General features: G+C 44.4%; 2 protein-coding genes across 2 annotated transcripts; both read left to right on the forward strand.

Moving 5' to 3' along the window:
• Positions 1–50975: 50975 nt before the first annotated feature.
• On the forward strand, positions 50976–191476 carry ptprfb (protein tyrosine phosphatase receptor type Fb). Its single transcript, XM_080474595.1, has 34 exons — positions 50976–51328; positions 69288–69463; positions 82368–82513; positions 83527–83668; positions 107463–107651; positions 111461–111571; positions 119077–119346; positions 120438–121019; positions 121268–121401; positions 121876–122020; positions 127545–127850; positions 128696–128889; positions 134678–134704; positions 137784–137901; positions 138696–139268; positions 140048–140148; positions 141558–141805; positions 143916–143994; positions 145041–145265; positions 152995–153149; positions 157671–157783; positions 160780–160812; positions 162304–162401; positions 166269–166392; positions 166748–166923; positions 174107–174226; positions 175107–175261; positions 176637–176922; positions 179367–179545; positions 183520–183646; positions 187036–187161; positions 188424–188578; positions 189116–189251; positions 190520–191476. Exons 2-34 carry the CDS (start codon positions 69364–69366, stop codon positions 190586–190588), a joined length of 5742 nt encoding a protein of 1913 aa, XP_080330721.1. The 5' UTR covers positions 50976–51328; positions 69288–69363; the 3' UTR covers positions 190589–191476.
• An 11576-nt stretch (positions 191477–203052) lies between these two features.
• LOC308108580 (uncharacterized protein) lies at positions 203053–211603 on the forward strand. The gene is made up of 4 exons (XM_080461664.1): positions 203053–203172; positions 203324–203757; positions 209509–209815; positions 210609–211603. The coding sequence occupies exons 3-4, from the start codon at positions 209536–209538 to the stop codon at positions 211043–211045; spliced, it is 717 nt and encodes a 238-aa protein (XP_080317790.1). The 5' UTR covers positions 203053–203172; positions 203324–203757; positions 209509–209535; the 3' UTR covers positions 211046–211603.
• Positions 211604–224229: the final 12626 nt, after the last annotated feature.

Here is a 224229-nt window from a genome sequence, read left to right on the forward strand (position 1 = left end):
CGAATAGATCCCGGCAGAAAGCCACGATCGGCCGGCCGGGACAGGACCTCGTGTTTCCCCCCCCCCCCCCCCCTTCGGCTGTGGACTTGTATCTTTTCTTTTTTTATTTTTTTCCCACCCCTTCTCTCGCTCTCTTGTTCTTTCTCCGGCTCTACTTTCCCTCCTCTTGTTCCGTGGCTGATGGTTTGCGTGAAGTGGGATTGTTGTGCTGCAAACTGAAGACGGGACTAAAAAAAAAAAAAAAAAAAAAATCGGTTCAGAGGAGAGAAATGCCAACGGCGGCGACAAAGAGGAGATTCAGTAAGTGCAATGGTTATATATTCAACTTGGGCTCTCTTTAGTTCAGTTGTTTTTTTTTTTTCGCGTTGCAACTTGCGGGAACTTGCGGTGAAAAAAAGAAAATGTGGTTCCGTTGCGTTCAGGGACGTGTTTGTTTTTATTTTTTCTGCGCACTTTGGGAAGGTGTCTCTTGTCTGTCTCCCGTAACAGCCACGCATGCACTTTTGTTTCTCAACGTGAACATCCCCCCCCCTGCAACTTTTACGTATGTTGAATTGTGTGGCCTGAATACAACGAGACATTATCTCTTTATATGTGTCGTTGAGCAAAAAAAAAAAAAAAAAACACCACTGGTGGTGCCAAAATAACTGGATGCGGGCACTTTTCACCAAGCGATGGTCTTTGCGGGGATGTGATTCTCAATAAAGCTGAAAAATAAAAGATAAAAAAAAATAAAAAATCTCTGGAGAATCTCTTATGAAACAAGAAAGGGAAGCATGATGATGGTCAGTGCTGCCAGCTCGCCTCCTCATCCTCCCTCTCTTAAAACATCTTAATTGCAATGTAATGATTTGCTCCCATTTTGTGACCCGTTATATTAAAAGATTTGCCAGAAGCTGCTGGCTCTCTGCAGACCTGGCTTTTCTTTTCTTTTCTTTCTTTTTTTTTTCCACAATTCTTCTTCTTATTTTTTTTTTCATCCTCTTTTCATTCCGCCTGCGCGCGTGCTCGAGTGCGTGAAGCGCCCTCTGGCACATGAAATCCTCGCTCTTTCTTTCTTTCTGCTTCCCACAGACTGGCTTTTTGGACTTCTTGTTTGACCCGTCGGTTGCGAAAGCTGCTGTCATGTATGTGTGTTTATTCATCAGCTCCTGCAAAAAAAAAAAAAAAAAAAGTCGCCATGCTGCCGCAGCCGGCTGCAGAGGCAGCAGCCTGGATGTCATGGATTTGCACCCCTTTTTTTTTTTTGCAGCTGAAAAGAGAATAAATCTCAGCAATAATTCATGGGGAAATTCACTTGTAGGACCCTTTTTTTTTTTTTCGGGAGGGGGGGGGCATTAACAGGTGTGCGGTAATTACCCACAGGCCTGATGTGATTTGGAGAGGGAGCTGGGTTGTACAGAAAGATGCTCAGCGGTGCAATGGAGCCCGCCGCCCCAGTTGTGGTTATTTAAAGAGGATTCCGAGCAATTTTGCAGGCTGAGTGACATGCTCGAGTGGCCTCGTGGCCATCCTTTATCAATATGTGAATCCGATTAAAGCTGTCACAGGCACAATGAAGAGACTGAACCATGAGCCAAACTGTAACAGGATGATACAGGGTGGGTTAGTTTCTTGGAATTGCATCAGAGGCTCGCCGCATCCGAATCCCGGGCCCTGCTGCATGTTTGAGTTTCTAACCCTCCGCTTCTGACAGCCGAGAAAGAAAGTGACGTGATGCGTTTGTGGCCAACAGTTAAGAGGAATCGCTTGCCTCCAATGTTCACGTCGCCAACATGCATGTGAACGAATGGAGAGTTTATATTCTCCCTCTCAGAAGGCTGGTGGTTATCTCCAGCTCTGCTTGGCTTTAGGATTCAGAATTATATGCTGTTATCTAGTAGGTAGATATGTTATCATATAGAAACCTGTGTTGACAGGTCTGATAGTTGGCGTGCTACTGAGGCATCATGGTTTTTTTTTTTTTTTTCAATCACGTTGGGAAGATAGAGACGGGAGGCATGCCGCAGGGTTCTTATTTACCATGTTTATTCTGGCTCATTGTTCTGTTTGCTCTCGCTTATTTGTGGGCTATGAAGCTATTGTGCACCGCACCTTCAACCATTTGTGGCCTCCTCTTAAGTATTTCTTTCTTTCTTTCTTTTAGATATTGTTTACTCTGTGTTTATTTACTGAATGCTGACACATTTCCGCAAACTATTAGGGCTTAGTTGCTCCTCAGACCAACGCTGATTCAAGAAAGCACTTATTTGACGGCGACTCCCGACTGATTACAGACTCCCACAGTGAGTCACTGCTTTGTTTTCTTTCTGTGCTTCTTGCCAAAATGATGTTTCAGTCAGATTTGGCTGAAAGAGTTGCCGGTGCACAACAATAGGCTCAGTCTGTGCTGAGCGGGTGACGTCATGCACTCGGTGTACATCCAGGCAAACGGCCAGACTACAACACGAGCAATTAGCAAATGTCAAGTAGCTGATAGTGAAACTACATTTACTGTAATGTTGTGCATTGTGTTTCGGTTAAGAATGACGTTTCGACACGAGAATGTCATAATCTCAGAATGTGATGATCTTCCGTCCACGAGGAGATTTAAAAATCAAAGATCCAGACAACTTGTGACTGAAATCTTTCTTTTATGATTTCTGTTAAATCCAAGAGTGTGTTTCCCCGGTCATCTCTTCATCGCTGTGTCAAATTCAACTGGTTTAAGGTCCTGAGGTTGATACAGTCACCGAGTGCAAAAGGCCGCCACACATCCGCAAGATGGAAAAAAAGAGCAATTGTCGCGGAATCTTTGGTCTTTGGCTGTAAAGCGGTGGTACCGCGTCGCACTGTGAGACCGGTTCAAGGACGGCCGTTGTCATGGCGACCAAAGACACCCTGTGATAAAATTCTGAGTTTTTGTTGGAAAATGGAAGACCACGGCCATTTCTCAATTCGTACTTGGCGAGTACGGACTTGCAACCACACAATAACGCATTTCCACCATTTCCTCTGCGATTTTCATAGTTCGGTCTGCGCGGAGCAAACTTCATGCCGTGACCCAAAGTTTCTCAAGTTCATGTCGTACAGCGTGGCTCGCTGGGGTTTTATAAGATTGTTAAAATCCTCCAGACACAAACTGAGGCCCATTTCCTTTTTCTTTGTGAAATAACAACTTAAAACACCTTTTGTCTTAAAATTAAAATAGAGCAGAAGAAAACCTCTTCGATAAACAATAAAAGGCTGATAAGCTTTATTCCCAGCCCTCTGCTTTGCGCATCGTGTTTTTAAACCGTCTTGCGATGCGTCATTTCAGCCCAGCTACCTTTAATCTCGATAACGAACTGCATCAGAAAACTGTAAGGTCTCCCTCCTGTCAGGACTTTGGTAATGTTATTTCTCTTTGATTTCCTTCTCTTTTTTCTTTTTTTTTCATTCCACAGTTGCTATTGATGAGTGCTCAGAGTTGGCTCCGGAAAATTAAGTTTTAAAATCGATGTGCTGAAACTAGTTTGATGTCCAGTTACTTGAAACCTGCATTGAACCCTGAAAATCGACCTTTTGGGATGCTGTGCTTATTTTCTCAGCAAAATTTATCCCCCCCCCCCCTCTCCTCAAAAACACATTTGCATGTTTATAGTTTCTGGATATTTCAATAAATGATGTCAAGCGGTTGTAAATTTATGAGTGACCCAAAAACAAACAGCGATTCATATTCAAAGCTTATTATTTTTATACATCTTCAATCATGCCTGGAAGGGATCTTTAACATGTTAATTTCATTGTTTTTTTTTATTCTTCTCTCCTTTTCATATAAAGGCCTGTCAATTATCCTGGGACGGACACCAAGTAACCGGCGTTGTGTTTTTATTTTTGCACTCTTCACATTTGAATAACAAATTCTCCTTTCCAAAGGCTCCAGTCACGATCTTTTTAAAGTGCTGTTTTTGTTGTGTTTGTCGGCTTGGGCTGGTGCCTGGTGTGTGCGAACGTTAGTACGTTCCTGTGTATGGTATTTCCTCTCGGGCCTGGTCTGGGGCTAGTATCCAGAGCATCTGCCTGAGCTTCCTCGCATGTCGGCGCTCCCTGGCAGGGGCAGGGCCCGAGCGGCGCTGTGTTCGGCGCTCCAGCTCCTCCGCGGCCGCCACAAAAAAAAAAAAAAAAAAAAAAAGTGCCCGACACAACCCACTCCCAGCTGCCTTTCTCATGCTTTCCATATGGGTTAAATCCCGGTAATTTCAGGGCCTCGGTACTCCTAATGAGAGGTTCTGCCCATAGTGTGTTGGTCTGTGGTGGGCGGGAACAGCGTTTTTTTTTTTTTTTTTTTTGAATTTATAGGGGATTATAACTGCTCTGAGATGCCTCGCCGGGCCGCTGTCAGGGCGTTGGCACAGACAAACCAAGGACTCTTTTTTTAACCGAGCCAACCGGTTCAAGCTGGTTGTGAAGGGGGTCTGGGATTGGGGTTACACCAGATAGTTTTGTAAGGTGAAGTTTACAATCACAGGGTCGGAGCTTTAGCTCCAGATCTTTTACGGAATCTTCTGCTTAGAGGATCAGCAGTTTTTTTTTTTTGCTCTCGCGGCTACAGGGATGCTACAAGCAGCGGCTATTGTCCTGTTTAGCATCCCCATCCCATCCCCGCATAGAGACCCGGTGCTCTTAGCAGCACGCATGGTGGATTTTTAACAATGCCTGTTCCTGAACGTCAGCAGCATTGAGGCAGCGAGTGATTTACTGCTCTTGTCTGCGAGGGTAATGTAGGAGCAATTTGACTGCTGATTGAAACCAGGTCTCCCATTTCAGAGTCCACTGGTGACATTATAAACCATTTACACCAGTGTTTTACAGGGCACCCCTGCGTTTGAGAAAGTGGAAACAGACGCGCGGCCTAAAAATGGCCCACGCCAGCACCAGGGCTCTTTTTAAAAAAAAAAAAAAATTTTTTATCCGTTCCTCATGTGATTTGTTTTTACCTTGAAATATGGGCGTGCTGCTGAGTGAAGTGGGGAATATGGGTGACATTGTAAGGTCAAATGTTAGGTTAATCACTTCTGTCTGTTTTTCATTTAGGCAGAAGGACCCCCGAGGTCCGCCTATGTCTGCTTTTGATTATGCAAGCTTTTTTTTTTCTCTAAGTGGTAAAGCTTTTTCCAGAAGCTATTAGGTGGGAATAGCAGCTGCCGTCCATTGTCTCTGTCCGGATCTCGAGACATTGATGCACTTGTTCTGTTTTAACTGATGCAAGATGATAGGTTTTACCTAAACGGATCCAGCAGCCTTTTGATGAGGCCTTTACCTCACTCTTACACACTTATTACAGAGTGAAAAGTTCTGCTCCGGAGCAGGGGGAATAAATCATTTTAGGAAAAAGACGCAAAGACTGACACATGAAGGAGGTTGTAATGTGACGGGGCGAACCTTTTATGACGCAAACATGATTGACTGCTTTAATTTTCAGCTTCTTCTTTACATAACTTAACAAAGTGAGGACACTGTTGTGACCTCTGTCGGCGTTACGACTGAGCACCAGTTGAATTTGGCTGAATATCAGTTTTTTAGGGACTCAGGCTTCATTTTCAAGTGAACAATGCGTAACCTGGTGCTCACGACTGCAAAAAAGCTACTTTTTGAAAACGTCCTGACTCTGCCTCCCATGTAAACGTGGAAAAACGCGACTTTCTGAAAACGGGAACGCTGCTATTGTGCACACACGCCACGACCGTAGTGAATAGTTATTTTGTACATGTGCGAGTAGATGGACAACAACCTAAATGTTTGGGTCCGTCGAGTCATGACTCACGGTCCATTTTCTCCTGGGACTCGGTACTTTTATAGTCGACAGTCACCGTAACAACAATCCAATGTGGCTTGTCTGGTCTGTCCATATGAATGTCCATATACACCGATTATTCATGTTTAACAGCAGCAGCCACTTGTGGCCCAACATAAAAACGTCGTTTCCAAAAAAAACGTTGCCGTGTCAATGCAAAACTTTTCCGAAATGAAAACACACAAAAAAAACAAAAAAACGATGCTTTTCCACTTCAAACAATGTCATGGAAATGGGGTCTGAATCTTCAGGATTTCAATGTCCTTTGTTCTTAATACGACCAACATGCAAATGTCCTACTGCCACTTTTGCTTTTTTCAAAGGTTTTCCAGCTGAATATACCTCCGAGATCATCATACTCGCATTATGCAGTTCGCTTCCCGCCGGTATGCACAGCCAAGTCCACAGTGAGGCGGAGGAACTCGTGCTATTCATCTGCCTCCCTTGTGATGTGCGACGGTCCCGCTCGGTTCTCACCACACAGGCCATCTAATTACAACCTTTCACCACCAAACACAACGTCGACTGGGTTTTTGATATTCATTCCCATTTCCCTCCCCTGTTAAATACTTGCCTGTTTGCTTACTTCACTCACTCCTCAGAGTGATCGTGTTCAGCGGCTCTCGAACGGCGAAAGGATGGAGGAGGATCAGCTTGTTTATGTCTCACGGCAGCGCTTTGGAACTTACAACAATATCGTCTGGTATTACTAATGCCCAAATATCAGTGATGGTATGTTTAGTAAACTGGCGATAATGCTGCTGTTAGCTCAACCCCGTGAAACTCAACGATTGCTCTTGTCCCTACATGATAATTACAGTTTTGTGTGTGCTTGATGAGGTAGGTGCTTACTCATGACAGTGACTCAAGCTACTGTGGGAAACAAGTTTTCAGTGCACACTGTGCGCTCACTACCCGCAGTGCATCCCTGTAAACACGGCTTTTTTTTTTTTTCTTTTAACTAATTAGTCAATTACTTGATTAAGTGCTGATCAACACAGAAGTTTGATAATTGATTATGTGGAGATAAAAAGAAACAAAAAAAACCCTCCCTGCTGCTCCAGGTGTCTGAAATGTGAGGAATTGTCAGCTTTTCTCATTTCTTTCTAGGCTTGTTTGCACAAAACAAGCCCCTTTTTTTTTTTTGCAGAACTCACCCTGGGCTTCCAGAATCTGTCAGAGCTAACTAAAGGGCTTGTGTCGGCCTCATATAGTGGGAATAATACAAAATCAGCGTGGCCATAAGGCGCGCGGCGACGGCAATAAATGGAACTGATGGACTGTGTGCAGATTGATGAAACCACGTGCTCACGAGGTGTAACAATACACCGTACAGTCGGGAGTTGCGTGTTCGCGGCGATGAATCAAAAGAGTCGACCGTGCAATTTACTCAATATCTGTGAAACAATAGAGCCGAATGGCCGCTCATCTGGGGTGACGTGTCCCGGTTTGACACCGCACGTGCTTGTTTTTTTGTTGCATCCGACAGATATGCTTTTGTTTCGCGTCATCCTGCTGAGAAACCACTTGAAACGGGACAGAGCTCCGCTGTCTCGCTCTCAAATATAATACTTTCATTCTTTCATAAAGTCGAGTGTCATGGGGAATTGAAAATGGAAATATGGGATTGGCTCGCAGACGGTCCTTATTTTTGGTGTTGGGGAAATACATAAAATCATAATGCTACTCTAATGCATCAAATCCAACTGTGAATTTTATGAATCATTAGAGTCCAAATTGCTTTTTGTCCTTTATGGTTGCCACTTGAGTGCCATTACCTCTTTGGTTTGCGACGCTGACATAGACTCTGTGGCTGCTCCGTTGAAGTTATGGCTCTGCAGACAGTTTTATCACGTTGTGTCTGTTGGTAAATGTGGCGGGTGACGTGACAGGAACATGTGACAGGCGTGCGAGGACCTCAGCGCCTTGACGGCTCATCTGCCCAGTCAGCAGAAGTGCACAGATGATGCACTCCTTCATTTCAGACAAACGCTGGATGGGGACAAATGGAGCAACGGTTCACCGGCTGGTGTCATCCGTTCTGCTTGTCATTGTTCTACCTTTTCTCTTCAGGTTCTCATCTAATTAGAGCCAAAGAGAAACTCTCTCACGAACACACACACACACACACACACACACACACACACACACACACACACACACACACACACACACACACACACACACACACCCCCGCAGAAATACACAGGTTGGAGCCTGAATTGATGCATAGCATTACACGAAGGTCAGACATTCAGCCGTCTTATCAAGCTGGATTAAATGTCATATACAGAGATTAAACGTTGACTGGTGTTGCCAATGAGTCAGTTTCTCACACCGAGCTGGGCCTTGAATTTCAATTTCCCCAAATGAGAGGTTATATTAGCTGCATTGGGAGGAGAGAAGAAAAAAAAAAGCGTCCCTTTAGCATTTAATTCATGTCGAACTGATGGCGTTGAAACATTTGAAAGTCAATCATGGAAAGCATGACTTAGCAAGTTTCATCTCGCATTCCTTCTTTCACTGCGAACATGTCAGCACGCTATAGCTTTTTCCTGTGTTTTTTCTTTTTTTCTCTCTCTAAAAGCTCCTTTGCTCAAGGGAATGTCTGTCCAATCCATTACCACTTTTGGTTATACAAGCACACACAGATTTCGTGTGCACTTTAAGGTGCAAAAAACATGCCGGGGAAGAAAAAAAAAAAAAAAAAAGGATTACAAATCAGCATTAAGTCATTTTGTCAGGACACTCACAACGTTGCTTTTATCTTACAAAAGCAGAAAAAAAAGAGAAAAAAAACACTTCATGGCTGACAGCTTGATGCATGACAATTTCGAGAAGACCGATGATTCGGCGCTTGTGTTAAGTAACTGTAATTTTGCTCTCAGAGACTAGAAAGAAATCTATAACCGACCATGTGTTGATTTGTGGAAAATTAAAGGATCTGACTTTGCTGTTAGTGGTGGGAAAGTGCATGCCTTGCACTCCCGTCTGCCCCGTCGATTCGGCAGATGGATGGGATTTTAGGGTGTGGGGGTGGGCGTCTCTGGCAGCGAGGCACAGGGATGGCAGCTCACCAGGGGCTTTGGCTTTGAGCACCTACGGCGTCCTCCTGACAGATCCTTGATGCCATCGGAGGCCATTACTGATGACAGCGTGTCACAGCGGACCTCAATGTCGAGTCCATGAATAAGTAAGAAGAGTAAATAAATATGGCCCCTTTTGAAATAAACTCACTCATGCCAGTCTGAAGATTGAGAACCCGTTTACTAACATGTTAAGTGAAATCGCGTCGTATCAGAAAAGTTTGGGGTTTACACGGCGACATTCTGAAAACGATGTCTGTTTCCACGGAAATGACAGAAATGCTTGAAATCATGTAGTCATCATGTCAAGAACTGCCGCTATTGGCTGTTTTTTGTCATGAAACTACACACACGTACGCAGAGAGCAGTACGCTCTAAAAAAATAACAATGGGAGTACACAGACATTCTAGTGGACGACCAAGTTGGATCGTTATTATTATAGTGACTGTCAACTATAAAAGTACAAAGTCACAGGAGAATATGGACTGGGGGCCATGACACTCTGGAGGCTGCCATTGTTGTCGTTGTCCACTGAGCATGTGCAGAAGAACAAGTTAATACAGTCGTGGTGCGCATAAGGATGCACCGATCCACATTTTTTTCCACTTCGGATCCGATCCCGAAACCTGAATTTTGATATCTGCCAATACCGATACCATTCTGATACCAGAGCTCTGATTGCTTTAATATTGTTATTATCATTATTGTTGATTTTATACGACGCAGCACAAACCGCATTTTTTTCCAGCACTAACGCAGCACAAACAATTGGGACTATTTTCACAGAGTTTTGCGTGGAGTAGAGCGCAGCCTCACGGATGTCTGAATCGCCTGCTGACAGCGTGGAGGAGCTGCTTTTCATTGTCATGAAAAGTTGGATAGCGACAGTGCTGCTATGTTGGCCTGCTCGCTGGCTGCAAACTGTGGAATGGATTTCCCGGAACCCGATACCGATACTGGATCGGAGCAGCATTTCAGAAAAGTTGCACTTTCCCCCATTTTCATGGTGACTGAGGCGGACAGTTTTCATAAAGTTGCGTTTTCTTCCATTTTCACTGAGATAGAATTAGAGGTTTTTCAAAAAATGTAGTTTTCCTCCCTCAAGACAAAGAGAGAGTTGGAGCGTTTTCAAAAAAAAAAATAATTCCCTGTTTCTACAGAGATAGAACTTGAGCACTTTCAAAAGCCCATTTCCATGACAAAGGAGCGGGAGCGTTTTCAAAAAGTTGCATTTTCATTGGCTTCGAGCAATGTTGTTGCATAAACGGACCCACAGAATGCAACAACAGTTTTCCATTTTCACATGAAAACCTAGTGTGTACACGGAGCCTTTATTAAACTCTTCCGTAAACTACCTAAGAACTCACCAGAAGTTCATAAAAGTTACAGATGATTCAGGCATGCAACAGATGGGCTGATGCAATAACACACAGAACAGGCGAGGTAAAAAAAAACACAAGTGCTGTAAATACCTAAATTACATGCTGTACAAATCCCGTCTCCTGTGTTGGACTGTGCTCAGAGGCCGTGTGGAAAACCTCCTCAGCTACTGTTGTGACACAAGTGAAGACTAGTGACTCTAATAAAACCATGTAATGCAATAATTCACTGACTGAATTAAGAACTGAGCGATGCTTAAAAGAGTGCCGTTCCCACAGCGCTGTCGAAACTGCACAGAAATAGGAATGTAAATACTGAGGTGTGAGGCCACTTCACTGTAAATAATGTCCTCTCAGGGTTCTGGCTTGTGCTTTTAAGATGGCGCTTTTTGAACCAATGAAACTTCAAAAAAATCATTCCAGTTTGACCATATATATGAGAGATATGCAACTATGTGCTTCCTTTGTTTCGTGCAGAGCTATCTGTTTGGAAGAAAAAAACAAAAAAAAAAAACTTGTGAGCTGTACTCCAGTGCTTGTTATATAAGTCCACCCACTGTGGTATTATTTGAATTAATCACTTACAATTTAAATTTAGAAAATTGCCCAGAGAAAAAGCCGCAGTGCATCACAGCTTCCATCGGGGACGTGTTTTATTGCTCCACTTCCATTTCCCCGCGCCGTGCTTTAATAAGGAACGAAGAAGCTCTGGAACTTCTTGAACCGGCTTTTAATAGAATGTCTTTGCAGTGGCCAACATGATAAGTCGTTTCCTGCGTCCTGTTTAGGTATGAATGCGGGCCACCATAATACAAATGACCCGGCGCGTAGTCGCACATTACCAGCATTCATCAGCCTCAACAATAAGTACATTTCAAGGTTATGCACTGCAGCGCAGAGCTGAAGTCACGTCGAATTTTCCTAACGGTAGTCAGGAAGTGATGGAATAGCACAGCGTGAGGTTACAGAGTGGTTTCGCTGGTCGAGGCAGGGGAAACTCATTTGGCTGTGTCTGCACTAAATGGAATTTATTGTAAATTTAATGTCTCTGGACATGGGATAAAAGGCTGTTTTCCATTTCGACAAGGTTATTTTCCCGCATGGCACTTTCATTGGGTGTGGCTGACCCTCCTGATAAATAAATATTTATTTCTGAGTTTATATACACCCAAAGGACATGTACCAGAAGGGCCAAAACCACAGAACATAGCATTTAAAGCTTCACTGTGCTTAATGGAGGACTGAAGAAGACATGTCTGAAGTGTCACACAAAATACATATATTATACAGGACAAAAACATGAATATAAAATGCACATTAAAATAAATGTGCAATAAAAGGACACAAAACCCCTGAGGGATGACACCTGATCGCCTGTGCCTCCGTGCCTGATTCACATTCACAAACTTGGATTTAAAGCGATCCTGGTTTTGATCCATTGCAAGTTTCACATATTGAAGCCCTGAAGGTTGCAAGCTGCCCGCCCAAAGGAGGTTTTATGAAAGCACATTTTAAGTCTCTAGAGATCAGCTCAGAATAAATGAGACATAAGTCCCGGTTATGTCGACATTTGTACATTTAATGATGGTATTAAAACTGTCTTTTTTGCAAAATTGTCAAGTTGTGTGCGCTATTTGCTTCTATTTTTAACAGAAAATACATAGAGTGTGAAGTCAGGATGCACCGGTACCACTTTTTTAAAGGATAAATAACAAATACCAATAGTAGCTTTTACCTCCTTCTTGATACAGAGTACCAATACTGGTACTTCTTAAATGCTATAAAGCCTAATTTATGCTCTATACGGTTGTATCAGCGATCTTTTATGATTATATGCACAAGTACTCCCTTCAGTATCGGACCCGGTATCGGTACCGCATCGGTACGTCCCTAGTAAGAAACATGGATGCTGTCTTTGGAACATTTCGTATACAATCACACATCCATCCGTCTATTCTTTCACGCATTTCTTGTTCAATTTAGGTTCCCGGTGAGGTCGAGATTATTACAGCAAAAGACAGAATACACCCTGAAGCTGGCAGCAGTTCAGTTAACACAGAGAGACAGACCACCATTCTCACACCGAACGACACTTTAACCAAACATGCGTGTCTCTGTGTTCTGGGAAAATCCATGAATGAGGAGAGTAATTACCACGTAGAAATGCCCAAACCTGAACTCAAACCGGGGTCTTGTTATTGTGAGTAAATAGTACTAACAACTATCCTCACATGTTCATGTTCACATGAAAATATATATATAGAAAAATGGAATTTTAGCAAGATTTCAGATAGTTTTTTTCCCACGGACAGATTGTAAAGATTGTCAGCGTTAACAATTTCTTCTCTTACCGTTTTAAAAGCTTGTTTCCTTCCCCTATGAGATGACTCCATTAACACTCGAAGGGCGATTTCTCATAGTTGTCACGCACTCGAGGTGTCTCACTAACTGCCACAATCGCACAGACTGAGGCAAATTAGATGTTGATGAGAATACTTTCCTTGCGATCACAGCCACTTAGAAGAGCTGATTTCCTTTTTTTTTTTTTTTTTTTCGCGACTTCCAAACGTATATCCTGTAATTGTGAGACTGCCGCATCAACATCTTGATCTCACTGTAGAACTGCCTCATTCACCGGCACTAAAGCAGAAATCTCTGTAAGACCACTTCCAGGTTGATGAATGACACTTTCTTACCTTTCCTGTTGTATACCTACAGCTGTAGTGTATTTCTGTCCAGTGGACTGGCAGTGGTGCGCTGCAGGGCTTATACTGTCACCTTCATCTTCATCTTCTAAACCTGGTTATCGTCAGCTCTGAGCGTTCGACTCCGTAACTTGATTTTCAGATCTCTTGGTCATAGTTCAAACTTTTGCCACCCTTTTGTTTCCGCCTTTCCCCGGCAGAGTCAAGAGGACCCCATGGACTTCGGCAAGGTGAGATCCATGCCGCAGCTCCTCTAAAAAGCCGGTGATTCATGAGGCTGGCTTTCCAGTCCCTGGGGCAACCGAGGAATAGCTGGCATTATCTTCTGCAAATGGGTTTGAAAACGCTTTTGGCCAGGTTGACCGAGGCTGATTTATAGCTTGAGATACGCTCAACGGTTAGGCTTTCCTTTCTAGCATAGGTATGAGCCCCTTACCACGGCTGCATGCCGAGACACGTCCTCAGACCCGCGTCTCCGCTCACAGTCTGTGGCAGTTTTTAGTTTACTCCGGCCATTACTCAGCACGCTAAAAGAAATACAGGCCTTAATGTATGACAACAAAGTTGTTGGGTAGAAGTAGTCTATTGTTCTAAAAATGTCAGCGCAAGGAGACGCAGTTTTTCCACCATTATCTTTCTTTGTCAACGCTCATATATAGATATGAACCTTATCCTTGACTTGAAGTAGGAGCTACTGTCAGAGAAAAAGAAATTGCCTCCTGAAAAGTGTTCCTTTTACTCTTGAATCTGAAAAGAAAACTGCCGTCTCTGAAACAGTGTGAAATAGTACACTTAAGCACTCCTGCACGGTTAAGTCTTGAAGAAAGAGTGTGCTGATTGCCTCGCATGTTTTCCGCTCTTAACAAGCTTTATTTCCGTGTATGAACTTCCGAGCCTCCCACCACTTCAGAATTTCTTCCAGCCAGGTAATATGGCCTGCACTTTTTCCCGAGATAATTAATTGACAGAGCAAACGAAAAAAAAATAAATAAAAAAAAATTATATTTGTGAAAGCTTGAGCCCCCCGGAAATGGCGCAGATTTATTTAAAGCCTCCAATTGTCACAAGACAATTAACGGAGCAAACAACTTGCCTGATCCCTCGGAAGTGGCTAAGAATTTTCTAGTCCTTTTTAAGTCGGGCAGACTCCCGTCTGATTCCCACACCGTTTGCTCTGCCGTTACACAGAGGCGGTTTTATGTTTCACACGCAAAACGGGTATCAGTCTCATCGTTAAGTCAACAAGGATTATGCACAAACGGAGGGGAATGGCGAGGTAATAGTCATGACGGAATGTAACCCGCGCATTTTCACGCCGAGCATGTCCTTTTTCTGTGATTGTGCCTTTTCTCATCACAGCCGCAGTGCCTCGCAGGACGAGGGGGCGGGAAAAGTCAGATTGCAAACGGGGGCTTGCACAAACTGGATTTGACTGACTTCGTGAACCGTCCAAAATGCAACCTGACAGAGAATGTTTCAGCCAGCATCACCTGCTTCTAGTTTTGCGCCCCCCTCCCTCCCGCCGCCTCCTTATTAGAAAATTCCTAGTCCTGGCACAGCATTGTTATGCAAGGTCTGCATGGAGGCCGGAAGGGAGCTCACAGTTTGTCTCCTGAAGGAGCGCCTGGAACTCTTCGGAGGATCAGCAGCAGTAGCCTTGGGTATTAATGAGCGACGGCTAAAGCCACTGTGTTTTAAGAGGTCTCCACACGATGTCTGTCCAAGCTATCAACCATCTTTTAAATCTCCTGAACCCCACCCCCTTCCTCCATCAGAAAACCACCTTCTCCAAGCTGCTTGTTAATGTTTCTAAATGGTGTACTTACAAGTGGATTATTCGAAAAGGCCCTGTGTCAGACAGATCTTTATCTGGCGGCCTGGCAGCTCGACTCTGACTCGCCGGGCTTCCCGTCCCTGCATGTTGATCAGCTTGTTTTTCTCCTCCTTTTCTCCCTTTGCGGCGGAGCCGCCTGTGCTAACTCGCCGTAAGTTATTTAGACCCTGTTTCAAGTGAAAACGCATTGTTTGGCATTTTAACGGCATCGTTTTGAAAACGAAGTCTGTTTCCATGGAAACGGCAAGAACGGTGGAAATGATGTAGTTAGCATGTTGGGCCTCAAGTGGATGCTTTTTTTTTTTTTATAAGGAAACCACACACACATCGACACAGAGAACAATACGCGATAAACATTAACAATGGGAGTACACGGACATCCGTATGGACAGACGACCAAGTTGGATTTCTATTTCAGGTGACTCTCAACTATAAAACTACCAAGTCCCAGGAGAATATGGACTGGGTCAGGACACACTGGAGGAAACATTGTTGTTAATGTCCATCTACTTGCACATTTGCAGAACTATTTACTACGGCCATGATGCGCATGCGCAGTAGCAGCGATTCCGCCGTCTACATGAAGAGGGGGCCCCGAGAGTTTTCAGAAAGTGGCATTTTCCCCTGTTTACATGGAGACGGAGCATTTTCGAAAACTTGCGTTGCTGTAAATGTACCCCAAAATGGAGCGTTTTTCATTTTCACTTTAAAATCGTGCAAACTGGGCCTTAGTCAAAGTTAGGAAACTCCCAGTGAATGATTCCTCTCCTTTCTTTTGTCGTTAAGAAAAAGTGGGACAGCTGTGTGTGTTTCTCCCTTATAAATAGAAGAGATGATAATCTTGTCCATCCTGGAACAGTGTTATGGACCATATTGTGTCTGTGTTATAATTATTTTTCTACAAAGGCGTCCTTGAACCTCCCGTACCTGGAAATGTGTCTGTTGGGCATGTTAATGTAAGTGTTTTTTTTTTTGTTTTTTTTTCCTGTCCGAACGGAACACTGATGAGGGTTGTGAAATTAGCGTTGGGGCTTGAATGCACTCCCGAGATAAAAGTGAAATGCATTTTTATTGTGCTTCTGAGATATTATTTGATATTGTTACATTCTCAGCGCAAGTATGCAGGGTATTTTCCATTTCATTCAAATCAGATTGTCTCGCTGGTTTCTTGGGGAAAGTCAGTTTGACTGTGTTACTTTGGAGATAAGACCCAGCGTAGGAAATCTTTTGCAGGGAAGAAGGAGTACATTTATTGATTAGTATTACCGTTTGGCTGGAAAATCACATCAGAAAAAAAAAAAAAAGAAAAAGTTTCCAAATGAGCCCCCCGTGATGCATTTTGCTGTTTTCAGTGAAGATTTTTCAAAGTGGATTGGAAGACAGATTGATGGCGGTGTTCAGGATGGCGTTTCATGCGTGAAACCCTGAAGTGACAGAGGAAACAGTCGGGACTTGCCCACCCATACAAAGCCTCCGAGACGACGGTTTGAAGTGAAAAGCAGGAGACCCGCTGAGAATCTGACCCAAGTAAAGCAGAAAAAAAGCTGTTTAAGATTGTGTTATCTTTTCTTATCGGACGGCGAAAAAGAGAGTCCAACTTTGATTTAAGAAAGCCCGATGCGACACATCAGCAGCCTTTACAACTGCTTTCCAGCGTTTCTTGTCTTCTCGCAGTTTGTAGTGACCGTGGTGACACCGCGCCTAGTCTTATTTCGTTTTTTGAGACGTTATAGAAATTTAACCAAGATAGCAGAGCGACATATGCTAATATGAAGCTTCGTGGCCAAAACGTAATCTGCTCATTTGCTTGCTTGGTAACTCTTATCTTTGCTTTTGTACCTGCGGAACGCCGCGGCTCTTTGATCTGATCCGCGAGTAACGATCAGGCAGACTTTATCTGTCCAAGTACCACAACAAACAAACAAACAAGCTTCAAAGCGCCGTTGAGCAAACGGGGGAAGTCAGTAAGATTATAGTAATTGGAAAATTAATTGGCCTTCTAATGGACTATTTCTGAAGTAAAGCCTTAAAAATGGCATCTTACAGAAAATAGTAAATACAGTAGGACATAGAGTAGTTACACTGACGGTTAGAAGTGGGGAGTTTTTCGCAGACTTGCTCGGATTAACACGATTTTTCTTTTTCACACCTAAAATTGGCGAGTCTCAATCTCTCCAGTCTATCCTGCTTGGTTGGTTTGCATTATGTAAAACCGAATGAATCTAAATGTCGACGCTGCCATTGCCATCAAAGAAATTCTGAAGCGTTCTCTGTATGTCAGCAGATAAGTGATCCCTGAGTGGGTTTGGCGGAAGTCTTGATGGAAGATGATTATTAGGCCATGCTCAGACCTCGCACCTCTTATTTTGATCCACGCACTGGCCTTTTGATGCTGGCTTCAATCCAATCTGATATATAGAATCTCTTATATGGTGCAGCTCCATTGTGCACAGATAATGTAAAGTCAAGGTCTAGCTTAAAGATCATTAAAGGCTTTCAGATTCTTTTTGACAGCTGCATTGTGGCCATTGTTAACCTTTAATCTTGATGGTTCCACATCATTTTTATTTTCCTCAACATCAGGTTTTTTTTTTTTAATACTTCATTATTACTCAGGAGTGTTAGTTTGGCTATTGTTCAGGGTCGGACCTCTTTTCAAAGCTCCAGTTCCCACAGAACAAATGAAGAATTGAACACCAGTAATCGTCTGTTGACTGTAACCACGGGCCTCCTGCCGCTGTCACTGAGCTCCGTGCAGGAGCTGCAGGCTTTTAATGGAGAACTATTGAACATTCTTGACTTAAACTTGAACTTGAAAGTGTTTGTTTACTGCTGATATCGATCCATCACAAACAAACCAAGGAAGAAAAAAAAAGAGGACAGCTTAGATTGGCCCTCAACGTGACTCGGGACGCTCATCTGACCGCACGGCATTATTCCTGCATCGCAGCTTGTCTGGAGCGGCGTGAACATATTGGTATTTACAGATCTGCTCATCGTCGACTCTCCCACTGAAATATTTAAGCAACAAGGTCGAGGACATAGGGACTCTCTCCCCATACTGAGCTGTAAGTGTAGTAATGTGTCTGCTTTTTGGTTCGGAATCAACAATCTGGAGTCCTCTAAAGTGCCAACAAACAGAATATGATTTATAAGATAAGCAGAAATAATTTGTGGTCGTCTGCATATTCATTGCTGACTTGTCCCATTATTCAGAGCCTCATTTACATTTTAAGCAGCATATCATGGTCAAGGACTGTGTGTTCTTCCTCCCATGCACCGCCGGAGCATTACAATGAGTTTACCCTTTGAGGGAAGTGATGGGCTTATTGATTAGAGACGGGCTGACCTGCGTTGGCAGCAGATGAGCAGCCGCTCTCAGCCATCTCTTCAAAGAACGCCGGCACCGATTGACCTTGTTCAAACAAAATTGAGACTGCTCAATCATTAGCATTTATTTATTAATCATTTCCTAATATGCAATAATAACTTAATTGGGTTTGTCAGATCAATGGATTTATATTACTGTGAAGCTTTAAGGAAAGAGAAGCTTTCAACTTCCGATTTGTGTCTTGCCAGTTATCTCCCTCCCTCAGGCTTTCATCTGCAGGAATTCTCTTTTTCTTTTTTTTTTTTCTTTTTTTTTTTGTCACAGATGTTAAGTGCAAGGGAATGTTTGTTGGTAATATGTCGGTCCATCTGGGCTGTAAAATATACAACATGCCTTGCTTTGGATGTGTGACGACCTAAATATTAGCAACAAGTGTTGCCGCTGTGAGTGATTGTGGAGCGTCTTAATGACTCGGTGATGAGCTCACATCACCCTCGGCTTTCTGACACATTTAAAAAATGCTCTTTATGTACGAGCTAAACTCCTCAGTCCTTGCATGTCAAGCAACAAGTTGAGAAAAAAATATATAACTAGGAGCCCATCGGTATTATTTGACCCAAAAATGGACTTTCAGAGTTTCTCTCTGTGCAACGTAATTGATTTATTTTACATATTCTAACGACATCCTGGTTTTTTCTTTCTTTCTTTTTTTTCTTTCTTTCTTTCTTTCTTTCTCCAAGTGAACATACTTGACATATTTGTGTGAATACATTCCTCTCGGGAGCTGTTAAGCACCTCGGGCCTCAGAATGATGAATTCATTGTTGCCTCTTCTCCACTCTTGCATCATTTAAAACTATGTTTAAAGAACACTCTGGCATTCATGCAAGTTTTAGCCCACCCTGATACGTGCTCACGCTGTGTGATATAGCGGGTCTGCAGCAGCAGCAGCAGCGCTTAGTTCCAGTCAGCAGTCTGTTTTTGGAGCTGGCGCCTGCTCTGGCACCTGGTGCGTTCAAACACCCCTGGGAATCCCCCAAATCGAGACTCCAAGGAAAAGTGATGAGCGCAAAGTGGGCGGTCATGCTTCGCTTGGTGGTGATACTTCTGTTTACAATCTTTGGCTGGATGATCCGTCTTTGCTGCGTTTAAAAGAACTGTTGCTCAAGTCGCGTGGACTCAACTGTGCGCAGGAGCAGCGCTTCAGAAAAGTTACGTTTTCCCCCCGTTTCCATGGAGATGGGGTCAAAACCTGTTCGAAAAGTTCCACCTTCGAAGCTGTGTTCAAAAAGTTGCGGTTTTCCTTGTTTCTATGGCGACTGAGTCGGACCATGTTCGAAAAGTTCCACCTTCAAAAGTCTAAAACTTAAGTTTGAAGAACTATTTACCGTGTTTTGCACGGTACATGTTGTGCGATTTGAAAAAGGGTTGTTTTCGCCTGTTTCCCCGGAGACGCACTTGGGGCATTTTTGAAAATGTACACCTTGGAAGCCATTTTCAAAAAAGTTGAGTTCTCACTGGCTCTGAACACCGTTGTCATGTAAACGGACCCCCAAAATGCAGCGAAAGTTTTCTGTTTTCGCTTGAAAACCTGGTCCGAATCACCTCGGATGTGACTTTCGAAGACTTGCACATGAAATGACCACATCTTTGTTGGTTCTGACATTAAACTTCTGCCGCCATAAAGTACCATCGTGACAAGCTGTTGACTAAATGAGAACAAATGGCGCAATTGGATTGTAAGTGCAATTTAAAAATCATAACACTTTGGGAGCATTTTATCTAGTGCTGCAGTTAAGCTGAACATACCCATATGTGAATTGAATAAAAATCCTGTCAAGCCTGCTGAGCACCATATAAAATGCCCATAACTAAATTAGAGGCGGAAAAAAAAGCAAAAAAAAGCTTTGAAACGAACAGTCCCCTCATCTGCGTGTGATGCATTTCAAGGTTATCTCTGCCATTAAGCGTCGGGGTGGGAGTGACACGTCGGGGTTCCTGCTGGCTCCTAAAGAGCGCCGCGGCAGCCACGGGACCGCGGCTCAGTAGGTGTCTGTCCGGAGGCTCGTCTCCCCTCTGGTGCGCCTCTTTCATGCGAGCATGTGTTTCTTTGCATGAGGAAGCTCGACAGCGCAGCTGCCATTTGACGGGGCCGTTTAACAGGCCGACGCAGTGTTTGTGCGCGCGATGCTGACGCAGGAGGAGGTGTGTGTGTGTGTGTGTGTGTGTGTGTGTGTGTGTGTGTGTGTGTGTGTGTGTGTGTGTGTGTGTGTGTGTGTGTGTGTGTGTGTGTGTGTGTGTGTGTGTGTGTGTACTGGATCCTTCAGCACACGTCAATAAAAAAAACAGGAAAGATGAGGATTATGTTGCTCATGTCAATCTTACAGAGTGAGGAAAAGTAAATGGCAGCTCCGCCTGAGGACAGCGTCAAATAATACAGTATCTTGGCTGCGGTGTTTGTTATGAATCTTCATAATAAGGATTAGATTCACCAGCAGGTTTTGACTAGAAACAATTGTCCTGTCACTTGGGGCCACTTGCTCTAAAAAAAAAAAAAAAAAGCCCCAACATCTGCCTGACCATCTAAATACGGACCCATCTGCAGGGTATTGTTTACATTTTTCTTTTTCCCTCCCCAGTGATGCTCATTCATTATTTACAGCATTTTTAATCATCATTCAGTTGTGGTATTAGCAATCAATGCTTTCCCACAATGACCTACTTTTAAAATTAAAAATGTTTTGGTGAGAGTTTATTAAATATTTTTTTTCTTCCGCTGATTTGTTGCATGTCGGCTCACGGGCCCGTTCCATCAATGAAATGAAACCAAACCCAACATCTTGTGTGTGAACAGCTTTTTGCGTGTGTGTGAGCTGTTTTAATTAGCGATTCACACACGATGACTGTTGAACATGTTGGAAGCGCGGCTGATTTTGTTCACTTGGCCCTTTCGGTGTTCATTTCCTTTGAAAGGGTTGAGTTGATATTTGGCTAATTCCTGTCTCTCATCACTGGCTGTAAGAGAGTCGGGAGCAAACAAGGACGAAAAAAAAAAAAAAAAAAGAAAAAAAAAAAGCCAGAGTTTTAATGTATTATGAGAGATGGTTTAATTTGGATTGTGTTTTCACATTAGGCTCAGATTTGAATATTGAAATTTGTTCTGACAGCTTCGCCTGGTGCCAGCTCCGAGTTAGTCGGAGTGGCACTTGGAGCAGATGTGACATCATGCCCACGGAGAAGTGCTGCAGTGGATGGTACCGCCTCACAGCGACTAAATATCCGGTTCAAGTCCGGGATATGGGGCCTTTTTGTGTGGACGATCTGGCCGTGGTCTGGTGTCTCTTCATTCCAATAACACTGTTGGTTTTGGAATAGAGGAGGAGCAGATGAAGGCTTTGTTTACACAGTGTTCGCAAGTGAAAACACAAAACCTGTGTTGTGTCTTAGTGGTCCGTTTACATGACAACGGTGCTCAGAGCCACTGAAAATGCAACTTTTTGAAAAACGGGTCCCACGGTGGAACTTTTTGAAAATGTCCCGACTCCTTATCCATGTAAACAGGGGAAACACTGCTACTGCGCATGCACTCCATGTCCACGTGTCGAAGTGTCCTTGAGCAAGACACTGAACCCCAAACTGCTCCCAATGGAGCATGTTGGCTGCCTCCATTGGTGTGTGAATGTGTGTGTGTGTGTGTGAATGTGACGCAAAGCAGTTTGGGACTTTACCATTTTACCAAAACAACCAATATCATCCACAACATGGAAACTACATCTTTTACGTTTGTCGTGTAAACGGACATCTTTTTGAAAAACGCTGCCATGTAAATGCAAAACTCTTAATGAAAACAGAAACGCAAACACTTGAAGCGTCGTCGTGTGAACGAGGCCCAATCAGGATCGCTCGCTGATGACGCGTCTGTGGTGTCAGCACTGATGGATGGATGATGAAGTGTTGCATGGTGTATGTTTGTTTTTCACCCGTCACCCATGTGCAGATTATTGCTGTGTGTAGCAGACGTGTGTGGTTGCCTCCTCAGGAAAATGACTGCAAACATGAAGCTAAATGGACACACTGTGAGCAGAGCCAGCAGCACCTTGCCTGCATGTTGGCATTGCAGCGTTCTCACACCCCCACATCAGGTCCCGGCAAAACGGATGTGTATGAATAGCCATTCTCTGTGATTTTTCCATGTTACTGCTTATTGCATTGACTGAGCAGCCTCTGTTAGGTAACAGGGCTTACTCATGAATACGGAACTCGCTGCAAAGACCAATTAACATTGTGGAGTTGTTAAAAATAATACATTTTAAATTATTCACTGCCAGTTAAAGTAACACTAAGAGATTCTCCCAAGGACTTTCCCTAAAGGCCCTCTCTTGCCCTGTAAAGCAGCCACGGTAACACAACAAAATTAATTAATGCATGGATTAATCTGGCAAGTCAAAAAGATGAATGGATTAATTCAGTTTATGGCTCATTCGAGTGACAACAGAATTTCCAGCTTCACTTTCAACAAAGCTATTAAACTTAATATGTTTCACACATTTTTTATTCTTTTTTTTTTTGGCTTAGTCTCTTGCGTTGTTGTGCTTTTTCTTCTAAAGCTGGTAACTTTCCAAAAAGCAACGATCCGGCATTCACACCCACTTGAAGCCGTGACTGACTGACTGTACAGAGGTGAGAGAGGCCGAGCTGATGAGGCTTTTTTTAGCTTCGTGTGAAAACTTTCCATGTGTGCATCACCGTCATTGTAACCCTGAAAAGACTCGAAGTGTGTGCTGTTATACTACTATTTCTTTCTCCATTTTTTATTGTACCGTCTTCTCAGTGGCAGCCAACTTTTCATTCCACCTCCTATCGGGGCCGCTTGGAACAACTATAAACAATTGATCACTGATGCGATCTTAAAACAAGTTGTGAGACTCTGCAAAGCAGGCCGGTGTCTTTTATCTGCATGGATGCTCCAAACTGACTTAAACCGTCTGAAAGTAAAAAGTGGAATGAAGATATCGCTACTGAGTCGAGAATTAGTTGTACATAATCGAATATACCGTAGCCCAACAGCATGAATAATTTGTCCCTTTTTCTAAAATTAATGTATGTTTGTGTATGAGTGACACCTTCAAAAATTTTTTGATTAACTTAGTAGTAGCTTAGACAGAGGTTTTTTGACCCATATCCGTGGTAATGTGAAATAGGACAGAAGTACTTAATTAATCCCAGAGGGAAATTCTTTGAACCAAAATACAGTAGATGAGGCTGCCATGCGAGGTGCTCAGTCTACCCACTGGTTCAGAGTCTTTCTGAAAGACACTTTGACATGTGGACGAGGGCTGCTTGTTAGCGGTCAGCATTAGTGCTTCGCTTGCCCTTAGCAGCCCCCCTGGAGGCTCCGTTGGGTTTGGTGCTGATTTTGGAGGCATGGAGCTCCTGTTGGGGATGGACCTCCTCCACGAGCTCCTGGTCTTGGTCAGGGTGTTGCAGCGAAACCGACCCGGGTCACCTTGTGGACCGGCGAGGCGTTAGCGGCCGGCCAAAGTGGTGTTAACGGGCTGTCGCCGGCTGCAGACCCTCCTGTTGCTGCCGGTGGCTTTCTTCTCCTAAGAGAAGAAGATATCTGAAGATATCTGAAGATATCTGACATCATATACAGCAAGTGTGATTCCTCTAACGTTTTGAACTTCTTGTTGCTCATTTGAATTCAGCGTACCTGAGAATATAACCACAACAACCCTCTTTGTAAAACCTTATGTGGACCTGTTACTGCCGAGCCGTACAAGGATATCTTATGTGTTTGCAGCATTTAACAAAAGAAGATGTGTGCCGACCGCTGGGTACAGCACATCGATAACGCCCCCTAATGGGCTTGATGTGCTTGAATTGCAAAACACATATTTTGGCAGCAAAAACGACACAGAAGAAAGGTCAAAGGCCCGTTGTCAAGTGTTGTATGCAACCAGTTTTTATTGCTGTTTTGGTCTGGATGTGAAATGCCTCATGAACCACCCCAAGATTTGCCCCATCAATCTATTACAAGACAGGGAGAGGGAGGGAGAGAGAGAGAGAGAGAGAGAGAGAGAGAGAGAGAGAGAGAGAGAGAGAGAGAGAGAGAGAGAGAGAGAGAGAGAGAGAGAGAGAGAGAGAGAGAGAGAGAGAGAGAGAGAGAGAGAGAGAGAGAGAGAGAGAGAGAGAGAGAGAGAGAGAGAGAGAGAGAGAGAGAGAGAGAGAGAGAGAGAGTGGGCTTCTTCACAGGCTGCCTGCCATTCTTTCATTGTGGCCCTGTTGGGAATGGTGATTGGATCCCAGTCAACCAGGAATGGATGGATTGGCCATCTACCAGAATGATTGAGCGGCGCCGCTGTCTATGCACGTGTCTATAGCTTTGTGTGTAGTGGTGTGTGGTTGTGCGTGCTTATCCTGTATGCATGCGGCTTTCTGTGAACAACAGCACATCTGTTTCACTTCACCCCCCCCCCCCCCCCTCTCTCTGCCTCTCTCTCTCTCTCATTTGAATGTGGAATCCTCTCAATCATTGCCAGGACTGCTCTGTTCTGCCTGTGGCTTTTGAGGAGCGTACAGAATAGCCTGGTCTTCCTGTGAACAAGTATTCTTGACATAGCCATCAAATTATTATCAAGATACAAGTGAATGCCGTCCCAGTGGAAATTAGCATTCAGGCCGACACGATCAGAGCATCTGTGGCGCTCGATGAGTGGGAATTACAAGACATGGAATTGCAGGCAAACGTAGGCTCCGAGGCAACGACAACTTTTCAAGTGAAAATGCGTCGTTGTGGAATAGTTTCACGTTTCCATGGCAACGGCAGAAATGCTGCAATCAATGCAGTGAGCATGTTGGGCCACGAGTTGGCGTTGTTCTTTGTTTTTGTAATGAAACCACACACACACACACACACACACACACACACACACACACACACACACACACACGGGCACACACACACACGGGCACACAATAAGCTCTAAACATTAACAGTGAGAGTACACAGACATCCGTGTGGACAGAACGCAAAGTTAGATTGGTTTTACCGTGACTGTCAACTATAAAACTATCAAGTCCCGGGAGAATATGGACCGGGAGTCATGATACTCTGGAGGCAAACTGTTTCTTATTGTCCTTTTACTCGCACATGTGCAGAAGAACTGCTTACCACGGCCATGGTGCGTACACGCAGTCGCAGCATTACAGAAACATTGTATTTTCTTTTACTATGGCTATGGTGCGCATGTGCACGCCTCCAGGAAGTGTCGCTTTCCCCCGTTTACACGCTGATGGAGCCCGAGCGTTTTCCAAAAGTTCAGGTTCCGAGCACCGTTGTCGTGGAAACAGATCCCCAAAACGCAGAGAACGTTCTGCGTTTTCACTTAGAATTGTTGACGTGTAAACGGGTCTTTAATGTCTTTGTATGAAAAGATAATTCGAAAATACATTCAAAGTAAATCTCAAATATCACTCTCTGAGTAAAGATTTTGAGGCCTGTCACTCAAACACGCGTGCACCACCTTGTATTAGTGTGTTCCTTCTTTAATGACCTGATAATTGCTTTGTCCCTGGTTATTGAGATGACTGCCATGCACTATTGCACCAGCTTAATGGTGTGTAACTATTCCTCTTAACAAAGCCATCACTCACAGGTGTTACTATGGTAACGGCTTTATGCAGATGTTGTGACCAAATGATTGTCGTGCGTCGTGAGGTGGTGCCACATGCACTACGTGAGAAATGAAGGCTTTATGAGTTTTATGAGAAGAAAGAGGGCGGCTATAGAAATGTTCTCCTTTGTATGAATGCTATTTATAGTTTTATTGAAATGAGTTCTCTAAACTATGGGCTGTCTTACTTTACTTTTTATTTTTTTTCTTCTCCTCTCTCCCCTGTCCCTCCATGCTTGAGATTCGTTTAATGAAAATTTGCTTGGTCTGTGGAGCAATCAGGAGAAATTCAATCATCTGTTTTTGTGTAGAAGGGCTGAGTTATTACAATCAGCGCTGCTTAAACCTTGGACTCCCTCTTCCAGCTCCCCTTGAGTTGGATGGAAGTTTTTGTACTTCAGTGTTTTCCGTTTAAATCCGGGCCGCTTTCGCTGGCCTTGAAAGGGAAATATGGCAGTACATGGACGTTGTGTATTTATCCTCCAAGCAGGCTAATGGGTCCTGCACTTTTGTGGAATTTTTCACTGCGAATGTCTGCGGTTTAAGTGCCGTATGGTGTTGACCTTCTGGTGAAAGGACATGACAAAGGCCACTTACAGAAGAGGTTGTTAAACATGCTTTCATTTGGATTTGTCTCCCTACAGCTTGCGCAGGTGAGACTGGAGGTTTGTACATGTCATATACAACCTTGGGAACATTATATGCGAGATGCGTCTGCAATGCTTGCTGTGATCTCTTCAGAGTACTTCTATAACCTGTTCAGACGCTCTGATAGTTGGATTGTAAATTACATTGATAGTATGTTTCACCCGATTTGTTTCAATCTGTCAAAAGCAGCGGATTTTTCTTCTTTGTCTTATCAAGAAAAACCAAAACCTGCCAGCAGGTAAAACACAACAAATCTGCGGCTTAAGAAGTAACACATCCATACGGTGTAAAAGCACTTGTTTCAGTCGGACATTGGTCTTGGTATTTGTGTACATAGTTTCCTAATGCTTGATGGTTCTTGATGAGGCAGAACCTTTGATAATCCCAAACGAACTGAATGGCCACTAAAATCAATAACGCAGTGGAAAACTGTAATTGGAGTGAATGAAACGTGTATTAAGAGTAAAGCGCTTACAACCACTGCTTCACAGGGTAACACAGAATGTCAGATAATTGTGGAGTACAAAACATTTAACAATACAAAACAATATTGCAATGCTTTGGACAAGGGTGTAATTTTGGTTTCGGTATGTTTTAATCAGTCATTTCAGTATTTTGTGTATATATATATATATATATATATATCTATGCAGTGTGTGTATGTGGTTCGATTGCTGCAATTCCATACAGCGCTTTAGTCGTGTTTTGCACTGCTTACTTTTGCCACATTTATCAATTCTCCTGCCGCCTGTGCGACTCTGCGCCGCTTCAGTTACCTGACACCTCCACGGACGCGCACATGCGTGTACACACACACACACACACACACACACACACATGCGCGCAAGCAGGCTTACTTACCTGTATCCTGTTCCCTCATTAGTCCCTGCAGTATCTGCCCGGTCCCACTCTCTCCCTGCCAGGCTGCATTAAGAGCCGTACTTACTGTTGCTTTCTGCTCTTTGTTCCTGATTTGGTTTTGCCTCTTTTTTTTTTTTTTTTTGATTTCCTGTCTGTTTTTGGACTGCCTTGTTTGCCTGTGATTTCTTTTTCGCCTTTCTGTCGCCAAGCCAAGCCTGTCTGCTCAATTTGCCCTTTTCCATTTCGCTTTGGCTGTTTCTGCCTGCGTTACCCTTAATAAAGGTGAACTGCTGGAACTGCACTTCTTTATCAAACTATTTCTCTTGCTGTCACTTCCTGAGCTGTGGTAATTAATAATATTGTTCATAAATAAATAATGCATTCCTCTTTTTTTTTTTTTTTGTTAATTTATAAGTCTACTTCTAATATGTATGATATGCTATAAGATTCCCAAAACAAAGAAAATGTGATTTAAAATGTTCTTTCATGTTTGAAAGAAATTCATGTTCTCCAATTAATTTATAAGTTTCCTCAAATTTAAATAAAAAATGAGTGAGTGAGTGAGCGCTTCATCTCACTTTTTTCTTCAAAGTGTGTGTTGGTTGAGTCTCTGGTGCTTTTTAGTGATGTATATCCATATTTAGCAGCGTGCCCTCTCACGCTCCTGAATGGGAAGCTTTCTTATGCATGGTGACAGTATTTATTTTTCCAAACAACATAGCTGCAGGAGTGAAATAGACCCAGACACCATTTGTTTCCGTCGCCACGCTCAGAATGCAAAAGCAAAATAAATAGGAATTACGTCAGATTTTATTTTTCCTTGTGACATCTCTGTATTGTGAATTGCCCGCCATCCGCGCCATGTTAGCGTCTCTCCGTCAAGCACAAATTCAAATTGACAGAAGTTGGCAACTGGCCGGAGCGAAATGCCACCCAAAGGACTCGCTCTATCGCAGGGCCGCCTCAGATAACGGCGACGTCTGAAGGAAAGGGGTCTTAATGGGTGGTATGCATGAACTGCATGTCCCGGTGCAACGGGAATCCTGCGACACAGGACATCCTCTCCATCATGACGCATAATGTTCAGGCTTTTATAAAAGCGCCAGCAGGTAAACCTGCACTCCCAGTTAATGATAGTCTTCAGTCTTTATCGTAACTGAATTTTTATGCGATATCGCCGTCATTTTTGGCTCGTCTCCGCTTCGTGATCGAGACGCCTTGGGCCGACGGAGCAGGCCCGTATTATTTTATGAAAAATGTCAAACATTTTTGTTCCTCCTTTAGTTCTTCCTATTTGCGCAGGTCTGTTTTCATCCTGTTGTGTTTTAAACACATTGGAAAGCATTAGCTCTGTTTAGATTCCGTGGCGTGAAAGCGGCGAGTGTGTGCGTGTGTGAATGATAACAAGGCAAAGCCACTTTACTGTGTAAAACATGAAAATGAACATAAACTGAATGTGGACACTTTAAATCGCGCCGCTGGGTCTGATTTAACTATAAATACAAACTGCTTGTCTGAGATGCAATTTGGCCAATTTTACAGTCAGTGAGCCGCCCTTTCAATGTAATGTATAGATTTATCCAAATAAATCCTAAAAAAAAACTGCATATAGCCCCATAATTCTTTATTTTCGCTGCACAAAGCCGCGCAACGGTGAAGTGGTTAGTACTCACTCTGTGCATGGCTTCACTCTGGGTACACATTAATCTCATGTTAATTAATGACTCTTCCATCAGTGTGAGGCCACGGTTACACAACAATTTTAAGTGAAAAATGCCCGTTTTTTAAAATGGCTCCCAATTTAGAACTTTTTGAAAACGTTCCGACTCCTTGGAAACAGGGAAAATGCAACTTTTTGACCGTCTCCGTGGAGACGGGGGAAAGCTCAACTTCATGAAAACGCTCAGACTCTGTCTTCGTCGGAATGGGGGAAAAAAAAATGAAAGTTTTTGAAAATGCTACGAGTCCGTCTCCATGGAAACTGAGAAAAATGCCACCCTTTGAAAATTAACCGACTCCGCGCAGATGGGGAAAATGGAACTTCTTGAAAATGTTCTGACTCCGTCTGTGTAAACGGGAACATACAACTTTTCTCAAAAGTTGCTACTGTGCATGCACGCCACGGCTGTAGTAAATAGTTCCTCTGCACATGTGCGAGTAGATGGACAATATGGCGTCGTCCAGAGTGTCATGACTCTCACTCCACAATCTCCTGGGACTTGGTAGTTTTATAGTTGACCGTCACCGAGATAACAATCCAACTTGTCGTCTGTCCACACGATTGTCCATGTACTAACATCGTTAATGTTTATCTTGTATTATTGTTCTCTGTGCACGTGTTTGTGGTTTCATTGTAAAAACAAACAACAGCGCCAACCCGTGGCCTGGCATGCCCACTACATTGTTTTCAGCATTTCTGCAGTTTCTATGCAGACATTGTCTTTGTGTAAACACAACGATGCGTTTTCACTTGAAACATTGTCGTTTCTTTTGTGTTTTGCACCACTACACCAAGAGAAATTCCTCATACTGTGGCGATTCGCCATAGTACCTGGCAATGAAAGTCTTTCTAAATCTGAATCTGAAACAGGGCCCTAATGCGAGTGCATGTGATCGTATCTCCAGGTTTACCCCGTGATGGACTGGTGACTCTCCCCAGGGTCTAACCCGGGATCAGATCCAGAGCCGTGCCATCCCGAGTTGGCCACAGTGGTTTTGAAGATAGGCGGATGGATGACTTTTACATACACGCCGTGAATGCAGTGCAGTCTTAACCCCCAATCCCCCACCCCCGCCCGCCCGCCCACCCACTGAAGCTTTGCGGCGCTCAATGCAGTTTCCACGTCGGTAAGCAAGTTACACTCGAGCCTTCTCCAGTAAACGGATTTCTATCTTGTGATGTAAATGAGAAACCTGGCTTCCCTAATTTCGTGTTGGGGATTAGAGGGACCTGATTTCCCCAGGTAGGTTTCTCCTGGTGAACGCTGATTACCTCACCACGTCTGCCTGTCACATAGATACACAGCACAGGATAAAAAGAAGAAGAAGAAGAAATAAAAAAAAATAGGGAATAAGCACCATCAGAAATCTGAAGACGGAAAAAAAATCGAGTTAGCAGAGCGTCCACTGCAGTGCATGGTAATGCTTCTCCCGATTAACCTATTTACTTAAAGCCGATGTAAACACATTAAAACTTCAAACGAGAAAGAGAAACCGCAAATCATCCTCACTAATAAAAAAGTCTTTGCTTGATTTGTTTTTGCAGTTTAATAAATATTAATCGGCTTTTAGTTTCCGTGGCGAGCTAAAGGTCAGACCCTCTTCATTTAGGTGAAAATACAAATTCGAATTCTTTAATCAAGTAAAAAATGGAAAAGTAAGTAAAAAAAAAAAAAAAAAAAGATTGACCTTTCTCAATCTGTCAGTTGTGAAGATTCCTCCTGAATAAAGCCACACATTGGGGATGTACTGCGGCTCTGAATCGGCTCCATCAGTGTTCACTTTCAGCCACGTTGGCGCCGCTTTCCTTTGACTCCGACGTCACATTCAAGAGAGGCGCCTTCTCTTCGGGATCAAGCCTCCCATTCTTGATTGTTTCACCCAGTCTCACATCGTTTTTGTCTCTTTATATTTGTCATGCATAGAATGTCTTGATGAAAACACGAACGGATTCAGCTTTATGTGTGTTGTTGTTGTTGTTGTTTCTCCATCTTTTCAGATTGAAATCTGCCAGGTTTTTGTTTTGTAACCGACACAACCTGTTCAGAATGGAAGATCAGTTCGAGGCCTTTACATGGAAACGCCAGAAACCGACGTAGTTTTCATTTTGGCTTTGCGGTTTTTTTGCTTGAAAACGAGGCCTTACCGTCTTTCCTTGCCATCATATAGCGTCACATCCTCCTCGCCATGCTGTTGGTTGTCTCGCGACGCAGAAATTAGGCAGAATGACTTTGTTGGCCGTGACATTGTGATTCTCCCCCACCACCACCGCGACCACCTCCACCCCCTTGACCCCTTTCATTAGTGAAATAGGCCAGCCTTTTCTTTCCCCCTCCCTCCAGATTGACAGCATCTGGTTGTTTCCGATACCGGCCGTGAGAAATGCGGTGACAAAAGCCTGCGTCTCCTCCCCTTTCTCACAGTTTGCTCACTTTTTTTTTTTTTTCTGTCTCTCGGAAACCAAGCATGTATGATATCATGTGTCTGCTGATGTAACGGAGTGAGACACAACAGATGCTGATTTTCACTCAAGTCAGAGTGCTGTGTTCCTGGAGGAGCGTAAATCGATTGGTCACCCTTCGCACAAGGATGGTGGTAATATGTCCTTGTATGACAACGGTGCCTTACTCGATGCCATTTTCTCAGACATGTCTTCATGCATTCCTGTGTGGATTCAGGCACATTATGAGAATCATTTGGTGGGTGTAGCCTGGTTTTTTTTTTTTTGCGCTGCCACCACTTTTTCTCAGCTGAGCTCAGTTCACACCCCTTCGTTTGCTTTGGGTTTATATAAAACATTGTAGGACGCAGCGCTTCTTATTAAGGGCATGACTAATAAATAAAGATAGGAAGAGAGCTCATGAGTGCTTGACGCACTATTCGTCACGCCGTCAGGCCAAGTTCTTTTTTGCTTAGTTTTTTCGCAAGTGTGTGCACTTAAAGGTGTGAAGGGAAACGCCGCAAACTTCCAGAAATATGTCCTCCCACTTCAGTGAAAGTCATTTTGTGTTTGTGTCTTCGGCCGAGGAGAGTTTCCTCATGCTCGTGTAATGTTTTTTCTGAAGGTTGTGCCAGATGATTTTGCTGGCCATTTCGATTGACTATCATATATTTCCTTTTTGGTATTATACCGACTCATAATGTTGCTCCTAATCAGAGGTGTCAACATAAGGTCCGTGGACCAACACCGACCCGCAAAAGCTCCAATCAAGCTATCAAGTTAATTGTACAAAAATCCAAAGAAAAGATAGATTTTTTTTTTTTTTTTAAAGCAAATATCTCATACGTAGTGGACACAACGCAACTTCGAGACCCGACCTGAGATATCGATGATGCTGCAATTGCAAAACTAGCATTAGCCTCAAAGCCATGCGGTTTTTTTTTAAGACGAGTTATCGAGTCTTAAAAAAGGGGAAACGCTCAAATTGCATGAACTCTTTGAAATCTTTAGCATAAGCTAAGCTAAGTGGAAGCATGTCTGTTGTGATAAACTGCATTCCTGTTCTCACAGCGTCTCTGGGTAAATGATGTCAGATTGTGTGTGGTTAACACCGCTAACAGCAGCAGCCATTATTCCAAACAGGTTAATATGAAGTTCTGCCTGACACAGAAGCTTTGTTTTCATTTTATATATGAAAGTACTGACAAACGACATGTTTCAGTCTGTCGGCTCTGCAGCCCCGACTAGTGGCGGGCGGCTGCATGACACTTAGGCGGCTTTGCATATGAATAAAGCACTTAGTTGGTTGGAGTAACTCATATTTTAGACAAAGGGAAATTACAGGCTTCTGGACAATGATGTGGAGTTTTTCTTGAAATTGGCTTTTCGAGAGTGTGATTTTTATAGAGACAATGTGAAAATAGTGTTTTACTTGAAAACTCTATAACGTGGAGCCATAAAAATGTGTGTTACTGCTTGTAGGGGGAGACTTTATTCCATAGCACTTCAACTGTCAAGACGAAAGATTCATTCTGCTTCTGAGCAGACAGCAGAAGAAAGAAAAAGAAAATCCAAGCCAGGACAAATTAATTAGAAAAGTTTGAACTCGTATTTGGACGAAAGAGGTTGAAAAAGAAAAAAAAAGAAAGAAACTCAACTGTGTTGATGATATGTCATGGAAACTGCCAGGCCAGGCCCGTGTGTTATGATGTGCTTGAAAGCTAAGCATTTTATCAGCACTTCTGTCTCCTCCCTGTATGTGCACAAGCCGAGGCAGACAGGCAATCTATCAGCAGGCAAATATAGTGTGTGTCACTGGGAAAAGTACTCCAGAGTGAGTGCCACACACACTTCCATAGCTCTAATGTCCGCGCGCGACGTCTGCCTGGGCTTTCGGCTCCATAACCTTGGGCCTCCCTGTTCTTCAGCCGTCGCCCTCCGCGCAACATGCGGCTAAACGCATACACTTGAAATGTTTTTCGAAGACTTGTTTTCACTCTGATCCTCGGGAGCATACCATCCATAATTGCCTCTATTATTATTCTTTTCCTTGAAATGTCTTTCACAGTACAATGAGATGGCACCTAAATAAAACTGAATTGATTATTTTTTTTTTTTTTTTCTTCCCGTAGCTTCACTCAGACAGGGTGCATTACCAAATGAGGCCTATGCTCATTGTTAGATTAGAAGTCTGGGAGAATGTTTGCGCCCTCCTCTTCGCAGCTCATTTGGTGCAGGCCAGGCTGACAGTTTTGAAAGAACAGGCCGCGGGGAATGCAGCGCACACGTCTGATGTCATATCTCCTTGGTCCAGCACTTGTTCTTTTGGAGCTCGGCTGAACCAATCCTGCTCCCCATACTTTACCAGACCCTCGGGCCCCACTTTGATCTCCCTTAACAACCAGGACAGCAGTTCAAGCATCTTGTTATATTCCACTGTTTAATCCATCAAATGTGTTTGTCTCAGCAATAGGCTAATGAACATCTCTATCCAGGGCTTGCCATTGTTGAAATGACTCCTGTGATAGCGAGTCTATGTGGGAGAGACTAGCATGAAAAAATGGATCTCAAAAAAAAAACCAAAGGATAATTGCTTGTTTCTGCAAATTGCTTGTGTCCTTGCGTTGATAACTTTGATGCACATTTCGCTCAAATAGTGTAACTTTGCATGAAAGGCAGCAAATTCCAGGCCTCACATTGAGCATTTGATGTTATGGCTGTGTTTTGTGCTCTCCGATGTTCACTGAAGGTTTCACGCAGTTTCCAGGAGAGAAAAAGGATCTAGACTCCCGAATCAGCATTTTAGGTCGTGTCCTTCTGCTCACATGTCCAATACAATCTACTGTATCAGCCCCCCTGTGGCTAAAATGCCACGCCACTAAGCAAAATGTCTCAACTAATTAGGAGCTTTTAAAGTGAGGCTATAGAAATACATCATATGACTGACTTCCTTTTTTTTCCCCGCCTTTGCGTTGGTTTTAGTTTGACTTTATATCAGTAAATAGCAGCGACTTGAGCATCCCAGCAGCTGGGCGGCGATCTCGGTTCAGCCTTTTAGAGCCCCGTTTACACGTTTTTGTTACAGAAAGGTTTTGGATTAACACGGCAATGTTTTGAAAATGATGTCCGTTGACTCAGAAATGGCAGAAACGCTGAAAACGATGTAATGAAACCACAGACACACCCACGTGTACAAAGAAAAATACACTCTAAACATCAACGTTGGCGAGTACACTAGTTCGTAAATACAGTGAAATGTCAAAAAAGAAACTGCTGCATCGTGTATGTTATTACATAATGCAGCAGGTTTTTGTTAAATTAAAAAAAAAAAAAAAAAATATCTATGTTTCCTATGAATTTTTTACAATTTGCTTGGTGGTTGGGCCGCCTTTGAGCTTCTTGCGTGGCGGGTTTCGGTCCACGGGCCTTATGTTTTACACCTCCGCTTTAGAGGTCGATTTCTTTCATGAGCTTTCGTCCGAGAGTCTTCTATTTTACTTCCACTCAACTTGGTAGATTTGTTTAATTCCTGTCCCACACTCATCAACCATAATTTACCGAGACTGTTGCAGTTATTAGAGTTGTGTTTAATGATTGATTTTGTCCGGGTAGAAATGCTTCCAGTATCAGCATGAGAAGACGAGTTTTGAATTGATGTGTTTTAACTGCATTTATTCGTTCACATTTGTCATTTTCAACCCTGCTTGGTTTTATACCTCATGAGCTTCTTGGATGTAATTACCTTCACAGAAAGTTTCTGTACCGGTGCTTTTGTTAATACGCCGGGTCTTTGTTTAAAGTTCTCTGAGAAGACTTTCGTACAAATTTGATTACTGTTACAGTTAAATCCATTTTTAGCACATCCTTGTTCTTTCACACGCACACATCTGTTCTAAAATCCCCGTGGGAGCCATACATTGTTGCAACTAATACAATTTCTACGCTCTTCAAGGTCTATTTCAACTCCTGACAGACATTTTACTAGCTCACGTTCTCAGTGCTGCTGCTCCCAGATGCTCGCTGCATCAGATCTGTATTTCATAGCTGTTTAGCTCTTGCTGTCATTTAATGTTCTCTTGTCAGGTTTTTTTTTTTTCTTTTTTTTTTTTTGCAAAGAACCCCTCAATTAACACCAAACTACTTTTACATCTTTGGGAATGTTGCTCCTTCACTCCCCCCCCCCCCCCCCCGCAAGTACCTTTTGTGGTGGAACATAATGCCACCTGGATTGTGTGTGAAATCCACTGGGGGTTTCAGGGAGTAGACGAGGATGTGTCCCGTTCATGAGGATATATGGGCTATCACAAGGATTGTCAGTTCTCATTTGTTTATTTCATGGCGAGCACTCCGGTGACGCAGACTGACTGGCTCTCCTTGAGAGTATCTTGTGCATGTCAGTCTGTATTATTGATGCAGAGAACCATGTAGAAAGGAAAAGCCTTAAGCGTGTCTGTCTCTGGAAGTAGGGAAAGCTCTGCTGGCCATATTTTTTAACCTTTCTGACCTTAACTGAGAATCACAAGTTATGCCCACATTTTTTTTTTTCTCCCTCCCCTTCCATATGTTGGAAGTCACAGGGAGTTACACAGCCTGGAGGTGGATTAATGCAGTTCTCTTGAAAGAACCTGGTTCCCCTCTTACCATTAGATAGGATATACGCTCAGGTTTGCAAATGGCTGGCATTAACATTTTTATAGTGAATACTGTAATTGTTGATTATGTATGGCAAAGAGCTGGGGTGTCGAACCTCTGGAAAGATTGTGCCATAATAACCTTTAAATTTATACTTTAAAATGTTTCCTTGTGGTGCAGAGTATATGTCATGAAATTAAGATTTCTTTGCAAAAACCAATCAATTACTATTAAAAATGACTACAAATTCAACATAAAGTCAGTTTCAATAATGCAATTTACAGTGAAATATCCAAATCTTCTCCTACAGCATTAAGGGTCATTTTACCAACTCACCCTGATGGCATGGCTTTGAGGCCAGTTTGATAGGAATGAGATAGCTTTCATGGCTTTCCTTATGTTTGACACCCCTGGCCTAGAGGTTAGCAAAGCGAGCTTATAACCAGAAGCTCAGTTGTTCGTATTCGAATCTCAAATGTTCACCGCCTGTGTGGGTCCCTGAGCAAGGCCCTTCAGCCCCAACTGCTCATCTGGCATAAAAAGCCTCAAATACATGCAATCGACATGATCAGCTGCAGCGGTCGTGGAAGAAACCAAGCAAAACACTTACTCTCTTTAATTGTAGTTATATATTAAAATGGATTGAATGACCACAACTATGAATAATACCCATGAAATTTCCTGTAGTTCTTTTTTCTTTTTTTTGTGTGTGTGTGTGTGTTTTGGGGTCGAATGAAACAACAGAAGGATGAAGTCCTTTGTGCTTCTCACTGACTTTCCCAGCTGGCATCCAGTCCAGGCTTGGCTATTGCTGTCTTGTGATATACAGCATAAATTACCTCTGTTAGCAGCTTTCACTGTGCGTCAAGTGCCTATTAAATTTAGGGACTGACACTAAGCTCGCTAAGGCTGGTTTGTATGCATATAATGCCGCTTCTTATATTTGAATATGGCGGCTTCTGTGTCCTCGACTTCACACGGTCCTTAAGTGATGCTGCGATATTCAATATTGGAGGTTAACATAGGGAACGTGAGACGAGCGCGAGCTAAGCCGGAGTATTTGGATACACTGGAGTTCTTAAGTGAAGACATTTTCTGTCCTTTGTAGGCGTTTTGCTTGCCTGTGATCCTGCGACCCCTCCCTCGCTCGCTCTCTCTCTACCTCTGCCGTTTGCATAGGAGTTTGATAAACATGACACCGGGAGATGGATTTCCCAGCCAGCCCAGCTCTGAAGTAATGGGAATCTAGAGCGTAACAAATGGTGGTGCCAATACCGAGCTGGCTCTGCTGGGTGTGCAGGTGGTCCTCCGGTCCCCTTGTCAAACCCCCCACTGCTCCCCCAAAGTGGCCATGGAGACTTGAGCAAGATTATTTTGGAGTTCAGGTTACAGACCAGCTCTTTCACTACCCATTAGTCACACTCCAATTTCTGTGATGGGAATTTTTGACTGTCCCCTCACATTTTGTAATGTATACACAGCCTTTCCCCTTCAGACTTGAAAGGTCAAAGCATGTTTTTGTAATTTCGTTGTCCGCTCTGATTATTTTCATCTTAACTAGGGTGCCGGGCTCGTGGAAAGCTGGTGTCATTCCGCTTTTGCGTTCGGAAAGTCGTGGCCTCCATTTGACACAAATTGCGAGTAAAAGCTGTAGAGTTTAAAAAGGAAATGTTAGTTTGAGAGTTTGAGGAGTTCAAAGGATTTCCCCTCAGACGGGATCTTTGTTTTCTTTGAAATCCCGGCCCTCGCTGAGCCAATAATCTGTATTGATTGAATTCCATTGGCGTGCTTGCACTTACTAATACAAGCCCGTGTTTTACTGTATCTACAAAAAGGGCTACAAAAAGTCCACATTCCTGATCTGGTTGAGATAAATTATGCACTCTAAAAACCTTGACTCTGCTCCCTGAATGGGATGATAAATACCAGCTGCCTTGTGTTTGGGTAACTTTGAACCCTTGTCACTTCGAATTGGTAACACTTGGTCCGACTGACCAACCTGCTACTTGAAATTTGAGTCATATCCCCCCCCCGCCCCCGAGGCGATTCTCATTGCCCGCTTGTATTATATAGTTACTGTTTAGTTACTTGATTTAAATTGCCAATTTAGTTTAGGCTATTTGACATGTAAACTAATTTGCATAGTCACTTAAGGGACACGGGGTTAGTTTAATTCAGCGGCGAACATATTTTGCTGCCATGGTGGCTTGTCCGCCCACAAGCGTTGGCCATCTGGTGACACAATTTCAAAGCCTCTCCTCCCAGGAAAATTAGACGTGGGGTTTTCCAGGAGACTTATTTTCCCCAGGAATGCATTTTTACCGCCGCTGTGCTGCGATGGGTTGGACGCGACAACAAATACCTGTGGAGTGTAATTGAATCTGACACACGACACCCGGTTTACACACTGTCTCTGTGAAGGTTATTGTGTTTTAGGTGCGGTTTTCAAGGTGTTTTTAACGTTATACTCGAGGATATTCCTGCTTTTTATTTCGACTGCGTGTGTACGGTGGAAGTTGCACAGTTACCGTGTATTATTATCATATGGCTTTTTATAAACTCCACTATACCTTTAATGTGGTATAACTGCAGTATGCCGCCCGAACCCTCAGGCATGAAGCGAGTCCTGATGTACATATAATTTAATTATTCAGTTGCATAAATCACAGTGAGACCTAAATAGAAATATTTATAACGCGTGTATTTATAGTCCACTGTTGTGATCTCGCCTGATAATTCTGCTTTTGTTTGAAACCGTTAAGAAGCATGTTTGAGAATTATCTTTCATGAAGATGCAGCAGCAGCACCGATGCTGTTTTATTTATGTTTAAGAGAGGTTATGTGGCCAGGTATTATGGCACACACCTTTTTTGTCGAGCAGACGAAGAGGCGGCGTTACATAACCATCACTTGAAATGCGAGATCCGGAGAGGTTGACATTGTCCTGTGGCAGGACTTGAGAGCCAGGTGGACACAACTTCAGTGCTTCAAGGATCCTGACATCATATTATAGATCTGGCTCACATTTAAAAGTCAAATGCAGAAGGCATCAGCATGTTTCGACGTGTTTTTCGGCGTTCGCCACGTTCACAGACAAAGGTCACATTGAAAAGACAAGCGTAAGCCGGGATGTTGTCACGCGGTGACAGAGAGGTGGCATTTGTCTGCGACCGCGCTGTTGTTAATATTGTCTGAAATACAACCGGACTGGCAAAACTCATTAAAGAGATCAGAAGTGATTTGAACAGTTTCCTAGCGGGGCGCCGCTTCACAGGCGAACACCAGGCAGAATGCATCAGGAGATGCTGTGGGGAAATTGCATCACGGTTCACCTAGCATTTCGGTTTGGGGCTGTCCGATGGGATCAGCCGCATGGCTCAGAGCAGAGCGATCAGATTGTGGAGCAAGTACAACCCCCCCCCCCCCCCCCCTCTCTCTCTCTCTCCAGCGGTCCAACTTTAAATCATGCTGCACCTCTTAAAGTCTGATCTGTGATCACGATGGCGTGCTATGTTTACTGGGCCGAGGTACGCCTTTCACCCCAAACCTGAAATATCTGATTTCAGCTTGGAAAGGTGTGCTTGTTCAAGGGTGCCGCGGCATTACCAACATGGCGGCCCACCTCGGGCCTCACGCTGGGCCGGTGCGGCAGACAGTTAATAGAATTCTCTAAGTCCACGAATGCCGATCCCTTCGCAATGCCGAGCAAGAACAAATCAAGTCTGATTTAATTGTTGATGTAACACATTAGCTTGCGCTGAAAATCCTTGGAAAGCCAATAAAATGATGTCATTTGACGGCGTTTCAATCCCCGCGGGCCGTTATTAACTCAGATCTCGGTTGTGAGTGGATGCAGTTCATTTGAATTGCTGCGACTACTATTTGTTTCTCTCTCTTAATTAGTCAGTCTCAATGTCCTCAGCTAAGGGTAAAGACGTTCTGAAAGGGAGACCTAATGCCAAACCCAAGGCAATAAACAAATGGGTGTAATAGAAGAGGGTTTTGAAATACTAACTTTTGATGGTTCAACGCAGGAAAAGTCTCTTTTTGTTTTCTCTTTCTTGTTTCCAATCACATTTTGCCTGACATGATCTTTTCACATCTGCGAGCGTCTGACAGTTTCCCTGACTCAAATGTCAAAAGTCCCAGAGGTTCGTAAGCTTAGACTTTGTGCTGAAGGCAAAGAATAAGAAAGACAGTCCCAGGAAACTTGTTTCAGCTTTTTGACTGATTGATAAAGGATGTAAAAGTTGTTCAATATTAGCCCGTAAAGTGTGAGTTGGGAGCATTGATAGGGTGGAAGTTTTTTTTTTGGGTTTGTTTTGAGGCCTCGACAATGTTATAGAATATGCAATATGTTATATATAAACATTATTGATGGGAGTACACGGACATTTGTATGGACAGACCATCATGTCGGATTGTTATTACGGTGACTGTCAAAATAAAACTTAAAGTCCCTGAAGAATGTGGATTGGGAGTCATGACACTCTGGAGGAAAACATTGTTGTTATTGTTACTCTACTGAGCATGTGCAGAAGAACTATTTACTAAGGCCGTGGTGTGCATGACCATTAGCAGCATCTCTGCCATCTACGTGGATGTGGAGCCCAAGCGTTTCCGAAAAGTTCCGTTTTCCCCCGTTTACACAATGACGGAGTGGCAGTGTTTTCAAAAAGTTCCACCTCGAGAGTTGTTTTCTGTAACGCCGAGCCTTGTCGCCGTGTAAACGGACACCCACAATGCAACAAAAGTCAGCACTGCTTTTATTGTTTCGGCTTCAGCCCCTGCACCTTAGCACTTCTCCGTTTTATGAAACTTCCCAATTAAGAGTGGAAAAAAACAGCGCCGAGAGCTCTGGACACTTTTGGGAAAAACAAAACAAAAAACATTTTCCCTGTGGAGCACTTAAGCTCGGATCTTTGTCATTATTAGCTCGCTCCTTAAGGCCCGGAGCCTCGCTTCATAACGATGGACACCGAACGCTCGCAGCCCCGTTTTTCTCGAAGTCCCACAGATAAGTAATAGAAGGTGTAAGTCTTAAAGGGCTAAATGAAGCTGAATTGGAAGAAAGGGAAATGACTGGCTTTCTTCTCCATTAGCACTCAAATTAATCCACTCATTTATTCTCTATAAATTTATGAGGTACTGCTGCTATAATAAGAAGTTTTATGTTGAATATTTCATTACCTTAATTATTTTGGGATAGCGTTCTAGTCAGTTAAAGTCCATTTGTTACTCGCTGCTATGAATGGCTAATGAAGAGAGAGGCACCGAGATTTCTTGTAAACTGTGGTGGGTTTAGACTACTGTTCAGCTTTGCTCAATTATTTAGTTATTTATTGATCGGATTCAAAAAGACCAGACGTTCCTTCTCAAGGAGGAATCAGCCGCTGCGTGTCTTTTAATATTTCTGCGCGCAAAAGATTAAGTTTCACCTTCGGGTACCAAGAAGACTGAACAAAATGTACTTCAATTGAAAGTGCATTGAAAAGAAAGCACTTTGAAAAACACTCCTCTTTGTTTTAATCTGTCATTTCTCCAGCACTGGCTGTTATAATCATGGCACTAAATACTAATTTTGGTACAAGACATCAAATCATGTTTGGTTCCTTAAGCCGTAGAGTTATGATGTGGCCATTGTTCCCTTCGGTTTACTTGTTTTGGTCAACAAGAGGGCCCTTATTTTCCCCCGTCACTCAGGCCATTGTTGAAGAGAGCGACCCCGCGAATGCAAAATGGCACAAGTGATGGATTACTCTTTCATTTGACAGGCTTCTCATCTGTTGAAATGGTGCGTCTGTGTGTGGCGCTGCTCACACGTGCTCAGTGTCTGGACCAGGAGTTCTAAGACTCTGTTTACGCAAAATTTCAAGTGAAAATACATAGTTGTTGTTTTTGTTTTTTTTGTATGGACAGACAACAAAGTTGGATTGTTATTATGGTGACTGTCAACTGTAAAACTACCAAGTCCCAGGAGACTCTGGACTGGGAGTCGTGACACTCTGGAGGCAAACATTGTTTCCGATCGTCCATCTACTGAGCATGTGCAGAAGAACTAAGCCACGACAGTCGCGGTGTGCATGAGCAGGAGCAGCGTTTCCGCCTTCTACGTGGAGACGAAGCCCCGGCGTTTTCAGAATGTTTTGTTTTCCCAAGTCGTTTCCATGGAGACAGGGGGTTGTAGAATTCTCAAAATCTTCCCCCTTGGGAGTCGTTTTCAAAAAGTTGTGGTTTCAGTGACTCGGTGTTGTCGTGGACACAGTTTTGTGAAAACGTTGTGTAGTAGGAGTGTTAGGTCTCATGTAGCAGATTAGCTGTTTTATTGCCTTCGCTTCATAACAACTCCGCTGATGTTAGTGTTGCAAACTGCCTGACGCCTCAGTCGCTTTTTAAAATCAAACTGTAGGAAGGAAGAAAAAAAAAAAACTATTTAATGCACATTAGGGTCATGGTGCTCTTTATTATCCAGCTCAGAAGCTTTTCAGTGATATTTTTGATATCCATCGTGACAGTTAAATAAGCCATTAAACCATTTATTTACATCGCAGACGCTTTAAGCACTCGGCCCATTATCTGTTGTTCATGCAAGACGCTCACTCATAATTTGTGGTTTGTTTCCTTTTCAGTAGCAGAAGCAGCCTTTTCCAACGGGGGGGATAATTTCACGTCCCCTTCCTTTTTTACTCGAGCGGAGTGATGCACTGTGGTGCAATGCAAGCTTGGGGAGGCCCTCTAATGAGAGCCATTAACAATGTTGGAGATGATTTGTGTTTTTCAACACATCCCTTTGAGTCCGACGTGTTTTATTTATTTTTTTTGTTCTTTTTTTTCTCTCCTCCCTCTGCATGCCGATGGCAAACCATTAGGATAATAAAATGCTTTATTAGCACACCACAGGTTTGTTTAGTGGAAATACACTCAGAAGTGTAATAAGCACAACAAAGAATGTTTTTTTTTTTTTTTTTTTGTGGTTGAAGGCTGAGATGCGTGAGCATTAACATACAAAAGGCTCGGAGTTTGTTTGAAAAGCAGATGACGTCTTTGACTCTTCTCATCGCTCGCACCTTGTGCTCTGCTTTGGGCTGATATTCTTGGAGGGAAGGCAGGCGAAGTTTGTCCTGTCAGACCGAGAGCACAGCCTTCTCCGTTTGAGAAGAGCAGAGAGACGACTCTGCGGGGCGTTTATTAGGAGTCTCTCCCCTGAAAGCTTTTCAGATTTATCTGTCTCCCCACACAAGGCACTCTCTCATCATCTCAGGCACTGTGGAAACTCTCCTTTCTGCCCATTGCATGTTTGTATGTAGGTTTTTAAATTTCATCACGAAGCCGAATTTTAAGCCAAATCTCCTTTTTCTTTTTCATCTCATTTGGAATGTCTGATTCCCAAAACAACACGGCATCCCGGAGAAAAACTGGCATTTCGGAGTTGATCTCGCTGCAGTCTTCCTAGTTTTGGCTTTTAATCTCTTTAAGATTGCCTAAATGACAGGCTTCGCTTTGCAAACTGTTTTTTGCCAAAATGGGATCGCAGTTTGTCGCTGGCAATCCCGAACACGAGGTAGAAAATAAGATTTACAAACACGCAGGAGGAGACGCACGCAAAAACAGGCTGAAATATCGGCTCCTCCTCTGACAATACCCGCACTAAAACAGGATGCATTGTAGAAACAGCTTGCATCTTTGTGGATCTGTTGACTATGCCCTGTGAAATGTAACACTGCTGAACAGCTGGTCGCAGCACACTACAGCATTGCTCTTTTTTTTTCTTTCTTTTTTTTCTCCTCCAGGCCGACTCTTTCTTCACCGGAGAGTAAACTCCACTGCTTTTGCTATCACTCTCTCCACCTACGCACAAGGTGAGACATCTTATGATATCCTGGTCCTGTAACCTTTTAGTATACTTGAAGGAGTCTGATGAATGGGATTTGTGTGTGCGTGCGTGTGTGTGTGTGTGTGTGCACCACTGCTGAGATGGCTATCTCTCCCCCCCCCCCCCCCCCCCAAAAAAAATGCATCCGACTGTAATCTCAGTGGAGTGATCATTGATCAAAAAGACAAATAGTGGTGTGTAAATTAAACCCGAGGGAGTCATTTTTAGGGGAGAGAAGATGTGAATTAAGTCATGTAGACTGGAGACTTTGGAAGCGGATGACACTGAAGGTCGCCCGCTAAGACAAGTTTGGATAAATGGAGCCAACATCCATTTCATTGATTGCCAACTTACCCTTTGAAGTTGCAGAGATCCTCCGTGTCCCTCGCCGTGACCCCGTTCTGCACCCCGTCAGCCGTTGGAGAGATTTCTTGATGCCCTGTTCACGCGATGTTTCAAGTGAATACGCCGCGTTTTTGTGTGTTCGATCTCTGCTGCCACGGAAATGTCTGAAATGACGAAAACGATGTACTTTTCATGTTGGGCCACTAGTGGGTGCTGTTGTTTGTTTTTGTAATGAAACCACACACACGCGCGCACAGAGAACAATACGCTATGAATGTTGACGATGGTGTTAGTATGGACACACGACAAAGTTGGGTTGCTATTCCAGGTGATTTAACTATAACAATACCAAGTCTCAGGAGAATATGGACTGGGAGTCAGTAGAACTAATGTTCCATGGCGCACACACGCAGTAGCAGCGTTTCCGTATTCTGAGTGTTTTCAGAAAGCTGCGTTTTCCCTTGTTTCTATGGCAACGGAGTCGGAGCATTTTCGAAAACTTTTACCCGAGGAGCTGTTTTGAGAAAGTTTTGTTTTCAGCGTCTCCGAGCCTCGTTGTCACGTAAACTGACCCCAAAGGCAATGGAAGTTTAGCATTTTCATGTGACAAGACCTTGTCCGTTAAAAAAAAGTGTCGCGTTTACACCGCAGACACACTGACAACGATGTAGTTAGTGTGCCGGCCACGAGGGGGCACTGTTACTTGTCTTTGTAATGAAACCACACATACAATACTCTATAAACGTTAATAAAATGGAGAGAACCTGACCATTCATATGGACGGATGAAGAATTGGATGCTATTAGAGGTGAATCTCAACTAATATGTACCGTAACTAGAATACGGACTGGGAGTCGAGCAACTGTGGAGGCTGCTATGTTTGTTACTTGCACACGAGCAAAAGAACTATTTCCTGTGGCGGTGGCGCGCATGGAAGAATAAAAAAGAAGTGAAGAAAGTGAACGGGGCCTTATTCATGTAGACTCCAGGGTCTGAAGTGAGGTGGCCTACTAAGACCAGTTTAGATAAATCCATTTCATTGATCGCCATACGTCCATTTCATTGATTGCACACTTGCCCTTTGAAGTTCCAGCGATCCAACGAGTTCCGTGCCGTGACCCCGTTCTACGCCTTGTCACCCGTTGGAGAGATCTCCTTAGTGCTGGGGCAGCTACTGTTGCTCCGCCACGAGCGCTCTGCACAGATTAGACATGCAAGATGAAACATTATAAACAATGTGGTGTCACTGGGGCTCAATATCGCCTCTGACAAACTGCGCTGCCTCCCATATTGCATATTTCACCTCAAAGCGTCTTCAGTGCGCCACCCGTTTCTATCCCCCACCCCCCCACCCCCCTCGCCGAGTGCAGCGTGTTTCTGGAGAGGTTCGGTGAGCGCGGGGGGCCAGAGGGTAGAGAAGGGGGCACAGTGCTGCAAAGTGCCTCAATGTTGCTTCATTTCCCCGTTTTAATTGGGCTATCTAAATGCATCCCTGGTTTGTCAATACCCGCCGGGGTCCCAGATAAAAATGATTTGTCTCATGCATTCAGCGGCATGCTCGGCTGTTCCCCTCAGAGAGCTGCGGCCCCGCCGGTTGTCAGCAACACGGTGTAATGGAGGGCGCTCGTTGTTTTTGATTTTTCAAGAAGCGGCAAGGAAAGAGGTGCCGTCCTCTCTCTTATCAGCTCCACCTTCCCTCTCCTCCGTCTCACCCCCCTACCCGTTTCTATCCGTAACTAACAATTCCATATTGGCATGCGGGCACGCCCACTTCCATAGACACGACGCGTGGGGGACACATGCACAAATTCACATGCTCCCCACACACGGACGCATATCTGCACAGGCACGTACACATGCCAACACGCTCTGAAGGTCAGCACCATGAGGCCAATCTTATCAGTGTTTTTATGTGCTCTGTTTTCCACTGTCCTTGTCTTTTTTCACACCTCCCGTCGCCGTGTACCATCACCTTCCTGCTCGGAGCCGGAGCCAGTGTTATCTGCAGACAGTCCAGAGAGAGACGGAAAAGAAAATCAAGGCCAAAAGTGTGTCCTTGGTGTTTGAAGTGCTGAGCGGAACTATGATGTTCAAAAGTCCATTTTTATTCATTCCTGTGCCGCAGAGGATATATTTTCTATCATTTTAAAAGATAATCGGGTGTTCTGTGCGACGATGTGCTTTGTGCAAGTGCTGCGCTTCTTAAAATCTTAACCACAGGTTCCCCCCCAGTGTATTGCAGTTTAATTCGAGTCCACTGGGCCTGAGCATTGGGGATATTTCTTTTTATGGATTTTTTTTTTTTTTAAATGAGAAGCAGAATGGAATTAACATGAACGTATTCCAACCATAACGGTTAAATGTGTGTGCCGTTAAAACGCTCTCTCATTTTTTTATTTTATTTTTTTTTTTTTAAGCCAAGGTAGCACCGCCTGCTGTCACCAAGGGGAGCCAACTATCCGCCTCTCTCTCCCAAAACTCCCTGATAACCAAGTCACAACCGTTTTTTTTTTTTTTGGAACTGCTGCTTTAGCAAGCATCCATAGCTGTTTCCATTTGCATTCCTCACATGTAAGTGGGACAATTCAGTGGAGTGCACGCGCGTTCACTGTAGTTAAATAGTTCTTCTGCACATGCTCAGTAGATGGTCAATAACAACAATGGCAGTCTCCAGAGTGTCATCACTCCCAGTCCATAGTCTCCTGGGACTCGGTAGATTTATAGTTGACAGTCACCGTAATAACAATCCAACTTGGTCGTCTGTCCATACGGATGTCTGTTTACTCCCATTGTTAATATTTATAGTGTATTGCTCTCTTTGCGTGTGTGTGTGTGTGTGTGATTTCATGACAAAAAGAACCAAGGGCACCAACTTGTGGTCTGGCACGATAACTACACGGTTTTTCCGTCATCTCAAATGTAAACAGACATCGTTTTCAAATCTTTGTTGTGTAAATGCAAAACTCAATTGAAACAAAATGCAAAAAAAGATGCATTTAAACTTAAAACTTCACCAAGTAAACAGGGCTTGAGACCCGAGCTGAGATGTCGCTGATGCTGCCATGAAAGATATCGACCTGGAAAAGCCACGCTATCAGTGTGAAATAGAGGTTTTCTATGTCGTGATTATAGTAATTTCGGTAGGTGTTGTTTAGTTTTATGAACATATAGGCATTTTCATTACGTGTACTCTGCGCCAAAGAAAAGCTTTAAAGGTTAAATTTAAAGGTTATTATGGCACTATTTTACAAGTCCCGCTTGCTCAAGACGAATTTGGGCCTGCATGCACAGTATGTGTTCAAGGGTTCATTTGTGACGCCCCTTGGATTCGATGTTCTCCTACATGACCCACCTCTCCTATCTTTATCGCTCATCTCGTCCCAGACCCGCCAGAGTTTAAATGTCAGGCTGATAATTTGCGATTAAATCCGTGTTTGTATGATTTATGCATGCTATGCAAACCCCATTGATTGCAGCGTGGCGATAACAAACCGACGTCAGCGCTGGAGCCGGGTGGATTGTGAGACGGGCTGGGAATTTCTCTGCTAACAGGTGTTGGCCAGCTGTGCTGTTGGGCATGATGACATAGGGGCCAGTCTTAAGAGCCCATCAGCAGCAGCAGCAGCAGCACACACCGACTTTCACAGCTCAGTGTTTACGACGGCGGTCAGCATTTTTTCACTGGCGCGCGGCCAGAGTTGTGTTTATCAGTGACCCTTCTGAATAGGAGAGGAAAGCACATCTACTCGGAGCCCCTTTTTAAAGGATTTTGAAAAGATTTAGCCATATAGATTGTGCATAATATGGTTCGCGGTGGTTTCAGGCTGTTAAAGACTGCAGCGGCGTTTTTTCGTTCATTAAGTCGTTCCTCCACCTCGGAATATATTTTCTTACCTCAAGCTGAGCCTTGTTAAAATGTTTTTGGCAGCCTTGTCAGATGGTGCAGACAGTTATATTGATAAAGCCCTGGGCCAGTGTGATTCATGCCATTCTACAGCAGCCAGCTCAGTATCCAATCAGGCGATATCTGCAGCTACCACCGAGGAGTTTGTCTGCTTTGATTCACGTGCTCTTGTCCTGCAAAAAAAAAAAAAAAAAACCCCAAGAAACCCTGGAGCAAGTGTGGTAGACTTTCTAAAGTGTATAAAAAAAAGAGGCAGAAATACAGAAGCCTGACATAATCAACACGGCACTAAAATCTATTAAGTGGGTATCACTGGCAGGGCGTCTTAAATCAAGGAGCGGCCGGCTCCCTCAGATTGAAGAGGTTGTCAACCTTTTCTCAGTCTAATGAAATGAGCAGGGGGGGGGATGGGCGCTTGTCACAATGTTATAAATTCCCAGTCTGGGTAGGGGGTGTCTCTCACCCCATTCAAGCTTTTGGAGAGAGGGGGTGGGTGGGGTGGGGCCAAAAGATAATTCCTAAAACTGCCTGAGCCACAAACCCTCACCCGAGGCAACAGTTTTAATCTGGCGCGGAGGGGGTTACCGCTCAACTTCCATCTGTGTTTCGAGTTTTACGTGGCACTAAAACGAGACGACGCTCGGGATGAGGGCGGTTTTCACGTCGTGCGGCTCGACGCACCGCGATATATCACCGCGGCGTGCAATTAACTCTTCTCTCTCCCACTCGCCTTGCGAGGACCACCAGTAAAATGATTTTATTTTATTTATTTATTTTAATTTTACTTCTGCTCTTTTACTACGCCACGATTTGTTCAGCAATTTCTATGTGAGATTCATGTGACATTTGATTTTGGCACAAACTGTTTACACCCACAATTATACTTTTTTTTTTTTTTCTTTCCCTCGCTCTGCAGGAGTGTGTGGGTGTAATAATTATTCTCCAGAAGGTTCCCTCAACTCTCATAAGTTTGTAAGGCAGTGGAAGGTTTCCAAAATGTCCAGATTGAGTGTTTTTTTTTTTCTTTTCTTTTTTCTTTCTCCCTTGTTTTTACAGAAAGTGGTGATTTTAGGAAGTTTGGCTTGCATGCTTGATATCCTATTTCCTTTCAGAAAGGTTATTGCAATGCATACAAGAAGGAATATATTCCCATTTTTTAAGCCATGGAAATTGAATTACATTTTAATCAGATGACCCACATCTCATTTGTTCTAAACTAGAAAGAAAGTAAAAGATAAAACAATTCTCTCTCTCTCTCTTTCTCTCTCTCTCTCTCTCAGTGAGAAGTCGTGGCGCTCGCAGAGCTGCAGCCTCAAGTAAAAATCAGACTGTCTCCCATTGTTAGCAACAAAGAGAAATGTAGAACACATTGCAGCTCGCCATTTCCTTCAGCAAAGTTTAAGCTTGGAACAGATGCAACACCGCCGATCTGAGGGGAAACATTCATAAGTGCTTTTTTTTTTTTTTTTTAGATTACTATTTTTTTTTCCATACAGACTCGTTTTAGATACCTTCAGTAATGTTGGTTTCTTCAAGATACTGACCCGTTTATAATGGGGGGTGTCGCTATATTTAATTTGTTAATTCATCTGAAGACATTGGTCTTGGTCTGGGTTGTGTCGTGCAACGTCAGCAGTGTCGTTGATCTCTGTAATATATATATATATATATATATATATGTATATATAAATGTATGACGTAGAAGGCGTAACATCACAGGATGAGTCAAGTTTCAGTCCACACAGTATTATTGGGATAAATGAACAAACCTCTCCCCAAGGTCCCGGGGCTCTGTGATCTATTAAGGGACAGTCGTCTCGGATGGTGAATCACAGAGAGCGAGGGAATTTATTTTTTATTTTTTGTGGGTGGGGGGTGGGGGGGTAGGGGGGGTACTGGTGAGGAAGAGAATGGTTGTGCTGACATCCTCTCTCGGTGCAATCCCTTGTCCTTGTAGGACGAAAGAGAAAAACAGCACCAGAGGCTGACTTGGCTGTTCCTCTGAGCTCCGTCATAAATCCGACTGAACATTTCGGAACATCTGTTGTGGATGATTAGCTCCGTGGCTAGCAGAGTTTGACCAGAGGGAATGAGAACCAGCGTGTTTGCACGGAGTCGTGCATGTGTGTGTGCTCAACGCCTTGCAGATTGAAGAACGAGGATTTTTCCATATTTATTCTTTCTCTTCTTCTTCTTTTTTTTTTTTCCCACACAAAGACAGAATGTTTCATTTATTTATTTATTAATTTTACTCCAGTCTCCTCAAAACATGCTACTAAACATATATTAGCACAAACCCCTGGGAGCGCTTGTATGTTTCAAGGTCACTCTAAAGTTTTGGTAATAATAGTTTTTTTTTTTTTTCTTTTTTTTTTTAAAGCTGGCAGGAGTGGGGACAATTCCAGTCAGGTTTATGATTAGCCTGCGCAGGCTTACACTGGGTCACATTCCCTCCCTGAAGGTGGTCAACTGATAAGACATAATGGAGTCTGAAAAGCTGCACAAATACATAACATCACGTGGACTCATACCTCAGACTTGTTTTTTTTTTTTTTCTTCTTCTTCCTTTCCCTGCATGAAGGTATACCACAAAAGTGCCTTCCATTGGTCAGGGTTGAGAAAGGTAAGACCCAGAAGCCTCCTCCCTCTCCTCCCAGAAATCCGACACCAGTGACATCACGCGGTGGGTTTGGCTTCTGCCGGGCAGTCCCCCCCGAGCGCCAGCTCAGTGTGTGAACGAGCTCTGACTCCGAAGGATCTCTCCCCGAAGCCACGCTGCTCCAGAGCCACAGCTGGAGCCCCGATCGCCGCAGAGCCACAAGACCGTCCCTCTGCTTTAATCAAACTGTGCCAATGGAATAACCGGAGTTCTTTACAAGTTCATCGTTCAGGGATAATCTTTTTTTTTTTTTTTTTTTTTTTGGTGTGTGTGTGTGTGTGTGTGTGTGTGTGTGGGTACTGCCGGATTCTCTCTTGTAGGATTTGGATACCTTTTGCTTTCTGGAATAAGTGCCTCACAATAAAAGGGAATTTAAAGAAAAAGGGATTTCTTTACAAGTGGACCTACTTGCCATGCATGGGTAAGTGGGAATTCCGGGCCACCAAAGTCTTGTAACTTGTGAAGCGATCTGAAGGTGAAAGGGAAACAAGTCAGCCACAGGTGCATTTTTTTTTAAAAACTTTTCTGACTGAACTCGCTCACACGTTCTGAACGTTGTTGTTTTTTTGTTTGTTTTGTTGATACACCCCCATTCCAGTACATGTTCTTTTGTCCCGTCTCGGGATATCTGTTTGACAACTTGCCTCTTGTCATAAAAAAGTAGCAAAATAAGTTGATGTGTTACACTTCAGTAGTCAGGTATTTTCTTACTACTCTTTTGTCCGCCGTAGTTTTGTCCTTGCTCACTCTTGCTTGTTAAGCCAAAACAATAGTTTAACCTCGTCTTGGCTTAGCTCTATTGGCCAGCTCTCTGGCAAATTGCCCCGTCTGGTGCAAGCCCTCCCCTACGTATTCAGAGGACTTTGAATAGAAGGGCCATAGAATGTCCCCTAGCTACCGCTGCTAAGGTGAGGCACCCTGTCGCTCCGCGGCATTGGGCCTACACTGAGGCCAAACAACCTGTTTTTCCAGTTGTCTTTATCTCCCCTGGCAATCTCGGGGGGTAAAGTTTCAGCGACAAGAATTCCAGTTAGAAGGAGACACTGGGAGGCTTTGAAATCCCATATAATTGTAGGGGAGACCTTTTAGGAGAGTTGTGAAGTTTTTTAAAGTGCTTGGGCCCTGGCTTCAGTGTTGTGTATCCTATGATACACGTTCTGTGTTTTTAAGGTGTGTTTTGGATTTGCGAGTGTTTGTTGAGGGGGTTGGGGGGGGGGGGGGGGGGGTCTAAAGCTTGTGCCTTGTTTTGAACAAAGAAAACCAGCTCTCCATTTGGCCTTTCAGCTTTAATTATGAAATAAATCTGTCATTTTTTGTTTTACAGAAACATAAAAGTTTGATTTACTGGCATGAGAAGCTTTTGGCCTGAGTTTCTCTCCTTGGTCACATTAAATGTGCCAATTGTTGCATAGTTTGTTGCTCAATAGAAAGAGTTGATGTCAGTGGGAAAATATTCTTTTTGTATCTTGCCCTTTTCCACCAAATCTCTCCCAAAGCTTATTGTGAAAAACAAGTGTTCTTTGGGACCTTTAAATGGCTTAACCTCTTTAAAGGTTGGTCTCAAAGTCCGGCAAACTAAATTGTTATCTTATTTATCAATGTTGTTCCTGTTATAAATAGATCAGGACTACAACGCACACCGTCCAGCTCCCGTCGTCCCTGGTTTAGAGTGCTAACCTCAACTTAATTAAAAAAAGTGACCTTAAGGCAAATCTGTTCAGCTGCTCCATCGCACAAACAAACAAGACCAGAAAATCGTCTGCTATGGTCATTTGTTCAAACAAATCCAACCTCCGTCCGCACCGGGTGACCTGAAGGTTGTCGGAGGTGAAGGAGGACAACCTTCAGGTCACCCGGTGCAGACCGTGCAGGCCTCTGACCCCTCATTCCACTTTTACGACTGCCCTCAGTCACTTCATCACCAGTAATGTTCCAGGCACACATTAGCGGATGTCTAGGATCTCTGACTATTTGTATATGGCTGCTCTTTATTGGATTCCCTGACCAAACATTCCTAATATCCTTCGAAATGGCCGTCTTGGCTAAAGTCTTTCCTCCTGAATAAATTACCGGTCAAGGAGCAGTCAGTCACTCAATCGCTCTCTTCCCATCGGATTCCTCAAAAGTAATTATGGGCTGAGCGTATGGATTTTTCCATAGAACTTGATTTCTCATCATCGGTGAATTGGGTGATGTGTAATGGCCTGTTAACGCATGATGGATTTGCTTAATCACTCTCGTCCCAGTTGGGACATGAAAGAGGTTGCTTACAATCACAGATCAATGTCTGCCAAGGCGATTGTGGCGATGGAGCCAGAAACGTGTCTGTGACACCTACTGTACGTGGACCAGCAGCCCTTTGTTGGGTTCATAGAGTTCAAAACATTGAAGCCGAAGTTCAGACATGTTCACAATATGGTCTCAGACTCCAAACGGAGAGTGCAAGGTTGTGTGTCACTCATGTCAACGTTTCAAGTGAAAACGTGTCGCCTGTGCGTTTTCGTATCAGAAAAGTTTCACCTTTATGCGGCGACGTTTTGAAAATGTCCATTTCCATGGAAACGGCAGAAAGATAAGATGTAGTTTGCATGTTGGACCACCGGTGAGTCCTGTTGGTTGTTTTTGTAGTGAAACCAAACACACATGCGTGCCGAGAACAATACGCAATAAACATTAACAATGGGAGTACATCCATATGAACAGAAGACCAAGTTGGACTGTAAAACAGCCAAGTCCCAGGAGAATATGGAATGAGACTTATGACGCTCTGGAGCCCGCCATCGTTGTTATTGTCCATCTACTTGTACACTTGCAGAAGAATTATTTACGACAATCATAGTGAACATGTGCAGTAGCAGTGTTTCCCCTGTATTCATGAAGATGGAGCTCGAGTGTTTAAGGAAGGTTGCGTTGTCCTCCGTTGCCATGGAGATGCAGCCGAAGTGATCTTCGAAGGGTTCCATCTTGGGAGCCGCTTTCAAAAAGTTGTGTTTTCAGTGGCTCCGAACACCGTCGTCGTGTATAAACGGACCCACAAAACGCGACACCCCAACTGACTATGGCCTAAGATGGATGGCTGGAGAAGGTGATTGTTTTGTGGATTATATGTGGCCAGATGGTGACAAGGTCACAGGTAGCTGATTTGTGATGACAGGGCCTAATTGCCAGGCGTCTCTTCTGCAGTGAAACCGTGTTTACACAGCTTCATGTTTACAGCTGCACCAGATATGTCCTGCATAATGTACAATGTCAATCAGCAACGGCTGCCTGTGCGACGGGTTTGCTGTGCTGATAGTCACTTCTGGGTTTCAGCAGTGACACGTCTTTCTTACAGACAGTCGCTCATTCATTGTGACAGGTGCTGAAGAGCAGGTTTGAGGGAAGGAAAAAAAAAAGAAAAAAGAGGCTTCTTTACCACTAAAATCACCAGTGTTTTGACAAGAAGGCTTTTTTCTCTGCTGCCCTCTGCAGAGAGCTCACTCGATTGAACTGCGAATATCCTTTGACTCCTTCACCAGTCTGCTCAGCACACATAAAGGTTTTGACATGAGATGATATCTAAATAAGAAGACGGGTTTATTTTAGGGAAGGTGATGTTATTTTTGTTGCTTGCGAGCAATGAATGGAATCCGTCCTGTGAAAAGTTGCTGCATCTGTGGCAAGTTACCTTGAGCTCATTGTCTCTTTAAAGTGATTTGATGTGGATCAGAGGACTCGGATGATACTCAGCAGTTCTTTCATCAAACCCGCTCCGACCTTTCGTTTTTTTTTTTTTTTTTTTAAACATCGTATTCTATTCCCCATTTTAGACGTATGTTTTATGGCCAGTTATCGCCGGTGTCATCAGAGGTCTGTTTTGTGCTCGTAGACTTGCACCTTTCATTTAAGCCGTAGCTGTGTGCATTACAGCCATGGGTTTCTCAATGGGAACACAAATCCGCTTTGTCAGAGAGGACATTTCCCTCCTCGCACAAAACTCATTTCAATTCCACATCATCCCATTACGCCTCCACATTGATTGAAACAGCCTCCATTTCCAGGGGCGGCTGCATTTTCTTTTGTACTCTGCATGTATGACAGGGCCCGAGCTTATGCTTATATATGTGAACTGCGCAGCTCCAAGACACACACTGACCATGGCAAATAAGAATTCTTCCATGCATTTGAGATGTTTTCTAGAAATAGCAAGAGGCCAGGGATCACAGTTTTCTCTCTGTTGATTCTGTTCCTGTGCTTGACGTTACATCACAGCATCCTTTTCTGATGTGCGGCTTCTGTTTTAGATCTCTTCTAACTTCCTTGATAGAAGGACGGCGAGGTCAGTATTGGTTGCTTGTGGACGGCCTATAAAGAGAATTAAAGTTTGCGGCTTTACCTCTCTCTCGAGTGTGAGGGGATAACTGTGACGTTAAACTGCACTAAAGCAAATAAAAGTGAATGTAGGCTTGATTTATTTGGCGCTTGCTTGTGGAGGTATAATCACGCGGCTGATTTATCCCTTTTGCCTCCACCAGCATCCTTGTTTGCTCAGCCTCTCAATTTCTTCAAATGCCCTGCGTAAACCCAAAACAACTTCATTACTTTATCAGCCCCCCCTATCGCTGCCTTATCAGCCCACTCCTGTCACTTCCCATAGAATAATGAGTCTTCACAGTCTCGAATGCACAGCTTGTGCGTCTTACGGCATGACGTACGCGGCGAAATAACATTTAGCCTGTACTCGTCTCACAGTGCGCCCTCAAACACAGGCGATGGCTCTTCCTCCCGCAGAACGCCGAGGTCCCTCGCTTGTTTTGGGAAGATGGATGGAGCTTCATTTGGTTTCATTATAACGCCTGACTTATTTATAGCCTGTCTGTGCCATGCCTCTCGGCCCAGTGCGGCCCGGTGAGGATGCTGGGGGCCGAGGCGTTGATGAAACATTCCTGTGTCCAGGGGGTATTCTCCGAGGAGAGCATTGCTTGTTTAAGGGAGGGCGGCGGGGTGACAATGCAAGAACCACGGGCAAGGCCACAGCAAATCTAATTCCACCGGCTCTGCCTAGCTACAGCATTCCTCTTTAAAAGCTTTCTGCTGCCACATGTCCCGCACTGCAGGGTGTTGTGGCTCTATGCAGCGACGCTGCACAAACCAGCAACATAAAAATATGTTGCACAATATGGTCTTGTCTTTTAAAAGTAGATACCATTTAAAAAAAAAAAAAAAAAAAGTAAGCTCGCTTGAAGAAAACAGTCCCCCTGAAATGTACTTTTTTTTTCTTTCTTTCTTCAAATTGAAGTTGTGCACAGTTTGGAGCTGCACAGCACCAATCCCAAACCTTTATCTGGATCTCCCCCTTCAGCCTCAGAGATTACTGCTTCACAACCCTGGAGCAGGGATGCTGTCTGCCTGGTAATTTGATGGCTAATCCCCTGCCTCTTTCCTACAAATCTCTTCCCTGATAAAGGGGTTGCTTCTACATTAGTAAACACGGGAGACTTGGCTGCCTTGGCTGACAGATGAGAGAACTGGTTGAGGAAGTAGAAAGATAACCAGTTCCCTCTTTATGCCTCATTCGAAAGCCCCCTTTTGCATCGCCAGTCTGGAAATTCAATTTAAGTGCAGAGTCAAACATTTAAACCAGGGGAATGCCTTTTAAACTTGCTCATAAAGGCAATCTAATTTTATGTATGAGTTAAATATTGCATAGCAGGTTTTTAAAAAAAAAAATAAAAAAATTTGTGCACTTTTTGGTCAAAGCATAAGGAACTCCCCGTGGCTCTGTTCCCCGTGTGGTTAGTGGCTTCAATGGTTTGATGGGGAGCTGTGAATGTCTCAAAGTGTTGTGCTTTACAGAAAGATCCCATACAGTCCAGTGTTAATGCACATTCATTAGCTTTTTGACCCGAATATGTTATTCTAATGATTACCCAGCTGCTGCCACGACTAGACACGACTGCTGACTTAAAAGGAGCTCACTTCCTCAGATCTTCACTTCACAGGCCAACACTGGCCTGGCTACGTGACCAAGAATTACTCGATTGCAGACTGCAGCCCTTGTAAGAGTTTTATTAGGCGTTATCTTATGCCTCCCGCTGCACGATTCCTCCCTTTCTGGCTCGCTGCTCATTTCCAGAAGATAGCCTCCCAGCAAAACCCGAAGGCCGGGAATCAAAAGCGACGCCTTCAGCCCAAATATGCTCAAGTAGGTTTAACAGGACCTGGCACGATAGCATTTAACCAGTCTACGGGATGACTGCAGCTTGATGACTGCAACATTGACTCTGATGGCTTTTCATTTGTTGACCTGACAGAGGCACTTTAGGCGTCAGGGTGGATCTGGTGGGCCGAGTGACAGACCCCCCCCCCTCCCGGCGTCTTCCTGTATGTGCCAGGGCCTGGTGTTCACTTTAATCGCCGTCACACAGCGAGATGACATGTCAGGAAGAATTTGGTGAGACCTCTGTTTTCAGCACATTGCAAACCAGTCAAACATCATGACTGTGCAAATGGACTGCAAGTGAAGGCTCCAAGTTGTGCGTTTGTGCTTTTTTTTTGTGTGTGTGTTTGTTTTCTCTTCTTTCCAACTCTCCAGATGCTACATTTACACCTCTGTTCACGCTTCTGTGTATAGACAACATGCCTGTTAGGGAAGCCAGAAGTGCCGCCGAAGCCTGGTTGGCAGTTATTTCAAGGTTTTAATTCACTTTTCAAGCGGGTATGCCTCTAACGTCTGAAGTGACCTATTTTCTATGATTGACTAGTTTTTCCATGAATGGCAATAATTAATTTTCCCAAAGATTATATCTCAGGCATTATCGCTAATAATTAATGTTCCTCTCTGATAAAAGACTTCTCAGATTTAAACACCAGTTTGTTTTGATCGGACTAATTCTCTGCCGAGGGCTTTTGTCTAAAATCTTTTTTGCGTACATCTATTTGATTAGGCTTCAAAATCCTCTGACTCACAGTCAACGCAGGATATCTTATAACCAAGAATTCACTCTTGTGTACGTGTTGCGTGCGTGCGTCTTGTTAGCGAAGCGACTCTACTCTGGTGGTAATTGATAGTCTGGAGGCTGTCTCAGCTGCAGGTAAATCCTGTCTGTGTGGAAGAGGGTGGGGTAAAGGAGAGAGAGCATAAATAAGTCTTCCAAGCACTGGGGATTTCACTTTAACTAGAGGGAAAGGGTGATGGTGGAAGAGGTTTTTAATATGGCAGAGGCTTTTCCTTGCAGACAGTTTAAAAAAATAAAAAAAAAATAAAAAATTCTCCACGATAGCACCGGCTTAAATGAACATTTAATCCGCATTTTCTGGAGAACATTGCTCTGGAGAGCGGTGCATTACCCCATGTTGTCTTGCTTCCGCGTCCATCGCAGCAGAAATGAATGCAGTGAGCTTAAGTGTGAGTTTCACCTCTTTTTGAAATACTTCCATCAGACTGACGGAGAGAAACTCACTTCTGGAACTGCAGCGAGAAAAGCAAGATGAGCCGAGATCGGGGCAGAAGGGGCCAAAGAGATTGGTCCAGAGAGAGATCCATAGGTAGTAATGAGGAGTTGTTAAAGCGCGGGTCATCGTGTTGTGACTCTGGCCTGTCAGCATAATGGACCTCGCTAGTCAGCTGGCAATCGAATTGTACAGCTCTCGCCCTCGTCCACCTGTTGTTCCTCACTCTTCCTGTCCGTCAACCTGCCACCAGGAGATAGAGGACCAGGCAGAAGCTTTTCCCAGACGACAGATTGAGTATCCAGATACTTTCTCATTACCTCAGAGGTGGCCTGAGGTGAGGGGAGCCGAGGACTGAGGCAGGTCTGACTCCACGTTTCTGACTACGGCGTCCTCGAGAGAACGCCGCTTAAACTCCCAATTAATTCCTGTTCATTCTTGCCTGTGGGCAGCGTGAACCAATCGACATTAAGTGTGTTTAAGTGATTTGTTTGAAGTGATTAATCCTGTTTATTATTGACGTTTACTTAGGTCCCGTGTATTGTCAGGTAACCGACAAAGTATGCTGCAAAATACGGTACAGTTATTACTCTCTGGTCACACTCCTGAACAATAGGGGGCGGTAATGGTCCATTTAACGGTTGCCAACCGCCGTTAAAATACAACAAAGAAGAAGAAGAAGAACGTGTGCTGCAAAGTTGCTTTTGTGTCAAAGCGTATGTGTGTATGTGTGTGTATATATTATATATATATATATATATATATATATATATATATATATATATCTATCAATGTAAGCAATTCGATCGTTCTTTTTTATTATAAATTACTTGCACTTTGAGTCACTCGTCGAAATAATTGATAGTTCAGTTCTTTGTGTAATCAATGAATTAATTCCACTTGTTTGAAATAACAAGTATAGACTCGTCATCTGTCTTTCATAAGGACCATTCAGAAAACTAACTGATGAAATTTGTCTCAATTAGTTTTTCATCATGAGAGAATTTGGGGGAATCTGTCTGCGTTACCAACTAATAGCACAAGCTTGAGTCACGTTGGACAGAACTGTTGTATTCGATCCTAATAAAAAGACATGCCATGTTAGTTTATGGTCTTGTTTCCATGTGGTTTATTGCTCTACAGCACATTGTGTTTTTACTTAGTTTTTTTTTTTAAAGTCGTGTCTCTCTTGTTTGATGAACACGACCTAAGCTGAGAGTCCCGGCTTCTCTTGCCCTTTATCGACTGGCTCCTGCCTTTTCCACACTCATCTCTTTTACATTTTAAATCCTCTGGCCTCCGGAGAGCGATGGGGATATATGGTTCCATCTGCTCCAACAGGCTGGCTCATGGCTCAGACAGAGAGGAAGAGACTGAGAAGGAGACATGGCCGAAGAGAGAGAGAGAGAGAGAGAGAGAGAGAGAGAGAGAGAGAGAGAGAGAGAGAGAGAGAGAGAGAGAGAGAGAGAGAGAGAGAGAGAGAGAGAGAGAGAGAGAGAGAGAGAGAGAGAGGAGAGAGAGAGAGAGAGAGAGAGAGAGAGAGAGAGGAAACACAGACTGACAGAAAGACAGAATGGCTTATTAGAATCTGCCTCTTTTCACTAGTTAGACAGGGTCTGGGAGGATAGCCGTCTGGAATAGAAGCAGAACAGGAGTTGGATTAGGACCTCAGGGATCTTTTTTTTTTTTTTTTTCCCCACACATTCGCAATTGCAAATAACCCCAGTTTTAACCGTTTCAGGTATAGAAGGTTTTTTTTTTTCTTCTCGGTGCTACAGAAAGCCTGTCTCAGAGCAGCAGATGTTTGTGTGCCTTTTGGACTGCTACAAACACATTATTCATCAAGGGGGTCGCGCTTTATAAACAGAACCTTATGGTGGAACTCAGACACCATAAGGTACAATGTTTCTGTTTCCCCACCACAAATGCCTGACTATATAGGAGGTGCTTTGCACAGTCTTTCTCTGACTTAGTCCAACCCTTCCCCGTGTCAACAGCGGGTTTGTTCGTCTCTCCCTCGGACCACAGAGGATTGTTGTTTTTCTGCTTTTTACATGCTGTCTTGTAAGGTGAAATAATAAATTGTGTCAATATGCACTTCCAGTCATGCTTTTCAGCTTTGACAGAAGACAAATATGCCCATGCAGCTTTGCACGGGAGATTTCTGGACACATAAATGTAGTCCACGGCTGCATGCTCTCATTGGTGTGTTTAGTGGTTTTATTCTCTGAGGGCTTTGTTTTTTTTTCCCCTGACACAGCAGTTCCTCAAAAGTAGATTTGCATTAACGAAATGAGGTGACAAGAGGAGCTGCATTTACGACTGCAATTGGACGTGCACAGACCTTCTACCCCCGTGCACAAGAGTGAATATCCAGTGGTAGCAGTTTGTCAAATCCGTCCAACAGCCCCAGTTTTAAGATTTTGCTAGAATAAGCTGACAATTTCTTACGTGTGTAAGAGAGAAACTCGGCAGTTAAGTATCCACCTAGGAATTCCCGTTTTGGCAAGCAAAAACCTGAAAAATCTAAGTATTTTATTCCGCTGATGGAAAAAAATCCGGCAAATCCAATATTGCCTTCAAGCAGTCCTGCATTACTCTCAGCAATGAGACCTATTAAAGGGAGTAAATGAGGGGATAAAGAATTCCCAGTCAATCTTACAGCAAGCATACTTGTGTAACCCTGACGCCATTAAGTATTGTGGCAAACAATTACCAGAGCTGCTGCTACGCCGTCAAGCACCAAGGCCACGGCTTCTTTCTCTTGTCAGCCTCTGGAGGGTTCACGCCGGCCAAAGAACTTCACTCCCAGTCCTTTACAGTCACTAATCTGGCCTGACACCAAGCTGATTTACAATACCCCCTACCCTAAGCGCTGACTGACTAGAGGTAATTGATTTAGAACAGTGGAGACACCTGCTGAACAGTATGAAGCCCTCAAAAGACCCCTCCCACGCTCATAAGCAAAGTTAGGTGGAGTTTTCTTCGCCTCGGTGCCACTTGCTGAAAGTAAATACACTTAATTCTGCAGACAAAAGGGGCGCCTGAGAATGATCCTGCACTTCGCCGGTGCTTAGTTTCCCTAATATTTCTGCTCTTCCTGCCGTCGCTAAAATCCATCCGGCATGGATCGAGTGGCGTGTGAACAACCGCCTGTGTTTGGCCAGCCATTGATCTCCAGAACTCGGTATTTGCCAGTCTTTCGGCTCACATGCCTTCACTCTGTTTGTCTTTTACTGGCGGAGACGAGGCTTTTTCTGTCCCTGGGGGCGGAGAGGGTGGGAAGAGGAGGGGTAGTGTGAAGGAGGAGGGGAGAGACGAGGTGGCGGTGGTGGAGAGAGAGCTGGGTGGGGGGGGGTCCATGCCTTCTGCGCTGCCTGCCTAGTCATTTTATGGCACCATCTGTCCACAAGCAAACCGTCAAGTGGTGACGTCTCAGCTCATCTTTCTTGCTCGACAGTGTGGATTTGGTTTTGATATATGTGCACATCTGCTGTTGAGAATGTGTCTCTGTTTATACTGCTAATTTAATGTTTGGCCATAGCGCAATTTCACTGTTAATTATTCAGTAATTCATTTCCTGGAACTCTGAAACTGTAAAATGTAAACAAAAGAGTCAAACTTCTCCACAGTCGTTCAACCAGAGCAACGCTGTCGGTGTCATAGTGAAAACTAATATGCCATATATCTGCACTTGTGTCCATGCAGGTCTTTTCTAAATTCAGATATCACACACTTCATCTGGTGAGCATATTTTATGCGGGTCAGTTTAATTCAGAGATGATTGGCAGGCTGATAATGAGGGAATAACAAGTGAGAACAAGAAAACAGTAAATACGAGACCAGCATGAAAAAAGCAAATCAACATTTGAATGAATTGAAGACAAAATTCAAATAAACCTCCAAAAAAACAATGAATGATAATACACCTCGTTTTGTAAAATAGAAAAGAATCTAACATAATAAAAATGTTTTTTGCGACGCTCGTACGTGACTCAACCATGCTTCTCTGTAATTTTATAGTTTTATGGATATTTACCTGTCATTTTCCTGCACTGGTTTATATTCTGCAACCATGGCCTCTGAGTTTGCCACTGCATTACAAAAAGCTGTTTCACATACCCAAGTGGCACTGGTTTCTTTCATTTGATGAATGTCTGTTTTACATTGAGCCTGCTTGCTTGATTTATTGCGGGCCTTTCGCACAGCGGTTTGTAGCGCGAGCCATTTTCTTCTTGCTCTGCCGCTCGACAACGCCAATAATCACTCTTCAATAAATTCAAATGGAAGTGGCACTCTGGTATGTCTCTCCTACTCTGCGTAATACATATCAGTGTACTACACATCACCTCTCATTCCCAGATTGATTTGCAGCTGAAAAGATTGGTCGCCCCCCAGAGGTGATTGTAAATCCCCACTTCAGCGCAAATTTATGGACGTGCTTGAGTTTTGTTAAACGTTCACTCGACCACACTAAATGTCGACGTTGTATCGTATGGGCGCAGCCTGCATGAGACGGTCTTTGTATTCTGCTGAGCGGCAAGCTCGGACCTGCATCAGACTTTATTGGGAGCATGGTGCATTAAATCCAACTGTCGAGCGTCACAAATGACACCACGATGCGTCACAAGGAAGAGTTGGGAGAGTGACTGTGTCACACGCCGGAAACGTCTGCAATACACTTACATGCCGTGATACTACTTAATTATCCAACTGTGTGAAATGAGCCTAACTGATGAGCTCATTTTGAGTCATGCACGCACTCAATACTCGTGCTTTATTACACGGCTGCCTCCATAGTGGGCCAGTTTAATCAGTGGCCCTGGCGTCCTATTGCTCAACTCCAGGACGTGCGCTCATTGGTTATTGGTGTCTTTCAGTCTCTCGGTCTTATTCCTGGCAGTAAAACGTTAACAATTAACTTTGTGGGATCAGCTTGTAAACAAAAGTGCTGCGAAACCCGACAGGTCACAGGGCATTAGCCTTTGTTAGGCAGATTTTAATGTAGAACCTTGTAAAAAGAGTCAGGCACCACCAAGCCTGTGGATCCGGCGAGGCTTTTGGAGTTGTTTGGAAAACCGAAATTGGTTACTTTACACTTACATTTTACAATACGGGGCTCACCAGTTTGGCGTAAGTCTCCTGGGGTCTTGCGGTGTGTGTTTGCGGTCGAGTTTAAAAAAGAAAACAGACTTGCACGAGCGTGCCTTCTAGGGCATGGAAAACTAATCAGGAGCCAAAACAGGGCTGTTGAAATTCAGCTTGTAACTGTGTTTATGGAGCCGTTAGTGGGCTGGGCCAATACAAACCTCTCCGGCCTGCCTTTATCACCCCAAGAGACGGCCATGATTAGCTCCCCACGCTGGTAGCCATATATCTCAGCTGTCCCACCTCCCCGTGCTTGGGATGACCCATTAAATAGAGACTGGGAAAGGGAGCGAACATGAGTAGGAGGCATGGAAACGACGGAGGGCAGAAATGCTACCTGTAGTTAGTGTAATGGCAGTGTTTACACTGTGCTCTCTCTCCCTCTCTCCCTCTCTTTCTCTCTCCCTCTCTTTCTCTCTCCCCCTCTCTCTCTATCTCTGTGCGGCTGTCTTACATTGTCTGTCTGGGTCTGTACGGGTGGCCACTCCCTTGCCACACACATGCACAGAGAGTAATAAACAAGGCAAATAGGATAGGTGTGTGTCAGGTGTGTGTATAGTCCCCTCCCCACAGAGCTCACCCAAAAGCACTTTTGTCCTCCGCTGTTTAGATGTTCCCATCCCATTGTTCTTTTGGTAATTACTTCCCTAAACCTCTCACTCCGCTGCTTAGTTTACAGCGTATATACAGAATACTGAAGATGTCCACCGCTTCTTTTTAAAGCCTGATTGAGTGAAGAATAATGGGGTTTAAGGTTGTCTGGACTTTTTTTTTTTTTTTTCAGTTCAATAACCTTGTCTTCTTCTTCACGGTGTCTGCGTGTTTAGGCAACATGTTGCCACCACAGAATCATCCCTCTGTGCAGGATGCATGATCTTGACACATTGACAAATTGGGGACCCAGTGCGGCACCATAAATTGCCGTTCTGCCTGGCTGCAGACCTCTGAATCACCCCCGACGTCAAATTCTGTGCAGTAATTCAGAGAGGTCTGAGGTTGGGTCTGTGAGTGTCTGCTCGCCAATCGAGCAAGTTCCAGACTCGAGTTTAATGAAGCCCTGGTTTAGCCCGTGTTTATTCATAACATGTCGGCGTTTCAGGTGATAATGATGTGAAGATGTGAAAGAAGGCGAACAACTTTGACGCGTCTGTTCGTTTCCCAAAGGCCATTTGCCTGTTTTGTTTCCCTTAACGCTTTACGCTTACAATGAAAAAGATCGGCTTTCTGTTAAGTCACTTATCTTGGCTCTGCGCTGCCGCATCATGATTAGCGGGGACAAAATTAACTTGCCAGAGAAAAGCTAATGAAAAGGCTATATCAGTCCAGATTGTGTTTGTGGTGTGTTCACAGATTTCAAAATATGCAGAGTGAAGTGAAAAACATTGTTTATCTTATTACAATAGCGCCTGTTAAAAGATGGGAGATATTCGGCAGCAAGTGAACGGTCAGTGTGATGTGTTGGAAGGTGGAAGAATAGCCAAGCATGACCAGCTTGAGATGGGCGGATGCCCGGGGCTGAATGCCAGGTCTTGTTCCTGGTGTGGTTAGTTAATGCCAAACGCTGTCAAAAACCCCGTTTACATGACAACAATTGGAGTGCACGGAGATTTGTATGGACAGACAAAGTTGGATCCTTTTTTTAATTGGTGACTGTCAACTTTAAAACTCCCAAGTCCCTGGAGAATATGGACTGGGAGTCATGACACCCTGGAGGCCGCCATGGTTGTTATTTTCCATCGACTCGCACACATGCAGAAGAACGAGTTACTGTGGCCGTGGTGCAGGAGATTCAGAAAGTTACGTGTTCTTCGACTGAGACCGAGTCTGAGCTTTTTCAAAAAGTTGCGTGGCTCCACCTATAGTTGCTCCAAGCACCGTTTTCATGTAAATGGACACAAAAAAACGCAACGCAAGTTTTGCGTTTCCACTTGAAAACACCGGTGCTGAAGGCCCGTTCACACGACGCCATTTCATGTAACCTTGTCCTTTTTGGCCCATCATCCACCCAGTGCAGCATTTTAAGAGCCTTAAAAAAATGGTGGGGAAAATTTTAAACCGCCGCCTCGACCGGGTCTTACAAAGGACTCATTGATTGTGATGAGTGAAGGCTGGAACATCAGTCTGAATCCCCACCAGAAGATTTTTTGGCACAGATAAAAGCCCACACAGTCACCATCACAACTGAACTGGTGAAGCTGGCCTGCTTTGATGACACTTTGATTTATATCATGTTGACGTCTAAGCGTGTGCTTTGCCTGAACGCGGTGGGATGCGTGAGACAACAGAGACGCTCTGGACAGAGTCGAGCCATGTAATCTCGGGGTCAGACACTCGTGTGGACGTTACCTTGACACGTACACCTCTCTGTAGGCACCGCTGCACAGCACACACGCCCTCTTTCAGGAGGGTAATGCACCCTGCCACACGACAGAAATCGTTCAGGGACATGACAAAGAGTTCAAGGTGTCGACTCGGCCTCTAAATCCCCCCCGAACTCAATTTGATGGCGCCCCCGTGGGATGTGCAGGGAAAACAAGTCTTGTTGCGTGATGCCCCGGGACGACCTCAGAGGTCCTGTGGAGTCCAGGCCTCGGTGAGCGAGGGGCTGATTTTATCACAGGATACGGGTCAAAAAAATGTTAGACGGGTGGCGTCAATGTTGATCCGTCTGTCTTGTGATATACTGGTTTATAAAACATTAGTAAAGCTCGTACGCGTCAGCTCAAAACCACGTTCATTAGCTGCAGTTTAGCTCCCGTCACCAATTATTGTAAACATTAATTAAGATCCTAGCTTCTGTGAAAGTCAGTGGACACAAACACACACACACACACACACACACACACACACACACACACACACACACACACACACACACACACACACACACACACACACACACACACACACACACACACACACACATGCTCTCTTTTACTCACAAACAAGTGTTCGAGTTCAGTTGTTACCACAACCAAAAGTCCCTCTCAGAAAGGCTGACAGCCACCTCAACATGTCCCTTCTGTTTGTGTTGCTCTCAAACACAACCGCCAAGCAAAAGGACGTCTCCCCGCGGGCCGCTACCACTTGCTCAGGTTTTGGATCCCCACTTCCTCTCCCTTCCCCACTGTCGCGTCGCCGCAGCTCTTGACAGAAGCGCTCGCCGTGGCAGCGCCGTCCCAAAGTATCTGCACGCAGCTGGGAGGGACCGAGCCGCACTAGGATAAATAAGTAGCTAAATAAATAAAGAATAAGCCGCCGCTCTAGGAATTTGTCTCATTGAAGATGAAAAGCATCTGCCTCTCTCTGGCATCTGCTGTGAAAGATATCCCTCCACCGCCAAGGGTTTGGAGCACGGCGAGTAGCCAACTCTATCAGCTCGGCTCACTCTCTCTCTCTCTCTCTCTCTCTCTCTCTCTCTCTCTCTCTCTCTCTCTCTCTCGCTCTCTCTACCCGGCGATGTGAACCAGTGCAACGCTGGCGTTCGTAAAAATGAGCGTCTAAACAAAGTTGGCAGCCAAGAAAACTTGATGTGAGTTTTGCAGTCATTTAGCAAAGCTGACTTGGGGTATTAGCTCCGGATAAGAAAAAATAAAAAAATTTAAAAAATGGCGTCACTTCTGCTCGGAGTCGGGGGTGTCATTGTGCTCATTGTGCACCGTGTTTGTCTGCTGCAGTTTAACATGCTTACAACGAACCTCTTTCTCATCAGCGGCGAAGGTGAAAACGCAGAGGATAAGCTTTTTTTGTTTTTTTATTGTTTGTTTTTACTTTGAAATATTTTTGCTGCACTTATGGATTTGTCAGGAAGGAACGCCGCGCGGTTTGATACGATCACAGCACGAACCTGACGATAGATGGTGTTGACTGTACGTGATGTTTGGAAATTCCTTGGACGCAAGGTGTGCGCGGTTGTGTGTGTGTGTGTGTGTGTGTGTGTTCAGAATCTAAAATAATTTTAGCAGACACGAGAGCCTGGAGGCACAATTCTGTTAGTGACAAATGGTTATGACGAGTTATCTGTCAATGATACTTGTCTCCATCTGTGCCCAGGTGGAGCTCCGGTCCCAACACAACACTCTTTCACACGCGCAGCCGTGAATGTTTCTTTTCTCCTCTTTGCCAAGCGACTTGTCGAAAGAAGTTAAAAAGCAGAGAGTCGCTAGAAAATTTTGCTTTGGTTAGAGGTCTGCCCAACCGAGTGTTTTTCTTGGTCTCGTTGAACAAAGGCGGTGGTCGGAAAAGGTGCCCACAGTGTGTGCGTTCCTCTCTTTTTCCACCCTTGCATTGAAATAGCTTCATGAGTAATGGGCTGCTCAACACCTCCACAGACTTAAGAATGTTTTTTTTTCTTCTTTTTTTCTCTCCTCCACAAGATACTGGAGGCATTGTGTCCCCATGACACTCTAACTTATTTAGCTCAGCTGAATAGACTAAAAGCTGACCGGCCACCCAGCGTGCCTCCCCCTTCCCCTCCTCACAAATATCAGCAATCGCTATTGTTCAGTCGCAACTGTACACCGGGCAGGGAGAGATCTCGCCGGTAAAGTCTTCAGTTCAATTCCAATCTTCTAAATCTCTTGTAAAAAAAAAAACAACCCCCCCCCCCCCCCCCCCAAAAAAAAAAAAAAAAAAGCTTTGTACAGGAATCAGTGGCGGGGAGCTCTCCAAGACAAAAGTAGGCTCACTACTTTCAAACTTCTTAAAACTTTTCTCATTTCAGTTTTTCTATTCTGAAGTCGTCTGGAGATCCCGCTTTAATTTCATCAAATGAGAGATATCTATCCTCACCGTATTACGACAGCATTATGATTACTCATCACAGATGACCACAGTCAAGAGAGTCAGGATACGAAATCCAGTGAGCTCAATGTATGGAGGGGGGGGGGGGGGTACACAGTAACAGCGTTAGACAGTCAAACTGGAGGCTGCAACAAAACCTAAGGTCATACTTCTAAACCCTAATCAGTTGGCCTAGTAGTTTCCTAAATCTAATTCTGGAAATGACAAAGCACAAGCTCTTTTGCACTTTCCTTTCATTCCTCCTCCTCCTCCTCCTCCTCCTCCTCCTCCTGTTTAAGACGACAGAGCAGGGCGCTCTGTTTTACTGCGCCGGTTAATTATGGTTAATTTGTGGCACACCTGCTGCCGCTGTGTTGACCGGCCACGTCTCCCTCGGGGCGTGTCGCATGTTAAATGTTTACGTTCACATGCGCATTGTCATCCGCCAAGATGACTTCACTCTGCGTGATTTGAGACCATCTGGAAGACACACTTTCAATTTCCTAATGGGGGACATTAAGTGGGTGGTAGTCCTTTGGGACGGCTGTTTAGTAGGTCCACTGGGTCTTTTTTTTTTTTTTTTTTTACTCCCTTTGTTAGAGGGTGACTGAGACGCATAAGCCCGACCTCCCATTTGTTGCTGTTGTATTTTCCTCCAATAATTTTGCTCTCAGGAGCTGCCCTGCTTTTACCTCCCCTCTCTTCTGCAGTGTTAGTTCTTGTCTCACATTCACCTCGCCTGTGTTTATTCCACCTGGAGCACGATTTGTTGTGGGTATTAGGTGCTTGTTGATCGCGACCAAAAGATCCCCGAGTGTTGTACGCTGGGTTGTTTTCTCACAAGTATACAAAGTTTCCGTCTCTTCCGTCTCTGCTCCCGCGACTTGTGTCTTTTCTTTTTTTTTTGATATTCCTGCCTTACCGCATTTATTATGCTCATTCAAACACATGCAAATGTATAGTGAAGTGTGAATACTAATGCCGGTGCTCCCCTGTTCTGCTTGTGTTTGCTCTCCCAGGTGTTAGTCTTTGATCCTGTCAGAGTGGGACGTGTCTAGCAGGGGACCGAGGAGGAAGCAAGTGCCAGCCTCCAACATGGTGCCTAATATTCACCCGGCGGTGCCCCTCCGGCCCAGAGGGGCGTTGCTGTTCCTGCTTCTTCTCAGCTGCACGGTGTTCTCCTCTCTGGCAGACAGTGAGTAAACTCAGGCACCTGTGAACATCCACGGCGTCCTCGCCACGTCTTTTGAGCAAGTCATTCACTGCTGCCACAGTGGAAATTGCACACGGCGGGAGGTTAAACGGCAAATTCTCGAATCTTGATTTTAAGTGTATCGCTGTTTCCCGTGAATCAGTCGAAGGATTTCAGCCGTTCTCTTCGCGTATAAAGCAGGGGCGTCAAACATAAGGCCAGAACCTAATATGCAAACATTTCTCCTTGCAGAATCACTCATTTAATAGGACGGCCCCTTTGGGCTCATTAAAATTGGCTTTATATTGGTATTGTAGTCATTTTCAGTACTAATTGTTTGTGAAAAAATAGACATTTTGATCATATACTCTGCGCCACAACAACGACAGACCTTACATTTTAAATTTGATGCTTATTATGGCACTACTTTACCAGCTCGGCCCCCTCAAGATGAAATTGTACCGTGCGTGGAACCTGAACTAAAATGTGTTTAGTTGAAGGATTCACGCTGTGCCGCGCAGAGCTTTATTTAAAATAGAGTATGGATTCCATTTACATTTAATGTCTTCATTGTATTGCGGGAAGCAGAAATAGCTGCTTGTCTAATGCACACACCCAGACCTTAACAGGCTTTAGCATCCAAACTAAAAATAGGATGAACAATGCAGGCGGCGGAGATCCATCGGCCTCTGAGCCCGGTTGTCAATCTGAATGACACTTTTGGCTTGAAGAAGGCGCTATCCTTCCTGCACCTTTGGGTCTCCGGGGGGAGGCGGCCAGGAGGAATTGCCCTGCCGGGGACAGGGTCAGGGACAGAATTAATTCAACACATGACCTCACCTATAGTGGCTGTCACAGGGTCACTGTAATTCAATTATAGTCCAACCCCTCCTAGCTCGCCCACCCGACGACACCAACTGCTCTGTCCTTTCAAACATGCATTGAAGAGCACTTGTTTCCTCGTAGCCTTTGCCTTCTCTGGCCCGGCCCCCGTGTTATCGTCTTTGTCTCTCACAGTTGCCCACTTTTTGCACGGTATCACGGTGGCGTTGACCTTGCGGAAAAGTTTTGCAGCCCTGTCTTTTTTTTTTTCTTGCGGTCTGGCAAGACTTTCTTTGCTCTGCTTGTAATTTGATCGGACCAATCGAACCTCGACTCCAGCAGGAGTGCTTCAGTAAGATATGCAACACGTGCCGCACTGCACTGAGTGCATCCTGTCAACTTAACCAAGAACTGCAGATTTAAAAAAAAAAAAGAAGCTGTTCTTCATAACTGCAGGATATGGTATGAGTAGTTGACGATTAATTATCTGAAGGAATTAATTTCTGTTTGATCTCTAAGTAATTGGCACGCTCCCCTGCTTGACAAAGGAAATGAGATCTGTAATATGTGTTATGTTTACTGGCTGTTTCCTGTCATGTTGTGTTGGGTACCTCTACTCTTCAATGTCTGCATTTTAATTGCCACCGAGGGAATAAACAGAAATAATTCACTTCTTAAAGATCTTAAGAAAAAGGTAATGTCAAGAACGTCGAGGATGCTCCGGTATTACTTATATATGCAGATTTCTTTTGCAGATGGTTGCAGCTCAAAGTTTCTCAGGGCCTTAATTAATAAGCTGTGTTGGGATTGTAGCGTCTTTAGTTTCTGCAAAGGTGAAGAACAAGGGAAAAAATGGCAGACTTCAAAGATCTTTGTTTGTAATCCTTGTCTTTAGTTTATGCCTGCATCAAAGATTAACCGCAGATTTTCCATTCTTTTTCCACACACATGAGTTGGACTGCAGTCGAACTGTGAACAATGAGTTCACAGCTTGTGTAAATTCAATGCCTGCGCCTCTTTGAATTACTGTCTCCTCTGGGGTATAATTGCAGAAGTCTTTAATTTCAGAGATCATATCCTATAAAAGACACCGAGCCAACCATTTTAATTGCCAGCCACCAGAGTTTTAACACACCCAAATGGCGATGCACTGCACATCCACGAGAGGCAAGAGAGAAGAAAGTTCATCTTAAACGGCGAAAACGTAGCAGGACTCAAGAGAGACGCCTGGCTATGGTGTGGGGTTAATGTATGCTTGTATCTTAATGTAAGCACACATGGGAACAGGCCGAGAACTGCTATTATCCCGACTGTAAAGCCAACAGACGTAGAATTAAAATAAGTCAGTTAAGGGGGCAAAAATAACACCTACCACTAATGGCAGGGTTGCGCATGTTTGGTGCCTGTAATTTGTATGAACCTTAGTTATGTGAACTTGATAGTTCTGGTTTGGATTTCCTGTATTACAGGGCAGACTGCAGACAGATATTATGGGCGGGGGTGCCTGGCGAGTTTCTGATTACACGGGTTGAGTCTGGTGTCCTTGTCTCCCCCTTCAAAAAGCTGCACAGGCAAGCAACCACAGGTAGCCGACATGTGCGAGCAGCATCGGGTTATGCCTTTTATTTATATATGAAAAAAGAAAAGAAAAAAAATACGCAGCCGGCTGGCGACGGTTACATTGAAAATTGGTGTTGTGATGGAGGTTGCTACGATTGTACGGTTCATCCCGTCTTAGTGAGCACGATCGACTACAAGAACTCTCCACCGACACTCATCGGCGCGATCGCCCCGTGACATCATTCATCTTATATCATCATTGAGTGGGCACACAATACAGCGTGATTACTCTGAGTGCTGATCACAGACGTCTCATTGATCCCCTCGGGAGTCCAACCTAATCAACTAGCTCCCCATACAGCCTCTTAGTACACAATAGGCCACCGGCCCCACAAGGTCAGCCTCAAAGTCGCACATACCCAGCACTTAAATGTAATGGTTATCTTTTTGTAGTGCTGTCATTGTGAGTTATTTCATTGGCTTTAATAAGCTTTTGATGTATGCCTCCCCTTTTCTCTCCCTCCCATGTTACAATCTCGGGCAGCTTTTCATGTTGAGGTGCAGGGAGACCACTGACGCCCCCCTTTTGTAGCCGAGTTCACTTTCACTCCCAGCAGCAGGAAGATTACTGACACCATAATTAAGTTAATACATGTACAGAGAATTTTTTTTTCTTTTTTTACAAACATAAAAATAATGCTTCATGCTGCAGCTTCATGCTGTCTTTGTTTGTGAGCCTGCATGTAACACCGATAGATGACCTGCTGTTCATCGGTTCTTTGAGGAATGTCTTTTCACAGTTTAATTCTTTTGTCTGATGTCTTCCTGTGCAGGACATAATTATCCCCACAAAGCCTGTAATCGATCACATTTTACCAGAGTTTATGTGGCTATTAGATCTCTTTTACATGACATTGTTTTCAAGTGAATACGCATCATTTTTTTTGTTTCATTTCACTTAAATGGATTTTGAAAACAATATCCATTTTCACGGAAATGGCAGGAATGCTGAAAACAATGTAGTTTTCATATTTAGCCTCTAGTGGGTGCTGTTTGTAACGAAACCACACACACATATGTTCCAAGAACAATACGCTATTAACATTAACACTGATGAGTACACGGTCATTTGTATGGACGAGGCAAATTTATTTATGGACATGAAGCAATTCACACTGCTTTAGGAATAAATAAAATAAATACTAAGTAAGCAAGCAATTAAGAGTTAAACTTACACGATTAGGAGTATGGAATACTTTAAAACCTCCCACATTCTCTGTCATCCTTTTCAATGGATGAGTTTTACTTTGCGCCTTTCCCACATTAGTATTTCGCGTCTCAAATCACCCACAATTACAATGTTGTCTCATTAGAGAACCCCACGCTGTTCCGGGCACCGTCACAGACGACCAAGTTGGTTTGTTATTCTGGATGACTGTCAACTATAAAACCACCAGGTCTCAGGAGATTATGGACTGGGAGTCATGACATGGCAAACATTGTTGTTGTTGTCCATCTACTGAGCACGTGCAACTGTTTGTTACATCTGTGGTGAAAGCAGCGCTTTCGCCGTCTACACAGATGGAGCCGGGGCGTTTTAAGAAAGTTGCTTTTTTCCTCTGTTCACTCGGAGACTGAGTCGCAGCGTTTTCGAAAAGTTCTGCCTTGGGACATGTTTTCAAAAAGTCACATTTCCAGTGGCCCTGAGCACCGTTGTCGTGTGAACGGATCCCAAAAACACCTGAGGAAAGTTTTGCATTTTCACTTGTAAACAGGGCCTTAGATAATCAAAACGGTCATTGACAGACCTGATCTGTTGATTTGAAACCTCCCGAAGCTGAACGATGGACTGGACGTGCCAAAGTGGTCTGGAGATGGGCGGCCAGATGGGGGGGCGGAGGGGGGAGCAAGGAGGGGGGCTGGAAATTGGATTGTATTTTTAAGTGTCCATATGGTCACCCAGTTCAAAATCTGACAAGGGCAGAAATTGATTCTTTTTTAATTAAAAGTAACCATATCCACCTTGGAGAGCCACTCGGAGAGTAATGCAGTTAGCACACAGCTGTGGTCCACAGGCATCACGCAGGCGGGGAGAGAGAGAAGTGGGGGGGGGGGGGGGGGGCAGAGAGCTAAACAATAGAAAATGCGCTCTGAGGATGCCTTAGCAGAAAGCTGCTTTGTGTGAGAACAATGTCTTCGAGATAAAGGTGCTCGAGAAGCGTGTTTCTCGAGGTTGAGGAGATTTGACAGGAAGTTGTTTTCATAAGCCAGTGCCACAGTGTCAGGATGGAGGGAGGTAAGGGTCATCGGAGGTTAATGACGTGAGATTAATAGTTTAATTAGGAAGCTCAGTGGCAGGGCCGGAGGCAGTCACCCGGACGCTGTGTCCTGGATTCGGCAGTGCCGCCGAGCGACAGGCAGGGACGACCGGTGTCCTTCCAGGGAAGGACAGGTGGAGGAAAAAGATATATTTCCATTTCTTTATTGACAAAAGATACTCTGCCGTCTCACCGTTCGTAATTACTTTTACCCGTTACACTCTCAGCTGTTCTCTGCTCGTCCACCGAATTAAAATAATCTGCTATTACTGGAAGAGTTCATGGCAGTTTAATTTGGGTTGAGAGATATTGTGGGAGGAATAGTGGAGGAATTAAAGGATGCCTGTACAGCTATTTTGGCACATCCTGGGTATTCATTAGGAGGTAAGGTGTTAGAAATTCAAGACGGCCAAGAAAGAATTTGGACACAATCAACCAATTTGCTGACATACTGCCATACGCCTGTGTGCTGTTTACTTTTGGAACAGCCTCGAAGGTGCATTCAAAAGACATTTAACTCAACCCATGCAGCCAGCGGGCACACAAGAATCCAACGCGACTGGATCTCAAGTGGGATCTATTTCTCTGGCAAATGGCCATCCTGGACGTTTGCGCCTTTATAGTCAGAATTTCTTGGTTGTTTAATGTCCCTACTGTAACGTAATTTAATCCCCCCCTGTTTTGGCTCGTGGAGACCTGAATTACTTAAGACCTGCAGGCCGAGTGGGCGAGGAGATGAGAACAATGGTCGGGGCTCTTTTTGGGTCTCGGAGGGGAGGCTAATCTGAGGGAGGCAAATTAATGAGGTTAGTGGGGTCGCAAGGGGGTTTGTTGTGATGGATGATGAGCTAACCCCAAAAGGGATCTCTGGAGAAGCTCGGAGCCATCGCAGCAGCTGAGCCCACACCCCACCATCCCATAACCCAGCAAGCACCTCCAGGGATCACTTAACACACTTAACATTTTCCCTGCATCGGTCTATTAATGCCAGGGTGGGAGCCAAGGTTGGACTTTACCTTGCAGCATCGGCAGAACCCCGAATTTCCTTTCGTTGCTCCCAGAGCAACTTTAGAGCCCGCCTTGGATTTCCATTACAAAGACGCCAGGCATTATACTTATTATATATTCAAGCTGCATTCAGAATGTACTCTTCCCTCCTCATATTTTGTTTTGCAATGCCGGCGTCGGCGGGTTGGAACTCACACAGACATTTTTAAATGCAACGGCTGCCCTTCGGTTTCAAAATTGCATTGGAGGGGAGGGGGAAAAAAAAGAAAAAAGAAAGTTAAAGTTCACGGCGGCGCAAAATGACGACATTTCGACGAGTAAACCGAGTGAACATTTGAGGTGATGTTGCCCCGGGCTGGAGCAGACGAGCCGTGCAGTTCAGTCCAGGCATTAGAAAGCTTGTCATGTAGGTTAGGGCCACTGACGTAAAGAGCGCGCTCACCGGAGACCGGGAATCGTCTTGAATGCGGCGTTTCGTCGTCCGCGCCGTGCGTCGGGTCTGCACATCAGGCTTTTTAAGGAAATAACATGGCGAGACATTCACGGATACCAGCACCGAGGAAAGGGAACCGTAAAATACACATTACGGCTTTCCCGTGTCTTATAACAGCCAAGTTAAAGCAGAGACAACCACAACAATGGTTTTTATCTTAAGGAAGCGTAATAAGAAAATTATAGTGGAGTGCATGTCTTTATCTGAAATCTGCAAAGACTTTCCCTGAAGGAATTTTACGGGTTGGCAGAAGTCAGGGAGCGTGAGTCATCGTTGACTTGATCTCGCATTGGCGCCAGTTTGAATACCTCAGGTAATTCAACACCTCAGACTTGTCGTATGATAGCAGGAGCACCATCAGAGCGTACACATGAAGCATGTAGTTTCTTAAACAGCGGCTTTAAATGTCCACTCTCACAGTCACCATTGTGGGGTTTTATTTTTTTAAATTTTTTTTTTCTTCCAAATGTCATACATTGACTGACAGCCAGGAGGAGAGAGAGCAGACGAGAGAGATGCCTCCCTCGTTCATAATCGGCTTGAGAAGATGAAAGCCATTACATTAATGTTGCTCACACTGGGAAGAGAGGAGTGAAGGGTAATTGCACTTAGAGTTCTTTTTCTTCTCCACTGTCTTGAATAATTCAGAGAAGGCTGGAAGGCCTGATAGAAAGGCAGTCTTTGTGGTCCGTGGGGTTTTCAAAGTTTGATGTTTTTTCCTCCTTTCTTCCCTCTTCTATAGGTTGAGACATTTTGTCTTTAAGTACAGTATCTCAGCAACGGCGAATCGCATCAGTCACTTAAGTCCCGATAATGCTCACGAACTGCCATCAATCTTCGGCTGCTACACTATCGTTCGTCGGAAGGAGGGGAGGAAAAAAAAAAAAAAAAGTTTCTCTTCTCTGCTTTATCATAAGCGAACGCCGCGTGAACTGACTATAAATGAGACGGAGGAACTGAAGCAGTGGGCTAGAAACTATGGAAACACATAGAGAGGATTTCTGAGGGTTGGACTTAATGTCTTCTCTGTGTGAGGTGATAGTATGAGATATTTTGATTGACCTATAGATCTCAGTGAGGACAGGAATGTGGTGTTACTGACGTCAATTTGTATTTAATGATTTGGAGTAATTGAATGAAAAACCTGTTTACAGACTTCAGCTATTTTTTTATAGTATAACTATTAATACATAATATATCCAATTATGTTTTATCTGGAGGTTATTGCAGTGTTAATTGATGCTTCAAAACTGACAGCAGCACTTCAGCTTTTTTTTTTCTTTTTTTTTAATGAGACTTTTTACCAGTTTTTAAGAGAAAAAGAAATCATCTCCACGTGAAAAACCTCGACAAAGCGAAGCGTTAACGTCAAACTCGTGAGACAATGCTCCTCGGCGTTTAGCTGTGAAACAGAAGTGCAGATAGCAAACGTGATGTTTATTGGTTTAAACAAACAGCCTGAAGTGCAGTTGACTTTATCGGGGTAAATAACTTGCAGGGGAGGCAGCTTTATATGGAATTAATTGCAAACAAGTTGCCTGCTAATGGCCTGAAAAGGCCTTAATGGAAGTATTCCATTAAAACAACCCGTGCTGATGCCATCAGACAAATTTCCACTAAGTGTTGCCTCATGAAAATGATAACTTGCTAATCCATTATTAATAAGAATTAATGGTTTTCTCTCTGCCGTGTGCATATCGATCCCTGATACTCTACACTACAGAGTAGCTCTCATTGGGCACTCTGGCAGGCTTGGGAATACACTAATTGTTAGCCACACAAGTGCCATTTGCGCGACTCTCCCTGCTGTCTCTGCATTTATTACAAGCCTTGCTCTGAGGCGCTCCGCTGAGAACGAGGAGAAAAAAAAAACCCGGTGTAAATGCTCCGGAAAAACCGACAGAATCAGACAACGCAGCGCACACTTAGCCAGTCGTCTGCACACTCGTTCGAGATTACGGTAACGCCGCTTCGCGTTACGCTATGACAGGGCAGTAATATATGTATTAATAATTTAAGAATCCATTTCCTACTCAGAGAGCACTTCTGTTGTCTGAACTTCACGTCCATTTACTTTGCGATGTCTCTGACGATGTTTGTTTACCGTTCAGGTATTGATAGGCGTACCTGATCGCCCAATCCAACAAATGTGTCTGTACTGTGAGAACCGAAGCGCCGCCGTTCATCCCTCCTGCGACCCCGGACCTCACAGACACTCCTGCGGGCGGCAGGTTAAGTGAGCGGAGCTGCGTAATCCCCCCCCCTCACATGCAGCAATCAGCAGCCTTCAGGCACCGTCAGGATCGCAACACAGTTTGTCAATAAAACCCGCATGTGGGGTCATATTCAAATTCCACATTAGCAGGGAGCACAAAAATGCAGGTTAACGATTCTCACTGAATCTCCACACAACTGCAGAAGTCCTAAATACTTTGAATTACCCCTGGTAAGTGCTCCCAGATTACGGCGGGCCTCTTGTATTAAGTTTTTGAGGCTTTAAAAAGGGGTTTGCATTCATTTCCCTAATGACCTTACCATTTGTTTGATAATGTGGTTAATATCTATCAGGATGTGTGGCGGCGTACAAGAACCAGCCATTAGTCTCACCAAGTAAGACGAGACAAAATTGAGGCTTTTTCCACTTGTGCGTGTTGTGCTTTTTGCTTTGATTAATTCATTTATTCCATTCATTAGTTATAACATGAAAGGCTTTTTGCTCGAGTCGGGGAAAAACAAAAAAATTAGTTTGTTTCTTGTTACCACCACCAGCTCCGGCGCTGTTTGTGTACAGCTGTTTTGCATGTAGATCACTTTTAGATCTTTCTGGAGGTAATTAAGCGGCAATTTCAATGATTGAGTAGTGATCTCGATATGTTTATCTCGCTTTGATTTTGAGTAAGTTTACCAACTTTAGCGTTCAGTAATTAGACGCTTGCTCCAAAATGTGGTAAATATGGGGTAATTATGAACCCCTCCCCCCAAAAAAAAACCCCAGAAAAAAACCTCAACCTTCATTTGCACAGGAAACTAGGCCTGACACTTACGACAGCACTTTCTGCGAGTTGCTAAGGGAGCTCACGCTAAGGCCTTGTCAGGATAGAAGTTGTGGATGTGACGTATCAAAGTGCAGCTCAAAGTGTGCACGCGGAGGCTGAGAGGAGGATTTGCATAGGTAGGCTTACGTGTTTTCCACCTCGTCCCCTGCCATTGTTTTCATGTGACAACTGCCTGACAGCCCGGAAAATGGGACACAGGCGAGGAGAAGAAAAAAGGTTGAGTCTGGATTTTTGTCTCTCGAAGAAAAGAACTTGACAAACCCACCGGTTTGATATCCTCACCCGCCGGTGGAGGCTCAGTGATGGAGGAGCACAAATCGAGCGAGTGCCGCCGCCGCCGCTGCCGCCGCCGCCCTTTAGTTGCTATTAACCCCGTCTGAAAGCTTGGGCTTTAGGGTCACCGCGGACCTTTTTCTGAGATTTCGTGATTGAATGCTTGGCGAGATCTGGATTAGTGACGGACAGCTCCGAACTCGCTGTAGTCTAGCCGTTAAAGTCACAGGTCAGCTATCAAACTTTTAGCTTCTTTAAGAAGATTATTGGGGGTTTTTTCCGTCCCAGTTTTATCCCCGAAATCCTTGTGATTTCTAAGATCTCCCGACTTAAATGTTTGTGGCAACACGTCCTATAATTTGAAGGCATGTGCAGGGAAGTGTTTTAATGCCGCCTGATCCCCCACGTGAGCCACACAGTGCAAAGCCCTCACATCGATTTAAAGTCGACCGCGGCGGACAGATGTTTGCGGGCAACTCTTGGACGTCACATCGCTGACGATATTTAGGTCTGGAGGATTCCGGCGCGCCGCCCGTGCACCCACTGATGCATGTCCAAGCATGCGCTCCGGATGGGTATCGGGTTAAATTGGTTAGCGCGGCTCTCTCGTCGCCAGCTGCGCGCGAGTCGGGAGTCACATCCCGACGCCGCTGACGGAGGATAAATCTCTTGAAGAATCAGGACAGAAACACCCGCCTAATGTCAGGTGGGTTCAGGGACCGCGGCTCTCGGGTCACAGCGGAGAACGACTGGAACTGTTAGATTACTGTAAAATTTCGAAGCACGCATAACCGCCACAGAACATTTCCTTTGCCTGTCATTGCGAGCTTATTGTGATTGTTTTTAAATGACCAAATTAGCGCTAATCTGTTACGCTCATTAGACAGTTATGCGGCAGGTACGTGCTCCGAGAACTCAGCTGATAATTCGAGGGTGAAATAATATCAGATTGCCACTTGAATTTTGTTGCTATTTAAAGTTGTGAACGATGGTATCGCTCAGTGTGTCTTTAACAGTCTGAAGGTATTAGCTTCTGTGTGTTTGCAAGCACGGCTGCACGGCCGTTATCTTAATTCGGCGGTGGCAGCCATGCTTGTCTGATACTCCTGTTAAGACAACTTGGGGAAAGCATATTCCCACATTGAAGATCTCGTTTATCTGCTCTTGCACATGTTGTGCAAACCAACAGTTTTCTTTTTTTTTTTTAAGATTCTTCATAAGACATCATTCTTTTTTTCTTTTTTTTTTAATCTTACCTGATGTTAGTGTGATCAAATGCTGCCTGTTTTTGTTTGTCCTTCTTTATATTCACTTGATTGAATTCATTTGTTGCGGTTTGTCCAGTGTCTGTGATTGGAAACCAGTGGAAGAGGATTCTTCCTTGCTTGGAAAAGGGCTTTGTGCTGGTGGCCCCCCTGATGTACGAGGCCCAACATCGAGGAGAATCACAAGCAAATGGAGCGATGCCAACGTGGGCCACGGAGTGCACATTACAGGAATTTAAACAACATCTCAGTCTGATGTTTATCAGAATTAGACGAGTCAATTCATCGTTTCACGTTAAACGACTTCACGCCGGCGCAATTTATGTTCAGCCGCCCTGAAATGATGTGTAAAAAATGAAGACTATTTTTGGTCGAATTAGCCTGTGATGAATTCAGAAATTGAATTAATTTCACATGAAACAGATTAGTTGACTCAAAACCGAAATTCCCACATGATGCTCTCCAGCGTTGGCAGCTTCAGCTTCTCCTTCCAAACATGTACAACCAGCTCACATCAAAATGTGCCGTATACATCTGCTGCACTTCACCGCCTGCGGGCTTTGCAGTATTCATGTTATTGTATATTTGCTGTATTGCTTGAAGAAAGCTCCTCTGCGGATATGTCCTCGAGCAAGGACAGCCAGCAACCACCTCTCTTTTCTCCAGCCCGGCGAGGGCAGAGCAGGGTGATATAACAGGTGGACTCCAATAATGTGCGATAAAGCCTCTATCAATATCTGAAAGAGGTGCAGTGTTATGCTAACTAGAGAATGACACCCCCCCCCCCCCCCCCCCCCCCCGCCCCCGCCCCTGCATCTTCTTACACCAGTGTTATATTGGAACATATAAAGGGAAAAAGAGAGAGAGAGCGAGAGAAGAATGGTGGCAGCCATTGCTGGATTTTCCCTAGCGTGTGCTCAACGAGGGAAGGCTGGCGTCTCCTCTGTGTACACAGCGTAATGATTTACCCCTTTGTGCCTGTCTCCATGGGGCAGTCTGCTCGTCTGCGGTTTAGGTGTTCCCCACCTCCCTCTTTAATGACTCTGGAGATGAAACACGAGCTGATGGAGCCGGTAATAAGAACACGGTGTCACGTCGCCGAGACCCGGATTATGCACATCTGAGGCTGTAACCACAGCGCCAAGCACGGCGCTAAGATGCGCTCACTGCGGCGTCACGTCAGCTGTGGCATGCCGTCAGTGAACAAACGCTTGTTAATGTTCAGAGCGTAGTGTTGTTTTAGCGTGAGTGTGTGTGTGTGTGTGTGTGTGTGTGTGTGTGTGTGTGTGTGTGTGTGTGTGTGTGTGTTGTTTCAATACCAAAACAAACAACAGCACCCACTAGTGGCCCGCCATGCTAGCTACATCGTTTTTTTTTTTGCATTTCTGCTGTTTTCGTCAAAACGTTGCTGTGTAAACGCAAACTTTTCTGAATAATAAAAAACAAAAACGATGCGTTTTAACTGGAGACGTCGTCGTGTAAACGGGGCCACAATCTACAAGCAGATTTTCAACAAACAGCAACAAACTGAAATCCCCTCGGTTCTGCTGCGGGTGGTCTATTTGATATGCGGGAATTAATCCGTGTCCTTAAAGAATTATACAACACAGACAAAAAAAAATGTCAGACTAGGACTTTATTTTTCCTTTTCGTGCTTTCTGAAGAGCCTTGAATGAAAATGTTTTTACATCAGTATTGAAAGAAATCTGTCATTGCAACAACCCTTGCACGAAATCAAGCAGAGTAGTTACCTTGTTAAGAGTTTGTTTTTGTGCCACATCCAGCAGAGGTGGGATATTGAATGCAAAATAACCTGATTAAAGTGTCTTTGGTGGGCGAAGAGGCAGAAAAGACTGCCTGTGTCAAAAAAAACTAAAAAGGGCGAGAAATGATACAGTGACACACACGCACTCGCGCACACACACACACACACACACTGAATATGCCTTTTGTGAGAAGAAAGCGACACCACCAGATAACCAAGTTGTGCATTCTGATGTGGCGGAGCCTCGAACGTCACGCTCACCTCGCCGCATCCCTTTATACTTCTTTGCCTCTTTGTTTCCTCACCCATCAATAACCTGTGTTCTCTTTGTCCTTACCTCTCCTCAGGCTTGCCAAGTTTTGTCAAATCCCCCGAGGACCAGACGGGCATCTCGGGCGGGGTTGCGTCGTTTGTGTGCCAAGCCACCGGGGAGCCCAAACCCAGAATCACCTGGATGAAGAAAGGCAAGAAAGTCAGCTCCCAGCGCTTTGAGGTGGGCAATATGAGACACACACACACACACACACACACACACACACACACACACACACACACACACACACACACACACACACACACACACACACACACACACACACACACACACACACACACACACACACACACAATGGCAGTCATAATCCCGGCTGGCACAAACATGACACACGTGACAAACACAACAGAGGTGGGCGTTGCACGGCTTGTGTGAGACGGAACGCATCCACACACGTGCTCGCTCGCACGCTCCACTCCGTTCACACAAATCACACACACACACACACTCGCCGAGCACACCAAATGAATGGCCCTGTTATTGAGCATCACACCAACTCTTCTCTTCTCCGAGTGAAACCAGACAGGCCTCCCTTCTCTTTAATCTCCCTCTATCTTGATTTATATAGTCCGCTTCATCTCTTTCCATCTCTTCACACCCTCATCCTTCCCCTTCTGTTGCTTCGCTACACCATCTCTGTCCACACACACCCTTGATGTATCACTTCATGTACTTCCCCTTCCTCTTTTGAACCCGCATGAACAGAAGAAGATGCCCCGAGGTGGGAACCCGCGCTGTCTCTGTACCGTCTTACCTCTGTAACATAATCGCTTATTTGCTCTCGTGGTCGGTACGTCTCACGATCATTGTTGTGTTTTCAGACATGACTTTATTATCATTCACTGCAAACGTCAGCGGCGCAGCTCGTACTTTACTGGACATTCTCATTTCTTTACTCCTTTGTAGCCATAATGAAGTGATAGAATTTTAAAGAAGGACACCGAAAGGTGTTTCTGAGAAAGCACCAAAGCAGCAAAAAAAAAACGGAAAAATAATCAGCATTTTTCCTCCCTCAAGTCCAGAACACAAAAATCAACAGTGCCGTAATCTGCAAGCAGAAATGGATTTATTTTTAAATTTGTGTAATATCTTTGGGAAAAGAAAACGAGGCCCCTAAAAATAACACTCTTGGCCTTTTTCTTTTTTTTTTCTTTTCGCTGTGGCTCTCCCAGGTGATTGAATTCGATGATGGTTCGGGCTCCGTGCTGCGGATCCAGCCACTGCGCACACACAGAGACGAAGCCATTTACGAGTGCACAGCCACTAACAGCGCAGGCGAGATCAACACCAGTGCCAAGCTCACAGTGCTTGAAGGTAAGATAAGTTTTTTTTTTTTCCACTCCGGTTCCTTCTTCATCTTGATTTCACTTTCTTTTTTTTGAAACTCTTCTTCTTTTCCTGTTTTTTTTTTTGTTTTTCCTCTTCTTTTTTTACTCCAATACATCCCAAAACAAACACTAACGTTTGCCTTTTAAGTCACACAAACCTGGGTTCAACTTGGCTGGATTTCTGTTATTTCCTATTATTGGCAGTGCCACACAGGTAGAAAATACAAGAAATAAAAAAATAATTCAGCAAAAAAAAACAGAAATCTGTTTACATTTTGAGAAAATTCTTGGCTTTAATGCGTTTTACTTTCCTTCAGTGAGTCACTCGGACTCATCTGAATCTCCCGTGAAGATAACCTCGACTCAAAACTGCACATATGCAGGCAACAGCTCAGCTCTTCGGGTCACCCGTATGATTGAATGTGAACCAGTACAAGAGCTCAGCCCAAAATGTTACATCCCGATGAAAATGTGTTTCTAATGTCGCTTTTCGACCGAGCTCGGCCGATAATGTGAAATTTGTCAAATGCCAAAGTGTGACAGACTGCGACCTGTTTCAAAAACGGGCATAACGTGCCAGTTTCAGGGTGAAACTGGATTATTATTCAGCCCATCTCATGTCTGTCAGCCTCAGTTGTCAGTGTAATGCAGTCCACATTAACGCCACTTCGAGCTCCGGCCTGAACCCGCTACGACCTTTCTAATTATCTGAACTGAGCGGGAGTCTACCTCCGAGTGTCCGCGGGTGTTTATGAGTAAATTCCCATTAATCCTGTGAACTGTAAGAAAAGGATGTTCGATGAACATGTGAACAGTCGTGGTATGTTGGAGGGGAAACCCTCCACGCCTGTGAGCCGGCTTAACCTCCGAGGACGCCGTCCTCCTCGCCCGCAGGGCCCCAACGTATGTGATTCATATAGACAGAGGCTTTGCACCTCCTCCTGCGCAGCCTTCCACATGGCTGAGCCGTGAACGTCAATGTCCTCTTTAATTGATTGTAATTTTGTCGCGTGGATGCCAGTCACCGCTGGAGTTGATTTCATTGAAAAAAGGGAGAAAAAGAAGAAGAAGAAAATCTCCACAGCCAGCCAGAGTGAAGATTAAAGCGCTCCATCGCCATCATAGTGGCATTAAAGCAGATCGCTTCTCATTCAAATGGTGGAATCCCATCTTTCTTACACCCACCCTTCCCTTTTCTCCCTTTTTTCTGATACCGTCGACTTTGCTTCCCAAAGGGACTTTCATGAGTGCAGGGAGAGACCTGAGTTTGTTCACACATTCAGCTCGAGGGGGCCAATCAGGACATTGACTTTGCATTCTATCATTTCGGTAAATAAAGACGAGCAGTAGTTGTATTGTGACTGTGTCGCAGTAGCTGCTGAGTCCATCATCACACAAAGTTCATATATGATAAACAACACCTTTAATAAGTAAAACGCCGTGCTTGAGCTTTCCGTGTTTCCCCTGGTAAACAGTCATCTCAGTGACATGAAAGTTGCTGGTACCGACACCAACAGAAGTCCCCACCTCCGTGTTGAGTTGATCCACTTCCAGCTCGTGTTTTTTGGCCTCACAAAAACCGAGGAGAGCCGCTCTCAGCCTACAAGCTCTGGCAGGCCTCTTCACGTTACCTGCTCACAGTCAAATGGCAGAGGGCCAAAGTAAACAAGTCGCTGGTGAAATTGGAGTCGGCGTCAAACCTTTTGGCAAGGAGCACAGTGGTAGATCTATATTTCTGAATACGGGCTCCTGCAGAATGGTCCCGGGTTGTTTTTGTGAGTGTAGAATTATCTATGACCAAAAGAGCCTGAAACTTCAATTGCAGGTAAAAAGACTCATTTAACTCAGTGATTGAACATAAGAAAGTAGCAGATTTTCAAGGCATCCAAGTTAAAAAATAAGAAATTGTTTTACTTGGACCATAGATTTGACAAGGTCTTGCACCAGATGCAACCAGGACTCAATCCTGGATCTCTCATACTCAACATTTTAACATAACTACCTATAATGTAATAACTGCTAATAATGTAATAATCTTTTGCTTTTTTTCAATGTAATAAAGCCAATAATGTAATAACTTGTATAATTCTAAAAGATCATAATATATTGGATCCATTATTATAATAACATTTTGCCAATAAACTAATTACATGAAAGAAGTAGCTTTAACAAAATCCTATCAAATTGTAATAATAACTTCAGCCAATATTGTAATAATACATGATAAAAATTGCATTTGTCTTATTCATTTATTGATTATCCATACTCAGCAACACTCTCTCTTCATTAATTTATCAGTAATTTATTGGCTTTTTTCCATTCATCAAAATTATTACAATATTTGCCAATATTACTTTGTGGGCCAGTATTACTTTTTTGGTTACTACACTATTGTTCGTAAACCATTTGTGTCAGCAGTGTAATCCAGTTTAGAGTAGTAACAGAAGGGTAAAACTAACCATAATACAAAGAATGTATTGAGGAAAGGATGAGCAAGACTACAACGTGAAACTGTAAGTACAATCATTTTAAACCACAAATGGTGAATTACTAACACTGTCGAAGTAAAAATAAGTTTTCAATTTAACTCATTTTAACGGTTTGTGCTCAAACTTAGGTAGTAAAATTATATATAATATACTGAAAACTCTTGTAAATGTATTTCCTGTCTCTGCTGCTGCGGTCGGTTTACCCTCAATAACTGAAGTGTATCTTCAGACAGATTAAAATGTACATAATAATAATGATCCTCATGATTCAGACGTGAATTTGCTGGATGCAGCTTACTGAGCCATGAGAGTGTATTACTCAGCATTTATTAGCATGCATCGAATCTCAACAAAAAAAAAGTTACATAAAAAAACAAAACAAATTGGTTAACTCTGTGGGAACTTTTTATTTAGTCTGTCAACATTGTTCTGTTTTTGCTTTAACGCACTGATGAAAGGCCGGAGAAGAGCAGAACCGCGCTTCATGTTTAATCAGAATAAGTCGACCAGAACCCCGAGGACGAAACGGGACTTAGCGCGCCTTCCAACATGCAACACGCAAACTAACAAGCACGCACACGATGGCGCATATTAACGGACACAAACACGCCGGGGCACAAACACGTGTGCCCTCACAGGGCGGTGACGTCAACCCCCGCTCTATTTTTAGACTATTGTTTGTAGCCGAGCGATACATCAAGTTCATATCAACAGCTCGGCGTAAGAAAACACTGGGGCAGCACCAAGCAGATGGAGACTAATGATCCTACTCCTTAATGGGCCACGGGTAGCCCGAAGGTGCGAGAATTCGGTGTCACAGTGGAGCGCAACATGTTTACGTCTCGGACCAAATGAGAAAATCTGGAGAAAGTGACCAGGAGACCCCGCCGAGCCTGCGCGGGACTGTTGAAGCTGCGAGAAGATGTGAGAGACGTCGACAGGGAAGGGAAATAAAACAAGAATGCAGAAAAACACGTGACGACTCGGTCAACCTTCAGCAAGTAAAAATATAGACTTAATGTGGTGTTAAAAAAAAAAAAAAAAGGGTTTCGTTTTGCATTGCGAAGCACATGTGATTTTGCATCCACATGAAGTTGTCATAATGGATTGAGCGCCACCCGTCCAGAGAGGCAGCGGGAATGGTGAAGTCATTATAGCACTAAGTCGATCTGGATTATAGGTTTTAGCAGAGCAAAGGAAGGTCGGGCATTAATTATGATTATTTCATATACTGGCTCTTTATTTTGTTATGCCAATCCGGCAAAATATGGATTATGACAGTCACACCAGTTCAGCATTACACGTGCTCGCGGGGGGCTCTTGAAGCAAAGTCTGAACGGTGTGAAGGAAAGCGCCCCGGTTCAGGCGTGCATTACGTCACTATCTGCCTCACCGCCAGGGATTTTTTTTTTTAATATATTTTGTGTATCTTGTATAACAATGGGAAACTTTTATCCCGTTTACGTGAGAGCGTTTACATGTGGAAATGGAAACCTTCCATTGTGTTTTAGGTGTCCGTTTATACGACAACGGTGGTCAAAGCCACCGATAAACGCTGTTTTTTTTAACACGCCCGGGCTCTGTCTCCATGTAAAACGGCAGAAACACTGCTGACAGCTGTAGTGAATACTTCTGCACATGCTCAGTGGATCGTCTGTCCATACGAATATTAGTGTACTCCCATTGTTAATGTCTATAGTGTATTTTTCTCTGTGCGCGCGTGTGTGCCGTTTCATTACGAAAACAAACACCAACAGCTACCAGTGACCCGACATGAAAACTGCGTCGTTTTCTGATGATTTGGTGCAGAAATACATCGTTTTCAAAACGCAAAACTGAAATAAGAACGCAAAAACAATGCGTTCCCACTTGAAACATTGTTGTGCAAACAGAGCTGTTGATTTTTCATTTATTTATTTTTTTCCATTTACTTTTGGCCAACTCCTCTGGCAGTCACTTTCTGAGTGAATGAGAGCTGCCAAGTGCTAATAAAGAAGAATGTCCATCCATCCGTCTTCCATACAGCTTTATCCAATTAAGGGTTGCAGGGGGCTGGAGCCGATCCCAGCTGATTATGGGTGAAGGCAGTGCACTACACTCTCGACAACACACTCACATTCTCACTTGTGGTCAACGTGCACTCAATTAGAGGGAAGAAGAAGCCTTCAACCGACACCATTACGCCGCCATGCAAGCACAAAGATAAGTCTTACACAGGTAAAAAAAACATTCTGTCACTGTTCCTGGAGGTTTGTCCATAGATGTGCGTGTGTGTGTGTGTGTGTGTGTCTGGGGGGGGTTCACCTGTGAGGAGTTTCAAAAACATGTTTTCACACAAGCCAAGCGAGGGCTTTAGCACTTTCGCAGTCATGAGTCTGGAGTCACTCTGTAATTCTGTCACGCTGTAACAGCCTCGTTCTTTGTTCGTCGCAGTTCTCACGCCCCTGCCCGAGAGGTCACACCACTGAGACTTACATACTGGCCCAAAGTCAGCTCAGCCATTCCTCATTGTGTGTGTGTGTGTGTGTGTGTGTGTGTGTGTGTGTGTGTGTGTGTGTGTGTGTGTGTGTGTGTGTGTGTGTGTGTGTGTGTGTGTGTGTGTGTGTGTGTGTGTGTGTGTGTGTGTCTGCACACAGAATAAAGGCTTGTGTTGCTTTATTGTCGCCCCACTGTCACAATGTCAAATTACAAGAAAACCATAGCTACAAGTCTTCTTTGTGTCACTTTGATGCTTTGAACAATTGCCTCTCATGCAAAATGGATTTTCACGTGTATCCTGTGTGTGTGTGTGCGTGCGTGCGTGCGTGCGTGCGTGCGTGCGTGCGTGCGTGTCGCAGAGAGTATGTCAACAGTGTGTCGGTCTGACCTGTATGGATAAATAATGATGCAGAGTCTCTGAGACCAGAGGGAGGCGTGATGGAGAAATATTGTGCCCGTCTTCCATCCCCCCCCCCCACCACCCCCCGCCTTTCTCCCACTCTCTCTCTCTTATTTCTGTCTCTGTAACGTCCATCCCTCTCTCCACCTTCTGTCTTGGTGTGGTGGACTGTGCGCTGGCTCTGACGTTATAGTGAGGTAGTATAGAATGATGACGAGGGTGAACAATGAGTCATTACATGGGTAACGATGCCAATGTTCTGACCTTGGCCGCCCCTCCCTCCTCTCTCCCCTCCCTTCCCTTCCCTTCCCTTCCTTGAATAGAAGCGCCTCAGTAAATGTCCAGGTAAATGGTGCTTGTCTCTGTGATGTATGAAATAAACTACTGCTGGCCAGAAAAGACATCTCAGCTCACAACATCAGTCTTAACTGCAGTGCGCCGCCACTTCTCTGCAGCCGGGCAATATTTCATATTTTCAACGCCGTTAACATTTGATGAGAATGTAAAATGTAAAATGCAATGACTCAGATCGAGAAATGACGAAGGTGGTGTCAAAGCCATGTCGGGACGCTTAATGGTGATGAGAAAAGTGACGCGGCTCCATGACGCGGTGGGCTTTTAGCAACTGGTCTTGCTCCAGCTTTCTCCCAAAAACCAGCACAAGCTGCATTCGGCTGAAGCCTTAAGCCCCGTTCACACGACGCTCTCCGAAAACGCATCGCTTTCGCATTTTCAGAACGAAAATGAAAATGGCAGAAACGGTGAAAATGTTGAGGTTTTCATGTCGGGCCACTTGTGAGTGTTTGGTTGTTTTTGTAAGAAAACCTTACACGCGCAGCAGAGAACAATATGCAGTAAACATTAACGATGGGAGTTCACTAATATCCGTATGGACAGACGAACGAGTCGAATTGTTATTATAATGACTGTCAACTATGAAACTACCAAGTCCCAGGAGAATAGGGAGTCATGACACTCTGACGGCAAACGTTGTTGTTCTCGTCGATATACTGAGCATGTGCAGAAGAACTATTTACGACAGTGGAGGTGCACATGAGCAGCATCAGCATTTCTTCCGTTTTATGCGGAGACGAAGCCAGAGTGTGTCAAGAAAATTGCGTTTTCTTCTGTTTACCCCGCATTGTCAAAAAGTTCCACCTTGGGAGCAGTTTTCAAATAGTTGTGTTTCCAGTGGCTCCGACCACTGTTGTCGTGTGAACGGACACCCAAAACACAACAAAGGTTTTTATGCTTTCCTTTGTAAGTGTTGTGTAATTCACTAAATTCCATAACTCATTCTTACTATATCTTTAACTACTTTTTCAATTCCTGTCTTGTATTTAGTTTTTCCTTGCTCTCACTTGTTATTGTGTCGTTTTCAGCCTGTCAATCGAAATGCCTTGAACATTTCTTTTGCGTTTCGGCACGTCGCGTGAGCAGCGGCGACTCACGTGGAAGTACCGTGTCTTCTTTTTCACGTGAACACGAATCGGGTTTAAGGAACCACGCCAACAATTAATTGAAGGTCTCACGTCGGTGAGAAAACATTTTGTGCAAACACAAAAGCTTCCCTTTTTTAAGGAGTGGAAATTAAAGCTCTCACGTTACCATCCTGTTTCCACACCGAGAATAAAAGCGCGCGTTGAAAGCTCGGAATTTCAACTACAAAAGCCAAGAGTTCCCAGTCATTTGTAATAATCAAATATCAAGCTTCAGGGGAAACAGTCCAGCTTATCTGAGCCATCTCAAGTTTCACTGCAAACCTCCTCCTACATGAAAAGCTAAAACAAACTCAAAATGTCAGACGGGTATCTGCAGAGCTCTCCCTGTGACTCAAGTAGATTCCTTAAATACGAGCAGAAGCTCAGGTATACTTTTTTCTTACTCGCCTCCCTTTGCTGGAGAACATTCCCCGTGTCCGTCGGGAGACAGCGGACCTGTCTCCAGAAAGGAGGAATGTTATCTAATGGTACCACATCAAAAGCCCCATCATTACCAAGAGTCCTCCTCTGTCAGAGTCTGAATTAGAAAGGGACTCCTTCAGCCCAGAAGTTTTTTTTGAAGTCCCCTAGCAACTCATTTCTCAACATGTAATATCAGAGAAGGAGGGGGAGGGAATGAAAAAAGAAAAAAGTAATTTTTTTGCAAAGGTCATGCGAGAAATATGCAAGGATTCAAAGTCTCTGCAGTTGTTTTAAAAAAAAAAAAAAAGGTCGGTGAAAACATGTCAAACATCAAACTTTGGAGTGATATTGCTCCTTGTAATATTAATAGAGTTCTGCCCTATGAGTCAATTTTATGCCTCTCTAATTTTAAGATGGGAAAGGAGGCCGTAATTATACAGTGGTGTTGAAAAACTCATCACTTTTTGAGCGCAGTTAGAACATTTTCTGAGTGGAAATGGGCACAGTGTCCTAGCTTCACCACAGCCAGTGTATTTAGCCGCGCCGTGTTCGGGAGACTGCAAACAAATTGCAGCCGTGCCTGTAAGAAAAGGCCTTTATTTGCCTGCCATGCATTATAGTCCCCGGTGCAGAGGCAGAAAATGACTGCGACACAATGCCAGTAATAAATATCTCAGGAGCCAGGCAAGTGCGGACAACAAACCTGACTGGATAAACAGCATAGAAATCTCATTGCGCCTCTTCCCAGGCAAGATAAATACGTACAGAAGCTATATCGGAATGATTTAATACCAAACCCTGCTCCCGCGACAACTTAATCCTCTCCCCTCCTTCGCTCTATTCAGATCATCCACAATGACCAAAATAAGGTCTGTTGTGTAACTCCTATTTCTCACATTACTTTTTTTTTTTTTCTCCTTCTTCTGTGATTCTCTTGAATGCTGCTGGCTTTTTCCAGCGGCTTCCTCATGCATAATGTTGGAGAAAACGACTGGGCAGCGCATATTTAACGCGGCATGCTATAGGTTGTTGATGAGAGGCTTTATGCTTTGGTATGCACGGGCTGGGCCTCGTATTTGTCAAAACGAGCGGAGGGTATACAGTACACCAAACCACCGGCCCCCCCACCCGCCCACACACACACACACACACACACACACACACACACACACCGCTCCACAGGTGTACTGTATTTTTTTTAGCTGCTTTGTGACAGTCTGCGTCACAGATTACATTTTTCTCACCATCTGCTGGCCGGACGCCCGGCGTCGTAGATCATATCCAGCCCGACGGATACAAACTGCATCTGTCTATGCATGCTTCTCTCAAGGACTCACACAGTATGGCGGGGATGTGGAATCACTCTGCCGGCCACCCGATCCGCATCCTTGTGCACCCTCACTTCCAAGAGCTCCGACGTCATAAGTTAGACTAACTTTTAATTAGCTTTTAAACATGATATTAAGGAGGGAAAAAAAAACACCATTAAAAGACAGTTTTTTTCTCGCTCTCTTCAAGGAATCTGCCTGAAAACACTTCATCAGAGAGAAAATACTAGAAAGTTGTGTTTCTACCAGCCCGTTACTATTTTCTCTTCACACACAAAAAGAGTTCAGGAAGTCTGCGAGTCACAAGCAAACTGTGGTGACCCAGAAACTCTGCGTCGGCATCCTAACTCTGAGATTGTTTCACACTGCAGGGCTCCGAGTTTAGCTTTAATCAACTGCTGGAAAGTCCGGTCTGCTGTGATCAATACATATTCATAAAGAAAACCTCAAGTCAGCCAGTAGACACATTCCCGATTCTCGTTATATTTCGACGTCGTCGGATTTGGAATAAATGTGGGATGACTGATAAACGCTGTCCGCTGACTGATGAAACTGACCGCAGCTAATTGATCTGCTCTGCGAGATTTATCTGACGAAATTCCTCATGGTACATGTGAGGCGTCTGCACAGAGTTGTTTTCGCTCGGAGGCTGAATTTTATCATCCGCACTCGTCCATCAATGACTCCCATGGTTTTGGCAACCTGTGTCGGCAATGTCTGGTATGTCTGCACCGTCAGTACTGATCATGTCTGTGGCCTCAGGAGATGGAGAGAAGCAGTGAGAGAGAGAGAGAGAGAGAGAGAGAGAGAGAGAGAGAGAGAAAGAGAGGGAGGGAAGGTGAGAGAAAAAGGGTCAGGAGGTAGCAGAAGAAGGGTGCTTGAGTTGGTATTTGCAGAAGCGGGCAAACCACACGTTTAATCAGCTCTATTACATTTTTTGCGAGGCAGGTGGTGTGAGTGAACAGAGTTTGCTCTGACTGCTCCCAACACTTCTTTTCAGAAGGTCGCGAGCGTGGTATTAAAACCTCAAAACACATCTGCAAACCGTCCTAATGACTAAAGCGGGGCTTTACGTTCCTCTAATCTATCGTCATAACTTCAGCCACTTTGCTAAAAGAGAGTTCGTACTGAAGCATATTCAGAAAAGGGCTAAATTTGGGCTGCATTTATCCTTTCAAAGTGGGCCGCTGATTGTCAAAGTGTGTTTTTAAACTCGTATAAGCTTTATGCTTTTTCCCTGAGAACACATTTACTCAACTTATGAGAAGCAAAGCGAAAAACTTCTTCCCTGTTTGTGTCATCTGGCTCATTCAAGATGTTGAAGTGAATCCATTCGGGGGTTGTATGTGATGTAAATGCCTCCTCATACATCAGTAATCATACTATAGTGCGTACTTGTAGAAAGGATCCAAAGCTCCACAGCTGATACCGACACAGTCAAGCAGGTAAACAGTGAAGCGATGTGAAGTAAAGCCTTCTGCAAATTATGCTCTAGGCTTGTGCCAAATCCTAATTTGTATATTAGCATTAAGAGGGATGGCCAACTATGATTTAGGCCGTTTGCAAGTCAATGTTCCAAGTGAAAACGTACTATGGCAGCTTATAGTGACGGTCAGTGCAACAATGCAACAGCAATTTACAGGTTGCAACGGTGACATGTTATGTCGACGACATGACGTTGTATCATCGTTAAATCCTTCGTAAGATTATACTTTTGGACATTTATACCGCTACAATGAACAAAGACATCTCCTAAAATATGGCACAGATGCATGGAGCATCTTTCTATTTAACGTATTTCAAAGTATTCTTCGTATCTTCTCCGTTCAGCAGCAGTTTGCTGCTGTTTGGGTACAAAATGGCCGGCCGCCATTTCATACTTGGGTGTTTCAGCCTCCTCTGATAGTAAGCACATATTGCCCTGCTTATCTGGACTTTGTCTCTGGATTTCAGGAGATATTGGAGATGTGACAAGACATGCACATCCGTTAATATCTGTGCATTGTCAGGAACAGACAGGGGTATCCGCAAATCGACATCTTCTATTAAATATCTGCCACCAACAGCTGCAACAGGCTCGTATCATTCAATTATGGATTCCACTGAAGGCTCGTCTCTGAGACTGCGGCCGATTTTCAGCCATCAATGGTTTTTCCCTCATGCATGCCCGTCAATTTCTTTCCGAGCTAAGCCAGTTTTCAGGTCATCTTTGTTGACTTTTGTTTGGAGGAAAGGTTTTTTTTTTTTTTTTTTTTTTTTCGCTTCTACTCCTGATGATCTGGGCTTAGAAAGCTTTTAGTTTTTATTGGAGTGTCGCGTCTCACTCTACAGCAGACAGGAGGCCAGCGGGGAGAGCGAGTTGTGGCATTGAAATGATGCCACAATCCAATAAGATATGTTTTTTTGTTCCTTCCCACAAATATAGATGATCTCACCAAATAAAAACACACAGGGTGACGGAAACTGTCACTCAGCGATGTGACTCTCGCGCCGACTGATATTTGAAGGGTCAAATACAAGTCAGCGTGTAGTTAAACCTGAGAGCGCTGAGCTCTGCAGACGGCTACAGTATAATTTAGCATCAAATCGATTTGCTCATTGCTTCATGCTGCTACTCAAGTGAAAAAACGAGTCACGCACAGGAAAGTCTCAACACTTCTGCCTGCTTGTTGGCCTTCGGTCTTCTTTTAATTGAGGAATTGTTCATTAAGAAGTGTCACTTTTAATTATTTCTTCAGGGTGCAGAAATAAGATAATTGTCGGAATTGAATCAGACTCCATCAGGTAACATGTTTTCAAGTGACAATACTAAACTTTCATTGCGTTTTGAGTGTCCGTTTACATGAAACCAGTGGACGGAGTCACTGAAAATGGCTTCCAGGGTGGAACTTGTCGACGGGTGAAATATACACGTCCTATAATCAGCACTTTCTGAAAACGCTCAGGCCTTGTGTCTGCTTATACTTTGGAAACGTAGTAAGTCGATTATCTGCACAGGCGCGGCGCCAGAGTGTCATTACTCCCTGTCCATACCCTCCTGGAACTTATTGTTTACAGTGTGTTGTTCTCTGCACGCATGTGTGTGTGTGTGTGGTTTCATTACAAAAACCCACTAGTGACCCAACATGAAATCTACATTGTTTTCTGCCTTTTCCATCTCAACGGACATCGTTTTCATTTCATCGCCATGTAAATGTGAAACTTTTCTAAAACAAAAAGGCAAAAACTGTTTTTACATGAAATGTTGTATAAATGGGATGTGCTACATAGAATTTTTTCTTAACGGTACAGAAGTAGCATAATTGTCAGAATTTTAAATCAGTATGAGGTTTATCGACGTGGCATATTCCTTAAAGTAGAATCAATGTTTATATTGATGCATATGTGCACCTTACTGTGTATTTTATTGATTGTTTAAGCATGGATGATCCCATCGAGAAGCTTTCATGTTGATATCAGTAAAAGCCGCCTGTGTCTGTCTTTGTCTGTGAGTCACTCAAAAAACCAATGAGACACACCAACAAAAAGAACAACCTAATCCCTCTGCAATGGAAGACAATTAAAAACCCTTCAAACGGATTTACTTCTATGGCTTGTGTTTTGAAAATGCGCGTAATGTTTTTGTATTCGGGATAACAAAGTTTAAGAACAAAATCTCCCCTTGACGTGTTTCTTCGCTGCAATGTCATCACAACAACAGGCATTGAGGATCCGGCTCGCAGCTCCGCGGGCCAGTGAGTCAACAGTTCCCCCGGCCCTCGACTGGCTATGGATGGATGGGCCCGCTACACGTCTCATACCTACATTCAATGAGCTGGCTAATGGGAGGCCTTTTACCCTGACCCCTTTTCCTCACACATTTACACACCGAGCCCTTTTGGCTTATCCACTGGGCCACGCGAGGCCGGCGAGAGCGGCTTGACTCACTATCATCAGCCTTGTAGCTCAGCTTTAAGCTGCACATTTTCCCTCTGTTTAAGAGGCGTCGTCCCATTTTCCACCAAGGTGCTCAGGTATGTTTTACAATGTTGTAGCTGATCGGTCTGCCTGCGCCTGACAAAGGCCGTATTGATTTTGCGTGTCTTGCGTCTCTATCTGTATTATTTTGCCTGTTTTAGGGACTGATGACTGAAGGAAAATGTTCAGATGTACATCTACGCTCCCTTATACCCACGAGGCTTGAATAGGCAATAAGTAGGAATGCACAACATCCATCTGTACCGATAATTATCGGCCCGATATTAGAAAAAAGTTTCGTCACACAGATAAGTCTGATAATGAAATGTTTTTTAGTTGATCGTTTCATTGCTCACGATCAGACATTTTTCTTTCTGTCTGGAGGACGAGGTTAGTTCAGGATAGATACGACTCTTCTCCGCCTCATTAGTTTATTGAAATAGTAACTGCTACTACTAATGCCCAAGCGGTACACCGAGTTCACTTATATAGAACTTTTCTCGTGATTCCCAGCTCCCGACGTTAGTCACGTTGTGGAGTAAAGTATGGGCGAACATGCAAACTCCACACAGAAAGACACGTTCACCACTACACTGTTGACTATCCCATGATCCCAGTTTCCCCCCCCCCCCCAAACTGGGTATAGATTTGTTGTCACTTCAGGGATTATGTGCTGTATCAACACAATAGCTGCCAGCCGTCAAACTATTTGCGGCCGAAGGTCATGTTTGTCTCGCCTCTCTGCCTCTGTTGACCATCGGTGACATGATTGTTTCGCCTCCTCCGAGGTGAGCGGTTAGCGGGTCGCGCCGCAATATTTCCGAACACCCATCACTTCGGCAAACGTCGCCATAATCAAAACTGAGGCTGCCGACATTGACTCACAGACTCTGTGTATTATTCATTTATCTCTGACTGAGAGAATAAGTAAAGGCTGTCACAGGAGCCCAGTCAGAGAGGATTTAATTAACAGAACCTGCCACATTCCACTACATCCACTGCCTTTCTCAGAACTCATAAAAGCCATCCCTATCTGCCGTAATTACACTAAACATGTCACAATAAAGCTCTGCCGATGATTAATTTGAGTTGTGGAGAGGATCAATTAATTCATTTATTTGCAAACCGCTGCTCCGCTTCTTTTTGTAGGCCGATTTCATTAACCGTCACGCTTTCTGATTTATTTTTTTTGGTCCTGTCCTTGTTCTTTTTTTTCCCTGGATACCTGGAGGAATAGCCTGTCTTATTAGCCACATCGCATTACCACAGAAATGTACCATGAGCCCCAAGGTTTTCCTCTTTTTTAAAATTTTTTATTCCATCTTCGAAGCAGCTACATTAAAATGAGTAGTAAACCACAAACCGTGTACTCTGTAATACCATAATCTCAAGGGTCTTCAATCAAACTCCTGTTAGTAGGACCACGAGGCAAGAAGTAGAGCTGTAATCTTAAAATGAAAGCCTACAGCTGTGCTACTCGTGGAGCGTAGTTAATGGAGGATGTGATTCTGTGCAGCAGCGCTTGTCCCACAAGGTGACTCGGTCAGCACAGCCATGTGAATTCACAGGACCACCCTTGGGTTGCAGTAATGGGTCAGAGGCCAGGGTGATGTACTAACTGGTGCGGCGCAGCATAAATAACAGGCGCGAGGCAACTGGCAGGGCTGTAGATCATACGGACGACAGTGGAAGTATGATATCAGATAGGAGAAAGAGGGAGAAGTGCAGATAAATAGGAAAGAGGAGGGAGACTGCGAGAGAAGAAAGGAAGGGGAGGAAGGAGTTGAGGAGGAGAGGGGGGGGGGGGGGGGGGGGGGGGGGGGATTAGATGACTGTTATTGATTATCTGCCTGTAGGCGAGGAAATAAGGCCAAATGTTCTGCTCAGCCAGACAAAAAAGTGTATTATTTCAAAGGTCATGGCATGCATTACAGTCTTTTTACTCCACGCACACTTGGATAAACAGCAGAATAACTGCACACGGATCCCACCACCAGAATATGGTGGATTAGCGTGTATTAACAAGGGCATTATCTGTGTTTTTGCTTGGCGGTGTTTTCGTGATGGTCCGTTGCGTGCAGGTGTGTCAGTGTGTGTGTGTGTGTGTGTGTGTGCGCACCGCTCACGAGTCCTGAGAACTGTTTGCTTGATGCATTGCTATCGCCATGGCAACTGGCACAACACCTGGCCTAAGAGATAGCGTGCCAGAGACAACCGGCCCGACAAGATGTTCAGATGCACATTTCGTTGCACGCTGTACGCTCGCATTCACTCCCCTTCCTTCCGCCGTCTCCGGACCGTAGTAAACAGGCTTATCTGTCCATTAAAGCTGTTGTGTAATCACCCACCGCATCGCCGTTCACGCCGGCCCCGGGTCCATCTTCAAAAATGATTTGTTTGGTTTAGATTTGCATTGTCTTTGTTTTTCACCCGCCTCCCCCCACCTTCTTCATCTCCTTCTTCTCCATGGAGATTTTCACCATTTTCACGTCATTACAACAGTATTACATCAATGGCCTCCTCGTCGGGTCTTTGAAGTCGGGGTGTGCCGTGTCATCCCTGCCGAGGAGACCTCTGCAGCGGGGAGCTCTGCCAGCGAGGATTTCTCTGAAGAGCGGGAGAGTTCCCGCTCACATGCCCTTGGAGGCAAAACATGTGAGAAAAGTCTTTTGCCCCGCGATGCTTTGCAAGTCAAAAAAGCACAAAGGCAGTTGCACAAATACCAGTCGGGTCGGCGTGCCTTTTTCCGAGGGGCCTATTAGTCACCACCCGCCTCTCAGGAAATTTCCAAAGGAGAGACACACCTGCGAACGTGCCACAATGCCTGTCGAAAGGCAGGCGCGGTGGAAGTTCGTTAAAGCACAATGGAAACGATGCAATTCCTACTTGTGTTGACCTCAGAATTGATCCATTGGTGCAGTCCAGCAGAGTGTGAAAGCACTTTCACCTTGGCATTCAGATGTTCCCCGAGTAAACCCGCTGACTGTTTTACACTCTATCAGCTCTCCAACTATTCATGGAGCTCTTCCACTTGAACTCATGTTAGCTTTGGCTTTGTGTTTGCACCTCCTGCTGCTGCTGACACCTCTGTGTCTCAGGCAGATGCAAATGTCTGTCTCTGCAATGTTCTTGGTGAGAAACAGCTGCAGGCCATGTGCTTTTTTTTCTTCTTTTTTTTTTTTTCTTTTTTTGCAGACTCTCCGGTGCCAAACTGACACAAAGACTACATGAGCCCGAGCTAATAAGTATAACACTATCTTAATTTCCTGCACAGGTTAAAGGGCTAAAACGCTCAACAGAAGTGAAGAAAAAAATTAGTCAAACAAATTGGAAACAGACTCTTATTATTTGTAGTTTTCAAGGCCAACACATTTAATGGAATACATTTGTACAGTCAGGAGCCAAGTGCGGCACGTTTTCACAGACAAATGGAAAGCCAGGCAGCCTTCATATTCCCTAGAAGCTCATACAACACTTTGAGGACAGTGCAGTGATGTATGTTTAAAAAGGTTAGATTTTAGAGCAGTAATATTTCATGAGGCAAGTGGCTGTGTTGCTGCCTGCCGTGGTCCTTTGGTTCACACTATCGGAGGAGACATCACCTTTAATTGTTGTCATCCATCACTTTGGCAACAGGCACATGCGGAGATCAGCAGGGCTCAGGTGTAACAACTAAAGTAAAACTTTACGCCCTGTTTACAGGACAACAGTGAAAAAAACAGTGGTTTTGTGTTTCCATTTCATGTTTACACGGTTTTTGAAAACAATGTCCGTTTACACAGCAACGGCAGAAACCCTGAAAATTAGGTAGTTTTCATGTTGGGCCTCTAGTGGGTGCTGTTGCTTGCCTTTGTAATGAAATCCCACATGTACAAGCGCAGAGAACAACAAGCTATAAACGGAAACAATGGGAGTACACGGACGTTTGTATGAACAGACGATGAAATTGGATTGTTAATACAGTGACTGTCAACTATAAAACCATCAAGTCCCAGGAGAATATGGACTGGGAGTCATCTACTGAGCATGCGCAGAAGAAATATTTACTACAGCCGTGGTGTGCATGTGCAGTAGCAGCATTTCCGCCGTCGGCACGGAGCATTTTGTAAAAGTTCCTCCTTGGGAACCTTTTTTATTTTAGCTTGAAAATGTTTAGAAGAACCTTTAGAAGAACTCGCTCCTTTATCCTAATTTTTCAAATGCAAATATTGATGCTGAGGTAGTTTAACTATTGATACGTATTGACGCGGCTCCTGTTCACACAGCAGCAGTATCTCCTGATAAATATTCCCACGCACATGCCGCCCGTCTATGTTCATGATGGCGTGATCCTGGAGGAACGTCGGTTGAAACATTCATGGCGGCACATGACATTCACCCCCTCTTGCACTTAAGACCATAAGGAGGAATTAGATAGCGACGAGTGCAATTCGAGTATTTTTCTTTTTTTTTTTCCCCTTCCTTTTTAAAAGCACAAGTTTCACATGCAGCACTACTGTGGCAGGGCTCTCCCCTGTTAAGACGGAAAAAAAGTGGGGTGTCTGGAGTGTTTTCCACCATTGAGACGAGTGTGTTTGGGTTGTGGGAAAGAACGCTGCCTGACGGTAGTGTGGGATTGAGCTCCAGCAGCCTCCCAGTGGGACAGGGGGACAGGGATGGGTCTCTTTCAGCAGGGCTCTGATTAGACCCATCGCCCTAGCTGCCACGCTCCACTCACACTGGTAATTGGAGCTGGCAGGAGGTTGGCATGCAACCCTCCCCTGCCCCCTCCTACTCTCCTCCCTTCCTCGCTCCCTTTTTCTTTTTCTTTTCATTTTTTCTTTTTCTTTTGCCCCCCACCCCCCCCCCCCCCCCCCCCCCCTTCTCTCTCGTCTCTCATCTAAATCTCTCCTCACCTGCCTGCAGTTATCATAGAGGCATACCTCCTTGACACTGCACTTTGTGATTACTGTATCACGTTTTTCTAATTTCACTCATTACCATACTATTCTTAATCATTATAAATGACATTGTCGGTGTTTTTCCCGTGCCATTGATGTAAAATTGAGGTCCCCCACTGCTATCCTAATTGAGTAGTACAACCACAAAACTGCATTAAGTCTCCCCCTCCTGCCCTTTCCCTTCTCCTGTACTCAGACCAGAAGTTCATCTGCTGAGCCGCTCACATTGCAGAGTCTGTTCGTGATAAACGGCTGTTGCCAGAACAATGGCCCTATTTATTTTCCCTCAACATGGAAGAACCCGTTTGTGCGTACCTAGCGTCACGTCTGATGCCTTTCTGCCCCCCGGCCTTGCTCATTTGCAAAGTCAGGGCGTTTCCACCTCTTTTTTGTTTCCGTAACTTCTGTATAAATGAAACATGATCACGTTAAATGCCATTGTTTAAACGCGCAGTGTGTCATAGTGACGGCATGTATTAGTTCGGTGGCAGGAGGGCAGTATGCATGCGACACGCATGGCTGCGGATGGTTTATTCTGTATACAAGTTGAATAAATTACCAACGATAGAGCGTTGGATTGAAAAGCAAAGCGCATTATTCTCCCTACAAGTGTGGCTCATGACATTAGTATTTTAGTTTTCTCTTTTTTCCACCGACTGCGGTGCTGTTCATCTTAGTAATGGAGCACCTCTGTGACATTATCATAAAATTTCTGCCTCACTTGTTTTGTCCTGCTTGGACAAGACAGGTGTTTCTGAGGAATTACACTCCGGCACAAAAGAGGCTTTTTAATAAAAATTTCCTCTATCTTGACAAACATCAGCCTGCATGGCCCGCACCATTTTTATTGGATTCTCTCCAAATTTCTCCTCCTTTGCCTTTCCCCCCCCCTCAAATTAAAGCGACTGAACAAAGGCCTGTCTTTGTCTCGCTGGGATGACAACTTGGCAGACACGGCGAGCCGCAGGAGTTGCAGTAGTAAATACAAAGACGGGGCTCAAGTCTTATCCAGTAGCCTGACATGATCTGTGATAAGTGTATAGAAAGAAGTACCAATTATAATCTTTTTGCCAAAACTTCAAGGACAAAGACGGCCGGGCGGTGTTCCAGCTTCACCTTTCTACTGTGAGCAGCTTAACTATGTGATTGTCGTTCATACAGTTCCACTATTTTGGGGGATAAAAGACATGCTAGTTTAATTTGTGCTTGCACGGCACGAGACAAATGTGCAATATCGCAAATTTTCACATTGCGGAGAGATTACATTTGAGATTACGATACGTTTTGCATCTGCATGAATTCCCTACCCAATACCCCAACAGGGTTTGAGTTCCTCCTCACAGTCTGTCTGCAGAAAGTCCCTTCCTCTGGGTCTGGTTCTGCAGTTTCTTCCTCTTCAAAGAGAGTTTTTCCTTTCCATCATCTCCTCTGTTTGCTCGTGTGGAATTGTTGGGGTTTTCTAACCATAACCCAGGTTTGGAATAAGAGGCTGTCAATTGATTGCATTAACAAAAAGTACAATTTTCATCCATTGAAAGCAATTAAATCACTTCACTTTCATGCACTGTGCATGGAAACACAATTATTTGCAATTCAGTCAATATTTTCCCATATTTACTGTATATTGCACAGCTTTTCACCCGCTCTAATTGTAATTTCTCCTGGTCTTGACACGTTTTGTCGTTCTGTGGGCCTGTAACTGTTTAATGTTTGAAACATTCAGATCACACGGGGCTACAGTTTTGTTTTCCCGCGTGCACAACACCAGGGTTGCTGAGCGTGAGCATTTGCTGCTTCGGTGACGGTGCACACTGTGGAAGGAAGGAGCGCTTAAGATGAGCAAAGCTCTGCCTCCTTAACACGTAAAACTGTGCAACACGTGCAGCCCGACTAGCCTTCCTTCAGTTTCTATGTCCAAATTCATACACAGTGAACTTTCTGCTGATCGGACTCATATTTACGGGGGCAAAAAAAAAAAAAAAAAGACTGTAGAAGTAATACCACTTCACCTGCAATGAAAGCATCAAGCAGAAGTCACTGGGATAAATTAATGTATAGGCTTTGCTGTAGCTTCTAAATGATCCCTGTTTGTGCTTCGCAATATGACGGAGCCGCTGACTCGTGTAATAACTCCTTTGGGGTCTGTGACCCCGTTTTACCAGCAGTTTGCAGTTTTCACAGCCCAGGAACATATGCCAATAATGTTAAATCAAAAATATTCTATATACAGCAATACATGATGGCTGGCTGGGAAATATGTTGTGCAAATATTATGGTTTCCTTATTGAAATAATGTGGGAACAGCCAGTAAAGGACACCCATTTCCTTCTGTGTATGACTGCCTGTTACAAGTTTAATGCTGCTGTGGGTATATTTCTCAGAACTGAATCAAACCACAGTTCAGAACAAGGTACGACAGGCTTCTCCATCCTGTACCACCCTGGGGTAACCGGCGAGATGTAATTGACAGTACAGTGTCATGTCCCATTATCCCATTAAATCGATCGGTATCTTCGGTGAGGAGAGAAGCCACACAGTTTTGTGGCTGGAGACGGAGTGAATTTTGGGAGTTCCGTCATGTGTTACATGTACAAACAACAATGCACAGCATGTTGCATGAACACTGAGACTCAGCAGTGGACGGGGTGGGGGGGTGGGGGTAAATCGACTTTTATTTACAGTTTTTGTTGTACGCGCCGCTTGATTGAACAGAAAATCGTCTCTTGGCAATAAAACTGGGGGAAGAAAACAAATTGATTAGCAATTGAATATCTGATTGGGTCCTCTAACACAGGCCACTGTTCTGACTGCACACAGCAGATCCATGTGTACTCTCATTTTCCCTGTTTCAGTAGTTTTGCGCTTACACGGCAGCATTTTGAAGAAAAAAAACGTGTTAGCATGCCAGGTCAATAGTGGCCGCTGTTGGAGTGAAGCCACACAGACATATGCAATGAATAATACACTGTAAACATTAACAATGGTACACGGACAATCGTATGGAAAGAGGACCGAGATGGATTGTTGCTATTACTACCAAGTCCCAGGAGAATGTGGACTGGGAGCCATGACACTGTGGAGGAAACATTTTGCTTATTCCCCATCTACTGAGCATGTGCAGAAGAACTACTCACTCCAGCCGTGGTGCGCATGTGCAGTGGCAAGCGTTCCCAACGTCTACACAGAGACAAACCCCAGGCGTTTTCCTAAAGTTGCGTTTTCCGTGGCTCCGAGCACCGGCATTGAACCACCACCCTCACGATTGGACGGCAAACAACTGAGCCAATGAAAATGGTTGCCTATATGTAAAAAAAAAAATCAAGATGATCCAATACAAACCTATTCACAGTACTTTCTAAGCCTGTGAGTCTGGAGTTCAGCTCCCTGAAGGTGCAGCAGTAATAGTTTTCCCTGCTTTCGTCCTAAATCGAAATCTTTTATCCCGTTTTAACTGCAAGCTGCTTCTTTTTAACGTCGTCCTCTAAATAAACCCTTCTTCAGAAAATGAATGTGGCCAACCATTATGTAAGCTGGTGTGTTTTTTTTCCCCTTGTTCGGTTTGTGCCTTTGTCCTCGTCTCGCTCTGTCTTTGCCCTTCTTCTCCTCTTTGAAGGTCAGAAGCAGCGAACCACAGAAGTACACAAGGCCAATAACAAACGCTGTTACCATTATTCAGACCATGACAAACTGTAGCGTATTATTCCACCGTCTGCTTTATCAAGGTATCCTCTTTTGTAGAGGTATCGGTTGGGATGTCTGAAAACTAATTTCGTATCGCCAGACAGGAAGTGCGCCTCGCCGCAAAGATAAGAGGCCAAGCCAAGATTTGTCAACTGCATCTGAATATGAGACGATGCGGGCCACGGGCCAAACACCGGGGCGCAAAGTAGAACAACTGCTCTGCTGAGGATCTGAGCGGAAAACAACAGCCAATGCTCCTTTTCATGCTCGGGCCATATAAGTTTACATATGGATTCTCGAGTCAGACAAGCCGACTGGGCTGGGGGGTAAAATATGGAGAAAATCCTTTAACCCTCCACAGCCTGGAGCCAGCTGTATTTAACATGTGTTGAAGCTGGTTTTTGTTGTTCAAGCGCCACTCAGCATGTTCACACGTGGCTCAGTCGCTCCCAGGTTGGAGCGCTTTTAATCCAACTTGAATTTTTTTTTATGTGAAATTAATTTAGGCCACATTTCAAGTGAAAGTTCATGACATTTTGAAAATGATGTCCATTTACATGGCAATGGCAGAAGCACTGAAATCAATGTGTTCTTGTTGGGCCACTAGTGGGTGCTGTTGTTTGTTTCTGTAATGAAAGCACACGTGCGCAGAGAACAATCCGCTCTAAACATTAGCAATGGCTCATTGCCGTTGGCCAGTTTCATCCAGTTTTGACCAGTTAGAAGTCCTCAGGTTTCTCATATTCGAGCTTCTTGTTTGACTTTCGGTGCTCAAAACATCTCGTCTGATTCCAGTCCGACGGCTCTGTATACATGTCGAAGTAGGTCGGCTTTCAGTCACATTATCTGGGTGTTTTGGATTTCAGTTGACGAACATGTTTACATGTAGTTTTAAAGTCCAGTCGTAGTTGGACCAATGTAAAAATGTCAGTTTTTAGGTGTCATGTGAGTCCAGTGACTGTGAAGAGTTTTATTTTCTATCAAATATGAAAGAATATACAGGAAATAGACAAAAATGCTCGTAATAAATACATAGGAAAAACAAACAACATTGAATTTACAGCATAATGCCTGTTATTCCTGTCAAAGAATGGATAAATGAATACTATAATTCCCTTTTGGATGTTTTTTTTTTTTTTTTAAATCAAAACCCTTACATCACATTCTCTTTCCCCTGTGGAGCTGCTACGCTGCACTTATTTTTTCAAATAATCACTTCTATATTTGGCGAACCAAAGGCAGGAGTTAGAATCATTAGCACTTATTTCATCTTAACATTTTGCCCCCCCCCCCCCCCCCCCCCCCCCCCCCAACCCTGATGATACATCTGCATATGAGAAGGAAGATAAAAGAGATCACCGGTTCAAGAGCGAGCTGATAATAAGACCTCTCAAGGGCTATTATGTTTCCTCTTTATTATCACTGTCCAGAGGTTAAATTAGAATTTATTATGAGCATGAGGTTGGGGGTTGTAGCACCATTAGGTGATGCTTCTGTCACTTGTTGTGACAAATGCGTCTTGGAAATGTCATTTTAACACGGCACCATTGCATGGTCTCAAACTGTGTTTACACCACATTGTTTAATAAAAACACCAGAAGGAGATGTGTTCCCTGGTGTTGCTTATTTTAAAAACCTTGAGTGTCACACAACTGCGGAGTCGGACGGCAGAAATGGATGCTGACTGTCAATTTTTAAACCGGAAAGATAACAGCTCTGTCGACTCTCCTGCCTCGACGCCACCATTTGCACGTTAAAAACAATGCACGCTGTTTACTATCAGCGGCAGATGCTGCATGCTACGATGCGACTCGCCGGGTCTGAGGCCACTGGCCACGTTTAGGTAATCTCATTATGGGATGTCGGTGGAAATTTGAGACAACCTTTTACTTTGGGATTTTTCTTTCTTTTCTTTTTTTTTTTGCTTTGAGGATTATACTTTTATGTGTTGTCATGGATATGCCGTTTCATTCATTATGATGAGTTGGATTATTCAAATAGGTTTGTTTAGTTTGCTAAGCCTAAGGCGGCTCATCTATGCATGGGTACCCAGAGGCAGATTGCAACTATCTTTCTTCTGTCTAAACCTGAGGCGCCCTGTGCCGAGTAATAAGCCCGCTATGATAATCAATCACAAACAAGGTTCTTTTTTTTTTTTCTTTTTTTCCGCCCCTGCTTATCCAAATCAGGGCCACATCTACACACATCTACTACACCCGGTAGTATCTCCTGCTCTTGCACTAATTTGAGTGTGTGTGTGTGTGTGTGTGTGTGTGTGTGTGTGTGTGTGTGTGTGTGTGTGTGTGTGTGTGTGTGTGTGTGTGTGTGTGTGTGTGTGTGTGTGTGTGTGTGTGTGTGCTTGCGTGCTTGCGTGCGTGCGCGCTGATTACTGTTTGGCCCGTAGCACCTGAAACGTATTTACTCCCTTTCATCCTCTTCTCTGTCCTTCCCAGCTCAAGAGCTTTGATGCACTCAGCTCCTCTCGGAGCAATTGAAAGCCTGTTCTGTCAGAATCTTTCTGTAAATATGTTTCTTGTTTATTCTTGCTTTGTGTGTTTTTGCAGCCCACACCTAAATATCCACTGCGTTTGCTTCTTCTTCAGAGAACCAGATTCCTCCCGGCTTCCCCACCATCGACATGGGCCCGCAGCTCAAGGTGGTGGAGAAGACCAGGACGGCCACCATGCTGTGCGCCGCCAGCGGAAACCCGGACCCGGAGATCTTCTGGTTCAAGGACATGCTTCCCGTGGACATCAGCAGCAGCAACGGTCGCATCAAGCAGCTCCGCTCAGGTACAGCCTCAATCCCGTCTAATTGAATCTGTTGTAAGATTTCGCTGCACGCAGCATACCGACGGTTCAAAAAGTCACCGCATACCTGCAGACGTGCGTCATGTTCGACACGAGGATACTGCGAAAACAAGGCGCCTTTGTTGTCGTGTTTGATTTCAAGTTGTCAGTCATCACAGAGGACATGAAAAGTTTTCAGTCGGCCTGTCACTGTCGGCTCCACTGCGTGCCTCGCTCCTCGCCAAGTATCAGTTTTCATCGCGGCATAGCAACCACTCGCCGAACGTGGAAATTTAAAGTTATCCCCCGCAGTTTCTGCTCGCAGCCTTTAAGAATACAGAGACATTGAAATGAAGCTTCGTCGCTTCTCGAGCACAAAGCCGGGTCACGGTGAGGCCGCCCGATGACGTAGCAGCCACCAATTCAGCCCCACGTGAAATCTAAAAAAGACCGAACCAATGAGGTTATTTCTTCTTTACAGCGGCAGGCCGGCTGATAGATAAACTGTTTTCCAGAGAAAAGTTCAAGGTGCAAAGATTGGTGACACTTCGGATGATCTTACAGCCGTCCTCGTTCACCAGAGGAGTCTCTTGTAGTGGGGGAGCAACGTGTGGCGAGTCGGGGCCAGGCTGCAGGTCTGAGGACACGAAGGGTTAAAGATGAGAACTACTCCAGGAAAACCAAATGAGTTCAAGTTACTTAAACACGCAGCCCAGTCAGTGTTTTACCACCACAAGTGCGAGCCGAACGGGATAGATTTCTACAAATTATATACTAATGTATTCCTGTAATTGGTAATGTTTTCAGTGCCGGGATAGAAATTGTGCATTAACTATGGCGCTAACAAACTTTTAATTGGTTTTCTTGCTCGAAATGCCTGAAATTTTCATGAACAATTCTGAGATTACTCCGTGAGACTTGAAACCGGGCCCAACGCCGCAGATATGAAATGCACGTGAGCTTCCCGCCACAGTTTAACAGACCCGGCTTCCACTCGTTGCGTCACACTTACCGGATCCATTATCGAGCACGCGGGCACATTTATTCTATCTGTTCAGCCCGATCCGATATCATTGGCTCTGCAGAGATACCGACTCCGTCTCCGGTGAATACTTGTCGCTGTCCGTCACTCTCTGTTAGCTGTGTGTGGCTTACTTTAATTTCTCTCTGCCCGTTTCACAAACTGCTGTCTGCACAAGGAGTGGGAGCCATCTTAAATGGGAAAAAAATGAAAAATAAAAAAAAATTAAAAGCTTAATTAAAACATCTCCCTAAAATGGATGCTATTGTGAGGCCGCTGTCAAAAGCGATCCTCTTTTTTTTTTCTTTAGAGACGACGTGTAGTATCCAAGACGTCCTGCCTCCCAGCGTCGGTTAAAGTGCTCTAAACTTTGTCATTTTGCATTTCAGTGGCTTCTTCTCTCTTATCAGTATTTTCGATGTTATTTTTTTTTTCGGGGCTTGTCAGAAGCCGTGTTGGTTTTGCTTTTTGCTCCCGCTGTTTCTAAGTGGATTACTAACTACTCTTTCAACCTTGTTTGCATCGAAATTACTCCCACCTAGGTGGTACACCAATTAGAGGTAAGACATGATGAATAAAGTGTATGGGGAAAATATCACGTCCACACCAGCACATCCCCACCCCCCACCCCCACCTCCCAACGCCACGTCACCAGGTTCATCCAAACCCACCGTCTTCCACGTTCCCCCCACCCCACCACCACCTTTCATCGCCTCCCAACATGGTCTGTGTGCTGTCTGCTCGTCACCCAGCAAACGTTCACCAACCCTGACCTCACAAAGAAACGCCGAGGCGCACAGATCAAGATTGTTTGCTTGCAAATGAGCTTTTCTTTTTCAAGGCTTCCTATATACTCTTTAAAAAAAAAAAGTGAACACACACACGTACATTAATCTGGAAAAAAAAAAAAAAAAAAAAAAAAAACAGACAACCTTTGGCTTCAGCCTCTGTCTGCACTTGCATTTCAGCAGAAAAGGAGCGAGGAGCTGCATTTTAAACTAAAGGCCACCGTCACCACCAGAGGATATACAGTACCTGCCTTGTCCATGTAAATTGAAAATGGACGCATTTGCATACAGCCTATGCGGCGCTGCTTGGAAACAGGCGATCCTGGTTGAGCCAAGCGAGGGTGGAAGCTTCAACCTGTCTTTATGGAAATGATCTGCCTCCCCTCGGACTCGAAGCGTGATTTTCGCAGCACCAGCATGGGAAAACAGTGGCCATTCCAAACTGTTCACCCAATGTTTCCTCACAGTCTGAATCTTTAATTCTCCAGCGGTGTGGATAAGGGGACCTCTCTGCCATAGAGCAGAGGAAGAGCTTCATAGGAGATCCACCGGTGTTGGAGTAGTTGAAGGTAATTGGGAGGATATAGTGTTGCAGTCTGACAAGTGCTGTAGCGCCAACCTTGTACATTTCCGTAGTACTCGCCGTGTTTTCTCCCATGGGAGGGCTGCAGATTGACAGATTGGTGACACTGCCATTAGTATGCAGGTACATGTCAGTGCTGAATCAGACAGCGATGAGCTCAGCAAGCCGAGCAAACACCTCCGAGGGACGTGTTGTCATGAGATCTGAGGCGGTGTTATCACATGTAACTGCCCCGCCCCGTTTCGCTCCTGTTTCTCGCTCCCGTCCTGATTCGCGCCCCCCCCCCCCCCCCCCCCCCCCCCACAATGGTTGGTGGTGAACCTGTTTGTTGCATTCATCTCATGCTGCATGATGTGGAAAATGTATCCCGACATCATCTTCCGCTGAGTATTTTTGTCGTCTCCAAGCTGCATGGCGGCTGGCTGCCGTTTGTGCCCAGGTACCGTGCAGCTTTGGAGTTGTGATAACTGTTATCACTCACTTGTGTCACACGTGCGCACTGCTGAGAGAAGTAGATTTGTCTTGTGTTGTACGTCACAGGGTGCGGGTAAGTTTGCTGCTGCACTTTTAAATTCCCTCAAATGTTTGCAATTTGCAATTCAGTCGCGGTGATAACGTGACGACTGTGGACACAGGAGTGTCACAATCACCACAACAGAACTGGTCTCCCTGGGCTTTTATGCTCCGTTTAAAAAAACAAAACAAAACAGCAACAACATGTTAGCCGTCTCTCTGATGACTACAGCTACTTGGAAATGTGAATACTAAGCTGAGCCATCTGGCAGAGGAGCCTCGCCCTTTGGTGAAACCTGGGCGATGATGACCTCCCAGCTAAACGTGCACTCAGCACTGATTGAAGCAAACACACACACGTGCACTGCCAGTTGTTTACCTGACGACGGCCCATGTCACACAAAAGCACCTTTTGTGTCGCCTTCCAGTTGTACTATAACCGGATATCCAGAGGCATGCAAAGTCACATGTTATAATTAATGTTATTAAGTCACACTGTGTGAAGCATAACAACACAGCAAACCGTCACTTCCCTCTACGATTGTTCTGCAGCTCAGGTTAACTTCATGCTCACATCTGGCTCAGAGAGATAATCCTCCATGACACAAACACTCCAAGTGTGTTTCCATAAGCAGCAGGCAGAGGTAGAAATATGACGGCTTTGGCATGTTGTTGAAGTAAATAATTCACCCTCGGTCACGCTCTTTTGACTCTCCTCAGCCCAAATGTTCAATTAACAGTTTGCTTAAATGTGCTGCATCTGCTAAATGTTTGTTGCGTTTCTCGACAAAACATGTCTGAGCACAAGCTGCGTTCCACCATTCGACTTTACAGACATCTGCTGTAGTTTCATCCTCCCATTCCACAACTGTCCAGGCGGCTAAACTTGCTAATCCCCCCTGCGCAGGAGCCCTGCAGATTGAGAACAGCGAGGAGTCGGACCAGGGGAAGTACGAGTGCATCGCCATGAACAGCGCCGGGACCCGCTACTCCGCACCTGCCAATCTCTACGTGCGAGGTAAAGTCGAACGTCTCTCTCAATTGTCAAGTTAATCAATCATCAATATCACCCCTTTTGTCTCTTGCTTTTGCAAATCCCGTGTTTTGAAAGCGTGTTTCCCCGAACGTCCCACCCTCCCGTGGAACGATCCGAGCTCCTTTTTTTAAAAGAGTGTGGTGTTTGATTGACACCTTCTTCAATTTCCTCCCAGCTTTTGTTTCACCTGACAAAGCAAATTATACCTTTTATTATTGATCGTTAAATCTCATTGGGTAAATGCAGTGATTGCCAACACGGCTCTGCTGAGCTTCACCACCAGAAGAGCTCCGATCTGCCATGATAGTGGAAACAATGACGCTCGGGGCGCTTCTAGTTCTTAACGTGCTTTCCCCCCCTTAACCACATTTATGCAACTATTCCTGTCTCTGTGTGTCTCCGTCAACCAAATCTCTCCCCATTATCCTCACCCGTCCATTCCTCCCATACTAATGAACTGAACTAATCTCAACGTCCTGTTTGGCTGTGAATCCGACCAGGTGCGGCCTCTGTGAAAACAGCTGCATTGAATTCGTTTCCTCTGCTGGCGTTAATGCCAGGCCTCTTTTCTTTCACATTTTGACTGTATCGAAAGGCTCCATTATTCCGACACCGCCGCCTCCTCTCTCCTCCTCCCGCACAGAGCCGCTGAAGGCACGGACGGGTCTGGAGTGTCAGGGTTTGTTTTTGTTGTGGCGTCTCCGTGAGCAGACTAATGCAGGGCGAGGGCAGAATTGTACCCATCCTGCAAAAAGCCGGTATAGGGGAGAGAGTCGTCTGGGTCAGCCCCTGCGGTAAACAACACCATGTCTGATGTACATGAAACGGAATCGCTGCTCCAGTTGTTAGTGCGGGTGGGGGTGGGGGGTGGGGGGGGTTGGGGGGATTCAAAGTGTTAAGAAATAGACATGCTCGGCTATCATATCACAATTTTGGTAAAAGCATTGTGAAATGTATCTTATATGCGCTATTTTTTTGTGGATGAATGATCACAGTTTCTTACTTATTCGGTGATTAGGATGAAGAAATTAGCGTCTGCTGTTTCCCTAAAGTAAAAAAAAATATATAGAAAATACCCTGTTCAGGAGGTTTGAAACGGAATTGACTTTATTCTCTAAAGTCTTTTTCGCTCAGATACATGCTGGTAATATTTCGTATAAATCCTGTCCTCATAGGCTGAAATCCAAGATAAATGTTTTCACAGCAGACAGAACCTCCTCCCGGATCAGAGGAATCGTCGGTAAAATCATCCTCAAGGACCGCGGAGAAATCAAATTTACAGATTAAACAGTGTCGGCTCCAGAAGGTTTACATCTTAAACCTTGAAAAAGTGGGGAGGGTAGTAAACGCAGAGGATGTGAGTCTTGTCTATTAATCACGTAGTGTCTGTCACAGGTGCAGACGCTGAAACCCCCCCACCACCACCACCTTCAGAGGTAATTACAGTAGTTGTGTGGCGTGGCGCCAGCAGGGCCCCCAGGCTCAGCGAGGCTGTAACACCACCCAGGTAGCTGTCAACCCGTTGGCCTCAACACCAAGTTTTCCGCCACACCGGCGGAGAGATAGAAATCTAACCAACCGTAACCTTTTAAAAGCGTACTTGTCTGGGAAGAAGAACAAAGGGGCTGAGCCATGTTTTCACTCCATCTTTGTTACCGCCGCACGGAGGAGGAGATGAGACCTGGGGCCGTGCTATCACCGGGCGCACAGATTGGCTTTAAAACATGAGGGACTGGAGACGAGCGACCTTTGACATGCCTCCTTTCCTTTCTTGTTTTCTGAGGGTTTTTTATTTATTTATTTATTTTTTCATTCTGAGACACAAAAGAGGCAGGTTGCCGTGTTTTCAGCAGCCCTGCTGTCAAACTTAAACATCAGGAGCAGGTTGTTTCAGCGACTGCTGCGTTTTACACTGATAACTCCACACTTAATGTGCAACATGAAGTAATGGCAATCATTTTTTTAAATTAACACTTTAAATCTAGCTCTTATTTTTTCACCCCGTGTGTGTGTGTGTGTGTGTGTATGTGTGTGAGAGAGATAAAAATCTGTCACTTGATCATTCAACACTTTGTAGAAAAACAATTCCATCCTCTATGTGTAAAGTTATTGCTCTTTGAAGGCGACATATGAAAGGATAGCCATGAAAGAAAGAGCTGTTATTATTCCCTATCAACACCCTGCTAACATCCGCCCACGCACGCACACACACACACACACACACACACACACACACACACACACACACACACACACACACACACACACACACACACACTGCTGTCAGACTTGTATTAAAAGTGCTTGTTATGGGTTGGTGATTTGTGTCCATGAATGTGTTTCTGTTTTTTGTTTTTTTTCTTCTTCTTCTTCTTCTTCTTCTTCTTCTTCTTTCCTTCCTCACTTTCGTCGCCACCTGATCCTATTCCTGTCTGCGGGCGCACAAACATGCTTCCAGCATCACCGTCACCACCCTCGTCTTGACATTTTAGAGCCACGAGAGAGACGGATGTCCTCATATTTCTGTGTGGGCGGGGAGGGTGAGACTGATGGTGGAAGAGGAGGAGGAGGAGGAGTTGTGGATGAAGGGGTCTACTAGTGGAGTGTTTTTCCCTTCCTGTCTATATATACAGGATATATATATATATATATGTATCCTTCCACCTCTCATTCATTAAGAGCGAATGCATCTTTGTCGGCGTGTGGATGGCGTGCGCGCCCATCTCCTGCGGGTCACTCTCCACGTGACCTCCCCCCCCCCCTCTAAAGGAGGACTCCATCAATGTGGGCAGAGTCACCGGCGTGCTGTGATTGTGCATGAGCGCTCATTTGTCAAGCGCTTATCCCACAACGGAGGAGGGGTGTCAGCTTGTGTCTGCTGGCACTCTTTCATATATCCATGTGACATGTCAATATTTCACCGAGGATAAAGTGCTACAGCTGGGCTTTTATTTCACCAAAGTGTCTCCATGCCGTTATGTGTGTATATTTGTGTGTGAAGGAGGGGAACTTGCTCGGCAATCGACTTAGGTCAGATTTACGAATACATTTATGGAGATGTAGTTACATATCGTGCACACACACACAAAAAAAAAAAGTCTCAATTTCTTGCATAAATGAATGATGAATATGAACACTTACTTTAATGGTAAATCCATTTAAAGATACAACTAAATGCATTGCCAGAAGTAAGTTTCCCCTCCTCTGTTCTTTGCATTTCCTCACTAACCGCCACTGTGTGTATGGAAGCACTGGTCTGTTTCACGGTCTTGTCTTCCTCTTCACTCTGTGTCTTTCCATTCCATCGCTCACCTCCATCAAATCACTTCATCCGCAAACAGATCAGCGTGAAGGTTGGTCATTTTCACTTCTTGTCGCTTCTCCTCAATTTGAGGCCGATTTTAGGAGAGGTCGTCCATCCCTCGTCTACCCCCGTCCCCCCCCCTCCCCTCCTCCCCTCCGGAGAAAAGACGCTAGACAACACAAATATCAATAACAGCTGTCCTTTATCTCCCGCAGCGGCAATATTTTGTGTCGTCGTCTTGTTTTGCATGAAACCCTGAGTAGTCCTTGCATGCCCCTCTGTGCCACTCCCCCCCCTTAAACCCGGTTTCAATTAGTCTTGCCAAAGCATACAAAGGAGTCCCTGAGCTCGTAGCTTAAGTCATTATCAAATTTCTGCTTTGTTTTGTTGCTGTGTGTACTTCCCAACCACACCCGTATTGTCCCCGTCAACGGCCCCACACTGAAATCCATAGCTGCTTTCACCCTCACGCTTTCCATCCACCTCTGTAGGCCCATCTGAGGTGCGTGATGGATTACTTCGGTATTCAGGTGGCAACCGGATTTGTCAGGTATTTAGGCAGCAACACCCCTGCTCTCCCACTGAGGGACATGGGTATCAGAGCTGACAAAGCCGTTCTCAGGGGATTATGTCTGTTTTGCCACCATGGGCATCCTCCACTCCTCCACCCAGATACTGAAGGATGTGATAGACTCATGTGAATCAAATGAGAAGAGGGATGTCCCACGGTCAACGTACTGCTGCAACCCTGCTGGGAAGGCAGATTATGTACGCTGAAGTTACTGTTTCAAGGATTATCTGGAACAAGGCCAATTCTTTCTTTCATATTGTGTTTTTTGAGTCATAGATTCAATTTCACTTCAACCCCAATCTGTGGCCCCGTTTACGCGACAACGTTTTAAAGGGGAAACTTTTTCGAAAGCGTTCAGTCTCCATGGAAACAAAAACAAACAACAGCACCCACTGGTGGCCCAACATGAAAACTACATCATTTTATCCATCATGTAAACATGAAACTTTTTTAAAAGAAAAACTTAAACACACTGAAAATGTTGTTGTGTAAACTTAGCCTTGAACAAATAGTTTTAACACTGAAAGCACCCCGGTCATATGGCAACTGTAATTTGACACCAGAATCATCATCTTGCAGGCTGTTGCTTCGCAAACAAACACGTATGAAGAGTTTCTGCAAACGGGAGTCTCTTCGATATGCAGTCCACCACGTCTTTCAACATTTTCTTCTCATTTAATACAAAAGCTTGACACTACGTGATGCATATATGCAAGAGAAGGTATAAAGAAAAATTTGAAACTCAAATTTTCGGCCTGGACCCTGATTTGCATTTAATAAAGGTTGGCAGTGCCAGCGTCCACGTCAGAGGTAATGTTTTGGAAATATTCTCTCCTCCAGCACTATAAAAACCTGCAATGCAAAGAGCTGACGTGTACAATATTTAAGAATGAGCTGGCAGTGTGCTGACGGGGGGATGATCAGCCATCATGGTAGCCCAGAGCTGCTGCCAGGAAGCCCGGGAGCCTGCTGACTCTGTGCCAGTTTGTGCCAGATATTGATTGACTGAACAGGTTTGCTATCCTTGGGCACTTTGTCAAGGCAGTTAAATTTATAGGTATCCAGCAAGCAGGCAGGCAGAGTGGAGACAGGGCTTATTTTGTGGTTTTGATAGAGTCCTGGAGCCCATCTCTCCAAGCCGCTCTCAACAGGAGAGAGGCTTCGAGGGAATCGATAACAATTACCTGCCCTCTAGTCATTTTGTTCCACAGCACCTCTCCAAACTTAACCGCATGCCATGAATTATTCACAACATTAAGTGTTCAATATACACAGGGCCCATTGACTGACTGCTCTTAGCACTGTTTAGTCTATGGAATCATGAAAGAATAACAGATACTTTGAGCTTAATGGTTTTACATTAGAGCCGCTTCTCTTTTTCATCGGGCGTGTTGTGAAAAATCGCGGCATTTGGAGAATGTTCCAGTGCTGCAGCGTGCAAAGACACAGGTGGCCATCAAGCATGAATGAAATACTGAACGCCGCTTTTCACAAAGTAGCCCTCTCATAGAAAAGCGTGTCGTGCATCACTCACGCCGGAGATCAGATGTTCAGTCGTTTATATGAGAAAATTGGGGCGAGTTCCTCCCTTATCTCCTCCCCCCAGCGTACACTAGACTTGCTATCCCATCCCACATCTCTTCCTCGGTTCCTGTGCATGCTTTGCTTGAGAATGTCATCCCCGTTCTGTTCCCAGGCTGCTGACACTGCCCAGCCTGTCCAGGCTCTGCATGTAAAAAGCCAGACATTATTCCCATGAACCGTTTAATATCTGACGCTCGGGGTGATGTGACATTTCTCTGAACTTTTTATGTGCGACAAAGAGTAAGACGATGTTTTAATAAGTCACTCTGAAAATGTAAAATTGGCATTAATATTGGATATTTCTTTTGATCTTGTGTTTGGGGGTTTGAATCCGGGTTTTTACAGGAAGTTCATCCAGCGTAACATTGGGATCTGTCCAATAGTCTTTCATCATCGTCGTCATCATTGCTTTTAGACGGGTGTTATTTCACCCGAAAGTTTGCTTGAACTTTCTAATGTTGGAAATTTGTATGAAACAAATTAAAATTACAAAAAAAAAAAAAAAAAGGTTTGGAGGATACTGAGAGCCTGTTTACATGGCAATGTTTTGAAAACAATTTCCATCGACACAGCAATGGCAGAAATGCTGAAAATGCTGATTCAGTAGCCTGGATCTTTTTATATGAATTCCTCAAAATCTGTTGATTAAAATCGCATATATACCTCAATCTTTGTGGGAAGATTCAGACGAGCGTGAACCAGGTCCCTCCCTTACTGTGGTGCGGTCCACAGAACCAGCCTCTCCTGCCTGGAATCTCAAAAGGTGCTTTTGTGTTTTTCCATTTCACCACATAATGAGGGGAATAACAAGCATGGCTATAACGACGTTCCGGTTCAAATTAGATTGAGGAGGGAGGGTAGGGAGCGGGGAGGGTGGGGAAAGAGAAGGTGCAGGGAAACTCATATTTTAAAATCCATTTTCATGTAGACCAGTGCAAAAGAGCAATTACAGTCAAGACCTTTTTTTTTTGCTGTAAGGTATTACAGGAAACACACAGTATGAAATCTGCAAAGGGAGTTTTGTACTATAGTGTCTTGTGGACATGACCTGCACGTATGTTCCCTAAATATTAAGTAAATGTTTGGCTTCGTGTCGCTTTCTCCATTATCAAGGTTAAAGAAGTCACAGCTCCCCCCCCCATATACATGCTGCATACTCCCGGAATGTTCAGTATGTCATGGATTTAACAGGCCTGACACTGATGGATGATCACTTAGTGTTGTCAACTTTTCCTCCTCGTGTCAAGTGGCTAAGTTTGTCACGGCTGCGAGAAAGTCGGCAGACACACACACACAAAAAAAAGATGTAAACAGTGTAAATATGGAAGGCGTTTCTCATGCATCTTTATTTAGACAGAAAACAAGTGGCATGTAAATGTCTGTTTATTCTAGGCTAGCTTTTCAGGATGGCATGGAGCCTCTGCATTGGTGTTTGCCTTGTCCCTGGCGACGTCAACGGGCCCTTCTTGTCTCCATGGGAACCCCTTTTTAATGTCAGCCCTATCTGCATATCAGAACTGCACAAAGAGAGAGAGAGGGAGACAGAGAGAGAGAGAGAGTAAGACGGCCAGGGAGAAAGACAGGCTGAGCAGAAGGAGCCAGGGAGAGGGAGCGGGAGGAGAAATCAAACAATGGCATCTCCACAGGGTCCCTCAATGATGCAACTCTCACCACCATTTGACACCCTGACAAAAGAGGTCCAGACATAGTCTCCAGCAAAACTGGGCTATTTCTGATTATATTCCCTTTTGTAGGCAAGAGGATAAAACATCCCCTCAAAGATTTCTTGTGAATTTCCAGAGCCATTTTGTGACAGTCCTATTATTCCCATTGTACTCGTCTGCACATTTGGACAAAAGCGATCAGCCCTCCGTTCCATTAGCTTCCCTGAGTAAGCGACTAGTCTCGTGGTGTTGTATGGGCCAGGCTGTTCATGAGATCATAATTTAAAAAAAAAAAAAAAACCCACCATAACCACCTTTACACACACTAGATATTTATTTATCCCCATTGCTTCTCCTCCCCCAGTGCGAAGAGTGCCACCGAGATTCTCCATCCCGCCCACCAATCAGGAGGTGATGCCTGGCGGCAGCGTCAACCTCACGTGCGTCGCCGTGGGTTCGCCCATGCCCTACGTCAAGTGGACCATGGGCCCGGTGGAGCTGACGAAGGAGGAGGAGATGCCGATGGGACGCAACGTGCTGGAGGTGACCAACATCCGCGAGTCGGCGAACTACACGTGCGTGGCCATCTCGTCTCTGGGCATGATCGAAGCCACAGCTCAGGTTACTGTCAAAGGTGAGAGTTCGATTCCCATTTACATCACCCACATATTCATCTGTGTCGTGGATGTCAAACATAAGGCTTTAGGGCCAAAACGGACCCGTTAAGAGGCTCCAATCCGGCCAAACCTCCAAGCAAATGGTGACAATGGCAAAGAAAACATTACATTTTTTAACATTGTTTTGTTAAAAGTAACGGTAATAAAAGCCACCTGCCTTGTTACCGAGCGAGCCCCAAGGTGTGAATTTGTAAAAACATGCACGCAAAAGGCTGCAAAATGCAACACACAGTATTTTGCATCATTAAAATTAGCTTTATATTGAGATTGCAGTAATATTTGGGACTATTTGTTCATATTTGGAAATAATAAGGACTTTTTCAAAATGTATATTCTGCGCCACAACAAAGAAAACATGTTAAAGTTTCAATTTAAAGGTTATTACGGCACTATTTTTCGACACAAGATGAAATTCGTCTGTGTTTGGCCCCTGAACAAAAATGAGTTACATGAAATATTATATACTTTTGTAGTTGATTTCATGAAGGCTTGTCCATCCATTTATGCCCGCATGTGTTCGAATGTGGCTCTATCCACCTTTGTCGTCTGCCCGGCCTTTCTTATCAGTTTTTGTCTCTATCGATTTCACTTTCCACTCAACTGATCAATACATAAAATGTCACAGTCATTAGAAGGGCCACCGCAGCCTCCAGCCTGCCACCTTAAAGGAAGCCACACTGCAGACCCTCTGTTTTGTTTTGCACTCGTCTCACCAGGAACCACTTTCCCAATTTTCTCTTGTTGTCAGTGATGCTGAGGTCACTTATTAAACACTAAATTGGGACTTCAGTCAAGCGTTTCCATTCATTTTGGAGTAATATCAACTGACAGTGCTATAAAAATTAGCTTATGAAACAATCACTTCGAGCGCGAGTTGCGGAGAATGACTTCCAGAATGAGAAATGACACGAGCGGTCATGTCTTTTCCCTTGCAAGAGCTGTATTTGTCTATATTCTGTCGACATTTTCAGAATTGCTCTGCCAAATGTGTCGGACAACCAATCTCTCTCAAATTACTAAAGTTAATGCTCTGCTTCTCCCTCCTCAGCCTTACCAAAGCCCCCCACCTCGCTCATCGTGACTGAGACCACCGCCACCAGCGTGACTCTCACATGGGACTCTGGCAACCCAGAGCCGGTTTCTTACTATATGATCCAGTACAAAGCCAAGTCTTCGGACAACGGCTTCCAGGAAGTGGAGGGCGTGGCCACGACGCGCTACAGCATCGGTGGACTGAGTCCGTACTCGGAGTACGAGTTCCGCGTCATGGCTGTCAACAACATTGGCCGCGGGCCTCCCAGCGACCCAGTGGAGACTCGCACCGGTGAACAAGCCCCCTCCTCGCCACCGCTGCATGTCCAGGCACGCATGCTGAGCGCCAGCACGATGCTGGTCCAGTGGGCGCCGCCCGAGGAGCCCAACGGGCAGATCAGGGGCTACCGGGTGTACTACAGCTCCGACATGACGGCTCCTCTCAGCGCCTGGCAGAAGCACAACACGGACGACAGCAGTCTGACCACCATCTCAGGCCTGACTCCTGACATCACCTACAGCCTCAGGGTGCTGGGCTTCACTTCCGTAGGTGACGGACCACCCTCCGAGATCCTGCAAGTCAAAACTCAGCAGGGAGGTGAGCAGCCAGCCGCTGCGTGTGTGGCTCAAAGTGATGGTTAATGCGTCAGCATGAGGTAGAAGCTTTGTAAAGGCATGTGCGGTTAGAATAAAGCCCCATAGGTACATATTTGTGTGTTACTGTCTTTTTCCCAACCAGAGTTGGTGAAATGAAGGTGAATCTTGCTGTGGACATTTAACTTTAATGTCTCGTGTTTGACCCTTTTATAGTTTTAACGTCCGTGCGCTCATCTCTCTCTGCTTCAGTCCCTGCACAGCCGTCCAGCTTCGAGGCTGAAGCCGAACTGGACACCCGCATTGTGCTCACATGGCTGTGGCCCGTCCAGGACCCCATCACCAAGTACGAGCTGATGTACTGGGAGGCTGGCTCAGACAACAAGGTTGGAATAACAATATAACGTTATGACTATTTGATGGGCCGGTTTTCTCTCCTGCATTGCGTCTGGTCTCATTTTTCTATACATTCGTCTGCTTCTGTGTCACATTGTGCAATGAGACTGCAAGGCGAATAAATCGTGTTTGGTTTTTTTTATGATGCAATTTCTCTGAATGAAGAGCTTCAGCTGTGTTATTATAGTAATGCGGTCGGCTCCCCAGCTGATGAGAAAGATTTACTGTCGAGACACACAGCACACAGTTGTTCTCCTGTGTCTCCCGGTCGCTGTGGCCCTTCATTCAACTCTGTTGGACTCCGACACAACTTGTAAACCAGAGGGCAAATGTTTTGGCGAGGCGCGAACAGCAGTTCAGGCAAAGATTAGTTCCCCAGTTTTACAGACAAACACATGAGCAGATCTTTGTGGTGCTCTTGGATTTTGAAATTGTCTCTGCCGTGTCTCCGTTTAACCCTCCAGATACACGTGTCCTTCAATCCAGCGGGCTCCTACGCTGTTGACGGTCTAAAGCCTGACACCCTGTACCGTTTCTCCCTGGCAGCCCGCTCTGAAATGGGTTTGGGCGTCTTCACGCAGCCCATCGAGGCTCGAACCGCTCAGTCCAGTAAGTACAGCGTCTTTCTCTCCATCGCGGCGTCTCTGTCCTCTGTCTTTATCTACTTGCTATCCATTAACCAGCGATCTTTTTCAATGAGGGGAAAAAAAAGAGAGACACACGTTGAGTTTTAAAGAGCTTAAATCAGAGCGTGGGCAACTTGAATGTCAAGTCGATTTCCGTCTAAACCGCTGACAGTGCAGCCTTCCCGGTCAGCTTCACGCTTCCACCACCTCCCCTCTGTCACCAACACTAACCCCCCCCTGTCCGTCTATCTGAGGGCAGGCCCTGTGTCAAAGGTACGTTTAATGTGTCGTGTTCCCACATTTGTTAGCCGTGCCATGTTGTTTTGCCTCATATCATTATGTGCTTTTACAGTGCCAGCACTAAAAATGTCACTCTGCCCGCTGACTGGGTCTGGGGTTGTTTTTTTTTTTCCTTTCGTTTTTATTCGCTGCAGCAGCAGCAGCAGCAGCAGCAGCAGCACATTTGTACGGCCTCACCAGGGAGCCGATGTACAGTTCAAGAGTTTCTAAAACAATGGCACGTTGGTACTTTTGCAGTGCAGAGTGTTGAGTTTCTGTTTTATTTCATTTTTATTTCTTTTCGACTTCCAGACTGAAAAGTAATTGCACAAAAGAAAAGGTCAGCAGCCTTCAAAACGGCTTTAATCCCTCAATTCACGATTTTATTTTGACGTATGCCCGGCTCAAATCTTACTGGGAATATCAGAGAGTTTAGCTGCACGACGTCAATCTCCTCCGAATCGGAGGGGAAAGTTGGTGGCATGCTACCAGACACAATAATAAATATTATAATGTGTGTTATGTGCATACACCTCCTGAAGGGATATTAATATTAGAAAGAAAGAATCAAGGTTTTAGACTCTTATCATTTAAGTGAACATTTTAGTTCAGGGACCACATGCAGCCCAGTTTCCTCTTGAGTGAGAGGGACCAGTGAAATAGAACTGCAATAACATTAGAAGTTGTACTTGGAGGATACGTGATGGAAATGTCTATATTTTCGTGACACCAAACAATTACTCCCAAAAACTCCCACAATCTCAACATAAAGCCAATTTTAATGAAACCTACTGGTGCATATATAAATACAGTGAAATGTAAAGAAAACTTCTCCTATAGCTGATTTAAGGGCACAGAAATAAAAACACGGGAAGGAAACAATGAATGCCATCCAGCATTTTCACTACCTTGGGGATCTGTAATCGCCTGCTCAGGTCTGATCTCTGCTGCGTTTCCGTTGTTTGTCGCTCGTGGCAGCAGTCAGACTGCGTGGCGTCGCGTCTCAGGCTGTCTGTAGTGAGACAGCCGTTCACAAACCTGTCTTAACTGTATGACATAACACCACAGATGTTAAACTACGGTCAAAGATATTACTGCAATTGTCAATTTATTCATCTTGAATGACCAAAATGACACAGTGTGTGATCGTATTGAGATCACTCTCAATGATCTTGGCTCTAGGTGCTGGGCACAATCAATGAGCGCAGTGGATGAGGGGCATTTTTTCTCTCATTTAAAGAGTCCATATGAAGCTTAAAGCTGATTTGATGCAGTCCACCAGTGGCGCGTTTTAACGTATTCTCTGATACTTGAATCAAATGGAAACGATTGCATTGTTGCGTCGTGATGAAAGAATAAAGTCCATTGATGGCGGTTCAGAAGCGTCGGATGTGCTGGAGCTCGTTCCCTCACAGAAGACCTTTAAGCGGGTACAAAAGCTAACCACACCAACCCAACCGCAGTTTCATTTTGGACTCTAATCAGAGTGCAATGATCTGTTAAAATTAATTGAGCAAAACACGTTAATTAGTGTCAGCTGGATTGTGTCCATTCACACCGACTTGCACATTCAGACAGTAGCTTTCACTCTCACATGCCGCTCAGACGCCAGCAGGATCTGCAGAACAAAACACAGTGGAGCACAGTAAAGGCAGAGTTGGATTTTGGTTGGCTTTATTTTAGCTGGGAGAAATCCTTTAAAGTCGGCCCGGATTGTCCCAGGACCAATCCCGGGGATCAGCGCCGGGCATCTCTACGCCGTGCGCCTGTTTTACTCAGAAATAGAACCACAATTATATCAGATAGACAAGTTTTCCAATGTTGTTGATATTCCACAAAGATTAGGTCCAACTTTAAAACTTCTGTCGAATCAGTAACAGGATGTCTGAGGCCAAAAAAAAAAAGACTGGTGAGGTGGTATGTATATCTTCCACCTGGTTTGACAGAAGAAATGAAAGGAAAGCCTCCTCGAGCTGCAGATCACTGCCAGTTGAGATAGAGTGGCAATAAGTCTGTGTCCTTGTGCCTCCTGCTGACAGAGGTGAGAAGAATTTGGATTTCATACAGCGGCAGGGCGGCGTGCATGCAATGATCTCCAGCCTTGGGAAGAGTTCTGAGGCAAACAGACAGTGGGGAGAGTGTGACATTTTCTAGTGCTGCATTGAAATGTTTAGCATCCCTTATTTCATGCCAGAGCAATGAATGGAACTGAGCTTCATTTTTTTTTTTTTTGTATTTGGGGGGTTATGTATTTACTCAGCTATCACTGTGCATTAAGCAGACTGAACCGGCCTGATACTCGACCAGAAACGTGACTGGGGGGAAGCTCCGCAGAAGAGATTGGATCAGACAGTTACAAATCATTACTTTAAAATGCTGTTTTAAAACAAATCTGCCAAATCGTCTGCAATAGCACTAAACCCAAGAAAGCAGGAGCGCGTCTAAGGAGAAGTGACGGCTGAGTTTTTCTGTCGGGATCAGATCGCAGTTTTTAAGATGCGATGCAGCTTACCTGCTGTGAGCTCCGCGTGTGAGATGTAAATTACACTCCAGATTCCAAAAGCAACGCAGCACTATTTTCCGAAGTGAGACAACCGTGATTCTGATCCATCCCGGGCTCTGTTTACACAACAACGTTTCAGGTGAAAACAAATGTTTTTTTTGCATTTTCATTACTTTTATTTACTTTTTAAAAGCAACGTCACAATGTTTACACCGGAACGGCAGAAATGCTGAAAATAGTGTCGTTTTCACGTTGCGCCACAAGTGGGTGCTTTTGTTTGTTTTTGTCATGAAACCACACACATTGGCCGCAGAGAACAATACGCTATAAACATTAAAAATAGGAGTACATGGACATTCGTGTGGACAGATGACCAATTTGGATCGTTATTAACAGTGACAGTCAACTATTGGAGAATATAGACGAGAAGCTGTCCTTGTTCATCAACTCGCACATGTACAGAAGAACCACGATCTACGGTCTTGGTGCGCACGCACAGTCTACACAGAGTTGGAAATGGAGTGCGAGCGTTTTCCAGATAGTCGCGTTTTTTTTTTTTTGCCCATTTCCACAGCAACAGAGTCGGCGCATTTTCAAAAAGTTTCACCCTGGGAGCCATTTTCAAAAAGTTGCGCTTTCAGTGGCTCCAACCACCGTTGCCGCGTAAACACACACAAAACACAACAAAATTTTAGCTTTTTTGATTGTTGTGTAAACGGGGCGGTAGAGTCATGCGCCTTGAATGTATGTGTTGTGACTATCAAAAGAAACCCGGAGAAAACGAAGGCCTCCACAGGGCAGAACATGCAAACTCCACATAGAAACATAAAATCCCCCAGACTCAAACTGGAGACTATGTTATGAAGAGCAGCACGCCACTGTGTGCTCCCATTATGACGATATGAGTTCTGATTATGTATAAAGCATTATCATTGAAAAAAATTTGCTTCATTTGAAGCCCACTCTTCTTCTTCTTCTTCTTCTTTGTATTTCCTGCGGTTCTGTCCTCACTTTGATCCAGCAGACTTATCATTAGGAGCTCAGGCCCGCAACGCATTCTGCATATCACCGCCTTTGTTTTAATTCTGTCTGCCAGTCTCAGACAAACACATCTGGAGTTGGTAGGTTCCTGTCCACTCTCTTGTGGTTCAGCGACCACCCGACATCTCTTTTTGTTAAGCCCCCAATGCTCTGGCATTAATATCTGAGCTCACTGTTCATTGCTCTGCTTATTAAAAGACTCGATGTCATGGGCATGCTTTTGTAAGAACATTTTGCTTTGAATTTTCGCTCCCTCGGTTTTTTTTTTTTTCTTTTTCATTCTTTTTGTAGATTTGAGTAAAGTTCCTGACTCAGTCAGACGCATGAAATGTACCAATGTGGTTGTGTTTGTTTTATCGTTCTGTATTTTCTAAAGTCATTTGATTTAACTTTAGTTCACCTCCAGACCTGAGAGTTTAAATGTATTTCATATTGTAGCATCAGCAGCAGTAGATATTAGTTATAATTTCGCAAATTGTCGAGACATCACAGCTGATTATAGAACCTAAAAGGATGAGGTGCACATTATCTGCCCTATCAATAATTTTGCGTGCCATTAAATTAAAAAAAAAGTGTGCTGAAGGTCTGTTTATCTCAAAAAGTTTTAATTGCATTACTGAAAAAGTGCCAGTTCGCTCTTAGCCTCTAAAATCCAAGCTGCATCTAATGTGGTAAATCCTAAAAATGGAGGAACTCTGTTCCATCTGATTAAATAAAAACACTGTTTTTCATGGCACCGATTCCAGACCAGGTGCACGCGGCGTTCTGAATATTCATAACTGTTATTGATTCAGAAATTATTGCCTAATGCATGTCTGCAGCAGCAAACGGCTGTAATGATGCCCAGAGCTCCTGCATCAAGGCGTGAACACCGGTCAACACCGTCCAGAGCTCGTTCACACACTCGCACGTCTCCGGCCACATTATCGCTCCCTCTGCTCCGTGGGCGAGGCGGCACGGAGGGCAGTTAAGGATAAACTAGAGGGAAAAGAAAGAATCTGCCTTGTAAAATGTTGCTGTATTGTATTTTAGATTCTGTTTACCTCAACCAGTTACTTTCTTGGCCTCGTGCATAAATGTAGTGCCAAGCGCAGCTTCAGCAGTGGCCCCGTGTTGTGATTTTGCATCCAATCTCTCAGTCTGGAGGCAGCATGGAAGCTTTTTGTAGTCGTATAAAAGCAAAAAAAAATAAAAAATGTATTCAACAATGGCAATGTGATATTCATAAATGTGTCACATACTGTAAATGGCTTGTGATGCTCGCCACTTTACAAAGTGAATCAGTATCAGCGTGTGTAAAACTATTATTGGTCCCTATGAAGGCCAGAGATCGTGAATAAGCATGAATAAACAGCAAAAACTCTTTGCTAAGTGATTTTCCGTCAGGCTAAGTTGTGAGTATTACCATGAAGTTTAAAGTTAAAGGAACTTGGAAAAACACTGAAATATGGTCGATGATCAGAATTCAATCCATTGTGTTGAGGTTAAAGTCACTCTTGCCATTGTGAATATTCCATTTTCATGTTGCTTACCTTACAAAAAGCTTCCTGTTTTATTCCTTGTTTTTGCATTTTAGTCCATTTTTGTTTGCTTGATCCGTACCCTTCCTCCGTGTGTTTTTTTTTTTTTTTTTTTTTTTTTTTGCTCCCCTCCACCCCACCCCACCCCCTTCCCCACCCCACAGCCCCGTCTGCACCCCCTCAGGAGGTACATCTGGTCAGCCTGACCTCCACCAGCCTCAAGGTGAGTTGGGTGGCGCCTCCGGCCGCTAGCCGCCACGGCGCCATCGTGCGCTACACAGTCAGCTACCAGGCCCTGGCCGGGGAGGACACAGAGCGGCACGAGGTGACGGGCATCGGCGCCGACGCCACCAGCCACGTGCTGGAGGGCCTGGAGAAGTGGACTGAGTATCAGGTGTGGGTGAGGGCGCATACTGATGTGGGCCCCGGCCCTGAGAGTGCCGCAGTGAGGATGAGAACCAAAGAGGATGGTAGGTTGCCGCAGAGTCCTCTCACACTAGTCAAATCTCTGGTTGTGGCTGTTTTTCTTCGCCCTCTTCTACTTTTACTGCACAATTCCCTTTGTTCTGTTGATCAATTACCAGCTAATGAGGTGGCAGCGGTAGTGCACGGGGGGTCACCTTTTTCTTCTTCTTTTTTTTTTTCTTTCCTCTTTCCAGCTTGTTCTCTCTCGCTTTAAAAACTTTACATCTATCGAGGTTAAGGCTGATCACTCCTGGGCCTCAGTTCTGCACCACTTTCCTCCCTGTTCACTGTGTAAACTTTCTTCTTTTTTTTCCCCCCCGTTCTAAGAAATAGAAATGGAGCCGTTCTCCCCTGCTTTTCTCCTTTCTCTCGCTCTTGCCTCCTCCCCCCCCCCCTCCCCATCACACTATTCTCGTTTTGTTTGCAGTGTGATAGAGGGCGGCTTTCCCTAAGAGGGAGCCCTCTATAATTAATGTGTTTGAAGTTTGCTGCATCACAGCTAATTTCATACTGGAATTAAGGGCATTACAGACATTGCGAGACCACATGCTGTCCCAAATCGGGGGGGTTTCAGGGACGCAGCGATCTTAGAAGGTCTGAAGTAGGAAAGGATGATTTGATTCATGGCCAGTTCTTGGATCTTTCTACACTGTGCCCAAGTCGACAGAAAACTCAGGAGTCATTATTTTTGATACTTTCTGGCTCCTCATCACAAAACACAGTGAACTGTGAAAAATCACCGTCTCAGCATATTCTGACTCCTTCCTCCTCCACCACCACCACCCCCGTCTTCCCCTCTTTCATCCCTCCCTCCCTCCCTCCCTGCCTCCCTCCTCTGTCTGGTTTCCAGTGCCCGGAGCGCCCCCCAGGAAGCTGGAGGTCGAGGCCATAAATTCCACGGCCATCCGAGTCACCTGGAAGCCGCCGCTGCAGGGGAAGCAGCACGGCCAGATCCGGGGCTACCAGGTCATCTTCTCCCGGCTTGAAAACGGAGAGCCACGGGGCCAGCCCAACATCATGGACGTCGCCTTGCCAGAGGCTCAGGTACTGGATGACGCCTCACTCTTGTCCGGTCCTTTTTCTATCCCCTTTTTTTCCTTCCCGTCTTCGGCTGCACCCCGTGTTCACTTTTCCTTTATTCTCATTCCTCACTGCTCTTCTATTCCCTTCCATTGTCTGAGTTCACACTTCATTTCCCTCGTACTGGGTGTCACACACTGAATTTTCTTTCTGTGGACTGCAGTATCCACCCTCCCCCTATTTTTTATTTATTTATTTTTTTGTTAGATATATTTTTCTCCACACGCGGCTCTAAATTGCTCGCCTTCTCCTACGGCTTCGGATTAGTTGTCGTTACAAGATCCAGTTTAATTCTACAGTAATAGCCAATAAATAATTTATATGTGTTACATCAGAATGTGGCTTAGCAGAATCAATGCACCTCCCTTAGCAGTTTGAGAAGTAATACATATGCACTGCCTTGTTACCATGTTTATGAATCAGAGTTATTTTCCTGACGCCGCCCTTTTACACATTAATGCAGCCCGTTTCCGAGTTGCCCAAAGCTGTGCGACACCACGAGATGGATGGGAGATTGTAATCCTTAAGAGGGATTCAGAGATTCATGAATATCTTAAAACTAAAAACCCCACTCTTGTTTTTTTTTTTTTTTTCCCCACTCTGTTTGAGAGAGGAGAGACCAGCTTAAGAACCTCCTTCTGATTGTTTGCCGGGAGTAACATTTGCACGAACACGCTTTCGCTCCCGCCCTCGATGGCCTTCCACAGAAGCATCTAATTTGAACATGTAAGTGCTCCCAGGCCACGGAGAAAGAAAAAAGAGAAAGAGAGAGAGAGAGAGAGAGAGAGAGAGAGAGAGGGAGAGGGAGAGAGAGGGAGAGAGAGAGAGAGAGAGAGAGAGAGAGAGAAAGAAACAAGAGAGAAACTGCACAGCCTTGCATGTGTCTCTCAGCTGTGTTTGCTGATAAATGGTCGCCGCAGTGTTTAGGCAGAGCAGCAGGTTGCTGGTTCATTTCCCAGGCAGCTGACGCCGCCGTGCCCTCGAGTGGAGCTGTTAACCCTCGTTTGCTTTGGCAAACGTCCCCGCTGTCTTAAGTCTTATCGCAGCAGAAGGGGAGACGGAGTTAAAGTCACCTTGACATGACGTTCCCAACGTGTTGCGGCGCGGGCGACGATAAGCAGCAGCTTGTGGATTCCAGTTGTGCAACGGGCCACATTTTGTGGAAAATACACAACGAATAACTTTTCGCGTGGCTGTCAAACTACTAAGCGGCTCGTCTCACAAGGGACTCAAGTGCAATTTGCAAGCATCCGATGAAATTTTAGCTAATTGTGGCCAGAGAGAGCTCAAAGCGTTTGTGCGCATGGTCGGCGGCCGATGATGCAGCGCAGCCTACACCTGCTGGAAGAATGCGCCCTCAGCTCCCGAACAACCAACCTTTGTTTTTGCAGCAGGAGCTTCTGGCAGCTGCCGCTGAGAGTTTATTGTTTTTTTTGACTGCGTACCGGAGAGCATGACAGCCGGGGCGGCTTCGTTTGGTCTGGAAGAGCCGAGCGGCATGGTGGCTGCTTGTCTCCCTGGAAGTGTTTTCCTCACGTCGCCACGTCGGACCGGGATTTTTGTTTTTGCGCCGTGCAATCCTGAACTGAACATGACCCCCACTTGTTATGCAAACAATACCCGCAGCCGTGTCTCATTTGTGCCGTGTTCACACAATAAACACAAAGACACACTGTAATTTGGCGCTCGGGACGGCGCTCGTGTTCCAGTTCAGTGTGCAGGACACCTCTCGAACGCGTTGCCCCCGTCATGGCCGACAGATGACTTTCTCCTCGCACCTTCGTTCCCGTCGCCTCCCTCTTTCTCTTTTTCTGACGTGGCCTCCTTTTGCACTCTCCCCGGCTAGAAAAGCCAGTTGAGTAATTACCAGAGGCTTGCGTGCAGGTTGGTTACCCTTGATTGAGTCATCTCAACAGATTGTTCTCTATGCGGCGGCAGCGAGTAGCCAACCTGCAAGGACCTGCCCAGACGTCATTAAAGACCACACAGTCAGCCGACACGGCACAGATAGCCCCTTATCCGTGTTCGCCCAACTGGTTTTCACAACAATCCCTCCCGCTTTCTTTTTTTGTTTGGTTTTTTTTCACACATCTTTCCATCCACGCAACCCCGGCAAGAAGTGGAACAAAAATGGAAGAGATAACATGAGCAAACACGCTCGACGCTGGGATCGTGGGAGGCGTTCCAGCTGGCCGAGAAGAGTTCGTGACTCATCCCGGAGTCATGCAAATCCCTCAAACGCACACCTGTAATTGATGATGAATGCAAGATGGGGGGGGGGGGGGGGGGACGGTTTTCATCCGTGTTGGCACATTCTATGGTGTTTCTCTCACGAATTTCCCTAATGTGTTGTGAAATCTTTCCCACATGCACCCTTTCACCTGAATTAGATGCACAGTTAACCTGCTGGAGGAAAAAAACCAAACAGAAGCATTTTTCAGGACTCGCCTAACGTACAAGTTCAACTTCGACCTCAAATCACAATTTCAAGCCGACTGATTGCAGATTGCAAAATCATTGTCCCCCCCCCCCCACCGTCTCTTTGTCTCTGTGTTTCTGGCTCCTTCTCTCCGTATTTTCAGCCTCTCTCAGGGTTAGCTGAAACGCTGGGAGGAGAGCTACGAGAGCTTGCCTGTGCGTAGGCGATTTAAGCGCCTCTTTTCTTTTCAAGCGGGAGCCCACACAGCGCCCTCATTTCCCTGCTAAATTTAAACCAGAGGCCGCGTTAACGGTGCGATGTTATCGACCCTTTTGCAACTGTACTTCTGTTTGGGGGGGGGGGGGGGGGGGGGGGGGGGGGGGGGGGGGGGGGGAGTGGCCTGAACCTGAGTTAGCAACTTCACTCCCGGCAACCTTTGGGCTGTTTGTTTGTTTCACGCACACGTCCATGAAAGTTTGCAGAAAACGGTGCGACGCCATTAGCCATTCTGTACATTTCCGCACAAGTTTGCCTTTATTCAGCACCACTTTCCAGGTTCATTTTGTTTGACCACTCATGCGTTTTTTGTAGTTTGTGTGAGCGAGGCGACGCTTCACTGCCTCTACGGCCTTCACCGCCTCAGATTGGAGTTGAATTGGAATCGGTGAAGGAGGGAGGGGAGGGGGTGGGGGCAAAAAAAAAAAAGAGAGGAAAGAAGCACCTCAGCCCGTTTCACTCCATCAATCATGACAGCTCCTTCTCTTCCACATCACTCGCTCCCCCCTCGTTCTCATTTTTATAGCCACACATCTCAGCCCATGTCATCACATTTGCATTCACCCGCCTGCAAATTATACCGCTCCGTTTCCACAAACGGCGCTTATCAGCAATGATGTGTTTTCAGCCTGCGTCGGCATTCAAAATATAAATGAAGGATAATTTATAAATCTCCAATGGACTTAAGCAGGAAGCCGTTGGAATGGAAAAGGATTAAGCCCAAGTTGCGATAAAAACTACAAACCTTGATATGTTTGCCGCTCTGCAGACGTGCTGAAACGGAGTTGACGGTAAACAAATTAAGCAATTAGGAACATGGCAAACTGTTATTCACGGAGGAAAGTAACAGCTGTTCTTAAATGGTACTCTTCAGTGCCCTGCGATGCCAGGGGAGCATGAGGCAGCGGTTTTTAATGGGCCATGTGTCTCGACTAGTCGCAACTGGGACCCTATAGAGGCCGAGCCCATGCCTCATGTAGCCGGCTGGCAATGAAGCTCCTCCACAGGGAGGAAGGTGGAGATGTTCTGTCTTTCGTCTATTCCAACTGTCAAAAGAGGATGATGAACACCGTCTCTCTGCTGCGCGATGAATCAGCAGTGTGCAGCAGGCTCACTTTCTTTTGTCTAGAGCAGGGGTGTCAAACATATTGTAGTTCAGGGGCCACATACAGCCCAATTCCATCTTGAGCGAGTCAGTCTGGCAACATAGTGCCGCAATAACCTTTAAATTCCAAATTTAAAGTTTTTCTTTGTTGTGGCGCAGAGTATACGTGATGGAAATGTCTATATTTTTGTAAAAAAAAAAAAAAAAAACATTTACTATGGAAAATGACAACGTGAAAGCGTTCTTATTGAAGCATACTGGTGCAAAATGCAATTAAATGTCCAAAAACCTTCTCCTACAGCTGTTGCATTATGCATCGGATCTCAGTGTTGTGTTTTGTCCACTATTCTAAAGATATTTGTAATAAAATCGAAGTTTACTTTGACATTTTTAGAGAAAGAGATTTCTTTTTCCCTTTTTTTTTTAAACAAACTAATCGAAGAAAAAGGATTCCGGGGTCATTATCTCCTTCTCTGTATGAACAGTACTACAAATAACTTCCATTTAATACTATTTTGCAGACAACCTTCAGAAAATGAAGCTTTGTTAAATTCAAACCTAAAAAGAATGAATTTCAATCTCTACCAAAAAAATAAACAGTACTACTTTGTAATATTTACAGAATTAATTAGTGAATCTCAAACACAAAGTCGGGGTTTTAAGGATTTGGAGCGTTTCCCAGCTGAGGCTGGGCGAGACACACACGGGGAAACATTCACAATGAGACTTCGGCTCAGAACACGCAAAAATCAGATGTCAGGTTTGAAGAGCAGCTTTAACTACCTCACCCTCTTCAATGTTTTGTTAATCATCTATATTCCTGGGTGATTGCAGCTGATGGTGTCAGATCGATCCGATCCATTCATCTGATTTTGTGTTTTGAGCAACGGACACGGATTCAAACGAACCACAAACTATATCAGTTAAATATCGATGGAAGTGAATTTAGGTGATTAATTCCGGGTGCACTGAGCCTTTAACTCGTAATGGTTAAATATGATATTTGCCACCTCCCCATGAAACCCCCGGCCTCTCTCCTCCTCCATCACGCCTCTACAGTTCGTTGTAATAGTTGCACGCCCTAATGATCATATGAAATTGTTTGCCGACTCCGCCACCGCCCGCCATTCATCCTCAGTCCTCCAAGTCGCCCCGCCCTCTTGTTTTCCACTTCTTCCCCCTCGTCAGTGTCACTGGTGTCATCTCTCCTGCCCCTTGTCAGCCGGAGCCACCCTTCAGTGAACTCCTCCGCGGGAGCTGAACTGTGGAGCTCGTCGCTGGTAAACGCCAGCAGTGGCGTTCTGCATCGATGGGGCTCGGTGTCACCGGGCTAGCATAGCGGCACTGGTAATAGGATTTCATGCTCGGCACTGACGGAGCCCCGCGGCACGAAATGGGCTTTCACTTCCCTCAGGAATCACTTGGGCAAGCGCGGCGAGAAAGGAGAACATTTTGAGAAACATATTGAAATATAATGAATAAAAGGTCCCTTCCCTTTGAGGAAACGCTCCAGCGACTCTGCATAGTTTATGTTCACAGTGCGATAGTTATCATACCGTGTGAAGGTGTTCTGATTAAGAAAGAGTTTTTTTGGTATTTTTTTTCCCGTTGTTATTATTTGATTCGAGGGGAAAATGCGAACAAGGCAGTGCATCACGAACAATAATGAATTTCACAAGCGTCGCTCGGTTCGGTTACAATTTATTTCATGCCATCTTCATTTTATTTAATTTTTTTCCTTCTCTTCCATCTCACTCATGTCACACCGTTTTGTTGTTGTTTGTTTGTTTTTTTTTTGTTTTTGTTTTTGTTTTTAATGCATGACTCTGCCGACACCTACATTCATCTGTCTGCGAAAAAAAGACAAGTTCTTTTTTTCCATGCCCGTTGTGTTGTTTCTGACTCATTTCTCTCCCCGCCCCGTGTCCATGTTGTCTTCTCTCTCCCATCAGTGGAATATTGAGGAATCCACCGAGCATGTGAGTAACCCTCATGTGTGCTGCTGGGTCGTCTTGCAGGGCAGGCTCTTCCTCCCCTCTGTAATTTGGGGGTGCTTGTGTGTGTTTGTGTGGGTGCGTGTGTGTGTGGATTTTGAGTTGTGTGTTTTTATTTCGGTGTAAGCCATGCCTGTAATCCACTCGGTGTGAGTCCTCATGAAAGATCATGACCACAGCGAGGAAGAAACGGGTGTCCAGATGATTTCTGGGCTCGACTGTGTGTGTTCGTGTGTGTTTATCTCAGAGTTGCCACAAAACCCCCTTAAAAAAATAAAAAAATACAAAATGTGGGTATTGCTTGTCTGCACACATATCTAATATTTCAATATATATATTTTTTTTGTTTTTACCAAACTGGCTGTAGCAGCCGGCCACTCGTGAGCTTTCCGCAGAGCGATTCCCCCCCGCCGAGCGTACAGTGCAGTCAGAAGTTGCTCGTCATCCATCCCTGTGTGGCGCTGACATTAATCAGGCTCGCCCAACCTGCTGTCTCCCCTACTGTTCCACATGACATGTCTATCTGAGGGGAGGAGCCGCGCGCTTTATCAGCCCCACACATCTTCCCAGATTGCCACCAGCCTTTCATGTTCCTTTCATTCGCCCCGGATGGCAGCTCGCTGCTCTGTGGCTGTCATGCAAGCCCTTTTGTTTTGGCTTATTACCTCCTAGACGTCATACTGCACTCGCATAAATATAAGAGCCACTTAAATGTTCCTCGTCAAGAAATTCAATAGAAGCCCGCTAGACTAGAAAATACTATTTTCAGGGCCAGGAAATCCTTCAAAAGTATAGGTTTACAGCTTTTTAAGACATCGTATGAAAGAAGTGATTTAAGGAATTTTCACTCCACAAGTGGTGAATTCATTCAGTGACCAACCGCAGAGGGTTTTTTTCTGTTTATATATCAACTCTTCAGTTAAAAAGCAAGAAGAAAAAAAAGCCTGTTGTGAAAGCTGTTGTGTTCATTTTGATGGTGCAAAGTTAAACAGATATGTGGTTGCACTGCATAAAGAATCCTCCAGCTACACCCACATGGAGTGAGTCAGGCTCTTCTCCCGCTCCTCTTAATGTGTTGATTAACACCTGACAGACACAGAGCTGGATGTTGTCAGAGGAGGACATCTGTTCACACTATTATTTTTAATTTATTTTTTTTAGCCTGCATGTTTGGGCGGTAGCGGTTTGGCGCTCTAGGTAACTAATGCAGTGTGACTTCGCCACAGACAGATGTCAGCCTGGGAAATATTAACATGCCTTGCTGACCTGCGACTTACTCGCAGGACGGGATGGGATTTTTGAAGCAGTATTTTTTTTCTTTAATTTTTTTCAGACAATTACATTGAGAAAGACTACGTCATACAGTATGTTGCAGGAAGTAATCTGAAGAGATTCTATTTGTTTTAACAACACGGACTCTTTTTTTCCTCATATTTTCCACTCTGGCGAGGAGAGCGGTGCAGGGAGGCTTGCAGAGAGGAATCCATTTCTATAACTAGTCGGCTTGATAATCTCTATAATGCCCCTTGGTGCTGCTCTAAGCATTTGCTCTGAAGGAAACTTTGAAGCTTTGCTTTTTTGCTTTTTTTCTGCTGAGTTTCAGAAGTGTTACTAGACCTGAATCGACCTTGCCAGAATAGAGGGAGGAACGATCTGTGCAGCCGCCACCGCTCAGATTGTTAAAGCCATTTTGTATTATTAAAGCAACGAGACTTCCACCGTGAAGTTAAAAATCATTTCATGAGACTGTAATTTAGCCTTTTTACCCCCACCCCCTGATGTCTCACTTTAAGGTTAGTAACGGAGCAGCAAGAGTCCCCAAAGAGAGCAAACAGAGCGGGAGTTTATAGACGGGTAGAATGCTCTTCTGTGTGAAGGAAATTAAAACTTCATTAGTTGGAGAAACGGCATTAAGGCGGAGCCGTATAACAGTCCACGAGTCTGAGAAGTTTGCGAGGAGATCCGGCAGGAAGGCTCGTAGGCATCTGTGTGTTCGTCCTCTCAGTGGCCCCAGTCAGAAACAGACAACTCCAGCGTGTGTGTGTGTGTGTGTGTGCGTGCGTGCGCGCGCGTGCGTGCGCGCGCTCAAGCCGCAGGCGTTAATTTATTCTTGAGTCTGCTCGTCTGTGTGTGTGTGTGTGCATATGTGCACAATTATGTCTGTACATGCACGCATCCCTTGGCGTGTGCAGCGTGTGCTTATGGTTACTATATATACGTATACACGGCGGTAAGTATATGCATTTGTGTGTGTGTGTGTGTGTGTGTTTACACATGGCTTTGTTGAAGCTCGGACTGTTTTTTAATTCCAGCGTGTGGGTGTGTGTTTTTATTCAGACTGATGCAGACTGGTGATGTGAGTGCCAGCACTGCAGCAGGTTACCAATAACAATGTTTCACCTCGGTTGGTTTCCTGACCGCTCAGTTACCGGTTTGTTCAACCACACCAGTGTGTCGGTGTTCTCGCGTCACAGATGCCTGGACTGCTGAGCAACTACACCCAGGATTTAATCTCATTATTCAGTGATTTCAATCGAGTGTCTCTAAATCCGACCAAAGTTCCCGTCGCACAGCTAAAAGTGCAGTTTTGTGCTTGTTTGTGTTTTTAATCAGACTGCAGTGTAGTGACAGTCCAAGCTCCTCCGGGTGTAACCTCATGCTTGTCCATGCAGCAGACATGAACACTGACACGCTGGTGATGTTCTGGTTCATTTGCTTGGTTTGTTGGTTCCCGGGTTCAGAGTTCCTCCTAACAGGGTGCGGGAGTTTTTCTTCACTAAGAAAAGTTCCTGCTCCTGTGTGTGTGCTTTTAAAACTTTTCTTTTGTTAATATTTACAATGTTTTGTTCAGAGGCCGACCGATCAAGAAGTTACACGTGGATGGAGAAGGGCGTTTAATCTTATTGTAGTTTTTTTTTTTTTTTTTGGGTGCCGTGTGGTTTTGTTATGGGATGGGAGCTTGTGTGTGTGTGTGTGTGTGATTTCTTTCCTTCCCCTGAAGAGGTTTCGCTCAGGCTCACTGATTCCCTTTAACGTCTGACCTTGTGATTTTTCTATTTTACAGGAGGCCATCATTGGTGGACTGCAGTCTGAAACCACCTACTCCGTCACTGTAGCGGCGTACACCACGAAGGGAGACGGCGCCCGGAGCAAAGCTAAAGTCATCACCACAACCGGAGCCGGTCAGAATCTGTTTCTTCAGGCTTTTTTTTTTTTAAGTATCTAAGATATAGAATATCTATTTACAGTGTTGTCTTCAGGCCTTAAAACGGTCTGTCTTCCTCCTTAAGTCTTTCAGCTTGTCTGGTTTTACCTCACCAATACAAAGAGTCCTTTTGTATAAAGTAAACAAAAAGTGGTGGCTTTAATATTATTTGCTTCCGGGTGGATTTCTGCACCCTCAGCAGCCTTTATTGACACAATCGAGCACAACTAATTTACACAACTTGCTTTGCTTGTAAGTTTCAGCCAAGTATTTTAAACGGTATAATATGTTTTCTTCATCGCTGAAACAAATTGAAACGAAACTGCTGCAATTGGGAGAAGACACAAGTGATGGGGGCGTTTGATTTGCGCACCTTTTAAGCAGCAACCAGCTGTATTTACCACTATCTGTTTATGATCTACTAGCCATGTATGCATGTATCGCCTATATTTTATATTTATAAGTCTGCAATAAGCTGACTGTGGGAAAAGGCAGGACACAGTCCCGGAAGAGCCACAACCAGATGACATTCACACTTCTTTAGAATCATCAGTTAACCTAAAATATATGTTTGTGGAGAAAACCAGAAAAAAAATGCACATAATTGCACAATCTCCAAGAATTACTTATGAAATGTGTCCTTCTGCTGCTTTAAGCTGAATGAGTTTATGATTATCTGAGTGTGTATAGCAGACCTTGTGTATTTAAATTGATTTCTTTGCAAGGTGTATTTTGTTTGTCTTTTAATGAATGTTTTTTTTTTTTTTTTAGTTCCTGGCAAACCCACAATGATGATCAGCACCACCATGGGCAACACGGCTCTGATCCAGTGGCAGCCGCCCAAGGAGATGGTGGGTGAGCTGATGGGCTACCAGCTGCAATACAAGCGCACCGATGAGGAAAACTACACGTCGCGCGAGCTGAGAAAGACTGACGACCACTACACTGTCACCGGCCTGCACAAGGGCGCCACGTACGTCTTCCGCCTCAGCGCGCGGAACCGCGCCGGCATCGGCGAGGCCTACGTGAAGGAGATCAGCACCACCGAGGACGTGCCGTCGGGCTTCCCCTTCAACCTGCAGGTCACGGGTCTAACGCAGTCCAGCACGCAGCTGACCTGGGAGCCGCCGCTGCTGGCGGAGCGGAACGGCAAGATCGTGTACTACGTGGTGGTGTTCAGGGACATCAACAGCCAGCAGAATAGCACCAACCGCACGGCCGACACGCACATGACCATCCACGGCCTCAACCCCGACACCACCTATGACATCCGGGTGCAGGCGTTCACCAGTAAGGGCGGCGGACCGCTCAGCCCCAGCATCCAGAGCAGGACCATGTCAAACGGTGAGACGAGCGGCGGGACGTCTGACTCAGCATTCACGCATCTGCTTTTCAAAACCTGCTTTCAGCGTTTGATTCATGCAAATGTAACTACAAGCACCTTTAGGCACTCGCAGTGTATAATAAGCCTTTCACACGACATACATGAGCCCATATGTTTGCATATGGGCTCTGCATCTGGCTCCGTCTTTATCAGTGCCATTTATTTTCTTCAGTATAGTACATCACTGTGTTTATTGATTTACAGAGCACTAATCTCGTTACACGCCACAGTCACATTACCATGCCTCCTCATCCGCCCTCTCATTACCTTCAAATGTGAAGCCAACATGTACCTTCTCACGTATTTTATAATCTTATAAATGTGAGATTTCTTATTTAAAAATGTGCGTGACGCCTATTTCAAGCCACACGCCGCCACTCCTGCCACCGCGCACAATTCCTGGTAATCTCGGCGATCTCGGCCTGTTGCACGAGTCTCGTTGCGCACGGGGTGGAAAGAAAAATGGAACAGGCTTAGCGAGATGAAGGCTATTTCTGTGCCATCGGTAATCAGGCGTGAACGCGATTGGCGATGTTCTTTGAACACCCCCCCATGGCTTGTCAAGTTTGGTCATAAGGTATCGTGGCGGAGGATGTTCACATTGTTTACTGAGGGGGTTACTCACTTCACAGCGGTGTGAAATTTAATTACACGCGGAGATCACGTTCTGCGGTGTACAAGATGTTGGACTTCAGATGGTAATCAAAGGATTTTTATTTTTTCTTCCCCCCATTCCTAGATTTTCCCACGTTGAACTTTGGAGTCAAGGCTGTCATGAAAACGTCAGTCCTCCTCACCTGGGATTTACCGCCAAACTACAAATCCCAGGCGCCGTTTAAGGTGAGTCTCAGTGTAATAGTCAAACTCTATGCCACTGTTTTTCACTTGAAAGGTAAAAGGTTCGAGATGTTCAAAGATTCTACGAAGTTGCACGTTTCAAAAGCATCTGCCCAAGAATAGTCAGGTGGAGCCCAAGTTCATCTCGAGTGGGCCAGACCAGTAAATTAGTGCCATAATAACCTTTAGATTTGAACTATAAGTTTTTGTTTGTTGTGGTGCAGCGTGTATGTGTTGGAAATGATCATATTTTCACAAAACCAAATACTTTCTACATAAAATGACTACAATATCAACATAAAGCCAATTTTAATGATGCAAAATACAGTGAAATGTCCAGAAAACGTCTCATGTAACTCTTGCATTTTGAAAAGTAGCCAACCTTAAAAACCACTTATCACATGACTGGGCATACAGATTATTTACTGTAGTTGGACTAACCAGAAGTCCAACACAAGGAGCAAACATCTCAATGCATAGTGCAACTACTGGTTATCATCAGGTTATTCAAAAGGTTTGTTTCTTAATTTGACTTTCTAATACTATACTTTAAGTTAAATCCATCAATCAGATGTGATTGATGGATTTTAAAGTGATGCTTTACCAAAGGTGCAAAACATTTTAAAATAGCACCTAAGTCAGTGTTTAACATAACTTTTTATTCATGTGATAGAACTGTCATGCAATTCCAGCTTTTAATGAAACAGAAGAAATACACAGAAATGACGTCACCAAATGGTTGTACTGTGCATGTGTCAATGTTTTTACAAAAAAAAACACAAATCATGTTTTTTGGGACAATTGTTTGGGAGAAACAGGAAGAAATGAGGAAGGTATCTGATATGAAGACTTGACGTGATTAAGAAATTCTGTGACTGCAGAACATATTCCTCCCCAGGATGATAAAAATGTATTTTACATACATTTTTAATGTAATTTCCTCACAGGTTGCCTAGGTGAGCTGTTAACACTTTCCACAAAGTGTGATCGAGTGGGGGGGGTTTTGTGTGTTTTTTTTTTTTTTTTTTTACATTTGCACAATAAAAAGTACACAATTTCCAATTCTTCGTAATTTATGATGTGTAATAATCTGTCAAAATGATATATCAATTCTCACCTCGCGGTAAAGGCAAAGACAATTTGAAGTGTGGGGAAAAAAGAAACTATTGGATATGCACCGATGGGCACATGTGACACCTGAGATGAGGTGTCAGATGTGATGAGTACTTCCCCCAGGACTGTGCTGCTTTCGCTTCTTGCCTTTTTCTTTATGTGTGCCTTTTGAGAGCAGGTATGGAAAATGGGGAGTTTATATGAATGATATACTCTACATGCAGTGTATGAATGCTACCGTAAACCTATAACTTTTTTTTTTTCTTTTTTTTTTTCCCCCTCCCCTTGTGTGCTTACAGATCTTGTATAACCAGCAGAGTGTGGAAGTGCAGGGGAACCTGAAGAGAAAGCTGATCACACAGCTGCAGCCAGACACCGACTACTCTTTTGTACTGACAAGCAGAGGGAACATTGCTGGAGGTCTGCAGCAGCAGGTGTCGATCCGCACGGCTCCCGACCTGATCAAAACCAAGCCCAGCACACATCAAGCTCAGGGTGGCAAGATGACTATCAACCTACCCAAGGTCCAGACCACGACACGAGTCAGGTCAGTGCCGAGTCAAACAATTCTGAGTGGGCAGGTGTGCTGCGACGGTGAGCCTGTGGCCTCCGGAGGCGAGAGGAGAGCAGGAACACAAGGAAAAGGATGGATGTGGGAGAGTGAGGCAGCGCATCACATATCACTATTAGTCAGGTTAATCAAAGACGCTTAAACATGTTAATCACAGAAATTATTATTATTATTATTATTATTATCATCATCTCCAAATGCAATTTCACTGAAAATGTTTTTTTTAACCCTTTATCGCGGATCAAATATAGTCTTTTTATAGCTTATAAATGCTTTTGAATGGGAAAGATCTCACTAACAGTGCGTATCTGTAAAAGATTGTAGGTTGTGAGTATTACCATCTTAACATTTTTTGTTTTAGATATCACTTATAGGTTCCTCCATCTATCTATCTCCATCCATCCATCCATCCACAAACACACACAATTTAAAACCTTCAGTCTTCCATGAGAACGGTTTCGTATGTAATTTAGTTTACAAGTATACAATTAAAGAATACAACTAATAACTAGTTTTCGGTGGTTTGTCTTTGTCACTGGGACCATGAACTGGAGCTAATTGTCCCAACGAGTTTACCTGATTGACACAAAATCAACATGAAAGTTACTCTTAAAGCTCGGAAGATCAACTTTTACTCCCTGCGTCTTTATAATACAGCAGCTGCTGATGATAATTGAGACTATCAGTCGGAGTTGTTGCTGCCTTTTCAATCGAAGTGTCGGAAGCAGAATTGTGGCTGACCCTTGCGAGTTAAGCCTCACACGCGTGCACACGGTGCGCAGGGTTGATTGGTAAAACGATTACAGGGTTGGCCGAGGTCCAGATGGGATTGACAGGCAGAGAGCGCAGGTGATTTGAGATGGGTAGAAGCGTGGGGGCGAGGAGGAAGCGAGGGGGGCGAGGAGGAAGCGATGGGGGCGAGAAGTCTTGTTACGGCTCCGTCGACTCCCACTCCCAGACTTGAGTGACTGTTGAATTACAGAGTGGAGGCCTGGAGAGACGTTAGAGAAGCAGCTGCTTTCACCAGCTGATTTTACAAGAAGTCGAATGCTGCGGTGGCTTGGGGTAAAAAACAAAAAGGGAAAGAAACAACTTTAAGCATCAAAGTGGAGAAGAAACAACATTAGGACTAGAAGGAGCGCACACCTTCGCCAACGCCACATTTGTTTGTGGAACCGAGGTAGCATCGCTAGCATGTTAGCCGTTTGCTCATATCAATGCAAACTCGCCATGTCATGTAGCAACATCACTGTGTGAAACACTGAGCTGGGAGCGTCTCCATGGCAACAGACGCTGACCTCCTTTGGGTCTCCTCCATGAGGTGCCTCTCCCATCCGCTTTGTATGGGACGTTTTTTTCGCAGTTTTTCTGGGATTTATTTGGAAACGATTAGCCGTTAACGTCCCAAAATCGAATCCATTGTTCCTTGGACGATGACAAATCATCCCTGAAGATTTCATGCAATTCGGGTTCGTAAATATTTGCGAAAAGTTAGTTACATACATACAAACCAATAAATAAATACATGCCGGCTAAAACGTAACCTTCCGCCCCGATTTCTGTTGGCGAAGGTAATAAACTGACACAGATGGGCATCTTGTACCCACATACATGCTCCTCCATTCATTACCTGCCTCCTTAGTTTGACCCGAAACTCTCAAATGTCTTTCCAACGTCTTTCTTTCCCTTCTATTTTGGTCTTTGTAATTATAGCGGTAAAAGAACACACACACGCAAGCAGTCACATAGATGGTCTTATTAACCTAAGGAATCCTATGGGGATCTCTATTAACTGAAGCCCGCCCCTCTCTCACCGGAATACTGTTTGTTCCAGTCTACGTGGCAGATGTTCTTAGTGATTAGCCATTAATTGGAGAATGCAGCGCCAATCTGCCGGTGCTCGACCTTGGTCGGACCCTCTCGTGTAGCACTCCCAAATTTAAATTCAGCCCATCGAGCCTCACAGTGAAAGTATGTCTTCCCTAAATGCTTTGACTGTGTTGGTAATGCACTCGGCCCACTTTGATCTCAGCGTGTCTGTGCTGCGGTCGGTCTGTCTTCACACAGCCGTTCTCCTCCTTGGCAGGTGGTACTACATCGTGGTGGTGCCGGTGTCCCAGTCCACGCGGCGGTGGAAGAATCCAGACGAGATGGATCTGGACGAGGTGAGTGCCAGCCGGTGGCTGATTGGCTAATGTGCCGGGTCAGAGGTCGCGAATAACATCGTCCGTTCCAACTGGGTAGGACACCGCTGGTTGTAACTAATTAGCTGGACCCTTCTGGGCGTCGAAGGGAAGAGAGACTCTAAACAATGACTCACTGGGGTAGGTGGGGAGCGTCCTGATTGGCTGCCAGCTCCGCAGACTGTGCCCATCTGTTGAATCTAACAGTTCACGTGCACAGAAATTAGTCCTGACGTCGCATAACTAAACTTTACTTACACATTAGTGCCTTACCTCCAGATATTTCTCCGCAGTGCTTAAAGTGGCACGGTCTACGCAAAGTTTTTACACGAGGTATTTAAATGAAGATAAAGATTAATGGCTGCTTTATTATCCTTTTTTTTTAAATAAAGGTCTCCCTCGTCCATAAGGGAATTCGGCTAAATGACATAAACGAAATATTAATGCCATTTTTAAGTAAACTAGGAGGCTCATTGGTTTGAATCACTGTTGCTGGAGCTCCCAGTAGAAATAACAGAAGAGACTGAGAGGGAGAGAGATGGGACTCCCTGACTCATTAAACACTGTGCAGGCCATTGTCTCCTCCCTTCGACATAATGATTTAATAAAGCTACATCTGGAGCTGTACATGAGACATCACTGACAGAAAACAAAATGCTGCTGAAAACACAATGCCGCAGTGCTTTATGCTCCTGCTCATTTATTAACCAGGCTGGCAGTCACGCTGAGATTGTGTGCCGGAACAAACGCTAATTGCTCACTCCGTAGCTTGGCTGCATTGTTTGCAGTTATATCACTGTGCAAAGGGCAGTTTTGCTCTGTGGAGTCATTATCTCTTATTGCTGGTGTGCTAAGGAACCGAACCTGGATGCTTAGTGTCAATGGAAAGGTTGTTATCGTGATTATTATTTTGATATGTTGCATATGCGTTAATCTTTACCACAAACAACCAACAAGTACACGTGTGTTCAAAGCACCATGGCTTAATTTAAGCCCGATTTCACCTCTGCCTCCCACTTTGTGTCCAGCTGCTCAAGTCAAGCGAAGGTCCCGTCCTGAGGCGTCGACGTCACCTGGACTCCTCCAAGCCTTACATCGCTGCCAAGTTGGCTTCCCTGCCAACCAGCTTCACACTGGGCGACGAGAAGAGATACAACGGCTTCTACAACAAGCCCATGACCAGCCAGCAGGAGTACCTCTGCTTCGTCCTGGCCGTCCTCCGATACGAGGGCACAGACAGCGCCGCCAATTACGTAAGCGGCACACCAAGTAACACATGCACGTGTGACTTATGGCTCATGAATAATGAATTTACCTCTGCGTGCACATGTAACCTTTTCTCCCTTCGGAAATGCAGTTTTAACTTTATCGCCCACCCCGCTCGTTCCTCAAGCGTCTCCAAAATGGCAGCGACAAGCCAAATTGTTGTTGTTTTTACTGCCACTTATTCCACAACACGGCCGCCTCTAAAAGTCATTGCAGCTTGTCCCGATAACTCCCATATCATTGGACAATGCCATCAGAGATCCAGCCCTGCCGCTCTGGCAGGCAGCGGCGCCCCACGCAGATCTCTTTACAATGCTAATGCTGGAGTGTCGGCCCTGTGAGCCGAGGCCCCCGTGCACGAACAGCGCCGACACAGAGGCCCGGCTCTCCACGGCATGGTCTGGAGTAAACTTCACTGCAGGAAGAATACGAGTCTGCAATTGCTTTGGGCTCCTCCGCTACCCGGGACATACATATTCAGTAGCTGGGCCCGGGGCAAGCAGAGGGGGGGGGGGCTTCGTGTCCGAAATCAAATCCCAGGCTTTTCACCTATTTCTTTCTCCTTTCTCTTTTCTCTCAGCTCTTTTTTCTCTCTTTCGCACCCTCTCTGTTTCTCTCTGCGTCTCCCTCACTCGCCACATCTTTCTCCACCGTGAAGACAGCAGAGGAGATTGATTAGTGCGGCTGGAGTTAAGAGGGAGACGAGGGCCCGGACACAGGGCCTAGGGAGTCTGTAAAGCAGGCCTGATTCCCTTGAAATGCTGCTTTACATGTCCCCAATGCCCCCACCTCCCATTCTCCCCGTAATCCCCCCACTGCCTCACCCAGAGGAGAGGAGGAACGTGCAAAGGAGGAAATGGTGGGCAGCCATGATATACTTTACTTCAAAGGCGATGCTTAAATCCCGTCGCCGCACAACACTCTCACTGCACCTGCAAGGCGTCGCCACGTTGAATCAGCGACGCTTAAGATGTGTCTCTTTCTGTGTACTCCCCCTCCTTAAACTTGTGTCGTACACACCTACTTTCAAGCCTAATCGCTCAAATTAATCGGACTTCACTCACAGAGCGAGTGAATCAGCGTGTTTACCATCACATCACAAACCTGCCTGTTGTCGACTTTCTGCCGGCAGCCGGATTCTCAACTTTACACAAACAACATGTGTCGCTTCCTAAAATATGGCAAAGGGGTTAAAATAAAAGTTTAACATTTTACTTCAGTGGATGACTTTGGATGGGAAAGTTGTACCTGTGAAAATTACAGCTACAGTAGGGCATTTTTATAGCAGAATTATGGGAACACAAAAAACCCTTGTTTCATTTCACAGTCCAAAAGACATACATGTGAGGTTAAGTGGTGACCCTACATTGCCCCTAGGCGTGAGTGAGCAAGATAACGCGGTACAGAATATGGATGAATGGAAAAAACATTGAAAATCTGCATTTTCCATTTAAAAAAAATCACAAATTCAACAACAATTTAACATAAAAATGTTTGAAAATTTCGTTTGAGACCAAATGAAAATGAATCTTAAGACAATCAGTGAACAGACAAAGGACAGTTTGTGAGTCCTTCTCAGCTCATGTGAATTGTCACTTTGGTTTGGCAGCTGCCCCTGGATCATAACTGTGGGTTTGTACAAATATAGAGATTCAAGGAAAGACAAAAAGAAAAAAACTTATGAAGAAATCTCATTAAAATTTGCAAGGTCCACAATAAACACGCGGATGATTATAACGCCATCAAGCTCAAATGGAGCATGTGAAGGTCACACGTCCTGGTCAAGCTATTTAAAGTTGTAATTGCTTGTAGATCCCACACGGTGCTGTAGTGGTTAGTAATTTTACCTCGCAGCGAGAGTGTCCCTGGTTCAAGTTCTGGCTTGGAGGCCTTTTTGTCTTCATGTGGGTGTGATGGTTTTCTTCAGTTTACTGTCCAAAGCCACATTGATTTAGTTTTAATGTGGGGGTGCGAGATGTTTGTCTATTGTCAACTCATGTGCAGCTGGGATTGGTTCAAGCAGTGTAGAATATGAGTGGATGAAACTAAAACTTGTTTCACGCATAAGATAAATGATAAGATCACGATTCAGTTGAATAGTGTTTAGACTGCTGGAGGACATTTAGTTTGAACGCCATAGCGTCAATAATGCAATATGACCTTACACATGAAATAATTACGATGCCTTTTAAGCAATGCCGCACTGTTTACTGTGGAAAGTTGTAATTATTTTTATTTTTTTTACCTCTTGGAAAAATATAACAAGCCACAGAGAAGGCAGAAAGATAAATCTCCAGAGCTTTGTCTACCACCTTGCTTTTACTGAACTGAAAAACAAACCCACTGTGGGCATCGTGCGTCTGGGACTCAGTTTCTAACTTTGATTGCTGCTGAGCAGTATTTTATCTGTGAGTGTTTCAAGGTGGAATTACCCCCAGATAAAGACTGTAAAGCTGTAACGCCAACCTTTTGGACGATAGCTGCAGACTATTAATATTGATATTTCACCACTAATTGTGTCTGCAGCTGATAAACTATATCTAAATAAGTCTGTGAATAGCTTTATCGGAGCTATGCACATTAAAGGCGTTTCACTATCGAGCGTGTCCTCTAACTGAAATAATCTGTCAGTTTGCAGGCTGCTGCAGCAACATGGTGTCTTGCAAATTCACTTATAACTGCCACCCCAGGTTCAGAAATACAATAAGGGATATATTGAAAAAAAAAAAAAAAATCCAATAAGTGACCTGCTGCATACAGTCAAGCGCACGATTTACAGTCACCAGATTATTACAGAGCTTGTAAATGCTCCCTCCTTGTGCACGTTGAAACATGTGAACTGTGATCTGGCTACCGAAGGCAGGCTGGTATTGATTGCTGCACGAATCCCCTAAGTGCACTCCTCGGGAAACTCAGACACCACAGCGGTGTTTGTTTTTGTCACCCCCAACGCGGCACTTGCGAACGTTTATTACCAAACGCGCGGGTACAGAAGGTAAAGTGCGCGGCAAGGCACGAGCGGTTGGCAAGACGCTGCCTGAAGCAGGATCTTCACCAGACCCAGGAGAATAAGACAACAAGTGTTGGAATAAATGACTTGTGTCTTTACTACACTTCCTCGCCACCACCCAACCCCCCCCCCAGCCTAGATCAAACAAGACCGCCAGGGTTTAATAAGCCCTCGTATATCAATGGCCACAAGCAGCCAGCAGTGGTTGCAGGGAAGAAGAGGAGGAAGGAAGGCAAAGGGGGATGAGAGGAAGAAGAAGAAGAAAAGAGTGTGCCTTCATGTCTCCCCAGCACCCACGGCAGATAAACAAGCCGGGGGAAGTGTGAAATGGGATGATAGATGCTGGGTGTGTATAAACAGTATCATTTAATGCGAGAAGAGAGTGAGAGAGGGAGGTAGCATGAAATATAGTGTGATGTGAAACAGAGGGAACGGCTGTTGTTGGGGAGAGGAAATGAATTGTCTCGAGTCCCGTCCAGCCTGTGAAGTTGGGATGAGAGGAAGTCACCTGGTGGCAGAGGAGCGAGAGCACTGTGCTAATGTGTGTTTTTCTCTTGATAAGAAAAGAGGTGAGGGAAACCGAACCTGGGAGGAACTCGCGTGTGTTTACCGCAGTTTTTTGTTTTTTTTTATTCCGGTGCGCAGCGCTATCCAGGCATTTATATTCTCCTCACTCACTGGAAGAATTGGCTTTGTAGCACTAATTCTGTTGGTGCTCTGGGCTCGAAGCACCCTTAACATGGAAGACTGGCTGCTTTCAAAATTCAAAAGGCTTTGACAAACAATATCAAGAGAGAGTTACAAAAACATGGTGGGTTTTTTTTATTTATTTTTTTTATTATTATTATTATTTCTAGCAGGAAACAGAAGGATATCGAAGTCCAACTTTTAACCGTCGGTGGTCAGACTGTAGCGGCGTCGACGGGACGCTGTGTTCGCCTGTGCTGTGTCACTTCCTCCTCCTGGAGGCGTCTCCCTCTGGCAGCGCCTCCAGATATCTGGGTGCTTGGTATTCAGGCAGCCGGAGAGGAGGAAAGAGTGCAGCTTCTGGTGCTGAATGGGAAAGAGGGCATGTGAGCGAGAAAAGAGTGAGGAGAAATGTGTGAAGAAGAGAGGACGAAAGAGAGGGGTCATCACACAGGATAGACTCGACCCTGCAGCCACATTTCTGTTCCACTCAGATAAAGGCATCCTTTCATACACACTGTCATCTTTCTCTCTCACTTTCTCTACCTACATTTTTTTGTTGTTTTTTTTTGTTGTTTTTTCTCTCCCTTTCCTCCCCCTCCTTTCCTCTGTCTTTTCTTATGTCATGCAGAGATGAGGAGTGTGTGGGCTCCTCAGCCTCCCCGGGGAGGCGGAGAGAGCGGCAGATATATAATAGGCGTCTTTGCATGTTTGTTTGTTTGTCTGGCGCACGCCCCGCGGCTTATTTAGCCACTTTTGGGGAGGCGGGGGAGCTGGCGAGGTCAGCAGCGAGTTGAAACAAATGCGCTCGCGCTGCGTGTAGAGGATTCAGTGCTCAGGGGAAGGCAGAGCAGCGGCTGACTGACTGGGGAAGCTGCATAGCCCACAGGCCAGATAGCAGACTCGATATACTGCTACTTCCACGACACCTCTCTCTCTCTCACTCTCTTCCCTTTCCTGTCCTCTCTCTCCCGCTCGCTGGCATCTCTCGTCACCCACTCTCTCTCTCCCCCTCTTGTTCACTTTGTCTGTCTCAGACAAACACTTAGAATCCGAACACACTCTCGGTGGCTGCGACCTAGACAAACACATTGACTTGTGAAGGCTCGGAGGAGACGAAGCCACGGGAAAAAAAACGATGTCCCACATATGCGTTCGCGCATTTGTTTATAGTCTTTACACACAGTGGTGCTCCTGGAACTATTAAAGATGAACTCAAAGTGTTTAAAGAAACATTTTTTTTGTTGACAGAGACAACTTGGGAAAAGTAAACTGATTTCTTATGTGTGAATGACGGTACACAATATTGATTTACGTTCAAGTATTTGGGGCTGTCACACAAGCTTGTAAAATGCTGGAATGTGTGTGACGTGTGAAATGTTTATTATAATCAGGGAAGATAAAAAGTGGAAAACTAATACAGTGAAGTGGTCATTTCTAGAGTGTAAGGTTGCAGATTTGATTCCCCATGTCCACATGTGAAAGTGTCCTTGAGCGAGATGCCGTCAACGGCAGCCGCCTCCATCGGTGTGTAAATATGTGAATGCGATTAACAGTGTGACACACTTTGGGGACTCCTCAAGTGGTGGAAAAGCACTATATAAATGAAATCCATTTATAAATCCAAGCCTTTTTTTTTCCAATTATTTTTTTTTTATTGGTATTTCACATAATTCTCAACATTTTGCCTTAGACATCCATTCATCTGTACCTTTCAGTTGAATCTCCACAATCCAAACCTAAATAAATAGCACAGAGACGAATAATTGCTCTTTCCAGCATATTATAAGACAATCTCTTAATAAAACCTTACAACTAAATAACTACACTCCCGAGAATGGAGAATCTGAGAACCTGAGAGAAGTCATACCGTTTAACATTATACAAAAGATGGCCGCACTGGTTTAACATACCTGATCCAGCTTTCACATCTTTTCAAGAACACATTTTGTCACGGTCTTATGGCAAATGCAATTCTTTCCATCTTGTATAAATCCAAGTCTTATTGGAAGACTGTTAGTTAGTCGATGAAAGATGCAAATACCAGCGTCTGACTAGTTTATAGGTTGGTGGTTGATATAAAATAGACTCGAGAATACAGACAAAAGATTTGTATAGCAAACTGAAGCCAGCCCATTCCTCCATAGTCCAGCGGAATGCCCGTCAGCTCGGTGTTGTTAGAGATGTACTTACGTCCCTCACTGTCTCTGACTCACTCTCGGGCTCGCAGATTCCTTCACTGCACCAGTGCTCCATTGTGATACCGCTGTGCGCGGGCAGAGGCATTAGGAGCTGCGTGACTGAGCTTTTATCAGATATTAGGGCCGTTCAAATGGATGATCCCACTACTTCGCCGTGACCAACAGACAAAAAGCCTCTCTCTTTTTGTTCTGCCCTCTCCTCCGCTCCTGCTCTGGCTTCCTTATCCTGCTCTGAAAGCACAGCTGCAGTCATTTGTTGCACCAGTTAAACAAAAAAAAAAAAAAAAAAAAGTGTTTTTCCCAGGATTCCCTGCAGGGCCACATCCTAAAGCCTTTATTTTGGGGCCCTCCCAAAAGAACAGGAAGCCTTGTGGTGTCGTCACAACGGCAGCGTCCCATTGCTGTGCTGCTTCTCTTTGTTCTTAGATAATAGGTTCGTCCCAAAGGCCCACAGAACAGGAGCGGTCGGGTCTCTTGTGGCCGGTGTGTGAGAGAAAGAAAGACAAAAAACTCTGCTGCTGTTGTAGGAAAATCTGGATCTTTTCACTTTGCTGCATGAATTATCTGGCGTCTGTGCCTAATATGGAAGCACTCTGGTTCATGCATACGGGGGATTGAGACATACTGTAATGCACGAACACATCCATAGTGTGACTTTTTTTTTTCTTTTTTTTTTCATGCCGTCTCCCAAGTACGAGAGATAACAGAACTATATGACAGAGTGCAGTACTCTTTGAGTTCATCTTAGCTTATCTTTCCAATTAATATCTTCCTGTGCACCGAAGAGCAGGCTGCTGTGCAGCTAATGATCCGGATTACTGCTGCCTGCCGCCCCGCCACTCCTGCTGCATGCTGGGAGCCCAATTCCCTTCGAGGTCTGCGATCTGTCACCCGTACTCCCCCCGCTACACGCCCCGCTCCCTGCCCAACCTGCTTCTCCTGTCGTCATTCAGTAGGAAGCCCGCTGAGCTCTTAACGACAGACGCCCCGCACCTCTCTTCCTCCCCTTCCTCCTCCTCATCTCTCAGTTTGCCCTCCTGAGTTTGGTCTTCCTCAGACACTTTCTTTAAACACCACAGTGCATCGCCTCGTGTGTCCACTCCTCAGATACACACTCACACACCTGCTTCCTCTCCCCTCAGTCACTCGGATACAAGGAGTGGAAAGATGTCTCATTTAAAACCAAGGTACAAACGCACCCTTACTGCCACCTCCTCCTCCTCCTCCTCCTCCTCCTCCTCCTCCTCTTCCGTCACGGTGTGAACACTAATGAAGAAGAGATGAGTCCTCTCCTATGCCCCCATTTATCTCGGCGACCGAGAGACACACACACTTATCCCAGCCGCTCTGTATCTACCTCTCCCACTGTCTTGTCGCACACTTGCTCTGCCATCAGCTGTTTTGGTTACGTCCGACAGAATGCAACCCTTTAATGGAAATGTAATCGCTTCATTATCACGGATGGTTGCGGTTGTTTTAAAGGTGTCACTTTGATTTGATTGACGGCTTTGTGACTTCTGCTGCACCGCTGAACTTGTCGTTTGCGACTCTATTGTAAAAGACGCTCTGATTCCATCCAAAATGACCGTCATAAACAACACTAACAACTTTTTGAAAGCGGAATTATTTCCAACACTGATACTTAAATCAGAGGCTTCTTCCTGTTTTGATTCCTCATGATCTGAATATTGATCCCTATCTCGACTTAGGAGATCAGTACTTAAGACACTGAAACTGCAAAGAAATGTAAAAATGGTCAGACATATTTGGTTGTAGATTTGATCCGCGGATATCTTTCCTCTTTTCTTTTCCTTACAGATGACGTTTTCAGCCAGCCCCTACTCAGACCCGATCCAGGTCACCGCCAGTCTGCCACAAGGGATGGAGCAGCCTGAGATGCTGTGGGTCATGGGCCCGGTGCTGGCCGTGGTCCTCATCATCATCATTGTCATCGCCATCCTGCTGTTCAAGAAGTAAGTGAGGCTGCGCTGGTGTTTATCTGTCACTCGCCTCTGTTTGTTTGAGGTTGAGCCGCGGCGACGTGAATGTAGGTTTCTTATGGTTGCGTCAGGAATGGTAATGAGACATGCTCCCTTCTGCCGCTCGCACCGGGCTCCTCACACACCAAACTGTAACAACCAATTTTCATACCGCCACGTACAGTATAATGGGAGAGCCACCAAAGACGGTTTGAGTCGAGATTCAGACAAAAGATTTTTGGCCGAGTTGGGCATTCCCAACAATGCCATGTGAAGTGTCAGTTGAAATGGCAGCTGACATCGCCTCCCAAGTAAACAGCACAGCTTGGCTGTCAGAAACTCTTAGGAGTGAGAAATGTGTTTTGGCCAACACTATTGGTCATTTCAAATAAGAAACAGAGGGCTGCAACAGAGGGCTTAGCTAAAAGCCCAGTCAATATCTCTTTAAAGCACTTCAGCCGCCCCTGTGCAGCACACCATGATTACACGCAGGCCAAAGAAATGGTTTGGGAGGACAGTGTAATAAAGAAGTGATGCCACTTTTGTTACAAAAAGTTTGCTGATTAACAGTTATTCTCATAAAAGTGCATACTTTATTTTAATAAATACATTGTGGCTTCTGCTTCTATGCTGTAAGGATTTTATTCCTCTGAGCGGAAACTGTCAACAGGCGTTTCTCACCTAAGAATTAATCAGGTCCTACCTTGGTGTAGTGGACAGCACCGTCACATCCCAGCGAGGGAGTCCCTGGTTCCACTCCTGATTGGGTTTTTTTTTTTTTTCCTGTGTTGAGTTTGCATGTTCTGTCCTCTCATAGCCGGAGGCCACATTGACACATTTTCAAGTGAAAACTGAAAAATTGTGTTGTGTTTCGGGGATCCGATTACACGACAGTGATGCTTGAAGCCACTGAAAGCACACATTTTTGAAAACGGCTCCGACGTGAAGCTTTTCAAAATCACCGACTCCCTTTTTGTGTAAATTGGGGGAAACAACTTTTTGAAAACGCTGCTACTGCATGGCCGTAGTCAATAGTTCTTCTGCACATGCTCAAGTAGATGGGCAATTGCAACACTGGCATGACTCCCCATTCATATTCTCCTGGCATTTGGTAGTTTTATAGTTGAGAGTCACTGCAATGGCAATCCAACCCTTTTGTCTGTACATACAAATGTCTGTTTACTCTCCATTGTTCATTTTAATAGTGTATTGTGCTCTAGACATGTGTGTGTGTGACTTTATTTCAAAAACAAATGGCCCAGCATAAAAAACAGTGTCGTTTTCCAGACTTCTGCTGTTTCCATTTTTAATGTTTGCATGTTTGAATATGTGTGGCTGTTTGTTTCTTTCTCCACGATGGACTGACAATCGGTCCGGGTCGTACTCTCCGGTCAGCTGCGATCAGCTCCAGGTAGTTTTGGATGAAGCTGTTAATAAATTAATGGATGGAAGGATTAAACCGTTAATCTCACATAAAATCGAGGTTTCAAACTAAAGTTATGAGGTCTCATAACGTTCTATATTTCACCTTCATCTACATCATTCGCATATATTTTTGTTGATTTATTTATTAATTACTCCACTATTATTTGCAGCTGTATGAAATGTTGGTGGAGTTGTGTTACAGTTTATCAGCATACCAGCACCGATCACGACGCCGCTGTGGATGTAAACACATTTCTCAGATGGAAATCTGTTTCCCTGCAAGCTTCACTTGACTTGACTCTGATTAACTCACACCTCCTCTCTCCTCCTGATGGCTTCATTACAAAAATCTTGATTTTGCTTCATACCTGTTCTACAGCCTGCAATCCGCAGCCTTGCAGCAAAGCACGGCTGACTGCTCGGCAGACGGCGGCAAGGACTGCTTAATAACAGGCCTGTGCCACAGCTCGCTGCTTGTCTGGAAGCCCTTCTTCCTCCGTGCAGACACAGATTGACAGGAGGGGCTGTTGGGAGGTGGCGCCGTGCCCTTTTCACTGCGGACAGGCAGTAAATGTGCAAAGGAATAATGGCACTGTAGCGTCTGCTTGTTATTGCTACCTGCAGACTCGCCAAGACTAACAACGATGAATTTATTCTCCAAAGTGCTGAGTGACTGTTAAAACTTTCTCCCGTGCTTTCAGCCTAAAAATGTGGATTTCTGAACACACAGTTTGAAAACAAAAAAACCAAAACACACCAATCTCTATTACACATTAACCTCCCCCTCCTTCTCTTTCGCCCCTGTGAACGCAGCAAACAGGAAAGGTGGGTACAGTCGCTGTCCCCTCACTCACAAGTTCATCTACTTTCCAAGTCCTCTTCATTTGTGCTGTGAAATCGGTGTGTTTTCGTTGTGTCTGCAGGGTTGCAGGGTTAAATGCCTCTCAGCTTTAATTGGGATCGCACACTGAAAAAAAAAAAAGAACATTTACATAAGTGTCAGAGGAGACGGATTTAAGCTGCTGTCAATTTGTCTTTTACGAGATTTTAAAGACTCGAGTAGCAGCCGACTCTGCAGCCCTTCATAACTGAGGTCAGAGGAGCTCTGGGGTCACATCCTTGTAACCGTGCATGTTTCACATCTCATGCCAGTGTTCCTCCTCAGATCGTCTTGTCTGCCTTGGTTTGTCTCTGTGCCGTGTTTCATTATCCTGCCAGTGTCAGCGTGCCCCTTCAAGATTGGCCTCGTCTGAATATGCCAAGGCATCACCTGCTGCTGAATGGGCCATTGTGAAGCAAATGCCAGACGGGGAAAATGCTGAAAAAGAAATGTTCCCATCTTTTAAGCTGACATTTTCCACTGAGACCCATTCCTCCACTTTTAGCCTCTTTTTTTTTCCTCCTCTCTCTGCATCCTCATGGCAGGAGTGTCAACAAAGGACCCCGTTCTACCCTCATTAAGTACACTCTGTTCTGCGTTCACAATCGTGCCACTCACACTGTGCGTGAATACACAAAAAAAAGTGCATGCTTCTGCGTGCACTTACATTCTTAACCCTAAACCTTTTGAGCTTGAGCTTGAAAGTGCCCATAAAGATTGCAGCCATGTTTACATTATTCCCGCCTTATAGAGTGGGATGGATTGGCATCGGATTGGGTCAGAGGTGGGTGGAGAACAGACGCCGAAGTCTGTCACCTCCATCAGCAAGCAGCCCAGTCCCGGCAGCGTTGGCTGGGAAAACCGGATCCGGTTTGACTCTCCTTCAGAGCAGAATGCGATGCTTGTCGTATATCAGCCGCCGTGCGGCTAGCATTAGCTTAAGCCCCCGCAGCCTCAGATAACAGGTGGCGGTGAGGCCCGAGCCCCAGCGGCTGAGGTGGACTGGGTTAAGGCTGCATGTGCACCAGCAGCTTTGTGTATTCTCGCCGGGCTTCGACAGAAGGCCCTGCTCTTTTCTAAAAACCCACGCTCGCCACTTGCAAATGGAGTGCAATGAGATGTGAAATTTCCACAGGGCGCCCTGATGCTTCCTTCCGCCCATTTCCATTTTGCAGTCAGGAGGCTTGTGAGTCTGCAGCTGTATCTGTCTGAGTGTGTGTCTGTGTGGCTGTAAAAGTGGGAGAGGCGGCAAAGCGTACATCTGTGTGCCTGTGTGTGTGTGTGTGTGTGTGTGTGTGTGTGTGTGTGTGTGTGTGTGTGTGTGTGTGTGTGTGTGTGTGTGTGTGTGTGTGTGTGTGTGTGTGTGTGTGTGTGTGTGTGTGTGTGTGTGTGTGTGTGTGTGTGTGTGTGTGTGTGTGTGTGTGTGTGTGTGTGTGTCAACAGATGCTAGCTGTCTGAATACAGGCAAGCTGTGCTTTCTTTTCCTTCTCCGCCTGATGGAGCGACCTTCAGTCGACTGAGCCGAGCCAGCCCGGCCTGTGCCGTCCTGTTCAGAGCTGTGCTAGGCTCCGGCTAGGCCAGACCCAGCAGCACAGGTGCTGCAGAACGGGTCTAATTACCCAGTGTTGTGCCACCCAGCTGATGAGCTAATTACAGCATCCGCTTGTTTTCCTCTCGATCTGCAGAGCCAGTAAACACAATGTGGTGTTAGTGCACACACACACACACACACACAAGCAATGACACACACACACACAGACACAGACTGGTGAAACTCACGCGTTTAAATTTTGTCTACACACACGCACGCTTTGGTACGAATTCCCACACAGCAGCTGTCACCTATCCAGCAGCAAACAAACCAAACCTACCCCACTCCAGGAAAATGATCCTGTTTCTTCAAACTCCAGCATTTCCAGTAATGCCTTGGCAACTAATGTCTCTCAAACTTCTTCTCCTCAAAACTGATTTTAAAAAGCATTAACCGTCATTAACCTCATCCAGCGTGCAGCGCAGTCCAAGTGTGTGTGTGTGTCTGTGTGTGTTTTGATCTAATTCTCATCATATAGCAGATGTCATTCTCAACCATCCTCCCATTTCATTTAACTTGAGGTCTTCACAGTTAAGTTAAAACTTTATTGGATTAAGCATGTAGGCGGTCTCGGCGTGATGGGATTTAATGCTCGTACTGTCTCTTCTCGCCACCGCAGGAAGCGAGCGTCACCTTTACCCAAAGACGAGCACTCGGGTGGGGTGAAGGACTCTCTCCTGGCCAACTCCTCGGACCCTGTGGAGATGAGAAGGCTCAACTACCAGACCCCAGGTAAAAAAAAATAAAAAATACAACAATATACACCTACACAGTCCAAGAAGTCTACACTCTGTGTCATAAAGTTAATGTGAAGTTTGCAGAAATGAGAAGTACACGTCTGATAAGTTGTACATCAGTACAAGGTCACAGTGTGACAATTAAATTGTTAAATTGTCAGCTTCCTCACTTTTGATTTACAGCTTTGGATATTGACGTGACAAGTCAACTATGAGCCTGTACAGAAAGTAATCAGATAAGTGTAGTAATCAGATCTGACGGATTCACACACACACACTTAATTGACCAACCCCGGTTTACATGTTTCATCCATCATCACAGTGCATTGCTACACAGTGAGATAAGACTCAAACTTCCAGTTAATTTTTAAAACAGCTGGCCTCCTTGAACCTTGATTTCTTCTCCTCTCCGCTCTGCTCCAGAAGTGGCTCTGTGTTGACTTTCTGCACGCCTTGTTAACCTTTTTTTCTTCTTTTTATCATATATGCGACCGTAAAACAGCGTGGGTTTTCACCAGGTCCTCTAGTTTCCTCCCACTGTCAAAAATAAACATGTATGTGAGGTTTAATTGGTGGGGTGTGTGTGTGTGGGTGCGTGCGTGCATGCGTGTCCAGTGAGTCTTCACCTGAACTGGATAAATCAATAGTATGTTCATCTGATTTCTCTTAATCAGATAACTGCTGTAACATAACGCCGTTCACATGATCCCTTGAAGAATCAGATAATGATCATATATGTTTAACAGACTTTATCCCAACTGATAGGGCTCAGGTTTTGCCTCCATTTGTTCTATTGTGGGGTTGTATTACCTCCTGAGTGGATTTCAGTATGCGTGCCCCTTGTTTACTCCATGTTTCTTTCATAAAGATTCTAAAAATAATATTTAATGGCTGAGGACTTGTAGAGACCTGATTTCAAACAGGAAATCCTTGTGAAATTCATCAGCCGGTAATTCAGAAGCACGGATTCAATCTTGTGTTTTCAAAGAGAATACCAAAAGGTAGCTCACAACTTTAATCATAGTCCTTAATATTTTTTTATTTTATTTCCCCCCCACCCCCCCCCCCCCCACCCCCCTTAAATGGTGAAAATATTTTCTTTTTCCACTGCTCAGCCTTCTCAGAAGCAGTGGACTTCATCAACGACTGCCGGCCTTCCTCCCGCTTTGACGGATCTCTTATTCATTAATGCTCGGTAGCAGGTGCTTCTGTATGAAATCCACGTCTTCTGATTATTTAGCTATTTATCCCGCCGCTATGAAATCCCACCAATTCTCCCAAAAAAGAGAAAAACGCTCAATGAGCGAAAATAAACCGTTTTGTTTGCCATCATTACCGAGCCGTCGGTGGCTGCCGGAGTCAGGGTGGTAAATTCAGATTGCCTCCACTCGCAGTGTGGATGGAGGTGAGGTGGAGGTGCACACCTCAGCATCATGGCCGATATTCTATCTCCTCCCCTAGTCCTCGCTCCTCCTCCTCCCTCCCTCCCTCCCTCCCTCCTCCCTCCAAGAGCTCCTTTCATTCCCCCCCCAGCTGGTAATGAGTCCTGCTGCCTCTGATGTCAAGGTGAGCCAGGCAGAGGGAACAATGGAGCTGAGAGAAAATGTCAACCCCAGTGCACGCCGGGTTGTGCGCGCGTCTGTGTGTTTTTCTTGTGTGTGAGTGAGTACATGTGTATCCCTTCTCACGGGATATTAAAGATCCCATTTGACACACACACACACACACACACATGCGCGCGCAAACGCACACGCGCGGACAGCCCCTTTGAACCCCTGCAGAGGAATTAAGCCGTGCTGCTGCTCTGAAAGAGCCCTGTTCTCCCATCCTCCCACTCCACCTCTTTTGTCTTTTGTCTTCCATTTCCCCCTGTAGGGTAATCTTTCTTTCCTCTCCCCTTTCCCTCTCTCTCACTCACCCTCTCTCGCTCTCGCTGTACGTCAACATTTATCACCCTCTTTTTCTCCCTTTCCACCTTGCTGTTTTGCTTCAAGAGTGGTGATTATCAAAAATTACCAAGGCTGCGTCGAGCTGCAGAAATCACCAGAGACTCGCAGCCCGAGCCGAGTGAATATTGAGCAGCCCGCACTCTGTCCTCTTGCTCCTTCTCGCTTTGATTCGCCCCCAGCAGGTGAACACTCCCGCTCTGATTCTGATTGTTGTGGAGTGGTCCGGCCTATTGCAGCTCGTGTCTCCAGCATGTCTGCTGAGCAGACCTGGGCTTCTACCTGTTGGCAGTCCAGCAGCAGGCGGCTGGCTCTACACGAGTAACTGACCTGGATCATCTTTGACAGGCCTGGTTCAGACAGTATTTGCCAAAACTTTAGCGCTTCAGAGTGTAAATCAAGGTTACTTGGAAGTAGTTGAGACGTTAAGATTTGATTTTAACCAACAAGCAGGTTATTTCAAAGAGGAATCAAATGCACACATTTAATCTGTGAGCCAAGCTGTCAGTCTTAAATATTCATTAGGTTATTAAGTGATTTCTTGGTTCATCTTGGCTAATCTTATTCACTGATTAGATTTGTCATGCATGCAAACAGTTCATGGGCAGTGAGGGGAATAATATTGACATTTACGACAGACTTTATCTACACTTGAAGTGGCTTAAATAAACCGAATGCTGACCCTTTCACACTTGGTGATTATTTCCTTATTGCATTTCATCTTTCCAGATCTCGATATCTGCTCACAAATTAGATGCCGTCATAGGCAATAACTAAAGATTGTGACGAAATAATTAATATGTGTGGTAAAACACTGCGTGCCCTTCATTCAGTGTTTACAGATGCTGTCACAGGAGAGTCTCTTAAAGCCAGGCTTTGTTTAACTACTCTAAACTGCAGCGCTTGAACTTGGCAAACAGTCGCACCCTCCCCAACTGGCTGGAAAGCTTATTTGCAGATGCTGTTTGGCCCTCGTCTGATACTGCGCCACCTTCATTGATTGAGTGTTCTTCTTCCTCCCTCCTTCACTCTCCTCTCTCCACAGGTCCCAGCTCTCATCGCTGCCCCAACACTCCAAGTTAGTCTGCTTTCTCACCTACTGTGTGTTTTCCCACACATGCAGTCTCTCTCGCGCCGTCACTCGCTCCCCGAACCCCCCCCATTGCCCCGGTGCAATCCTGACAGACATCACAAGCCTACAAGCCTGTAGCCTCTGGCACTCCTAGGATGCGGTCGCGTCCTCGTTGGGATGTGAACTCCCCTTCAACACCTTTATGATGTGGCAGCGGAGGTCTAGATGGTTTTATGGATAGTTGAGCAGTGTGGACAGTTGCGCTCGCTGTATATTAGCCTTGTTATCTACGTCTTCACTCTCCATTTAACCAACAACATGGCTGTAAAAGACTTGGCTGCTCACACACACAGACACTCTGGTGTTAATGTGTTCATGGGTCCCTCTGGTGATACTATTTAATTTGAGTAATTGGTCCGGTGTCATCTTGTACAGTGGCCGTAGTTGCCAGCCATTAGCCGTTAGCAATACAGCTATAATAAGCTTGCAGTGGCCTTTCATCATAAAGCGTGACCTCGACCTTACCGACGCACTCAGTCAAAGGCACTTATGTCAACGTGTCTGTACATATGGATCTTTTTAATAGTGATTTGAAGGCTCTGTGTAAGGTTAATGATGCTCCGTGTATAACTTTAAAGTGTCTTCACGCATTGCATACAGTTAACTTTTCACACATACGGCGACTTCCCAGCAATCCGTTTAAGTACATAGCCTTGCCAAGTTCAGAGGCACAGGGGGAATTTGTGTCGGTAGATTAGCAATAAATCATCCAATAACCCAGCGATGAGAAATCTAGGGAGCAGCAGGGGGGTTGTTTGAAATTAATCCAACCCAAGCGCCCCGGGCTGGCCCGAAAGATAGTCTATTGTAGGGAAAAGGATTTTCAAAGAAATGAGTTTTGGCTGGTGACCAGTCAGGTTTTTTTTTTTTTTTTTTCAAGTTTTTTTTCTTCTTCTCTGTAGGAAGTGACAGTGTGACTGATTTGTAGAGACTTGTGGGCTCTTGCTCTGGTCCCACCTCTGCCACCGATTGAGCTTTGTGGAGTCAGAGCGATGTCTGCCTCCCGCTTCCTACACGGAGCATGCTCACCCAGTCACTCATGTGCATCTCCGTGCCAGCCCCACCTCTGTCCTCACTCTCACTTAGCATGACGATATCACCAAATGTCACCAAATGTCACCAGCCTGTTTCAACTTGTGTGCTCTCTCTCTCTCTCTCTCTCTCTCTCTCTCTCTCTCTCTCTCTCTCTCTCTCTCTCTCTCTCTCTCTCTCTCTCTCTCTCTCTCTCTCTCTCTCACTTCTCTCCCTGTCCTCATGCATTGTTGAACAAAGTGCACTCTCCTCACTGTGACACAGCCACCCCATGGTCCCAACCGGCAGCCTCACTCACCTTGTGGTCCAACCAGTGTTTGTGTGAGTCGGCGTCTGTGTTTGATGTGCGAACGACCGGGTCTCACTCTTTTCCCCTCTTCCCCTTTCTGCCCCTATCTCTCCCAGGAATGAGGGAGCACCCGCCCATTCCCGTGGTTGACCTGGCTGATCACATAGAGCGACTGAAGGCCAATGATGGCCTCCGCTTCTCACAGGAGTATGAGGTAAGAGCGGTGGACTAATGCCGTATGAGGGACTCCTGCTCTTTCAAGCATATAAATGTGTTTCATTGTCAGCGTGTCTGGGAGGAAGTTTTTCTCTTTGATCCAGTATGCATGTATTCTAATGGATTATGGAAGACTTCTTTCACAGACATTCTTCAGTCATTTTTACAACTCCATTACCAATCCCATCAGGAAACCAACACTTACATTAAACGCTGTGAGATGGCTTTTTCACAAAACTAGCAGGTGGCGAGTTGCTCAGGCAATCTGTGTGTGTCTTGACGCTTCCCCGAAGAACGTTATTTTGCAGGCGGCCTCTCCACTGCAACACAGTGAGGGATTATCTCTTGTCAGTGTTCTCCTACCCCCCCCCCCCCCCCCCCCCCCGAAAAGAAAAAGAGAGAAAGGGAGCAAATTTGCATTTAAAGTGGCACATGGTTGGTTTGGGAGCTAAGCAAGGCCAGATGAAGAAGAGAGACATCCCTGAATACAAAAAAAAAAACAAGGTCTGCTCGGATTTTCTTCATCTGTTTCATCTAATCAGCTCCATTTCATTGATGGCTCCAACAAGGCTGCTGGAATAATTGTGGATCTGAGCTTTTCCATGGATCTGGAAGGTGACATTCTCCTCTACCTGTTTGTCTGTGGCCAGCATACTGCCGCAAGAAATTTCAGCTTTGCAGTGTCATCCTCCTGGGAGAAACCCCAAATTTATTTTGGCGACCTCGTCACCTTTTCCCAAGCAAGACGAAACCTCTGCCAACATTTTGGTTTAGACATTCTGTTCTCTGTCCAGTACAGTGTTTACAGCTGTAATAACATCTCGGGACAGCTTTAAGTAAGAAATCACTGTATTATAATGCAAAACAAAAATATTTTGAACTATATAAATAGATTGAAAGTCATTGCTGGTGCTCTTTGTGTCACCTTATTCCTTTAGGCAAGCTTTTTTTCTTGATATTTGAATATTGGATCATAGGAGCTGCATTCAGAATCTGCTGTGTCTGTGTGAGCTGGATTGGCTCCACCCACACCTGCCCATCTTGGGAAGACGAAGAGAGGTTCTTCCTCTCATGGTGCCATGCGCCAGAGCAGAGCTGCCTAATTGTGGGAGGGCCTACCTTGATTGGGATTCGCTAAACCCCTGATGACACTGTATAGGGTTTGATTTCTGATTCGCTCGTTGGAGCAACACACTTATTAAAAATTGTAACAAGCCAGTGAGAGACAGACTTTCTTCACTTCTGGGGTATGGCTACGATTATTTCTGTTGCAAATCCATTAGAAGGTGAATTTCGCCTAATATGACCCCTTTAAAATGTGTAGGTTTGCTGTTGGTTTGGAGGAAGCCATTAAAATGGATGAAAAAAATGACTTGCATCACATTGAGAAGTTAGAGGTAGCTATGTAGCGAATTAGGTCCTCTTTAAAATCTGCACTCAATTAAGGGCTTTCTTGTGCAGCTCGGTGCCTCTCCAGCACATCGCCCTAACCGGCCTGTTGAGTCATTGTAACCGAACCGAGCCAGAGAATTGGTTTTTCTGACTGCAGGCAAGCAGCCCGGCCCCGTTCCCTCCCTGCCACCATCATTCCGAGCCAGGGAGGACCCCCCTCCATGACCCGGCAGATGGCCGTTCGTCTGCGTGCCAGCCGAGGCGCTGTGGCAGGGCTCGTGGCACTTTGTCACAGTCACGTTCGCCGGCTGCTCCCGTTGCGCCTTTTCCCCAAGGCGCGGAGTTTTGTCGAGGCTCCGCCACTTCCTCTCCCTGATGTTTAAGACGGCCTGACACTTCCGTCGCCACCGACGCCAGTCCGCACCACACTGTGCATAGAGCATACTGCGTAATGAGCAGAATTTGTCAATCAGGCGTGCCGCAGCTCCCCTGACAGACTTTCATTGCGGGGAGCAGCATCACGCCGCCGCCGTCATTATCTTCATTTGAAAGTATTTTCAGTCTGTCATTGAGTGTATACTGCGGGCATTCACTTCTCACCTCTTCCAACCGTCGCTACCCACCTTGTTGCTAGTTGTCGTCAGTCCAGTGTGCCTGCTGTGTTCACCGAGCTCTCAAATAGAGATGACATGTTCTGACTGCAAATAAACTCTTTCCCTTCATACTGGCGGGCGCGGAACGGGAAATTGGCAGTGCCGAGCTCATCAGCAGCTCGAGGCCTCTGCCCTCATGACTCTCACTGCTGAGCAGTTTGGAGCTGCAGCGGACGACTTCTTGCATATATGAGCACTCCACATTTTCACATTTTGCTGACAACCAACCTGTTTCTGGAAACAGATGTCCAAAATAACTTGACAACAACTTCAATGCTGTATTTTTACCTGTCTGTCTCTGGGACGACATAATGAAGGATGGAAAGTGACACTTGGTGGAAAACCTGATGGAGCTTTGATTTTTAATCCTCCTGACAGTCGTTTGATTGCTCTTGTAAGACAAACATCATCTGTCTCGAGTGTGGTTTATCTCATTGCAACTTTTATGAAAAATAGCTTCAAGATTTGATTTTCCTGATAATAGTTCTAAAAATGGGGCTAGTTTTTTTTGTTTTTTTTTTATTTTAGGGTTTAATATTCAAAACCAGTGCAGTAATCCTGAGGCAACAGAAACAAAAGAAACATGCAGGATGTGATCTGTGCACACCTGACTGAGCCTTCCTAACATCATGTGTCATGTTATCAGTATTTGAAAAGGTTAACATCGCATGTTTAATTCAATTTTATGTCATAAAAACAAGACTTTGCTTGAGAAACCTTGAGAAATCCCACATATTTTCTAGTATAAATGGGGTGATTTATACCCAATTTACACATTTCTATCCCAAGATATTTTCCGACGGCTCCGTTACACAGTGATTATTACAATTTCATTTGATCGGTGCAGTTTTAACATTAATTAACCTCTAACAGATGCATCAGTGCTTTAGTTTGATCAAGTGAATGTCGACATTTCCAAGGTGTCACTCTGAGTCCTGCTGGATTCGCAGGGCTGCGGGCTCGAGGGAATTACTGGACATGGTTCCAGTGTGAGCCGAGGGAGGGGATCGATATGGAATAACAAGAGACTCTGTGACATTATCTAGCAAAAGGATAGGAGGCCATCGCATATCTCCCCGGATCAATGTGCATGCAGACCGCTGTCGTCTTGGCCCAAGAGACAAATGACGTAAGAGGAAAAGGGTTGGAGTCGGTGACAGGCCGAGAGGCAGAGTGTGAAACGAAAATACAAGGCTGGTAAAGGCGACGGGAACAGAATACGAGAAGACCACAAGAAAGCATGTGTGTGACTTCACAGAAAGATGTAATTTAATAGCACCATCAAAAAGGAGAACAAGTGCTTGTGGCCCGTCTGCTTCAGCCAGACCTCATTTCCCAGCTAAAGAAAACACACTCATCACGGGTTAAGAAATTGAAGCAGTGCGTTTGGCCCCTCTTGGCTCAGTCTATGGACGATGAACCTTTTGGGCTTAATTTAAAACACCAAAAACAAGCACTTAGATTTCCGCTTCATTAGCATTCAAAACACCAAATGCCATACAAATAACTAATCCAGCAAGCAGCAGCTTCAATATGGCCAGCAGTATGGTGTTTTGTTAACCGGTGGCCACAGACTGCACAATGTAGACCACAGCAGAAAACAGTATAAAATCTCAAAGGCATGATTTGGGTGTGTGAGCCAATCACAAGCTTCGTAGTCGACTGCACGCCGCTGTGAATGAGTGACAGCAGGGTAATTTCATCGTATCCCTTTACCCATGTAATACTCAAGAGTCTCCTTTCGTGCTTTCCTCTCTGTCCATTTCCTTTTAATCATTCCCTCCCAATTTGTCTCTCCTTCTCCGGCCCCTCGCTCGCAGTCCATCGATCCGGGTCAGCAGTTTACCTGGGAAAATTCCAACATGGAGGTCAACAAGCCAAAGAACCGCTATGCAAACGTGATCGCCTACGACCACTCCAGAGTGGTGCTCACCTCTGTTGACGGTACGAGTTTATGTCGACAATTCAAGTCATTGACTGACACTCCTGTTGATGAATGTCTTCTTTATGTACACCAAAGACATTTTGTACCGCAGCAGTTCCTCTACACACAGGGTGTTATCCTCACAGCGTATGCATCCTTTTTTTTGTTGGCCAGGAGACGAGCATTGATTATAACATGTAAATTAGAGATCGCAAAGTATCAGAGGTTATTGACAGAGCCAGATTGTCTTTGTACGATGATTAAAAGGATTCTGATTAAAATGATCCTAATCTCACCTCTCTGTCTGAGCAATGATATAACGGCAGATGACTATAGCATGTAATATGAGTTCTATCCCCTCTGCTGTTGTTGCAGCCGTGCCAGGCAGCGACTACATCAATGCCAACTACATCGACGGCTACAGGAAGCAGAATGCCTACATTGCCACTCAGGGGCCTCTGCCAGAGACTCTGAGCGACTTCTGGAGGATGGTGTGGGAGCAGAGATCCAACACCATCGTCATGATGACCAGACTGGAGGAGAAGTCGAGGGTAAGGAGACGCTTCGTGCCACCGGGCAAACGAGCCACAGATTTCTGCAATGCAACCGCCAATTCATTCACAAGAGCTTTGATAACAGCTTACATCCATATATCTCCTATTATGATGCATTGTAGTGTAATAGCGTCGCATTTCTACGACTCCCTAGCAGAACGTCATACGAAGGGCCTTGTTCACATACCGACCACAGTTTCCTTTAGTTACTACTTTTCTGCAGCTCCTTGAACCACATTTTCCTTTACAGCATCATCGTTTCGCTTTTCAGCAAATGATTTTTTGGAGGGGGGTTTTTGATGCATCACACAGAGTGATTGAAACAGTTCTTACAAAACACATTGTTCTCATGAGTTGCATGTTCAATGAGCCATTAAGGCCTTGTTTACAGGACGTTTCAAGTGAAACAGGGCGACATTTTGAAAACGGCGTATTTAATAAATACATACAAGCTTTACAAAGCAATATATTGATAAAAGAATTACCTTAAAGCCTTTAAAGAAGTAAAATAATTACCTTAAAGCAAGCAATGAAAAATATTAATCTTAATATCCAGATTTTTGAGTACCATACAGTCCACTTTAGGACCTCGTCGATTCTCAGGATCGACTTTACTCTGCGTTTTTGTGATGAAACCGCACACACGTGCGCGCAGGAAACAATACCCTGTCAACGTTAACAGCGGAGAGTACACGGACTATAAAACTATCAAGTCCCAGGAGAACATGGACGGGGAGTCATGACACTCTGGAGGCAAACATTGTTGATATTGTTCATTGAGCATGTGCAGAAGAAGTATTTACTCCGGCCGTGGCACTCATGTGCAGTAGCTGCGTTTCCTCTGTTTCCACTGAGACGGAGTTGGAGCATTTTCAAAAAGTTGTGTTTTCAGTGGCTCCGACCACCGTTGTCGTGTAAATGGGACGAGTGTAGTTTCTAGATTTGGATGCAGTTCGGCTGCCGTTGGTTTATCGTTGTTGTCATTTTCTTTCACCATGGTCACTCACATATCGACTGTACTCCTGCAGAGTAACTCGACCCACCGACCACGAGCTGCTATGAATGGGAAGAGGTGCAGTCCCGAAATCAAACTGACGGCTGTTTTGTAGAATTTAAAGTCGACAGTTTCACAACTTACCCAGCAGCTGATGTTTTAAGTTGAAAGGTGGCCAGAAACGGAGTTTCCTGACACATATATGTATATATTTATGGAGCTCGACACCGAGGAACTTTACACCCAACAAAGCCTGGAGGCATATAGACACCCGGTCCTACTTTAAAAGGGGGATTTGTCAGCCTGATCAAAGTCACAAGGACTTCAAAGGATATTTTTGGTTGTCTGTGGACAGTATCGCTCACGTTGCTTCGCCGTCTCCCGAGTCTTCAGCAATCCCTCAAAACTTCTGCATGAATTCTCTCGAAATGTGTTTGTGAAGAAGCAATGCACAACAGCAGCTTTTCCACTTTTCCCATTTTGCCTCCCGTTGTTTGTTTTCCTCCCATGATGGAGTAACCATGGCGACTCTGCGTACAATAACAACACACGCATGCCCATTATTGAAAGCGACAACAATTTTCCGGCAAATTATGCACATGTACAGCGTGGTTATATTTAAATTCTGATAATAACGTAAACTCTTTGTCAATATTTAGAAACTGCTCCGAGAGTTCAGCGGCTTGATTGCTGCATATTTATTTTTGCGACATCACGCAGAGATTTCATAGACGTGCAGCTTTATTTGTATTTGCTCTTTCTGAATTTGGACTCGCAGTCGCATAATGAAGTTTTTGAAGTTGGAGTTAAATAGGATTGTCACTCCACAACATTTGTGCACTCCTAAAATACATCCAGACTAATAAAAGCACCAAAAAAAAAAGAAAGCAGCACACAGGCAACTGGAGGTTCATATTTGGAATAGCATTATTTAATTACCGTCAGAAAATCATTCTCATGAATGCCTCGGAGCGGAGGGAAAAAGAAAAAAGAAAGGAAAAAAAAAAAAGAGTCCTGCCAGTATGTGGTGCATTATTAGTGCTCGCGTACGGTGCCCTAATGAAAGGAAGTTTGAACTTCAAGCAACAGGAAAGAAAAATGAAAAGAAAGAAGTCATTCCGAAATCCTAAACATTGATGTTTTCGCGGAGAGGGCCATTACCTGAAACTTTGCGCTAATAAACCGAATCTGCAGGAAAGAGATTGTTTTGTCAAAGAAAAGACTTAATTTACTTGCCATCCTTCAAAACACGTCGTCTGTTTTAATTCTGAGCGATCATCACAATCAATCATTTAGGCAAATTGTGAGCACAGCAAGTTTTCTCCTTTATTTTTTTATTTTTTTCCCCCCTTTGAGAAGAATCTGCAGCACAGATAGGATTGATAGGACATTTTTGTTAATCACACTTTCACTCGACAGCAGGGACACGCGCCTTTTCCATATATTTAGTGCATCTGAGTGGCAATTTTATAACTCTGTGACAGATAAACAAGCTCTCCGGCTTTGATCCCGGAGTCGCAGCTGCACATACATATATAGGGATAAAAGAAATTGAAACACCACGGCATAGGGAAGTTAAAGAGAAATGAAAGAGCCTTCTAAGCTTATCCGCACCTCCTACACACACATTTAAAACCAACCAGGATGCCAATACTATAGGAGCAGAGAGAGAGAGCGAGAGAGAGAGAGAGAGAGAGAGCTGAACCCGCCTCTCCACCGGCGCACCAGAGAGGGACCGCTTCAACTCTCCTATATCATGCTACATCAACGTCTTTAGTATCACATCACACGGAGGCTGGAGGGAACTTTAAGGCCAGCAGTTTCATTTCTGAACCAGGAGAGGGTGACTAACTCCGTTCTTAACCCCACAAAACCCTTTTATCTGCATTGCTGACATTTAAACTCCACAGTGGAAGTGAGTGAGCCAACACTGACGAAAGTTATAGTACATGTTAAGGCCTACATCAGGATTAAACCTTACACTACATATAGAGGAGTTGAGCTTCATTTAAATTTCATTCATAAGCAAAGAATTCTATGATTCAACTTCATTCCTAGTTTCATAAAGCTTTAATGGGCAAGTGACAGGATTTGGCTTCTTTATGTTAAACACATTCATCCATCCATAGTTTTGCCGACAATATGAAGACGGGCGCACATAAAACTACTGCAAGTCCCGATTCATGAACATTAAAACAGTATTTCTAGGAAGCCATATTTAAGGATTTCTCTGCTCGTTGTTCCTTGATCCTATTCCATTTTAATTAAAGTAATGTTTACCTGATGGGAAGGATTTCATATAAGCCCTTTGGGCTTCTTTTCTGTCTTGCACAGTTTGGTTTCATTTCTTGTAATTCTGTATTCTTGTTTTGTGCAAATGAAGAAAAAAAACAGGTCCTTTTTTTGCAAATACTATATAATATAGTTGGACTGTTGTACTAAATAGTGTGTTGCCAGTCTTTCTAATAGGAAATCTATCAGATTCAGATTATCTTCTCAGCTAGAACTGGTTTAATGCTTCACACACTTTTTATATATACACCAGATCATGCGTTATAACTGCCAGCATGAAAATAGCTGCTGAATCATTAGCTAAATGATTTTCCAGATGGATGAACAAAAACAGTTATTCACCTGGCTGGACTTCCTGCAAAATGCCAATAATTCAAATTCAAAACGTTTACTGTAGAAATAATAATTTGAAGTCAAAGTGGGCTTTATTGTCAATTCTGAAGTACACACAAGGCAGTGGAATTGAAATCTCTTCTGGCTTGCCCTCCTATAGAGTAGACGTATGCATTCAAAAATAAACAATTGTAGCTATATCACCCAAACTAGAATAGGAATATGAAAATAGTGAAGATGTGCAAGAAAAACAGTGTAACAAAAACATAAAATAGAAGTTAATTAATTGAAATGTGAGATATCCAATATTGTATAACCTGAAATTGTGCAATATTACAATACAATGTCGCCTCAGAATAGCTGGAGGTGTGTGTGGATTTGAATGTGCTCATGATCTCACTGAGGTCAGGTGATCAGTGGGACATGAAGCAGTGTCCTCTGCAGTAGCAGCACGTCTTTTTAAGTCTTGGTATTTCACTGGTCTTGATGTTTGATTGCTCTTAAACCTACAAAAAAGCAAGCTAGTTTTAAGTAAGTAAAAAAAAAGAAGTCCAGATCTCCATCTTCAAACGCAGGAAGTCCCAAAAAAGCCCTCAAATATTTAGTTACTTTCTACCTCTGCGAACTTTAAGATGACTTTCTCTCTACGAAATGCGACTGCTGCAGGTGAATCACTCTGATTAAGCTGCCTCCGCATTGACAACATTATTTGATAAGTAGAAACATCCAGAAAAATCCTACAGCATGCAGCATCACAGCTCACATTAGCAAGTTTAAAGAGGAATATGAATGTATTAATATTGTCGCAGTGTTTGGGTTGCATTCGGACCATATGGTTTCGCTGGACTCTGATGTTTTGTCCAGTTTCTTTACATAAATGCCCATTTCTTATTTGTCTGCGTCTTTCTCAGACACATATGGAGAGTGAGTCAACCTCCCACCGCCCGGCAGCATCAGACTGACGTCTTGTGCCAAGCAGAGTAGGAGCTTGACAAACATGATGAGATCCGGCAGCAGGCAAATTTCAGCTTCCTTCTCGCGCTATCATTACCCGTTAGTAAACCCAAAAAGGTCAGAGCTTGAAATTAGACCCGAGGTATTACTCACTTTTGTGTGTGCGTGTGTATGTTTGTGTTTGTTTGTGTGTGTGTGTGTGTGTGTGTGTGTGTGTGTGTGTGTGTGTGTGTGTGTGTGTGTGTGTGTGTGTGTGTGTGTGTGTGTGTGTGTGTGTGTGTGTGTGTGTGTGTGTGTGTGTGTGTGTGTGTGTGTGTGTGTGTGTGTGTGTGTGTGTGTGTGTGTGTGTGTGTGTGTGTGTGTGTGTGTGTGTGTGTGTGTGTGTGTGTGTGTGTGTGTGTGTCGAGATAAGAGGTCTGCACCCACTGCAAAAGGCCAGGTGACGACATGTGAGAAGCCAGGTTCAAAGAGAAGCAGACGATAGTGAAACCTGCAGCCGCTGTGTGTGTGTGTGTGTGTATGTGTGTGTGTGCGCGCGCGTGTGTGTCCTGTTTGTGTCTCTGCGAGCGAGAATATGGCAGCCGACCTCAGACAGCGCAGATATTCATTACTGCGGTGACTGCTAATCCATATGTTTGTACTGCAAGCGGTTCCCCATCACTCAGTGGAGTTTCTCTCCGCGAGCGGCGCCCGTGCGCGTGAATGGGAGCTGTCACTGGGGGAAGGTGAAATGTGAGGGGGTGAATTTTTAGCGCATTTTGTTTGTCAATTTGTACCAGCTGGCTTGAGACAGCCAAAGTGCTTCCAAATGTCAGCCCGGCACTGCAGTATCAATATGATTAGCGTACCCACGCCACATCTCTTCCTCTTCATGTTCTCCAAATCAATAGCGGTGAGTTTGAGTCTCAGCAGCTCTGACATTAAAACGGGCTCCCGCGTTTTCTTCACTTCCTGCATGGAGAACTGGAGCTTTACAGAGCTTCCACTGATTATTTTTTATTTTATTTTGCAGCGCTGAGTTGTTTGGTGTCCCTGCTAACTCAGGTGGCCTTTTAAAGTGACTGAAAATTGGTTTGGCTTCGGGACGCTCGGTCGAAGTGTTTCCAGACAAGATTTCAGACTTGAAAATATCCAGCGAGAAAGAAAAATGCACCCAGGAGCAGCAGGCAGGAGCGGCTGGCTACCTATACTCTGTGTGTGCGTGTGCGTGTGCGTGTGCGTGTGCGCGTGCGCGTGCGTGCGTGTGAGAATAATGATGTGAGTCATCACCTCTGCAAACCCTGTAAACAACTTCTGAACAAGGCTTGATTGAGGTTTTCTGAAGAGAGATTGTTCAGAAACAAATCACATCATCGTTGGAAAGATTGTTTATTCAGATGCTTCCACACTTACAGCGTATTGACTTCAATGTTCAAGTATTTTCCTAATTTAATCAATTTTGATGATTCATTCTGGATTGAAAAAGATGATTTGATAAGATATCTATTACGTCCCGCAATGGTGGTGTAGTGGTGAGCCGTCGTACCTCACAGTGAAGGTATCCCCTGTACGAGCCTGTCTGTGTCGACTCATGTTATTTCTCATCCGTTTGGTGACTGAGGTTGTTTCTCTCTGCTTCCTCTTGCTGAAGTGAATTGAAAAAAGCCTATTTCACTTTTTCTTTTTCTTTTTTTTTTTATAAAGTTATGGGTAAAATAACCTGTGTCCAGGGTGTATTCTGCCTTGTGCCTGTCATCATCTGGATGAAAGAAATGAACTTTTCCTTTGTATTCTAGTCTTTTTATCTGCACTTGTATTTGGGATATTTTCCAGAAGTAGTCGTCTTGTCAGTGCCATTTGAAAACCAAGCCGCAGTGACACCCAGTAATGCCTTCATCAGTCTGGTTAAAAGCAGATTTTTAATTTCATTTTTTTGTATAAATGTCTGGATGAAAGGCGACTGAAAGCAATCTACCCCCACCCCTTCCAAAAAGCAAATTGCACCTTGCCAGATTCCAAATACTAAAGTAAAAAAAAAATGTTGCCGAGGCCAGGAGTGAGGCGCCAAGAGTGAGGCGCCAAGAGTGAGGCGCCAGGAGTGAGGCGCCAGCGTTTGGAGCGTCTTCGGTCTGGTCCAGTGAAGTTGGTTTGTGTGCACACATGGAGCCAGGTGGTCCAACCTGCTGTCTCCTCACGACTGGCCAGGAGCGGCTCTTTAGACACATCTCCCTCCACAACGCAGTATCCAATCGTCACCAATGTGCCAAAAAAAGCGTACGTGACAAAGGGGCGGCGAACCCTCAGACAATTAGCTAATTGAAAATGATCACAGGCTGGTAAAAGACAAAGTGGGCTGTTCAATGCTCTCTTGAAGCCGGTTTCAAACGTAGACACACATGAGCCCCCGATTCACTGCTGTTCGTTCTTTTCTTTTTCTTTTTTTTCTTTTGGGTACAGGAGCCGACTCCGCTTTTTAATTGGACAGCGGAGCGGAGCCTTTGATCTGACCTCTTTAATGTTCCCTCCTTGTTAATCAGTGTTATCCGACGAGCCGCCCGCTGGCCTCGCCGCCGATGTTAGCTGCGGTTCACGCCTGACGCCGTGTGCCCTCTCTTGTTGCTCCGCCAGGTGAAGTGTGACCAGTACTGGCCGTCACGAGGAACCGAGACCTACGGGATGATCCAGGTCACCATGCTGGACACCGTGGAGTTGGCCACTTACAGCGTCCGCACTTTCGCCCTCTACAAGGTACACCGCTGCATGAGTGACACATCCCCAGCAGTTACAGTTCACGGTGCAATGGGTCCCACTGGAAAATGTCATTTCCCATATCTCTGAGGACAGATAATGCTTATTACCACAAGAGTCATTTTCTACTGTTATAATTGTTGTTCGGCTTTTTAACTTTCATTTCGAGACTTCACTCCAGCGATGCTGCGACTTTTGGTTTGTCCTTTATTTCTCCTCTTTTTCCGACACTCACTGAGAATTTCAGTCATTTATATAAGTACTAATTAAATGTGAGTGTCTATAATTGTGGTTCATTTTAGGAATTCAAACGAGGGAGTGTAATTAGGCAGTGGTGGCCCGGAGGATAGAGGACCGAAAGACTTTGGACTGGAAGTTTGCAGGTTGACTTCTCTCAGCTGACAGGTCACTACCATGCGCCCCTGACCATGACCTTTGACCCCCATCAACCCCTTGAAACACCTTAATGTGGCTGCCCACCACATCCTAGAAATGAGATGGTTAGTTTAGTTTAGTTTAGGTTAGTTTAGTTTAACAATAGCAAAAAGCCACTTTAGAGAAAGTTGAAGGTTTTCAGTTTAAATTATCTCTCAGAACAAATTTCAAAATATGCATGTTATCTACACCTACGGTGGTAGATTGATCACAGCTCTGCAAACCAGAGCACACTGCCATCCAAGTTAACTCGAGCTTAAAATGGGCAGTTTTGACGAGTAAATCATTCCCGCTTTTCCAAATTGTGATGGTTGAGTTTGATTTCCATTCCATCAAACCAGTGTGACCTTGCTCAGAGAAAAAGTGAAGCCCAGAGTTGTTTCCCTTTGAAAGTTCTCCCCACTGCCGTCCTAACTCGTCTGGTTCCCCACCCTCACCTCCGCAGAACGGCTCCAGCGAGAAGAGAGAGGTGAGACAGTTCCAGTTCATGGCCTGGCCGGACCACGGGGTGCCCGAGTATCCCACCCCGATCCTGGCCTTCCTACGGCGGGTGAAGGCCTGCAATCCTCCAGACGCAGGGCCCATGGTGGTCCACTGCAGGTACGAGCATGAAGGAACAGAAGAAAGAAATTAGTTTTTTTAAATCAATCCTCATTTCTGTTGAATTAAAGAAATTTCAGTTTATGACAATGCAGATATTTTTCTTAGTTGTACTATTAAACGGTAGTAAAGCAGCATCACAATAGACAATACATCGACAAAACATTAAAATTTAAAAACATTTATATTTCTGTGAAGGGCAGAGACATGGTTCAGCAAAAAAAAAAAAAAAAAAGATTTAAAATTCTCATTTGGGCCCATTTCAAATCGTCTTTATGTACTTATTTCCACCAAAAAAGATTATTTCGACTTTTTTTTTCCCGCAGCTGTCATTTCAGATGAAGCTGTTATTTCTCAAACGTCACTTCTGCCATTCATGCGTGTGAGGATTCTCATTACAGATATCCACGTTGTCATTTGGCCTAGTTAAAGTCCTAATTGCAGATATCTGTAATTACTTTTCGACTAGTTGCATTTCCAGCTTCAGATATCTGCACTTAAACCCCGGATGGATATATCTCCAAGTGGAGATATCTCAAATTGTGACAGTGCTTTGTCAAAATGTAATTGCTTATATCATCCGTTACAGTATTGACTCTGTAGATATCGGGAATGAAAAAAAGGCTTACACACATGGAAGCATCGTCTTCGGTGCTGGTGAGAACGATGGTGGACAATTTCATCTTGAGGGGGCTGGATCACTAAAATAGTGCCATAATAACCTTTAAATTTAAACTTTAAAAATTTTTCTTTGTTGTAGTGCAGTTAATTTGTTCTGAAAACGTCAATATTTTTCCAAATCTGAACATTTGGTAGCAAAAATCACAAAAAAAAAACTCAACGCTAATTTGAATAAAAACCTTCTGGGGCAAAATACGGTGACATGTCCAAATAAACATGTCAAACTGTTCCATTTTACAAATTCTCTCTGACAATATTTGCTTGGTGCTTTGGCCGGATTGGAGTGTCTTGCGGGCCAGTTTTGGCCCACAGACCATATGTTTGACACCGCTGATGTAGAGATAAACTGATCACGTTGAAAAATGTACAATAAGGGTGTGGGTCCTTTTAAGTTATGATTATGATTCTGTAAACAATGATGTGGTTAATCATAGTTTAAAAAGTCACCTTTCAATTGTACCATAATCAGTAATAAAATTTTAAATATTAATAGTTTGAGGATATTTTCTGGTGATATTTAGCAGCTCCCAACTCCTGTGTCTCCTATATAGAGCCAACACGCTCCTGTATGATCTGCACACTTACAGCTCAATATTTTCTTCCCAGGCTGACATATTTGGAGACACTTGGTGCAGCATTGGTCACCACCATAACTCAATAACTCTTTTGTTTTTTTTTTCCCCCTCTCTGACAGTGCCGGCGTGGGCAGGACTGGCTGCTTCATTGTGATCGATGCCATGCTGGAGCGCATGAAGCACGAGAAGTCTGTAGACATCTACGGACACGTGACGTGCATGCGCGCCCAGAGGAACTACATGGTCCAGACCGAGGACCAGTACATCTTCATCCACGAGGCCCTCCTTGAGGCCGCCACCTGCGGCAACACCGAGGTGCCGGCGCGCAACCTGTACGCCCACATCCAGAAACTCACCCAGCCTCCGGCCGGCGAGACGGTCACTGCGATGGAGCTGGAGTTCAAGGTGGGTGGAGCGCACGTCGGAGGGAATGGGTGTTGGATAGTAATTATTCACTTACGCCCCTCAAATTTCCAAGGATCTGCACATCACTTTGATGGTTTTATTCACTTTTGTCCTCACATTTTAAGAATTTGTCATTTTTGGGGTAAATTTCTTTTACTCCAAACATGTCCAAAAATACATAAAATACACACACATACAAAAAACTAGCTATTTAAACTATCTATCTATCTATCTATCTATCTCTCTATCTAACTATTATTAATTCATTTCAGGTATAGTGTCTCACGCAGATGTGCAATCTCATACATAAATCAATGTCCATGTAGTCCATATATACACACACACACACACACACACACACACACACAAATAAAACTAACATGGGATAGGAAGAGCTATATCTATATATCTATCTATCTTATGTATATTCCAAGGCATTTTGATCACTTTGATGTTTGTTGTGGATGTTTGTTTTAAATGATTGCGTCACTGTTGTTTTTTAAGACACATTAAAAATCATCCATCGTGAGCAACACATGTGAAATGGTGAAGACGTGACTGGACCGCGGGGAAAAGTCTTATGTCGAATGTAGTAACGTCTGACAGGGAAAACTCCAGGAGGCACGACTGAGAGAAAACTCGATAACACTGATAACAAATTCAGAGCAGCAGTTGGGGCGTTATTTTATATGAAACCTGGACATTGTATTTCCTATTATAAGAGATGGCTGTTTAAAAATATAAAAAAAAAAGTTTGTTAAAAGACTTATTTTCTTCCTTTGCTTTAGTAGCGGTTAGTGTGGACCACTATGGTCGCATGTTCGCTACAGACCAAAAGGTTATTCAATAAATCGATAAATGCAATAAATAATTCATAATATATTTCATAAGGTGAAAAGTGAGACAAACCGTCCTTGTGCGTATTTCAAATCTTCTGCAAGTGATGCATCGTGGGAGTGATCGGTCAGTTTAAAGGCACGATGCCGATAGTACAGGTCAAAGTAATCAGATTACAGTCGTGGGGAAAATTAAGTGAAGACAAAACCTTTTTTGATAATAACATCGCTTTATTAAAAATATCACAAATAGTATGTATGTAATGTTGTTTTTGGAAAAAAATGTAATCTTTACTTCTACTTGATCCGAGCTCATTTTTACACCGCATGTCAGGATTCAAACCTGGGTCCCCCCCTTGGGGTGTTTCGCGCAGTGCAAAAGAAGGAGTTTTACAGTGAAGCGAGGCTGCGGTTGGAAAGAAATATGTTGGTGTACATCAGATGACTTTTTAAGGTCAAACTTGTGGAGTGATTTCACACACGAGCGTCATGTTCACACCCAAAAGTCACCTGGGTCCGTCTAAAATCAGCACATGGCATAATACAAGATAACACCCTCAGTCCGTCGCAGAGCCTTTCACTTCACGAGCACCTCTGTGTCACATCTGGTTAAACATTGACCTTGACTGCCTGGAAGTCAATTGAATTTTTTCCTATTTTAACTGAACGTCCGTGCCATTCTGCTCATATTTGCCCAATCAAAAGTGATTCCTAAAACATGCACTTGTTCTTTAATTCATTAACTTTGTTAAAAGTGCAACAGTTGTAAAGTCTGTCCGGAGGGTCGCTGCTCTGCCAAGTTTACGGCATTCCCGCACATCCACGTCAGGAATAATTAATGCACGAGACGAGCCAGTACACAGGAATTTATCTGGGTGACATTGGTGCTGAGACAGCTTGCGCGGCAGCTTCAGTACACACACACACACACACACGTTTGAGGGACAAATGGACCAGGGCAAAAACGCGCACAATCACGTCAACACAAAATGACTGACGCTCGCGCGTGCACACGAGCCGGCGTTCCAAGGTCACAGTCACACGTGCACCTTCTGTCAATAGCCATCGACTGTGATGTTATTACACACTTTCCTCCCAGCGCGGCTCTGCCATTAGGCCTCTTATGACCATGATCCATTCTGTTTGAAGTGATAATAGCATCTACACTCCTGCCAACAACAGAGAATGAAAGAGTGAGAGAATGATTGCGGCGTACGTGGGGGCCACAGCCTCCATGCCCACACAGTCTGGCCACAGCACACACACACACACACACATTCTCAGAGAGCATCCATACACACTCCTGTGCTGTCCATCTGTGCTCCGTCCACTGCCAGGACTCCGCCTGTCACGCCTACAGTCCTCCAGACGAGCTCTGGGACTCTGAGGGAGATAAGTCTGCTGTGCTTAGTTACACCTATTGACAGATACCTCAAATATCCAGAGAGTCGAGAAACTGTCACAAAATCAGCCGCGTGTCCCGAATGCATCGTCTCGTTTGTTTACTTTAGGTCAGAGGTTATTACTAACCTTTTTTCTCTCTCTCTCTCTCTCTCTCTCTCTCTCTCTCTCTCTCTCTCTCTCTCCCTCTTGCCTGTTATTAAACAGAGACTGGCCAACTCCAAAGCCCACACGTCACGCTTCATCAGCGCCAACTTGCCCTGCAACAAGTTTAAGAATCGCCTGGTCAACATCATGCCTTTTGAGTCCACACGCGTCTGCCTGCAGCCCATCCGTGGCGTCGAGGGCTCCGACTACATCAACGCCAGCTGCATCGACGGCTACAGGTCAGCAGAGGACTTCATGCTGCGCGTTCCAGCTGGGGGGGGGGGGGGTGTTAGTGTTAGTGTTAGAAGACAAAGCTCAGCTCCTCGGCTACAACGGCACAAAGATTTTTAAATGGTGTGTTCCTTGCACAATTAAACGTTGATATGGAACTCACTAACGTACATCACAGGGGCACATTTCAACCTTTCAAAAGCCACTAAAGTAAAGAATTTAAATGTGCCATTTAATCATAACGGTATCCATTGGGAAAGTGTGAAACTGCTCACAACATTTTCTGAAAGGAGTTATACACTCTTATTAATACATATCATAAACTATTCATGACTAGAATATAATGTGGTAAACACGCTCCCAATGTGTGAGTTTGGTGGCACGGTTTTTCATATTTCATCAGATTTTCAGGTGGCTGTGCGCACCGACTGAGAGTAAGCGGCACTTTTCCAAAAGCCCAAAACACATCTGTGCTTTTATAAATATGCGAGAAGCCGAAAGCAGATGTGCCCGGCTTTTTCATTATTTACACAAATTCTCAACACCCTGCACAGGCCGCGCCGCTTCAGACTTTTCATGTCTTCTGTGGTTTTGTTATTTACTCACTCGTTAATTTGATGACAAAGTTTCCAAATATGCTCCGGAAGCAGGTTCACAAAGGGTTAAATGTGCCCCCATGCACAACCAGGTAGTAAGTGTTTCCCCGCGTGGGGGAAAAAAAAACCACAACTTGCTGCTTCAAGCTGTTATTCAGAATAGAGTAGCGGCAGAGCACAATTCATCAACGTCTCCGTCGCCTCAAACAGGCCAGGTGTGAGCATTTGACTGCCTACTAATGCTGCAAGTGTGGCCTTGGGACCAGCCTCACATGTGGGCCTTGTCCCGAAATGAACCGCACTTTGAGTGTCGTAATGAAATAAATCCCCACACCACAGCGCGCTCAGATCAACGGCGCAGAGGCACTGCTTGTTAGCACAATTAATATATTGCTGCTTTTACTCCAAATAGGATGTGTGGACTGTGGTTTCTGACACTAAAGGCCGGGTTGCAGGTGTGGAAATCGCTGTCGGTATTCACAGCGGAGTACATAAAAATGTATGGGAGGAGAGAGAAGATGAGGCCGCAGTGGGCAGTATCCAGTTGCAAGAATTACTCCGGGGCTCTGTCAGTGTGGCTTTTCGTTCACTGAGCCACTCCAGCTTTTATATCGGAGCTTCAGCATGTCCTCGTGTGCTCTGCGAGTCCAAATTGCTTCCTGGAGGGAGGAAGATAAAAAAGGCAGCTCTCTGTGTTTTATATCTATATGAGTATGGCCGGTGACAGACAGAGCTGACTCTTCTGCGGTTAAAATGAAGGGATGGATTTAGCGAGTGTGAAATGCCGCTTAGTCCAGACGGGGCTGTGTCGTACTGTGCCGTGACAGAGACAACACCTCCGTTCGTACCTCCAAACTCTCCCCTCTTTCCCTTTTTTTTTTTTTCCTCTTCCTCCAGTCCTGCTGTTAATGAGAAGGTGCTCCACAGAGGCCGGCCCTCCATTGTTTTTGTGTAAATAGCATAATTGCAGCAAGAGAGGATTGTAATGAAGTGAGGGTTTTTTTTTTTCCGAAACCCTCCCCGCCTCCCCTCTGCACTCCTTCATATTCCCAGGCTCTCTGCTTTCTGCCTGTTCCCTCTCTATCTCCGAGTCTCTCGGTTCTCCTCCCCCTCTCCTCCCGCCGTCTCCTCTCACTCACCATCCTAATTTCCCATCCACACACCATGGCAGAGACAGACATCCGGGTGGGGACCTGTTGTGTGCAGCAGTGGCACTGTGTAATTAAGCCACTTTTAAAACGCGGGCATAAATAAAAACTAAACAGGAGCCTCCAGTGCCCTTCACCCCAGCGCCTTCAAGAAAAGCCAATAATATGCTAAGCTAATGAGAGGCGAGCCATTGATTCCAGCTATGCTATCAGGGGCGCTCGCTCTGGATATGCTCCGATGCAGGCTGGAGTTTTAGCATTGTAATGAGGTTGAAATGAAACACTATGTCCTCAAGCACTGCAGTCATGTGGGATGATGCAGTGAGTGCTTTGTGCTGTTTGGCAGCGCGCTCTTCGGGACACCGTGTGCAGAGGAGTCAGTATTGTGTGATCCGGTTAGAATTGTTTTTGTTTTGGCTAGGGGCCGTTTTGTGGGAAGGTTAGAGGGGTCTACTCTATCAATTTAAAAGTTAGCATTCATCCCTTTGCTTAGGTTTGCTTTCCACTCGTATACCCCCCCCTCGCTCGCCCTCCTCTCGCTCTCCTCCTGGTCCGGCATTGCACTCGGATGGCCAGCTGGAGAAAGAGAGAGAGAGAGAGAGAGAGAGCAGTGCTCACTTTCTTCATCTCTGCATCCCTCAGCCAGAGTTTTTTTTTCCCGTCCTTCTTTCTTTCTCTCTTTCCCCGTTTTCATCTTTTTAATTTGATTCCTCACTCTGTTGCCTCCCCCTCCTTGTATGTCATCTCCTCTCCTCTCCACCAATCTGTTGTATCTGTATTTGTGCGAGCAAGGCCCTGAGCATATTCTAATCTCCCGGTTCCACATTAGTGGCTTGCCTGCAGCACCGTCATTAGTTGTTCAGCCATCTCTCGGTGTGTGTGCGACTCTGCGAGTGCGAGCGAGCGGCAGCGCGTCTGCATGTACATGCAGAGCTGCTGCACGCGTCGATGCCTACACCTGGCTGCGACTTTACATGTGCCGCAGACATGTGAGGGTGTGCACTTGTACAATTATGCATGTGTGCACGATTACTCAGCTCAGCCGCGCTCTCTCTTTGGCGCTGCTGCCACCTGCTGGTCGAGCAACAAAGCTGCTGAGCTGAACCAAAGTCACGTAGGACACCAGCACAACTCTGGCACCTCAGAGGATGAGCTCATCTCTGGTTTTGTGAGCGTATCAAGTGCTCCTTCTCCCTCGCTCGCTCTCTAATTCTGTGTTGTGTTACAGGGAGAAAGAAGGAAGAGAGAGAGGATCTATACAAGGCTTATTTGTTCAAGGATGTGGGGGTGCTGCAATGGATTATTTATCATGCACATTAAATGTGCAGGTCCTGTTGTCACTGTCACTTTTTCAGTAGAGTACAAAGACAACTGAGCCGTCGATACTGGATGCACAATTTTATGGATTTTGATTGCTTTTGCTACCGATCATATTCCCATATGTATCGTTGTAGTGAGGCTGTCTCAAGCATTAATCCTCTATCAATACTACATCCTTGCCGACTTGCTGTCTAGATGCATTCTTTTTTCCTCGCATAGACCAAAAGCATGTGTCTCACATCGGCCGCTGACTATAACTTGCCTGTAGGTGTGAATGTAAGTGTGTTTGGTTGTCTGCCTCTGTGTTTTCCCTGTGATGGGCTGGAGAGCTGTACAGGATGTAACCTGCCTTCACAAGTAGTCAGTCTGGACTTGCTCCAACCTCCCCCAGTGACCTGAGGTTACATAGGAGATGGATGGATGGGTTTTAAAACAATCAAAAGTTGCACAAATAACAATGGGCGCTGATTCGCCAGCCACATGCTGCATCCAAAGACAGCTAGTATATTATTCAGGGTTCACTCGTCTGATTTCTTTTTTCTCTGCCAGCACTGTATAGAAGAAGTATCCAGCTGTCCATTAATATTACACCTTAAATGTGCGTAGTTCTGGTTCTTTAAAAGTACAATTTGTGAGGCCAATATGGTTTTATGCTGCTTTGATATCATAATTAAACAATCTGGTAGTTGAGGCAAAACTACTTTGTATATAAATTCTAGTAATTGTGCTTTATACGATTATATATTAATATATCTTTATTATTATACATGTGCCTTCACATGACAGCCTTGTCCAGGATAAAGCTCCATTACACATCTATGCACTGATCTATGTGAGTGATGTTTTTCATAATGCAGTTTTTAAAGGCACTGTAAGGTTTGTAACCTCTATCTGCTCCGTGTGAATTTGCATCCCCAGGCAGCAGAAAGCCTACCTGGCAACACAGGGACCTTTAGCTGAGACCACCGAGGACTTCTGGAGGATGCTGTGGGAGCACAACTCCACTATTGTCGTCATGCTCACCAAGCTGCGAGAGATGGGACGGGTAAGAAGTGGCAAACATGAACAGACGCTGCACCTGTGAGGCCGCGGGACCATCACAGGAGGCGATAACAAGCCTTTATATTCTGTGTCGGCTCAGCCGCACTGTTTAAATATTAATTCATTCCAGAGTCGAACAATAACTGCAGCTGAAAGTTACTTATCGGTATGATTGGAATGTCTCTGTGCAGAAAGAGTGAGCTACTGTGTCGACTTCAACTATAGCCTTACTTATAATATTGCATCCCACAGTGTAGAAATGTATTAGAGAGTGGCCTCGGCTGTAACAATGGAGCTTTTTCGGTACAATCCATATTTTTGTATCACTGTTTACAACATCAACAGTGATTGCAAAAGTAACAACATGTCTTTCTAAAGAAAGTCTTCAAAGTCAATCTAAAAGAAAACAGGGAACAAAACATCAGACAAAGAGCACAAAGCCGACCGCCCCCCCCCACACAAATGAAGAGAGTAAAACTCAGGCTCCGTTTACACAACAATATTTCATTTCAGAAAAGTTTTCCATTCATATAGAAACGTTTTCAAAACAATGTCCGTTTACCTGGAAACGACAAAAGCTGAAACCGACATAGGGAGCATGCTGGGCCACTAGTGGGTGCTGTTGTTTGTGTTTGTAATGAAACCACACATGCATATAGAGAACAATACGCTATGAACATTAACAATGGGAATAGACAGACATTCATATAGACATTACGGTGAATGTCGACAATAAAACTAAGAAGTTCCAGGAGAATATGGACCGGGAGTCAAGAGTCGGTCTACTGAGCATGTGCAGAAGAACTATTTACTTCAGCCGTGGTGCGCATTTCCAGTAGCAGCGTTTCTCCCGTCGAGACAGAGCCTGAGCATTCGCAGAAAACCCCCCCCCCCCCCTTCATTTCCATGGAGATGGAGCATTTTCGAAAATTTTCACCTTGGGAACCACTTTCAGAAAGTAGCCTTTTCCGTGGCTCCAAGCCAAAAACGCAATGAAAGTTTTGCCTTTTCCCTTGAAAATGTTGTCGTGTGAATGGGGCCTAAAGCTGAGCCACATTAGTTTTCGTGGCTACATAATGAGGAAGGGCCTCCAGCTGACTCACAGTGGCTACATACAGTCCCTCAAGACACGTTGATGCCGCCATAGTCCCAAATAATCCACTGTTTGACGTAGTGAACGAACTTCCACCACTCTGTGAAGGCCAGCCTTTCTCTTGATTACCGAGCACTTGATGCCACTGTGGCCTCCACCTGGATGCTTTCATCAACAACATTTAACGCTATGCAGTTCTTGCATTTCATGTATGTGTCGCCTTTATTTTCCACCAGTCATCCTCACTACGAGTTGCTATCGCCCACAGTTCAGCTCCAGTCAACAAAAAACAGAATAAAAACATCAGTGCAGACATCACATAAATAGAAAGGACAGCAGCCCCTCTGGCAGACACCCCGCAGTTCAAACAAAGAGGTTAAAAATAAAGCACAGCCACATACGCGTTTGTCTGCGGTGCCTCGTAGTGCGGAGGCAGGACCGGGAGATGACTCTTAGTCATGACGGCTGAGAGGAAAATGCCACTCCGGCTCACGGACAGACACACTGAGTGTTCCTCCATAGTCTTAAATAATCCACTTGATTGTTCAGGAGGTTAGCCTGTTAGCATTGCTCTCCTTTCTGTTTGAGAACAAATTTGGGAACATTTTTCGAAATGCTTGCATGTCAACAAGGTGGAACGGGCCATTACAGCCTGGTGCGCCACCGCGCAGCAACTATTAGTAGTAGGCCCCATGTACACGACAACGTTTCAAGTGAAAATGCTTAATTTTTGCATTTAACGATGGTAACATGGCGAGTACACAGACATTTGTATGGACAGACGACAGCGTTAAATAGTTTTTCCTGGTGTCTCTCCACTCTCAAAGCAAGTACCAGGGGGATATAGACTGGGAGTCATGACACTCTGGAGGCCGCCATTATCGTTATTGTTGATCTACTCTCGCATGTGCAGAAAAACTATTTACTATGGCCGTTGTGTACATGCGCAGTAGAACTATTTTTGCCTGTTTTGAACAGTCCCGAGCACTGTTGTCCTGTAAACGTACGCCCAAAACACACCTGAACTTTTGCATTTTCACTTGGACACGTTGCGTTAACTGACTAACAGGAATCATTTAGGCTAAAAACCTTTAAAAAAAAAAAACGTTTCATCCTAATAGATCCTGAAAAGTTTTCAATCACTTTTTAGACGCCTATATTCCACAAGCTGTAAATCTGAAGTCCTGTTTGCTCACTGATTAATTTTCAGGCTTTGTTTCTATAGATTTCCTTGTGCACGCCTTCACAAACCAACCATCAGGTTGTAGCTTTAATTTTGCTATCAGATAGGTAGCTGCCTCCCACTGCTGCATCATTGCTCGCTGTTGCAATGTGCCGTTCTGACTCTCTGACTTATCTTTTAACCTCGGGGTGAGGAAGGGCGATCCCCAGTGGACCAATTAGGAACAGCAGTGGTTTGTTTGTTTTTTTTCTTTCTTTATTGAGAGATTCCAGTTAATGTCTTCATTGTTATTCCAACAGAGTCATCCCACATCAACCCTCTTGTTGGCCTGTTTTGGCCTGCGGGCTACGTATGTGACACCCCGCCTCTAAAGCAATGAGATGAGGTGTCGCTTCCCACTTGGCCCACCCGGTGTTACTCGGCAGGGTTATTTCCTTTCGCCTGAGTTGAACTAGTTTGTTTTGTTTTTTTGTTTTTTTTTTCCTCCCTCACTTTCTATTCTCTCTTAAGGCCAGGCTGAAATAACCAACTGTTGGCTCCGGCTCCATTGTTAGAGACACATCGGAGAGTGGTATTGATTGTCTAATCTAACTTCCAGCAAGACGGCAAATAAGCGCATCTCCCAAAACTCCCACTACTCCGTTAAGGAAAAAATCACTGCACTCACCTTGATGCCAATTTGATCAAGTCTATAATACCTTAGCCAGAGCTGGGAGTTTTTTTTTTCTTGTGATTATGCAGGTGAATCTGACAGCATTCTCCGGCTCCCATCAGACTCTCAGCTCAAATGGAGGGGGGGGAAGAAAAAAATAGACTTCACGCACAAGCATTGCTGTCGTTAAGAACACAAACAAATTATGTAAATATTTTACCACCTCAGATGAATCACACAATATTTCAGAACCACAGATTAGTCTATCGGGATTTTCTTTTGTAAGCAGAGACATTCTCATGACTCAAAATGACTAATAACGTACAGTAACCCACACGGAAATGATCACGCACTCATACGGCAGGCAGCCGTTATGAAAAAGTCTTTTTAAATTTGTGTTGTGTGTTTCTTTAATGGTGTGTCTTGAAATTTGAAGTGCTGGACATTTCTCTTCTCGTCTTGCAGGAGAAGTGCCATCAGTACTGGCCAGCAGAGCGTTCAGCCAGGTACCAGTACTTTGTGGTGGATCCAATGGCTGAGTACAACATGCCTCAGTACATCCTCAGAGAGTTCAAAGTCACAGATGCCAGGGTACGTTGGGTTCAGTCCGTGTGTGAAAATCTGCCTCTTTCTTTTTGTGTGTGTGTGTGCGTGCGTGTGTGTGATAATGTCTGTGCACGAGCCTCGGCGGGTGAGGTGGATGAGGATTGATTGGCATTTAACACAAACACAACCATCCAGCCCAAATCCATCTTAATTTTAGGTTTTCATATAAATGCTGCCGGCCACTGCTGAGAGTTAAGAATTATACCAGCTGTGATTTCAAGGTGGAGATGATCAGAACGCCGCCCGTGTTATTTCTCTTGACAGGCTGACATCAAGTGAAAGCACCATCAAACATGTTTACCCGGATTTAGTAACAGCACGCCTGCTCTATGGATTGTGTGTGTGTGTGTGTGTGTGTGTGTGTGTGTGTGTGTGTGTGTGTGTGTGTGTGTGTGTGTGTGTGTGTGTGTGTGTGTGTGTGTGTGTGTGTGTGTGTGTGTGTGTGTGTGTGTGTGTGTGTGTGTGTGTGTGTGCATGTGTGTTTCGAGATCAGTGTGAAAATACATGAAAAGCGTAGCCTTCAATCCCCCGAGGGCCAGTACTGGAACTCCCTGTGATGCAGTAGTTTCAATGAGCTATAAATATACTTTACTGTCATCTGAAGGCTCACAGCACAGCAGCGCTCTAATCCCACATCCACTCCATCTCATATATCTGTGTTTGTATGAGTGCATATCGATATATGTGTCCTTCACAGCGTTTAGTGTTTTTTTTTAGGGGGGGGGGGGCTTGATTGTTTGCCCAAATGTGTGTTTTTGCTTTGGGAGCTTTGTTTTGTGGAGCTGCGGGGGGGGGCGCGTCCATTCAAAGAGCAAGCGCTCTCACCGGACCTCCTTGTCTAAATAAAGGTTAGAAAAGTGATTGAATGAATGTGCTCTAAGTGAAATGTTTGGGAACAAACACGGAGCCGGCACAGGGAAAACATTTAATTTGCACGCGCTGACAAAACGTGCGGCTTCATATTGAGTGTTTGCCTGTCCCCGGCCGCCCCGCTGAGTCCTTCTCCCGCGGCCTGTCAGCGTTATTCAGATAGCTTCCCAGGTGGAAATGAGATGATTTGATGGCTCCAGTGACAACCTGCAGGGCTACTGGTGCTCGTGGACCCCGACTTTGTCTTTGTCGCACTGGCTCAGTAATGCAGGATCTCAGAGGGATGCGGGCGGAGGCTGCAGAGGACAGCACAGTGCTGTTTGGTCACAGTCTGGGCCTCTTAAATGTCATTAAACTCCTTATTTGTTGCCCCGCAGGATGGACAGTCCAGAACAATCCGCCAGTTCCAGTTCACCGACTGGCCCGAGCAGGGCGTGCCAAAAACCGGAGAGGGCTTCATTGATTTTATCGGACAAGTGCACAAAACCAAGGAACAGTTTGGACAGGATGGACCAATCACTGTACACTGCAGGTGAGGGGGGAACATTGGCACAGATTGCTTCTTTCATGCTGTGTTTCTTTTAATGCTGTACTTCAAGGAAACGATTAAAAGATCCAACTTAAGAGCTGTGTACATTCAGCTCCCAGTGAGATTGTTTGTTAATGAGTCAAAACAAAAAAAAAAGGAACACATGAATGTGTGTCTGCTGGTTTGATCCTGTTAAAGAAAACATTTTGAAAGTGTTTTTTTGTTTTTTTTCTGGTTTTAAAGCAAAAAAAAAGAGAGACATTTTGCAGTTGGAGGCGGGCCATCTTGATTTTATTTCCTACACTCAGCTTATACATCAATTTGTCTTCAAATTTTTTATAAAAGTGCCATATTGTCCTATATCTATGAACATTATCATAATTATTATTATTTTTTTAGTATTATCTGTACATTTAGTTGGAGAAAATTTTAACTTATTACTGAATCTCTTATACGCGTTATTTATATAATAATCTCATTAATATTTTTGTGAGCCTCTGTCTATGTCCCGTTGTTGATTGGCCGTGTTTGACTCCTCAGTGCCGGGGTGGGCAGGACCGGCGTCTTCATCACTCTCAGCATCGTGTTGGAGAGGATGAGGTACGAAGGCGTGGTCGACCTCTTCCAGACGGTGAAGACACTTCGCACCCAGCGGCCTGCGATGGTGCAGACCGAGGTGAGAAAACACGTAGCGGGCAGCCGCGTCGGTGCGACTCGGAAAGCCCCCAAAGTGGCAAGTTGGTTTTGGAAAGCCGACATTTTCCACCTCTGTGAGTTAAACCCGATGTTATCTAAAGTGTCCTTGTTGAGGAGGGCCACATCGAAACAAAAGACTTAGTAACAAATCCGTCTTTAATGGAGGTTTTAGAGGAGCACGAGAAATCCCACTGCAGACGGATCTGCTGCTATCATTAAGATAAGCTGAATGTATGGGAAGCTTAGTAAAAAAAAAACTGTGCCGCCTTTTCATGAATTTCAATGAGTTTGTTCGAATTAGAACGACGAAAAAAGAAAGAGGAATTTGACATTTTCTCAAAATTTGTGGGGAAAAAAAAAAAGCAGAAGCAAGAATGAAAACATGTTGCACAGTAGAAACGCTCTCAGGCGTTAATAGATCATTTCAATAACAAGAGTCTAAAGAGCATAAAAGTTATCACTGTCAGCATTTGTACCCGTAAACCTTTTGAAATAACTATAAAGGAAAGTTGTTTAAAACACCCTTACATTGTGACATTAAGTAAACTATGTAATTAAAACCAAACACACTTTAATATTTATGTTTTACCATGAAACTGAGTTATGTGACAAAAAGAATCTGCTTTATGAAGAGAAACAAAATCTTGGTTCGGTACAAAGAGCCTTTTTTAAAAGAATCGAGGTCTGGTTGTAAGAATCCTATTTTCAGGTCCAGGTTTGGATTAAAGACTCAAAGTATCACAGAATCCGAGTGCGTCTGTGAAGAATCAAGGTTTGGTATTAAGAGCCCCGGTGTGGTTTCAAATATCCAAATGGAGGTCAAACATTGAAGTCCACAGTTTAAACATTCCAGGTCGCTTGGTAGGAGGCCAGGTCTCGGCTTTCAGAGTCTGATGCAAAGAATTAAAGGTCCTTATGGATGAATCAGGTTTAGGTTTTCTTTGAAAAATTCCTAATTTCCCAGTATTACAGTGTATTTTCTCTAACCCAAGTGGGCAATTTCCTACGCCCGCCATTTAAAATGCACTTTAATACTTGTAAATAAAGTCTTGTTGTTATTTTTAACTAATCTTGCCATGTAGAGGAGTTTTTCTAGATTTAAGATAACACACTAAAATCAAGGACTACAAATTAAGTTAAAAAAATACTTTTAAAACAAGCCAAATTGGCCTATCGCGTCTAAAAATAAGATTTGAAATCATTTGCGGTGCAGCAGTGCGTTAACGCCGCTCTTCCCTCCGCCCACAGGACCAGTACCAGTTGTGCTACCGGGCAGCGTTGGAGTACCTGGGGAGCTTCGACCACTATGCAACGTAACCACTCCCACAGAGCAGCTTCCCCGGTCCGACCTCTCAGGAGTGTGCCAAGTGTCCCATCTCAGCCGCCATCCTCTCACCTGCCCCCCCAACACACCCACACCCACACCCCAACCCCACCACCCCAAAAAAAATAAAAAATCAAACCCCCTCGCAGCTACTGGAGGGGTGGAGAGAGGGACGAGCTTGCAGACCCGGTTTTAACCAATCACTGAGATGCCCAACCGCCTGAGCTCTTGCTTTAAAAATAATACAAGAAACATTTCGGAGACTTGGAGAAACGCGACGACTCTTGTACAGACCGACGGCGCAGAGCGGCCGCTCGCCGCTCGCCCCTCTGCTCCGTCGAAGCCAAAACCTCCCTGATTGTCAAAGGCTACTGGTAGCACTAAGAGAGCATCTTCTCTGTTTTATGTTCCTTTTTGTTAATTATATTGTCAATATTATGATTTATTATGTTTAGTATACCTTTTTTTTTTTTTTTTTTTTTTTGATGTGTTTGTTGTTGTTGTTATTTTCTATTAATCATTTTAATATCGGACATTTCTTCTGTCTTAAACCGCCCGGCTTGGGGCAACGCATTATTTTCATAATCATTTTTTAAACGAGTTTTTAACATGAACCAAGACATTAATACAGGAGGACCACTGTTCTCTGAGCTGCTGTCACGTTTCTTTTGTCATGTGACTTTATCTTTTTTTTTTTTTTTTTTGGGTCTTATACAGTTCAATAACTCAAAAATGGCCTTTTCACGAGCCGTTTCCAATTTAAAAAAAAAAAAAAAAAAGAAATTGATTTTGCTGTAGTCGTCTTTTCTGTATACGTGGTAGCGAGCTAAAACACACGGGAATTAAAAGTAATGAGACTAAATCAGAGGTGTACAGAAATGAACACATTATTTCTATGGTTTTTCTTTCTTTTTCTTTTTCTTTTTCTTTTCTTTTCTTTTTTTTATTTTTTATGTTGGTTTCTTGTTTTTGTTGTTCATCAGAAGCCTGAGGCGTCGAGGCCTTCATGCTCCACAGCGGAGAACCTCACCTGAAGAAAGCAGACTTTTTTTTTTTTTTTTTTTTTTTTTTACCCAAAGGGTAGATGACAGAAAGAAAAAAAAAAGAAGAAGGAAAAAAAACGCTCCTGATCTCTGAATCTTTAAGCGCTCTTCAAGTCCCTCCCATCTCCCGGCTCGGGTTGGCTGGAGCGGGAGCCGCACGGACCCAAACGGAGCGGACGTGGTTCAACGCGGGCCGAGGAGCAGAGCCATCGGACATTGGTACCTGTACAGAATCAACCATTCCTGCCAGAGGGGGAAGAGACTCAGCCCTTTGGACTGAAACCTGATATTATTTTATACAGAAATAGAAACTATAAATATATATAATTATGATTGATTATATATATGTACAACTACACATAGATATATACACAGCTTCAGAAGTATATTGTTAAAAAGGAGTCATCCTGCTGATCTACCTAGAGACACCGCAGAGAGCCTGCTGTCCCTAGAGTGTGTATTATTGGAAACACCGTTGTATCTACTGTACTACCATAGTATCTTCGACAGCTGGTTGTCCGTCTGAATGAGGAAAAACAGCACAACACCCTCCCATCCCACCTCCACAGCGCCCACCCATCCAAACGGACGACCCTTGTCTCTCAGCACAGGACACCACTAAAGCACACGATTCCTCCTGCCCCCCCCTGTCACACACACAAAGCGCATGGAGGGGAGGGGAGGAGGGGGCGTCTGATCGGAGGGAGGCCTCGGCGCTGTGGTGGGAGTGACGAAGGTGGTGGCTATAATGGGAGGGGGGGGGGGGGGGTAGAGGGGGACTTGAAAATGCTGGCAAAAAAACAACAATGTCATTTTTACCTTGTGAATGCTTCGTGCTGTAGGGGTTTGATCTGTTGTACACAGTCTGTTTTCTATTTGTTGATAAAGAACTGGAAAAAAAAAAAACGACAACCTGTTGATGGAAACGAAAAAACATCAATGTTAATAAAGTTAAATAATTGGGATTTTGTACAAAGAGCGGCTTGTGACGCCTCGTTTCTTCACCTTTTTGTGTTTTGGTGTTTCTCCTGCTGAGGGAGTCGCTGCTTTTTCACTCTTTCTCACGTTCGGTATTGTTGGCGTCTCCTCTTGTTGTTCTTGGGAAGGATGCTTGACGATGTCTGATGAGAGTCCCCTCGTATTAAATGTGCACCGAGCACAACAGATTGGGAGTCGAACCAGAGCGGCGGTCAAACCAGAACCGGCCGGAGACTTGACGTCTCTCGGTCGGTCTGGGAGCGACTCGGGGTCTCCAGCGAGCTGCCGGAGAACGTTATTGGGAACGTCTGGGCTTCTTTTCGCTCCATGTTACCACGACGACCTCTGGAAACAAGATGGATTAATGAATTTCCGTTATTTATTTATTTTTGATAATCAAGTCTTTGTGTGTGTGTGTGTGTGTTAGCTGGGGAAGCTATGCGGCCCCTCTGCTCTCACATTTAAATGGATTTCTCAAAATGTTGATATGCTCAGTATTCTACAACCATCCCACTGGTGCAGTGGAGCCTTCTTTCTGATTTGAGTTTGCATGTTTGTCTCTGCTTTCCTTCCTCAATCGAAAGGCTTCTCCTCGAGCGCTGCTTGGCTCTCTTTCTTCGGTCACGTTGCCGTTCTGTATTTGTTCCTGGGAAATACTGCTGAACGGAGATGGTGGAATTTTTATTTTTTTTATTTATTTATTTTTTTTAATAAAATCCAGATTGTGTGTGTTGTCCTAAATACACAAGGGCACTTAATATGACATAAAAACAAGCATTTTGTTTGTTTACACAGCTGAGAGCTGAAACAGCATCCACATATGCTGTGAGCTATGATATTATCATTTAAACCAACAAATGGATAAAATTATGCTTGTAAAATCAGTATTGTCAAGGACCGTTTCCACTTTAAATGAAATACGGTTTTGTATTTGTTTTAAGAACTACTACATTTCTTTAGATGCACAAATACCACTGAGTGACGTGTCATCAGCATTTGGCACGACCCAGCGTTCGTATTGTTTCCTCTAGGAAGTGGGACTTTTCCCACTCCCCAGTTCCTCATGAATGCGCCATTCATTTGCGCTTTATGACTTCCTCTTTATGGACTTTCAATTACAGAGTTCCTCAGTGTGAACTTCTTCCCTCTTGCAGATGGTGAACTGACATGCGATCCCCACAATGGATGAATGGACGAGTCAGTAGTTTGGACATATTTTGACACTTTCAGTTCTCTGACTGGCCTGGACCAAGCGGAGGCTCATTAATAAAGATGATGTGACGTAATCCCCCGCTATAGAATCGAACAGTTTAAGATTCCATTGAGGTTGTTCGGTTGGTTTAAATCAGACGCGCAAGATGGTGCAAAATTCAAATTGCTGTTCAGCCTCAGGATGCAAGAATAAAGATGCATATAGTAGATTAGAAGAAGAAGAACTAATCCGAAAGCAAACAAATTACAGCTATATGTTGCATATGTTATACACATGCAGTGTTGCATGGGCCGTAACCAGTCCACTAAAAGCTGTAATCTGGCCAAACCACTAGTAAATTGTAACATCATTAGAAATAACACTTACACATTTCTTAGATATCAGTGATGCTGCCATGAAAGTAAGCCACCTCATTGCTATCAAACTAACCTCAAAGCCATGCTGTCAGGGGGAATTTGTAAAAACATGCTTAATGCAAGAGATATATCAGGATTTGTTTGGCATTTCTCTATATTTTGCACCTGAAGGTTTCATTAAAATTGTCTATATATTGAGATTGTAGTCATTTTTGGTAGGAGTTGTTTGATTTTCGCAAAAATCTAGACATTCTCACCACGTACACTCTGCACCATGACAAAGAAAAGCTGAAAAGTTTAAATTTCATGTTTATTATGGCACTGCATTACCGGTACGGTCCCCTCGAAGTGAAATTGGGTTGTTAAGATGTTAATTGTAATTTTACTCATACTTAATACACCGTGTAGCCCAAGTTGCTCTTGAGTTTGCACACATTTTATGTGTTAGGATCTGTTCTGTAGCAATGGTTTTATTTCTTCATCAGTGAAATATCCTGCATTTGTGTCTAAGCACATGAAAACACTGCCAGTATTGGTCGGTTTCCAACAGGGATTCAGCCTCCAGCCCCTTGTTGTTTGCAGCGGTGACAGACAGGATGACACAGGAGGTCAGACAGGTGGCGCCGTGGACCTTGATGTTTGCAGATGACATCGTCATCTGTGGTGAGAGTTAGAGAGCAGGCGGAAGAGAACCAGGAGAGATTGGAGTTCTGCACTGGAGAGAAGAAGAGTGAAGGCCAGAGGAGACAAGGTAGAATACAAGTGTGTGAATGCGAGGAAGGCAGGTGGGAAGGTGGAGACGACGAGGACTTCAAGTGCCTGGGGTCAACCGTCCAGGACAATGACTGGTGCACTGAGGAGGTGAAGAGGTGAGCGCAGGCGGGGGTGGAGTGGGTGGAGACGAGTGTCAAGGCTGATACGTGACAGTGGTGTGACTTGCTGTGATGAGTGCAGAAGTTTAGAGATAAAGCCGGGTGAGAATGTTTGGCCGTGAGGAGAGATGGTGGATCTATTGGAGAGAAATAAATGGTGTGGAGAGAGATTGGTGGATGTAGTGAAGGAGGACATGGAGATGGTTGGTGTAGCAACGGAGGAGACAGGACTACAGGAAGGATGATGATGTAGGAAGCATCGTGAAGATGATAAAATCTCCATTTGTTTGGTAAACACTTTGCAGTGAAGTGTGAGAATTGATATGTTGACATGTTGTACCGCTGAATTAAAGAGGTCATATTATCCAGATGTTCAACACTTTCACATCGTCTCGTTGGTCCAAAAACTGTTTATTTCCCCAAATCCAGCTTTTCCTTGATTTTCATCCATTTGAATATTGGATCATATCTGCTGTGTCTGTGTGAGCTGGACTGGCTCCGCCCACACATGCCCACATCTTGGGAAGAGGAGGAAGTACTTCCTCTCGTGGTGCCATGTGCCGGAGCAGAGCTGCATAATTGTGGGAGGGTCAAAGGGAGGTCCTACCTTGATTGGGTTCGGCTAAACCCCCGATGACACTGTATAGGGTTTGACTTCTGATTCGCTCGTTGGAGCAACACACTTTTTGATGGATGACAGATTTTCTTCACTTCTGGGGCGTCATTCCCAGGTATGGGAATGTTACATGTTACTGTTGGAAAACCATTAGAAAGTGAGATTTGCATCATATGACCGCTTTAAATCAAATGCTTGATTTTGATAAAGCAATGAAAGTCGTGATCAAGAACAAATGTTTCTGCTCTTTTGTCCACTTCGTCAATTCCATGGTACTCCGTGTAATATTATCCTGCTTGTAAGGCTGGTGCTTGTTGAACGCTCCTCTCTCTGTTTAAAACATCTCCCGGATTCAACACAACCTGAATCCAACGATTACGTCACCACCAAGCTCCTTTTACAGCCATTGAAGAGCGTCTCTTTTTGTTTCGCTGTTTTAAGCAAATAAACCATAATCGGTGAAGTAAAGTGGAATTATTGGGTGAATTTGAAATAATAATTTCAGCCGACTCCACCCTATTATACCCCTACTCACCTCTCTATACTTTCTGAGTGGATGTTTTTATCCGTGTGTGTGTGTGTGTGTGTGTGTGTGTGTGTGTGTGTGTGTGTGTGTGTGTGTGTGTGTGTGTGTGTGTGTGTGTGTGTGTGTGTGGTCAAGGTAAGCCTTCACCATTTCCTGTCCTTTCAGTGTGTGCGTGAGCCCACACAGCCTGCCAAAAAAAAAAAATAATAAAAAACCTGCTGAGGTCATGTCGTCGCCGTAAAGTGCAGAGAAGTCTGCAAAAAAAAGTCAGCCTATTATTCATGCAGGCGATGATTGAAACATATGGAAAAGATGTTGACTGAAAGAGGGAAACAAACCATCTCGTTCAAGTGGCGGGTTTGTTGTGGCTTTCAGCAATGCAGCGGCAATTACCCGCTGAAGAGGATGATGAATTATCGGAGAACAAATGAACACAAACAGAATGTAAAGCTGGATTTAAAACCTCGGCTTTGTTGCCGTTTTATGTCCAAATGCCACTATATATTGTTTGCTTGGGAGCGGCTGGCTATCATCATTTTCTTTTGATGTGCGTTTAGTTTTTAAACTGCTTTGCAGAGATTCACGCCCGTGTTGAACTCACTTTCCCTCTGCCGTTGGTACTAATGTTGATACATCGCTGTTGTGCAGAGTGGAACTCGCTTAGCATTCAGCTCGTGACCACTTAAACTTTCCTTTCCTTAAGTTTCTTTATCTTCTGAAACACAGGAACGGCTGCCATTTGTGATCATGTTACTGAAGACATTTTGGATTTATGAAGAATTAGTTTAAATGTGTAATGGAAAGAATATTTACATATTGATGTTTTTGAGTTAATTTCTTATTTATTTATTTATTTATTTTTTCAATTTTAAAAGAGTAATTAGAGGATTACTGAGTAAACTCTTCACATTAAGCTGCAGAAGCTGCACAGCAGTGTAGGGTAGTGGTACATTGCAGGTTCGAGGTTTGCACTGCTCCATCCACTAGACAGTACCTAATATAAGCAAACTGCACAAAACCAACAAAACAAAGCCAAGAAATGCATTTCTATTTATGTATTATTACAATACTGGCTTGATTATTGAATTTTGAAAGGATTTTTCTTTTGCCCGTAAATAGAACAACTCATTAGATTATTGGCAAAACGTTATTATGATAATGACTCAAATATCTTATGACACTATTTGTAAGTTATTATATTATTGGCTTTGTCACATTCAAAAATGGAGTTTTTTGGCAGGTGTGATGTTTTTGGTCGTTCCACTCCAGGTACTCAAGTTTCCTTCCACAGTCCAAAAACATGCTTTTAACAATAATTGAGTCAAAATTACACTCAAGGGTGTGTGTGTGAGTGTGTGTGAGTGTGAGTGTGTCCTTGTGATGGACGAGAACCCCGTCCCGAGTGTACTCTACCTTCCACTATAGTCACCTGTAATTGGCTCCAATTTTAAGTTGAATGATAGATGAATGAGACAATTAAATCAAATGTCGAAGTAGATTTTTTTAAAGTGGCATCAAAAGTTAGTTGTAAATAAATCCCAAAATATCATGGTTTTCAGTATTTGCTTCAATTGTAGTTATTGACAAGAGGAAAATGGAATTAAAGTACCCAGCTGATGGCAGAGGGCCATTTTTGTTTGCTTTTCTTGCAACATTGATTTGAGTATTTTAGAGATGACCATTTATCATTCACGCACCTTGGAGTCACGGAGCACGTTCAACAATCGATACAAATAACCAGACTTTTTTTATTTTACGTATTCTGAAAGATTTCGTAAAGGTAAGAGCATCTGAATGTGTTTTCTTTTTATCTGAGAGGAATCTGAACACATGATCTGTAACAATCCTAAAGCGCTGGCATTGGAAGGCTTTTAATAATATCCCTCATTGTCTGTGTGCCATTTTCTATCATTAACTACAAATGGCTCAGAAAGCTTTATTGTCTCTGTTCCCGGAGATATTTTGCTCCCACCTTGATGTAAGATGTGTCATATGGTAGATGGACTTCTCTTATGTTGCACGTTTTTAATGGATCCTCAAAGCACTTTATACTCTTTGAACCAAATTAAAAATGATTTCTATAGCACTTTTCACACAGGGTGGTCGAAGTCGCAGTTCTTCATAGACGGACTGACGCAGCAATGAGCACAAAGAAACCATAAATACAAGACAATAGGGGGTTAAATATATATTTCACTTATGTCATGAAAATACTCATTCTAAGCATTTACATTAAAAGTACATCATTTATTTGAATTTTTTTTATATATATTTTATACACTGTGCTTCATTGAAGGAATGGACACAATTAGAGCTGATTTCATCTTTTAGTGTGAAAAACTGGCGAATAAAAGTTTGAAACCAGACCAACAAACACCCAGAGACCGTGTGTAAACCCAAAGAGTTCATCCTCAGAGAACAGGAAGCCATCGTTTCAGAATATCAGACAGGATACTGCATTTCACGTATGGTGTGTTATGAGTTTCCTTCAACTTTTCATTGTAACTGTCGGTTTACAATGTTAAAGACGGTGAATCACTGACCTAAAGTATAATCAAACAACACACATTAATTCCCCCCGCACGCGGACAATGGAGAAAGTAGATTCCAGTCCAGGTTTTTGAACTGCGTCAGGAAACTGGAGCCGCCTGAGAAAAAAAACCACACATGCACAGTGAAAACATACAAACTCTCCACAGAAACTAAAGAATCGAACCGTGAGGAAAGAGTGCTAACCACTACACCACCGTGCAGCCTCACAGTGACATTTACAAAGTGACTCATGCTACTCTGTTGACTTAATTACAGACTGCCGGGTTCATGTTGGAGGCAGAATTATGTCATGTGCAATTGTGGTTGTGTCCCATCAGCCTAACAACACGGTGTCCCTAGCAACCGTATCCAAGAGCATCTTGCTGATGTTTGTCCTCCGGTCCATTTGTAAAAACTTACTACCTTACTGGCTTTTCTGGGTATCTGTCTTCCACTGGACTTTAGTATTCTGTTATCGCCATCTTTAAGAGACATCGTGACTCATCAAGCTGAGTAAGGAAGTAATATTCAAAATGTACAAATTACTGAGCTCGGTGCTCCTTTTAGATTGTTTCATAGGACTGAATCCTGTGCTGTGGAGTTGACGTCCGTGATGGTCGCCAATGTGCAGATAAGCTCTCCTTGATCCAAACTCTCTTGGAGGACATGTTCTCAGACAATCAGCTGACGGAGGACGGCCCAAACATGCGCAGAGAGACAAGCAAGGCTACGTCAGCCTCAAGCTCCTGACCTGCTTACAAAAAGGTAAACATTCCTCTCTCTTTTATGGCAGACTTTTGTGCAGAGTTTACATTCCTCCGGTCTGAATGAATCATGCAAACAAAGCTGAGATTGCTTATGTTTGTCACAGATAACGGAGCTGACCACAAACTGGCACGTTACTGTGACTGCAGCAGCGGCGAAGTCGAACCTCCTGGACGTGAACGATGAATGTTCTATAGGACATAGGTCTTCCCCAAATGGCTGCAGTGTTCCCCCACCACGGAGCGTTTCCCGGTTTGGAACATCACGGAGGATCAATGTGAAGAACACGGACAACATGAACAACTCTGGAGACTTCATCCAACCAGTCATCACTGTGTCATCTGACATTGGAAAACTCCATTCATCAAGCCGGCGACTCTCCAAGTTTGGTGGGTGCTCAGGCGCAAATTTCAATCCAGTGCAATGAAATCCAAGATGGCTGAGCACCCGAACGTATCATCCTCCCTCCAGAGAGTGCTGCGTCAGCCTCTCGGGCCTGATGTCAACAGGAGCTTTCGAGGCCGAGGGATGCCGCTGAAGCCCAAAGAGTTCCTTTGATAAAGCAGCACTAGAAGGTTCCTCAAACTGCAAAATCAAAAAAATAATGGTGATAAATAAAAGGAAAAACAATATTTTGGTTAAACACTCTCTGAGTGTCTTAACAAGACCGCGCAGTGGTTTTGTGGTTCGCTCTGTTTCCTCAGTGTCCCTGGTTGGAGTCCAGGTTGTTTCTTCACGAGTGTTTCTGTGAAAAGATGCATGTTCTCCCTGAACATGTGTGAGTTTTCTCCGCTTCTCCTCAAGCGTGCATTGGTGAAACTAACTTGCCTCTAGGTATGAATGTGTGTGTGTGTGTGTGTGTGTGTGTGTGTGTGTGTGTGTGTGTGTGTGTGTGTGTGTGTGTGTGTGTGTGTGTGTGTGTGTGTGTGTGTGTGTGTGTGTGTGTGTGTGTGTGTGTGTGTGTGTGTGTGTGTGTGTGTGTTGCTCTCTGTGACTGACGGCCAGTCAGTGGTGAACCCTGCCTTCAGCTGAGTCAGCTGGCATTGGCTTAGGAAACAGATGGATGGTCTCTTTACAAGTGAAATAGTGTGTGTGTGTGTGTGTGTGTGTGTGTGTGTGTGTGTGTGTGTGTGTGTGTGTGTGTGTGTGTGTGTGTGTGTGTGTGTGTGTGTGTGTGTGTGTGTGTGTGTGTGTGTGTGTGTGTGGTGTAGTGTACAGGGTGGTATGCAGTCATCAGCCATTGTCAGATGGGGGCAGCATTTAGCTGTGTTCACCAGTCTGTTCAAAGCATGCACTTTGTGCCGTCCTCTAGGTGCACGGGAAGTAAATTCAGTGACATTTAGGTGAATAGATGACAATGTATATCATTTGGAAGTTGAAAGAAACCTATATTGAGGTGTTCAAAGAGGGAAAAATCTGCACGTGCATGTATTTGAAGCGCGAGGGGCCTCTACAGCCCGTCTGGTCACAACGGCAAATTGCATGTATATTTGTTCTTCGGCCAGGATGGATTTACCTTCTTACCATTTTAGTCAGAGGGGGGAAAAAAAAGGTCTCGTCTTTCAACAGGAAATAGCCAGAAAAAGCCCACATTGTCTCTGTGCTTCTTTTTCACAAATGACTTGTTTAGATTTTGGTTCACTCGAAAGTAGCTTTCCACTCGCTGAGATGACATTTGGCGAAAGGCGACTTGTCCAATCATCAAACCACATCTTGTGCAAGACGAGCATATAGTAGCAACATTTGCGCCTTCCTCCCAGCCTTTCTAATGACACCTCACTGGAATGGTGTGTTTATAGTGTTACTGATTGAGGGCTTCCTTAAAATCTGGCCCAAACCTAAACAAAATGTGTTTCTCCACTCATCCACGCCCGGTGGAAAAGATTCGATCTGATGTCTGCAGGATTCTATCACATTAGAATTGGAAACACACTGCGCCGGGTTTCTTTCCTCTTGTGTATTCTTGGTCGTCAGACTTTCTTCATGACTAATGTAATCTTCGCTGTTGAGTGAGACTTTTCATTTTATACACATGGAGTGTTTAACTCATGCTGTCTCCGCCTTGATTTAGCAATTAGCAGCTGTTGGACTTTTATAGGTCTGGTCTGGTCTAAGAAAACTTTACACATCTGCGACCAATATGCATAGAGTAGAAATGTTCCTCCACGTCAGGAAATGTTTCTGTGTTGATGGTTCCTCTTCAAGGCTAGAAAAACACGACATCTCCATCTAACTGGAAATCATTACGTATTTACATGGACGCCGCAAGCTGATAATTGAAAGATATGTCACTAAATGTGTTTGGAATATTCCGAGGGGCCAGTCGAGATCATTTTACACCTGCTAAACGTCTCTACAAAAGCAGGGTGAGGAAGATTAAGATAGCCCTTTTCTTTTTTTCACCTTTAGGAAATCTATAATTCTTTATTTTGACAAGGGATTCATGAAAAGGTTTGACTTATCAGGGGAATCTACCTATTGTGTCGCTGCGATAACAACCAAAAGAAAATCCATATACTGGTTTGACACAGAGCACCGTCTTTGTCTCTTTCTTTTTTTTTTTTTCTCTCAGTCAACACTTGCAGGAATTTTAACTCCTCGAAAGTTCGCACTTGGCCACACATCCGCCTCACTTGTGGAACTTTGCAAAGCGTGATTTGTGTATAAATTGGCCCGGAGATATGAGAATGAGTCATGTTGTTAGAATGGGATATTTGTTAGCAAATAATTTGCTTCCTGTTGTGACGCTGACTTTATTGCTCCACCACGGGGAGTGCAGTTTTTGTGTCGCAGTCTCCGGCTACAGACGCAATTCCGAGGTGTCGCTGCTATTTGGATCCAAATCTGTACCTGTAGATTCATTCGAATGGTTTACGCTTCCAAGCGGCACCTGTGAGGCTCTGTATATCTCCCCAATCCCTCCCTCGTGCATCAATCCACTCCGCTCAAACTGGTTGGCCTTTGTTTATACATCGCTGACCCCACACACCTGACGCATTTCCTCCGTCGATGGGGTATTTATTTAGATTGCAGTCTGGAGAGCTTGATACCGTCCAAAAGCGCAACCATCTGCTCCTCGTTCGCCACATGAGGCTCAAGGGCTGAATTACTAGTTTGTATTGAAGGAGACGTGAATGTGAAATCCTTAACAACAACACCCTTGGTTTTTTATCTCCGGGCCAACTGTAGATTGAATCATCATGAAAAACCTGATAATGCTATTTAAATGGGGTTAATGTAGTCTTAGCCGCTTTAAAACCATTTGTAAACTGTCGTAATTCCCCCTAAAAGATTGAAAGACACTTGCCTTAGCAGGCCACTCTAATAACTGCTCCGATCTGCCCAATTGAGGCTTTTACCAATTGCCTGCTTAAGATGGCAGACTCTCCTGCGGCAGAAGGTGAATGTAAGCCCCTGCTGGGGCCAAAGCATCCTTTAGTGCTCCTGGAGTTAGAGCCAGGGAGATTATCATGTCAGGAGTAATCCGACTCGGCCCACAAGCACAACTATGGAGGAGGAGGAGCAACAGTTGAGGGGGGAGGCAGTCAGAGGCATCAGAGAAGCTCTGTGCTCCACTTACGGTAACCACGCTCTCCCTCCTCACCCTAACTCATCTTCTCAACCCGCAGAGCTCCCCTCACAGGACTCGAGGAGAAGACCTGCTGCTGGAAAGAGGGTAAGGAGACGTGCATGATCCCTCCTTCAGCGTGGGCATTTGAACTTTAAGTGTTTTGAGGAAAAGTGAGTTTCTGGATTGAGTAAAAGTCAGGACATCTGTCAGACCTGCCGCCTGCCAATATTGATTCTGCTCTGTTGTCCTGTTTTAGGTTGAAGGTTGTGCAAGAGAGGACCAGACGTTCTGCCTGTAGATGTGTCATAATAGGAGTTTTCTGAACCCGATCCCAACCCAGGGGGCTTCTCCAAACACTCAGGGCTCCTCTTCTTGAATGGATCAGCCTGAGTGCCATGAAGTGCACGCTCACTTTCAGAGGAATGTTGATTTTCATCTTTGGAAGCTTTGCAAGTTTTATGGAAGTGCAAATATGATAGAAGAATAAAAGACACCCTGGACCTGAATCAAGTCCGGACACCTCCCTTACTTGCAGGCACAGGGAGCTGGGATGATTTTCAGGGCAAAAAGCAGGAGTCCTGCCCTCACTCCTCGCCTGTGATGATGATGGACTTACCCAGCCAGCACTTGCCTGTGGAGGTCAGCTGAAGACGACGCCACGCAGCTAAGTCTGGATTAGCCGGCCGAACGGTAAGGACACCACATCTTCTTTTGTTAGTTTAAGCCGGCGGCTTATGTGGAAGGTGTTAGGTGCCGCTGACAAGAGATGCCTCACCAAGTGCTTGAGTGGCAGAAAACACACGTTGGATTATCTCTATCAACAAGCGGCCCTCGCAGGAACTGCATGGCAATAATGCTTTTGGGGCCTGTCACGAAATGTTTGCAGAGCGCTTGCCAGTGAGGGTGAGAAGCATGCCATGAAGCTTAGGAGGTGAAATGGAAATCGTTAGCATTTCCATGCAGTACATGAATGACGTTTCACTGCACAGACCAGTTTATTTTCTTTCCCTGTCACTCCTCCAATATGGTGGTTGTCCGTATTTTCATGATCAATTTGCTCTTCAAACTCTCTTTGGTTTCCCTTTAGCGAAAGTTGAGCCACTAAATCTTACAACACAGTGAATACATCAAATTAATTTCCTGTCGATTCTGTCCTTGTTGAGGTTTGCTTTCCCGCTGAGTTGCACCTTTTAAAAGCATTTAATTAGGAATTGCGTAATCACGGTACAACAGAGCGTCTTCAATAGAAGCTGACTTGATGATTCTCACCGTGAGCGTGTGCTGAAGCGATGATCCCGTTTGCTCTAAGCCCATATCATATCTAGAGATTATACACTATCTCGCTGCACCCCAAGAGGCTTGATTGGGGTTAAGCCTGAAGTCAAATTCAACTTCCATAACGTGAAGAAGCTGATCATACATGAAAGAATCTGAGCGAGAGGCTGCACCGACACACTGCTCCTCACCGTCTCTGCACCCATTCTTCTTTTTTTTCTTTCTTGCAAAAATGTACTTTGCGGCACGTAAATGAATAATGGAGATGTTCACAGTTTGGTGAAATCGCTGATTGACTCTGATGTCAAGTGTCACAATATTTCAGATGTCTGGACTTGCTCGAGCTTGCTCGCCTGGGTCATATTTGAAAGTGGGGCTGAGCGCGTGCCAGATGGCCGTCAACCTTTTGAAGCAGCAACATCAACATGTTTAACGTGGGTTTAGGTGCGATGCTGTTGTGCTAAAAGAGGATCTGGCATGGACAGATTAGCAGCCAGAATAGCAGCTCATCGACTCTTCTTTAGAAAGTAGCAGAGAAAACAACCTATCCCTCACACAAAAAGCCAGGTTTTGTCAACCTGCCAGGTCTCAGGTGACTCGTCTTTTTCAGCTGAAAAACGCTATTAAAACGTCTTGTTACCACGGTGCATCGCCTCAAAGGCCAGATGAATTGGGACAGGTGTCAAATGTGCATCTCTGCGTGGATCATTAATGCCCCACGTGAAAAGCAACAGGTTCAATCTGTGCAATGTCGTGCAAGGCTGTTGGGTCACTGGATTAATCTGTATTAATCCATGGTACATGATAGGGGGCTTTCCGAAATAAAATTGAATCTTTTTAAGCCACTTACCTACTTCCAGTAGATTAAAGGGATATTTAAATCATGTTTTACAATTTGTGTGTGTTAGAAATAATCACTTGTGGCACTGCCATTTTTGCAGCTTTCGCGCTAACAGGGAACAGGCTTGTTTTAATTACGAGACCGTTTGTGATTGACAAAGCTCGAGCCAGCCGATGTGGACGCCCAACCAAAGAAAAAATCCCAGCGCAGTCTAACGTAAGCCTTTTTCTTAGTTGTATTAGAACTGAGGCTGGATTTAGAGCAGCCAATCCTGGCACAGAACATCTCCTTTATTTCGCGGCCTTTTGGCCAACCCTGATCCGAGTGGCCACGTTTTTGCCACCGTCATCTGCCACATTAAAAAGAGCAGGGCAACCTTAAGAGGAAGGCGCTCTGGTGCTCTCTCTTGGTGGGGCCTGCATGCTGGTCTAACCTCCGAGTTCGAGGTGTCTGATGGATTAACACACACACACACACACACACACACACACACACACACACACACACACACACACACACACACACACACACACACACACACACACACACACACACACACACACACACACACACACACACACACACACACACGGCAAGGCCTGGGCTCTGCCACCAACACTGCAGCCAGGTGTTAACCCACGTGACTGCAGATAAAGCCGGCAGGCATTAGTGCTAATCCCGCCCTGATCTTTGGAATATGTCCCTATTACCTCCCCAAGCACTCTCTAGCTGTCCCCAGGCCTCCTGATGCTCACTTAAGAGGGAAAAGACTACCCAAGGCCTTTCTAGGACTCCACAAAGCACGTTGTTTCCTTGCGACAACACAGTAGGTGCTTTTCCCACTGTTTGTTGTGCCTCTGTTATCTTTCCCGTGCAGGTATTTCTGGGGTGTGTTCAGAGCGAGGCAGAGGCAGCGGGTCACATGGGTGGAGCAGAGCTGAAACACACAAGCCCGCTAAATAATATTATGCAGGTAGAAGCCTCCGTGTGCGCAGACCTGTGGACATTTCTAGAAATCAAGAAGCAGCAGCAGCATTATGTAAGCTGGATTATCTGCTGTTATGTGATGCTGCATGTGTGCACCCTGGAGGTGACGTTGGTGCTTGGCCAACAGTGGAAGATTGGACATTGTTGCAATTTCTGCACAACATTTTGGCTGAAAAGTCAAACCGCGCATGCGTCACACAGTACGTGCGTGTTTATGGTATGTGTGAGTCACAGCGAGCGAGACAGAGCAGGCTGTATTTAGGAGAATATATAGAAACAAATGCAACAGACGGGTGAGACATGAAAGTTGGTTTCCGCTTTTCTCCAGCACAAAGACGTTCTTCATTCATTTCTGTGATCTCCTCTGGCTGTGATCATGTCATGCTGGTCATGATCCAAGCAAGGCCAACAAGAAAGCCCCCCTGTCTGCACGGCTTGGTTCACAAGTGTTAACCACAGACGCCCCCTCATCCCCCACTTTGACAGATCCCCAGTTCATCTTCCATAGGCTGTGTCATTCTGCTGAGCGTCTCCTTCTGGCACTCGAGGGAGGGAAGGACTCGAGTGCCATGCTGCTGTAATTACATTACCGCCAGCTTAGCAGCGGCAGCACGGCCACTGACCCAATTATTCCTCGGAAACATCAATTTTATTGTGTCCTTTGAAATAATGCCATCTTTGAGTCACAACAAGAGCTTGGTTGATGGTCCAGGGTCGGGCTCCGACTGCACGCGTTGGAGAATGCATAATGTCTCAGGAATGGCTTTGACAGACTCGGGAATTCCTCGGCCAAGCACTTCACTTTCATGGCTTGCCTCGAACATGTTAATGATCTGGTGGCAGTGTTTTCGCTCTCTGTTGGTAGCTGTTCAGGTGACATATGGCTGACAGCTCACATCAGGTGTGCGGCTCCTCACATACCATGCATTCACTCCTGCTGCCTCTCTACACACAAAATACTAATGAAGGCTCCCGGAGCCAGCTGACTCTTTCTCTCCCCGTGAATAGATGATTTCCCTCGTTTGTTTTGGGCCTCCATCTCCACACAAAGCACATCAATGGCGTGGCGCTTTGCGAGGAGCAGGCATGTTGCGGATGTGTGGGAGCTGGTTGAGTTGTCTTTGCAACTCATCTGCGCTTTTATGTCTGCGTTTTGAGGATGGCTTTTCCTTCTGCTGCAGAGTCCTCGGGGGGGGGGGGGGGGGGGGGGTTGCTATATCCTCTGCGTTGTTGCTCCTCTCTGTTAAGTGGAAAACAGCAGCAGTTGTCCTGTCGGGAAGATGACCACCTATTCATGCCTTTTCCGCTGCCTGCTAAGAAAACACTGGCGCCTCTTTACCCTATCGCGATGTGTTTATTTATGTCCTGCCCTGCAGATGCCATCGCTACATATTAAATGTCTGCCCTGATTAATCATCCATGTCCATTTGAACAAGCTGCAAAATGCTCCCTGGCACTTTTATTGGCACCGATCGACTGCAGATGTGACTAATGTGTTTCTGAGTGGAGCAATTATGACAATCAAAGCGTCTTCAGGGACGTGAGAATGGTGTTTGATGACCGAGCTTCGTCCGGCTTCGGCAACCGAGACACTGCGAGCCTCATCTTTTCCCTTCGAGGTAATTGTTTTATCAAGATGAGCCGCGGAGCTCACACGCAGAGGACACTGATTTATCGCTGCTGGGCGAGACTCTCAGCTCCAAATATGAGTAATTGTCCCAAACTGACCTATTAATAGCGAAAGAAAACATCGACCTCATCCCAAACTGCGATTATAACAAACTCGTCCTTTTAAAATGAAGAATCCATCATATTCAAAGCCGGAGCGGTGAGATTGCCGGTGTTCAGAGTTGGTGTTGAACCAACAGAAACAAAATGAAAGTTTCCAGTGAGGCTTCTATATCATGCCTGGTGATTAAATACAACAGTCAGAAACAAACATCAGACACTCTGTATAGGCAGACAGAGAGTCATTGCCACAGTTCCACGTCTGATTTTACCCCGAGCGTGTGTCAAATGAGGTTGTTAGCTGAAATGTTTGACTTTCAGACTCTACCCCTTCATTGTGCAGAGACGACTCACCACGTGGAACCCATATGGAATTATGAATGATGAGTCAAACGTTGACATGACTAGTTATACCTGTTTATATAACTCATGCATGCTGCTTCTTTGTATTTTTCCCCTTTTGTGGCGTCCAAAAACCTTCTGATGGAGTATAACGTTTCCTATAGTTGATCAAAGCAGTTGATTAAAACAAAACAAAACCAAAAAAAAGATTCCTACTTTTCTGGTTATTTTTCACATGCTGTCACCTTTAATGTGATCTACAGGAGCCCCCGCATGAGCTGTGAACATTTACCCAGAAATATTAATTTTGCAGTTTTTGTTTCTCTAATAAAGCAGACAAGGAAATGTGACATTTGCGAAGCGTCCAGCAGCCTGCCTGCATGTGTGCGCTGCAGAGTCCAGTCTGGCAAAACACTTTGCGAAGCTGGTCTGGATTTGCTGTTAGTCATTGCCAGTGTACCATTTCCGGCTCTGGGGAAATGTTTTGCTCACCGGTGACATGATATGAAAAATACAAAGACGTGAGCTCGTAAAGCTTCTCGAATACCCTCGGCTTGATAATAAAGAAGAGGAAAACACCCGGCCTAAGTCCTCCAAACAGAGTCTCACTACTGTATCTGTTGAAAGGGAGGAGCTGACTGCAATAAAAGGATGTACGAGCCCACGCGATCGGTGAGGTCTCATTATACATACCAATGCAAATAGGTGTGGTTAAGAAGCTCCAGTAAACAAAGGAATGTATTTCCCAATCCTTAAAGGTTTTTTTTTTTTTTTTCCTGATTTTCTCTTCAGAAATCAAGACAAGAAGCTTTCATTCACATCAGATATTCCGGGCATGATGTGTACATTTCAGGCGGTTTTGTGAAGCTACGGGTTACAAGAGCTCATCGGCGCAAATGAGAAGCTTTTTTATTTTTGTCCTCGGGGCTGCAGCAACACAACTTTAAACACACACTGCATACTCTGGTGTCAGCGAGAGATGTCGGGCTCACGGATCATGAACCCACTCAGAGTGAAAATGAGCTGACAGTCAAATCAGAGAAAGTAAACCAGTGGTTGTATAAAAAAAAAAAAGAAGAAGCTCCGGGTTAAGAGAAGAGGATTTACAGTAAACTCACAGAGATGTGATGTTAGGACGAGATAACATGTTTGATGTTGTTCTCCTGCCGCTTTAATGTGACAGAGTGAGAAAATGGTTAACGTGATGGAAGGCGTGGCTGTTTAAACATGTCTCATGCACCTTTTTGCCTCTCTTTATCTCCCTGCAGAGTTTCAATGCTCCTCCACGTTCTAAGATGAAGTTATGGAAATGTGCTACATTTGCCTTCATGCTCTGTGCTGCAGCCCTGTCCACCCTCCTCAATAGAAACATGGCCCCCATCGGACAGTTCAAACCACGGACTAAACATCTGTACGCATCTTCATTCTCATCGAAACCGTCGTCGCCGCTAGAAGCCACGTCCAGAGCGTCGTCGCCGTCCTCCTCGGGAGCATCCAGGGGCCCGTCGCAGCCGGCGGGTGGTCTTCGTCGGAGGATCCGCTCGACGGAGGACATGAACTCCCTTCTCTCGGAGTGTAAGATAAACTGTTGTTTTCTCCCCTCCACGTCCGCGCTGGGATAAAGTGTCATGTGAGGGGTTTTGCGAGGATCAGCCCGAACACTTCGTACCTGACTCTGTTGTTTATAGAACAAGTTTCAATGTCTCACGCTAACCTGCAGTCAATTAGCACCTCATACCTCACTGACTCGCCGCAGAGGCGCTGGAACCGCGAGCAGACTTGATGTACTGCATTTTCTTTTCCTTTCACATGCCCCATTGACAGCCATTCGTCAGAGAAATTGACTCCTTAGAATCATAACACTTCCTGTCATGCAGCTGCTGATAAGAGCAGCTGTATGACGGCAGTACCTCTCAACCTCTGAGATGAAATAAACACGTATTCCTGCCCCCCACACTCCCATGTTTTGCACATGCTCAGTAGATGGACAATAACAACGTTTTCCTCCAGGTTGTTATGACTCCCAGTTCATAGAAAACATTTTTATAGTTGACAGTCGCTGTAATCAGTATCCAACTTCCTCGTTTGTCCATACACATGTCCGGCGTCTCCCATTGTTAATGTTTATAGCTGATTGTTCTTTGCTGCATGTGTGTGTATGGCTTCATTACAAAAACAACCAACAGCACCCACTAGTGTTCCAACATGCTAAATACATCATTTACAGTGTTTCTGCCGTTTCTGTCGAGTCGGACGCAAAAACTTTTATGAAAAGAAGACACAAAAATTATGCACTTTCATTTCCCTAAAAAGATAAATGACAAAACACGCCCTTGTCACGTGTCAATAATCTGTGTTTGTTTGTCAGTCTCAGCGATGTTCCAGAGCTTCACCGAGGGCGAGCTTCAGCACGTGGTCAAGTCCTTGCTGGACAGGAAGCGAAGCAAGAGCCGGCGTCGCGGTGAGAACCAGGCCCGGAGGACTAAAAGAGCCCGCCGGCCGAAGCCCTGCTCCGTCAGGGAGCTGGAGCTGACGGTGAGCGAGCTGGGTCTCGGCTACGAGAGCGACGAGACGGTGCTGCTGCGCTACTGCAGCGGCAAGTGCACGGCCCACCGGCACAACTACGACATGACGATGGAGCACATGATGCGGACTGGCTTCCAGAAGAAGGGCCGCAAGGACAAAGTTAGCAATGGGCCCTGCTGTCGGCCCACGGCTTTCGAGAAGGACTTTTCCTTCCTGGACAACAGGAGCCGCTATCACACGATACAGAACGTGTCGGCAAAGAACTGCGGCTGCGTATGACCTCCGAGGAACGGACCCGCCCGCTGCTTGATGCTGCTCTCAGCCTCTGTCGGAAAAGAAGCTGTTCAAAGAATGGAGTGCACACTCGAAACAGAGGAGTAAAGGATGGGAATACGTTCATGACTGCTTCACAGCATCCCTTTTTTTTTTTTTTTTTTTTTTAAACAAGGATGTTAATTTTTGGACTCCGGCAATCCCACGGACAACAAGTGTTTGGATTACTTTGGGGGCAAAAAAAAAAAAAAAAAGACAGAAAATGACTGCTCGCACCGTAAAAGTTTTTATCTTTTCTATCTGTGTAGTAACACTGTAACTGTGGTGTAACAACAATGTAGCAACATTACAACTTGTGATATAATATTTGAGTAGTGGTGCCTGCGATAGACTCACGACGACGAGGAGCCCATGTGGACTAGATCTTTGCCGTTACTGCACTTCGTACCCACCCGCTGGTAGTCAGTCCAAATCTGGTTGTTTACATTGGTCACGATGATGGAACTCCACTTTTTTTTTTTTTTTTCAGGCAGAAATGTGCTCAAAAACAAGCGACTAAGCCATAAAAAAAAAAAAGAAAACACAAACATGATATGAACCAAATGTTCTCTTTAAGCTCTGCGGCGACACAATGGCCTGATTAGAACATCGTGAGATCGGCGTTGTGACCCGTTTTCCTGCTTGTTACTGACTGTTACTGACCGCAGTGTTATTACACAGGTGAAAGGGTTTCTGATGAGAATCTGACAACGACAGGAAATTCATTTTTTCTATAGCTCCAGGTTTGATACCCATTTTTATTACTTGTATTTTATATATATATATTGATGTTGTAGATTAACAACGAGGACCTGCTGCAAAACAGTTTCACTTTAGCAACATGAGGACATGAGCGATTTTCTTCCCATCTGCTCCCCGTAGAATAACTCTTCGTACCAAAAATAACCTGACATATCGTGTGTGATTACCCATAATTCTCTGGAGGTATTTTATCTCAAATGATTGCCAAAATCTAGTCATATTAACACACCATGATTTTATAGACAAAAAGTGAGGGCTTGTGAACACGACAATGATTTCAAGAGAAAACGCAAAACTTTCGTTTTTTTCTTACATGACAACGGTGCTCGGAGCCACTGAAAACACAACTCTTGTTCCCAAGGTGGAACTTTTTGAAAACGCTCCGACTCCGTTGTTGCGTAAACGGGCGAAAACAACACTTTCTGGAAGCATTCGGGCTGTGACTGATCACATGTTTTTCAGCATGTCTGCGTTAAAGAACATCGTTTTCAAAAACGTTGCCGTGTAAACGCAACGTATTTCTAAAACGAAAATGTAAAAATGATGCGTTTTCCCTTCAAATGTTGTCATGTGAACAGGCTCTTATGTTGCATGTTTCGAGTGATATCATTAAATTCTCATCTGGATGTAGTTAACACACATTTTAGCTTGTGAAAAGTAGCGTCACGTTATTATTTTCCTCCGTGGCACATATCAGAAGTAGATGTTGGGGTGTGAAGTTTTGTTTTGCAGCCCTTTATAAAGCGATAAACCCATGTCCACGCTCTCCAACCCCAACCCCCACAGTACAGCCTTCTACCGGCCCTGCAAATGCCTCCTTGTCGTATTGCCTGGTTGACTTTTAGCCGAAAAAAAACAAAATAAGCTGTTTTACTGAATTATGAAGCAACGTTTTTTCACTTTTAATGATCCTTATTTGGTTTGAACCCATTGCAACTGCCTGAAGTACAACAAATTACTTTTTAATTTAGTTTTTGTTTCACGTTTTGAGGAGTTGAAGTGTGGGGTGCAGATGCGGTGCATCTTTATTGTAGTTTATAATGTATTTATTTGGGAAATAAATTATGTCGTTTTTTTTTTTTGTTGCATATTTATTTAGATTACCACACAGAAAAAACAGGACAGCTTATTATCAATTAAGCAACTGTGCCAAAAATGTTTTATCTAACATTATATACTGACTGCTGAATAAACATAATTACAGTGGTGTGGATGTGTAACGGATCATTTCTCCCAGAACATGGAGGTTTTTTTTTTGGGGGGGGGGGGTTAAATATTCTGTACTCGGACTGTATTTAAAATAAATAAAAGAATAAACTGCATGCCGCTGTTAATATTCATGTCAGTTACGGCAAGGAAGACGATCCTGGCGGTGAAGGTGAGGAGGAAGATACACTGAGGGTCCGATTACAATAAATAAACCATACAGTGCTATAGCCGTGCTAATATATTATTCATATAGATATTATGTAGCCGCCCGGCAGCCACTGTAATGAGCTGCGGTGACATGAGCTCATACCACAGACCTGTGGCAGCCGATTCACTCCTATGAAAGTGTTGTTCTTTATCTCTACTCTTGTTGTGCTTTCTCTTTTTCTACCAACCAGGCAGCAAAACCGGTCACTGAGCAGAGGGGCAAAAGGCTGGATCTTGATTTTCAGTGTGACCACAGGCCGTGAAAGACTGGCTTTTTTGTGGGTTTTTTTTTTTTTTTTTAGCAGGAGGTATACGAAAGATTCCTACATTGCTGCCTCTTCTCATCCTTATCAAAATGGCTGAGTGTTCCCAGGTTATCTAATGCCTTACACATCATCAGATATGATTGTGGATCGCTGCAGGGTGGTGTAGTGATAAGCACTGTTGCCTTGGAGTTTGCATGAGCTTCTTCCCGCAGTTCAAAAACATGCATGCAAGATTAATTGGTGACCCAAAAGGCCCCATTTACGCAACCTTTTTCCAAGTGTAAACGGGAAACTTTCCTTTTTCTGGGTGTCTTTGTTTACACAACATTTTACACTGAAAACGTAACTGGGTCTGGCACATTAACTGGCCAACTTTCATGTAAACAGACATTGTTTTCAAAATGTTGCTGTATAAACACAAAATCTTTCTGAAATGACAACTCAAAAACGATGTTTTCACTTGAAACATCACGTAAATGTTGCTTACAATTTTCCATAATTGTTAGTTTGACTGTGTATGTCTGCATATAGTCAGCCCATAGAATGATTAAAGCTTGTTGGTAGCTGTAATCCATAAAAAATAAAGATATAATTTTTTGCCCTGCTATTTAGAGGCTTTTGATTCAGTTTGCAGACCTTTGTGGTTTTGAACCAAAGCTTATTTTGAAATACCCATTTCAAAGAAAACAAATCATGACAGGAAAAGTCACCATCAACCCTCCGGATGCTCTTTGGTGCCCAGGAGGAGAAGCCCGACACAGCATCACATCATATATTATCAATAAATGTCTAAAGATAGACATTAGAGAATGATCTGAATCGTTCAGTCATTCATTATGAAGCAGAATTCATGCATTCATGAGTGAATATATTACAATGCAATATTATGTCACATGTTTTTTAATACAATCTGAAATCGTGATTTCCCTGTTAAAGCAGACTGAAATGTGGAATGTTAACCATCAGGACAGATTAGATGTTAAACTCTAGCCCACACTTGCACTTTCTCAAGTAACTACTTATTTAAGAAACTTACCTGTCATCATGTACTCACTTTCAGCAACTTGCCCAATTCAGGTTATTTCCTCACAAAATCAAAGCGGTAGGACATTTAGAGTCTGTAAAAACCTCCCGCCAGAAACAGCTTTAACCTGTAATAATCCAAGGCTGAAAATAGTCTACAACAAATTAGCACTTCACTGTGTTTAAAAAAAAAAGAAAAAAAGAAGTTCTGCGAAAATCCACGATTTCCTGCTGTTTTCAGGAAATGAGTCACTCTACGAAAACTCTTCAGTCTCCAGACTCTTCACAGTTCTTACACTTAAAAAAAAGCATTTTAGGATAACAACTTTTAAAAAAAAATTCTGATCTAATCAAATGTTATTGGAACAAATTGTCTTTGTGGAGACATTAATTTGGCAAACTTTATGATCTAATATATGAGCTAAAAGACACAATGAAATAAAACTGTCCTTCGTGTCATTAATGTTACTATTTCTCCAGTCCTGCCATTATCTGGGATGTTTACTTATCTTAATAATAACTCCAAGTATGATGTCTACAATTCAGAAACTACCAGAAAGTAAAAAAAAAAAGAAGTATCTTTATGCCCACATACTGCACTCATAAACATTCGATCACAGACAGGAACCGTGGCTTCTCAGTATCGTTAAATAAACACAGTAGAAATGACAGATATCCAATTATAAAGTTATAAAGGAATAAAAGGGCAGAAGCGTCAGTCATTGCATCATGTTTTAAACAATTCTTCAGATATAAAAGATAATAATGGATACTATAGTGTATGAACTAAAGATCTGTGATTACGCTTCACCTCATTCCGCATGGACTGTATCAGAAAACACACAGGGTGATCGAGTTGAATTTATTTGAGTCATATTTCAATTTCATTTGATTTTAAAAGAGTAAGGTGTACTCCGTGAGATGGTCACACAATGGTGCATGTTTATTGGAAGCACTTGTTATTTAACCCTGAGGTATTATGAATCCAGGAACATGCCGGAGATATGACTTTATCAATCGGTTTGCTCTCAGACTTCTGTCCTCCCAGAGAAACCGGTTTCTACCATTCCGTCGAAGTGCTTTTATCATGATGAGATAACTGTGTCATCGCACATCTGCCGCGATAACACCTTCCTCCATGTAAACCTGAATTCAGCAGCGAGTTCGCTGGAACTCCTGAAGTTCCCTTTTCTGCCGAAATAAAAACTTCAATCGTTTGACCTCTCGTCTGGAAAGTTCAATGATTCACTGTGCCGTCGGCTCACACGGAGAAAAACTGACCTTCGTTGTGGCGTTTACTTCTTCTGGTGAACAGCGTCTAAAGATGGAGAAATTTACCTTCAAATTGCTTCCAGGTGTGAATGTGACCGTGTGTTTGTCCCGTGCTGAACTGCTGACCTTCTGGTGTACCTCACCTGCAACCTGGATTTGAACGAAGAGTGTAAAGATGGCGGATGGGATCAGTCAGGAGTTAAAAAAAAATTAAAAGACGTCAATCTTGCCATTTCCAGCGAACTCGCCAGAGTGATGTGATCTAATCTGCAAAGCTGCAGAAATGTAAACAGCTCTGAAGTGACGCTGGCGTCGCTTCAAACTAAACAGGGAAGATGAACCTGTTTTTAAACGTCTCACCATTGAGACGTATGCAAAGCAATGAGGGGAAGCTTCATTTAAAGTAATTGCATTGATTTCCACATGTGTTTGAATGGTGCTCTATAAATACATTTGCCTTGCCTTGCCTTGCCTTGCCTCGCCTCGCCTCGCCTTGCCTTGCCTTGCCTCGCCTCGCCTCGCCTCGCCTCACTCCGTGAGTTTGTTAAAACACCCATAATGCAACAGTGTTTCTGGACATTTTACTGCATTTTGCACAAGGAGGTTTCATCAAAATTGGATTTCTGTTGCGATTATAGTCATTGTCTGTAATAATTGCTTGGGTAAAAAAATAAAAACAAAATAATTTTTATTTATTTATTTATTTATTTATTTGGTTTGTTTATTTATTTATTTATTTATTTATTTCACAACCAAGAAACATTTTACACACTATTTGCACTATTTTACCCGTCCGGCCTCTCAACATGAAATGAGGCTGTTTTTGGCCCCTGCACTAAAATTTATTTGACACCTCTGCATTAAGATGTAAAAGTCCTATTTACAAAGAGTAAATAACTATATATTTTCATAAAAAGAAAGAAAGGGATAAAAAGAAGACATGATTTTACTTCTGTCTGCAGGCTCCAGCTGATGTATTTTCTTCTATGTCTATGTCACTACTACAATTTCGATCTAGGTGACATGTTTTTTCCTCCTTTTCAACAAGTGTACTGCCGTCCTGGATGTCTTTAATAATGTTGGTAAGTTTGTTTGGACAGCATCTTTCTAACTTAACAGGCTCATTTGAGTGAATTTTTACTTAAATGCAAATGAGATAAGGAAAGCATCATCATCATCATCATCATCATGCCAGCCAGAAAACGGCCGCTGGAACTACAAACGACGCCGCAGCCCTGCATGTTTGACCCAGAGTCAGACCCACGACTGGAGGGGGGTGATCACACGCCGTTGCACTGCTGTTTACCAAAATAAAAAGCAGGAGCTTTCTCATCACACGTTACAGGCTGAAGCTGGACATGCAGAGTGCAGAGTGACCGCACCACCGCTGGTCCGCCTCAGGCTTAATAGCAGCTAACGAGCAAACAGTTTACAAAAGGTCAAAGTGATGATGGATAAAAATACTCACACACACACACACACACACACACACACACACACACACACACACACACACACACACACACACACACACACACGCAGTGCGTTTACTTCTGGCTTGTGGGTGGAGATAATCAGGAGGTGTATGTGTCTGTGTGTGTAATGCAAATTACTCCGACTCGCAGTTGGACACTTTTATATCTGAACAGAATGAAAAATGTTTTTCTTCTGTCTTCTGGAACCACATGTGGCTCTTTAGAGGTTCTTTAGCGGCTCCCTGCGGCTTTGAGGAGAGTTATGTAAAAATAAGCATTTTTACGTATCTCTTATCTCGTACTATATAGTGACATTTGTGGCTTTCAAAAGTTTCCGTAGTTTGTCAACTTCAACATGCATGACTGGATCACATTTTTCTGTATTTCGAGTTCAGTAAATAAGTGAATAAAACCTTTTTTTTTTTCAGTAGCCATTGTTTTTTCCCACTGTGAAACACAATTTTGGTCAATTTTCTGTTCTGTATGGGTTTATTGTTTGCTTATTCATGTGTGTAGGTTTTATGTTTGCCCACTAGGTGGAGCTGGGGCAAGTTGGAGGCTATAAAGCCTCCAGGTAATTGATGCCAGGCGTGCGGGACGTGGAAAGAGATCCGTTTCCAGAAAGTGTCAGGGAGTCAGGTCAGGGTGAGTGGCAGTCTGAGGAAAAGTTTATTTGGTTATTGTCGGAATTATAGGTTATAGGAACTCAGTAGTGGGCTGAGTCGCAGATGATAAGCATCAGTTTGTTGGAAACTGCATGTAAATAAACGGATAGTCAAGTAACGCTTTGGACCTTGATCATTGCTGCCCCGGACCCCGTCCTCACCAGAGCGGCACTTTAAATAGGTTAAGGTGCCGCTACACTTTTTGTCCATCTACTGAGCATGTGCAGTAGAACTGTTTACTACAGCTGTGGTAAGCACGCGCAGTAGCAGCGTTTCTGCCTTCGTCTAGAATTCCTGTCACCGCGCCGAGCCCCGCCTCCAAAAGCTCAATGGGAGGTCACGACTGGAGTCATGCTTGTCTTGATCGTGGGAACGGTTCTCAGAATATTTCGTTCATTTTGAAGATTTACCTCGACTGAGCAGGCCTTTTTTATAAATTTTTTTTATTTATTTATTTATTTTTTAATTCAAATGCACCTCGGCACATTCATCAGGAAGAAATTGGCTGATCGTGTCTCTGTTGTGCCTCCGCCCAGACGCAGCAGCAGGCTGGAGGCTGTATATCATGGGAGGTGTGCGTACGTACATCCCTCCCATTTTCAAAGACATGATGTCTCCAGGAAAACTCCTCATGCACGTTCACTTTCAGTTAAAGAAGAAACTATGAAAGAGAAAGGGAGAAACTCCGTACCTTCTAGATTGTGAAAACTACACCACAGCATGCTGACACTAAGTGCATTCAGTGTCGTAAACCAATAAACCGTGTTTATCACAACTGAAAAACATTTCATTCTGATTTCGAAAACTATAGTTGTGCCTGTGTCGCTGAATGTACAAAGTGTAGCCTCAAACGTCAAATTAGCAGAGCCGAAGCAGCCAGAACACAGTTCCACCCTGAGGGCATCAATTTAGATTTTTGCCAAGGAGTAAGTCTCTGTGGAGTCGGAGCGAGCAGCAAACATTTTGACATGACATAGCAAGTAAAGTACAGGTGTGATTTATATCATTAACTGTAGCTGCATTCCATTCATGTGACTGGGGCATCGACAAGACTTACTGGAAAACCACAATGCAGCCCCGCCGTCATTAAACGATTTTGTCACGCGCCAATGATTTTTTCTTTCCTGAGAGGAGTCAAAGGGCGCTTCGCAAGAAGAAGAAGAAGAAGAAGAAGAAGAAGAAGAAGAAGAAGAAGAAGAAAACTGTGGCAGATCTCATTGGATAGATGGGCTATTCCAAAGCATCCTTTTTAAAAAATAAAGGAATAAAGACAGATTTAAGCTTCAGTTAGACAACATTGTCGCATCGTTTTCGTTTTCAGAAACGATGTCTGTTTACGCGGAAAGTGTGTTTTAATTTAAGGCCACTAGCGGGTGCTGTTTGGTTGTTCTCGTAATGAAACCACACGCACATGCGCACAGAGAACAATAAACTATAAACATTAACAATGGCGAGTCCACGGACAAGTTGGACTGATATTACAGTGAATGTCGACTATAAAACTATAAAAGTCCCAGTAGAATGTCATGACAAACTTTGTTGTTATTGTCCATCCAGTCGCGCATATGCGGAAGAAGAACTTTTTACTATGGCTGTGGTGTTTCAGAAAAGGTTGAGTTTTCCCTCATTAACACAGAGAGGAAGTCGGAACAGTTTCAAAAAGTTGCATTTTCAGTGTCTCCGAGCACCTCTGTCATGTAAAGGGGGCCTTAATGACTCCAGAAAGCTTGTAAACATCAGTCCACGACAAACTCGGAATTCGGTTTCAAAAGGGTCAGACAGGTTTCGTGTGTGTGTGTGTGTCTTCAGCTATAGAGTAAACACAGCGCCGCTTCGGACCTAAACTTCTCGTGCGCACGTAATTCAAGAGCAGCGTTTGTTTGAGGCGCTTGTATGCCAACCAGATGCCAGCCATGAACTGACGTGTTCTGAAGCGGAGGAGTCACACAGGGTTCGGCTGCTTGACTTGGAAATCCGAGCGGGAGACAGCACTTTGATAGCCCCGGTTGTAAGTTATCTCAGATTTATTATGTCGTCTCCATATTCCGTCCCGGGAGGAGGTGTTAAATTAGGCATGAAAGGAGTTGCGCAGGCACAGAGGACCCGGGTGCTTGTTGTCCCCAGGAGACACCGATCCCTGCAAATTCCAGACGACGCGACTTATACAACTTCCTGCCGCGGCCTCGATGAGGCAACGCCTCCTCTCGGAGTCCGTATGTAAACTGTGACCAACGGGGATTTGAAAGAGAGTCCGGAGTCAGCTCGAGTTATCGGAGTTTGGAGCGGATCAGAGGCAGGTCGCTGATAAATGGTCAGGGGAAAAGGTTTGTTTATTTTTGAGTGAAAAAAAAAAAAAGAGAAGAAATCCCTCCCTCTTTGGGCTTCATCTGGCCATGTGCTCCACATGTTTCAGCTTCGCTGTGACTTACTGTATTTACTACAGCTGCGGGGGTGAAATGATTTCAACAGTTTGCATCTTGAGCTATTTGATATTTCGCTGCCAACTTAACGGAACGACAGTGAATTATGTGTCCGTCAAATCCGAGGCTTTCCTCTCACATGGAGGAATCAAATCAACCATTTTCCTCCTCAAAGCGACGACTTTCACTGCAGTGAAAACAGACCAAAAAGGCTTGGACTGCTTTCTCCCTTGATGCAATTTCCTGAGGACTCAAATCATCCTTTAAAATGTTTACAACTGCAATGAAAACAAAACTTTCTTTTTTTTTCTTTTTTTTATACTTGGGATATAAACAGACACTTCCGCTTCTCACCACTCCAGTAACTGTAACGTCTGGATAGCCGGAGGACCTGCAGCGGAGAAACGTTGGAGGGCGAGTTAATCAAAGGTCTAACTGCATAATAACACGTGGGATCCATTTGATTACAAAGTATGATTCATCGGCAGGAATTTGTACTGCGTCTTGGACTGTGGTTTGACATTCTTAAAGAAATAATCATTACACTTATTTGTTTCTCCTGAAGTGCTTCTCGTGGGGTGATGATTGCAGGTTAGACCTCGAGGCCGGTGGGAGGTAAAGAAGTCTGATTTAGAGAAAGAAAAAAAAAACCTGAAAGTCTTGCCAATAAGTAACTCAATCTAGACTGAGAAGACGTGCAGCACGATTTAAGTGAGCCTTTTCACAGAATCATCATCTCCTAATTGTTATCAAAGACTAATTATCCTCCGTCAGCGGTCTCACAAGCCGGTGCTTGAGGATAACACATTGGAAATTGACCTGCTGATGTCAGGCGAGCCGCCGCCATATTCAGACATGGGATGACGGCGTTGGTGTATACAAGACATCTGCTGTTGTGAACAACAATGTGACAAGATGTACAATAAACATGCCAGATTCTTTTTTTTTTTTTTTACAGCCCCCCTCCCAGTTCCAGCTGGAGAGAGAGAGAGAGAGAGAGAGAGAGAGAGAGAGAGAGAGAGAGAGAGAGAGAGAGATGGATGCAGCCGTGACTCTGGAGAACCCAAACAGAAAGAAGGACTGCGTGGTGGAGCAGGTGTTTCTCCTCTTCCTGAAGATGAGCGGTCACGACGTGCTTCAGCTGCCTTCTCCCGTTCACACAGAGAAATGGTTTATTGAAGCGTTGGCAGCTACATTTTCACAATGTATTCACTTTTTTTTTTTTTTTTTGTGGGTGAGGTTTGTGTTGCTGGAGGGTGGAGGAGAGGTCAGGTCATAAATAAATGATTTTATTTCAAGATAAATCGGATGAGTTGTATAACTTTCAATCGCACAGTTTTATGGTTTAATGTTATTTTGTCTTATTGTATCTGTAATTTATGGAAATGTATGTTTAAACTATATTGTTTAACATTGGAACTCTGCCTTATTTTTTTGTTTAGAATCAAACAAAATAGTTCATTGTAAATCAACATTTTCTTTTTTTTTGTTTATTATGTGTGCATTTCATCAGTATATTTATGTGTATGCAACTGCTTTTCTATAAGAAATACATTGACTGATAAAATCATCTATTAATAGATGGTTTATAGATTTTATCATGAATTACTTTTTATTTTTAATTTCTTTTGTGTTCATATGACTATCAAAAACTAAAAAACAAACAAACAAACAAAAAACGAACAGTTGAGTTTTTATGAAATATCACTGATGGACATTTTGGCAAATACTGACTATGACATCAACAAACCACATTAGGAGATTAGTGTTTGGTTAGTGTTTTTTCATTTGTTGTAACTCTGCTTCTTGGCAATAAATCCCGGATTAATTTAGAAAACCTGTTTAAATGATGCCCCATTAGACCAGATCAGGAACTTTTCCTATCAAAAGAGTCGTTTTTCTCACTTTCCACCAAATAAAATTCTTCTGGAGACACAAAACTTTTAACAATATTAATATAATATTAATATTCAAAATATTTAATAATAAAAGATCGCACAGCGCATGAACTTATTTATGTTGTTTTGCTAAACGTATTCATGAGGTTTCATGGCTACAATTTGTAGAATTAATTTATCTGGTTTAGGTTATTTAGCCATTTTTTTTAGCAGTTTTAACCTTTTTAGCCTTTTTTTTAACTGATTTGGCTCGTTTGGTTGTTTTAGTCATTTTGACTTTTGTCCATATTTTTCTTTCCATTTTAACCGTTTGACCTGATTTTTCTCCATTCTTGACAAACTTTTTTTTTTTTTAACACTAATCCTTCCTCCAAGACCTTTTGTTTTTCTGGTTTTTAATAATTTTAGCAGTTTGTCACCTTTTTTAATGGCAACTTCAGCGGTTTTAGCAGTTTAAAACATTTTAGCCGGGAGTATTTTTGAAAATTAGATTACTCGGATGTAAACTGTTCTACGTATAAATTTCAGAAAGCTTCAGGGAGCCAATACAGAGGAACTAAAGAGCCACGCGAGGCTCTAGAGCTGCAGGTTACAGACCCCTGGGTTAGATCGTCAAACCAAATCTTCCATTCCATAATGCCTAACAGCTTTTCCTGCTGTGGACTGGAGTTTGGTGGAGTGGATGACTAAAGTCTAAAGAAACCAAGACTTACTTTCTCCCGGTGGAGCCTCAGTGGCATGTCCGACAAGAACATTCAGCCACAGTGGCACCTCCTCTTCCTCCTCCTCTTCCTCCTCCTTCTGGTGGTCGCCAGTATTTGTCACCAGCGTTCGTCATAAGTGTTGGTCACCCTGGAAAGAACAGCAAGCTGATCCCACAAGTGTTTAATGAGGCATGAGGAAGAGTCCTGCGGGGACTCCGCTCCTTCCTCTCCTCTCCCACGTGGAGTCCCAGACAGACCCCAGAGGTTTGATGTCACCACTGGTTGATCTTTGTGTTGAGATTCACTCCAATGACGAGGCGGCTTGCAACTCAAAACGAGAGTGAAACTAAACTGCTCAGCCAAATCTTGAACAAGGTCTGGAAAATCACATTGAGAGGTAACGCAGGTTTATAAAGCACCATTCAAACACAAGGCAATTCAGTGCTTTACAAGGAAAGAACAGAAATACGATCGGTTATATTTGAATAAATAAGTCAAATGTCTAATGTTTATTGGAAAGCCTGAGTCAATCATAAAGTTTTAAGAACTTAAAGCTGCTTCACCTTGTTTCTTCTGACTCTGGGATCACTTCATGTGACAACACCTTGACCAGTAAAGAAAAGTGTTGCGTTTACGCCGCAGCAGCGGACACACTGACAACGATGTAGTTAAGAGTGCAGGGCCACGGGAGGGCGCTGTCGCTTGTTTTTGTAAAGAAACCCCACGGACGTGCGTGCAGAGAAGAACACGAGAACAAAATCGAGAGAACCCCGACATTCGTATGGACTGAGGACGAGTCGGATGCTATCAGGGGTGAGTCTCAACTATTAAACTACCGATCTGGACGATGAAACCAGAATACAGACCGCGAGTCACACCACTACGGGTCCGCCATGTTTGTTTACAGGCGCATGAGCAGAAAGGGCGGTGGGGGGGGGGGGGGGGGGGGGGGGGGGCTTAATTTAGCAGCGTTGTCTCAAAATAGGACTTGACGGCATGAAAATAATAACAGCCATTCTGCAGGCTGGCGTGTGTCCGTCCCAACAGAGCAGCTTCTGTTCTCTGGCTGTGGTTTGTCCTCGGCTCTGAGTCAATGTCTTTCAGAGTCGCTGCTTGGCTCCGGTTGAGGTGACGGCGACCGATAACGATCTCCGCGCAGAGCCGCTTAGACACTTTGCGAGATGAGCGCATACTTTTAACACTCGTCTGTAATGTTATTGATGGCATGCAGATATACGTCGGGGCTCCGC

The sequence above is a fragment of the Lipophrys pholis genome, assembly GCF_963383615.2.
Source record: "Lipophrys pholis genome assembly, chromosome: 1".
NCBI classification, from domain to species: Eukaryota; Metazoa; Chordata; class Actinopteri; order Blenniiformes; family Blenniidae; genus Lipophrys; species Lipophrys pholis.

What these genes read in the sequence shown, in the direction of transcription:
- ptprfb (XM_080474595.1), top strand. Translation starts at nt 69,364, where the DNA reads ATGGTGCCTAATATTCACCCGGCGGTGCCCCTCCGGCCCAGAGGGGCG. An exon ending in CAAGCTCACAGTGCTTGAAG is followed by an intron (nt 83,669 to 107,462) that starts GTAAGATAAGTT and finishes CTTCTTCTTCAG; the next exon opens with AGAACCAGATTCCTCCCGGC. An exon ending in CAGACAGCGCCGCCAATTAC is followed by an intron (nt 145,266 to 152,994) that starts GTAAGCGGCACA and finishes TTTTCCTTACAG; the next exon opens with ATGACGTTTTCAGCCAGCCC.
- LOC308108580 (XM_080461664.1), top strand. Translation starts at nt 209,536, where the DNA reads ATGAAGTTATGGAAATGTGCTACATTTGCCTTCATGCTCTGTGCTGCA. An exon ending in GAACTCCCTTCTCTCGGAGT is followed by an intron (nt 209,816 to 210,608) that starts GTAAGATAAACT and finishes TTTGTTTGTCAG; the next exon opens with TCTCAGCGATGTTCCAGAGC.